The following is a 280,222-nucleotide window of genomic DNA, read 5'->3' on the forward strand; positions in this document are numbered from 1 at the left end:
TTTTCTCTAGTTGCGGCAGGTGCTCTCGACTTACGATGGGGACCTCAGGGACCCGCTCTGGTGGCCTCAGGAAAGGCCAGTCCCCATGCGAGTTCCTCGGGGGCCTCTCGGGATTCCTCTCCCGTCGATGCCGGGGCCTAAGACCTTGTGGGGAGTCGGGGCTGGAACCTGAGGATTCCTCTCCAGTGCTGACATGGATCTTGGGGTACTTCTGGAGTCTCCCCAGGGGACTCAGTGCTCGTCTCCAATGCGGGCATGCACTTGCGCTTTCCTCCAGAGCGGTAGCAGCAGTGTCACGCAGTCCGCCCTGTGGATCAAAGGATCTATGGGTTTCCCTCGAGTCTTTCCCACGAAGCTTTCTCACGAGGCTTTCCCACAGGGCTGTCCCACGTGCACACGTGGTGGGAGTCGATCCTCGGCTTGAACGTCAAGGCAGTGCAGGGAAAACAGGTTCCTCTGGAATGGACTGACACATCTGGGGGACTCTTGGAATGGTGGCACGACCCTGGAGTTCCTCTCGCCTTTCCTGTGGAGAGCGCCTCCTCTTGAGATGCGATGGGAACGCCGGGAATTCTTTCCCTACGAAACAGGGAAAGGATCCCTCATCTCGAGCTAGGAGGCGGAAACGGGGCTCCCCTGGATGTGTGCGGGACCCTCGTGCTTCCTCTCGAGTGGAGACGGGTATGTCGGGGAACTTCTTGAGTTGCAGCAAGGGTGTGAAGGACGCTTTGGAAGTTCCAGTGGTTAGATGTGATTAGCCTCGAGAAGCCTCAGCGGAAATGGGCCTCATCTCGCCTGGAGGGCAAAACCTCCTGGATTTTCTCCAGTTGCGGCAGGTGCTCTCGACTTAAGATGGGGACCTCAGGGACCCGCTCTGGTGGCCTCAGGAAAGGCCAGTCCCCATGCGAGTTCCTCTGGGGCCTCTCGGGATTCCTCTCCCGTCGATGGCGGGGCCTAAGACCTTGTGTGGAGTCGGGGCCGGAACCTGAGGATTCCTCTCCAGTGCTGACATGGATCTTGGGGTACTTCTTGAGTCTTCCCATGGGAGTCAGTGCTCGTCTCGAATGCGGGCATGCACTTGCGCTTTCCTCCAGAGCGGTAGCAGCAGTGTCACGCAGTCCGCCGCGTGGAACAAAGGATCTATGGTTTTCCCTCGAGTCTTTCCCACGAGGCTTTCCGACGAGGCTTTCCCACAGGGCGGTCCCACGTGCACACGTGGTGGGAGTCGATCCTCGGCTTGAACGTCAAGGCAGTGCAGGGAAAACAGGTTCCTCTGGAATGGACTGACACATCTGGGGGACTCTTGGAATGGTGGCACGACCCTGGAGTTCCTCTCGCCTTTCCTGTGGAGAGCGCCTCCTCTTGAGATGCGACGGGAACGCCGGGAATTCTTTCCCTACGAAACAGGGAAAGGATCCCTCATCTCGAGCTAGGAGGCCGAAACGGGGCTCCCCTGGATGTGTGCGGGACCCTCGTGCTTCCTCTCGAGTGGAGACGGGTATGTCGGGGAACTTCTTGAGTTGCAGCAAGGGTGTGAAGGACCCTTTAGAAGTTCCAGTGTTTAGATGTGATTAGCCTCGAGAAGCCTCAGCGGAAATGGGCCTCATCTCGCCTGGAGGGCAAAACCTACCGGATTTTCTCGAGTAGCGGCAGGTGCTCTCGACTTACGACGGGGAACTCAGGGACCCGCTCTGGTGGCCTCAGGAAAGGCCAGTCCCCATGCGAGTTCCTCGGGGGCCTCTCGGGATTCCTCTCCCGTCAATGCCGGGGCCTAAGCCCTTGTGGGGAGTCGGGGCCGGAACCTGAGGATTCCTCTCCAGTGCTGACATGCATCTTGGGGTACTTCTGGAGTCTCCCCAGGGGAGTCAGTGCTCGTCTCGAATGCGGGCATGCACTTGCGCTTTCCTCCAGAGCGGTGGCAGCAGTGTCACGCAGTCCGCCCCGTGGATCAAAGCATCTATGGTTTTCCCTCGAGTCTTTCCCACGAGGCTTTCCGACGAGGCTTTCCCACAGGGCGGTCCCAGGTGCACACGTGGTGGGAGTCGATCCTCGGCTTGAACGTCAAGGCAGTGCAGGGAAAACAGGTTCCTCTGGAATGGACTGACACATCTGGGGGACTCTTGGAATGGTGGCACGACCCTGGAGTTCCTCTCGCCTTTCCTGTGGAGAGCGCCTCCTCTTGAGATGCGACGGGAACGCCGGGTATTCTTTCCCTACGAAACAGGGAAAGGATCCCTCATCTCGAGCTAGGAGGCGGAAACGGGGCTCCCCTGGATGTGTGCGGGACCCTCGTGCTTCCTCTCGAGTGGTGACGGGTATGTCGGGGAACTTCTTGAGTTGCAGCAAGGGTGTGAAGGACCCTTTGGAAGTTCCAGTGGTTAGATGTGATTAGCCTCGAGAAGCCTCAGCGGAAATGGGCCTCATCTCGCCTGGAGGGCAAAACCTCCTGGATTTTCTCGAGTTGCGGCAGGTGCTCTCGACTTACGATGGGGACCTCAGGGACCCGCTCTGGTGGCCTCAGGAAAGGCCAGTCCCCATGCGAGTTCCTCGGGGGCTTCTCGGGATTCCTCTCCCGTCGATGACGGGGCCTAAGCCCTTGTGGGGAGTCGGGGCCGGAACCTGAGGATTCCTCTCCAGTGCTGACATGGATCTTGGGGTACTTCTGGAGTCTCCCCAGGGGCGTCAGTGCTCGTCTCGAATGCGGGCATGCACTTGCGCTTTCCTCCAGAGCGGTAGCAGCAGTGTCACGCAGTCCTCCGCCTGGATCAAAGGATCTATGGTTTTCCCTCGAGTGTTTCCCACGAGGCTTTCCCACAGGGCGGTCCCACGTGCACACGCGGTGGGAGTCGATCCTCGGCTTGAACGTGAAGGCAGTGCAGGGAAAACAGGTTCCTCTGGAATGGACTGACAAATCTGGGGGCTCTTGGAATGGTGGCACGACCCTGGAGTTCCTCTCGCCTTTCCTGTGGAGAGCGCCTCCTCTTGAGATGCGACGGGAACGCCGGGAATTCTTTCCCTACGAAACAGGGAAAGGATCCCTCATCTCGAGCTAGGAGGCGGAAACGGGGCTCCCCTGGATGTGTGCGGGACCCTCGTGCTTCCTCTCGAGTGGTGACGGGTATGTCGGGGAACTTCTTGAGTTGCAGCAAGGGTGTGAAGGACCCTTTGGAAGTTCCAGTGGTTAGATGTGATTAGCCTCGAGAAGCCTCAGCGGAAATGGGCCTCATCTCGCCTGGAGGGCAAAACCTCCTGGATTTTCTCGAGTTGCGGCAGGTGCTCTCGACTTACGATGGGGACCTCAGGGACCCGCTCTGGTGGCCTCAGGAAAGGCCAGTCCCCATGCGAGTTCCTCGGGGGCCTCTCGGGATTCCTCTCCCGTCGATGCCGGGGCCTAAGCCCTTGTGTGGAGTCGGGGCCGGAACCTGAGGATTCCTCTCCAGTGCTGACATGGATCTTGGGGTACTTCTGGAGTCTCCCCAGGGGAGTCAGTCCTCGTCTCGAATGCGGGCATGCACTTGCGCTTTCCTCCAGAGCGGTAGCAGAAGGTTCACGCATTTCGCAGCGTGGATCAAAGGATCTATGGTTTTCCCTCGAGTCTTTCCCACGAGGCTTTCCCACGAGGCTTTCCCACAGGGCTGTCCCACGTGCACACGTCGTGGGGGTCGATCCTCGGCTTGAACGTCAAGGCAGTGCAGGGAAAACAGGTTCCTCTGGAATGGACTGACACATCTGGGGGACTCTTGGAATGGTGGCACGACCCTGGAGTTCCTCTCGCCTCTCCTGTGGAGAGCGCCTCCTCTTGAGATGCGACGGGAACGCCGGGAATTCTTTCCCTACGAAACAGGGAAAGGATCCCTCATCTCGAGCTAGGAGGCGGAAACGGGGCTCCCCTGGATGTGTGCGGGACCCTCGTGCTTCCTCTCGAGTGGAGACGGGTATGTCGGGGAACTTCTTGAGTTGCAGCAAGGGTGTGAAGGACCCTTTGGGAGTTCCAGTGGTTAGATGTGATTAGCCTCGAAAAGCCTCAGCCGAAATGGGCCTCATCTCGCCTGGAGGGCAAAACCTCCTGATTTTCTCGAGTTGCGGCAGGTGCTCTCGACTTACGACGGGGATCTCAGGGACCCGCTCTGGTGGCCTCAGGAAAGGCCAGTCCCCATGCGAGTTCCTCGGAGGCCTCTCGGGATTCCTCTCCTGTCGATGCCGGGGCCTAAGACCTTGTGTGGAGTCGGGGCCGGAACCTGAGGAACCCTCTCCAGTGCTGACATGGATCTTGGGGTACTTCTGGAGTCTCCCCAGGGGAGTCAGTCCTCGTCTGGAATGTGGGCATGCCCTTGCGCTTTCCTCCAGAGCGGTAGCAGCAGTGTCACGCAGTCCGCCGCGTGGATCAAAGGATCTATGGTTTTCCCTCGAGTCTTTCCCAAGAGGCTTTCCCACAGGGCTGTCCCACGTGCACACGTGGTGGGAGTCGATCCTCGGCTTGAACGTCAAGGCAGTGCAGGGAAAACAGGTTCCTCTGGAATGGACTGACACATCTGGGGGACGCTTGGAATGGTGCCACGACCCTGGAGTTCCTCTCGCCTTCCCTGTGGAGAGCGCCTCCTCTTGAGATGCGACGGGAACGCCGGGAATTCTTTCCCTACGAAACAGGGAAAGGATCCCTCATCTCGAGCTAGGAGGCGGAAACGGGGCTCCCCTGGATGTGTGCGGGACCCCCGTACTTCCTCTCGAGTGGAGACGGGTATGTCGGGGAACTTCTTGAGTTGCAGCAAGGGTGTGAAGGACCCTTTGGGAGTTCCAGTGGTTAGATGTGATTAGCCTCGAGATGCCTCAGCGGAAATGGGCCTCATCTCGCCTGGAGTGCAAATCCTCCTGGATTTTCTCGATTTGCCGCAGGTGCTCTCGACTTACGACGGGGTCCTCAGGGACCCGCTCTGGTGGCCTCAAGAAAGGCCATTCCCATGGGAGTTCCTCGGGGGCCGCTCTGGATTCCTCTCCCTTCGATGCCGGAGCCTAAGACCTTGTGAGGAGTCGGGGCCGGAACCTGAGGATTCCTCTCCAGTGCTGACATGGATCTTGGGGTACTTCTGGAGTCTCCCCAGGGGAGTCAGTGCTCGTCTCGAATGCGGGCATGCACTTGCGCTTTCCTCCAGAGCGGTAGCAGCAGTGTCACGCAGTCCGCCGCCTGAATCAAAGGGTCTATGGTTTTACCTCGAGTCTTTCCCACGAGGCTTTCCCACGAGGCTTTCCCACAGGGCTGTCCCACGTGCACACATGGTGGGAGTCGATCCTCGGCTTGAACGTCAAGGCAGTGCAGGGAAAACAGGTTCCTCTGGAATGGAATGACACATCTGGGGGACTCTTGGAATGGTGGCACGACCCTGGAGTTCCTCTTGCCTTTCCTGTGGAGAGCACCTCCTCTTGAGATGCGACGGGAACGCCGGGAAGTCTTTCCCTACGAAACAGGGAAAGGATCCCTCATCTCGAGCTAGGAGGCGGAAACGGGGCTCCCCTGGATGTGTGCGGGACCCTCGTGCTTCCTCTCGAGTGGAGACGGGTATGTCGCGGAATTTCTTGAGTTGCAGCAAGGGTGTGAAGGACCCTTTTGAAGTTCCAGTGGTTAGATGTGATTAGCCTCGAGAAGCCTCAGCGGAAATGGGCCTCATGTCGCCTGGAGGGCAAAACCTCCTGGATTTTCTCGAGTTGCGGCAGGTGCTCTCGACTTACGACTTGGACCTCAGGGATCTGCTCTGGTGGCCTCAGAAAAGGCCAGTCCCCAAGGGAGTTCCTCGGGGGCCTCTCGGGATTCCTCTCCTGTCAATGCCGTGGCCTAAGACCTTGCCTGGATTCGGGGCCGGAACCTGAGGATTCCTCTCCAGTGCTGACATGGATCATGGGGTACTTCTGGAGTCTCCCCAGGGGAGTCAGTCCTCGTCTCGAATGCGGGCATGCACTTGCGCTTTCCTCCAGAGTGGTAGCAGCACTGTCATGCAGTCCGCCGCGTGGATCAAAGGATCTACGTTTTTCCCTCGAGTCTTTCCCACGAGGCTTTCGCACGAAGCTTTCCCACAAGGCTGTCTCACGTGCACACGTGGTGGGAGTCGTTCCTCGGCTTGAACGTCAAGGCAGTGCAGGGAAAACAGGTTCCTCTGGAATGGACTGACACATCTGGGGGACTCTTGGAATGGTGGCACGACCTTGGAGTTCCTCTCTCCTTTCCTGTGGAGATCGCCTCCTCTTGAGATGCTACGGGAACGCCGGGAATTCTTTCCCTACGAAACAGGGAAAGCATCCCTCATCTTGAGCTAGGAGGCAGAAACGGGGCTCCCCTGGATGTGTGCGGGACCCTCGTGCTTCCTCTCGAGTGGAGACGTGTATGTCGGGGAACTTCTTGAGTTGCAGCAAGGGTGAGAAGGACCCTTTGGAAGTTCCAGTGGTTAGATGTCATTAGCCTCGAGAAACCTGAGCGGAAATGGGCCTCATCTCGCCTGGAGGGCAAAACCTCCTGGATTTTCTCGAGTTGCGGCAGGTGTTCTCGACTTACGACGGGGATCTCAGGGACCCGCTCTGGTGGCCTCAAGAAAGGCCATTCCCATGCGAGTTACTCGGCGGCCTCTCGGGATTCCTCTCCCGTCGATGCCGGGGCCTAAGACCTTGTGTGGAGTCGGGGCCGGAACCTGAGGATTCCTCTTCAGTGCTGACTTGGATCTTGGGGTACTCCTGGAGTCTCCCAGGGGAGTCAGTGCTCGTCTCGAATGCGGGCATGCACTTGCGATTTCCTCCAGAGCGGTAGCAGCAGTGTCACGCAGGCCACCACGTGGATCAAGGGATCTATGGCTTTCCCTCGAGGCTTTCCCACGAGGCTTTCCCTCAGGGCTGTCCCACCTGTCACCGTTGTGGGAGTCGATCCTCTGCATGAACGTCGAGGCAGTGCAGGGAGAATACGTTCCTCTGGAATGGACTGACACATCTGGGGGACTCTTGGAATGGTGGCACGACCCTGGAGTTCCTCTCGCCTTTCCTTTGGAGAGCGCTCCCTCTTGAGATGCCACGGGAACGCCGGGAATTCTTTCCCTACGAAACAGGGAAAGGATCCCTCATCTCGACCTAGGAGGCGGAAATGGGGCTCCCCTGGTTGTGTGCGGGACCCTCGTGCTTCTTCTCGAGTGGAGACGGGTATGTCGGGGAACTTCTTGAGTTGCAGCAAGGCTGTGAAGGACCCTTTGGAAGTTCCAGTGGTTAGATGTGATTAGCCTCGAGCAGCCTCAGCAGAAATGGGCCTCATCTCGCCTGGAGGGCAAAACCTCCTGGATTTTCTCGAGTTGCGGCAGGTGCTCTCGACTTACGATGGGGACCACAGGGACCCGCTCTGGTGGCCTCAGGAAAGGCCAGTCGCCATGCGAGTTCCTCGGGGGCCTCTCGGGATTCTTCTCCCGTCGATGCCGGGGCCTAAGTCCTTGTGTGGAGTCGGGACTGGAACCTGAGGATTCCTCTTCAGTGATGACTTGGATCTTGGGGTACTCCTGGAGTCTCCCAGGGGAGTCAGTCCTCCTCTCGAATGCGGGCATGCACTTGCACTTTCTACCAGAGCGATATCAGCAGTGTCACGCAGTCTGCCGCGTGGATCAAAGGATCTATGATTTTCCCTCCAGTCTTTCCCACGAGGCTTTCTCACGAGGCTTTCCCACAGGGCTGTCCCACGTGCCACCGTGGTGGGAGTCGATCCTCGGCATGAACGTCGAGGCAGTGCAGGGAAAATACGTTCCTCTGGAATGGACTGACACATCTGGGTGACTCTTGGAATTGTGGCACGACCCTGGAGTTCCTCTCGCCTTTCCAGTGGAGAGCGCCACCTCTTGAGATGTGACGGGAACGCCGGGAATTCTTTCCCTACGAAACAGGGAAAGGATCCCTCATCTCGAGCTAGGACGCGGAAACGGGGCTCCCCTGGATGTGTGCGGGACCCTCGTGCTTCCTCTCGAGCGGAGACGGGTATGTCGGGGAACTTCTTGAGTTGCAGCAAGGGTGTGAAGGACCCTTTGGAAGTTCCAGTGGTTAGATGTGATTAGCCTCGAGAAGCCTCAGCGGAAATGGGCCTCATCTCGCCTGGAGGGCAAAACCTCCTGGATTTTCTCGAGTTGCGGCAGGTGCTCTCGACTTACGACGGGGACATCAGGGACCCGCTCTGGTGGCCTCAGGAAAGGCCAGTCCCCATGCGAGTTCCTCGGTGGCCTCTCGGGATTCATCTCCCATCGATGCCGGGGCCTAAGACCTTGTGTGGAGTCGGGGCCGGAACCTGAGGATTCCTCTCCATTGCTGACATGGATCGTGGGTTAGTTCTGGAGTCTCCCCAGGGGAGTCAGTCTTCGTCTCGAATGCGGGCATGCACTTGCGCTTTCCTCCAGAGCGGTAGCAGCAGTGTCACGCAGGCCACCACGTGGATCAAGGGATCTATGGCTTTCCCTCCAGGCTTTCCCACGAGGCTTTCCCACAGGGCTGTCCCACCAGTCACCGTGGTGGGAGTCGATCCTCTGCATGAACGTCGAGGCAGTGCACGGAAAACAGGTTCCTCTGGAATGGACTGACACATCTGGGGGACTCTTGGAATGGTGGCACGACCCTGGAGTTCCTCTCGCCTTTCCTTTGGAGAGCGCCTCCTCTTGAGATGCGACGGAACCGCCGGCAATTCTTTCCCTATGAAACAGGGAAAGGATCCCTCATCTCGAGCTAGGAGGTGGAAACGGGGCTCCCCTGGATGTGTGCGGGACCCCACGTGCTTCCTCTCGAGTGGAGACCGGTATATCGGGAAACTTCTTGAGTTGCAGCAAGGGTGTGAAGGACCCTTTGGAAGTTCCATTGGTTAGATGTGATTAGCCTTGAGAAGCCTCAGCGGAAATGGGCCTCATCTCGCCTGGAGAGCAAAACCTCCTGGATTTTCTCGAGTTGTGGCAGGTGCTCTCGACTTACGACGGGGACCTCAGGGACCCGCTCTGGTGGCCTCAGGAAAGGCCAGTCCCCATGCGAGTTCCTCGGGGGCCTCTCGGGATTCCTCTCCCGTCGATGCCGGGGCCTAAGACCTTGTGTGGAGTCGGGGCCGGAACCTGAGGATTCCTCTCCAGTGCTGACATGGATCTTGGGGTACTTCTGGAGTCTCCCCAGGGGAGTCAGTCCTCGTCTGGAATGCGGGCATGCCCTTGTGCTTTCCTCCAGAGCGGTAGCAGCAGTGTCACGCAGTCCGCCGCGTGGATCAAAGGATCTATGGTTTTCCCTGGAGTCTTCCCACGAGGCTTTTCCACAGGGCTGTCCCACGTGCACATGTGGTGGGAGTCGATCCTCGGCTTCAACGTCAAGGCAGTGCAGGGAACACAGATTCCTCTGGAATGGACTGACACATCTGGGGGACTCTTGGAATGGTGGCACGACCCTGGAGTTCCTCTCGCCTTTCCTGTGGAGAGCGCCTCCTCTTGAGATGCGACGGGAACGCCGGGAATTCTTTCCCTACGAAACAGGGAAAGGATCCCTCATCTCGAGCGAGGAGGCGGAAACGGGGCTCCCCTGGATGTGTGCGGGACCCCACGTGCTTCCTCTCGAGTGGAGACGGGTATGTCGGGGAACTTCTTGAGTTGCAGCAAGGGTGTGAAGGACCCTTTGGAAGTTCCAGTGGTTAGATGTGATGAGCCTCGAGAAGCCTCAGCGGAAATGGGCCTCATCTCCCCTGGAGGGCAAAACCTCCTGGATTTTCTCGAGTGCGGCAGGTGCTCTCGACTTACGACGGGGACCTCAGGGACCCGCTCTGGTGGCCTCAGGAAAGGCCAGTCCCCATGCGAGTTCCTCGGGGGCCTCTCGGGACACCTCTCCCGTCGATGCCGGGGCCTAAGACCTTGTGTGGAGTCGGGGCCGGAACCTGAGGATTCCTCTCCAGTGCTGACATGGATCTTGAGGTACTTCGGGAGTCTCCTCAGTGGAGTCAGTCCTCGTCTCGAATGCGGGCATGCACTTGCGCTTTCCTCCAGAGCGGTAGCAGCAGTATCATGCAGTCCGCCGCGTGGAGCAAAGGATCTATGGTTTTCCCTCGAGTCTTTCCCACAAGGCTTTCCCAAGAGGCTTTCCCACAGGGCTGTGCTACGTGCACACGTGGTGGGAGTCGATCCTCGGCTTGAACGTCAAGAGAGTGCAGGGAAAACAGGTTCTTCTGGAATGGATTGACACATCTGGGGGACTCTTGGAATGGTGGCACGACCCTGGAGTTCCTCTCGCCTTTCCTGTGGAGGGCGCCTCCTCTGGAGATGCGACGGGAACGCCGGGAATTCTTTCCCTACGAAACAGGGAAAGGATCCCTCATCTCGAGCTAGGAGGCGGAATCGGGGCTCCCCTGGATGTGTGCGGGACCCTCGTGCTCCCTCTCGAGTGGAGACGTGTATGTCGGGGAACTTCTTGAGTTGCAGCAAGGGTGTGAAGGACCCTTTGGAAGTTCCAGTGGTTAGATGTGATTAGCCTCGAGAAGCCTCAGCGGAAATGGGCCTCATCTCGCCTGGAGGGCAAAACCTCCTGGATTTTCTCGAGTTGCGGCAGGTGCTCTCGACTTACGACGGGGACCTCAGGGACCCGCTCTGGTGGCCTCAGGAAAGGCCAGTCCCCATGCGAGTTCCTCGGGGGCCTCTTGGGATTCCTCTCCCGTCGATGCCGGGGCCTAAGACCTTGTGTGGAGTCGGGGCCGGAACCTGAGGATTCCTCTCCAGTGCTCACAGGGATCTTGGGGTAATTCTTGAGTCTCCCCAGGGAGTCAGTCCTTGTCTCGAATGCGGGCATGCACTTGCGCTTTCCTCCAGAGCGGTAGCAGCAGTGTCATGCAATCCGCCGTGTGGAGCAAAGGATCTATGGTTTTCCCACGAGGCTTTCCCACAGGGCTGTCCCACGTGCACACGTGGTGGGAGTCGATCCTCGGCTTGAACGTCAAGGCAGTGCAGGGAAAACAGGTTCCTGTGGAATGGACTGACACATCTGGGGGACTCTTGGAATGGTGGCAGGACCCTGGAGTTCCTCTAGCCTTTCCTGTGGAGAGCTCCTCCTCTTGATATGCGACGGGAACGCCAGGAACTCTTTCCCTACGAAACAGGAAAGGATCCCTCATCTCGAGCTAGGAGGCGGAAACGGGGCTCCCCTGGATGTGTGCGGGACCCTCGTGCTTCCTCTCGAGTGGAGACGGGTATGTCGGTGAACTTCTTGAGTTGCAGCAAGGGTGTGAAGGTCCCTTTGGAAGTTCCAGTGGTTAGATGTGATTAGCCTCGAGAAGCCTCAGCGGAAATGGGCCTCATCTCGCCTGGAGGGCAAAACCTCCTGGATTTTCTCGAGTTGCGGCAGGTGCTCTCGACTTACGACGGGGACCTCAGGGAACCCGCTCTGGTGGCCTCAGGAAAGGCCAGTCCCCATGCGAGTTCCTCGGGGGCCTCTCGGGATTCCACTCCCGTCGATGCCGGGGCCTAAGACCTTGTGTGGAGTCGGGGCCGGAACCTGAGGATTCCTCTCCTGTGCTGACATGGATCTTGGGGTACTTCTGGAGTCTCCCCAGGGGAGTCAGTCCTCGTCTCGAATGCGGGCATGCACTTGCGCTTTCCTCCAGAGCGGTAGCAGCAGTGTCACGCAGTCCGCCGCGTGGAGCAAAGGATCTATGGTTTCCCTCGAGTCTTTCCCACGAGGCTTTCCCACGAGGCTTTCCCACAGGGCTGTCCCACGTGCACACGTGGTGGGAGTCGATCCTCGGCTTGAACGTCAAGGCAGTGCAGGGAAAACAGGTTCCTCTGGAATGGACTGACACATCTGGGGGACTCTTGGAATGGTGGCACGACCCTGGAGTTCCTCTAGCCTTTCCTGTGGAGAGCGCCTCCACTTGAGATGCGACGGGAACGCCAGGAACTCTTTCCCTACGAAACAGGAAAGGATCCCTCATCTCGAGCTAGGAGGCGGAAACGGGGCTCCCCTGGATGTGTGCGGGACCCTCGTGCTTCCAATCGAGTGGAGACGGGTATGTCGGGGAACTTCTTGAGTTCCAGCAAGGGTGTTAAGGACCCTTTGGAAGTTCCAGTGGTTAGATGTGATTAGCCTCGAGAAGCCTCAGCGGAAATGGGCCTCATGTCGCCTGGAGGGCCAAACCTCCTGGATTTTCTCGAGTGTGGCAGGTGCTCTCGACTTACGACGGGGCCCTCAGGGACCCGCTCTGGTGGCCTCAGGAAAGGCCAGTCCCCATGCGAGTTCCTCGGGGGCCTCTCGGGATTGCTCTCCCATCGATGCTGGTGCCTAAGACCTTGTGTGGAGTAGGGGCCGGGACCTGAGGATTCCTCTCCTGTGCAGACATGGATCTTGGGGTACTTCTGGAGTCTCCCCAGGGGAGTCAGTCCTCGTCTCGAATGCGGGCATGCACTTGCGCTTTCCTCCAGAGCGGTAGCAGCAGTGTCACGCAGTCCGCCGCGTGGATCAAAGGATCTAAGGTTTTCCCTCGAGTCTTCCCACGAGGCTTTCCCACGAGGCTTTCCCACAGGGCTGTCCCACGTGCACAAGTGGTGGGAGTCCATCCTCAGTTTCAATGTCAAGGCAGTGCAGGGAAAACAGATTCCTCTGGAATGGACTGACACATCTGGGGGACTCTTGGAATGGTGGCAAGACCCTGGAGTTCCTCTCGCCTTTCCTGCGAGAGCGCCTCCTCTTGAGATGCGACGGGAACGCCGGGAATTCTTTCCCTACGAAACAGGGAAAGGATCCCTGATCTCGAGCTAGGAGGCGGAAACGGGGCTCCCCTGGATGTGTGCGGGAACCTCGTGCTTCCTCTCGAGTGGAGACGGGTATGTCGGGGAACTTCTTGAGTTGCAGCAAGGGTGTGAAGGACCCTTTGGAAGTTCCAGTGGTTAGATGTGATGAGCCTCCAGAAGCCTCAGCGGAAATGGGCCTCATCTCGCCTGGAGGGCAAAACCTCCTGGATTTTCTCGAGTTGCGGCAGGTGCTCTCGACTTACGACGGGGACCTCAGGGACCCGCTCTGGTGGCCTCAGGAAAGGCCAGTCCCCATGCGAGTTCCACGGGGGCCTCTTGGGATTCCTCTCCCGTCGATGCCGGGGCCTAAGACCTTGTGTGGAGTCGGGGCCGGAACCTGAGGATTCCTCTCCAGTGCTGACAGGGATCTCGGGGTACATCTGGAGTCTCCCCAGGGGAGTCAGTCCTTGTCTCGAATGCGGGCATGCACTTGCGCTTTCCTCCAGAGCGGTAGCAGCAGTGTCATGCAGTCCGCCGCGTGGAGCAAAGCATCTATGGTTTTCCCTCGAGTCTTTCCCATGAGGCTTTCGCACAGGGCTTTCCCACATGCACACGTGGTGGGAGTCGATCCTCGGATTGAACGTCAAGGCAGTGCAGGGAAAACAGGTTCCTCTGGAATGGACTGGCACATCTGGGGGACTCTTGGAATGGTGGCACGACCCTGGAGTTCCTCTCGCCTTTCCTGTTGAGAGCTCCTCCTCTTGAGATGCGACGGGAACGACGGGAATTCTTTCCTAACGAAACAGGGAAAAGATCCCTCATCTCGAGCCAGGAGGCGGAAACGGGGCTCCCCTGGATGTGTACGGGACCCTCGTGCTTCCTCTCGAGTGGAGACGGGTATGTCGGGGAACTTCTTGAGTTGCAGCAAGGGTGTGAAGGACCCTTTGGAAGTTCCAGTGGTTAGATGTGATTAGCCTCGAGAAGCCTCAGCGGAAATGAGCCTCATCTCGCCTGGAGGGCAAAACCTCCTGGATTTTCTCGAGTTGCGGCAGGTGCTCTCGACTTACGACGGGGACCTCAGGGACCCGCTTTGGTGGCCTAAGGAAAGCCCAGTCCCCATGCGAGTTCCTCGGGGGCCTCTCAGGATTCCACTCCCGTCGATGCCGGGGCCTAAGACCTTGCGTGGAGTCGGGGCCGGAACCTGAGGATTCCTCTCCAGTGGAGACATGGATCTTGGGGTACTTCTGGAGTCTCCCCAGGGGAGTCAGTCCTCTTCTCGAATGCGGACCTGCACTTGAGCTTTCCTCCAGACCGGTAGCAGCAGTGTCACGCAGTCCGCCGCGTGGATCAAAGGATCTATGGTTTTCCCTGGAGTCTTCCCACGAGGCTTTTCCACAGGGCTGTCCCACGTGCACATGTGGTGGGAGTCGATCCTCGGCTTCAACGTCAAGGCAGTGCAGGGAACACAGATTCCTCTGGAATGGACTGACACATCTGGGGGACTCTTGGAATGGTGGCACGACCCTGGAGTTCCTCTCGCCTTTCCTGTGGAGAGCGCCTCCTCTTGAGATGCGACGGGAACGCCGGGAATTCTTTCCCTACGAAACAGGGAAAGGATCCCTCATCTCGAGCGAGGAGGCGGAAACGGGGCTCCCCTGGATGTGTGCGGGACCCCACGTGCTTCCTCTCGAGTGGAGACGGGTATGTCGGGGAACTTCTTGAGTTGCAGCAAGGGTGTGAAGGACCCTTTGGAAGTTCCAGTGGTTAGATGTGATGAGCCTCGAGAAGCCTCAGCGGAAATGGGCCTCATCTCCCCTGGAGGGCAAAACCTCCTGGATTTTCTCGAGTGCGGCAGGTGCTCTCGACTTACGACGGGGACCTCAGGGACCCGCTCTGGTGGCCTCAGGAAAGGCCAGTCCCCATGCGAGTTCCTCGGGGGCCTCTCGGGACACCTCTCCCGTCGATGCCGGGGCCTAAGACCTTGTGTGGAGTCGGGGCCGGAACCTGAGGATTCCTCTCCAGTGCTGACATGGATCTTGAGGTACTTCTGGAGTCTCCCCAGTGGAGTCAGTCCTCGTCTCGAATGCGGGCATGCACTTGCGCTTTCCTCCAGAGCGGTAGCAGCAGTATCATGCAGTCCGCCGCGTGGAGCAAAGGATCTATGGTTTTCCCTCGAGTCTTTCCCACAAGGCTTTCCCAAGAGGCTTTCCCACAGGGCTGTGCTACGTGCACACGTGGTGGGAGTCGATCCTCGGCTTGAACGTCAAGAGAGTGCAGGGAAAACAGGTTCTTCTGGAATGGATTGACACATCTGGGGGACTCTTGGAATGGTGGCACGACCCTGGAGTTCCTCTCGCCTTTCCTGTGGAGGGCGCCTCCTCTGGAGATGCGACGGGAACGCCGGGAATTCTTTCCCTACGAAACAGGGAAAGGATCCCTCATCTCGAGCTAGGAGGCGGAATCGGGGCTCCCCTGGATGTGTGCGGGACCCTCGTGCTCCCTCTCGAGTGGAGACGTGTATGTCGGGGAACTTCTTGAGTTGCAGCAAGGGTGTGAAGGACCCTTTGGAAGTTCCAGTGGTTAGATGTGATTAGCCTCGAGAAGCCTCAGCGGAAATGGGCCTCATCTCGCCTGGAGGGCAAAACCTCCTGGATTTTCTCGAGTTGCGGCAGGTGCTCTCGACTTACGACGGGGACCTCAGGGACCCGCTCTGGTGGCCTCAGGAAAGGCCAGTCCCCATGCGAGTTCCTCGGGGGCCTCTTGGGATTCCTCTCCCGTCGATGCCGGGGCCTAAGACCTTGTGTGGAGTCGGGGCCGGAACCTGAGGATTCCTCTCCAGTGCTCACAGGGATCTTGGGGTAATTCTTGAGTCTCCCCAGGGAGTCAGTCCTTGTCTCGAATGCGGGCATGCACTTGCGCTTTCCTCCAGAGCGGTAGCAGCAGTGTCATGCAATCCGCCGTGTGGAGCAAAGGATCTATGGTTTTCCCACGAGGCTTTCCCACAGGGCTGTCCCACGTGCACACGTGGTGGGAGTCGATCCTCGGCTTGAACGTCAAGGCAGTGCAGGTAAAACAGGTTCCTGTGGAATGGACTGACACATCTGGGGGACTCTTGGAATGGTGGCACGACCCTGGAGTTCCTCTAGCCTTTCCTGTGGAGAGCTCCTCCTCTTGATATGCGACGGGAACGCCAGGAACTCTTTCCCTACGAAACAGGAAAGGATCCCTCATCTCGAGCTAGGAGGCGGAAACGGGGCTCCCCTGGATGTGTGCGGGACCCTCGTGCTTCCTCTCGAGTGGAGACGGGTATGTCGGGGAACTTCTTGAGTTGCAGCAAGGGTGTGAAGGTCCCTTTGGAAGTTCCAGTGGTTAGATGTGATTAGCCTCGAGAAGCCTCAGCGGAAATGGGCCTCATCTCGCCTGGAGGGCAAAACCTCCTGGATTTTCTCGAGTTGCGGCAGGTGCTCTCGACTTACGACGGGGACCTCAGGGAACCCGCTCTGGTGGCCTCAGGAAAGGCCAGTCCCCATGCGAGTTCCTCGTGGGCCTCTCGGGATTCCACTCCCGTCGATGCCGGGGCCTAAGACCTTGTGTGGAGTCGGGGCCGGAACCTGAGGATTCCTCTCCTGTGCTGACATGGATCTTGGGGTACTTCTGGAGTCTCCCCAGGGGAGTCAGTCCTCGTCTCGAATGCGGGCATGCACTTGCGCTTTCCTCCAGAGCGGTAGCAGCAGTGTCACGCAGTCCGCCGCGTGGAGCAAAGGATCTATGGTTTCCCTCGAGTCTTTCCCACGAGGCTTTCCCACGAGGCTTTCCCACAGGGCTGTCCCACGTGCACACGTGGTGGGAGTCGATCCTCGGCTTGAACGTCAAGGCAGTGCAGGGAAAACAGGTTCCTCTGGAATGGACTGACACATCTGGGGGACTCTTGGAATGGTGGCACGACCCTGGAGTTCCTCTAGCCTTTCCTGTGGAGAGCGCCTCCACTTGAGATGCGACGGGAACGCCAGGAACTCTTTCCCTACGAAACAGGAAAGGATCCCTCATCTCGAGCTAGGAGGCGGAAACGGGGCTCCCCTGGATGTGTGCGGGACCCTCGTGCTTCCAATCGAGTGGAGACGGGTATGTCGGGGAACTTCTTGAGTTCCAGCAAGGGTGTTAAGGACCCTTTGGAAGTTCCAGTGGTTAGATGTGATTAGCCTCGAGAAGCCTCAGCGGAAATGGGCCTCATGTCGCCTGGAGGGCCAAACCTCCTGGATTTTCTCGAGTGTGGCAGGTGCTCTCGACTTTCGACGGGGCCCTCAGGGACCCGCTCTGGTGGCCTCAGGAAAGGCCAGTCCCCATGCGAGTTCCTCGGGGGCCTCTCGGGATTGCTCTCCCATCGATGCCGGTGCCTAAGACCTTGTGTGGAGTAGGGGCCGGGACCTGAGGATTCCTCTCCTGTGCAGACATGGATCTTGGGGTACTTCTGGAGTCTCCACAGGGGAGTCAGTCCTCGTCTCGAATGCGGGCATGCACTTGCGCTTTCCTCCAGAGCGGTAGCAGCAGTGTCACGCAGTCCGCCGCGTGGATCAAAGGATCTAAGGTTTTCCCTCGAGTCTTCCCACGAGGCTTTCCCAGGAGGCTTTCCCACAGGGCTGTCCCACGTGCACAAGTGGTGGGAGTCCATCCTCGGTTTCAATGTCAAGGCAGTGCAGGGAAAACAGATTCCTCTGGAATGGACTGACACATCTGGGGGACTCTTGGAATGGTGGCAAGACCCTGGAGTTCCTCTCGCCTTTCCTGCGAGAGCGCCTCCTCTTGAGATGCGACGGGAACGCCGGGAATTCTTTCCCTACGAAACAGGGAAAGGATCCCTGATCTCGAGCTAGGAGGCGGAAACGGGGCTCCCCTGGATGTGTGCGGGAACCTCGTGCTTCCTCTCGAGTGGAGACGGGTATGTCGGGGAACTTCTTGAGTTGCAGCAAGGGTGTGAAGGACCCTTTGGAAGTTCCAGTGGTTAGATGTGATGAGCCTCCAGAAGCCTCAGCGGAAATGGGCCTCATCTCGCCTGGAGGGCAAAACCTCCTGGATTTTCTCGAGTTGCGGCAGGTGCTCTCGACTTACGACGGGGACCTCAGGGACCCGCTCTGGTGGCCTCAGGAAAGGCCAGTCCCCATGCGAGTTCCACGGGGGCCTCTTGGGATTCCTCTCCCGTCGATGCCGGGGCCTAAGACCTTGTGTGGAGTCGGGGCCGGAACCTGAGGATTCCTCTCCAGTGCTGACAGGGATCTCGGGGTACATCTGGAGTCTCCCCAGGGGAGTCAGTCCTTGTCTCGAATGCGGGCATGCACTTGCGCTTTCCTCCAGAGCGGTAGCAGCAGTGTCATGCAGTCCGCCGCGTGGAGCAAAGCATCTATGGTTTTCCCTCGAGTCTTTCCCATGAGGCTTTCGCACAGGGCTTTCCCACATGCACACGTGGTGGGAGTCGATCCTCGGCTTGAACATCAAGGCAGTGCAGGGAAAACAGGTTCCTCTGGAATGGACTGGCACATCTGGGGGACTCTTGGAATGGTGGCACGACCCTGGAGTTCCTCTCGCCTTTCCTGTTGAGAGCTCCTCCTCTTGAGATGCGACGGGAACGACGGGAATTCTTTCCTAACGAAACAGGGAAAAGATCCCTCATCTCGAGCCAGGAGGCGGAAACGGGGCTCCCCTGGATGTGTACGGGACCCTCGTGCTTCCTCTCGAGTGGAGACGGGTATGTCGGGGAACTTCTTGAGTTGCAGCAAGGGTGTGAAGGACCCTTTGGAAGTTCCAGTGGTTAGATGTGATTAGCCTCGAGAAGCCTCAGCGGAAATGAGCCTCATCTCGCCTGGAGGGCAAAACCTCCTGGATTTTCTCGAGTTGCGGCAGGTGCTCTCGACTTACGACGGGGACCTCAGGGACCCGCTTTGGTGGCCTAAGGAAAGCCCAGTCCCCATGCGAGTTCCTCGGGGGCCTCTCAGGATTCCACTCCCGTCGATGCCGGGGCCTAAGACCTTGCGTGGAGTCGGGGCCGGAACCTGAGGATTCCTCTCCAGTGCTGACATGGATCTTGGGGTACTTCTGGAGTCTCCCCAGGGGAGTCAGTCCTCTTCTCGAATGCGGACCTGCACTTGAGCTTTCCTCCAGACCGGTAGCAGCAGTGTCACGCAGTCCGCCGCGTGGAGCAAAGGATCTATGGTTTTCCCACGAGGCTTTCCCACAGGGCTGTCCCACGTGCACACGTGGTGGGAGTCGATCCTCGGCTTGAACGTCAAGGCAGTGCAGGGAAAACAGCTTCCTCTGGAATGGACTGACACATCTGGGGGACTCTTGGAATGGTGGCACGACCCTGGAGTTCCTCTCGCCTTTCCTGTGGAGAGCGCCTCCTCTTGAGATGCGACGGGAACGTCGGGAATTCTTTCCATACGAAACAGGAAAGGATCCCTCATCTCGAGCTAGGAGGCGGAAACGGGGCTCCCCTGGATGTGTGCGGGAACCTCGTGCTTCCACTCGAGTGGAGACGGGTATGTCGGGGAACTTCTTGAGTTCCAGCAAGGGTGTTAAGGACCCTTTGGAAGTTCCAGTGGTTAGATGTGATTAGCCTCGAGAAGCCTCAGCGGAAATGGGCCTCATGTCGCCTGGAGGGCAAAACCTCCTTGATTTTCTCGAGTTGCGGCAGGTGCTCTCGACTTACGACGGGGACCTCAGGGACCCGCTCTGGTGGCCTCAGGAAAGGCCAGTCCCCATGCGAGTTCCTCGGGGGCCTCTCGGGATTCCTCTCCCGTCGATGCCGGGGCCGAAGACTTTGTGTGGAGTCGGGCTCGGGACCTCGGAATCCTCTCCAGTGCTGACATGGATCTTGGGGTATTTCTGGAGTCCCCCCAGAGGAGTCAGTCCTCGTCTCGAATGCGGGCATGCACTTGCGCTTTCCTCCAGAGCGTAGCAGCAGTGTCACGCAGTCCGCCGCGTGGAGCATAGGATCTATGGTTTTCCCTCGAGTCTTTCCCACGAGGCTTTCCCACGAGGCTTTCCCACTGGGCTGTCCCACGTGCACACGTGGTGGGAGTCGATCCTCGGCTTGAATGTCAAGGGAGTGCAGGGAAAACAGGTTCCTCTGGAATGGACTGACACATCTGGGGGACTCTTGGAATGGTGGCACGACCCTGGAATTCCTCTCCGCTTTCCTGTGGAGAGCTCCTCCTCTTGAGATGCGACGGGAACGCCGGGAATTCTTTCCTAAAGAAACAGAGAAAAGATCCCTCATCTCGAGCTAGGAGGCGGAAACGGGGCTCCCCTGGATGTGTGCGGGACCCTCGTGCTTCCTCTCGAGTGGAGACGGGTATGTCGGGAAACTTCTTGAGTTCCAGCAAGGTTGTGAAGGACCCTTTGGAAGTTCCAGTGGTTAGATGTGATTAGCCGCGAGAGGCCTCAGCGGAAATGGGCCTCATCTCGCCTCGAGGGCAAAACCTCCTGGATTTTCTAGAGTTGCGGCAGGTGCTCTCGACTTACGACGGGGACCTCAGGGACCCGCTCTGGTGGCCTCAGGAAAGGCCAGTCCCCATGCGAGTTCCTCGTTGGCCTCTCGGGATTGCTCTCCAGTCGATGCCGGGGCCTAAGACCTTGTGTGGAGTAGGGGCCGGGACCTGAGGATTCCTCTCCAGTGCTGACATGGATCTTGGGGTACTTCTGGAGTCTCCCCAGGGGAGTCAGTCCTCGTCTCGAATGCGGGCATGCACTTGCGCTTTCCTCCAGAGCGGTAGCAGCAGTGTCACGCAGTCCGCCGCGTGGATCAAAGGATCTATGGGTTTCCCTCGAGTGTTTCCCACGAGGCTTTCCCACGAGGCTTTCCCACAGGGCTGTCCCACGTGCACACGTGGTGGGAGTCCATCCTCGGCTTCAACGTCAAGGCAGTGCAGGGAAAACAGATTCCTCTGGAATGGACTGACACATCTGGGGGACTCTTGGAATGGTGGCACGACCCTGGAGTTCCTCTCGCCTTTCCTGTGGAGAGCGCCTCCTCTTGAGATGCGACGGGAATGCCGCGAATTCTTTCCCTAAGAAACAGGGAAAGGATCCCTCATCTCGAGCTAGGAGGCGGAAACGGGGCTCCCCTGGATGTGTGCGGGACCCTCGTGCTTCCTCTCGAGTGGAGACGTGTATGTTGGGGAACTTCTTGAGTTGCAGCAAGGGTGTGAAGGACCCTTTGGAAGTTCCAGTGGTTAGATGTGATGAGCCTCTAGAAGCCTCAGCGGAAATGGGCCTCATCTCGCCTGGAGGGCAAAACCTCCTGGATTTCTCGAGTTGCGGCAGGTGCTCTCTTATTACGACGGGGCCCTCAGGGACCTGCTCTGGTGGCCTCAGGAAAGGCCAGTCCCCATGCGAGTTCCTCGGGGGCCTCTCGGGATTCCTCTCCCGTCGATGCCGGGGCCTAAGACCTTGTGTGGAGTCGGGGCCTGAACCTGAGGATTCCTCTCCAGTGCTGACATGCATCTTGGGGTACCTCTGGAGTCTCCCCCGGGGAGTCAGTCCTCGACTCGAATGCGGGCATGCACTTGCGCTTTCTTCCAGAGCGGTAGCAGCAGTGTCACGCAGTCCGCCGCGTGGAGCAAAGGATCTATGGGTTTCCCTCGAGTCTTTTCCACGAGGCTTTCCCACGAGGCTTTCCCACAGGGCTGTCCCACGTGCACACGTGGTGGGAGTCGATCCTCGGCATGAACGTCATGCAGTGCAGGGAAAACAGGTTCCTCTGGAATGGACTGACACATCTGGTGGACTCTTGGAATGGTGGCACGTCCCTGGAGTTCCTCTCGCCTTTCCTGTGGAGAGCGCCTCCTCTTGAGATGCGACGGAAACGCCAGGAATTTTTTCCCTACGAAACAGGGAAAGGATCCCTCATCTCGAGCTAGGAGGCGGAAACGGGACTCCCCTGGATGTGTGCTGGACCCTCGTGCTTCCTCTCGAGTGGAGACGGGTATGTCGGGGAACTTCTTGAGTTGCAGCAAGGGTGTGAAGGACCCTTTTGAAGTTCCAGTGATTAGATGTGATTAGCCTCGAAAAGCCTCAGGGGAAATTGGCCTCATCTCGCCTGGATGGCAAAACCTCCTGGATTTTCTTGAGTTGCGGCAGGTGCTCTCGACTTACGACTGGGCCTTCAGGGATACGCTCCGGTGGCCTCAGGAAAGGCCAGTCCCCATGCGAGTTCCTCGGGGGCCTCTCGGGATTCCTCTCCCGTCGATTCCGGGGCCTAAGACCTTGTGTGGAGTAGGGGATGGAACCTGAGGATTCCACTCCAGAGCTGACATGGATCTTGGGATACTTCTGGAGTCTCCCCAGGGGAGTCAGTCCTCGTCTCGAATGCGGGCATGCACTTGCGCTTTCCTCCAGAGCGGTAGCAGCAGTGTCACGCAGTCCGCCGCGTGGAGCAAAGGATCTATGGTTTTCCCTCGAGTCTTTCGCACGAGGCTTTCCCACAGGGCTGTCCCACGTGCACACGTGGAGGGAGTCGATCCTCGGCTTGAACGTCAAGGCAGTTCAGGGAAAACAGGTTCCTCTGGAATGGACTGACACATCTGGGGGACTCTTGGAATGGTGGCACGACCCTGGAGTTCCTCTCGCCTTTCCTGTGGAGAGCGCCTCCTCTTGAGATGCGACGGGAACGCCGGGAATTCTTTCCCTACGAAACAGTGAAAAGATCCCTCATCTCGAGCTAGGAGGCGGAAACGGGGCTCCCCTGGATGTGTGCGGGACCCTCGTGCGTCCTCTCGAGTGGAGACGGGTATGTCTGGGAACTTCTTGAGTTGCAGCAAGGGTGTGAAGGACCCTTAGGAAGTTCCAGTGGTTAGATGTGATTAGCCTCGAGAAGCTTCAGCGGAAATGGGCTTCATCTCGCCTGGAGGGCAAAACCTCCTGGATTTTCTTGAGTTGCGGCAGGTGCTCTCGACTTAAGACGGGGACCTCAGGGACCCGCTCTGGTGGCCTCAGGAAAGGCCAGTCCCCATGCGAGTTCCTCGGGTGCCTCTCGGGATTCCTCTCCCATCGATGCCGGGGCCTAAGACCTTGTGTGGAGTCGGGGCCGGAACCTGAGGATTCCTCTCCAGTGCTGACATGGATCTTGGGGTATTTCTGGAGTCTCCCCAGGGGAGTCAGTCCTCGTCTCGAATGCGGGCATGCACTTGCGGTTTCCTCCAGAGCGGTAGCAGCAGTGTCACGCAGTCCGCCGCGTGGAGCAAAGAATCTATGGTTTTCCCTCGAGGCTTTCCCACGAGGCTTTCCCCGAGGCTTTCCCACAGGGCTGTGCCACGTGCACACGTGGTTGGAGTCGATCCTCGGCTTGAACGTCAAGGCAGTGCAGGGAAAACAGCTTCCTCTGGAATGGACTGACACATCTGGGGGACTCTTGGAATGGTGGCACGACCCTGGAGTTCCTCTCGCCTTTCCATTGGAGAGCGCTTCCTCTTGAGATGCCACGGGAACGCCGGGAATTCTTTCCCTACGAAACAGGGAAAGGATCCCTCATCTCGACCTAGGAGGCGGAAATGGGGCTCCCCTGGTTGTGTGCGGGACCCTCGTGCTTCTTCTCGAGTGGAGACGCGTATGTCGGGGAACTTCTTGAGTTGCAGCAAGGCTGTGAAGGACCCTTTGGAAGTTCCAGTGGTTAGATGTGATTAGCCTCGAGCAGCCTCAGCAGAAATGGGCCTCATCTCGCCTGGAGGGCAAAACCTCCTGGATTTTCTCGAGTTGCGGCAGGTGCTCTCGACTTACGATGGGGACCACAGGGACCCGCTCTGGTGGCCTCAGGAAAGGCCAGTCGCCATGCGAGTTCCTCGGGGGCCACTCGGGATTCCACTCCCGTCGATGCCGGGGCCTAAGACCTTGTGTGGAGTCGGGGCCGGAACCTGAGGATTCCTCTCCTGTGCTGACATGGATCTTGGGGTACTTCTGGAGTCTCCCCAGGGGAGTCAGTCCTCGTCTCGAATGCGGGCATGCACTTGCGCTTTCCTCCAGAGCGGTAGCAGCAGTGTCACGCAGTCCGCCGCGTGGAGCAAAGGATCTATGGTTTCCCTCGAGTCTTTCCCATGAGGCTTTCCCACGAGGCTTTCCCACAGGGCTGTCCCACGTGCACACGTGGTGGGAGTCGATCCTCGGCTTGAACGTCAAGGCAGTGCAGGGAAAACAGGTTCCTCTGGAATGGACTGACACATCTGGGGGACTCTTGGAATGGTGGCACGACCCTGGAGTTCCTCTAGCCTTTCCTGTGGAGAGCGCCTCCACTTGAGATGCGACGGGAACGCCAGGAACTCTTTCCCTACGAAACAGGAAAGGATCTCTCATCTCGAGCTAGGAGGCGGAAACGGGGCTCCCCTGGATGTGTGCGGGACCCTCGTGCTTCCAATCGAGTGGAGACCGGTATGTCGGGGAACTTCTTGAGTTCCAGCAAGGGTGTTAAGGACCCTTTGGAAGTTCCAGTGGTTAGATGTGATTAGCCTCGAGAAGCCTCAGCGGAAATGGGCCTCATGTCGCCTGGAGGGCCAAACCTCCTGGATTTTCTCGAGTGTGGCAGGTGCTCTCGACTTACGACGGGGCCCTCAGGGACCCGCTCTGGTGGCCTCAGGAAAGGCCAGTCCCCATGCGAGTTCCTCGGGGGCCTCTCGGGATTGCTCTCCCATCGATGCCGGTGCCTAAGACCTTGTGTGGAGTAGGGGCCGGGACCTGAGGATTCCTCTCCTGTGCAGACATGGATCTTGGGGTACTTCTGGAGTCTCCCCAGGGGAGTCAGTCCTCGTCTCGAATGCGGGCATGCACTTGCGCTTTCCTCCAGAGCGGTAGCAGCAGTGTCACGCAGTCCGCCGCGTGGAGCAAAGGATCTAAGGTTTTCCCTCGAGTCTTCCCACGAGGCTTTCCCAGGAGGCTTTCCCACAGGGCTGTCCCACGTGCACAAGTGGTGGGAGTCCATCCTCGGTTTCAATGTCAAGGCAGTGCAGGGAAAACAGATTCCTCTGGAATGGACTGACACATCTGGGGGACTCTTGGAATGGTGGCAAGACCCTGGAGTTCCTCTCGCCTTTCCTGCGAGAGCGCCTCCTCTTGAGATGCGACGGGAACGCCGGGAATTCTTTCAATACGAAACAGGGAAAGGATCCCTGATCTCGAGCTAGGAGGCGGAAACGGGGCTCCCCTGGATGTGTGCGGGAACCTCGTGCTTCCTCTCGAGTGGAGACGGGTATGTCGGGGAACTTCTTGAGTTGCAGCAAGGGTGTGAAGGACCCTTTGGAAGTTCCAGTGGTTAGATGTGATGAGCCTCCAGAAGCCTCAGCGGAAATGGGCCTCATCTCGCCTGGAGGGCAAAACCTCCTGGATTTTCTCGAGTTGCGGCAGGTGCTCTCGACTTACGACGGGGACCTCAGGGACCCGCTCTGGTGGCCTCAGGAAAGGCCAGTCCCCATGCGAGTTCCACGGGGGCCTCTTGGGATTCCTCTCCCGTCGATGCCGGGGCCTAAGACCTTGTGTGGAGTCGGGGCCGGAACCTGAGGATTCCTCTCCAGTGCTGACAGGGATCTCGGGGTACATCTGGAGTCTCCCCAGGGGAGTCAGTCCTTGTCTCGAATGCGGGCATGCACTTGCGCTTTCCTCCAGAGCGGTAGCAGCAGTGTCATGCAGTCCGCCGCGTGGAGCAAAGCATCTATGGTTTTCCCTCGAGTCTTTCCCATGAGGCTTTCGCACAGGGCTTTCCCACATGCACACGTGGTGGGAGTCGATCCTCGGCTTGAACATCAAGGCAGTGCAGGGAAAACAGGTTCCTCTGGAATGGACTGGCACATCTGGGGGACTCTTGGAATGGTGGCACGACCCTGGAGTTCCTCTCGCCTTTCCTGTTGAGAGCTCCTCCTCTTGAGATGCGACGGGAACGACGGGAATTCTTTCCTAACGAAACAGGGAAAAGATCCCTCATCTCGAGCCAGGAGGCGGAAACGGGGCTCCCCTGGATGTGTACGGGACCCTCGTGCTTCCTCTCGAGTGGAGACGGGTATGTCGGGGAACTTCTTGAGTTGCAGCAAGGGTGTGAAGGACCCTTTGGAAGTTCCAGTGGTTAGATGTGATTAGCCTCGAGAAGCCTCAGCGGAAATGAGCCTCATCTCGCCTGGAGGGCAAAACCTCCTGGGTTTTCTCGAGTTGCGGCAGGTGCTCTCGACTTACGACGGGGACCTCAGGGACCCGCTTTGGTGGCCTAAGGAAAGCCCAGTCCCCATGCGAGTTCCTCGGGGGCCTCTCAGGATTCCACTCCCGTCGATGCCGGGGCCTAAGACCTTGCGTGGAGTCGGGGCCGGAACCTGAGGATTCCTCTCCAGTGCTGACATGGATCTTGGGGTACTTCTGGAGTCTCCCCAGGGGAGTCAGTCCTCTTCTCGAATGCGGACATGCACTTGAGCTTTCCTCCATACCGGTAGCAGCAGTGTCACGCAGTCCGCCGCGTGGAGCAAAGGATCTATGGTTTTCCCACGAGGCTTTCCCACAGGGCTGTCCCACGTGCACACGTGGTGGGAGTCGATCCTCGGCTTGAACGTCAAGGCAGTGCAGGGAAAACAGCTTCCTCTGGAATGGACTGACACATCTGGGGGACTCTTGGAATGGTGGCACGACCCTGGAGTTCCTCTCGCCTTTCCTGTGGAGAGCGCCTCCTCTTGAGATGCGACGGGAACGTCGGGAATTCTTTCCATACGAAACAGGAAAGGATCCCTCATCTCGAGCTAGGAGGCGGAAACGGGGCTCCCCTGGATGTGTGCGGGAACCTCGTGCTTCCTCTCGAGTGGAGACGGGTATGTCGGGGAACTTCTTGAGTTCCAGCAAGGGTGTTAAGGACCCTTTGGAAGTTCCAGTGGTTAGATGTGATTAGCCTCGAGAAGCCTCAGCGGAAATGGGCCTCATGTCGCCTGGAGGGCAAAACCTCCTTGATTTTCTCGAGTTGCGGCAGGTGCTCTCGACTTACGACGGGGACCTCAGGGACCCGCTCTGGTGGCCTCAGGAAAGGCCAGTCCCCATGCGAGTTCCTCGGGGGCCTCTCGGGATTCCTCTCCCGTCGATGCCGGGGCCGAAGACTTTGTGTGGAGTCGGGGTCGGGACCTCGGAATCCTCTCCAGTGCTGACATGGATCTTGGGGTACTTCTGGAGTCCCCCCAGAGGAGTCAGTCCTCGTCTCGAATGCGGGCATGCACTTGCGCTTTCCTCCAGAGCGTAGCAGCAGTGTCACGCAGTCCGCCGCGTGGAGCATAGGATCTATGGTTTTCCCTCGAGTCTTTCCCACGAGGCTTTCCCACGAGGCTTTCCCACTGGGCTGTCCCACGTGCACACGTGGTGGGAGTCGATCCTCGGCTTGAATGTCAAGGGAGTGCAGGGAAAACAGGTTCCTCTGGAATGGACTGACACATCTGGGGGACTCTTGGAATGGTGGCACGACCCTGGAATTCCTCTCCGCTTTCCTGTGGAGAGCTCCTCCTCTTGAGATGCGACGGGAACGCCGGGAATTCTTTCCTAAAGAAACAGAGAAAAGATCCCTCATCTCGAGCTAGGAGGCGGAAACGGGGCTCCCCTGGATGTGTGCGGGACCCTCGTGCTTCCTCTCGAGTGGAGACGGGTATGTCGGGGAACTTCTTGAGTTCCAGCAAGGTTGTGAAGGACCCTTTGGAAGTTCCAGTGGTTAGATGTGATTAGCCGCGAGAGGCCTCAGCGGAAATGGGCCTCATCTCGCCTCGAGGGCAAAACCTCCTGGATTTTCTAGAGTTGCGGCAGGTGCTCTCGACTTACGACGGGGACCTCAGGGACCCGCTCTGGTGGCCTCAGGAAAGGCCAGTCCCCATGCGAGTTCCTCGTTGGCCTCTCGGGATTGCTCTCCAGTCGATGCCGGGGCCTAAGACCTTGTGTGGAGTAGGGGCCGGGACCTGAGGATTCCTCTCCAGTGCTGACATGGATCTTGGGGTACTTCTGGAGTCTCCCCAGGGGAGTCAGTCCTCGTCTCGAATGCGGGCATGCAATTGCGCTTTCCTCCAGAGCGGTAGCAGCAGTGTCACGCAGTCCGCCGCGTGGATCAAAGGATCTATGGGTTTCCCTCGAGTGTTTCCCACGAGGCTTTCCCACGAGGCTTTCCCACAGGGCTGTCCCACGTGCACACGTGGTGGGAGTCGATCCTCGGCATGAACGTCATGCAGTGCAGGGAAAACAGGTTCCTCTGGAATGGACTGACACATCTGGTGGACTCTTGGAATGGTGGCACGTCCCTGGAGTTCCTCTCGCCTTTCCTGTGGAGAGCGCCTCCTCTTGAGATGCGACGGAAACGCCAGGAATTTTTTCCCTACGAAACAGGGAAAGGATCCCTCATCTCGAGCTAGGAGGCGAAAACGGGACTCCCCTGGATGTGTGCTGGACCCTCGTGCTTCCTCTCGAGTGGAGACGGGTATGTCGGGGAACTTCTTGAGTTGCAGCAAGGGTGTGAAGGACCCTTTTGAAGTTCCAGTGATTAGATGTGATTAGCCTCGAAAAGCCTCTGGGGAAATTGGCCTCATCTCGCCTGGATGGCAAAACCTCCTGGATTTTCTTGAGTTGCGGCAGGTGCTCTCGACTTACGACTGGGCCTTCAGGGATACGCTCCGGTGGCCTCAGGAAAGGCCAGTCCCCATGCGAGTTCCTCGGGGGCCTCTCGGGATTCCTCTCCCGTCGATGCCGGGGCCTAAGACCTTGTGTGGAGTAGGGGCCGGAACCTGAGGATTCCACTCCAGAGCTGACATGGATCTTGGGATACTTCTGGAGTCTCCCCAGGGGAGTCAGTCCTCGTCTCGAATGCGGGCATGCACTTGCGCTTTCCTCCAGAGCGGTAGCAGCAGTGTCACGCAGTCCGCCGCGTGGAGCAAAGGATCTATGGTTTTCCCTCGAGTCTTTCGCACGAGGCTTTCCCACAGGGCTGTCCCACGTGCACACGTGGAGGGAGTCGATCCTCGGCTTGAACGTCAAGGCAGTTCAGGGAAAACAGGTTCCTCTGGAATGGACTGACACATCTGGGGGACTCTTGGAATGGTGGCACGACCCTGGAGTTCCTCTCGCCTTTCCTGTGGAGAGCGCCTCCTCTTGAGATGCGACGGGAACGCCGGGAATTCTTTCCCTACGAAACAGTGAAAAGATCCCTCATCTCGAGCTAGGAGGCGGAAACGGGGCTCCCCTGGATGTGTGCGGGACCCTCGTGCTTCCTCTCGAGTGGAGACGTGTATGTCTGGGAACTTCTTGAGTTGCAGCAAGGGTGTGAAGGACCCTTAGGAAGTTCCAGTGGTTAGATGTGATTAGCCTCGAGAAGCTTCAGCGGAAATGGGCTTCATCTCGCCTGGAGGGCAAAACCTCCTGGATTTTCTTGAGTTGCGGCAGGTGCTCTCGACTTAAGACGGGGACCTCAGGGACCCGCTCTGGTGGCCTCAGGAAAGGCCAGTCCCCATGCGAGTTCCTCGGGTGCCTCTCGGGATTCCTCTTCCATCGATGCCGGGGCCTAAGACCTTGTGTGGAGTCGGGGCCGGAACCTGAGGATTCCTCTCCAGTGCTGACATGGATCTTGGGGTATTTCTGGAGTCTCCCCAGGGGAGTCAGTCCTCGTCTCGAATGCGGGCATGCACTTGCGCTTTCCTCCAGAGCGGTAGCAGCAGTGTCACGCAGTCCGCCGCGTGGAGCAAAGAATCTATGGTTTTCCCTCGAGGCTTTCCCACGAGGCTTTCCCCGAGGCTTTCCCACAGGGCTGTGCCACGTGCACACGTGGTTGGAGTCGATCCTCGGCTTGAACGTCAAGGCAGTGCAGGGAAAACAGCTTCCTCTGGAATGGACTGACACATCTGGGGGACTCTTGGAATGGTGGCACGACCCTGGAGTTCCTCTCGCCTTTCCTTTGGAGAGCGCTTCCTCTTGAGATGCCACGGGAACGCCGGGAATTCTTTCCCTACGAAACAGGGAAAGGATCCCTCATCTCGACCTAGGAGGCGGAAATGGGGCTCCCCTGGTTGTGTGCGGGACCCTCGTGCTTCTTCTCGAGTGGAGACGGGTATGTTGGGGAACTTCTTGAGTTGCAGCAAGGCTGTGAAGGACCCTTTGGAAGTTCCAGTGGTTAGATGTGATTAGCCTCGAGCAGCCTCAGCAGAAATGGGCCTCATCTCGCCTGGAGGGCAAAACCTCCTGGATTTTCTCGAGTTGCGGCAGGTGCTCTCGACTTACGATGGGGACCACAGGGACCCGCTCTGGTGGCCTCAGGAAAGGCCAGTCGCCATGCGAGTTCCTCGGGGGCCTCTCGGGATTCTTCTCCCGTCGATGCCGGGGCCTAAGACCTTGTGTGGAGTCGGGACTGGAACCTGAGGATTCCTCTTCAGTGATGACTTGGATCTTGGGGTACTCCTGGAGTCTCCCAGGGGAGTCAGTCCTCCTCTCGAATGCGGGCATGCACTTGCACTTTCTACCAGAGCGATATCAGCAGTGTCACGCAGTCTGCCGCGTGGATCAAAGGATCTATGGTTTTCCCTCCAGTCTTTCCCACGAGGCTTTCTCACGAGGCTTTCCCACAGGGCTGTCCCACGTGCCACCGTGGTGGGAGTCGATCCTCGGCATGAACGTCGAGGCAGTGCAGGGAAAATACGTTCCTCTGGAATGGACTGACACATCTGGGTGACTCTTGGAATTGTGGCACGACCCTGGAGTTCCTCTCGCCTTTCCAGTGGAGAGCGCCACCTCTTGAGATGTGACGGGAACGCCGGGAATTCTTTCCCTACGAAACAGGGAAAGGATCCCTCATCTCGAGCTAGGACGCGGAAACGGGGCTCCCCTGGATGTGTGCGGGACCCTCGTGCTTCCTCTCGAGCGGAGACGGGTATGTCGGGGAACTTCTTGAGTTGCAGCAAGGGTGTGAAGGACCCTTTGGAAGTTCCAGTGGTTAGATGTGATTAGCCTCGAGAAGCCTCAGCGGAAATGGGCCTCATCTCGCCTGGAGGGCAAAACCTCCTGGATTTTCTCGAGTTGCGGCAGGTGCTCTCGACTTACGACGGGGACATCAGGGACCCGCTCTGGTGGCCTCAGGAAAGTCCAGTCCCCATGCGAGTTCCTCGGTGGCCTCTCGGGATTCATCTCCCATCGATGCCGGGGCCTAAGACCTTGTGTGGAGTCGGGGCCGGAACCTGAGGATTCCTCTCCATTGCTGACATGGATCGTGGGTTAGTTCTGGAGTCTCCCCAGGGGAGTCAGTCTTCGTCTCGAATGCGGGCATGCACTTGCGCTTTCCTCCAGAGCGGTAGCAGCAGTGTCACGCAGGCCACCACGTGGATCAAGGGATCTATGGCTTTCCCTCCAGGCTTTCCCACGAGGCTTTCCCACAGGGCTGTCCCACCTGTCACCGTGGTGGGAGTCGATCCTCTGCATGAACGTCGAGGCAGTGCACGGAAAACAGGTTCCTCTGGAATGGACTGACACATCTGGGGGACTCTTGGAATGGTGGCACGACCCTGGAGTTCCTCTCGCCTTTCCTTTGGAGAGCGCCTCCTCTTGAGATGCGACGGAACCGCCGGCAATTCTTTCCCTACGAAACAGGGAAAGGATCCCTCATCTCGAGCTAGGAGGTGGAAACGGGGCTCCCCTGGATGTGTGCGGGACCCCACGTGCTTCCTCTCGAGTGGAGACCGGTATATCGGGAAACTTCTTGAGTTGCAGCAAGGGTGTGAAGGACCCCTTGGAAGTTCCATTGGTTAGATGTGATTAGCCTTGAGAAGCCTCAGCGGAAATGGGCCTCATCTCGCCTGGAGAGCAAAACCTCCTGGATTTTCTCGAGTTGTGGCAGGTGCTCTCGACTTACGACGGGGACCTCAGGGACCCGCTCTGGTGGCCTCAGGAAAGGCCAGTCCCCATGCGAGTTCCTCGGGGGCCTCTCGGGATTACTCTCCCGTCGATGCCGGGGCCTAAGACCTTGTGTGGAGTCGGGGCCGGAACCTGAGGATTCCTCTCCAGTGCTGACATGGATCTTGGGGTACTTCTGGAGTCTCCCCAGGGGTGTCAGTCCTCGTCTGGAATGCGGGCATGCCCTTGTGCTTTCCTCCAGAGCGGTAGCAGCAGTGTCACGCAGTCCGCCGCGTGGATCAAAGGATCTATGGTTTTCCCTGGAGTCTTCCCACGAGGCTTTTCCACAGGGCTGTCCCACGTGCACATGTGGTGGGAGTCGATCCTCGGCTTCAACGTCAAGGCAGTGCAGGGAACACAGATTCCTCTGGAATGGACTGACACATCTGGGGGACTCTTGGAATGGTGGCACGACCCTGGAGTTCCTCTCGCCTTTCCTGTGGAGGGCGCCTCCTCTTGAGATGCGACGGGAACGCCGGGAATTCTTTCCCTACGAAACAGGGAAAGGATCCCTCATCTCGAGCTAGGAGGCGGAATCGGGGCTCCCCTGGATGTGTGCGGGACCCTCGTGCTCCCTCTCGAGTGGAGACGTGTATGTCGGGGAACTTCTTGAGTTGCAGCAAGGGTGTGAAGGACCCTTTGGAAGTTCCAGTGGTTAGATGTGATTAGCCTCGAGAAGCCTCAGCGGAAATGGGCCTCATCTCGCCTGGAGGGCAAAACCTCCTGGATTTTCTCGAGTGTGGCAGGTGCTCTCGACTTACGACGGGGACCTCAGGGACCCGCTCTGGTGGCCTCAGGAAAGGCCAGTCCCCATGCGAGTTCCTCGGGGGCCTCTTGGGATTCCTCTCCCGTCGATGCCGGGGACTAAGACCTTGTGTGGAGTCGGGGCCGGAACCTGAGGATTCCTCTCCAGTGCTCACAGGGATCTTGGGGTAATTCTTGAGTCTCCCCAGGGAGTCAGTCCTTGTCTCGAATGCGGGCATGCACTTGCGCTTTCCTCCAGAGCGGTAGCAGCAGTGTCATGCAATCCGCCGCGTGGAGCAAAGGATCTATGGTTTTCCCACGAGGCTTTCCCACAGGGCTGTCCCACGTGCACACGTGGTGGGAGTCGATCCTCGGCTTGAACGTCAAGGCAGTGCAGGTAAAACAGGTTCCTGTGGAATGGACTGACACATCTGGGGGACTCTTGGAATGGTGGCACGACCCTGGAGTTCCTCTAGCCTTTCCTGTGGAGAGCTCCTCCTCTTAATATGCGACGGGAACGCCAGGAACTCTTTCCCTACGAAACAGGAAAGGATCCCTCATCTCGAGCTAGGAGGCGGAAACGGGGCTCCCCTGGATGTGTGCGGGACCCTCGTGCTTCCTCTCGAGTGGAGACGGGTATGTCGGGGAACTTCTTGAGTTGCAGCAAGGGTGTGAAGGTCCCTTTGGAAGTTCCAGTGGTTAGATGTGATTAGCCTCGAGAAGCCTCAGCGGAAATGGGCCTCATCTCGCCTGGAGGGCAAAACCTCCTGGATTTTCTCGAGTTGCGGCAGGTGCTCTCGACTTACGACGGGGACCTCAGGGAACCCGCTCTGGTGGCCTCAGGAAAGGCCAGTCCCCATGCGAGTTCCTCGGGGGCCTCTCGGGATTCCACTCCCGTCGATGCCGGGGCCTAAGACCTTGTGTGGAGTCGGGGCCGGAACCTGAGGATTCCTCTCCTGTGCTGACATGGATCTTGGGGTACTTCTGGAGTCTCCCAAGGGGAGTCAGTCCTCGTCTCGAATGCAGGCATGCACTTGCGCTTTCCTCCAGAGCGGTAGCAGCAGTGTCACGCAGTCCGCCGCGTGGAGCAAAGGATCTATGGTTTCCCTCGAGTCTTTCCCACGAGGCTTTCCCACGAGGCTTTCCCACAGGGCTGTCCCACGTGCACACGTGGTGGGAGTCGATCCTCGGCTTGAACGTCAAGGCAGTGCAGGGAAAACAGGTTCCTCTGGAATGGACTGACACATCTGGGGGACTCTTGGAATGGTGGCACGACCCTGGAGTTCCTCTAGCCTTTCCTGTGGAGAGCGCCTCCACTTGAGATGCGACGGGAACGCCAGGAACTCTTTCCCTACGAAACAGGAAAGGATCCCTCATCTCGAGCTAGGAGGCGGAAACGGGGCTCCCCTGGATGTGTGCGGGACCCTCGTGCTTCCAATCGAGTGGAGACGGGTATGTCGGGGAACTTCTTGAGTTCCAGCAAGGGTGTTAAGGACCCTTTGGAAGTTCCAGTGGTTAGATGTGATTAGCCTCGAGAAGCCTCAGCGGAAATGGGCCTCATGTCGCCTGGAGGGCCAAACCTCCTGGATTTTCTCGAGTGTGGCAGGTGCTCTCGACTTACGACGGGGCCCTCAGGGACCCGCTCTGGTGGCCTCAGGAAAGGCCAGTCCCCATGCGAGTTCCTCGGGGGCCTCTCGGGATTGCTCTCCCATCGATGCCGGTGCCTAAGACCTTGTGTGGAGTAGGGGCCGGGACCTGAGGATTCCTCTCCTGTGCAGACATGGATCTTGGGGTACTTCTGGAGTCTCCCCAGGGGAGTCAGTCCTCGTCTCGAATGCGGGCATGCACTTGCGCTTTCCTCCAGAGCGGTAGCAGCAGTGTCACGCAGTCCGCCGCGTGGAGCAAAGGATCTAAGGTTTTCCCTCGAGTCTTCCCACGAGGCTTTCCCAGGAGGCTTTCCCACAGGGCTGTCCCACGTGCACAAGTGGTGGGAGTCCATCCTCGGTTTCAATGTCAAGGCAGTGCAGGGAAAACAGATTCCTCTGGAATGGACTGACACATCTGGGGGACTCTTGGAATGGTGGCAAGACCCTGGAGTTCCTCTCGCCTTTCCTGCGAGAGCGCCTCCTCTTGAGATGCGACGGGAACGCCGGGAATTCTTTCCCTACGAAACAGGGAAAGGATCCCTGATCTCGAGCTAGGAGGCGGAAACGGGGCTCCCCTGGATGTGTGCGGGAACCTCGTGCTTCCTCTCGAGTGGAGACGGGTATGTCGGGGAACTTCTTGAGTTGCAGCAAGGGTGTGAAGGACCCTTTGGAAGTTCCAGTGGTTAGATGTGATGAGCCTCCAGAAGCCTCAGCGGAAATGGGCCTCATCTCGCCTGGAGGGCAAAACCTCCTGGATTTTCTCGAGTTGCGGCAGGTGCTCTCGACTTACGACGGGGACCTCAGGGACCCGCTCTGGTGGCCTCAGGAAAGGCCAGTCCCCATGCGAGTTCCACGGGGGCCTCTTGGGATTCCTCTCCCGTCGATGCCGGGGCCTAAGACCTTGTGTGGAGTCGGGGCCGGAACCTGAGGATTCCTCTCCAGTGCTGACAGGGATCTCGGGGTACATCTGGAGTCTCCCCAGGGGAGTCAGTCCTTGTCTCGAATGCGGGCATGCACTTGCGCTTTCCTCCAGAGCGGTAGCAGCAGTGTCATGCAGTCCGCCGCGTGGAGCAAAGCATCTATGGTTTTCCCTCGAGTCTTTCCCATGAGGCTTTCGCACAGGGCTTTCCCACATGCACACGTGGTGGGAGTCGATCCTCGGCTTGAACATCAAGGCAGTGCAGGGAAAACAGGTTCCTCTGGAATGGACTGGCACATCTGGGGGACTCTAGGAATGGTGGCACGACCCTGGAGTTCCTCTCGCCTTTCCTGTTGAGAGCTCCTCCTCTTGAGATGCGACGGGAACGACGGGAATTCTTTCCTAACGAAACAGGGAAAAGATCCCTCATCTCGAGCCAGGAGGCGGAAACGGGGCTCCCCTGGATGTGTACGGGACCCTCGTGCTTCCTCTCGAGTGGAGACGGGTATGTCGGGGAACTTCTTGAGTTGCAGCAAGGGTGTGAAGGACCCTTTGGAAGTTCCAGTGGTTAGATGTGATTAGCCTCGAGAAGCCTCAGCGGAAATGAGCCTCATCTCGCCTGGAGGGCAAAACCTCCTGGATTTTCTCGAGTTGCGGCAGGTGCTCTCGACTTACGACGGGGACCTCAGGGACCCGCTTTGGTGGCCTAAGGAAAGCCCAGTCCCCATGCGAGTTCCTCTGGGGCCTCTCAGGATTCCACTCCCGTCGATGCCGGGGCCTAAGACCTTGCGTGGAGTCGGGGCCGGAACCTGAGGATTCCTCTCCAGTGCTGACATGGATCTTGGGGTACTTCTGGAGTCTCCCCAGGGGAGTCAGTCCTCTTCTCGAATGCGGACCTGCACTTGAGCTTTCCTCCAGACCGGTAGCAGCAGTGTCACGCAGTCCGCCGCGTGGAGCAAAGGATCTATGGTTTTCCCACGAGGCTTTCCCACAGGGCTGTCCCACGTGCACACGTGGTGGGAGTCGATCCTCGGCTTGAACGTCAAGGCAGTGCAGGGAAAACAGCTTCCTCTGGAATGGACTGACACATCTGGGGGACTCTTGGAATGGTGGCACGACCCTGGAGTTCCTCTCGCCTTTCCTGTGGAGAGCGCCTCCTCTTGAGATGCGACGGGAACGTCGGGAATTCTTTCCATACGAAACAGGAAAGGATCCCTCATCTCGAGCTAGGAGGCGGAAACGGGGCTCCCCTGGATGTGTGCGGGAACCTCGTGCTTCCTCTCGAGTGGAGACGGGTATGTCGGGGAACTTCTTGAGTTCCAGCAAGGGTGTTAAGGACCCTTTGGAAGTTCCAGTGGTTAGATGTGATTAGCCTCGAGAAGCCTCAGCGGAAATGGGCCTCATGTCGCCTGGAGGGCAAAACCTCCTTGATTTTCTCGAGTTGCGGCAGGTGCTCTCGACTTACGATGGGGACCTCAGGGACCCGCTCTGGTGGCCTCAGGAAAGGCCAGTCCCCATGCGAGTTCCTCGGGGGCCTCTCGGGATTCCTCTCCCGTCGATGCCGGGGCCGAAGACTTTGTGTGGAGTCGGGGTCGGGACCTCGGAATCCTCTCCAGTGCTGACATGGATCTTGGGGTACTTCTGGAGTCCCCCCAGAGGAGTCAGTCCTCGTCTCGAATGCGGGCATGCACTTGCGCTTTCCTCCAGAGCGTAGCAGCAGTGTCACACAGTCCGCCGCGTGGAGCATAGGATCTATGGTTTTCCCTCGAGTCTTTCCCACGAGGCTTTCCCACGAGGCTTTCCCACTGGGCTGTCCCACGTGCACACGTGGTGGGAGTCGATCCTCGGCTTGAATGTCAAGGGAGTGCAGGGAAAACAGGTTCCTCTGGAATGGACTGACACATCTGGGGGACTCTTGGAATGGTGGCACGACCCTGGAATTCCTCTCCGCTTTCCTGTGGAGAGCTCCTCCTCTTGAGATGCGACGGGAACGCCGGGAATTCTTTCCTAAAGAAACAGAGAAAAGATCCCTCATCTCGAGCTAGGAGGCGGAAACGGGGCTCCCCTGGATGTGTGCGGGACCCTCGTGCGTCCTCTCGAGTGGAGACGGGTATGTCGGGGAACTTCTTGAGTTCCAGCAAGGTTGTGAAGGACCCTTTGGAAGTTCCAGTGGTTAGATGTGATTAGCCGCGAGAGGCCTCAGCGGAAATGGGCCTCATCTCGCCTCGAGGGCAAAACCTCCTGGATTTTCTAGAGTTGCGGCAGGTGCTCTCGACTTACGACGGGGACCTCAGGGACCCGCTCTGGTGGCCTCAGGAAAGGCCAGTCCCCATGCGAGTTCCTCGTTGGCCTCTCGGGATTGCTCTCCAGTCGATGCCGGGGCCTAAGACCTTGTGTGGAGTAGGGGCCGGGACCTGAGGATTCCTCTCCAGTGCTGACATGGATCTTGGGGTACTTCTGGAGTCTCCCCAGGGGAGTCAGTCCTCGTCTCGAATGCGGGCATGCACTTGCGCTTTCCTCCAGAGCGGTAGCAGCAGTGTCACGCAGTCCGCCGCGTGGATCAAAGGATCTATGGGTTTCCCTCGAGTGTTTCCCACGAGGCTTTCCCACGAGGCTTTCCCACAGGGCTGTCCCACGTGCACACGTGGTGGGAGTCCATCCTCGGCTTCAACGTCAAGGCAGTGCAGGGAAAACAGATTCCTCTGGAATGGACTGACACATCTGGGGGACTCTTGGAATGGTGGCACGACCCTGGAGTTCCTCTCGCCTTTCCTGTGGAGAGCGCCTCCTCTTGAGATGCGACGGGAATGCCGCGAATTCTTTCCCTAAGAAACAGGGAAAGGATCCCTCATCTCGAGCTAGGAGGCGGAAACGGGGCTCCCCTGGATGTGTGCGGGACCCTCGTGCTTCCTCTCGAGTGGAGACGTGTATGTTGGGGAACTTCTTGAGTTGCAGCAAGGGTGTGAAGGACCCTTTGGAAGTTCCAGTGGTTAGATGTGATGAGCCTCTAGAAGCCTCAGCGGAAATGGGCCTCATCTCGCCTGGAGGGCAAAACCTCCTGGATTTCTCGAGTTGTGGCAGGTGCTCTCTTATTACGACGGGGCCCTCAGGGACCTGCTCTGGTGGCCTCAGGAAAGGCCAGTCCCCATGCGAGTTCCTCGGGGGCCTGTCGGGATTCCTCTCCCGTCGATGCCGGGGCCTAAGACCTTGTGTGGAGTCGGGGCCTGAACCTGAGGATTCCTCTCCAGTGCTGACATGCATCTTGGGGTACCTCTGGAGTCTCCCCCGGGGAGTCAGTCCTCGACTCGAATGCGGGCATGCACTTGCGCTTTCTTCCAGAGCGGTAGCAGCAGTGTCACGCAGTCCGCCGCGTGGAGCAAAGGATCTATGGGTTTCCCTCGAGTCTTTTCCATGAGGCTTTCCCACGAGGCTTTCCCACAGGGCTGTCCCACGTGCACACGTGGTGGGAGTCGATCCTCGGCATGAACGTCATGCAGTGCAGGGAAAACAGGTTCCTCTGGAATGGACTGACACATCTGGTGGACTCTTGGAATGGTGGCACGTCCCTGGAGTTCCTCTCGCCTTTCCTGTGGAGAGCGCCTCCTCTTGAGATGCGACGGAAACGCCAGGAATTTTTTCCCTACGAAACAGGGAAAGGATCCCTCATCTCGAGCTACGAGGTGGAAACGGGACTCCCCTGGATGTGTGCTGGACCCTCGTGCTTCCTCTCGAGTGGAGACGGGTATGTCGGGGAACTTCTTGAGTTGCAGCAAGGGTGTGAAGGACCCTTTTGAAGTTCCAGTGATTAGATGTGATTAGCCTCGAAAAGCCTCAGGGGAAATTGGCCTCATCTCGCCTGGATGGCAAAACCTCCTGGATTTTCTTGAGTTGCGGCAGGTGCTCTCGACTTACGACTGGGCCTTCAGGGATACGCTCCGGTGGCCTCAGGAAAGGCCAGTCCCCATGCGAGTTCCTCGGGGGCCTCTCGGGATTCCTCTCCCGTCGATGCCGGGGCCTAAGACCTTGTGTGGAGTAGGGGCCGGAACCTGAGGATTCCACTCCAGAGCTGACATGGATCTTGGGATACTTCTGGAGTCTCCCCAGGGGAGTCAGTCCTCGTCTCGAATGCGGGCATGCACTTGCGCTTTCCTCCAGAGCGGTAGCAGCAGTGTCACGCAGTCCGTCGCGTGGAGCAAAGGATCTATGGTTTTCCCTCGAGTCTTTCGCACAAGGCTTTCCCACAGGGCTGTCCCACGTGCACACGTGGAGGGAGTCGATCCTCGGCTTGAACGTCAAGGCAGTTCAGGGAAAACAGGTTCCTCTGGAATGGACTGACACATCTGGGGGACTCTTGGAATGGTGGCACGACCCTGGAGTTCCTCTCGCCTTTCCTGTGGAGAGCGCCTCCTCTTGAGATGCGACGGGAACGCCGGGAATTCTTTCCCTACGAAACAGTGAAAAGATCCCTCATCTCGAGCTAGGAGGCGGAAACGGGGCTCCCCTGGATGTGTGCGGGACCCTCGTGCTTCCTCTCGAGTGGAGACGGGTATGTCTGGGAACTTCTTGAGTTGCAGCAAGGGTGTGAAGGACCCTTAGGAAGTTCCAGTGGTTAGATGTGATTAGCCTCGAGAAGCTTCAGCGGAAATGGGCTTCATCTCGCCTGGAGGGCAAAACCTCCTGGATTTTCTTGAGTTGCGGCAGGTGCTCTCGACTTAAGACGGGGACCTCAGGGACCCGCTCTGGTGGCCTCAGGAAAGGCCAGTCCCCATGCGAGTTCCTCGGGTGCCTCTCGGGATTCCTCTCCCATCGATGCCGGGGCCTAAGACCTTGTGTGGAGTCGGGGCCGGAACCTGAGGATTCCTCTCCAGTGCTGACATGGATCTTGGGGTATTTCTGGAGTCTCCCCAGGGGAGTCAGTCCTCGTCTCGAATGCGGGCATGCACTTGCGCTTTCCTCCAGAGCGGTAGCAGCAGTGTCACGCAGTCCGCCGCGTGGAGCAAAGAATCTATGGTTTTCCCTCGAGGCTTTCCCACGAGGCTTTCCCCGAGGCTTTCCCACAGGGCTGTGCCACGTGCACACGTGGTTGGAGTCGATCCTCGGCTTGAACGTCAAGGCAGTGCAGGGAAAACAGCTTCCTCTGGAATGGACTGACACATCTGGGGGACTCTTGGAATGGTGGCACGACCCTGGAGTTCCTCTCGCCTTTCCATTGGAGAGCGCTTCCTCTTGAGATGCCACGGGAACGCCGGGAATTCTTTCCCTACGAAACAGGGAAAGGATCCCTCATCTCGACCTAGGAGGCGGAAATGGGGCTCCCCTGGTTGTGTGCGGGACCCTCGTGCTTCTTCTCGAGTGGAGACGCGTATGTCGGGGAACTTCTTGAGTTGCAGCAAGGCTGTGAAGGACCCTTTGGAAGTTCCAGTGGTTAGATGTGATTAGCCTCGAGCAGCCTCAGCAGAAATGGGCCTCATCTCGCCTGGAGGGCAAAACCTCCTGGATTTTCTCGAGTTGCGGCAGGTGCTCTCGACTTACGATGGGGACCACAGGGACCCGCTCTGGTGGCCTCAGGAAAGGCCAGTCGCCATGCGAGTTCCTCGGGGGCCTCTCGGGATTCCACTCCCGTCGATGCCGGGGCCTAAGACCTTGTGTGGAGTCGGGGCCGGAACCTGAGGATTCCTCTCCTGTGCTGACATGGATCTTGGGGTACTTCTGGAGTCTCCCCAGGGGAGTCAGTCCTCGTCTGGAATGCGGGCATGCACTTGCGCTTTCCTCCAGAGCGGTAGCAGCAGTGTCACGCAGTCCGCCGCGTGGAGCAAAGGATCTATGGTTTCCCTCGAGTCTTTCCCACGAGGCTTTCCCACGAGGCTTTCCCACAGGGCTGTCCCACGTGCACACGTGGTGGGAGTCGATCCTCGGCTTGAACGTCAAGGCAGTGCAGGGAAAACAGGTTCCTCTGGAATGGACTGACACATCTGGGGGACTCTTGGAATGGTGGCACGACCCTGGAGTTCCTCTAGCCTTTCCTGTGGAGAGCGCCTCCACTTGAGATGCGACGGGAACGCCAGGAACTCTTTCCCTACGAAACAGGAAAGGATCCCTCATCTCGAGCTAGGAGGCGGAAACGGGGCTCCCCTGGATGTGTGCGGGACCCTCGTGCTTCCAATCGAGTGGAGACGGGTATGTCGGGGAACTTCTTGAGTTCCAGCAAGGGTGTTAAGGACCCTTTGGAAGTTCCAGTGGTTAGATGTGATTAGCCTCGAGAAGCCTCAGCGGAAATGGGCCTCATGTCGCCTGGAGGGCCAAACCTCCTGGATTTTCTCGAGTGTGGCAGGTGCTCTCGACTTACGACGGGGCCCTCAGGGACCCGCTCTGGTGGCCTCAGGAAAGGCCAGTCCCCATGCGAGTTCCTCGGGGGCCTCTCGGGATTGCTCTCCCATCGATGCCGGTGCCTAAGACCTTGTGTGGAGTAAGGGCCGGGACCTGAGGATTCCTCTCCTGTGCAGACATGGATCTTGGGGTACTTCTGGAGTCTCCCCAGGGGAGTCAGTCCTCGTCTCGAATGCGGGCATGCACTTGCGCTTTCCTCCAGAGCGGTAGCAGCAGTGTCACGCAGTCCGCCGCGTGGAGCAAAGGATCTAAGGTTTTCCCTCGAGTCTTCCCACGAGGCTTTCCCAGGAGGCTTTCCCACAGGGCTGTCCCACGTGCACAAGTGGTGGGAGTCCATCCTCGGTTTCAATGTCAAGGCAGTGCAGGGAAAACAGATTCCTCTGGAATGGACTGACACATCTGGGGGACTCTTGGAATGGTGGCAAGACCCTGGAGTTCCTCTCGCCTTTCCTGCGAGAGCGCCTCCTCTTGAGATGCGACGGGAACGCCGGGAATTCTTTCCCTACGAAACAGGGAAAGGATCCCTGATCTCGAGCTAGGAGGCGGAAACGGGGCTCCCCTGGATGTGTGCGGGAACCTCGTGCTTCCTCTCGAGTGGAGACGGGTATGTCGGGGAACTTCTTGAGTTGCAGCAAGGGTGTGAAGGACCCTTTGGAAGTTCCAGTGGTTAGATGTGATGAGCCTCCAGAAGCCTCAGCGGAAATGGGCCTCATCTCGCCTGGAGGGCAAAACCTCCTGGATTTTCTCGAGTTGCGGCAGGTGCTCTCGACTTACGACGGGGACCTCAGGGACCCGCTCTGGTGGCCTCAGGAAAGGCCAGTCCCCATGCGAGTTCCACGGGGGCCTCTTGGGATTCCTCTCCCGTCGATGCCGGGGCCTAAGACCTTGTGTGGAGTCGGGGCCGGAACCTGAGGATTCCTCTCCAGTGCTGACAGGGATCTCGGGGTACATCTGGAGTCTCCCCAGGGGAGTCAGTCCTTGTCTCGAATGCGGGCATGCACTTGCGCTTTCCTCCAGAGCGGTAGCAGCAGTGTCATGCAGTCCGCCGCGTGGAGCAAAGCATCTATGGTTTTCCCTCGAGTCTTTCCCATGAGGCTTTCGCACAGGGCTTTCCCACATGCACACGTGGTGGGAGTCGATCCTCGGCTTGAACATCAAGGCAGTGCAGGGAAAACAGGTTCCTCTGGAATGGACTGGCACATCTGGGGGACTCTTGGAATGGTGGCACGACCCTGGAGTTCCTCTCGCCTTTCCTGTTGAGAGCTCCTCCTCTTGAGATGCGACGGGAACGACGGGAATTCTTTCCTAACGAAACAGGGAAAAGATCCCTCATCTCGAGCCAGGAGGCGGAAACGGGGCTCCCCTGGATGTGTACGGGACCCTCGTGCTTCCTCTCGAGTGGAGACGGGTATGTCGGGGAACTTCTTGAGTTGCAGCAAGGGTGTGAAGGACCCTTTGGAAGTTCCAGTGGTTAGATGTGATTAGCCTCGAGAAGCCTCAGCGGAAATGAGCCTCATCTCGCCTGGAGGGCAAAACCTCCTGGGTTTTCTCGAGTTGCGGCAGGTGCTCTCGACTTACGACGGGGACCTCAGGGACCCGCTTTGGTGGCCTAAGGAAAGCCCAGTCCCCATGCGAGTTCCTCGGGGGCCTCTCAGGATTCCACTCCCGTCGATGCCGGGGCCTAAGACCTTGCGTGGAGTCGGGGCCGGAACCTGAGGATTCCTCTCCAGTGCTGACATGGATCTTGGGGTACTTCTGGAGTCTCCCCAGGGGAGTCAGTCCTCTTCTCGAATGCGGACATGCACTTGAGCTTTCCTCCAGACCGGTAGCAGCAGTGTCACGCAGTCCGCCGCGTGGAGCAAAGGATCTATGGTTTTCCCACGAGGCTTTCCCACAGGGCTGTCCCACGTGCACACGTGGTGGGAGTCGATCCTCGGCTTGAACGTCAAGGCAGTGCAGGGAAAACAGCTTCCTCTGGAATGGACTGACACATCTGGGGGACTCTTGGAATGGTGGCACGACCCTGGAGTTCCTCTCGCCTTTCCTGTGGAGAGCGCCTCCTCTTGAGATGCGACGGGAACGTCGGGAATTCTTTCCATACGAAACAGGAAAGGATCCCTCATCTCGAGCTAGGAGGCGGAAACGGGGCTCCCCTGGATGTGTGCGGGAACCTCGTGCTTCCTCTCGAGTGGAGACGGGTATGTCGGGGAACTTCTTGAGTTCCAGCAAGGGTGTTAAGGACCCTTTGGAAGTTCCAGTGGTTAGATGTGATTAGCCTCGAGAAGCCTCAGCGGAAATGGGCCTCATGTCGCCTGGAGGGCAAAACCTCCTTGATTTTCTCGAGTTGCGGCAGGTGCTCTCGACTTACGACGGGGACCTCAGGGACCCGCTCTGGTGGCCTCAGGAAAGGCCAGTCCCCATGCGAGTTCCTCGGGGGCATCTCGGGATTCCTCTCCCGTCGATGCCGGGGCCGAAGACTTTGTGTGGAGTCGGGGTCGGGACCTCGGAATCCTCTCCAGTGCTGACATGGATCTTGGGGTACTTCTGGAGTCCCCCCAGAGGAGTCAGTCCTCGTCTCGAATGCGGGCATGCACTTGCGCTTTCCTCCAGAGCGTAGCAGCAGTGTCTCGCAGTCCGCCGCGTGGAGCATAGGATCTATGGTTTTCCCTCGAGTCTTTCCCACGAGGCTTTCCCACGAGGCTTTCCCACTGGGCTGTCCCACGTGCACACGTGGTGGGAGTCGATCCTCGGCTTGAATGTCAAGGGAGTGCAGGGAAAACAGGTTCCTCTGGAATGGACTGACACATCTGGGGGACTCTTGGAATGGTGGCACGACCCTGGAATTCCTCTCCGCTTTCCTGTGGAGAGCTCCTCCTCTTGAGATGCGACGGGAACGCCGGGAATTCTTTCCTAAAGAAACAGAGAAAAGATCCCTCATCTCGAGCTAGGAGGCGTAAACGGGGCTCCCCTGGATGTGTGCGGGACCCTCGTGCTTCCTCTCGAGTGGAGACGGGTATGTCGGGGAACTTCTTGAGTTCCAGCAAGGGTGTGAAGGACCCTTTGGAAGTTCCAGTGGTTAGATGTGATTAGCCGCGAGAGGCCTCAGCGGAAATGGGCCTCATCTCGCCTCGAGGGCAAAACCTCCTGGATTTTCTAGAGTTGCGGCAGGTGCTCTCGACTTACGACGGGGACCTCAGGGACCCGCTCTGGTGGCCTCAGGAAAGGCCAGTCCCCATGCGAGTTCCTCGTTGGCCTCTCGGGATTGCTCTCCAGTCGATGCCGGGGCCTAAGACCTTGTGTGGAGTAGGGGCCGGGACCTGAGGATTCCTCTCCAGTGCTGACATGGATCTTGGGGTACTTCTGGAGTCTCCCCAGTGGAGTCAGTCCTCGTCTCGAATGCGGGCATGCACTTGCGCTTTCCTCCAGAGCGGTAGCAGCAGTGTCACGCAGTCCGCCGCGTGGATCAAAGGATCTATGGGTTTCCCTCGAGTGTTTCCCACGAGGCTTTCCCACGAGGCTTTCCCACAGGGCTGTCCCACGTGCACACGTGGTGGGAGTCCATCCTCGGCTTCAACGTCAAGGCAGTGCAGGGAAAACAGATTCCTCTGGAATGGACTGACACATCTGGGGGACTCTTGGAATGGTGGCACGACCCTGGAGTTCCTCTCGCCTTTCCTGTGGAGAGCGCCTCCTCTTGAGATGCGACGGGAATGCCGCGAATTCTTTCCCTAAGAAACAGGGAAAGGATCCCTCATCTCGAGCTAGGAGGCGGAAACGGGGCTCCCCTGGATGTGTGCGGGACCCTCGTGCTTCCTCTCGAGTGGAGACGTGTATGTTGGGGAACTTCTTGAGTTGCAGCAAGGGTGTGAAGGACCCTTTGGAAGTTCCAGTGGTTAGATGTGATGAGCCTCTAGAAGCCTCAGCGGAAATGGGCCTCATCTCGCGTGGAGGGCAAATCCTCCTGGATTTCTCGAGTTGCGGCAGGTGCTCTCTTATTACGACGGGGCCCTCAGGGACCTGCTCTGGTGGCCTCAGGAAAAGCCAGTCCCCATGCGAGTTCCTCGGGGGCCTGTCGGGATTCCTCTCCCGTCGATGCCGGGGCCTAAGACCTTGTGTGGAGTCGGGGCCTGAACCTGAGGATTCCTCTCCAGTGCTGACATGCATCTTGGGGTACCTCTGGAGTCTCCCCCGGGGAGTCAGTCCTCGACTCGAATGCGGGCATGCACTTGCGCTTTCTTCCAGAGCGGTAGCAGCAGTGTGACGCAGTCCGCCGGGTGGAGCAAAGGATCTATGGGTTTCCCTCGAGTCTTTTCCACGAGGCTTTCCCACGAGGCTTTCCCACAGGGCTGTCCCACGTGCACACGTGGTGGGAGTCGATCCTCGGCATGAACGTCATGCAGTGCAGGGAAAACAGGTTCCTCTGGAATGGACTGACACATCTGGTGGACTCTTGGAATGGTGGCACGTCCCTGGAGTTCCTCTCGCCTTTCCTGTGGAGAGCGCCTCCTCTTGAGATGCGACGGAAACGCCAGGAATTTTTTCCCTACGAAACAGGGAAAGGATCCCTCATCTCGAGCTAGGAGGCGGAAACGGGACTCCCCTGGATGTGTGCTGGACCCTCGTGCTTCCTCTCGAGTGGAGACGGGTATGTCGGGGAACTTCTTGAGTTGCAGCAAGGGTGTGAAGGACCCTTTTGAAGTTCCAGTGATTAGATGTGATTAGCCTCGAAAAGCCTCAGGGGAAATTGGCCTCATCTCGCCTGGTTTGCAAAACCTCCTGTATTTTCTTGAGTTGCGGCAGGTGCTCTCGACTTACGACTGGGCCTTCAGGGATACGCTCCGGTGGCCTCAGGAAAGGCCAGTCCCCATGCGAGTTCCTCGGGGGCCTCTCGGGATTCCTCTCCCGTCGATGCCGGGGCCTAAGACCTTGTGTGGAGTAGGGGCCGGAACCTGAGGATTCCACTCCAGAGCTGACATGGATCTTGGGATACTTCTGGAGTCTCCCCAGGGGAGTCAGTCCTCGTCTCGAATGCGGGCATGCACTTGCGCTTTCCTCCAGAGCGGTAGCAGCAGTGTCACGCAGTCCGCCGCGTGGAGCAAAGGATCTATGGTTTTCCCTCGAGTCTTTCGCACGAGGCTTTCCCACAGGGCTGTCCCACGTGCACACGTGGAGGGAGTCGATCCTCGGCTTGAACGTCAAGGCAGTTCAGGGAAAACAGGTTCCTCTGGAATGGACTGACACATCTGGGGGACTCTTGGAATGGTGGCACGACCCTGGAGTTCCTCTCGCCTTTCCTGTGGAGAGCGCCTCCTCTTGAGATGCGACGGGAACGCCGGGAATTCTTTCCCTACGAAACAGTGAAAAGATCCCTCATCTCGAGCTAGGAGGCGGAAACGGGGCTCCCCTGGATGTGTGCGGGACCCTCGTGCTTCCTCTCGAGTGGAGACGGGTATGTCTGGGAACTTCTTGAGTTGCAGCAAGGGTGTGAAGGACCCTTAGGAAGTTCCAGTGGTTAGATGTGATTAGCCTCGAGAAGCTTCAGCGGAAATGGGCTTCATCTCGCCTGGAGGGCAAAACCTCCTGGATTTTCTTGAGTTGCGGCAGGTGCTCTCGACTTAAGACGGGGACCTCAGGGACCCGCTCTGGTGGCCTCAGGAAAGGCCAGTCCCCATGCGAGTTCCTCGGGTGCCTCTCGGGATTCCTCTTCCATCGATGCCGGGGCCTAAGACCTTGTGTGGAGTCGGGGCCGGAACCTGAGGATTCCTCTCCAGTGCTGACATGGATCTTGGGGTATTTCTGGAGTCTCCCCAGGGGAGTCAGTCCTCGTCTCGAATGCGGGCATGCACTTGCGCTGTCCTCCAGAGCGGTAGCAGCAGTGTCACGCAGTCCGCCGCGTGGAGCAAAGAATCTATGGTTTTCCCTCGAGGCTTTCCCACGAGGCTTTCCCCGAGGCTTTCCCACAGGGCTGTGCCACGTGCACACGTGGTTGGAGTCGATCCTCGGCTTGAACGTCAAGGCAGTGCAGGGAAAACAGCTTCCTCTGGAATGGACTGACACATCTGGGGGACTCTTGGAATGGTGGCACGACCCTGGAGTTCCTCTCGCCTTTCCTTTGGAGAGCGCTTCCTCTTGAGATGCCACGGGAACGCCGGGAATTCTTTCCCTACGAAACAGGGAAAGGATCCCACATCTCGACCTAGGAGGCGGAAATGGGGCTCCCCTGGTTGTGTGCGGGACCCTCGTGCTTCTTCTCGAGTGGAGACGGGTATGTTGGGGTACTTCTTGAGTTGCAGCAAGGCTGTGAAGGACCCTTTGGAAGTTCCAGTGGTTAGATGTGATTAGCCTCGAGCAGCCTCAGCAGAAATGGGCCTCATCTCGCCTGGAGGGCAAAACCTCCTGGATTTTCTCGAGTTGCGGCAGGTGCTCTCGACTTACGATGGGGACCACAGGGACCCGCTCTGGTGGCCTCAGGAAAGGCCAGTCGCCATGCGAGTTCCTCGGGGGCCTCTCGGGATTCTTCTCCCGTCGATGCCGGGGCCTAAGACCTTGTGTGGAGTCGGGACTGGAACCTGAGGATTCCTCTTCAGTGATGACTTGGATCTTGGGGTACTCCTGGAGTCTCCCAGGGGAGTCAGTCCTCCTCTCGAATGCGGGCATGCACTTGCACTTTCTACCAGAGCGATATCAGCAGTGTCACGCAGTCTGCCGCGTGGATCAAAGGATCTATGGTTTTCCCTCCAGGCTTTCCCACGAGGCTTTCTCACGAGGCTTTCCCACAGGGCTGTCCCACGTGCCACCGTGGTGGGAGTCGATCCTCGGCATGAACGTCGAGGCAGTGCAGGGAAAATACGTTCCTCTGGAATGGACTGACACATCTGGGTGACTCTTGGAATTGTGGCACGACCCTGGAGTTCCTCTCGCCTTTCCAGTGGAGAGCGCCACCTCTTGAGATGTGACGGGAACGCCGGGAATTCTTTCCCTACGAAACAGGGAAAGGATCCCTCATCTCGAGCTAGGACGCGGAAACGGGGCTCCCCTGGATGTGTGCGGGACCCTCGTGCTACCTCTCGAGCGGAGACGGGTATGTCGGGGAACTTCTTGAGTTGCAGCAAGGGTGTGAAGGACCCTTTGGAAGTGCCAGTGGTTAGATGTGATTAGCCTCGAGAAGCCTCAGCGGAAATGGGCCTCATCTCGCCTGGAGGGCAAAACCTCCTGGATTTTCTCGAGTTGCGGCAGGTGCTCTCGACTTACGACGGGGACATCAGGGACCCGCTCTGGTGGCCTCAGGAAAGTCCAGTCCCCATGCGAGTTCCTCGGTGGCCTCTCGGGATTCATCTCCCATCGATGCCGGGGCCTAAGACCTTGTGTGGAGTCGGGGCCGGAACCTGAGGATTCCTCTCCAGTGCTGACATGGATCGTGGGTTAGTTCTGGAGTCTCCCCAGGGGAGTCAGTCTTCGTCTCGAATGCGGGCATGCACTTGCGCTTTCCTCCAGAGCGGTAGCAGCAGTGTCACGCAGGCCACCACGTGGATCAAGGGATCTATGGCTTTCCCTCCAGGCTTTCCCACGAGGCTTTCCCACAGGGCTGTCCCACCTGTCACCGTGGTGGGAGTCGATCCTCTGCATGAACGTCGAGGCAGTGCACGGAAAACAGGTTCCTCTGGAATGGACTGACACATCTGGGGGACTCTTGGAATGGTGGCACGACCCTGGAGTTCCTCTCGCCTTTCCTTTGGAGAGCGCCTCCTCTTGAGATGCGACGGAACCGCCGGCAATTCTTTCCCTACGAAACAGGGAAAGGATCCCTCATCTCGAGCTAGGAGGTGGAAACGGGGCTCCCCTGGATGTGTGCGGGACCCCACGTGCTTCCTCTCGAGTGGAGACCGGTATATCGGGAAACTTCTTGAGTTGCAGCAAGGGTGTGAAGGACCCTTTGGAAGTTCCATTGGTTAGATGTGATTAGCCTTGAGAAGCCTCAGCGGAAATGGGCCTCATCTCGCCTGGAGAGCAAAACCTCCTGGATTTTCTCGAGTTGTGGCAGGTGCTCTCGACTTACGACGGGGACCTCAGGGACCCGCTCTGGTGGCCTCAGGAAAGGCCAGTCCCCATGCGAGTTCCTCGGGGGCCTCTCGGGATTACTCTCCCGTCGATGCCGGGGCCTAAGACCTTGTGTGGAGTCGGGGCCGGAACCTGAGGATTCCTCTCCAGTGCTGACATGGATCTTGGGGTACTTCTGGAGTCTCCCCAGGGGAGTCAGTCCTCGTCTGGAATGCGGGCATGCCCTTGTGCTTTCCTCCAGAGCGGTAGCAGCAGTGTCACGCAGTCCGCCGCGTGGATCAAAGGATCTATGGTTTTCCCTGGAGTCTTCCCACGAGGCTTTTCCACAGGGCTGTCCCACGTGCACATGTGGTGGGAGTCGATCCTCGGCTTCAACGTCAAGGCAGTGCAGGGAACACAGATTCCTCTGGAATGGACTGACACATCTGGGGTCTCTTGGAATGGTGGCACGACCCTGGAGTTCCTCTCGCCTTTCCTGTGGAGAGCGCCTCCTCTTGAGATGCGACGGGAACGCCGGGAATTCTTTCCCTACGAAACAGGGAAAGGATCCCTCATCTCGAGCGAGGAGGCGGAAACGGGGCTCCCCTGGATGTGTGCGGGACCCCACGTGCTTCCTCTCGAGTGGAGACGGGTATGTCGGGGAACTTCTTGAGTTGCAGCAAGGGTGTGAAGGACCCTTTGGAAGTTCCAGTGGTTAGATGTGATGAGCCTCGAGAAGCCTCAGCGGAAATGGGCCTCATCTCCCCTGGAGGGCAAAACCTCCTGGATTTTCTCGAGTGTGGCAGGTGCTCTCGACTTACGACGGGGACCTCAGGGACCCGCTCTGGTGGCCTCAGGAAAGGCCAGTCCCCATGTGAGTTCCTCGGGGGCCTCTCGGGACACCTCTCCCGTCGATGCCGGGGCCTAAGACCTTGTGTGGAGTCGGGGCCGGAACCTGAGGATTCCTCTCCAGTGCTGACATGGATCTTGAGGTACTTCGGGAGTCTCCCCAGTGGAGTCAGTCCTCGTCTCGAATGCGGGCATGCACTTGCGCTTTCCTCCAGAGCGGTAGCAGCAGTATCATGCAGTCCGCCGCGTGGAGCAAAGGATCTATGGTTTTCCCTCGAGTCTTTCCCACAAGGCTTTCCCAAGAGGCTTTCCCACAGGGCTGTGCTACGTGCACACGTGGTGGGAGTCGATCCTCGGCTTGAACGTCAAGAGAGTGCAGGGAAAACAGGTTCTTCTGGAATGGATTGACACATCTGGGGGACTCTTGGAATGGTGGCACGACCCTGGAGTTCCTCTCGCCTTTCCTGTGGAGGGCGCCTCCTCTTGAGATGCGACGGGAACGCCGGGAATTCTTTCCCTACGAAACAGGGAAAGGATCCCTCATCTCGAGCTAGGAGGCGGAATCGGGGCTCCCCTGGATGTGTGCGGGACCCTCGTGCTCCCTCTCGAGTGGAGACGTGTATGTCGGGGAACTTCTTGAGTTGCAGCAAGGGTGTGAAGGACCCTTTGGAAGTTCCAGTGGTTAGATGTGATTAGCCTCGAGAAGCCTCAGCGGAAATGGGCCTCATCTCGCCTGGAGAGCAAAACCTCCTGGATTTTCTCGAGTTGCGGCAGGTGCTCTCGACTTACGACGGGAACCTCAGGGACCCGCTCTGGTGGCCTCAGGAAAGGCCAGTCCCCATGCGAGTTCCTCGGGGGCCTCTTGGGATTCCTCTCCCGTCGATGCCGGGGCCTAAGACCTTGTGTGGAGTCGGGGCCGGAACCTGAGGATTCCTCTCCAGTGCTCACAGGGATCTTGGGGTAATTCTTGAGTCTCCCCAGGGAGTCAGTCCTTGTCTCGAATGCGGGCATGCACTTGCGCTTTCCTCCAGAGCGGTAGCAGCAGTGTCATGCAATCCGCCGCGTGGAGCAAAGGATCTATGGTTTTCCCACGAGGCTTTCCCACAGGGCTGTCCCACGTGCACACGTGGTGGGAGTCGATCCTCGGCTTGAACGTCAAGGCAGTGCAGGTAAAACAGGTTCCTGTGGAATGGACTGACACATCTGGGGGACTCTTGGTATGGTGGCACGACCCTGGAGTTCCTCTAGCCTTTCCTGTGGAGAGCGCCTCCTCTTGATATGCGACGGGAACGCCAGGAACTCTTTCCCTACGAAACAGGAAAGGATCCCTCATCTCGAGCTAGGAGGCGGAAACGGGGCTCCCCTGGATGTGTGCGGGACCCTCGTGCTTCCTCTCGAGTGGAGACGGGTATGTCGGGGAACTTCTTGAGTTGCAGCAAGGGTGTGAAGGTCCCTTTGGAAGTTCCAGTGGTTAGATGTGATTAGCCTCGAGAAGCCTCAGCGGAAATGGGCCTCATCTCGCCTGGAGGGCAAAACCTCCTGGATTTTCTCGAGTTGCGGCAGGTGCTCTCGACTTACGACGGGGACCTCAGGAACCCGCTCTGGTGGCCTCAGGAAAGGCCAGTCCCCATGCGAGTTCCTCGGGGGCCTCTTGGGATTGCTCTCCCATCGATGCCGGGGCCTAAGACCTTGTGTGGAGTCGGGGCCGGAACCTGAGGATTCCTCTCCTGTGCTGACATGGATCTTGGGGTACTTCTGGAGTCTCCCCAGGGGAGTCAGTCCTCGTCTCGAATGCGGGCATGCACTTGCGCTTTCCTCCAGAGCGGTAGCAGCAGTGTCACGCAGTCCGCCGCGTGGAGCAAAGGATCTATGGTTTCCCTCGAGTCTTTCCCACGAGGCTTTCCCACGAGGCTTTCCCACAGGGCTGTCCCACGTGCACACGTGGTGGGAGTCGATCCTCGGCTTGAACGTCAAGGCAGTGCAGGGAAAACAGGTTCCTCTGGAATGGACTGACACATCTGGGGGACTCTTGGAATGGTGGCACGACCCTGGAGTTCCTCTCGCCTTTCCTGTGGAGAGCGCCTCCACTTGAGATGCGACGGGAACGCCAGGAACTCTTTCCCTACGAAACAGGAAAGGATCCCTCATCTCGAGCTAGGAGGCGGAAACGGGGCTCCCCTGGATGTGTGCGGGACCCTCGTGCTTCCAATCGAGTGGAGACGGGTATGTCGGGGAACTTCTTGAGTTCCAGCAAGGGTGTTAAGGACCCTTTGGAAGTTCCAGTGGTTAGATGTGATTAGCCTCGAGAAGCCTCAGCGGAAATGGGCCTCATGTCGCCTGGAGGGCCAAACCTCCTGGATTTTCTCGAGTGTGGCAGGTGCTCTCGACTTACGACGGGGCCCTCAGGGACACGCTCTGGTGGCCTCAGGAAAGGCCAGTCCCCATGCGAGTTCCTCGGGTGCCTCTCGGGATTCCTCTCCCATCGATGCCGGGGCCTAAGACCTTGTGTGGAGTCGGGGCCGGAACCTGAGGATTCCTCTCCAGTGCTGACATGGATCTTGGGGTATTTCTGGAGTCTCCCCAGGGGAGTCAGTCCTCGTCTCGAATGCGGGCATGCACTTGCGCTTTCCTCCAGAGCGGTAGCAGCAGTGTCACGCAGTCCGCCGCGTGGAGCAAAGAATCTATGGTTTTCCCTCGAGGCTTTCCCACGAGGCTTTCCCCGAGGCTTTCCCACAGGGCTGTGCCACGTGCACACGTGGTTGGAGTCGATCCTCGGCTTGAACGTCAAGGCAGTGCAGGGAAAACAGCTTCCTCTGGAATGGACTGACACATCTGGGGGACTCTTGGAATGGTGGCACGACCCTGGAGTTCCTCTCGCCTTTCCATTGGAGAGCGCTTCCTCTTGAGATGCCACAGGAACGCCGGGAATTCTTTCCCTACGAAACAGGGAAAGGATCCCTCATCTCGACCTAGGAGGCGGAAATGGGGCTCCCCTGGTTGTGTGCGGGACCCTCGTGCTTCTTCTCGAGTGGAGACGCGTATGTCGGGGAACTTCTTGAGTTGCAGCAAGGCTGTGAAGGACCCTTTGGAAGTTCCAGTGGTTAGATGTGATTAGCCTCGAGCAGCCTCAGCAGAAATGGGCCTCATCTCGCCTGGAGGGCAAAACCTCCTGGATTTTCTCGAGTTGCGGCAGGTGCTCTCGACTTACGATGGGGACCACAGGGACCCGCTCTGGTGGCCTCAGGAAAGGCCAGTCGCCATGCGAGTTCCTCGGGGGCCTCTCGGGATTCCACTCCCGTCGATGCCGGGGCCTAAGACCTTGTGTGGAGTCGGGGCCGGAACCTGAGGATTCCTCTCCTGTGCTGACATGGATCTTGGGGTACTTCTGGAGTCTCCCCAGGGGAGTCAGTCCTCGTCTCGAATGCGGGCATGCACTTGCGCTTTCCTCCAGAGCGGTAGCAGCAGTGTCACGCAGTCCGCCGCGTGGAGCAAAGGATCTATGGTTTCCCTCGAGTCTTTCCCACGAGGCTTTCCCACGAGGCTTTCCCACAGGGCTGTCCCACGTGCACACGTGGTGGGAGTCGATCCTCGGCTTGAACGTCAAGGCAGTGCAGGGAAAACAGGTTCCTCTGGAATGGACTGACACATCTGGGGGACTCTTGGAATGGTGGCACGACCCTGGAGTTCCTCTAGCCTTTCCTGTGGAGAGCGCCTCCACTTGAGATGCGACGGGAACGCCAGGAACTCTTTCCCTACGAAACAGGAAAGGATCCCTCATCTCGAGCTAGGAGGCGGAAACGGGGCTCCCCTGGATGTGTGCGGGACCCTCGTGCTTCCAATCGAGTGGAGACGGGTATGTCGGGGAACTTCTTGAGTTCCAGCAAGGGTGTTAAGGACCCTTTGGAAGTTCCAGTGGTTAGATGTGATTAGCCTCGAGAAGCCTCAGCGGAAATGGGCCTCATGTCGCCTGGAGGGCCAAACCTCCTGGATTTTCTCGAGTGTGGCAGGTGCTCTCGACTTACGACGGGGCCCTCAGGGACCCGCTCTGGTGGCCTCAGGAAAGGCCAGTCCCCATGCGAGTTCCTCGGGGGCCTCTCGGGATTGCTCTCCCATCGATGCCGGTGCCTAAGACCTTGTGTGGAGTAGGGGCCGGGACCTGAGGATTCCTCTCCTGTGCAGACATGGATCTTGGGGTACTTCTGGAGTCTCCCCAGGGGAGTCAGTCCTCGTCTCGAATGCGGGCATGCACTTGCGCTTTCCTCCAGAGCGGTAGCAGCAGTGTCACGCAGTCCGCCGCGTGGAGCAAAGGATCTAAGGTTTTCCCTCGAGTCTTCCCACGAGGCTTTCCCAGGAGGCTTTCCCACAGGGCTGTCCCACGTGCACAAGTGGTGGGAGTCCATCCTCGGTTTCAATGTCAAGGCAGTGCAGGGAAAACAGATTCCTCTGGAATGGACTGACACATCTGGGGGACTCTTGGAATGGTGGCAAGACCCTGGAGTTCCTCTCGCCTTTCCTGCGAGAGCGCCTCCTCTTGAGATGCGACGGGAACGCCGGGAATTCTTTCCCTACGAAACAGGGAAAGGATCCCTGATCTCGAGCTAGGAGGCGGAAACGGGGCTCCCCTGGATGTGTGCGGGAACCTCGTGCTTCCTCTCGAGTGGAGACGGGTATGTCGGGGAACTTCTTGAGTTGCAGCAAGGGTGTGAAGGACCCTTTGGAAGTTCCAGTGGTTAGATGTGATGAGCCTCCAGAAGCCTCAGCGGAAATGGGCCTCATGTCGCCTGGAGGGCCAAACCTCCTGGATTTTCTCGAGTGTGGCAGGTGCTCTCGACTTACGACGGGGCCCTCAGGGACCCGCTCTGGTGGCCTCAGGAAAGGCCAGTCCCCATGCGAGTTCCTCGGGGGCCTCTCGGGATTGCTCTCCCATCGATGCCGGTGCCTAAGACCTTGTGTGGAGTAGGGGCCGGGACCTGAGGATTCCTCTCCTGTGCAGACATGGATCTTGGGGTACTTCTGGAGTCTCCCCAGGGGAGTCAGTCCTCGTCTCGAATGCGGGCATGCACTTGCGCTTTCCTCCAGAGCGGTAGCAGCAGTGTCACGCAGTCCGCCGCGTGGAGCAAAGGATCTAAGGTTTTCCCTCGAGTCTTCCCACGAGGCTTTCCCAGGAGGCTTTCCCACAGGGCTGTCCCACGTGCACAAGTGGTGGGAGTCCATCCTCGGTTTCAATGTCAAGGCAGTGCAGGGAAAACAGATTCCTCTGGAATGGACTGACACATCTGGGGGACTCTTGGAATGGTGGCAAGACCCTGGAGTTCCTCTCGCCTTTCCTGCGAGAGCGCCTCCTCTTGAGATGCGACGGGAACGCCGGGAATTCTTTCCCTACGAAACAGGGAAAGGATCCCTGATCTCGAGCTAGGAGGCGGAAACGGGGCTCCCCTGGATGTGTGCGGGAACCTCGTGCTTCCTCTCGAGTGGAGACGGGTATGTCGGGGAACTTCTTGAGTTGCAGCAAGGGTGTGAAGGACCCTTTGGAAGTTCCAGTGGTTAGATGTGATGAGCCTCCAGAAGCCTCAGCGGAAATGGGCCTCATCTCGCCTGGAGGGCAAAACCTCCTGGATTTTCTCGAGTTGCGGCAGGTGCTCTCGACTTACGACGGGGACCTCAGGGACCCGCTCTGGTGGCCTCAGGAAAGGCCAGTCCCCATGCGAGTTCCACGGGGGCCTCTTGGGATTCCTCTCCCGTCGATGCCGGGGCCTAAGACCTTGTGTGGAGTCGGGGCCGGAACCTGAGGATTCCTCTCCAGTGCTGACAGGGATCTCGGGGTACATCTGGAGTCTCCCCAGGGGAGTCAGTCCTTGTCTCGAATGCGGGCATGCACTTGCGCTTTCCTCCAGAGCGGTAGCAGCAGTGTCATGCAGTCCGCCGCGTGGAGCAAAGCATCTATGGTTTTCCCTCGAGTCTTTCCCATGAGGCTTTCGCACAGGGCTTTCCCACATGCACACGTGGTGGGAGTCGATCCTCGGCTTGAACATCAAGGCAGTGCAGGGAAAACAGGTTCCTCTGGAATGGACTGGCACATCTGGGGGACTCTTGGAATGGTGGCACGACCCTGGAGTTCCTCTCGCCTTTCCTGTTGAGAGCTCCTCCTCTTGAGATGCGACGGGAACGACGGGAATTCTTTCCTAACGAAACAGGGAAAAGATCCCTCATCTCGAGCCAGGAGGCGGAAACGGGGCTCCCCTGGATGTGTACGGGACCCTCGTGCTTCCTCTCGAGTGGAGACGGGTATGTCGGGGAACTTCTTGAGTTGCAGCAAGGGTGTGAAGGACCCTTTGGAAGTTCCAGTGGTTAGATGTGATTAGCCTCGAGAAGCCTCAGCGGAAATGAGCCTCATCTCGCCTGGAGGGCAAAACCTCCTGGATTTTCTCGAGTTGCGGCAGGTGCTCTCGACTTACGACGGGGACCTCAGGGACCCGCTTTGGTGGCCTAAGGAAAGCCCAGTCCCCATGCGAGTTCCTCGGGGGCCTCTCAGGATTCCACTCCCGTCGATGCCGGGGCCTAAGACCTTGCGTGGAGTCGGGGCCGGAACCTGAGGATTCCTCTCCAGTGCTGACATGGATCTTGGGGTACTTCTGGAGTCTCCCCAGGGGAGTCAGTCCTCTTCTCGAATGCGGACATGCACTTGAGCTTTCCTCCAGACCGGTAGCAGCAGTGTCACGCAGTCCGCCGCGTGGAGCAAAGGATCTATGGTTTTCCCACGAGGCTTTCCCACAGGGCTGTCCCACGTGCACACGTGGTGGGAGTCGATCCTCGGCTTGAACGTCAAGGCAGTGCAGGGAAAACAGCTTCCTCTGGAATGGACTGACACATCTGGGGGACTCTTGGAATGGTGGCACGACCCTGGAGTTCCTCTCGCCTTTCCTGTGGAGAGCGCCTCCTCTTGAGATGCGACGGGAACGTCGGGAATTCTTTCCATACGAAACAGGAAAGGATCCCTCATCTCGAGCTAGGAGGCGGAAACGGGGCTCCCCTGGATGTGTGCGGGAACCTCGTGCTTCCTCTCGAGTGGAGACGGGTATGTCGGGGAACTTCTTGAGTTCCAGCAAGGGTGTTAAGGACCCTTTGGAAGTTCCAGTGGTTAGATGTGATTAGCCTCGAGAAGCCTCAGCGGAAATGGGCCTCATGTCGCCTGGAGGGCAAAACCTCCTTAATTTTCTCGAGTTGCGGCAGGTGCTCTCGACTTACGACGGGGACCTCAGGGACCCGCTCTGGTGGCCTCAGGAAAGGCCAGTCCCCATGCGAGTTCCTCGGGGGCCTCTCGGGATTCCTCTCCCGTCGATGCCGGGGCCGAAGACTTTGTGTGGAGTCGGGGTCGGGACCTCGGAATCCTCTCCAGTGCTGACATGGATCTTGGGGTACTTCTGGAGTCCCCCCAGAGGAGTCAGTCCTCGTCTCGAATGCGGGCATGCACTTGCGCTTTCCTCCAGAGCGTAGCAGCAGTGTCACGCAGTCCGCCGCGTGGAGCATAGGATCTATGGTTTTCCCTCGAGTCTTTCCCACGAGGCTTTCCCACGAGGCTTTCCCACTGGGCTGTCCCACGTGCACACGTGGTGGGAGTCGATCCTCGGCTTGAATTTCAAGGGAGTGCATGGAAAACAGGTTCCTCTGGAATGGACTGACACATCTGGGGGACTCTTGGAATGGTGGCACGACCCTGGAATTCCTCTCCGCTTTCCTGTGGAGAGCTCCTCCTCTTGAGATGCGACGGGAACGCCGGGAATTCTTTCCTAAAGAAACAGAGAAAAGATCCCTCATCTTGAGCTAGGAGGCGGAAACGGGGCTCCCCTGGATGTGTGCGGGACCCTCGTGCTTCCTCTCGAGTGGAGACGGGTATGTCGGGGAACTTCTTGAGTTCCAGCAAGGGTGTGAAGGACCCTTTGGAAGTTCCAGTGGTTAGATGTGATTAGCCGCGAGAGGCCTCAGCGGAAATGGGCCTCATCTCGCCTCGAGGGCAAAACCTCCTGGATTTTCTAGAGTTGCGGCAGGTGCTCTCGACTTACGACGGGGACCTCAGGGACCCGCTCTGGTGGCCTCAGGAAAGGCCAGTCCCCATGCGAGTTCCTCGTTGGCCTCTCGGGATTGCTCTCCAGTCGATGCCGGGGCCTAAGACCTTGTGTGGAGTAGGGGCCGGGACCTGAGGATTCCTCTCCAGTGCTGACATGGATCTTGGGGTACTTCTGGAGTCTCCCCAGGGGAGTCAGTCCTCGTCTCGAATGCGGGCATGCACTTGCGCTTTCCTCCAGAGCGGTAGCAGCAGTGTCACGCAGTCCGCCGCGTGGATCAAAGGATCTATGGGTTTCCCTCGAGTGTTTCCCACGAGGCTTTCCCACGAGGCTTTCCCACAGGGCTGTCCCACGTGCACACGTGGTGGGAGTCCATCCTCGGCTTCAACGTCAAGGCAGTGCAGGGAAAACAGATTCCTCTGGAATGGACTGACACATCTGGGGGACTCTTGGAATGGTGGCACGACCCTGGAGTTCCTCTCGCCTTTCCTGTGGAGAGCGCCTCCTCTTGAGATGCGACGGGAATGCCGCGAATTCTTTCCCTAAGAAACAGGGAAAGGATCCCTCATCTCGAGCTAGGAGGCGGAAACGGGGCTCCCCTGGATGTATGCGGGACCCTCGTGCTTCCTCTCGAGTGGAGACGTGTATGTTGGGGAACTTCTTGAGTTGCAGCAAGGGTGTGAAGGACCCTTTGGAAGTTCCAGTGGTTAGATGTGATGAGCCTCTAGAAGCCTCAGCGGAAATGGGCCTCATCTCGCCTGGAGGGCAAAACCTCCTGGATTTCTCGAGTTGCGGCAGGTGCTCTCTTATTACGACGGGGCCCTCAGGGACCTGCTCTGGTGGCCTCAGGAAAAGCCAGTCCCCATGCGAGTTCCTCGGGGGCCTGTCGGGATTCCTCTCCCGTCGATGCCGGGGCCTAAGACCTTGTGTGGAGTCGGGGCCTGAACCTGAGGATTCCTCTCCAGTGCTGACATGCATCTTGGGGTACCTCTGGAGTCTCCCCCGGGGAGTCAGTCCTCGACTCGAATGCGGGCATGCACTTGCGCTTTCTTCCAGAGCGGTAGCAGCAGTGTGACGCAGTCCGCCGGGTGGAGCAAAGGATCTATGGGTTTCCCTCGAGTCTTTTCCACGAGGCTTTCCCACGAGGCTTTCCCACAGGGCTGTCCCACGTGCACACGTGGTGGGAGTCGATCCTCGGCATGAACGTCATGCAGTGCAGGGAAAACAGGTTCCTCTGGAATGGACTGACACATCTGGTGGACTCTTGGAATGGTGGCACGTCCCTGGAGTTCCTCTCGCCTTTCCTGTGGAGAGCGCCTCCTCTTGAGATGCGACGGAAACGCCAGGAATTTTTTCCCTACGAAACAGGGAAAGGATCCCTCATCTCGAGCTAGGAGGCGGAAACGGGACTCCCCTGGATGTGTGCTGGACCCTCGTGCTTCCTCTCGAGTGGAGACGGGTATGTCGGGGAACTTCTTGAGTTGCAGCAAGGGTGTGAAGGACCCTTTTGAAGTTCCAGTGATTAGATGTGATTAGCCTCGAAAAGCCTCAGGGGAAATTGGCCTCATCTCGCCTGGTTTGCAAAACCTCCTGTATTTTCTTGAGTTGCGGCAGGTGCTCTCGACTTACGACTGGGCCTTCAGGGATACGCTCCGGTGGCCTCAGGAAAGGCCAGTCCCCATGCGAGTTCCTCGGGGGCCTCTCGGGATTCCTCTCCCGTCGATGCCGGGGCCTAAGACCTTGTGTGGAGTAGGGGCCGGAACCTGAGGATTCCACTCCAGAGCTGACATGGATCTTGGGATACTTCTGGAGTCTCCCCAGGGGAGTCAGTCCTCGTCTCGAATGCGGGCATGCACTTGCGCTTTCCTCCAGAGCGGTAGCAGCAGTGTCACGCAGTCCGCCGCGTGGAGCAAAGGATCTATGGTTTTCCCTCGAGTCTTTCGCACGAGGCTTTCCCACAGGGCTGTCCCACGTGCACACGTGGAGGGAGTCGATCCTCGGCTTGAACGTCAAGGCAGTTCAGGGAAAACAGGTTCCTCTGGAATGGACTGACACATCTGGGGGACTCTTGGAATGGTGGCACGACCCTGGAGTTCCTCTCGCCTTTCCTGTGGAGAGCGCCTCCTCTTGAGATGCGACGGGAACGCCGGGAATTCTTTCCCTACGAAACAGTGAAAAGATCCCTCATCTCGAGCTAGGAGGCGGAAACGGGGCTCCCCTGGATGTGTGCGGGACCCTCGTGCTTCCTCTCGAGTGGAGACGGGTATGTCTGGGAACTTCTTGAGTTGCAGCAAGGGTGTGAAGGACCCTTAGGAAGTTCCAGTGGTTAGATGTGATTAGCCTCGAGAAGCTTCAGCGGAAATGGGCTTCATCTCGCCTGGAGGGCAAAACCTCCTGGATTTTCTTGAGTTGCGGCAGGTGCTCTCGACTTAAGACGGGGACCTCAGGGACCCGCTCTGGTGGCCTCAGGAAAGGCCAGTCCCCATGCGAGTTCCTCGGGTGCCTCTCGGGATTCCTCTTCCATCGATGCCGGGGCCTAAGACCTTGTGTGGAGTCGGGGCCGGAACCTGAGGATTCCTCTCCAGTGCTGACATGGATCTTGGGGTATTTCTGGAGTCTCCCCAGGGGAGTCAGTCCTCGTCTCGAATGCGGGCATGCACTTGCGCTGTCCTCCAGAGCGGTAGCAGCAGTGTCACGCAGTCCGCCGCGTGGAGCAAAGAATCTATGGTTTTCCCTCGAGGCTTTCCCACGAGGCTTTCCCCGAGGCTTTCCCACAGGGCTGTGCCACGTGCACACGTGGTTGGAGTCGATCCTCGGCTTGAACGTCAAGGCAGTGCAGGGAAAACAGCTTCCTCTGGAATGGACTGACACATCTGGGGGACTCTTGGAATGGTGGCACGACCCTGGAGTTCCTCTCGCCTTTCCTTTGGAGAGCGCTTCCTCTTGAGATGCCACGGGAACGCCGGGAATTCTTTCCCTAGGAAACAGGGAAAGGATCCCTCATCTCGACCTAGGAGGCGGAAATGGGGCTCCCCTGGATGTGTGCGGGACCCTCGTGCTTCTTCTCGAGTGGAGACGGGTATGTTGGGGAACTTCTTGAGTTGCAGCAAGGCTGTGAAGGACCCTTTGGAAGTTCCAGTGGTTAGATGTGATTAGCCTCGAGCAGCCTCAGCAGAAATGGGCCTCATCTCGCCTGGAGGGCAAAACCTCCTGGATTTTCTCGAGTTGCGGCAGGTGCTCTCGACTTACGATGGGGACCACAGGGACCCGCTCTGGTGGCCTCAGGAAAGGCCAGTCGCCATGCGAGTTCCTCGGGGGCCTCTCGGGATTCTTCTCCCGTCGATGCCGGGGCCTAAGACCTTGTGTGGAGTCGGGACTGGAACCTGAGGATTCCTCTTCAGTGATGACTTGGATCTTGGGGTACTCCTGGAGTCTCCCAGGGGAGTCAGTCCTCCTCTCGAATGCGGGCATGCACTTGCACTTTCTACCAGAGCGATATCAGCAGTGTCACGCAGTCTGCCGCGTGGATCAAAGGATCTATGGTTTTCCCTCCAGTCTTTCCCACGAGGCTTTCTCACGAGGCTTTCCCACAGGGCTGTCCCACGTGCCACCGTGGTGGGAGTCGATCCTCGGCATGAACGTCGAGGCAGTGCAGGGAAAATACGTTCCTCTGGAATGGACTGACACATCTGGGTGACTCTTGGAATTGTGGCACGACCCTGGAGTTCCTCTCGCCTTTCCAGTGGAGAGCGCCACCTCTTGAGATGTGACGGGAACGCCGGGAATTCTTTCCCTACGAAACAGGGAAAGGATCCCTCATCTCGAGCTAGGACGCGGAAACGGGGCTCCCCTGGATGTGTGCGGGACCCTCGTGCTTCCTCTCGAGCGGAGACGGGTATGTCGGGGAACTTCTTGAGTTGCAGCAAGGGTGTGAAGGACCCTTTGGAAGTTCCAGTGGTTAGATGTGATTAGCCTCGAGAAGCCTCAGCGGAAATGGGCCTCATCTCGCCTGGAGGGCAAAACCTCCTGGATTTTCTCGAGTTGCGGCAGGTGCTCTCGACTTACGACGGGGACATCAGGGACCCGCTCTGGTGGCCTCAGGAAAGGCCAGTCCCCATGCGTGTTCCTCGGTGGCCTCTCGGGATTCATCTCCCATCGATGCCGGGGCCTAAGACCTTGTGTGGAGTCGGGGCCGGAACCTGAGGATTCCTCTCCATTGCTGACATGGATCGTGGGTTAGTTCTGGAGTCTCCCCAGGGGAGTCAGTCTTCGTCTCGAATGCGGGCATGCACTTGCGCTTTCCTCCAGAGCGGTAGCAGCAGTGTCATGCAGGGCACCACGTGGATCAAGGGATCTATGGCTTTCCCTCCAGGCTTTCCCACGAGGCTTTCCCACAGGGCTGTCCCACCTGTCACCGTGGTGGGAGTCGATCCTCTGCATGAACGTCGAGGCAGTGCACGGAAAACAGGTTCCTCTGGAATGGACTGACACATCTGGGGGACTCTTGGAATGGTGGCACGACCCTGGAGTTCCTCTCGCCTTTCCTTTGGAGAGCGCCTCCTCTTGAGATGCGACGGAACCGCCGGCAATTCTTTCCCTACGAAACAGGGAAAGGATCCCTCATCTCGAGCTAGGAGGTGGAAACGGGGCTCCCCTGGATGTGTGCGGGACCCCACGTGCTTCCTCTCGAGTGGAGACCGGTATATCGGGAAACTTCTTGAGTTGCAGCAAGGGTGTGAAGGACCCTTTGGAAGTTCCATTGGTTAGATGTGATTAGCCTTGAGAAGCCTCAGCGGAAATGGGCCTCATCTCGCCTGGAGAGCAAAACCTCCTGGGTTTTCTCGAGTTGTGGCAGGTGCTCTCGACTTACGACGGGGACCTCAGGGACCCGCTCTGGTGGCCTCAGGAAAGGCCAGTCCCCATGCGAGTTCCTCGGGGGCCTCTCGGGATTACTCTCCCGTCGATGCCGGGGCCTAAGACCTTGTGTGGAGTCGGGGCCGGAACCTGAGGATTCCACTCCAGTGCTGACATGGATCTTGGGGTACTTCTGGAGTCTCCCCAGGGGAGTCAGTCCTCGTCTGGAATGCGGGCATGCCCTTGTGCTTTCCTCCAGAGCGGTAGCAGCAGTGTCACGCAGTCCGCCGCGTGGATCAAAGGATCTATGGTTTTCCCTGGAGTCTTCCCACGAGGCTTTTCCACAGGGCTGTCCCACGTGCACATGTGGTGGGAGTCGATCCTCGGCTTCAACGTCAAGGCAGTGCAGGGTACACAGATTCCTCTGGAATGGACTGACACATCTGGGGGACTCTTGGAATGGTGGCACGACCCTGGAGTTCCTCTCGCCTTTCCTGTGGAGAGCGCCTCCTCTTGAGATGCGACGGGAACGCCGGGAATTCTTTCCCTACGAAACAGGGAAAGGATCCCTCATCTCGAGCGAGGAGGCGGAAACGGGGCTCCCCTGGATGTGTGCGGGACCCCACGTGCTTCCTCTCGAGTGGAGACGGGTATGTCGGGGAACTTCTTGAGTTGCAGCAAGGGTGTGAAGGACCCTTTGGAAGTTCCAGTGGTTAGATGTGATGAGCCTCGAGAAGCCTCAGCGGAAATGGGCCTCATCTCCCCTGGAGGGCAAAACCTCCTGGATTTTCTCGAGTGTGGCAGGTGCTCTCGACTTACGACGGGGACCTCAGGCACCCGCTCTGGTGGCCTCAGGAAAGGCCAGTCCCCATGCGAGTTCCTCGGGGGCCTCTCGGGACACCTCTCCCGTCGATGCCGGGGCCTAAGACCTTGTGTGGAGTCGGGGCCGGAACCTGAGGATTCCTCTCCAGTGCTGACATGGATCTTGAGGTACTTCGGGAGTCTCCCCAGTGGAGTCAGTCCTCGTCTCGAATGCGGGCATGCACTTGCGCTTTCCTCCAGAGCGGTAGCAGCAGTGTCACGCAGTCCGCCGCGTGGAGCAAAGAATCTATGGTTTTCCCTCGAGGCTTTCCCACGAGGCTTTCCCCGAGGCTTTCCCACAGGGCTGTGCCACGTGCACACGTGGTTGGAGTCGATCCTCGGCTTGAACGTCAAGGCAGTGCAGGGAAAACAGGTTCCTCTGGAATGGACTGACACATCTGGGGGACTATTGGAATGGTGGCACGTCCCTGGAGTTCCTCCTGCCTTTCCTGAGGAGATCGCCTCCTCTTGAGATGCGACGGGAATGCCGGGAATTCTTTCTCTATGAAACAGGGAAAGGATCCATCATCTCGAGCTAGGAGGCGGAAACGGGGCTCCCCTGAATGTGTGCGGGAGCCTCGTGCTTCCTCTCGAGTGGAGACGGGTATGTCGGGGAACTTCTTGAGTTGCAGCAAGGGTCTGAAGGACCCTTTGGAATTTCCAGTGGTTAGATGTGATTAGCCTCGAGAAGCCTCAGCGAAAATGGGCCTTATCTCGCCTGGAGGGCAAAACCTCCTGGATTTTCTCGAGTTGCGGCAGGTGCTCTCGACTTTCGACGGGGCCCTCAGGGACCCGCTCTGGTGGCCTCAGGAAAGGCCAGTCCCTATGCGAGTTCCTCGGGGGCCTCTCGGGATTCCTCTCCCGTCGATGCCGGGGCCTAAGACCTCGTGTGGATTCGGGGCCGGAACCTGAGGATTCCTCTCCAGTGCTGACAGGGAACTTGGGGTAATTCTGGAGTCTCCCCAGGGGAGTCAGTCCTCGTCTCGAATGCGGGCATGCACTTGCGCTTTCCTCCAGAGCGGTAGCAGCAGTGTCACGCAGTCCGCCGCGTGGATCAAAGGATCTATGGTTTTCCCTCGAGTCTTTCCCACGAGGCTTTCCCACGAGGCTTTCCCACAGGGCTGTCCCACGTGCACACGTGGTGGGAGTCGATCCTCGGCTTGAACGTCAAGGCAGTGCAGGGAAAACAGGTTCCTCTGGAATGGACTGACACATCTGGGGGACTCTTGGAATGGTGGCACGACCCCGGAGTTCCTCTCGCCTTTCCGGTTGAGAGCGCCTCCTCTTGAGATGCGACGGGAACGCCGGGAATTCTTTCCCTACGAAACAGGGAAAGGATCCCTGATCTCGAGCTAGGAGGCGGAAACGGGGCTCCCCTGGATGTGTGCGGGAACCTCGTGCTTCCTCTCGAGTGGAGACGGGTATGTCGGGGAACTTCTTGAGTTGCAGCAAGGGTGTGAAGGACCCTTTGGAAGTTCCAGTGGTTAGATGTGATGAGCCTCCAGAAGCCTCAGCGGAAATGGGCCTCATCTCGCCTGGAGGGCAAAACCTCCTGGATTTTCTCGAGTTGCGGCAGGTGCTCTCGACTTACGACGGGGACCTCAGGAACCCGCTCTGGTGGCCTCAGGAAAGGCCAGACCCCATGCTAGTTCCTCGGGGGCCTCTCGGGATTCCTCTCCCGTCGATGCCGGGCCCAAAGACCTTGTGTGGAGTCGGGGCCGGAACCTGAGGATTCCTCTCCAGTGCTGACAGGGATCTCGGGGTACTTCTGGAGTCTCCCCAGGGGAGTCAGTCCTTGTCTCGAATGCGGGCATGCACTTGCGCTTTCCTCCAGAGCGGTAGCAGCAGTGTCATGCAGTCCGCCGCGTGGAGCAAAGCATCTATGGTTTTCCCTCGAGTCTTTCCCATGAGGCTTTCGCACAGGGCTTTCCCACATGCACACGTGGTGGGAGTCGATCCTCGGCTTGAACATCAAGGCAGTGCAGGGAAAACAGGTTCCTCTGGAATGGACTGACACATCTGGGGGACTCTTGGAATGGTGGCACGACCCTGGAGTTCCTCTCGCCTTTCCTGTTGAGAGCTCCTCCTCTTGAGATGCGACGGGAACGACGGGAATTCTTTCCAAACGAAACAGGGAAAAGATCCCTCATCTCGAGCCAGGAGGCGTAAACGGGGCTCCCCTGGATGTGTACGGGACCCTCGTGCTTCCTCTCGAGTGGAGACGGGTATGTCGGGGAACTTCTTGAGTTGCAGCAAGGGTGTGAAGGACCCTTTGGAAGTTCCAGTGGTTAGATGTGATTAGCCTCGAGAAGCCTCAGCGGAAATGGGTCTCATCACGCCTGGAGGGCAAAACCTCCTGGATTTTCTCGAGTTGCGGCAGGTGCTCTCGACTTAAGACGGGGACCTCAGGGACCCGCTCTGGTGGCCTCAGGAAAGGCCAGTCCCCATGCGAGTTCCTCGGGGGCGTCTCGGGATTCCTCTCCCGTCGATGCCGGGGCCTAAGACCTTGTGTGGAGTCGGGGCCGGAACCTGAGGATTCCTCTCCAGTGCTGACATGGATCTTTGGGTACTTCTGGAGTCTCCCCAGGGGAGTCAGTCCTCGTCTCGAATGCGGGCATGCACTTGCGCTTTCCTCCAGAGCGGTAGCAGCAGTGTCACGCAGTCCGCCGCGTGGATCAAAGGATCTATGGTTTTCCCTCGAGTCTTTCCCAGGAGGCTTTCCCACGAGGCTTTCCCACAGGGCTGTCCCACGTGCACACGTGGTGGGAGTCGATCCTAGGCTTGAAGGTCAAGGCAGTGCAGGGAAAACAGGTTCCTCTGGAATGGGCTGACACATCTGGGGGACTCTTGGAATGGTGGCACGACCCTGGAGTTCGTCTCGCCTTTCCTGTGGAGAGCGCCTCCTCTTGAGATGCGACGGGAACGCCGGGAATTCTTTCCCTACGAAACAGGGAAAGGATCCCTCATCTCGAGCTAGGAGGCGAAACGGGGATCCAATGGATGTGTGCGGGACACCACGTGTTTCCTCTCGAGTGGAGACGGGTATGTCGGGGAACTTCTTGAGTTGCAGCAATGGTGTGAAGGACCCTTTGGAAGTTCCAGTGGTTAGATGTGATTGGCCTCGAGAAGCCTCAGCGGAAATGGGCCTCATCTCGCCTGGAGGGCAAAACCTCCTGGATTTTCTCGAGTTGCGGCAAGTGCTCTCGACTTACGACGGGGACCTCAGGGAACCGCTCTGGTGGCCTCAGGAAAGGCCAGTCCCCATGCAAGTTCCTCGGAGGCCTCTCGGGATTCCTCTCCCGTCGATGCCGGGGCCTAAGACCTTGTGTGGAGTCGGGGCCGGAAACTGAGGATTCCTCTCCAGTGCTGACATGGATCTTGGGGTACTTCTGGAGTCTCCCCAGGGGAGTCAGTCCTCGTCTCGAATGTGGGCATGCACTTGCACTTTCCTCCAGAGCGGTAGCAGCAGTGTCACGCAGTCTGCCGCGTGGATCAAAGGATATATGGTTTTCCCTGGAGTCTTTCCCACGAGGCTTTCCCACGAGACTTTCCCACAGGGCTGTCCCAAGTGCACACGTGGTGGGAGTCGATCCTCGGCTTGAACGTCAAGGCAGTGCAGGGAAAACAGGTTCCTCTGGAATGGACTGACACATCTGGGGGACTCTTGGAATGGTGTCTCGACCCTGGAGTTCCTCTCGCCTTTCCTGTGGACAGCGCCTCCTCTTGAGATGCGACGGGAACGCCGGGAATTCTTTCCCTACGAAACAGGGAAAGGATCCCTCATCTCGAGCTAGGAGGCGGAAACGGGGCTCCCCTGGAAGTGTGCGGGACCCCACGTGCTTCCTCTCGAGTGGAGACGGGTATGTCGGGGAACTTCTTGAGTTGCAGCAAGGGTGTGAAGGACCCTTTGGAAGCTCCAGTGGTTAGACGTGATTAGCCTCGAGAAGCCTCAGTGGAAATGGGCCTCATCTCGCCTGGAGGGCAAAACCTCCTGGATTTTCTCGAGTTGCGGCAGGTGCTCTCGACTTACGACGGGGACCTCAGGGACCCGTTCTGGTGGCCTCAGGAAAGGCCAGTCCCCATGCGAGTTCCTCGGGGGCCTCTCGGGATTCCTCTCCCGTCGATGCCGGGGCCGAAGACTTTGTGTGGAGTCGGGGTCGGGACCTCGGAATCCTCTCCAGTGCTGACATGGATCTTGGGGTACTTCTGGAGTCCCCCCAGAGGAGTCAGTCCTCGTCTCGAATGCGGGCATGTACTTGCGCTTTCCTCCAGAGCGTAGCAGCAGTGTCACGCAGTCCGCCGCGTGGAGAATAGGATCTATGGTTTTCCCTCGAGTCTTTCCCACGAGGCTTTCCCACGAGGCTTTCCCACTGGGCTGTCCCACGTGCACACGTGGTGGGAGTCGATCCTCGGCTTGAATGTCAAGGGAGTGCAGGGAAAACAGGTTCCTCTGGAATGGACTGACACATCTGGGGGACTCTTGGAATGGTGGCACGACCCTGTAATTCCTCTAGCCTTTCCTGTGGAGAGCTCCTCCTCTTGAGATGCGACGGGAACGCCGGGAATTCTTTCCTAAAGAAACAGAGAAAAGATCCCTCATCTCGAGCTAGGAGGCGGAAACGGGGCTCCCCTGGATGTGTGCGGGACCCTCGTGCTTCCTCTCGAGTGGAGACGGGTATGTCGGGGAACTTCTTGAGTTCCAGCAAGGGTGTGAAGGACCCTTTGGAAGTTCCAGTGGTTAGATGTGATTAGCCGCGAGAGGCCTCAGCGGAAATGGGCCTCATCTCGCCTCGAGGGCAAAACCTCCTGGATTTTCTAGAGTTGCGGCAGGTGCTCTCGACTTACGATGGGGACCTCAGGGAACCGCTCTGGTGGCCTCAGGAAAGGCCAGTCCCCATGCGAGTTCCTCGGGGGCCTCTCGGGATTCCTCTCCTGTCGATGCCGGGGCCTAAGACCTTGTGTGGATTCGGGGCCGGAACCTGAGGATTCCTCTCCAGTGCTGACAGGGAACTTGGGGTAATTCTGGAGTCTCCCCAGGGGAGTCAGTCCTCGTCTCGAATGCGGGCATGCACTTGCGCTTTCCTCCAGAGCGGTAGCAGCAGTGTCACGCAGTCCGCCGCGTGGATCAAAGCATCTATGGTTTTCCCTCGAGTCTTTCCCATGAGGCTTTCGCACAGGGCTTTCCCACATGCACACGTGGTGGGAGTCGATCTTCGGCTTGAACATCAAGGCAGTGCAGGGAAAACAGGTTCCTCTGGAATGGACTGACACATCTGGGGGACTCTTGGAATGGTGGCACGACCCTGGAGTTCCTCTCGCCTTTCCTGTTGAGAGCTCCTCCTCTTGAGATGCGACGGGAACGACGGGAATTCTTTCCTAACGAAACAGGGAAAAGATCCCTCATCTCGAGCCAGGAGGCGTAAACGGGGCTCCCCTGGATGTGTACGGGACCCTCGTGCTTCCTCTCGAGTGGAGACGGGTATGTCGGGGAACTTCTTGAGTTGCAGCAAGGGTGTGAAGGACCCTTTGGAAGTTCCAGTGGTTAGATGTGATTAGCCTCGAGAAGCCTCAGCGGAAATGAGCCTCATCTCGCCTGGAGGGCAAAACCTCCTGGATTTTCTCGAGTTGCGGCAGGTGCTCTCCACTTACGACGGGGACCTCAGGGACCCGCTTTGGTGGCCTAAGGAAAGCCCAGTCCCCATGCGAGTTCCTCGGGGGCCTCTCGGGATTCCACTCCCGTCGATGCCGTGGCCTAAGACCTTGCGTGGAGTCGGGGCCGGAACCTGAGGATTCCTCTCCAGAGCTGACATGGATCTTGGGGTACTTCTGGAGTCTCCCCAGGGGAGTCAGTCCTCTTCTCGAATGCGGACATGCACTTGAGCTTTCCTCCAGACCGGTAGCAGCAGTGTCACGCAGTCCGCCGCGTGGAGCAAAGGATCTATGGTTTTCCCACGAGGCTTTCCCACAGGGCTGTCCCACGTGCACACGTGGTGGGAGTCGATCCTCGGCTTGAATGTCAAGGCAGTGCAGGGAAAACAGCTTCCTCTGGAATGGACTGACACATCTGGGGGACTCTTGGAATGGTGGCACGACCCTGGAGTTCCTCTCGCCTTTCCTGTGGAGAGCGCCTCCTCTAGAGATGCGACGGGAACGCCGGGAATTATTTCCCTACGAAACAGGGAAAGGATCCCTCATCTCGAGCTAGGAGGCGGAAACGGGGCTCCCCTGGCTGTGTGCGGGACACCACGTGCTTCCTCTCGAGTGCAGACGGGTATGTCGGGGAACTTCTTGAGTTGCAGCAAGGGTGTGAAGGACCCTTTGGAAGATCCAGTGATTAGATGTGATTGGACTCGAGAAGCCTCAGCGGAAATGGGCCTCATCACGCCTGGAGGGCAAAACCTCCTGGATTTTCTCGAGTTGCGGCAGGTGCTCTCGACTTAAGACGGGGACCTCAGGGACCCGCTCTGTTGGCCTCAGGAAAGGCCAGTCCCCATGCGAGTTCCTAGGGGGCGTCTCGGGATTCCTCTCCCGTCGATGCCGGGGCCTAAGACCTTGTGTGGAGTCGGGGCCGGAACCTGAGGATTCCTCTCCAGTGCTGACATGGATCTTTGGGTACTTCTGGAGTCTCCCCTTGGGAGTCAGTCCTCGTCTCGAATGCGGGCATGCACTTGCGCTTTCCTCCAGAGCGGTAGCAGCAGTGTCACGCAGTCCGCCGCGTGGATCAAAGGATCTACGGTTTTCCCTCGAGTCTTTCCCAGGAGGCTTTCCCACGAGGCTTTCCCACAGGGCTGTCCCACGTGCACACGTGGTGGGAGTCGATCCTAGGCTTGAAGGTCAAGGCAGTGCAGGGAAAACAGGTTCCTCTGGAATGGGCTGACACATCTGGGGGACTCTTGGAATGGTGGCACGACCCTGGAGTTCCTCTCGCCTTTCCTGTGGAGAGCGCCTCCTCTTGAGATGCGACGGGAACGCCGGGAATTCTTTCCCTACGAAACAGGGAAAGGATCCCTCATCTCGAGCTGGGAGGCGAAACGGGGATCCCCTGGATGTGTGCGGGACACCACGTGTTTCCTCTCGAGTGGAGACGGGTATGTCGGGGAACTTCTTGAGTTGCAGCAATGGTGTGAAGGACCCTTTGGAAGTTCCAGTGGTTAGATGTGATTGGCCTCGAGAAGCCTCAGCGGAAATGGGCCTCATCTCGCCTGGAGGGCAAAACCTCCTGGATTTTCTCGAGTTGCGGCAGGTGCTCTCGACTTACGACGGGGACCTCAGGGACCCGCTCTGGTGGCCTCAGGAAAGGCCAGTCCCCATGCGAGTTCCTCGGGGGCCTCTCGGGATTCCTCTCCCGTCGATGCCGGGGCCTAAGACCTTGTGTGGAGTCGGGGCCGGAACCTGAGGATTCCTCTCCAGTGCTGACATGGATCTTGGGGTACTTCTGGAGTCTCCCCAGGGGAGTCAGTCCTCGTCTCGAATGTGGGCATGCACTTGCACTTTCCTCCAGAGCGGTAGCAGCAGTGTCACGCAGTCTGCCGCGTGGATCAAAGGATATATGGTTTTCCCTCGAGTCTTTCCCACGAGGCTTTCCCACGAGACTTTCCCACAGGGCTGTTCCAAGTGCACACGTGGTGGGAGTCGATCCTCGGCTTGAACGTCAAGGCAGTGCAGGGAAAACAGGTTCCTCTGGAATGGACTGACACATCTGGGGGACTCTTGGAATGGTGTCTCGACCCTGGAGTTCCTCTCGCCTTTCCTGTGGACAGCGCCTCCTCTTGAGATGCGACGGGAACGCCGGGAATTCTTTCCCTACGAAACAGGGAAAGGATCCCTCATCTCGAGCTAGGAGGCGGAAACGGGGCTCCCCTGGAAGTGTGCGGGACCCCACGTGCTTCCTCTCGAGTGGAGACGGGTATGTCGGGGAACTTCTTGAGTTGCAGCAAGGGTGTGAAGGACCCTTTGGAAGCTCCAGTGGTTAGACGTGATTAGCCTCGAGAAGCCTCAGTGGAAATGGGCCTCATCTCGCCTGGAGGGCAAAACCTCCTGGATTTTCTCGAGTTGCGGCAGGTGCTCTCGACTTACGACGGGGACCTCAGGGACCCGTTCTGGTGGCCTCAGGAAAGGCCAGTCCCCATGCGAGTTCCTCGGGGGCCTCTCGGGATTCCTCTCCCGTCGATGCCGGGGCCGAAGACTTTGTGTGGAGTCGGGGTCGGGACCTCGGAATCCTCTCCAGTGCTGACATGGATCTTGGGGTACTTCTGGAGTCCCCCCAGAGGAGTCAGTCCTCGTCTCGAATGCGGGCATGCACTTGCGCTTTCCTCCAGAGCGTAGCAGCAGTGTCACGCAGTCCGCCGCGTGGAGCATTGGATCTATGGTTTTCCCTCGAGTCTTTCCCACGAGGCTTTCCCAAGAGGCTTTCCCACTGGGCTGTCCCACGTGCACACGTGGTGGGAGTCGATCCTCGGCTTGAATGTCAAGGGAGTGCAGGGAAAACAGGTTCCTCTGGAATGGACTGACACATCTGGGGGACTCTTGGAATGGTGGCACGACCCTGGAATTCCTCTCGCCTTTCCTGTGGAGAGCTCCTCCTCTTGAGATGCGACGGGAACGCCGGGAATTCTTTCCTAAAGAAACAGAGAAAAGATCCCTCATCTCGAGCTAGGAGGCGGAAACGGGGCTCCCCTGGATGTGTGCGGGACCCTCGTGCTTCCTCTCGAGTGGAGACGGGTATGTCGGGGAACTTCTTGAGTTCCAGCAAGGGTGTGAAGGACCCTTTGGAAGTTCCAGTGGTTAGATGTGATTAGCCGCGAGAGGCCTCAGCGGAAATGGGCCTCATCTCGCCTCGAGGGCAAAACCTCCTGGATTTTCTAGAGTTGCGGCAGGTGCTCTCGACTTACGACGGGGACCTCAGGGACCCGCTCTGGTGGCCTCAGGAAAGGCCAGTCCCCATGCGAGTTCCTCGTTGGCCTCTCGGGATTGCTCTCCCGTCGATGCCGGGGCCTAAGACCTTGTGTGGAGTAGGGGCCGGGACCTGAGGATTCCTCTCCAGTGCTGACATGGATCTTGGGGTACTTCTGGAGTCTCCCCAGGGGAGTCAGTCCTCGTCTCGAATGCGGGCATGCACTTGCGCTTTCCTCCAGAGCGGTAGCAGCAGTGTCACGCAGTCCGCCGCGTGGATCAAAGGATCTATGGGTTTCCCTCGAGTCTTTCCCACGAGGCTTTCCCACGAGGCTTTCCCACAGGGCTGTCCCACGTGCACACGTGGTGGGAGTCCATCCTCGGCTTCAACGTCAAGGCAGTGCAGGGAAAACAGATTCCTCTGGAATGGACTGACACATCTGGGGGACTCTTGGAATGGTGGCACGACCCTGGAGTTCCTCTCGCCTTTCCTGTGGAGAGCGCCTCCTCTTGAGATGCGACGGGAACGCCGCGAATTCTTTCCCTAAGAAACAGGGAAAGGATCCCTCATCTCGAGCTAGGAGGCGGAAACGGGGCTCCCCTGGATGTGTGCGGGACCCTCGTGCTTCCTCTCGAGTGGAGACGTGTATGTTGGGGAACTTCTTGAGTTGCAGCAAGGGTGTGAAGGACCCTTTGGAAGTTCCAGTTGTTAGATGTGATGAGCCTCGAGAAGCCTCAGCGGAAATGGGCCTCATCTCGCCTGGAGGGCAAAACCTCCTGGATTTCTCGAGTTGCGGCAGGTGCTCTCTTATTACGACGGGGCCCTCAGGGACCTGCTCTGGTGGCCTCAGGAAAGGCCAGTCCCCATGCGAGTTCCTCGGGGGCCTGTCGGGATTCCTCTCCCGTCGATGCCGGGGCCTAAGACCTTGTGTGGAGTAGGTGCCTGAACCTGAGGATTCCTCTCCAGTGCTGACATGCATCTTGGGGTACCTCTGGAGTCTCCCCCGGGGAGTCAGTCCTCCACTCGAATGCGGGCATGCACTTGCGCTTTCTTCCAGAGCGGTAGCAGCAGTGTCACGCAGTCCGCCGCGTGGAGCAAAGGATCTATGGGTTTCCCTCGAGTCTTTTCCACGAGGCTTTCCCACGAGGCTTTCCCACAGGGCTGTCCCACGTGCACACGTGGTGGGAGTCGATCCTCGGCATGAACGTCATGCAGTGCAGGGAAAACAGGTTCCTCTGGAATGGACTGACACATCTGGTGGACTCTTGGAATGGTGGCACGTCCCTGGAGTTCCTCTCGCCTTTCCTGTGGAGAGCGCCTCCTCTTGAGATGCGACGGAAACGCCAGGAATTTTTTCCCTACGAAACAGGGAAAGGATCCCTCATCTCGAGCTAGGAGGCGGAAACGGGACTCCCCTGGATGTGTGCTGGACCCTCGTGCTTCCTCTCGAGTGGAGACGGGTATGTCGGGGAACTTCTTGAGTTGCAGCAAGGGTGTGAAGGACCCTTTGGAAGTTCCAGTGATTAGATGTGATTAGCCTCGAAAAGCCTCAGGGGAAATTGGCCTCATCTCGCCTGGATGGCAAAACCTCCTGGATTTTCTTGAGTTGCGGCAGGTGCTCTCGACTTACGACTGGGCCTTCAGGGAAAAGCTCCGGTGGCCTCAGGAAAGGCCAGTCCCCATGCGAGTTCCTCGGGGGCCTCTCGGGATTCCTCTCCCGTCGATGCCGGGGCCTAAGACCTTGTGTGGAGTAGGGGCCGGAACCTGAGGATTCCACTCCAGAGCTGACATGGATCTTGGGATACTTCTGGAGTCTCCCCAGGGGAGTCAGTCCTCGTCTCGAATGCGGGCATGCACTTGCGCTTTCCTCCAGAGCGGTAGCAGCAGTGTCACGCAGTCCGCCGCGTGGAGCAAAGGATCTATGGTTTTCCCTCGAGTCTTTCGCACGAGGCTTTCCCACAGGGCTGTCCCACGTGCACACGTGGAGGGAGTCGATCCTCGGCTTGAACGTCAAGGCAGTTCAGGGAAAACAGGTTCCTCTGGAATGGACTGACACATCTGGGGGACTCTTGGAATGGTGGCACGACCCTGGAGTTCCTCTCGCCTTTCCTGTGGAGAGCGCCTCCTCTTGAGATGCGACGGGAACGCCGGGAATTCTTTCCCTACGAAACAGTGAAAAGATCCCTCATCTCGAGCTAGGAGGCGGAAACGGGGCTCCCCTGGATGTGTGCGGGACCCTCGTGCTTCCTCTCGAGTGGAGACGGTTATGTCTGGGAACTTCTTGAGTTGCAGCAAGGGTGTGAAGGACCCTTTGGAAGTTCCAGTGGTTAGATGTGATTAGCCTCGAGAAGCTTCAGCGGAAATGGGCTTCATCTCGCCTGGAGGGCAAAACCTCCTGGATTTTCTTGAGTTGCGGCAGGTGCTCTCGACTTAAGACGGGGACCTCAGGGACCCGCTCTGGTGGCCTCAGGAAAGGCCAGTCCCCATGCGAGTTCCTCGTTGGCCTCTCGGGATTGCTCTCCCGTCGATGCCGGGGCCTAAGACCTTGTGTGGAGTAGGGGCCGGGACCTGAGGATTCCTCTCCAGTGCTGACATGGATCTTGGGGTACTTCTGGAGTCTCCCCAGGGGAGTCAGTCCTCGTCTCGAATGCGGGCATGCACTTGCGCTTTCCTCCAGAGCGGTAGCAGCAGTGTCACGCAGTCCGCCGCGTGGATCAAAGGATCTATGGGTTTCCCTCGAGTCTTTCCCACGAGGCTTTCCCACGAGGCTTTCCCACAGGGCTGTCCCACGTGCACACGTGGTGGGAGTCCATCCTCGGCTTCAACGTCAAGGCAGTGCAGGGAAAACAGATTCCTCTGGAATGGACTGACACATCTGGGGGACTCTTGGAATGGTGGCACGACCCTGGAGTTCCTCTCGCCTTTCCTGTGGAGAGCGCCTCCTCTTGAGATGCGACGGGAACGCCGCGAATTCTTTCCCTAAGAAACAGGGAAAGGATCCCTAATCTCGAGCTAGGAGGCGGAAACGGGGCTCCCCTGGATGTGTGCGGGACCCTCGTGCTTCCTCTCGAGTGGAGACGTGTATGTTGGGGAACTTCTTGAGTTGCAGCAAGGGTGTGAAGGACCCTTTGGAAGTTCCAGTTGTTAGATGTGATGAGCCTCGAGAAGCCTCAGCGGAAATGGGCCTCATCTCGCCTGGAGGGCAAAACCTCCTGGATTTCTCGAGTTGCGGCAGGTGCTCTCTTATTACGACGGGGCCCTCAGGGACCTGCTCTGGTGGCCTCAGGAAAGGCCAGTCCCCATGCGAGTTCCTCGGGGGCCTGTCGGGATTCCTCTCCCGTCGATGCCGGGGCCTAAGACCTTGTGTGGAGTAGGTGCCTGAACCTGAGGATTCCTCTCCAGTGCTGACATGCATCTTGGGGTACCTCTGGAGTCTCCCCCGGGGAGTCAGTCCTCCACTCGAATGCGGGCATGCACTTGCGCTTTCTTCCAGAGCGGTAGCAGCAGTGTCACGCAGTCCGCCGCGTGGAGCAAAGGATCTATGGGTTTCCCTCGAGTCTTTTCCACGAGGCTTTCCCACGAGGCTTTCCCACAGGGCTGTCCCACGTGCACACGTGGTGGGAGTCGATCCTCGGCATGAACGTCATGCAGTGCAGGGAAAACAGGTTCCTCTGGAATGGACTGACACATCTGGTGGACTCTTGGAATGGTGGCACGTCCCTGGAGTTCCTCTCGCCTTTCCTGTGGAGAGCGCCTCCTCTTGAGATGCGACGGAAACGCCAGGAATTTTTTCCCTACGAAACAGGGAAAGGATCCCTCATCTCGAGCTAGGAGGCGGAAACGGGACTCCCCTGGATGTGTGCTGGACCCTCGTGCTTCCTCTCGAGTGGAGACGGGTATGTCGGGGAACTTCTTGAGTTGCAGCAAGGGTGTGAAGGACCCTTTGGAAGTTCCAGTGATTAGATGTGATTAGCCTCGAAAAGCCTCAGGGGAAATTGGCCTCATCTCGCCTGGATGGCAAAACCTCCTGGATTTTCTTGAGTTGCGGCAGGTGCTCTCGACTTACGACTGGGCCTTCAGGGAAAAGCTCCGGTGGCCTCAGGAAAGGCCAGTCCCCATGCGAGTTCCTCGGGGGCCTCTCGGGATTCCTCTCCCGTCGATGCCGGGGCCTAAGACCTTGTGTGGAGTAGGGGCCGGAACCTGAGGATTCCACTCCAGAGCTGACATGGATCTTGGGATACTTCTGGAGTCTCCCCAGGGGAGTCAGTCCTCGTCTCGAATGCGGGCATGCACTTGCGCTTTCCTCCAGAGCGGTAGCAGCAGTGTCACGCAGTCCGCCGCGTGGAGCAAAGGATCTATGGTTTTCCCTCGAGTCTTTCGCACGAGGCTTTCCCACAGGGCTGTCCCACGTGCACACGTGGAGGGAGTCGATCCTCGGCTTGAACGTCAAGGCAGTTCAGGGAAAACAGGTTCCTCTGGAATGGACTGACACATCTGGGGGACTCTTGGAATGGTGGCACGACCCTGGAGTTCCTCTCGCCTTTCCTGTGGAGAGCGCCTCCTCTTGAGATGCGACGGGAACGCCGGGAATTCTTTCCCTACGAAACAGTGAAAAGATCCCTCATCTCGAGCTAGGAGGCGGAAACGGGGCTCCCCTGGATGTGTGCGGGACCCTCGTGCTTCCTCTCGAGTGGAGACGGTTATGTCTGGGAACTTCTTGAGTTGCAGCAAGGGTGTGAAGGACCCTTTGGAAGTTCCAGTGGTTAGATGTGATTAGCCTCGAGAAGCTTCAGCGGAAATGGGCTTCATCTCGCCTGGAGGGCAAAACCTCCTGGATTTTCTTGAGTTGCGGCAGGTGCTCTCGACTTAAGACGGGGACCTCAGGGACCCGCTCTGGTGGCCTCAGGAAAGGCCAGTCCCCATGCGAGTTCCTCGGGTGCCTCTCGGGATTCCTCTCCCATCGATGCCGGGGCCTAAGACCTTGTGTGGAGTCGGGGCCGGAACCTGAGGATTCCTCTCCAGTGCTGACATGGATCTTGGGGTACTTCTGGAGTCTCCCCAGGGGAGTCAGTCCTCGTCTCGAATGCGGGCATGCACTTGCGCTTTCCTCCAGAGCGGTAGCAGCAGTGTCACACAGTCCGCCGCGTGGAGCAAAGAATCTATGGTTTTCCCTCGAGGCTTTCCCACGAGGCTTTCCCCGAGGCTTTCCCACAGGGCTGTGCCACGTGAACACGTGGTTGGAGTCGATCCTCGGCTTGAACGTCAAGGCAGTGCAGGGAAAACAGGTTCCTCTGGAATGGACTGACACATCTGGGGGACTATTGGAATGGTGGCACGTCCCTGGAGTTCCTCCTGCCTTTCCTGAGGAGATCGCCTCCTCTTGAGATGCGACGGGAATGCCGGGAATTCTTTCTCTATGAAACAGGGAAAGGATCCCTCATCTCGAGCTAGGAGGCGGAAACGGGGCTCCCCTGAATGTGTGCGGGAGCCTCGTGCTTCCTCTCGAGTGGAGACGGGTATGTCGGGGAACTTCTTGAGTTGCAGCAAGGGTCTGAAGGACCCTTTGGAATTTCCAGTGGTTAGATGTGATTAGCCTAGAGAAGCCTCAGCGAAAATGGGCCTTATCTCGCCTGGAGGGCAAAACCTCCTGGATTTTCTCGAGTTGCGGCAGGTGCTCTCGACTTTCGACGAGGCCCTCAGGGACCCGCTCTGGTGGCCTCAGGAAAGGCCAGTCCCCATGCGAGTTCCTCGGGGGCCTCTCGGGATTCCTCTCCCGTCGATGCCGGGGCCTAAGACCTTGTGTGGATTCGGGGCCGGAACCTGAGGATTCCTCTCCAGTGCTGACAGGGAACTTGGGGTAATTCTGGAGTCTCCCCAGGGGAGTCAGTCCTCGTCTCGAATGCGGGCATGCACTTGCGCTTTCCTCCAGAGCGGTAGCAGCAGTGTCACGCAGTCCGCCGCGTGGATCAAAGGATCTATGGTTTTCCCTCGAGTCTTTCCCACGAGGCTTTCCCACGAGGCTTTCCCACAGGGCTGTCCCACGTGCACACGTGGTGGGACTCGATCCTCGGCTTGAACGTCAAGGCAGTGCAGGGAAAACAGGTTCCTCTGGAATGGACTGACCCATCTTGGGGTCTCTTGTGATGGTGGCACGACCCTGGAGTTCCTCTCGCCTTTCCTGTGGAGGGCGCCTCCTCTTGAGATGCGACGGGAACGCCGGGAATTCTTTCCCTACGAAACAGGGAAAGGATCCCTCATCTCGAGCTAGGAGGCGGAAACGGGGCTCCCCTGGATGTGTGCGGGGCACCACGTGCTTCCTCTCGAGTGCAGACGGGTATGTCGGGGAACTTCTTGAGTTGCAGCAAGGGTGTGAAGGACCCTTTGGAAGAGCCAGTGATTAGATGTGATTGGACTCGAGAAGCCTCAGCGGAAATGGGGCTCATCTCGCCTGGAGGGCAAAACCTCCTGGATTTTCTCGAGTTGCGGCAGGTGCTCTCGACTTACGACGGGGACCTCAGGGACCCGCTCTGGTGGCCTCAGGAAAGGCCAGTCCCCATGCGAGTTCCTCGGGGGCCTCTTGGGATTCCTCTCCTGTCGATGCCGGGGCCTAGACCTTGTGTGGAGTCGGGCCCGGAACCTGAGGATTCCTCTCCAGTGCTGACATGGATCTTGGGGTACTTCTGGAGTCTCCCCAGGGGAGTCAGTCCTCGTCTCGAATGCAGGCATGCATTTGCGCTTTCCTCCAGAGCGGTAGCAGCAGTGTCACGCAGTCCGCCGCGTGGATCAAAGGATCTATGGTTTTCCCTCGAGTCTTTCCCACGAGGCTTTCCCACGAGGCTTTCCACAGGGCTGTCCCACGTGCACACGTGGTGGGACTCGATCCTCGGCTTGAACGTCAAGGCAGTGCAGGGAAAACAGGTTCCTCTGGAATGGACTGACACATCTGGGGGACTCTTGTAATGGTGGCACGACCCTGGAGTTCCTCTCGCCTTTCCTGTGGAGAGCGCCTCCTCTTGAGATGCGACAGGAACGCCGGGAATTGTTTCCCTACGAAACAGGGAAAGGATCCCTCATCTCGAGCTAGGAGGCGGAAACGGGACTCCCCTGGATGTGTGCGGGACCCCACGTGCTTCCTCTCGAGTGGATACGGATATGTCGGGGAACTTCTTGAGTTGCAGCAAGGGTGTGAAGGACCCTTAGGAAGTTCCAGTGGTTAGACGTGATTAGCCTCGAGAAGCCTCAGCGGAAATGGGCCTCATCTCGCCTGGAGGGCAAACCTCCTGGATATTCTCGAGTTGCGGCAGGTGCTCTCGACTTACGACGGGGACCTCAGGGACCCGCTTTGGTGGCCTCAGGAAAGGCCAGTCCCCATGCGAGTTCCTCGGGTGCCTCTCGGGATTCCTCTCCCATCGATGCCGGGGACTAAGACCTTGTGTGGAGTCGGGGCCGGAAACTGAGGATTCCTCTCCAGTGCTGACATGGATCTTGGGTTACTTCTGGAGTCTCCCCAGGGGAGTCAGTCCTCGTCTCGAATGCGGGCATGCACTTGCGCTTTCCTCCAGAGCGGTAGCAGCAGTGTCACGCAGTCCGCCGCGTGGATCAAAGGATCTATGGTTTTCCCTCGAGTCTTTCCCACGAGGCTTTCCCACGAGGCTTTCCCACAGGGCTGTCCCACGTGCACACGTGGTGGGAGTCGATCCTCGGCTTGAACGTCAAGGCAGTGCAGGGAAAACAGGTTCCTCTGGAATGGACTGACCCATCTGGGGGACTCCTGGAATGGTGGCACGAGCCTGGAGTTCCTCTCGCCTTTCCTGTGGAGAACGCCTCCTCTTGAGATGCGACGGGAACGCCGGGAATTCTTTACCTACGAAACAGGGATAGGATCCCTCATCTCGAGCTAGGAGGCGGAAACGGGGCTCCCCTGGATGTGTGCGGGACCCCACGTGCTTCCTCTCGAGTGGAGACGGGTATGTCGGGGAACATCTTGAGTGCAGCAAGGGTGTGAAGGACCCTTTGGAAGTTCCAGTGGTTAGATGTGATTAGCCTAGATAAGCCTCAGCGGAAATGGGCCTCATCTCGCCAGGAGGGCAAAACCTCCTGGATTTTCTCGAGTTGCGGCAGGTGCTCTAGACTTACGACGGGGACCTCAGGGACCCGCTCTGGTGGCCTCAAGAACGGCCAGTCCCCATGCGAGTTCTTCGGTGGCCTCTCGGGATTCCTCTCCCGTCGATGCCGGGGCCTAAGACCTTGTGTGGAGTCGGGGCCGGAACCTGAGGATTCCTCTCCAGTACTGACATGGATCTTGGGGTACTTCTGGAGTCTCCCCAGGGGAGTCAGTCCTCGTCTCGAATGCGGGCATGCACTTGCGCTTTCCTCCAGATCGGTAGCAGCAGTGTCACGCAGTCCGCCGCGTGGATCAAAGGATCTATGGTTTTCCCTCGAGTCTTTCCCACGAGGCTTTCCCACGAGGCTTTCCCACAGGGCTGTCCCACGTGCACACGTGGTGGGAGTCGATCCTCGGCTTGAACGTCAAGGCAGTGCAGGGAAAACAGGTTCCTCTGGAATGGACTGACCCATCTGGGGGACTCTTGGAATGGTGGCTCGACCCTGGAGTTCCTCTGGCCTTTCCTGTGGAAAGCGCCTCCTCTTGAGATGCGACGGGAACGCCGGGAATTCTTTCCCTAAGAAACAGGGAAAGGATCCCTCATCTCGAGCTAGGAGGCGGAAACGGGGCTCCCCTGGATGTGTGGGGGACCCCACGTGCTTCCTCTCGAGTGGAGACGAGTATGTCGGGGAACTGCTTGAGTTGCAGCAAGGGTGTGAAGGACCCTTTGGAAGTTGCAGTGGTTAGATGTGATTAGCCTCGAGAAGCCTCAGCGGAAATGGGCCTCATCTCGCCTGGAGGGCAAAACCTCCTGGATTTTCTCGAGTTGCGGCAGGTGCTCTCGATTTACCAAGGGGACCAGAGGGACGCGCTCTGGAGGCCTCAGGAAAGGCCAGTCCCCATGCGAGTTCCTCGGGGGCCTCTCGGGATTCCTCTCCCGTCGATGCCGGGGCCTAAGACCTTGTGTGGAGTCGGGGCCGGAACCTGAGGATTCCTCTCCAGTGCTGACATGGATCTTGGGGTACTTCTGGAGTCTCCCCAGGGGAGTCAGTCCTCGTCTCGAATGCGGGCATGCACTTGCGCTTTCCTCCAGAGCGGTAGCAGCAGTGTCACGCAGTCCGCCGCGTGGATCAAAGGATCTATGGTTTTCCCTCGAGTCTTTCCCACGAGGCTTTCCCACGAGGCTATCCCACAGGGCTGTCCCACGTGCACACGTGTTGGGACTCGATCCTCGGCTTGAACGTCAAGGCAGTGCAGGGAAAACAGGTTCCTCTGGAATGGACTGACACATCTGGGGGACTCTTGGAATGGTGGCACGACCCTGGAGTTCCTCTCGCCTTTCCTGTGGAGAGCGCCTCCTCTTGAGATGCGACGGGAACGCCGGGAATTCTTTCCCTACGAAACAGGGAAAGGATCCCTCTTCTCGAGCGAGGAGGCGGAAACGGGGCTCCCCTGGATGTGTGCGGGACCCCACGTGCTTCCTCTCGAGTGGAGACGGGTATGTCGCGGAACTGCTTGAGTTGCAGCAAGGGTGTGAAGGACCCTTTGGAATTTCCAGTGGTTAGACGTGATTAGCCTCGAGAAGCCTCAGCGGAAATGGGCCTCATCTCGCCTGGAGGGCAAAACCTCCTGGATTTTCTCGAGTTGCGGCAGGTGTTCTCGACTTACGACGGGGACCTCAGGGACCCGCTCTGGTGGCCTCAAGAAAGGCCAGTCCCCATGCGAGTTCCTCGGGGGCCTCTCGGGATTCCTCTCCCGTCGATGCCGTTGCCTAAGACCTTGTGTGGAGTCGGGGCCGGAACCTGAGGATTCCTCTCCAGTGCTGACATGGATCTTGGGGTACTTCTGGAGTCTCCCCAGGGGAGTCAGTCCTCGTCTCGAATGCGGGCATGCACTTGCGCTTTCCTCCAGAGCGGTAGCAGCAGTGTCACGCAGTCCGCCGCGTGGATCAAAGGATCTATGGTTTTCCCTCGAGTCTTTCCCACGAGGCTTTCCCACGAGGCTTTCCCACAGGGCTGTCCCACGTGCACACGTGGTGGGAGTCGATCCTCGGCTTGAACGTCAAGGCAGTGCAGGGAAAACAGGTTCCTCTGGAATGGACTGACCCATCTGGGGGACTCCTGGAATGGTGGCACGAGCCTGGAGTTCCTCTCGCCTTTCCTGTGGAGAACGCCTCCTCTTGAGATGCGACGGGAACGCCGGGAATTCTTTACCTACGAAACAGGGATAGGATCCCTCATCTCGAGCTAGGAGGCGGAAACGGGGCTCCCCTGGATTTGTGCGGGACCCCACGTGCTTCCTCTCGAGTGGAGACGGGTATGTCGGGGAACATCTTGAGTGCAGCAAGGGTGTGAAGGACCCTTTGGAAGTTCCAGTGGTTAGATGTGATTAGCCTAGATAAGCCTCAGCGGAAATGGGCCTCATCTCGCCAGGAGGGCAAAACCTCCTGGATTTTCTCGAGTTGCGGCAGGTGCTCTAGACTTACGACGGGGACCTCAGGGACCCGCTCTGGTGGCCTCAAGAACGGCCAGTCCCCATGCGAGTTCTTCGGTGGCCTCTCGGGATTCCTCTCCCGTCGATGCCGGGGCCTAAGACCTTGTGTGGAGTCGGGGCCGGAACCTGAGGATTCCTCTCCAGTGCTGACATGGATCTTGGGGTACTTCTGGAGTCTCCCCAGGGGAGTCAGTCCTCGTCTCGAATGCGGGCATGCACTTGCGCTTTCCTCCAGATCGGTAGCAGCAGTGTCACGCAGTCCGCCGCGTGGATCAAAGGATCTATGGTTTTCCCTCGAGTCTTTCCCACGAGGCTTTCCCACGAGGCTTTCCCACAGGGCTGTCCCACGTGCACACGTGGTGGGAGTCGATCCTCGGCTTGAACGTCAAGGCAGTGCAGGGAAAACAGGTTCCTCTGGAATGGACTGACCCATCTGGGGGACTCTTGGAATGGTGGCTCGACCCTGGAGTTCCTCTGGCCTTTCCTGTGGAAAGCGCCTCCTCTTGAGATGCGACGGGAACGCCGGGAATTCTTTCCCTAAGAAACAGGGAAAGGATCCCTCATCTCGAGCTAGGAGGCGGAAACGGGGCTCCCCTGGATGTGTGGGGGACCCCACGTGCTTCCTCTCGAGTGGAGACGAGTATGTCGGGGAACTGCTTGAGTTGCAGCAAGGGTGTGAAGGACCCTTTGGAAGTTGCAGTGGTTAGATGTGATTAGCCTCGAGAAGCCTCAGCGGAAATGGGCCTCATCTCGCCTGGAGGGCAAAACCTCCTGGATTTTCTCGAGTTGCGGCAGGTGCTCTCGATTTACCAAGGGGACCAGAGGGACGCGCTCTGGAGGCCTCAGGAAAGGCCAGTCCCCATGCGAGTTCCTCGGGGGCCTCTCGGGATTCCTCTCCCGTCGATGCCGGGGCCTAAGACCTTGTGTGGAGTCGGGGCCGGAACCTGAGGATTCCTCTCCAGTGCTGACATGGATCTTGGGGTACTTCTGGAGTCTCCCCAGGGGAGTCAGTCCTCGTCTCGAATGCGGGCATGCACTTGCGCTTTCCTCCAGAGCGGTAGCAGCAGTGTCACGCAGTCCGCCGCGTGGATCAAAGGATCTATGGTTTTCCCTCGAGTCTTTCCCACGAGGCTTTCCCACGAGGCTATCCCACAGGGCTGTCCCACGTGCACACGTGTTGGGACTCGATCCTCGGCTTGAACGTCAAGGCAGTGCAGGGAAAACAGGTTCCTCTGGAATGGACTGACACATCTGGGGGACTCTTGGAATGGTGGCACGACCCTGGAGTTCCTCTCGCCTTTCCTGTGGAGAGCGCCTCCTCTTGAGATGCGACGGGAACGCCGGGAATTCTTTCCCTACGAAACAGGGAAAGGATCCCTCTTCTCGAGCGAGGAGGCGGAAACGGGGCTCCCCTGGATGTGTGCGGGACCCCACGTGCTTCCTCTCGAGTGGAGACGGGTATGTCGCGGAACTGCTTGAGTTGCAGCAAGGGTGTGAAGGACCCTTTGGAATTTCCAGTGGTTAGACGTGATTAGCCTCGAGAAGCCTCAGCGGAAATGGGCCTCATCTCGCCTGGAGGGCAAAACCTCCTGGATTTTCTCGAGTTGCGGCAGGTGTTCTCGACTTACGACGGGGACCTCAGGGACCCGCTCTGGTGGCCTCAAGAAAGGCCAGTCCCCATGCGAGTTCCTCGGGGGCCTCTCGGGATTCCTCTCCCGTCGATGCCGTTGCCTAAGACCTTGTGTGGAGTCGGGGCCGGAACCTGAGGATTCCTCTCCAGTGCTGACATGGATCTTGGGGTACTTCTGGAGTCTCCCCAGGGGAGTCAGTCCTCGTCTCGAATGCGGGCATGCACTTGCGCTTTCCTCCAGAGCGGTAGCAGCAGTGTCACGCAGTCCGCCGCGTGGATCAAAGGATCTATGGTTTTCCCTCGAGTCTTTCCCACGAGGCTTTCCCACGAGGCTTTCCCACAGGGCTGTCCCACGTGCACACGTGGTGGGACTCGATCCTCGGCTTGAACGTCAAGGCAGTGCAGGGAAAACAGGTTCCTCTGGAATGGACTGACCCATCTTGGGGTCTCTTGTGATGGTGGCACGACCCTGGAGTTCCTCTCGCCTTTCCTGTGGAGGGCGCCTCCTCTTGAGATGCGACGGGAACGCCGGGAATTCTTTCCCTACGAAACAGGGAAAGGATCCCTCATCTCGAGCTAGGAGGCGGAAACGGGGCTCCCCTGGATGTGTGCGGGGCACCACGTGCTTCCTCTCGAGTGCAGACGGGTATGTCGGGGAACTTCTTGAGTTGCAGCAAGGGTGTGAAGGACCCTTTGGAAGAGCCAGTGATTAGATGTGATTGGACTCGAGAAGCCTCAGCGGAAATGGGGCTCATCTCGCCTGGAGGGCAAAACCTCCTGGATTTTCTCGAGTTGCGGCAGGTGCTCTCGACTTACGACGGGGACCTCAGGGACCCGCTCTGGTGGCCTCAGGAAAGGCCAGTCCCCATGCGAGTTCCTCGGGGGCCTCTCGGGATTCCTCTCCCGTCGATGCCGGGGCCTAAGACCTTGTGTGGAGTCGGGGCCGGAACCGGAGGATTCCTCTCCAGTGCTGACATGGATCTTGGGGTACTTCTGGAGTCTCCCCAGGGGAGTCAGCCCTCGTCTCGAATGCAGGCATGCACTTGCGCTTTCCTCCAGAGCGGTAGCAGCAGTGTCACGCAGTCCGCCGCGTGGATCAAAGGATCTATGGTTTTCCCTCGAGTCTTTTGCACGAGGCTTTCCCACGAGGCTATCCCACAGGGCTGTCCCACGTGCACACGTGGTGGGACTCGATCCTCGGCTTGAACGTCAAGGCAGTGCAGGGAAAACAGTTTCCTCTGGAATGGACTGACACATCTGGGGGACTCTTGGAATGGTGGCACGACCCTGGAGTTCCTCTCGCCTTTCCTGTGGAGAGCGCCTCCTCTTGAGATGCGACGGGAACGCCGGGAATTCTTTCCCTACGAAACAGGGAAAGGATCCCTCATCTCGAGCTAGGAGGCGGAAACGGGGCTCCCCTGGATGTGTGCGGGACCCCACGTGCTTCCTCTCGAGTGGAGACGGGAATGTCGGGGAACTTCTTGAGTTGCAGCAAGGGTGTGAAGGACCCTTTGGAAGTTCCAGTGGTTAGATGTGATTAGCCTCGAGAAGCCTCAGCGGAAATGGGCCTCATCTCGCCTGGAGGGCAAAACCTCCTGGATTTTCTCGAGTTGCGGCAGGTGCTCTCGACTTACGACGGGGACGTCAAGGACCCGCTCTGGAGGCCTCAGGAAAGGCCAGTCCCCATGCGAGTTCCTCGGGGGCCTCTCGGGATTCCTCTCCCGTCGATGCCGGGGCCTAAAACCTTGTGTGGAGTCGGGGCCGGAACCTGAGGATTCCTCTCCAGTGCTGACATGGATCTTGGGGTAATTCTGGAGTCTCCCCAGGGGAGTCAGTCCTCGTCTCGAATGCGGGCATGCACTTGCTCTTTCCTCCAGAGCGGTAGCAGCAGTGTCATGCAGTCCGCCGCGTGGATCAAAGGATCTATGGTTTTCCCTCGAGTCTTTCCCACGAGGCTTTCCCACGAGGCTTTCCCACAGGGCTGTCACACGTGCACACGTGGTGGGTGTCGATCCTCGGCTTGAACGTCAAGGCAGTGCAGGGAAAACAGGTTCCTCTGGAATGGACTGACCCATCTGGGGGTCTCTTGGAATGGTGGCACGACCCTGGAGTTCCTCTCGCCTTTCCTGTGGAGAGCGCCTCCTCTTGAGATGCGACGGGAACGCCGGGAATTCTTTCCCTACGAAACAGGGAAAGGATCCCACATCTCGAGCTAGGAGGCGAAAACGGGGCTCCCCTGGATGTGTGCGGGACCCCACGTGCTTCCTCTCGAGTGGAGACGGGTATGTCGGGGAACTTCTTGAGTTGCAGCAATGGTGTGAAGGACCCTTAGGAAGTTCCAGTGGTTAGACGTGATTAGGCTCGAGAAGCCTCAGCGGAAATGGGCCTCATCTCGCCTGGAGGGCAAAACCTCCTGGATTTTCTCGAGTTGCGGCAGGTGCTCTCGACTTACGACGGGGACCTCAGGGACCCGCTCTGGTGGCCTCAGGAAAGGCCAGTCCCCATGCGAGTTCCTCGGGGGCCTCTCGGGATTCCTCTCCCGTCAATGCTGGGGACTAAGACCTTGTGTAGAGTCGGGGCCGGAACCTGAGGATTCCTCTCCAGTGCTGACATGGATCTTGGGGTACTTCTGGAGTCTCCCCAGGGGAGTCAGTCCTCGTCTCGAATGCGGGCATGCACTTGCGCTTTCCTCCAGAGCGGTAGCAGCAGTGTCACGCAGTCCGCCGCGTGGATCAAAGGATCTATGGTTTTCCCTCGAGTCTTTCCCACGAGGCTTTCCCACAGGGCTGTCCCACGTGCACACGTGGTGGGAGTCGATCCTCGGCTTGAACGTCAAGGCAGTGCAGGGAAAACAGGTTCCTCTGGAATGGACTGACACATCTGGGGGTCTCTTGGAATGGTGGCACGACCCTGGAGTTCCTCTCGCCTTTCCTGTGGAGAGCGCCTCCTCTTGAGATGCGACGGGAACGCCGGGAATTCTTTCCCTACGAAACAGGGAAAGGATCCCTCATCTCGAGCTAGGGGGCGGAAACGGCGCTCCCCTGGATGTGTGCGGGACCCCACGTGCTTCCTCTCGAGTGGAGACGGGTATGTCGGGGAACTTCTCGAGTTGTAGCAAGGGTGTGAAGGACCCTTTGGAAGTTCCAGTGGTTAGATGTGATTAGCCTCGAGAAGCCTCAGCGGAAATGGGCCTCATCTCGCCTGGAGGGCAAAACTCCTGGATTTTCTCGAGTTGCGGCAGGTGCTCTCGACTTACGACGGGGACCTCAGGGACCCGCTCTGGAGGCCTCAGGAAAGGCCAGTCCCCATGCGAGTTCCTCGGGGGCCTCTCGAGATTCCTCTCCCGTCGATGCCGGGGCCTAAGACCTTGTGTGGATTCGGGGCCGGAACCTGAGGATTCCTCTCCAGTGCTGACATGGATCTTGGGGTACTTCTGGAGTCTCCCCAGGGGAGTCAGACCTCGTCTCGAATGCGGGCATGCACTTGCGCTTTCCTCCAGAGCGGTAGCAGCAGTGTCACGCAGTCCGCCGCGTGGATCAAAGGATCTATGGTTTTCCCTCGAGTCTTTCCCACGAGGCTTTCCCACAGGGCTGTCCCACGTGCACACGTGGTGGGAGTCGATCCTCGGCTTGAACGTCAAGGCAGTGCAGGGAAAACAGGTTCCTCTGGAATGGACTGACACATCTGGGGGTCTCTTGGAATGGTGGCACGACCCTGGAGTTCCTCTCGCCTTTCCTGTGGAGAGCGCCTCCTCTTGAGATGCGACGGGAACGCCGGGAATTCTTTCCCTACGAAACAGGGAAAGGATCCCTCATCTCGAGCTAGGGGGCGGAAACGGGGCTCCCCTGGATGTGTGCGGGACCCCACGTGCTTCCTCTCCAGTGGAGACGGGTATGTCGGGGAACTTCTCGAGTTGCAGCAAGGGTGTGAAGGACCCTTTGGAAGTTCCAGTGGTTAGATGTGATTAGCCTCGAGAAGCCTCAGCGGAAATGGGCCTCATCTCGCCTGGAGGGCAAAACCTCCTGGATTTTCTCGAGTTGCGGCAGGTGCTCTCGACTTACGACGGGGACCTCAGGGACCCGCTCTGGAGGCCTCAGGAAAGGCCAGTCCCCATGCGAGTTCCTCGGGGGCCTCTCGAGATTCCTCTCCCGTCGATGCCGGGGCCTAAGACCTTGTGTGGAGTCGGGGCCGGAACCTGAGGATTCCTCTCCAGTGCTGACATGGATCTTGGGGTACTTCTGGAGTCTCCCCAGGGGAGTCAGTCCTCGTCTCGAATGCGGGCATGCACTTGCGCTTTCCTCCAGAGCGGTAGCAGCAGTGTCACGCAGTCCGCCGCGTGGATCAAAGGATCTATGATTTTCCCTCGAGTCTTTCCCACGAGGCTTTCCCACGAGGCTTTCCCACAGGGCTGTCCCACGTGCACACGTGGTGGGACTCGATCCTCGGCTTGAACGTCAAGGCAGTGCAGGGAAAACAGGTTCCTCTGGAATGGACTGACACATCTGGGGTCTCTTGGAATGGTGGCACGACCCTGGAGTTCCTCTCGCCTTTCCTGTGGAGAGCGCCTCCTCTTGAGATGCGACGGGAGCGCCGGGAATTCTTTCCCTACGAAACAGGGAAAGGATCCCTCATCTCGAGCTAGGAGGCGGAAACGGGGCTCCCCTGGATGTGTGCGGGACCCCACGTGCTTCCTCTCGAGTGGAGACGGGTATGTCGCGGAACTGCTTGAGTTGCAGCAAGGGTGTGAAGGACCCTTTGGAAGTTCCAGTGGTTAGATGTGATTAGCCTCGAGAAGCCTCAGCGGAAATGGGCCTCATCTCGCCTGGAGGGCAAAACCTCCTGGATTTTCTCGAGTTGCGGCAGGTGCTCTCGAGTTACGACGGGGACCTCAGGGACCCGCTGTGGTGGCCTCAGGAAAGTCCAGTCCCCATGCGAGTTGCTCGGGGTCCTCTCGGGATTCCTCTCCCGTCGATGCCGGGGCCTAAGACCTTGTGTGGAGTCGGGGCCGGAACCTGAGGATTCCTCTCCAGTGCTGACATGGATCTTGGGGTACTTCTGGAGTCTCCCCAGGGGAGTCAGTCCTCATCTCGAATGCGGGCATGCACTTGCGCTTTCCTCCAGAGCAGTAGCAGCAGTGTCGCGCAGTACGCCGCGTGGATCAAAGGATCTATGGTTTTCCCTCGAGTCTTTCCCACGAGGCTTTCCCACGAGGCTTACCCACAGGGCTGCCCACGTGCACACGTGGTGGGAGTCGATCCTCGGCTTGAACGTCAAGGCAGTACAGGGAAAAGAGGTTCCTCTGGAATAGACTGACACATCTGGGGTCTCTTGGAATGGTGGCACGACCCTGGAGTTACTCTCGCCTTTCCTTTGTACAGCGCCTCCTCTTGAGATGCGAAGGGAACGCCGGGAATTCTTTCCCTACGAAACAGGGAAAGGTTCCCTCATTTCGAGCTAGGAGGCGGAAACGGGGCTCCTCTGGATGTGTGCGGGACCCTCGTGCTTCCTCTCGAGTTTAGACGGGTATGTCGGGGAACTTCTTGAGTTGCAGCAAGGGTGTGAAGGACCCTTTGGAAGTTCCAGTGATTAGATGTGATTAGCCTCGAGAAGCCTCAGCGGAAATGGCCCTCATCTCGCCTGGAGGGCAAAACCTCCGGGATTTTCTCGAGTTGCGGCAGGTGCTCTCGACTTATGACGGGGACCTCAGGGACCCGCTCTGGTGGCCTCAGGAAAGGCCAGTCCCCATGCGAGTTCCTCGGGGGCCTCTTGGGATTCCTCTCCCGTCGATGCCGGGGTCTAAGACGTTGTGTGGAGACGGGGCCGAAACCTGAGGATTCCTCTCCAGTGCTGACATGGATCTTGGGGTACTTCTGGAGTCTCCCCAGGGGAGTCAGTCCTCGTCTCGAATGCGGGCATGCACTTGCGCTTTCCTCCAGAGCGGTAGCAGCAGTGTCACGCAGTCCGCCGCGTGGATCAAAGGATCTATGGTTTTCCCTCGAGTCTTTCCCACGAGGCTGTCCCAGGAGGCTTTCCCACAGGGCTGTTCCACGTGCACACGTGGTGGGAGTCGATCCTCGGCTTGAACGTCAAGGCAGTGCAGGGAAAACAGGTTCCTCTGGAATTTACTGTCACATCTGGGGGACTTTTGGAATGGTGGCACGACCCTGGAGTTCCTCTCGCCTTTCCTGTGGAGAGCGCCTCCTCTTGAGATGCGAAGGGAACGCCGGGAATTCTTTCCCTACGAAACAGGGATAGGATCCCTCATCTCGAACTAGGAGGCGGAAACGGGGCTCCCCTGGATGTGTGCGGCACCCCACGGGCTTCCTCTCGAGTGGAGACGGGTATGTCGCGGAACTGCTTGAGTTGCAGCAAGGGTGTGTAGGACCCTTTGGAAGTTCCAGTGGTTAGATGTGATTAGCCTCGAGAAGCTTCAGCGGAAATGGCCCTCATCTCGCCTGGAGGGCAAAAGCTCCTGGATTTTCTCGAGTTGCGGCAGGTGCTCTCGACTTACGACTCGACCTCAGGGACCCGCTCTGGTGGCCTCAGGAAAGGCCAGTCCCCATGCGAGTTCCTCGCGGGCCTCTCGGGATTCCTCTCCTGTCGATGCCGGGGCCTAAGACCTTGTGTGGAGTCGGGGCCGGAAACTGAGGATTCCTCTCCAGTGCTGACATGGATCTTGGGGTACTTCTGGAGTCTCCCCTTGGGAGTCAGTCCTCGTCTCGAATGTGGGCATGCACTTGCGCTTTCCTCCAGTGCGGTAGCAGCATTGTCACGCAGTCCGCCGCGTGGATCAAAGGATCTATGGTTTTCCCTCGAGTCTTTCCCACGAGGCTTTCCCACGAGGCTTTCCCACAGGGCTGTCCCACGTGCACACGTGGTGGGAGTCGATCCTCGGCTTGAACGTCAAGGCAGTGCAGGGAAACAGGTTCCTCTGGAATGGACTGACACATCTGGGGGTCTCTTGGAATGGTGGCACGACCCTGGAGTTCCTCTCCCCTTTCCTGTGGAGAGCGCCTCCTCTTGAGATGCGACGGGAACGCCGGGAATTCTTTCCCTACGAAACAGGGAAAGGATCCCTCATCTCGAGCTAGGAGGCGGAAACGGGGCTCCCCTGGATGTGTGCGGGACCCCACGTGCTTCCTCTCGAGTGGAGACGGGTATGTCGCGGAACTGCTTGAGTTGCAGCAAGGGTGTGAAGGACCCTTTGGAAGTTCCAGTGGTTAGATGTGATTAGCCTCGAGAAGCCTCAGCGGAAATGGGCCTCATCTCGCCTGGAGGGCAAAACCTCCTGGATTTTCTCGAGTTGCGGCAGGTGCTCTCGACTTACGACTGGGACCTCAGGGACCCGCTCTGGTGGCCTCAGGAAAGGCCAGTCCCCATGCGAGTTCCTCGGGGGCCTCTCGGGATTCCTCTCCTGTCGATGCCGGGGCCTAAGACCTAGTGTGGAGTCGGGGCCCGAACCTGAGGATTCCTCTCTAGTGCTGACATGGATCTTGGGGTACTTCTGGAGTCTCCCCAGGGGAGTCAGTCGTCGTCTCGAAAGCGGGCATGCACTTGCGCTTTCCTCCAGAGCGGTAGCAGCAGTGTCACGCAGTCCGCCGCGTGGATCAAAAGATCTATGATTTTCCCTCGAGTCTTTCCCATGAGGCATTCCCACGAGGCTTTCCCACAGGGCTGTCCCACGTGCACACGTGGTGGGAGTCGATCCTCGGCTTGAACGTCAAGGCAGTGCAGGGAAAACAGGTTCCTCTGGAATGGACTGACACAACTGGGGGTCTCTTGGAATGGTGCCACGACCCTGGAGTTCCTCTCGCCTTTCCTGTGGAGAGCGCCTCCTCTTGAGATGCGACGGGAACGCCGGGAATTCTTTCCCTACGAAACAGGGAAAGGATCCCTCATCTTGAGCTAGGAGGCGGAAACGGGGCTCCCCTGGATGTGTGCGGGACCCCACGTGCTTCCTCTCGAGTGGAGACGGGTATGTCGGGGAACTGCTTGAGTTGCAGCAAGGGTGTGAAAGACCCTTTGGAAGTTCCAGTGGTTTGATGTGATTAGCCTCGAGAAGCCTCAGCGGAAATGGGCCTCATCTCGCCTGGAGGGCAAAACCTCCTGGATTTTCTCGAGTTGCGGCAGGTGCTCTCGACTTACGATGGGGACCTCGGGGAACAGCTCTAGTGGCCTCAGGAAAGTCCAGTCCCCTTGCGAGTTCCTCGGGGGCCTCTCGGGATTCCTCTCCCATCGATGCCGGGGACTAAGACCTTGTGTGGAGTCGGGGCCGGAACCTGAGGATTCATCTCCAGTGCTGACATGGATCTTGGGGTACTTCTGGAGTCTCCCCAGGGGAGTCAGTCCTCGTCTCGAATGCGGGCATGCACTTGCGCTTTCCTCCAGAGCGGTAGCAGCAGTGTCACGCAGTCCGCCGCGTGGATCAAAGGATCTATGGTTTTCCCTCGAGTCTTTCCCACGAGGCTTTCCCACGAGGCTTTCCCACAGGGCTGTCCCACGTGCACACGTGGTGGGACTCGATCCTCGGCTTGAACGTCAAAGCAGTGCAGGGAAAACAGTTTCCTCTGGAATGGACTGACACATCTGGGGGACTCTTGGAATGGTGGCACGACCCTGGAGTTCCTCTCGCCTTTCCTGTGGAGAGCGCCTCCTCTTGAGATGCGACGGGAACGCCGGGAATTCTTTCCCTACGAAACAGGGAAAGGATCCCTCATCTCGAGCTAGGAGGCGGAAACGGGGCTCCCCTGGATGTGTGCGGGACCCCACGTGCTTCCTCTCGAGTGGAGACGGGTATGTCGGGGAACTTCTTGAGTTGCAGCAAGGGTGTGAAGGACCCTTTGGAAGTTCCAGTGGTTAGATGTGATTAGCCTCGAGAAGCCTCAGCGGAAATGGGCCTCATCTCGCCTGGAGGGCAAAACCTCCTGGATTTTCTCGAGTTGCGGCAGGTGCTCTCGACTTACGACGGGGACGTCAGGGACCCGCTCTGGAGGCCTCAGGAAAGGCCAGTCCCCATGCGAGTTCCTCGGGGGCCTCTCGGGATTCCTCTCCCGTCGATGCCGGGGCCTAAAACCTTGTGTGGAGTCGGGGCCGGAACCTGAGGATTCCTCTCCAGTGCTGACATGGATCTTGGGGTACTTCTGGAGTCTCCCCAGGGGAGTCAGTCCTCGTCTCGAATGCGGGCATGCACTTGCGCTTTCCTCCAGAGCGGTAGCAGCAGTGTCATGCAGTCCGCCGCGTGGATCAAAGGATCTATGGTTTTCCCTCGAGTCTTTCCCACGAGGCTTTCCCACGAGGCTTTCCCACAGGGCTGTCACACGTGCACACGTGGTGGGTGTCGATCCTCGGCTTGAACGTCAAGGCAGTGCAGGGAAAACAGGTTCCTCTGGAATGGACTGACCCATCTGGGGGTCTCTTGGAATGGTGGCACGACCCTGGAGTTCCTCTCGCCTTTCCTGTGGAGAGCGCCTCCTCTTGAGATGCGACGGGAACGCCGGGAATTCTTTCCCTACGAAACAGGGAAAGGATCCCACATCTCGAGCTAGGAGGCGAAAACGGGGCTCCCCTGGATGTGTGCGGGACCCCACGTGCTTCCTCTCGAGTGGAGACGGGTATGTCGGGGAACTTCTTGAGTTGCAGCAATGGTGTGAAGGACCCTTAGGAAGTTCCAGTGGTTAGACGTGATTAGGCTCGAGAAGCCTCAGCGGAAATGAGCCTCATCTCGCCTGGAGGGCAAAACCTCCTGGATTTTCTCGAGTTGCGGCAGGTGCTCTCGACTTACGACGGGGACCTCAGGGACCCGCTCTGGTGGCCTCAGGAAAGGCCAGTCCCCATGCGAGTTCCTCGGGGGCCTCTCGGGATTCCTCTCCCGTCAATGCTGGGGACTAAACCTTGTGTAGAGTCGGGGCCGGAACCTGAGGATTCCTCTCCAGTGCTGACATGGATCTTGGGGTACTTCTGGAGTCTCCCCAGGGGAGTCAGTCCTCGTCTCGAATGCGGGCATGCACTTGCGCTTTCCTCCAGAGCGGTAGCAGCAGTGTCACGCAGTCCGCCGCGTGGATCAAAGGATCTATGGTTTTCCCTCGAGTCTTACCCACGAGGCTTTCCCACAGGGCTGTCCCACGTGCACACGTGGTGGGAGTCGATCCTCGGCTTGAACGTCAAGGCAGTGCAGGGAAAACAGGTTCCTCTGGAATGGACTGACACATCTGGGGGTCTCTTGGAATGGTGGCACGACCCTGGAGTTCCTCTCGCCTTTCCTGTGGAGAGCGCCTCCTCTTGAGATGCGACGGGAACGCCGGGAATTCTTTCCCTACGAAACAGGGAAAGGATCCCTCATCTCGAGCTAGGGGGCGGAAACGGGGCTCCCCTGGATGTGTGCGGGACCCCACGTGCTTCCTCTCCAGTGGAGACGGGTATGTCGGGGAACTTCTCGAGTTGCAGCAAGGGTGTGAAGGACCCTTTGGAAGTTCCAGTGGTTAGATGTGATTAGCCTCGAGAAGCTTCAGCGGAAATGGCCCTCATCTCGCCTGGAGGGCAAAAGCTCCTGGATTTTCTCGAGTTGCGGCAGGTGCTCTCGACTTACGACGGGACCTCAGGGACCCGCTCTGGTGGCCTCAGGAAAGGCCAGTCCCCATGCGAGTTCCTCGCGGGCCTCTCGGGATTCCTCTCCTGTCGATGCTGGGGCCTAAGACCTTGTGTGGAGTCGGGGCCGGAACCTGAGGATTCCTCTCCAGTGCTGACATGGATCTTGGGGTACTTCTGGAGTCTCCCCTTGGGAGTCAGTCCTCGTCTCGAATGCGGGCATGCACTTGCGCTTTCCTCCAGTGCGGTAGCAGCATTGTCACGCAGTCCGCCGCGTGGATCAAAGGATCTATGGATTTCCCTCGAGTCTTTCCCACGAGGCTTTCCCACGAGGCTTTCCCACAGGGCTGTCCCACGTGCACACGTGGTGGGAGTCGATCCTCGGCTTGAACGTCAAGGCAGTGCAGGGAAAACAGGTTCCTCTGGAATGGACTGACACAACTGGGGGTCTCTTGGAATGGTGCCACGACCCTGGAGTTCCTCTCGCCTTTCCTGTGGAGAGCGCCTCCTCTTGAGATGCGACGGGAACGCCGGGAATTCTTTCCCTACGAAACAGGGAAAGGATCCCTCATCTTGAGCTAGGAGGCGGAAACGGGGCTCCCCTGGATGTGTGCGGGACCCCACGTGCTTCCTCTCGAGTGGAGACGGGTATGTCGCGGAACTGCTTGAGTTGCAGCAAGGGTGTGAAAGACCCTTTGGAAGTTCCAGTGGTTAGATGTGATTAGCCTCGAGAAGCATCAGCGGAAATGGGCCTCATCTCGCCTGGAGGGCAAAACCTCCTGGATTTTCTCGAGTTGCGGCAGGTGCTCTCGACTTACGACAGGGACCTCAGGGACCCGCTCTGGTGGCCTCACGAAAGACCAGTCCCCATGCGAGTTCCTCGGGGGCCTCTCGAGATTCCTCTCCCATCGATGCCGGGGACTAAGACCTTGTGTGGAGTCGGGGCCGGAACCTGAGGATTCCTCTCCAGTGCTGACATGGATCTTGGGGTACTCCTGGAGTCTCCCCAGGGGAGTCAGTCCTCGTCTCGAATGCGGGCATGCACTTGCGCTTTCCTCCAGAGCGGTAGCAGCAGTGTCACGCAGTCCGCCGCGTGGATCAAAGGATCTATGGTTTTCCCTCGAGTCTTTCCCACGAGGCTTTCCCACGAGGCTTTCCCACAGGGCTGTTCCACGTGCACACGTGGTGGGAGTCGATCCTCGGCTTGAACGTCAAGGCAGTGCAGGGAAAACAGTTTCTTCTGGAATGGACTGACACATCTGGGGGACTCTTGGAATGGTGGCACGACCCTGGAGTTCCTCTCGCCTTTCCTGTGGAGAGCGCCCCCTCTTGAGATGCGACGGGAACGCTGGGAATTCTTTCCCTACGAAAAAGGGAAAGGATCCCTCATCTCGAGCTAGGAGGCGGAAACGGGGCTCCCCTGGATGTGTGGGGGACCCCACGTGCTTCCTCTCGAGTGGAGACGGGTATGTCGGGGAACTTCTTCAGTTGCAGCAAGGGTGTGAAGGACCCTTAGGAAGTTCCAGTGGTTAGACGTGATTAGCTTCGAGAAGCCTCAGGGGAAATGGGCCTCATCTCGCCTGGAGGGCAAAACCTCCTGGATTTTCTCGAGTTGCGGCAGGTGCTCTCGACTTACGATGGGGACCTCGGGGACCAGCTCTAGTGGCCTCAGGAAAGGCCAGTCCCCTTGCGAGTTCCTCGGGGGCCTCTCGGGATTCCTCTCCCATCGATGCCGGGGACTAAGACCTTGTGTGGAGTCGGGGCCGGAACCTGAGGATTCCTCTCCAGTGCTGACATGGATCTTGGGGTACTTCTGGAGTCTCCCCAGGGGAGTCAGTCCTCGTCTCGAATGCGGGCATGCACTTGCGCTTTCCTCCAGAGCGGTAGCAGCAGTGTCACGCAGTCCGCCGCGTGGATCAAAGGATCTATGGTTTTCCCTCGAGTCTTTCCCACGAGGCTTTCCCACGAGGCTTTCCCACAGGGCTGTCCCACGTGCACACGTGGTGGGAGTCGATCCTCGGCTTGAACATCAAGGCAGTGCAGGGAAAACAGGTTCCTCTGGAATGGACTGACCCATCTGGGGGACTCTTGGAATGGTGGCACGACCCTGGAGTTCCTCTCGCCTTTCCTTTGGAGAGCGCCTCCTCTTGAGATGCGACAGGAACGCCGGGAATTATTTCCCTAAGAAACAGGGAAAGGATCCCTCATCTCGAGCTACGAGGCGGAAACGGGGCTCCCCTGGATGTGTGCGGGACCCCACGTGCTTCCTCTCGAGTGGAGACGGATATGTCGGGGAACTTCTTGAGTTGCAGCAAGGGTGTGAAGGACCCTTAGGAAGTTCCAGTGGTTAGACGTGATTAGCCTCGAGAAGCCTCAGCGGAAATTGGCCTCATCTCGCCTGGAGGGCAAACCTCCTGGATTTTCTCGAGTTGCGGCAGGTGCTCTCGACTTACGACGGGGACCTCAGGGACCCGCTCTGGTGGCCTCAGGAAAGGCCAGTCCCCATGCGAGTTCTTCGGGGGCCTCTCGGGATTCCTCGCCCGTCGATGCCGGGGACTAAGACCTTGTGTGGAGTCGGGGCCGGAACCTGAGGTTTCCTCTCCAGTGCTGACATGGATCTTGGGGTACTTCTGGAGTCTCCCCAGGGGAGTCAGTCCTCGTCTCGAATGCGGGCATGCACTTGCGCTTTCCTCCAGAGCGGTAGCAGCAGTGTCACGCAGTCCGCCGCGTGGATCAAAGGATCTATGGTTTTCCCTCGAGTCTTTCCCACGAGGCTTTCCCACGAGGCTTTCCCACAGGGCTGTCCCACGTGAACACGTGGTGGGAGTCGATCCTCGGCTTGAACGTCAAGGCAGTGCAGGGAAAACAGGTTCCTCTGGAATGGACTGACACATCTGGGGGTCTCTTGGAATGGTGCCACGACCCTGGAGTTCCTCTCGCCTTTCCTGTGGAGAGCGCCTCCTCTTGAGATGCGACGGGAACGCCGGGAATTATTTCCCTAAGAAACAGGGAAAGGATCCCTCATCTCGAGCTAGGAGGCGGAAACGTGGCTCCCCTGGATGTGTGGGGGACCCCACGTGCTTCCTCTCGAGTGGAGACGGGTATGTCGGGGAACTTCTTGAGTTGCAGCAAGGGTGTGAAGGACCCTTAGGAAGTTCCAGTGGTTAGATGTGATTAGCCTCGAGAAGCCTCAGCGGAAATGGGCCTCATCTCGCCTGAGGGCAAAACCTCCTGGATTTTCTCGAGTTGCGGCAGGTGCTCTCGACTTACGACGGGGACCTCAGGGACCCGCTCTGGAGGCCTCAGGAAAGGCCAGTCCCCTTGCGAGTTCCTCGGGGGCCTCTCGGGATTCCTCTCCCGTCGATGCCGGGGCCTAAGACCTTGTGTGGAGTCGGGGCCGGAACCTGAGGTTTCCTCTCCAGTGCTGACATGGATCTTGGGGTACTTCTGGAGTCTCCCCAGGGGAGTCAGTCCTCGTCTCGAATGCGGGCATGCACTTGCGCTTTCCTCCAGAGCGGTAGCAGCAGTGTCACGCAGTCCGCCGCGTGGATCAAAGGACCTATGGTTTTCCCTCGAGTCTTTCCCACGAGGCTGTCCCACGAGGCTTTCCCACAGGGCTGTCCCACGTGCACAAGTGGTGGGAGTCGATCCTCGGCTTGAACGTCAAGGCAGTGCAGGGAAAACAGGTTCCTCTGGAATGGACTGACCCATCTGGTGGTCTCTTGGAATGGTGGCACGACCCTGGAGTTCCTCTCGCCTTTCCTGTGGAGAGCGCCTCCTCTTGAGATGCGACGGGAACGCCGGGAATTCTTTCCCTACGAAACAGGGAAAGGATCCCTCATCTCGAGCCAGGAGGCGGAAACGGGTCTCCCCTGGATGTGTGGGGGACCCCACGTGCTTCCTCTCGAGTGGAGACGGGTATGTCGGGGAACTTCTTGAGTTGCAGCAAGGGTGTGAAGGACCCTTAGGAAGTTCCAGTGGTTAGACGTGATTAGCCTCGAGAAGCCTCAGCGGAAATGGGCCTCATCTCGCCTGGAGGGCAAAACCTCCTGGATTTTCTCGAGTTGCGGCAGGTGCTCTCGACTTACGACAGGGACCTCAGGGACCCGCTCTACTGGCCTCAGGAAAGGCCAGTCCCCTTGCGAGTTCCTCGGGGGCCTCTCGGGATTCCTCTCCCATCGATGCTGGGGACTAAGACCTTGTGTAGAGTCGGGGCCGGAACCTGAGGATTCCTCTCCAGTGCTGACATGGATCTTGGGGTACTTCTGGAGTCTCCCCAGGGGAGTCAGTCCTCGTCTCGAATGCGGGCATGCACTTGCGCTTTCCTCCAGAGCGGTAGCAGCAGTGTCACGCAGTCCGCCGCGTGGATCAAAGGATCTATGGTTTTCCCTCGAGTCTTTCCCACGAGGCTTTCCCACGAGGCTATCCCACAGGGCTGTCCCACGTGCACACGTGGTGGGATTCGATCCTCGGCTTGAACGTCAAGGCAGTGCAGGGAAAACAGGTTCCTCTGGAATGGCCTGACACATCTGGGGGATTCTTGGAATGGTGGCACGACCCTGGAGTTACTCTCACCTTTCCTGTGGAGAGCGCCTCCTCTTGAGATGCGACAGGAACGCCGGGAATTGTTTCCCTACGAAACAGGGAAAGGATCCCTCATCTCGAGCTAGGAGGCGGAAACGGGGCTCCCCTGGATTTTGCGGGACCCCACGTGCTTCCTCTCGAGTGGAGATGGTTATTTCGGGGAACTTCTTGAGTTGAAGCAAGGGTGTGAGGGACCCTTTGGAAGTTCCAGTGGTTAGATGTGATTAGCCTCGAGAAGCCTCAGCGGAAATGGGCCTTATCTCGCCTGGAGGGCGAAACCTCCTGGATTTTCTCGAGTGGCGGCAGGTGCTCTCGACTTACGACGGGGACCTCAGGGACCCGCTCTGGTGGCCTCAGGAAAGGCCAGTCCCCATGCGAGTTCCTCAGGGGCCTCTCGGGATTCCTCTCCCGTCGATGCCGGGGCCTAAGACCTTGTGTGGAGTCGGGGCCGGAACCTGAGGATTCCTCTCCAGTGCTGACATGGATCTTGGGGTACTTCTGGAGTCTCCCCAGGGGAGTCAGTCCTCGTCTCGAATGCGGGCATGCACTTGCGCTTTCCTCCAGAGCCGTAGCAGCAATGTCACGCAGTCCGCCGCGTGGATCAAAGGATCTATGGTTTTCTCTCGAGTCTTTCCCACGAGGCTTTCCCACGAGGCTTTCCCACAGGGCTGTCCCACGTGCACACGTGGTGGGAGTCGATCCTCGGCTTGAACGTCAAGGCAGTTCAGGGAAAACAGGTTCCTCTGTAATGGACTGACACATCTGGGGGTCTCTTGGAATGGTGCCACGACCCTGGAGTTCCTCTCCCCTTTCCTGTGGAGAGCGCCTCCTCTTGAGATGCGACGGGAACGCCGGGAATTCTTTCCCTACGAAACAGGGAAACGATCCCTCATCTCGAGCTAGGAGGCGGAAACGGGGCTCCCCTGGATGTGTGCGGGACCCCACGTGCTTCCTCTTGAGTGGGGACGGGTATGTCGGGGAACTGCTTGAGTTGCAGCAAGGGTGTGAAGGACCCTTAGGAAGTTCCAGTGGTTAGACGTGATTAGCCTCGAGAAGCCTCAGCGGAAATGGGCCTCATCTCGCCTGGAGGGCAAAACCTCCTGGATTTTCTCGAGTTGCGGCAGGTGCTCTCGACTTACGACGGGGACCTCAGGGACCCGCTCTACTGGCCTCAGGAAAGGCCAGTCCCCTTGCGAGTTCCTCGGGGGCCTCTCGGGATTCCTCTCCCATCGATGCCGGGGACTAAGACCTTGTGTGGAGTCGGGGCCGGAACCTGAGGATTCCTCTCCAGTGCTGACATGGATCTTGGGGTACTTCTGGAGTCTCCCCAGGGGAGTCAGTCCTCGTCTCGAATGCGGGCATGCACTTGCGCTTTCCTCCAGAGCGGTAGCAGCAGTGTCACGCAGTCCGCCGCGTGGATCAAAGGATCTATGGTTTTCCCTCAAGTCTTTCCCACGAGGCTTTCCCACGAGGCTTTCCCACAGGGCTGTCCCACGTGCACACGTGGTGGGATTCGATCCTCGGCTTGAACGTCAAGGCAGTGCAGGGAAAACAGGTTCCTCTGGAATGGACTGACACATCTGGGGGATTCTTGGAATGGTGGCACGACCCTGGAGTTCCTCTCGCCTTTCCTGTGGAGAGCGCCTCCTCTTGAGATGCGACAGGAACGCCGGGAATTGTTTCCCTACGAAACAGGGAAAGGATCCCTCATCTCGAGCTAGGAGGCGGAAACGGGGATCCCCTGGATGTGTGCGGGACCCCACGTGCTTCCTCTCGAGTGGAGACGGATATTTCGGGGAACTTCTTGAGTTGCAGCAAGGGTGTGAAGGACCCTTAGGAAGTTCCAGTGGTTAGACGTGATTAGCCTCGAGAAGCCTCAGCGGAAATGGGCCTCATCTCGCCTGGAGGGCAAACCTCCTGGATTTTCTCGAGTTGCGGCAGGTGCTCTCGACTTACGACGGGGACCTCAGGGACCCGCTCTGGTGGCCTCAGGAAAGGCCAGTCCCCATGCGAGTTCCTCGGGGGCCTCTCGGGATTCCTCTCCCATCGATGCCGGGGACTAAGACCTTGTGTGGTGTCGGGGCCGGAACCTGAGGATTCCTCTCCAGTGCTGACATGGATCTTGGGGTACTTCTGGAGTCTCCCCAGGGGAGTCAGTCCTCGTCTCGAATGCGGGCATGCACTTGCGCTTTCCTCCAGAGCCGTAGCAGCAATGTCACGCAGTCCGCCGCGTGGATCAAAGGATCTATGGTTTTCTCTCGAGTCTTTCCCACGAGGCTTTCCCACGAGGCTTTCCCACAGGGCTGTCCCACGTGCACACGTGGTGGGAGTCGATCCTCGGCTTGAACGTCAAGGCAGTTCAGGGAAAACAGGTTCCTCTGTAATGGACTGACACATCTGGGGGTCTCTTGGAATGGTGGCACGACCCTGGAGTTCCTCTCCCCTTTCCTGTGGAGAGCGCCTCCTCTTGAGATGCGACGGGAACGCCAGGAATTCTTTCCCTACGAAACAGGGAAACGATCCCTCATCTCGAGCTAGGAGGCGGAAACGGGGCTCCCCTGGATGTGTGCGGGACCCCACGTGCTTCCTCTCGAGTGGGGACGGGTATGTCGGGGAACTGCTTGAAGTGCAGCAAGGGTGTGAAGGACCCTTAGGAAGTTCCAGTGGTTAGACGTGATTAGCCTCGAGAAGCCTCAGCGGAAATGGGCCTCATCTCGCCTGGAGGGCAAAACCTCCTGGATTTTCTCGAGTTGCGGCAGGTGCTCTCGACTTACGACGGGGACATCAGGGACCCGCTCTACTGGCCTCAGGAAAGGCCAGTCCCCTTGCGAGTTCCTCGGGGGCTTCTCGGGATTCCTCTCCCATCGATGCCGGGGACTAAGACCTTGTGTGGAGTCGGGGCCGGAACCTGAGGATTCCTCTCCAGTGCTGACATGGATCTTGGGGTACTTCTGGAGTCTCCCCAGGGGAGTCAGTCCTCGTCTCGAATGCGGGCATGCACTTGCGCTTTCCTCCAGAGCGGTAGCAGCAGTGTCACGCAGTCCGCCGCGTGGATCAAAGGATCTATGGTTTTCTCTCGAGTCTTTCCCACGAGGCTTTCCCACGAGGCTTTCCCACAGGGCTGTCCCACGTGCACACGTGGTGGGAGTCGATTCTCGGCTTGAACGTCAAGGCAGTGCAGGGAAAACAGGTTCCTATGGAATGGACTGACCCATCTGGGGGACTGTTGGAATGGTGGCTCGATCCTGGAGTTCCTCTCGCCTTTCCTGTGGAAAGCGCCTCCTCTTGAGATGCGAAAGGAACGCCGGGAATTCTTTCCCTACGAAACAGGGAAAGGATCCCTCATCTCGAGCTAGGAGGCGGAAACGGGGCTCCCCTGGATGTTTGCGGGACCCCACGTGCTTCCTCGCGAGTGGAGACGAGTATGTCGTGGAACTGCTTGAGTTGCAGCAAGGGTGTGAAGGACCCTTTGGAAGTTGCAGTGGTTAGATGTGATTAGCATCGAGAAGCCTCAGCGGAAATGGGCCTCATCTCGCCTGGAGGGCAAAACCTCCTGGATTTTCTCGAGTTGCGGCAGGTGCTCTCGACTTACGACGGGGACCTCAGGGACCCGCTCTGGAGGCCTCAGGAAAGGCCAGTCCCCTTGCGAGTTCCTCGGGGGCCTCTCGGGATTCCTCTCCCGTCGATTCCGGGGCCTAAGACCTTGTGTGGAGTCGGGGCCGGAACCTGAGGATTCCTCTCCAGTGCTGACATGGATCGTGGGGTACTTCTGGAGTCTCCCCAGGGGAGTCAGTCCTCGTCTCGAATGCGGGCATGCACTTGCGCTTTCCTCCAGAGCGGTAGCAGCAGTGTCACGCAGTCCGCCGCGTGGATCAAAGGATCTATGGTTTTCCCTCGAGTCTTTCCCACGAGGCTTTCCCACGAGGCTTTCCCACAGGGCTGTCCCACGTGCACACGTGGTGGGAGTCGATCCTCGGCTTGATCGTAAAGGCAGTGCAGGGAAAACAGGTTCCTCTGGAATGGACTGACACATCTGGGGGACTCTTGGAATGGTGGCACGACCCTGGAGTTCCTCTCGCCTTTCCTGTGGAGAGCGCCTCCTCTTGAGATGCGACGGGAACGCCGGGAATTCTTTCCCTACGAAACAGGGAAAGGATCCCTCATCTCGAGCTAGGAGGCGGAAACGGGGCTCCCCTGGATGTGTGCGGGACCCTACGTGCTTCCTCTCGAGTGGAGACGGGTATGTCGGGGAACTTCTTGAGTTGCAGCAAGGGTGTGAAGGACCCTTTGGAAGTTCCAGTGGTTAGATGTGATTAGCCTCAAGAAGCCTCAGCGTAAATGGGCCTCATCTCGCCTGGAGGGCAAAACCTCCTGGATTTTCTCGAGTGGCGGCAGGTGCTCTCGACTTACGACGGGGACCTCAGGGACCCGCTCTGGTGGCCTCAGGAAAGGCCAGTCCCCATGCGAGTTCCTCGGGGGCCTCTCGGGATTCCTCTCCCGTCGATGCCGGGGACTAAGACCTTGTGTGGAGTCGGGGCCGGAACATGAGGATTCCAGTCCAGTGCTGACATGGATCTTGGGGTACTTCTGGAGTTTCCCCAGGGGAGTCAGTCCTCGTCTCGAATGCGGGCATGCACTTGCGCTTTCCTCCAGAGCCGTAGCAGCAGTGTCACGCAGTCCCTCGCGTGGATCAAAGGATCTATGGTTTTCTCTCGAGTCTTTCCCACGAGGCTTTCCCACGAGGCTTTCCCACAGGGCTGTCCCACGTGCACACGTGGTTGGAGTCGATCCTCGGCTTGAACGTCAAGGCAGTTCAGGGAAAACAGGTTCCTCTGTAATTGACTGACACATCTGGGGGTCTCTTGGAATGGTGCCACGACCCTGGAGTTCCTCTCCCCTTTCCTGTGGAGAGCGCCTCCTCTTGAGATGCGACGGGAACGCCGGGAATTCTTTCCCTACGAAACTGGGAAACGATCCCTCATCTCGAGCTAGGAGGCGGAAACGGGGCTCCCCTGGATGTGTGCGGGACCCCACGTGCTTCCTCTCGAGTGGGGACGGGTATGTCGGGGAACTGCTTGAGTTGCAGCAAGGGTGTGAAGGACCCTTAGGAAGTTCCAGTGGTTAGACGTGATTAGCCTCGAGAAGCCTCAGCGGAAATGGGCCTCATCTCGCCTGGAGGGCAAAACCTCCTGGATTTTCTCGAGTTGCGGCAGGTGCTCTCGACTTACGACGGGGACCTCAGGGACCCGCTCTACTGGCCTCAGGAAAGGCCAGTCCCCTTGCGAGTTCCTCGGGGGCCTCTCGGGATTCCTCTCCCATCGATGCCGGGGACTAAGACCTTGTGTGGAGTCGGGGCCGGAACCTGAGGATTCCTCTCCAGTGCTGACATGGATCGTGGGGTACTTCTGGAGTCTCCCCAGGGGAGTCAGTCCTCGTCTCGAATGCGGGCATGCACTTGCGCTTTCCTCCAGAGCGGTAGCAGCAGTGTCACGCAGTCCGCCGCGTGGATCAAAGGATCTATGGTTTTCCCTCGAGTCTTTCCCACGAGGCTTTCCCACGAGGCTTTCCCACAGGGCTGTCCCACGTGCACACGTGGTGGGAGTCGATCCTCGGCTTGATCGTAAAGGCAGTGCAGGGAAAACATGTTCCTCTGGAATGGACTGACACATCTGGGGGACTCTTGGAATGGTGGCACGACCCTGGAGTTCGTCTCGCCTTTCCTGTGGAGAGCGCCTCCTCTTGAGATGCGACGGGAACGCCGGGAATTCTTTCCCTACGAAACAGGGAAAGGATCCCTCATCTCGAGCTAGGAGGTGGAAACGGGGCTCCCCTGGATGTGTGCGGGACCCTACGTGCTTCCTCTCGAGTGGAGACGGGTATGTCGGGGAACTGCTTGAGTTGCAGCAAGGGTGTGAAGGACCCTTTGGAAGTTCCAGTGGTTAGATGTGATTAGCCTCGAGAAGCCTCAGCGTAAATGGGCCTCATCTCGCCTGGAGGGCAAAACCTCCTGGATTTTCTCGAGTGGCGGCAGGTGCTCTCGACTTACGACGGGGACCTCAGGGACCCGCTCTGGTGGCCTCAGGAAAGGCCAGTCCCCATGCGAGTTCCTCGGGGGCCTCTCGGGATTCCTCTCCCGTCGATGCCGGGGTCTAAGACGTTGTGTGGAGACGGGGCCGAAACCTGAGGATTCCTCTCCAGTGCTGACATGGATCTTGGGGTACTTCTGGAGTCTCCCCAGGGGAGTCAGTCCTCGTCTCGAATGCGGGCATGCACTTGCGCTTTCCTCCAGAGCGGTAGCAGCAGTGTCACGCAGTCCGCCGCGTGGATCAAAGGATCTATGGTTTTCCCTCGAGTCTTTCCCACGAGGCTGTCCCAGGAGGCTTTCCCACAGGGCTGTTCCACGTGCACACGTGGTGGGAGTCGATCCTCGGCTTGAACGTCAAGGCAGTGCAGGGAAAACAGGTTCCTCTGGAATTTACTGTCACATCTGGGGGACTTTTGGAATGGTGGCACGACCCTGGAGTTCCTCTCGCCTTTCCTGTGGAGAGCGCCTCCTCTTGAGATGCGAAGGGAACGCCGGGAATTCTTTCCCTACGAAACAGGGATAGGATCCCTCATCTCGAACTAGGAGGCGGAAACGGGGCTCCCCTGGATGTGTGCGGCACCCCACGGGCTTCCTCTCGAGTGGAGACGGGTATGTCGCGGAACTGCTTGAGTTGCAGCAAGGGTGTGTAGGACCCTTTGGAAGTTCCAGTGGTTAGATGTGATTAGCCTCGAGAAGCTTCAGCGGAAATGGCCCTCATCTCGCCTGGAGGGCAAAAGCTCCTGGATTTTCTCGAGTTGCGGCAGGTGCTCTCGACTTACGACGGGACCTCAGGGACCCGCTCTGGTGGCCTCAGGAAAGGCCAGTCCCCATGCGAGTTCCTCGCGGGCCTCTCGGGATACCTCTCCTGTCGATGCCGGGGCCTAAGACCTCGTGTGGAGTCGGGGCCGGAAACTGAGGATTCCTCTCCAGTGCTGACATGGATCTTGGGGTACTTCTGGAGTCTCCCCTTGGGAGTCAGTCCTCGTCTCAAATGCGGGCATGCACTTGCGCTTTCCTCCAGTGCGGTAGCAGCATTGTCACGCAGTCCGCCGCGTGGATCAAAGGATCTATGGTTTTCCCTCGAGTCTTTCCCACGAGGCTGAACCACGAGGCTTTCCCACAGGGCTGTCCCACGTGCACACGTGGTGGGAGTCGATCCTCGGCTTGAACGTCAAGGCAGTGCAGGGAAACAGGTTCCTCTGGAATGGACTGACACATCTGGGGGTCTCTTGGAATGGTGGCACGACCCTGGAGTTCCTCTCCCCTTTCCTGTGGAGAGCGCCTCCTCTTGAGATGCGACGGGAACGCCGGGAATTCTTTCCCTACGAAACAGGGAAAGGATCCCTCATCTCGAGCTAGGAGGCGGAAACGGGGCTCCCCTGGATGTGTGCGGGACCCCACGTGCTTCCTCTCGAGTGGAGACGGGTATGTCGCGGAACTGCTTGAGTTGCAGCAAGGGTGTGAAGGACCCTTTGGAAGTTCTAGTGGTTAGATGTGATTAGCCTCGAGAAGCCTCAGCGGAAATGGGCCTCATCTCGCCTGGAGGGCAAAACCTCCTGGATTTTCTCGAGTTGCGTCAGGTGCTCTCGACTTACGACTGGGACCTCAGGGACCCGCTCTGGTGGCCTCAGGAAAGGCCAGTCCCCATGCGAGTTCCTCGGGGGCCTCTCGGGATTCCTCTCCTGTCGATGCCGGGGCCTAAGACCTAGTGTGGAGTCGGGGCCCGAACCTGAGGATTCCTCTCTAGTGCTGACATGGATCTTGGGGTACTTCTGGAGTCTCCCCAGGGGAGTCAGTCGTCGTCTCGAAAGCGGGCATGCACTTGCGCTTTCCTCCAGAGCGGTAGCAGCAGTGTCACGCAGTCCGCCGCGTGGATCAAAAGATCTATGGTTTTCCCTCGAGTCTTTCCCATGAGGCATTCCCACGAGGCTTTCCCACAGGGCTGTCCCACGTGCACACGTGGTGGGAGTCGATCCTCGGCTTGAACGTCAAGGCAGTGCAGGGAAAACAGGTTCCTCTGGAATGGACTGACACAACTGGGGGTCTCTTGGAATGGTGCCACGACCCTGGAGTTCCTCTCGCCTTTCCTGTGGAGAGCGCCTCCTCTTGAGATGCGACGGGAACGCCGGGAATTCTTTCCCTACGAAACAGGGAAAGGATCCCTCATCTTGAGCTAGGAGGCGGAAACGGGGCTCCCCTGGATGTGTGCGGGACCCCACGTGCTTCCTCTCGAGTGGAGACGGGTATGTCGCGGAACTGCTTGAGTTGCAGCAAGGGTGTGAAAGACCCTTTGGAAGTTCCAGTGGTTAGATGTGATTAGCCTCGAGAAGCCTCAGCGGAAATGGGCCTCATCTCGCCTGGAGGGCAAAACCTCCTGGATTTTCTCGAGTTGCGGCAGGTGCTCTCGACTTACGATGGGGACCTCGGGGAACAGCTCTAGTGGCCTCAGGAAAGGCCAGTCCCCTTGCGAGTTCCTCGGGGGCCTCTCGGGATTCCTCTCCCATCGATCCCGGGGACTAAGACCTTGTGTGGAGTCGGGGCCGGAACCTGAGGATTCATCTCCAGTGCTGACATGGATCTTGGGGTACTTCTGGAGTCTCCCCAGGGGAGTCAGTCCTCGTCTCGAATGCGGGCATGCACTTGCGCTTTCCTCCAGAGCGGTAGCAGCAGTGTCACGCAGTCCGCCGCGTGGATCAAAGGATCTATGGTTTTCCCTCGAGTCTTTCCCACGAGGCTTTCCCACGAGGCTTTCCCACAGGGCTGTCCCACGTGCACACGTGGTGGGAGTCGATCCTCGGCTTGAACGTCAAGGCAGTGCAGGGAAAACAGTTTCCTCTGGAATGGACTGACACATCTGGGGGACTCTTGGAATGGTGGCACGACCCTGGAGTTCCTCTCGCCTTTCCTGTGGAGAGCGCCTCCTCTTGAGATGCGACGGGAACGCCGGGAATTCTTTCCCTACGAAACAGGGAAAGGATCCCTCATCTCGAGCTAGGAGGCGGAAACGGGGCTCCCCTGGATGTGTGCGGGACCCCACGTGCTTCCTCTCGAGTGGAGACGGGTATGTCGGGGAACTTCTTGAGTTGCAGCAAGGGTGTGAAGGACCCTTTGGAAGTTCCAGTGGTTAGATGTGATTAGCCTCGAGAAGCCTCAGCGGAAATGGGCCTCATCTCGCCTGGAGGGCAAAACCTCCTGGATTTTCTCGAGTTGCGGCAGGTGCTCTCGACTTACGACGGGGACGTCAGGGACCCGCTCTGGAGGCCTCAGGAAAGGCCAGTCCCCATGCGAGTTCCTCGGGGGCCTCTCGGGATTCCTCTCCCGTCGATGCCGGGGCCTAAAACCTTGTGTGGAGTCGGGGCCGGAACCTGAGGATTCCTCTCCAGTGCTGACATGGATCTTGGGGTACTTCTGGAGTCTCCCCAGGGGAGTCAGTCCTCGTCTCGAATGCGGGCATGCACTTGCTCTTTCCTCCAGAGCGGTAGCAGCAGTATCATGCAGTCCGCCGCGTGGATCAAAGGATCTATGGTTTTCCCTCGAGTCTTTCCCACGAGGCTTTCCCACGAGGCTTTCCCACAGGGCTGTCACACGTGCACACGTGGTGGGTGTCGATCCTCGGCTTGAACGTCAAGGCAGTGCAGGGAAAACAGGTTCCTCTGGAATGGACTGACCCATCTGGGGGTCTCTTGGAATGGTGGCACGACCCTGGAGTTCCTCTCGCCTTTCCTGTGGAGAGCGCCTCCTCTTGAGATGCGACGGGAACGCCGGGAATTCTTTCCCTACGAAACAGGGAAAGGATCCCACATCTCGAGCTAGGAGGCGAAAACGGGGCTCCCCTGGATGTGTGCGGGACCCCACGTGCCTCCTCTCGAGTGGAGACGGGTATGTCGGGGAACTTCTTGAGTTGCAGCAATGGTGTGAAGGACCCTTAGGAAGTTCCAGTGGTTAGACGTGATTAGGCTCGAGAAGCCTCAGCGGAAATGGGCCTCATCTCGCCTGGAGGGCAAAACCTCCTGGATTTTCTCGAGTTGCGGCAGGTGCTCTCGACTTACGACGGGGACCTCAGGGACCCGCTCTGGTGGCCTCAGGAAAGGCCAGTCCCCATGCGAGTTCCTCGGGGGCCTCTCGGGATTCCTCTCCCGTCAATGCTGGGGACTAAACCTTGTGTAGAGTCGGGGCCGGAACCTGAGGATTCCTCTCCAGTGCTGACATGGATCTTGGGGTACTTCTGGAGTCTCCCCAGGGGAGTCAGTCCTCGTCTCGAATGCGGGCATGCACTTGCGCTTTCCTCCAGAGCGGTAGCAGCAGTGTCACGCAGTCCGCCGCGTGGATCAAAGGATCTATGGTTTTCCCTCGAGTCTTTCCCACGAGGCTTTCCCACAGGGCTGTCCCACGTGCACACGTGGTGGGAGTCGATCCTCGGCTTGAACGTCAAGGCAGTGCAGGGAAAACAGGTTCCTCTGGAATGGACTGACACATCTGGGGGTCTCTTGGAATGGTGGCACGACCCTGGAGTTCCTCTCGCCTTTCCTGTGGAGAGCGCCTCCTCTTGAGATGCGACGGGAACGCCGGGAATTCTTTCCCTACGAAACAGGGAAAGGATCCCTCATCTCGAGCTAGGGGGCGGAAACGGGGCTCCCCTGGATGTGTGCGGGACCCCACGTGCTTCCTCTCCAGTGGAGACGGGTATGTCGGGGAACTTCTCGAGTTGCAGCAAGGGTGTGAAGGACCCTTTGGAAGTTCCAGTGGTTAGATGTGATTAGCCTCGAGAAGCCTCAGCGGAAATGGGCCTCATCTCGCCTGGAGGGCAAAACTCCTGGATTTTCTCGAGTTGCGGCAGGTGCTCTCGACTTACGACGGGGACCTCAGGGACCCGCTCTGGAGGCCTCAGGAAAGGCCAGTCCCCATGCGAGTTCCTCGGGGGCCTCTCGAGATTCCTCTCCCGTCGATGCCGGGTCCTAAGACCTTGTGTGGAGTCGGGGCCGGAACCTGAGGATTCCTCTCCAGTGCTGACATGGATCTTGGGGTACTTCTGGAGTCTCCCCAGGGGAGTCAGTCCTCGTCTCGAATGCGGGCATGCACTTGCGCTTTCCTCCAGAGCGGTAGCAGCAGTGTCACGCAGTCCGCCGCGTGGATCAAAGGATCTATGATTTTCCCTCGAGTCTTTCCCACGAGGCTTTCCCACCAGGCTTTCCCACAGGGCTGTCCCACGTGCACACGTGGTGGGACTCGATCCTCGCCTTGAACGTCAAGGCAGTGCAGGGAAAACAGGTTCCTCTGGAATGGACTGACACATCTGGGGTCTCTTGGAATGGTGGCACGACCCTGGAGTTCCTCTCGCCTTTCCTGTGGAGAGCGCCTCCTCTTGAGATGCGACGGGAGCGCCGGGAATTCTTTCCCTACGAAACAGGGAAAGGATCCCTCATCTCGAGCTAGGAGGCGGAAACGGGGCTCCCCTGGATGTGTGCGGGACCCCACGTGCTTCCTCTCGAGTGGAGACGGGTATGTCGCGGAACTGCTTGAGTTGCAGCAAGGGTGTGAAGGACCCTTTGGAAGTTCCAGTGGTTAGATGTGATTAGCCTCGAGAAGCCTCAGCGGAAATGGGCCTCATCTCGCCTGGAGGGCAAAACCTCCTGGATTTTCTCGAGTTGCGGCAGGTGCTCTCGAGTTACGACGGGGACCTCAGGGACCCGCTGTGGTGGCCTCAGGAAAGTCCAGTCCCCATGCGAGTTGCTCGGGGTCCTCTCGGGATTCCTCTCCCGTCGATGCCGGGGCCTAAGACCTTGTGTGGAGTCGGGGCCGGAACCTGAGGATTCCTCTCCAGTGCTGACATGGATCTTGGGGTACTTCTGGAGTCTCCCCAGGGGAGTCAGTCCTCATCTCGAATGCGGGCATGCACTTGCGCTTTCCTCCAGAGCAGTAGCAGCAGTGTCGCGCAGTACGCCGCGTGGATCAAAGGATCTATGGTTTTCCCTCGAGTCTTTCCCACGAGGCTTTCCCACGAGGCTTTCCCACAGGGCTGCCCACGTGCACACGTGGTGGGAGTCGATCCTCGGCTTGAACGTCAAGGCAGTACAGGGAAAAGAGGTTCCTCTGGAATAGACTGACACATCTGGGGTCTCTTGGAATGGTGGCACGACCCTGGAGTTACTCTCGCCTTTCCTTTGTAGAGCGCCTCCTCTTGAGATGCGAAGGGAACGCCGGGAATTCTTTCCCTACGAAACAGGGAAAGGTTCCCTCATTTCGAGCTAGGAGGCGGAAACGGGGCTCCTCTGGATGTGTGCGGGACCCTCGTGCTTCCTCTCGAGTTTAGACGGGTATGTCGGGGAACTTCTTGAGTTGCAGCAAGGGTGTGAAGGACCCTTTGGAAGTTCCAGTGGTTAGATGTGATTAGCCTCGAGAAGCATCAGCGGAAATGGGCCTCATCTCGCCTGGAGGGCAAAACCTCCTGGATTTTCTCGAGTTGCGGCAGGTGCTCTCGACTTACGACAGGGACCTCAGGGACCCGCTCTGGTGGCCTCACGAAAGACCAGTCCCCATGCGAGTTCCTCGGGGGCCTCTCGGGATTCCTCTCCCGTCGATGCCCGGGCCTAATACCTTGTGTGGAGTCGGGGCCGGAACCTGAGGATTCCTCTCCAGTGCTGACATGGATCTTGGGGTACTCCTGGAGTCTCCCCAGGGGAGTCAGTCCTCGTCTCGAATGCGGGCATGCACTTGCGCTTTCCTCCAGAGCGGTAGCAGCAGTGTCACGCAGTCCGCCGCGTGGATCAAAGGATCTATGGTTTTCCCTCGAGTCTTTCCCACGAGGCTTTCCCACGAGGCTTTCCCACAGGGCTGTCCCACGTGCACACGTGGTGGGAGTCGATCCTCGGCTTGAACGTCAAGGCAGTGCAGGGAAAACAGTTTCTTCTGGAATGGACTGACACATCTGGGGGACTCTTGGAATGGTGGCACGACCCTGGAGTTCCTCTCGCCTTTCCTGTGGAGAGCGCCTCCTCTTGAGATGCGACGGGAACGCCGGGAATTCTTTCCCTACGAAAAATGGAAAGGATCCCTCATCTCGAGCTAGGAGGCGGAAACGGGGCTCCCCTGGATGTGTGGGGGACCCCACGTGCTTCCTCTCGAGTGGAGACGGGTATGTCGGGGAACTTCTTGAGTTGCAGCAAGGGTGTGAAGGACCCTTAGGAAGTTCCAGTGGTTAGACGTGATTAGCTTCGAGAAGCCTCAGGGGAAATGGGCCTCATCTCGCCTGGAGGGCAAAACCTCCTGGATTTTCTCGAGTTGCGGCAGGTGCTCTCGACTTACGATGGGGACCTCGGGGACCAGCTCTAGTGGCCTCAGGAAAGGCCAGTCCCCTTGCGAGTTCCTCGGGGGCCTCTCGGGATTCCTCTCCCATCGATGCCGGGGACTAAGACCTTGTGTGGAGTCGGGGCCGGAACCTGAGGATTCCTCTCCAGTGCTGACATGGATCTTGGGGTACTTCTGGAGTCTCCCCAGGGGAGTCGTTCCTCGTCTCGAATGCGGGCATGCACTTGCGCTTTCCTCCAGAGCGGTAGCAGCAGTGTCACGCAGTCCGCCGCGTGGATCAAAGGATCTATGGTTTTCCCTCGAGTCTTTTCCGCGAGGCTTTCCCACGAGGCTTTCCCACAGGGCTGTCCCACGTGCACACGTGGTGGGAGTCGATCCTCGGCTTGAACATCAAGGCAGTGCAGGGAAAACAGGTTCCTCTGGAATGGACTGACCCATCTGGGGGACTCTTGGAATGGTGGCACGACCCTGGAGTTCCTCTCGCCTTTCCTTTGGAGAGCGCCTCCTCTTGAGATGCGACAGGAACGCCGGGAATTATTTCCCTAAGAAACAGGGAAAGGATCCCTCATCTCGAGCTACGAGGCGGAAACGGGGCTCCCCTGGATGTGTGCGGGACCCCACGTGCTTCCTCTCGAGTGGAGACGGATATGTCGGGGAACTTCTTGAGTTGCAGCAAGGGTGTGAAGGACCCTTAGGAAGTTCCAGTGGTTAGACGTGATTAGCCTCGAGAAGCCTCAGCGGAAATTGGCCTCATCTCGCCTGGAGGGCAAACCTCCTGGATTTTCTCGAGTTGCGGCAGGTGCTCTCGACTTACGACGGGGACCTCAGGGACCCGCTCTGGTGGCCTCAGGAAAGGCCAGTCCCCATGCGAGTTCCTCGGGGGCCTCTCGGGATTCCTCTCCCGTCGATGCCGGGGACTAAGACCTTGTGTGGAGTCGGGGCCGGAACCTGAGGTTTCCTCTCCAGTGCTGACATGGATCTTGGGGTACTTCTGGAGTCTCCCCAGGGGAGTCAGTCCTCGTCTCGAATGCGGGCATGCACTTGCGCTTTCCTCCAGAGCGGTAGCAGCAGTGTCACGCAGTCCGCCGCGTGGATCAAAGGATCTATGGTTTTCCCTCGAGTCTTTCCCACGAGGCTGTCCCAGGAGGCTTTCCCACAGGGCTGTTCCACGTGCACACGTGGTGGGAGTCGATCCTCGGCTTGAACGTCAAGGCAGTGCAGGGAAAACAGGTTCCTCTGGAATTTACTGACACATCTGGGGGACTTTTGGAATGGTGGCACGACCCTGGAGTTCCTCTCGCCTTTCCTGTGGAGAGCGCCTCCTCTTGAGATGCGAAGGGAACGCCGGGAATTCTTTCCCTACGAAACAGGGATAGGATCCCTCATCTCGAACTAGGAGGCGGAAACGGGGCTCCCCTGGATGTGTGCGGCACCCCACGGGCTTCCTCTCGAGTGGAGACGGGTATGTCGCGGAACTGCTTGAGTTGCAGCAAGGGTGTGTAGGACCCTTTGGAAGTTCCAGTGGTTAGATGTGATTAGCCTCGAGAAGCTTCAGCGGAAATGGCCCTCATCTCGCCTGGAGGGCAAAAGCTCCTGGATTTTCTCGAGTTGCGGCAGGTGCTCTCGACTTACGACGGGACCTCAGGGACCCGCTCTGGTGGCCTCAGGAAAGGCCAGTCCCCATGCGAGTTCCTCGCGGGCCTCTCGGGATTCCTCTCCTGTCGATGCCGGGGCCTAAGACCTTGTGTGGAGTCGGGGCCGGAAACTGAGGATTCCTCTCCAGTGCTGACATGGATCTTGGGGTACTTCTGGAGTCTCCCCTTGGGAGTCAGTCCTCGTCTCGAATGCGGGCATGCACTTGCGCTTTCCTCCAGTGCGGTAGCAGCATTGTCACGCATTCCGCCGCGTGGATCAAAGGATCTATGGATTTCCCTCGAGTCTTTCCCACGAGGCTTTCCCACGAGGCTTTCCCACAGGGCTGTCCCACGTGCACACGTGGTGGGAGTCGATCCTCGGCTTGAACGTCAAGGCAGTGCAGGGAAACAGGTTCCTCTGGAATGGACTGACACATCTGGGGGTCTCTTGGAATGGTGGCACGACCCTGGAGTTCCTCTCCCCTTTCCTGTGGAGAGCGCCTCCTCTTGAGATGCGACGGGAACGCCGGGAATTCTTTCCCTACGAAACAGGGAAAGGATCCCTCATCTCGAGCTAGGAGGCGGAAACGGGGCTCCCCTGGATGTGTGCGGGACCCCACGTGCTTCCTCTCGAGTGGAGACGGGTATGTCGCGGAACTGCTTGAGTTGCAGCAAGGGTGTGAAGGACCCTTTGGAAGTTCCAGTGGTTAGATGTGATTAGCCTCGAGAAGCCTCAGCGGAAATGGGCCTCATCTCGCCTGGAGGGCAAAACCTCCTGGATTTTCTCGAGTTGCGGCAGGTGCTCTCGACTTACGACTGGGACCTCAGGGACCCGCTCTACTGGCCTCAGGAAAGGCCAGTCCCCTTGCGAGTTCCTCGGGGGCCTCTCGGGATTCCTCTCCCATCGATGCTGGGGACTAAGACCTTGTGTAGAGTCGGGGCCGGAACCTGAGGATTCCTCTCCAGTGCTGACATGGATCTTGGGGTACTTCTGGAGTCTCCCCAGGGGAGTCAGTCCTCGTCTCGAATGCGGGCATGCACTTGCGCTTTCCTCCAGAGCGGTAGCAGCAGTGTCACGCAGTCCGCCGCGTGGATCAAAGGATCTATGGTTTGCCCTCGAGTCTTTCCCACGAGGCTTTCCCACGAGGCTATCCCACAGGGCTGTCCCACGTGCACACGTGGTGGGATTCGATCCTCGGCTTGAACGTCAAGGCAGTGCAGGGAAAACAGGTTCCTCTGGAATGGCCTGACACATCTGGGGGATTCTTGGAATGGTGGCACGACCCTGGAGTTACTCTCACCTTTCCTGTGGAGAGCGCCTCCTCTTGAGATGCGACAGGAACGCCGGGAATTGTTTCCCTACGAAACAGGGAAAGGATCCCTCATCTCGAGCTAGGAGGCGGAAACGGGGCTCCCCTGGATTTTGCGGGACCCCACGTGCTTCCTCTCGAGTGGAGATGGTTATTTCGGGGAACTTCTTGAGTTGAAGCAAGGGTGTGAGGGACCCTTTGGAAGTTCCAGTGGTTAGATGTGATTAGCCTCGAGAAGCCTCAGCGGAAATGGGCCTTATCTCGCCTGGAGGGCGAAACCTCCTGGATTTTCTCGAGTGGCGGCAGGTGCTCTCGACTTACTACGGGGACCTCAGGGACCCGCTCTGGTGGCCTCAGGAAAGGCCAGTCCCCATGCGAGTTCCTCAGGGGCCTCTCGGGATTCCTCTCCCGTCGATGCCGGGGCCTAAGACCTTGTTTGGAGTCGGGGCCGGAACCTGAGGATTCCTCTCCAGTGCTGACATGGATCTTGGGGTACTTCTGGAGTCTCCCCAGGGGAGTCAGTCCTCGTCTCGAATGCGGGCATGCAAGTGCGCTTTCCTCCAGAGCCGTAGCAGCAATGTCACGCAGTCCGCCGCGTGGATCAAAGGATCTATGGTTTTCTCTCGAGTCTTTCCCACGAGGCTTTCCCACGAGGCTTTCCCACAGGGCTGTCCCACGTGCACACGTGGTGGGAGTCGATCCTCGGCTTGAACGTCAAGGCAGTTCAGGGAAAACAGGTTCCTCTGTAATGGACTGACACATCTGGGGGTCTCTTGGAATGGTGCCACGACCCTGGAGTTCCTCTCCCCTTTCCTGTGGAGAGCGCCTCCTCTTGAGATGCGACGGGAACGCCGGGAATTCTTTCCCTACGAAACAGGGAAACGATCCCTCATCTCGAGCTAGGAGGCGGAAACGGGGCTCCCCTGGATGTGTGCGGGACCCCACGTGCTTCCTCTTGAGTGGGGACGGGTATGTCGGGGAACTGCTTGAGTTGCAGCAAGGGTGTGAAGGACCCTTAGGAAGTTCCAGTGGTTAGACGTGATTAGCCTCGAGAAGCCTCAGCGGAAATGGGCCTCATCTCGCCTGGAGGGCAAAACCTCCTGGATTTTCTCGAGTTGCGGCAGGTGCTCTCGACTTACGACGGGGACCTCAGGGACCCGCTCTACTGGCCTCAGGAAAGGCCAGTCCCCTTGCGAGTTCCTCGGGGGCCTCTCGGGATTCCTCTCCCATCGATGCCGGGGACTAAGACCTTGTGTGGAGTCGGGGCCGGAACCTGAGGATTCCTCTCCAGTGCTGACATGGATCTTGGGGTACTTCTGGAGTCTCCCCAGGGGAGTCAGTCCTCGTCTCGAATGCGGGCATGCACTTGCGCTTTCCTCCAGAGCGGTAGCAGCAGTGTCACGCAGTCCGCCGCGTGGATCAAAGGATCTATGGTTTTCCCTCAAGTCTTTCCCACGAGGCTTTCCCACGAGGCTTTCCCACAGGGCTGTCCCACGTGCACACGTGGTGGGATTCGATCCTCGGCTTGAACGTCAAGGCAGTGCAGGGAAAACAGGTTCCTCTGGAATGGACTGACACATCTGGGGGATTCTTGGAATGGTGGCACGACCCTGGAGTTCCTCTCGCCTTTCCTGTGGAGAGCGCCTCCTCTTGAGATGCGACAGGAACGCCGGGAATTGTTTCCCTACGAAACAGGGAAAGGATCCCTCATCTCGAGCTAGGAGGCGGAAACGGGGCTCCCCTGGATGTGTGCGGGACCCCACGTGCTTCCTCTCGAGTGGAGACGGATATTTCGGGGAACTTCTTGAGTTGCAGCAAGGGTGTGAAGGACCCTTAGGAAGTTCCAGTGGTTAGACGTGATTAGCCTCGAGAAGCCTCAGCGGAAATGGGCCTCATCTCGCCTGGAGGGCAAACCTCCTGGATTTTCTCGAGTTGCGGCAGGTGCTCTCGACTTACGACGGGGACCTCAGGGACCCGCTCTGGTGGCCTCAGGAAAGGCCAGTCCCCATGCGAGTTCCTCGGGGGCCTCTCGGGATTCCTCTCCCATCGATGCCGGGGCCTAAGACCTTGTGTGGAGTCGGGGCCGGAACCTGAGGATTCCTCTCCAGTGCTGACATGGATCTTGGGGTACTTCTGGAGTCTCCCCAGGGGAGTCAGTCCTCGTCTCGAATGCGGGCATGCACTTGCGCTTTCCTCCAGAGCCGTAGCAGCAATGTCACGCAGTCCGCCGCGTGGATCAAAGGATCTATGGTTTTCTCTCGAGTCTTTCCCACGAGGCTTTCCCACGAGGCTTTCCCACAGGGCTGTCCCACGTGCACACGTGGTGGGAGTTGATCCTCGGCTTGAACGTCAAGGCAGTTCAGGGAAAACAGGTTCCTCTGTAATGGACTGACACATCTGGGGGTCTCTTGGAATGGTGCCACGACCCTGGAGTTCCTCTCCCCTTTCCTGTGGAGAGCGCCTCCTCTTGAGATGCGACGGGAACGCCAGGAATTCTTTCCCTACGAAACAGGGAAACGATCCCTCATCTCGAGCTAGGAGGCGGAAACGGGGCTCCCCTGGATGTGTGCGGGACCCCACGTGCTTCCTCTCGAGTGGGGACGGGTATGTCGGGGAACTGCTTGAAGTGCAGCAAGGGTGTGAAGGACCCTTAGGAAGTTCCAGTGGTTAGACGTGATTAGCCTCGAGAAGCCTCAGCGGAAATGGGCCTCATCTCGCCTGGAGGGCAAAACCTCCTGGATTTTCTCGAGTTGCGGCAGGTGCTCTCGACTTACGACGGGGACCTCAGGGACCCGCTCTACTGGCCTCAGGAAAGGCCAGTCCCCTTGCGAGTTCCTCGGGGGCCTCTCGGGATTCCTCTCCCATCGATGCCGGGGACTAAGACCTTGTGTGGAGTCGGGGCCGGAACCTGAGGATTCCTCTCCAGTGCTGACATGGATCTTGGGGTACTTCTGGAGTCTCCCCAGGGGAGTCAGTCCTCGTCTCGAATGCGGGCATGCACTTGCGCTTTCCTCCAGAGCGGTAGCAGCAGTGTCACGCAGTCCGCCGCGTGGATCAAAGGATCTATGGTTTTCTCTCGAGTCTTTCCCACGAGGCTTTCCCACGAGGCTTTCCCACAGGGCTGTCCCACGTGCACACGTGGTGGGAGTCGATTCTCGGCTTGAACGTCAAGGCAGTGCAGGGAAAACAGGTTCCTATGGAATGGACTGACCCATCTGGGGGACTCTTGGAATGGTGGCTCGATCCTGGAGTTCCTCTCGCCTTTCCTGTGGAAAGCGCCTCCTCTTGAGATGCGACAGGAACGCCGGGAATTCTTTCCCTACGAAACAGGGAAAGGATCCCTCATCTCGAGCTAGGAGGCGGAAACGGGGCTCCCCTGGATGTTTGCGGGACCCCACGTGCTTCCTCGCGAGTGGAGACGAGTATGTCGTGGAACTGCTTGAGTTGCAGCAAGGGTGTGAAGGACCCTTTGGAAGTTGCAGTGGTTAGATGTGATTAGCATCGAGAAGCCTCAGCGGAAATGGGCCTCATCTCGCCTGGAGGGCAAAACCTCCTGGATTTTCTCGAGTGGCGGCAGGTGCTCTCGACTTACGACGGGGACCTCAGGGACCCGCTCTGGTGGCCTCAGGAAAGGCCAGTCCCCATGCGAGTTCCTCGGGGGCCTCTCGGGATTCCTCTCCCGTCGATGCCGGGGACTAAGACCTTGTGTGGAGTCGGGGCCGGAACATGAGGATTCCAGTCCAGTGCTGACATGGATCTTGGGGTACTTCTGGAGTTTCCCCAGGGGAGTCAGTCCTCGTCTCGAATGCGGGCATGCACTTGCGCTTTCCTCCAGAGCGGTAGCAGCAGTGTCACGCAGTCCGCCGCGTGGATCAAAGGATCTATGGTTTTCTCTCGAGTCTTTCCCACGAGGCTTTCCCACGAGGCTTTCCCACAGGGCTGTCCCACGTGCACACGTGGTGGGAGTTGATCCTCGGCTTGAACGTCAAGGCAGTTCAGGGAAAACAGGTTCCTCTGTAATGGACTGACACATCTGGGGGTCTCTTGGAATGGTGCCACGACCCTGGAGTTCCTCTCCCCTTTCCTGTGGAGAGCGCCTCCACTTGAGATGCGACGGGAACGCCAGGAATTCTTTCCCTACGAAACAGGGAAACGATCCCTCATCTCGAGCTAGGAGGCGGAAACGGGGCTCCCCTGGATGTGTGCGGGACCCCACGTGCTTCCTCTCGAGTGGGGACGGGTATGTCGGGGAACTGCTTGAGTTGCAGCAAGGGTGTGAAGGACCCTTAGGAAGTTCCAGTGGTTAGACGTGATTAGCCTCGAGAAGCCTCAGCGGAAATGGGCCTCATCTCGCCTGGAGGGCAAAACCTCCTGGATTTTCTCGAGTTGCGGCAGGTGCTCTCGACTTACGACGGGGACCTCAGGGACCCGCTCTACTGGCCTCAGGAAAGGCCAGTCACCTTGCGAGTTCCTTGGGGGCCTCTCGGGATTCCTCTCCCATCGATGCCGGGGACTAAGACCTTGTGTGGAGTCGGGGCCGGAACCTGAGGATTCCTCTCCAGTGCTGACATGGATCGTGGGGTACTTCTGGAGTCTCCCCAGGGGAGTCAGTCCTCGTCTCGAATGCGGGCATGCACTTGCGCTTTCCTCCAGAGCGGTAGCAGCAGTGTCACGCAGTCCGCCGCGTGGATCAAAGGATCTATGGTTTTCCCTCGAGTCTTTCCCACGAGGCTTTCCCACGAGGCTTTCCCACAGGGCTGTCCCACGTGCACACGTGGTGGGAGTCGATCCTCGGCTTGATCGTAAAGGCAGTGCAGGGAAAACATGTTCCTCTGGAATGGACTGACACATCTGGGGGACTCTTGGAATGGTGGCACGACCCTGGAGTTCCTCTCGCCTTTCCTGTGGAGAGCGCCTCCTCTTGAGATGCGACGGGAACGCCGGGAATTCTTTCCCTTCGAAACAGGGAAAGGATCCCTCATCTCGAGCTAGGAGGCGGAAACGGGGCTCCCCTGGATGTGTGCGGGACCCTCGTGCTTCCTCTCGAGTGGAGACGGGTATGTCGGGGAACTGCTTGAGTTGCAGCAAGGGTGTGAAGGACCCTTTGGAAGTTCCAGTGGTTAGATGTGATTAGCCTCGAGAAGCCTCAGCGTAAATGGGCCTCATCTCGCCTGGAGGGCAAAACCTCCTGGATTTTCTCGAGTGGCGGCAGGTGCTCTCGACTTACGACGGGGACCTCAGGGACCCGCTCTGGTGGCCTCAGGAAAGGCCAGTCCCCATGCGAGTTCCTCGGGGGCCTCTCGGGATTCCTCTCCCGTCGATGCCGGGGACTAAGACCTTGTGTGGAGTCGGGGCCGGAACCTGAGGATGCCTCTCCAGTGCTGACATGGATCTTGGGGTACTTCTGGAGTCTCCCCAGGGGAGTCAGTCCTCGTCTCGAATGCGGGCATGCACTTGCGCTTTCCTCCAGAGCCGTAGCAGCAGTGTCACGCAGTCCGCCGCGTTGATCAAAGGATCTATGGTTTTCTCTCGAGTCTTTCCCACAAGGCTTTCCCACGAGGCTTTCCCACAAGGCTGTCCCACGTGCACACGTGGTGGGAGTCGTTCCTCGGCTTGAACGTCAAGGCAGTTCAGGGAAAACAGGTTCCTCTGTAATGGACTGACACATCTGGGGGTCTCTTGGAATGGTGCCACGACCCTGGAGTTCCTCTCCCCTTTCCTGTGGAGAGCGCCTCCTCTTGAGATGCGACGGGAACGCCGGGAATTCTTTCCCTACGAAACAGGGAAACGATCCCTCATCTCGAGCTAGGAGGCGGAAACGGGGCTCCCCTGGATGTATGCGGGACCCCACGTGCTTCCTCTCGAGTGGGGACGGGTATGTCGGGGAACTGCTTGAAGTGCAGCAAGGGTGTGAAGGACCCTTAGGAAGTTCCAGTGGTTAGACGTGATTAGCCTCGAGAAGCCTCAGCGGAAATGGGCCTCATCTCGCCTGGAGGGCAAAACCTCCTGGATTTTCTCGAGTTGCGGCAGGTGCTCTCGACTTACGACGGGGACCTCAGGGACCCGCTCTACTGGCCTCAGGAAAGGCCAGTCCCCTTGCGAGTTCCTCGGGGGCCTCTCGGGATTCCTCTCCCATCGATGCCGGGGACTAAGACCTTGTGTGGAGTCGGGGCCGGAACCTGAGGATTCCTCTCCAGTGTTGACATGGATCTTGGGGTACTTCTGGAGTCTCCCCAGGGGAGTCAGTCCTCGTCTCGAATGCGGGCATGCACTTGCGCTTTCCTCCAGAGCGGTAGCAGCAGTGTCACGCAGTCCGCCGCGTGGATCAAAGGATCTATGGTTTTCCCTCGAGTCTTTCCCACGAGGCTTTCCCACGAGGCTTTCCCACAGGGCTGTCCCACGTGCACACGTGGTGGGATTCAATCCTCGGCTTGAACGTCAAGGCAGTGCAGGGAAAACAGGTTCCTCTGGAATGGACTGACACATCTGGGGGATTCTTGGAATGGTGGCACGACCCTGGAGTTCCTCTCGCCTTTCCTGTGGAGAGCGCCTCCTCTTGAGATGCGACAGGAACGCCGGGAATTGTTTCCCTACGAAACAGGGAAAGGATCCCTCATCTCGAGCTAGGAGGCGGAAACGGGGCTCCCCTGGATGTGTGCGGGACCCCACGTGCTTCCTCTCGAGTGGAGACGGATATTTCGGGGAACTTCTTGAGTTGCAGCAAGGGTGTGAAGGACCCTTAGGAAGGTCCAGTGGTTAGACGTGATTAGCCTCGAGAAGCCTCAGCGGAAATGGGCCTCATCTCGCCTGGAGGGCAAACCTCCTGGATTTTCTCGAGTTGCGGCAGGTGCTCTCGACTTACGACGGGGACCTCAGGGACCCTCTCTGGTGGCCTCAGGAAAGGCCAGTCCCCATGCGAGTTCCTCGGGGGCCTCTCGGGATTCCTCTCCCATCGATGCCGGGGACTAAGACCTTGTGTGGAGTCGGGGCCGGAACCTGAGGATTCCTCTCCAGTGCTGACATGGATCTTGGGGTACTTCTGGAGTCTCCCCAGGGGAGTCAGTCCTCGTCTCGAATGCGGGCATGCACTTGCGCTTTCCTCCAGAGCGGTAGCAGCAGTGTCACGCAGTCCGCCGCGTGGATCAAAGGATCTATGGTTTTCTCTCGAGTCTTTCCCACGAGGCTTTCCCACGAGTCTTTCCCACAGGGCTGTCCCACGTGCACACGTGGTGGGAGTCGATCCTCGGCTTGAACGTCAAGGCAGTGCAGGGAAAACAGGTTCCTCTGTAATGGACTGACACATCTGGGGGTCTCTTGGAATGGTGCCACGACCCTGGAGTTCCTCTCCCCTTTCCTGTGGAGAGCGCCTCCTCTTGAGATGCGACGGGAACGCCGGGAATTCTTTCCCTACGAAACAGGGAAACGATCCCTCATCTCGAGCTAGGAGGCGGAAACGGGGCTCCCCTGGATGTGTGCGGGACCCCACGTGCTTCCTCTCGAGTGGGGACGGGTATGTCGGGGAACTGCTTGAGTTGCAGCAAGTGTGTGAAGGACCGTTTGGAAGTTCCAGTGGTTAGATGTGATTAGCCTCGAGAAGCCTCAGCGGAAATGGGCCTCATCTCGCCTGGAGGGCAAAACCTCCTGGATTTTCTCGAGTTGAGGCAGGTGCTCTCGACTTCCGACGGGGACCTCAGGGACCCGCTCTGGAGGCCTCAGGAAAGGCCAGTCCCCATGCGAGTTCCTCGGGGGCCTCTCGGGATTCCTCTCCCGTCGATTCCGGGGCCTAAGACCTTGTGTGGAGTCGGGGCCGGAACCTGAGGATTCCTCTCCAGTGCTGACATGGATCGTGGGGTACTTCTGGAGTCTCCCCAGGGGAGTCAGTCGTCGTCTCGAATGCGGGCATGCACTTGCGCTTTCCTCCAGAGCGGTAGCAGCAGTGTCATGCAGTCCGCCGCGTGGATCAAAGGATCTATGGTTTTCCCTCGAGTCTTTCCCACGAGGCTTTCCCACGAGGCTTTCCCACAGGGCTGTCCCACGTGCACACGTGGTGGGAGTCGATCCTCGGCTTGATCGTAAAGGCAGTGCAGGGAAAACAGGTTCCTCTGGAATGGACTGACACATCTGGGGGTCTCTTGGAATGGTGGCACGACCCTGGAGTTCCTCTCGCCTTTCCTGTGGAGAGCGCCTCCTCTTGAGATGCGACGGGAACGCCGGGAATTCTTTCCCTACGAAACAGGGAAAGGATCCCTCATCTCGAGCTAGGAGGCGGAAACGGGGCTCCCCTGGATGTGTGCGGGACCCTACGTGCTTCCTCTCGAGTGGAGACGGGTATGTCGGGGAACTGCTTGAGTTGCAGCAAGGGTGTGAAGGACCCTTTGGAAGTTCCAGTGGTTAGATGTGATTAGCCTCGAGAAGCCTCAGCGTAAATGGGCCTCATCTCGCCTGGAGGGCAAAACCTCCTGGATTTTCTCGAGTGGCGGCAGGTGCTCTCGACTTACGACGGGGACCTCAGGGACCCGCTCTGGTGGCCTCAGGAAAGGCCAGTCCCCATGCGAGTTCCTCGGGGGCCTCTCGGGATTCCTCTCCCGTCGATGCCGGGGACTAAGACCTTTTGTGGAGTCGGGGCCGGAACATGAGGATTCCAGTCCAGTTCTGACATGGATCTTGGGGTACTTCTGGAGTTTCCCCAGGGGAGTCAGTCCTCGTCTCGAATGCGGGCATGCACTTGCGCTTTCCTCCAGAGCCGTAGCAGCAGTGTCACGCAGTCCGCCGCGTGGATCAAAGGATCTATGGTTTTCTCTCGAGTCTTTCCCACGAGGCTTTCCCACGAGGCTTTCCCACAGGGCTGTCCCACGTGCACACGTGGTGGGAGTCGATCCTCGGCTTGAACGTCAAGGCAGTATAGGGAAAACAGGTTCCTCTGGAATGGACTGACCCATCTGGTGGACTCTTGGAATGGTGGCACGACCCTGGAGTTCCTCTCGCCTTTCCTGTGGAGAGCGCCTCCTCTTGAGATGCGATGGGAACCCCGGGAATTTTTTCCCTACGAAACAGGGATAGGATCCCTCACCTCGAACTAGGAGGCGGATACGGGGCTCCCCTGGATGTGTGCGGCACCCCACGTGCTTCCTTTCGAGTGGAGACGGGTATGTCGCGGAACTGCTTGAGTTGCAGCTAGGGTGTGAAGGACCCTTTGGAAGTTCCAGTGGTTAGATGTGATTAGCCTCGAGAAGCCTCAGCGGAAATGTGCCTCATCTCGCCTGGAGGGCAAAACCTCCTGGATTTTCTAGAGTTGCGGCAGGTGCTCTCGACTTAGCAAGGGGACCAGAGGGACCCGCTCTGGAGGCCTCAGGAAAGGCCAGTCCCCATGCGAGTTCCTCGGGGGCCTCTCGGGATTCCTCTCCCGTCGATGCCGGGGCCTAAGACCTTGTGTGGAGTCGGGGCCGGAACCTGAGGATTCCTCTCCAGTGCTGACATGGATCTTGGGGTACTTCTGGAGTCTCCCCAGGGGAGTCAGTCCTCGTCTCGAATGCGGGCATGCACTTGCGCTTTCCTCCAGAGCGGTAGCAGCAGTGTCACGCAGTCCGCCGCGTGGATCAAAGGATCTATGGTTTTCCCTCGAGTCTTTCCCACGAGGCTTTCCCACGGGGCTTTCCCACAGGGCTGTCCCACGTGCACACGTGGTGGGACTCGATCCTCGGCTTGAACGTCAAGGCAGTGCAGGGAAAACAGGTTCCTCTGGAATGGACTGACACATCTGGGGGTCTCTTGGAATGGTGGCACGACCCTGGAGTTCCTTTCCCCTTTCCTGTGGAGAGCGCCTCCTCTTGAGATGCGACGGGAACGCCGGGAATCTTTCCCTACGAAACAGGGAAAGGATCCCTCATCTCGAGCTAGGAGGCGGAAACGGGGCTCCAATGGATGTGTGCGGGACCCCACGTGCTTCCTCTCGAGTGGAGACGGGTATGTCGGGGAACCTCTTGAGTTGCAGCAAGGGTGTGATGGACCCTTACGAAGTTCCAGTGGTTAAATATGATTAGCCTCGAGAAGCCTCAGCGGAAATGGGCCTCATCTCGCCTGGAAGGCAAAACCTCCTGGATTTTCTCGAGTTGTGGCAGGTGCTCTCGACTTACGACGGGAACCTCAGGGACCCGCTCTGGTGGCCGCAGGAAAGGCCAGTCCCCATGCGAGTTCCTCGGGGGCCTCTCGGGATTCCTCTCCCGTCGATGCCGTGGCCTAAGACCTTGTGTGGAGTCGGGGCCGGAACCTGAGGATTCCTCTCCAGTACTGACATAGATCTTGGGGTACTTCTGGAGTCTCCCCAGGGGAGTCAGTCCTCGTCTCGAATGCGGGCATGCAATTGCGCTTTCCTTCAGAGCGGTAGCAGCAGTGTCACGCAGTCCGCCGCGTGGATCAAAGGATCTATGGTTTTCCCTCGAGTCTTTCCCACGAGGCTTTCCCACGAGGCTTTCCCACGAGGCTTTCCCACAGGGCTGTCCCACGTGCACACGTGGTGGGAGTCGATCCTCGGCTTGAACGTCAAGGCAGTGCAGGGAAAACAGGTTCCTCTGGAATGGACTGACACATCTGGGGGACACTTGGAATGGTGGCACTACCCTGGAGTTCCTCTCGGCTTTCCTGTGGAGAGCGCCTCCTCTTGAGATGCGACGGGAACGCCGGGAATCTTTCCCTACGAAACAGGGAAAGGATCCGTCATCCCGAGCTAGGAGGCGGAAACGGGACTCCCCTGGATGTGTGCGGGACCCCACGTGCTTCCTCTCGAGTGGAGACGGGTATGTCGTGGAACTTCTTGAGTTGCAGCAAGGGTGTGAAGGACCCTTTGGAAGTTCCAGTGGTTAGACGTGATTGGCCTCGAGAAGCCTCACCGGAAATGGGCCTCATCTCGCCTGGAGGGCAAAACCTCCTGGATTTTCTCGAGTTGCGGCAGGTGCTCTCGACTTACGACGGGGACCTCAGGGACCCGCTCTGGTGGCCTCAGGAAAGGCCAGTCCCCATGCGAGTTCCTCGGTTGCCTCTCGGGATTCCTCTCCCGTCTATGCCGGGGCCTAAGACCTTGTGTGGAGTCGGGGCCGGAACCTGAGGATTCCTCTCCAGTGCTGATATGGATCTTGGGGTACTTCTGGAGTCTCCCCAGGGGAGTCAGTCCTCGTCTCGAATGCGGGCATGCACTTGCGCTTTCCTCCAGAGCGGTAGCAGCAGTGTCACGCAGTCCGCCGCGTGGATCAAAGGATCTATGCTTTTCCCTCGAGTCTTTCCCACGAGGCTTTCCCACGAGGCTTTCCCACAGGGCTGTCCCACGTGCACACGTGGTGGGAGTCGATCCTCGGCTTGAACGTCAAGGCAGTGCAGGGAAAACAGGTTCCTCTGAAATGGACTGACACATCTGGTGGTCTCTTGGAATGGTGGCACGACCCTGGAGTTCCTCTCGCCTTTCCTGTGGAGAGCGCCTCCTCTTGAGATGCGACAGGAACGCCGGGAATTGTTTCCCTACGAAACAGGGAAAGGATCCCTCATCTCGAGCTAGGAGGCGGAAACGGGGCTCCCCTGGATGTGTGCGGGACCCCACGTGCTTCCTCTCGAGTGGAGACGGATATGTCGGGGAACTTCTTGAGTTGCAGCAAGGGTGTGAAGGACCCTTAGGAAGTTCCAGTGGTTAGACGTGATTAGCCTCGAGAAGCCTCAGCGGAAATGGGCCTCATCTCGCCTGGAGGGCAAACCTCCTGGATTTTCTCGAGTTGCGGCAGGTGCTCTCGACTTACGACGGGGACCTCAGGGACCCGCTCTGGTGGCCTCAGGAAAGGCCAGTCCCCATGCGAGTTCCTCGGGGGCCTCTCAGGATTCCTCTCCCGTCGATGCCGGGGCCTAAGACCTTGTGTGGAGTCGGGGTCGGAACCTGAGGATTCCTCTCCAGTGCTGACATTGATCTTGGGGTACTTCTGGAGTCTCCCCAGGGGAGTCAGTCCTCGTCTCGAATGCGGGCATGCCCTTGCGCTTTCTCCAGAGCAGTAGCAGCAGTGTCACGCAGTCCGCCGCGTGGATCAAAGGATCTATGGTTTTCCCTCGAGTCTTTCCCACGAGGCTTTCCCACGAGGCTTTCCCACAGGGCTGTCCCACGTGCACACGTGGTGGGAGTCGATCCTCGGCTTGAACGTCAAGGCAGTGCAGGGAAAACAGGTTCCTCTGAAATGGACTGACACATCTGAGGGTCTCTTGGAATGGTGGCACGACCCTGCAGTTCCTCTCCCCTTTCCTGTGGTGAGCGCCTCCTCTTGAGATGCGACGGGAACGCCGGGAATTCTTTCCCTACGAAACAGGGAAAGGATCCCTCATCTCGAGCTAGGAGGAGGAAACGGGGCTCCCCTGGATGTGTGCGGGACCCCACGTGCTTCCTCTCGAGTGGAGACTGGTATGTCGCGGAACTGCTTGAGTTGCAGCAAGGGTGTGAAGGACCCTTTGGAAGTTCCAGTGGTTAGATGTGATTAGCCTCGAGAAGCCTCAGCGGAAATGGGCCTCATCTCGCCTGGAGGGCAAAACCTCCTGGATTTTCTCGAGTTGCGGCAGGTGCTCTCGACATACGACAGGGACCTCGGGGACCCGCTCTGGTGGTATCAGAAAAGGCCAGTCCCCATGCGAGTTCCTCGGGGGCCTCTCGGGATTCCTCTCCCGTCGATGCCGGGGCCTAAGACCTTGTGTGGAGTCGGGGCCGGAACCTGAGGATTCCTCTCCAGTGCTGACATGGATCTTGGGGTTCTTCTGGAGTCTCCCCAGGGGAGTCAGGCCTCGTCTCGAATGCAGGCATGCACTTGCGCTTTCCTCCAGAGCGGTATCAGCAGTGTAACTCAGTCCGCCGCGTGGATCAAAGGATCTATGGTTTTTCCTCGAGTCTTTCCCACGAGGCTTTCCCACGAGGCTTTCCCACAGGGCTGTCCCACGTGCACACGTGGTGGGAGTCGATCTTCGGCTTGAACGTCAAGGCAGTGCAGGGAAAACAGGTTCCTCTGGAATGGACTGACACATCTGGGGGTCTCTTGGAATGGTGGCTCGACCCTGGAGTTCCTCTCGCCTTTCCTGTGGAAAGCGCCTCCTCTTGAGATGCGACGGGAACGCCGGGAATTCTTTCCCTACGAAACAGGGAAAGGATCCCTCATCTCGAGCTAGGAGGCGGAAACGGGGCTCCCCTGGATTTTGCGGGAACCCACGTGCTTCCTCTCGAGTGGAGATGGTTATTTCGGGGAACTTCTTGAGTTGAAGCAAGGGTGTGAGGGACCCTTTGGAAGTTCCAGTGGTTAGATGTGATTATCCTCGAGAAGCCTCAGCGGAAATGGGCCTTATCTCGCTTGGAGGGCAAAACCTCCTGGATTTTCTCGAGTTGTAGTAGCTGCTCTCGACTTACGACGGGGACCTCAGGGACCCGCTCTGGTGGCCTCAGGAAAGGCCAGTCCCCATGCGAGTTCCTCAGGGGCCTCTCGGGATTCCTCTCCCGTCGATGCCGGGGCCTAAGACCTTGTGTGGAGTCGGGGCCGGAACCTGAGGATTCCTCTCCAGTGCTGACATGGATCTTGGGGTACTTCTGGAGTCTCCCCAGGGGAGTCAGTCCTCGTCTCGAATGCGGGCATGCACTTGCGCTTTCCTCCAGAGAGGTAGCAGCAGTGTCACGCAGTCCGCCGCGTGGATCAAAGGATCTATGGTTTTCCCCCGAGTCTTTCCCACGAGGCTTTCCCACGAGGCTTTCCCACAGGGCTGTCCCACGTGCACACGTGGTGGGAGTCGATCCTCGGCTTGAACGTCAAGGCAGTGCAGGGAAAACAGGTTCCTATGGAATGGACTGACCCATCTGGGGGACTCTTGGAATGGTGGCTCGACCCTGGAGTTCCTTTCGCCTTTCCTGTGGAAAGCGCCTCCTCTTGAGATGCGACAGGAACGCCGGGAATTCTTTCCCTACGAAACAGGGAAAGGATCCCTCATCTCGAGCTAGGAGGCGGAAACGGGGCTCCCCTGGATGTGTGCGGGACCCCACGTGCTTCCTCGCGAGTGGAGACGAGTATGTCGGGGAACTGCTTGAGTTGCAGCAAGGGTGTGAAGGACCCTTTGGAAGTTGCAGTGGTTAGATGTGATTAGCCTCGAGAAGCCTCAGCGGAAATGGGCCTCATCTCGCCTGGAGGGCAAAACCTCCTGGATTTTCTCGAGTTGCGGCAGGTGCTCTCGACTTACGACGGGGACCTCAGGGACCCGCTCTGGTGGCCTCAGGAAAGGCCAGTCCCCATGCGAGTTCCTCGGGGGCCTCTCGGGATTCTTCTCCCGTCGATGCCGGGGCCTAAGACCTTGTGTGGAGTCGGGGTCGGAACCTGAGGATTCCTCTCCAGTGCTGACATGGATCTTGGGGTACTTCTGGAGTCTCCCCAGGGGAGTCAGTCCTCGTCTCGAATGCGGGCATGCACTTGCGCTTTCTCCAGAGCAGTAGCAGCAGTGTCACGCAGCCCGCCGCGTGGATCAAAGGATCTATGGTTTTCCCTCGAGTCTTTCCCACGAGGCTTTCCCACGAGGCTTTCCCACAGGGCTGTCCCACGTGCACACGTGGTGGGAGTCGATCCTCGGCTTGAACGTCAAGGCAGTGCAGTGAAAACAGGTTCCTCTGGAATGGACTGACACATCTGTGGGTCTCTTGGAATCGTGGCACGACCCTGGAGTTCCTCTCCCCTTTCCTGTGGAGAGCGCCTCCTCTTGAGATGCGACGGGAACGCCGGGAATTCTTTCCCTACGAAACAGGGAAAGGATCCCTCATCTCGAGCTAGGAGGCGGAAACGGGGCTCCCCTGGATGTGTGCGGGACCCCACGTGCTTCCTCTCGAGTGGAGAAGGGTATGTCGGGGAACTTCTTGAGTTGCAGCAAGGGTGTGAAGGACCCTTAGGAAGTTCCCGTTGTTAGACGTGATTAGCCTCGAGAAGCCTCAGCGGAAATGGGCCTCATCTCGCCTGGAGGGCAAAACCTCCTGGATTTTCTCGAGTTGCGGCAGGTGCTCTCGACTTACGACGGGGACCTCAGGGACCCGCTCTGGTGGCCTCAGGAAAGGCCAGTCCCCATGCGAGTTCCTCGCGGGCCTCTCGGGATTCCTCTCCCGTCGATGCCGGGGCCTAAGACCTTGTGTGGAGTCGGGGCCGGAACCTGAGGATTCCTCTCCAGTGCTGACATGGATCTTGGGGTACTTCTGGAGTCTCCACAGGGGAGTCAGTCCTCGTCTCGAATGCGGGCATGCACTTGCGCTTTCCTCCAGAGCGGTAGCAGCAGTGTCACGCAGTCCGCCGCGTGGATCAAAGGATCTTTGGTTTTCCCTCGAGTCTTTCCCACGAGGCTTTCCCAAGAGGCTTTCCCACAGGGCTGTCCCACGTGCACACGTGGTGGGAGTCGATCCTCGGCTTGAACGTCAAGGCAGTTTAGGGAAAACAGGTTCCTCTGGAATGGACTGACCCATCTGGTGGACTCTTGGAATGGTGGCACGACCCTGGAGTTCCTCTCGCCTTTCCTGTGAAGAGCGCCTCCTCTTGAGATGATAGGGGAACGCCGGGAATTCTTTCCCTACTAAACAGGGAAAGGATCCCTCATCTCAAGCTAGAAAGTGGAAACGGGGCTCCCCTGGATGTGTGCGGTACCCCACGTGCTTCCTCTCGAGTGGAGACGGGTATGTCGGGGAACTTCTCGAGTTACAGCAAGGGGGTGAAGGACCCTTTGGAAGTTCCAGTGGTTAGATGTGATTAGCCTCAAGAAGCCTCAGCGGAAATGGGCCTCATCTCGCCTGGAGGGCAAAACCTCCTGGATTTTTTCGAGTTGCGGCAGGTGCTCTCGACTTGCGACGGGGACCTCAGGGAACCGCTCTGGAGGCCTCAGGAAAGGCCAGTCCCCATGCGAGTTCCTCGGGGGCCTCTCGGGATTCCTCTCCCGTCGATGCCGGGGCCTAAGACCTTGTGTGGAGTCGGGGCCGGAACCTGAGGATTCCTCTCCAGTGCTGACATGGATCTTGGGGTACTTCTGGAGTCTCCCCAGGGGAGTCAGACCTCGTCTCGAATGCGGGCATGCACTTGTGCTTTCCTCCAGAGCGGTAGCAGCAGTGTCAAGCTGTCCGCCGCGTGGATCAAAGGATCTCTGGTTTTCCCTCGAGTCTTTCCCACAAGGCTTTACCACGAGGATTTCCCACAGGGCTGTCCCAAGTGCACACGTGGTGGGAGTCGATCCTTGGCTTGAACGTCAAGGCAGTGCAGGGAAAACAGGTTCCTCTGGAATGGACTTACACATCTGGGGGACTCTTGGAATGGTGGCACGACCCTGGAGTTCCTCTTGCCTTTCCTGTGGAGAGCACCTCCTCTTGAGATGCGACGGGAACGCCGGGAATTCTTTCCCTACGAAAAAGGGAAAGGATCCCTCATCTCGAGGTAGCAGGCAGAAACGGGGCTCCCCTGGATGTGTGCGGGACCCCACGTGCTTCCTCTCGAGTGGAGATGGGTATGTCGGGGAACTTCTTGAGTTGCAGCAAGGGTGTGATGGACCCTTAGGAAGTTCCAGTGGTTAGACGTGATTAGCCTCGAGAAGCCTCATTGGAAATGGGCCTCATCTAGCCTGCAGGGCAAAACCTCCTGGATTTTCTCGAGTTGCGGCAGGTGCTCTCGACTTACGACGGGGACCTCAGGGACCCGCTCTGGTGGCCTCAGGAAAGGCCAGTCCCCATGCGAGTTCCTCGGGGGCCTCTCGGGATTCCTCTCCCGTCGATGCCGGGGCCTAAGACCTTGTGTGGAGTCGGGGCCGGAACCTGAGGATTCCTCTCCAGTGCTGACATGGATCTTGGGGTACTTCTGGAGTCTCCCCAGGGGAGTCAGTCCTCGTCTCGAATGCGGGCATGCACTTGCACTTTCCTCCAGAGCGGTAGCAGCAGTGTCACGCAGTCCGCCGCGTGGATCAAAGGATCTATGGTTTTCCCTCGAGTCTTTCCCACGAGGCTTTCCCACGAGGCTTTCCCACAGGGCTGTCCCACGTGCACACGTGGTGGGACTCGATCCTCGGCTTGAAAGTCAAGGCAGTGCAGGGAAAACAGGTTCCTCTGGAATGGACTGACACATCTGGGGGTCTCTTGGAATGGTGGCACGACCCTGGAGTTCCTCTCGCCTTTCCTGTGGAGAGCGCCTCCTCTTGAGATGCGACGGGAACGCCGGGAATTCTTTCCCTACGAAAGAGAGAAAGGATCCCTTATCTCGAGCTAGGAGGCGGAAACGGGGCTCCCCTGGATGTGTGCGTGACCCTCGTGCTTCCTCTCGAGGGAGACGGGTATGTCGGGGAACTTCTTGAGTTGCAGCAAGGGTGTGAAGGACCCTTTGGAAGTTGCAGTGGTTAGATGTGATTAGCCTCGAGAAGCCTCAGCGGAAATGGGCCTCATCTCACCTGGAGGGCAAAACCTCCTGGATTTTCTCGAGTTGCGGCAGGTGCTCTCGACTTACGACGGGGACCTCAGGGACCCGCTCTGGTGGCCTCAGGAAAGGCCAGTCCCCATGCGAGTTCCTCGCGGGCCTCTCGGGATTCCTCTCCCGTCGATGCTGGGGCCTAAGACCTTGCGTGGAGTCGGGGCCGGAACCTGAGGATTCCTCTCCAGTGCTGACATAGATCTTGGGGTACTTCTGGAATCTCCCCAGGGGAGTCAGTCCTCTTCTCGAATGCGGGCATGCAATTGCGCTTTCCTTCAGAGCGGTAGCAGCAGTGTCACGCTGTCCGCCGCGTGGATCAAACGATCTATGGTTTTCCCTCGAGTCTTTCCAACGAGGCTTTCCCACGAGGCTTTCCCACGAGGCTTTCCCACAGGGCTGTCCCACGTGCACACGTGGTGGGAGTCGATCCTCGGCTTGAACGTCAAGGCAGTGCAGGGAAAACAGGTTCCTCTGGAATGGACTGACACATCTGGGGGACACTTGGAATGGTGGCACTACCCTGGAGTTCTTCTCGGCTTTCCTGTGGAGAGCGCCTCCTCTTGAGATGCGACGGGAACGCCGGGAATCTTTCCCTACGAAACAGGGAAAGGATCCGTCATCCCGAGCTAGGAGGCGGAAACGGGGCTCCCCTGAATGTGTGCGGGACTCCACGTGCTTCCTCTCGAGTGGAGACGGGTATGTCGGGGAACTTCTTGAGTTGCAGCAAGGGTGTGAAGGACCCTTTGGAAGTTCCAGTGGTTAGACTTGATTGGCCTCGAGAAGCCTCACCGGAAATGGGCCTCATCTCGCCTGGAGGGCAAAACCTCCTGGATTTTCTCGAGTTGCGGCAGGTGCTCTCGACTTACGACGGGGACCTCAGGGACCCGCTCTGGTGGCCTCAGGAAAGGCCAGTCCCCATGCGAGTTCCTCGGTTGCCTCTCGGGATTCCTCTCCCGTCTATGCCGGGGCCTAAGACCTTGTGTGGAGTCGGGGCCGGAACCTGAGGATTCCTCTCCAGTGCTGATATGGATCTTGGGGTACTTCTGGAGTCTCCCCAGGGGAGTCAGTCCTCGTCTCGAATGCGGGCATGCACTTGCGCTTTCCTCCAGAGCAGTAGCACCACTGTCACGCAGTCCGCCGCGTGGATCAAAGGATCTATGCTTTTCCCTCGAGTCTTTCCCACGAGGCTTTCCCACGAGGCTTTCCCACAGGGCTGTCCCACGTGCACACGTGGTGGGAGTCGATCCTCGGCTTGAACGTCAAGGCAGTGCAGGGAAAACAGGTTCCTCTGAAATGGACTGACACATCTGGTGGTCTCTTGGAATGGTGGCACGACCCTGGAGTTCCTCTCGCCTTTCCTGTGAAGAGCGCCTCCTCTTGAGATGATAGGGGAACGCCGGGAATTCTTTCCCTACTAAACAGGGAAAGGATACCTCATCTCAAGCTAGGAAGCGGAAACGGGGCTCCCCTGGATGTGTGCGGTACCCCACGTGCTTCCTCTCGAGTGGAGACGGGTATGTCGGGGAACTTCTCGAGTTACAGCAAGGGGGTGAAGGACCCTTTGGAAGTTCCAGTGGTTAGATGTGATTAGCCTCAAGAAGCCTCAGCGGAAATGGGCCTCATCTCGCCTGGAGGGCAAAACCTCCTGGATTTTTTCGAGTTGCGGCAGGTGCTCTCGACTTGCGACGGGGACCTCAGGGACCCGCTCTGGAGGCCTCAGGAAAAGCCAGTCCCCATGCGAGTTCCTCGGGGGCCTCTCGGGATTCCTCTCCCGTCGATGCCGGGGCCTAAGACCTTGTGTGGAGTCGGGGCCGGAACCTGAGGATTCCTCTCCAGTGCTGACATGGATCTTGGGGTACTTCTGGAGTCTCCCCAGGGGAGTCAGACCTCGTCTCGAATGCGGGCATGCACTTGTGCTTTCCTCCAGAGCGGTAGCAGCAGTGTCAAGCTGTCCGCCGCGTGGATCAAAGGATCTCTGGTTTTCCCTCGAGTCTTTCCCACAAGGCTTTACCACGAGGATTTCCCACAGGGCTGTCCCACGTGCACACGTGGTGGGAGTCGATCCTTGGCTTGAACGTCAAGGCAGTGCAGGGAAAACAGGTTCCTCTGGAATGGACTTACACATCTGGGGGACTCTTGGAATGGTGGCACGACCCTGGAGTTCCTCTTGCCTTTCCTGTGGAGAGCACCTCCTCTTGAGATGCGACGGGAACGCCGGGAATTCTTTCCCTACGAAAAAGGGAAAGGATCCCTCATCTCGAGGTAGCAGGCAGAAACGGGGCTCCCCTGGATGTGTGCGGGACCCCACGTGCTTCCTCTCGAGTGGAGATGGGTATGTCGGGGAACTTCTTGAGTTGCAGCAAGGGTGTGATGGACCCTTAGGAAGTTCCAGTGGTTAGACGTGATTAGCCTCGAGAAGCCTCATTGGAAATGGGCCTCATCTCGCCTGGAGGGCAAAACCTCCTGGATTTTCTCGAGTTGCGGCAGGTGCTCTCGACTTACGACGGGGACCTCAGGGACCCGCTCTGGTGGCTTCAGGAAAGGCCAGTCCCCATGCGAGTTCCTCGGGGGCCTCTCGGGATTCCTCTCCCGTCGATGCCGGGGCCTAAGACCTTGTGTGGAGTCGGGGCCGGAACCTGAGGATTCCTCTCCAGTGCTGACATGGATCTTGGGGTACTTCTGGAGTCTCCCCAGGGGAGTCAGTCCTCGTCTCGAATGCGGGCATGCACTTGCGCTTTCCTCCAGAGCGGTAGCAGCAGTGTCACGCAGTCCGCCGCGTGGATCAAAGGATCTATGGTTTTCCCTCGAGTCTTTCCCACGAGGCTTTCCCACGAGGCTTTCCCACAGGGCTGTCCCACGTGCACACGTGGTGGGACTCGATCCTCGGCTTGAAAGTCAAGGCAGTGCAGGGAAAACAGGTTCCTCTGGAATGGACTGACACATCTGGGGGTCTCTTGGAATGGTGGCACGACCCTGGAGTTCCTCTCCCCTTTCCTGCGGAGAGCGCCTCCTCTTGAGATGCGACGGGAACGCCGGGAATTCTTTCCCTACGAAAGAGAGAAAGGATCCCTTATCTCGAGCTAGGAGGCGGAAACGGGGCTCCCCTGGATGTGTGCGTGACCCTCGTGCTTCCTCTCGAGGGAGACGGGTATGTCGGGGAACTTCTTGAGTTGCAGCAAGGGTGTGAAGGACCCTTTGGAAGTTCCAGTGGTTAGATGTGATTAGCCTCGAGAAGCCTCAGCGGAAATGGGCCTCATCTCACCTGGAGGGCAAAACCTCCTGGATTTTCTCGAGTTGAGGCAGGTGCTCTCGACTTACGACGGGGACCTCAGGGACCCGCTCTGGTGGCCTCAGGAAAGGCCAGTCCCCATGCGAGTTCCTCGCGGGCCTCTCGGGATTCCTCTCCCGTCGATGCCGGGGCCTAAGACCTTGTGTGGAGTCGGGGCCGGAACCTGAGGATTCCTCTCCAGTGCTGACATGGATCTTGGGGTACTTCTGGAGTCTCCCCAGGGGAGTCAGTCCTCGTCTCGAATGCGGGCATGCACTTGCGCTTTCCTCCAGAGCGGTAGCAGCAGTGTCACGCAGTCCGCCGCGTGGATCAAAGGATCTATGGTTTTCTCTCTAGTCTTTCCCACGAGGCTTTCCCACGAGGCTTTCCCACAGGGCTGTCCCACGGGTACACGTGGTGGGAGTCGATCCGCGACTTGAACGTCAAGGCAGTGCAGGTCAAACAGGTTCCTCTGGAATGGACTGACACATCTGGGGGACTCTTGGAATGGTGGCACGACCCTGGAGTTCCTCTCGCCTTTCCTGTGGAGAGCGCCTCCTCTTGAGATGCGACGGGAACGCCGGGAATTCTTTCCCTACGAAACAAGGAAAGGATCCCTCATCTCGAGCTAGGAGGTGGAAACGGGGCTCCCCTGGATGTGTGCGGGACCCCACGTGCTTCCTCTCGAGTGAAGACGGGTATGTCGGGGAACTTCTTGAGTTGCAGCAAGGGTGTGAAGGACCCTTTGGAAGTTCCAGTGGTTAGATGTGATTAGCCTCGAGAAGCCTCAGCGGAAATGGGCCTCATCTCGCCTGGAGGGCAAAACCTCCTGGATTTTCTCGAGTTGCGGCAGGTGCTCTCGACTTACGACGGGGACCACAGGGACCCTCTCTGGTGGCCTCAGGAAAGGCCAGTCCCCATGCGAGTTCCTCGGGGGCCTCACGGGATTCCTCTCCCGTCGATGCCGGGGCCTAAGACCTTGTGTGGAGTCGGGGCCGGAACCTGAGGATTCCTCTCCAGTGCTGACATGGATCTTGGGGTACTTCTGGAGTCTCCCCAGGGGAGTCAGTCCTCGTCTCGAATGCGGGCATGCACTTGCGCTTTCCTCCAGAGCGGTAGCAGCAGTGTCACGCAGTCCGCCGCGTGGATCAAAGGATCTATGGTTTTCCCTTGAGTCTTTCCCACGAGGCTTTCCCACGAGGCTTTCCCACAGGGCTGTCCCACGTGAACACGTTGTGGGAGTCGATCCTCGGCTTGAACGTCAAGGCAGTGCAGGGAAAACAGGTTCCTCTGTAATGGACTGATACATCTGGGGGACTCGTGGAATGGTGGCACGACCCTGGAGTTCCTCTCGCCTTTACTGTGAAGAGCGCCTCCTCTTGAGATGCGACGGGAACGCCGGGAATTCTTTCCCTACGAAACAGGGAAATGATCCCTCATCTCGAGCTAGGAGGCGGATACGGGGCTCCCCTGGATGTGTGCGGGACCCTCGTGCTTCCTCTCGAGTGGAGACGGGTATGTCGCGGAACTGCTTGAGTTGCAGCAAGGGTGTGAAGGACCCTTTGAAAGTTCCACTGGTTAGATGTGATTAGCCTCGAGAAGCCTCAGCGGAAATGGGCCTCATCTCGCCTGGAGGGCAAAACCTCCTGGATTTTTCGAGTTGCGGCAGGTGCTTTCGACTTACGATGGGGACCTCAGGGACCCGCTCTGGTGGCCTCAGGAAAGGCCAGTCCCCATGCGAGTTCCTCGGGGGCCTCTCGGGATTCCTCTCCCGTCGATGCCCGGGCCTAAGACCTTGTGTGGATTCGGGGCCGGAACCTGAGGATTCCTCTCCAGTGCTGACATGGATATTGGGGTACTTCTGGAGTCTCCCCAGGGGAGTCAGTCCTCGTCTCGAATGCGGGCATGCACTTGCGCTTTCCTCCAGAGCAGTAGCAGCAGTTTCACGCAGTCCGCCGCGTGGATCAAAGGATCTATGGTTTTCCCTCCAGTCTTTCCCACGAGGCTGAACCACGAGGCTTTCCCACAGGGCTGTCCCACGTGCACACGTGGTGGGAGTCGATCCTCGGCTTGAACGTCAAGGCAGTGCAGGGAAAACAGGGTCCTCTGGAATGGACTGACACATCTGGGGGACACTTGGAATGGTGGCACTACCCTGGAGTTCCTCTCGGCTTTCCTGTGGAGAGCGCCTCCTCTTGAGATGCGACGGGAACGCCGGGAATCTTTCCCTATGAAACAGGGAAAGGATCCGTCATCCCGAGCTAGGAGGCGGAAACGGGGCTCCCCTGAATGTGTGCGGGACTCCACGTGCTTCCTCTCGAGTGGAGACGGGTATGTCGGGGAACTTCTTGAGTTGCAGCAAGGGTGTGAAGGACCCTTTGGAAGTTCCAGTGGTTAGACTTGATTGGCCTCGAGAAGCCTCACCGGAAATGGGCCTCATCTCGCCTGGAGGGCAAAACCTCCTGGATTTTCTCGAGTTGCGGCAGGTGCTCTCGACTTACGACGGGGACCTCAGGGACCCGCTCTGGTGGCCTCAGGAAAGGCCAGTCCCCATGCGAGTTCCTCGGTTGCCTCTCGGGATTCCTCTCCCGTCTATGCCGGGGCCTAAGACCTTGTGTGGAGTCGGGGCCGGAACCTGAGGATTCCTCTCCAGTGCTGATATGGATCTTAGGGTACTTCTGGAGTCTCCCCAGGGGAGTCAGTCCTCGTCTCGAATGCGGGCATGCACTTGCGCTTTCCTCCAGAGCAGTAGCACCACTGTCACGCAGTCCGCCGCGTGGATCAAAGGATCTATGCTTTTCCCTCGAGTCTTTCCCACGAGGCTTTCCCACGAGGCTTTCCCACAGGGCTGTCCCACGTGCACACGTGGTGGGAGTCGATCCTCGGCTTGAACGTCAAGGCAGTGCAGGGAAAACAGGTTCCTCTGAAATGGACTGACACATCTGGTGGTCTCTTGGAATGGTGGCACGACCCTGGAGTTCCTCTCGCCTTTCCTGTGAAGAGCGCCTCCTCTTGAGATGATAGGGGAACGCCGGGAATTCTTTCCCTACTAAACAGGGAAAGGATACCTCATCTCAAGCTAGGAAGCGGAAACGGGGCTCCCCTGGATGTGTGCGGTACCCCACGTGCTTCCTCTCGAGTGGAGACGGGTATGTCGGGGAACTTCTCGAGTTACAGCAAGGGGGTGAAGGACCCTTTGGAAGTTCCAGTGGTTAGATGTGATTAGCCTCAAGAAGCCTCAGCGGAAATGGGCCTCATCTCGCCTGGAGGGCAAAACCTCCTGGATTTTTTCGAGTTGCGGCAGGTGCTCTCGACTTGCGACGGGGACCTCAGGGACCCGCTCTGGAGGCCTCAGGAAAAGCCAGTCCCCATGCGAGTTCCTCGGGGGCCTCTCGGGATTCCTCTCCCGTCGATGCCGGGGCCTAAGACCTTGTGTGGAGTCGGGGCCGGAACCTGAGGATTCCTCTCCAGTGCTGACATGGATCTTGGGGTACTTCTGGAGTCTCCCCAGGGGAGTCAGACCTCGTCTCGAATGCGGGCATGCACTTGTGCTTTCCTCCAGAGCGGTAGCAGCAGTGTCAAGCTGTCCGCCGCGTGGATCAAAGGATCTCTGGTTTTCCCTCGAGTCTTTCCCACAAGGCTTTACCACGAGGATTTCCCACAGGGCTGTCCCACGTGCACACGTGGTGGGAGTCGATCCTTGGCTTGAACGTCAAGGCAGTGCAGGGAAAACAGGTTCCTCTGGAATGGACTTACACATCTGGGGGACTCTTGGAATGGTGGCACGACCCTGGAGTTCCTCTTGCCTTTCCTGTGGAGAGCACCTCCTCTTGAGATGCGACGGGAACGCCGGGAATTCTTTCCCTACGAAAAAGGGAAAGGATCCCTCATCTCGAGGTAGCAGGCAGAAACGGGGCTCCCCTGGATGTGTGCGGGACCCCACGTGCTTCCTCTCGAGTGGAGATGGGTATGTCGGGGAACTTCTTGAGTTGCAGCAAGGGTGTGATGGACCCTTAGGAAGTTCCAGTGGTTAGACGTGATTAGCCTCGAGAAGCCTCATTGGAAATGGGCCTCATCTCGCCTGGAGGGCAAAACCTCCTGGATTTTCTCGAGTTGCGGCAGGTGCTCTCGACTTACGACGGGGACCTCAGGGACCCGCTCTGGTGGCTTCAGGAAAGGCCAGTCCCCATGCGAGTTCCTCGGGGGCCTCTCGGGATTCCTCTCCCGTCGATGCCGGGGCCTAAGACCTTGTGTGGAGTCGGGGCCGGAACCTGAGGATTCCTCTCCAGTGCTGACATGGATCTTGGGGTACTTCTGGAGTCTCCCCAGGGGAGTCAGTCCTCGTCTCGAATGCGGGCATGCACTTGCGCTTTCCTCCAGAGCGGTAGCAGCAGTGTCACGCAGTCCGCCGCGTGGATCAAAGGATCTATGGTTTTCCCTCGAGTCTTTCCCACGAGGCTTTCCCACGAGGCTTTCCCACAGGGCTGTCCCACGTGCACACGTGGTGGGACTCGATCCTCGGCTTGAAAGTCAAGGCAGTGCAGGGAAAACAGGTTCCTCTGGAATGGACTGACACATCTGGGGGTCTCTTGGAATGGTGGCACGACCCTGGAGTTCCTCTCCCCTTTCCTGCGGAGAGCGCCTCCTCTTGAGATGCGACGGGAACGCCGGGAATTCTTTCCCTACGAAAGAGAGAAAGGATCCCTTATCTCGAGCTAGGAGGCGGAAACGGGGCTCCCCTGTATGTGTGCGTGACCCTCGTGCTTCCTCTCGAGGGAGACGGGTATGTCGGGGAACTTCTTGAGTTGCAGCAAGGGTGTGAAGGACCCTTTGGAAGTTCCAGTGGTTAGATGTGATTAGCCTCGAGAAGCCTCAGCGGAAATGGGCCTCATCTCACCTGGAGGGCAAAACCTCCTGGATTTTCTCGAGTTGAGGCAGGTGCTCTCGACTTACGACGGGGACCTCAGGGACCCGCTCTGGTGGCCTCAGGAAAGGCCAGTCCCCATGCGAGTTCCTCGCGGGCCTCTCGGGATTCCTCTCCCGTCGATGCCGGGGCCTAAGACCTTGTGTGGAGTCGGGGCCGGAACCTGAGGATTCCTCTCCAGTGCTGACATGGATCTTGGGGTACTTCTGGAGTCTCCCCAGGGGAGTCAGTCCTCGTCTCGAATGCGGGCATGCACTTGCGCTTTCCTCCAGAGCGGTAGCAGCAGTGTCACGCAGTCCGCCGCGTGGATCAAAGGATCTATGGTTTTCTCTCTAGTCTTTCCCACGAGGCTTTCCCACGAGGCTTTCCCACAGGGCTGTCCCACGGGTACACGTGGTGGGAGTCGATCCGCGACTTGAACGTCAAGGCAGTGCAGGTCAAACAGGTTCCTCTGGAATGGACTGACACATCTGGGGGACTCTTGGAATGGTGGCACGACCCTGGAGTTCCTCTCGCCTTTCCTGTGGAGAGCGCCTCCTCTTGAGATGCGACGGGAACGCCGGGAATTCTTTCCCTACGAAACAAGGAAAGGATCCCTCATCTCGAGCTAGGAGGTGGAAACGGGGCTCCCCTGGATGTGTGCGGGACCCCACGTGCTTCCTCTCGAGTGAAGACGGGTATGTCGGGGAACTTCTTGAGTTGCAGCAAGGGTGTGAAGGACCCTTTGGAAGTTCCAGTGGTTAGATGTGATTAGCCTCGAGAAGCCTCAGCGGAAATGGGCCTCATCTCGCCTGGAGGGCAAAACCTCCTGGATTTTCTCGAGTTGCGGCAGGTGCTCTCGACTTACGACGGGGACCACAGGGACCCTCTCTGGTGGCCTCAGGAAAGGCCAGTCCCCATGCGAGTTCCTCGGGGGCCTCACGGGATTCCTCTCCCGTCGATGCCGGGGCCTAAGACCTTGTGTGGAGTCGGGGCCGGAACCTGAGGATTCCTCTCCAGTGCTGACATGGATCTTGGGGTACTTCTGGAGTCTCCCCAGGGGAGTCAGTCCTCGTCTCGAATGCGGGCATGCACTTGCGCTTTCCTCCAGAGCGGTAGCAGCAGTGTCACGCAGTCCGCCGCGTGGATCAAAGGATCTATGGTTTTCCCTTGAGTCTTTCCCACGAGGCTTTCCCACGAGGCTTTCCCACAGGGCTGTCCCACGTGAACACGTTGTGGGAGTCGATCCTCGGCTTGAACGTCAAGGCAGTGCAGGGAAAACAGGTTCCTCTGTAATGGACTGATACATCTGGGGGACTCGTGGAATGGTGGCACGACCCTGGAGTTCCTCTCGCCTTTACTGTGAAGAGCGCCTCCTCTTGAGATGCGACGGGAACGCCGGGAATTCTTTCCCTACGAAACAGGGAAATGATCCCTCATCTCGAGCTAGGAGGCGGATACGGGGCTCCCCTGGATGTGTGCGGGACCCTCGTGCTTCCTCTCGAGTGGAGACGGGTATGTCGCGGAACTGCTTGAGTTGCAGCAAGGGTGTGAAGGACCCTTTGAAAGTTCCACTGGTTAGATGTGATTAGCCTCGAGAAGCCTCAGCGGAAATGGGCCTCATCTCGCCTGGAGGGCAAAACCTCCTGGATTTTTCGAGTTGCGGCAGGTGCTTTCGACTTACGATGGTGACCTCAGGGACCCGCTCTGGTGGCCTCAGGAAAGGCCAGTCCCCATGCGAGTTCCTCGGGGGCCTCTCGGGATTCCTCTCCCGTCGATGCCCGGGCCTAAGACCTTGTGTGGATTCGGGGCCGGAACCTGAGGATTCCTCTCCAGTGCTGACATGGATATTGGGGTACTTCTGGAGTCTCCCCAGGGGAGTCAGTCCTCGTCTCGAATGCGGGCATGCACTTGCGCTTTCCTCCAGAGCAGTAGCAGCAGTTTCACGCAGTCCGCCGCGTGGATCAAAGGATCTATGGTTTTCCCTCCAGTCTTTCCCACGAGGCTGAACCACGAGGCTTTCCCACAGGGCTGTCCCACGTGCACACGTGGTGGGAGTCGATCCTCGGCTTGAACGTCAAGGCAGTGCAGGGAAAACAGGTTCCTCTGTAATGGAGTGACACATCTGGGGGACTCGTGGAATGGTGGCACGACCCTGGAGTTCCTCTCGCCTTTCCTGTGGAGAGCGCCTCCTCTTGAGATCCGACGGGAACGCCGGGAATTCTTTCCCTACGAAACAGGGAAAGGATCCCTCATCTCGAGCTAGGAGGCGGAAACGGGGCTCCCCTGGATGTGTGAGGGACCCTCGTGCTTCCGCTCGAGTGGAGACAGGTATGTCGGGGAACTTCTTGAGTTGCAGCAAGGGTGTGAAGGACCCTTTGAAAGTTCCAGTGGTTAGATGTGATTAGCCTCGTGAAGCCTCAGCGCAAATGGGCCTCATCTCGCCTGGAAGGCAAAACCTCCTGGATTTTTTCGAGTTGCGGCAGGTGCTCTCGACTTACGACGGGGACCTCAGGGACCCGCTCTGGTGGCCTCAGGAAAGGCCAGTCCCCATGCGAGTTCCTCGGGGGCCTCTCGGGATTCCTCTCCCGTCGATGCCGGGGCCTAAGACCTTGTGTGGAGTCGGGGCCGGAACGTCAGGATTCCTCTCCAGTGCTGACATGGAACTTGGGGTACTTCTGGAGTCTCCCCAGGGGAGTCAGTCCTCGTCTCGAATGCTGGCATGCACTTGCGCTTTCCTCCAGAGCGGTAGCAGCAGTGTCACGCAGTCCGCCGCGTGGATCAAAGGATCTAAGGTTTTCCCTCGAGTCTTTCCCACGAGGCTTTCCCACGGGGCTTTCCCACAGGGCTGTCCCACTTGCACACGTGGTGGGAGTCGATCCTCGGCTTGAACGTCAAGGCAGTGCAGGGAAAACAGTTTCCTCTGGAATGGACTGACACAACTGGGGGTCTCTTGGAATGGTGGCACGACCCTGGAGTTCCTCTCGCCTTTCCTGTGGAGAGGGCCTCCTCTTGAGATGCGACGGGAACGCCGGGAAATCTTTCCCTACGAAACAGGGATAGGATCCCTCATCTCGAACTAGGAGGCGGAAACGGGGCTCCCCTGGATGTGTGCGGCACACCACGTGCTTCCACTCGCGTGGAGACGGGTATGTCGCGGAACTGCTTGAGCTGCAGCAAGGGTGTGAAGGACCCTTTGGAAATTCCAGTGGTTAGATGTGATTAGCCTCGAGAAGCCTCAGCGGAAATGGGCCTCATCTCGCCTGGAGGGCAAAACCTCCTGGATTTTCTCGAGTTGCGGCAGGTGCTCTCGACTTACGACGGGGACCACAGGGACCCGCTCTGGTGGCCTCAGGAAAGGCCAGTCCCCATGCGAGTTCCTCGGGCGCCTCTCGGGATTCCTCTCCCTTCGATGCCGGGGCCTAAGACCTTGTGTGGAGTCAGGGCCGGAACCTGAAGGTTCCTCTCCAGTGATGACATGGATCTTGGGGTACTTCTGGAGTCTCCTCAGGGGAGTCAGTCCTCGTCTCGAAAGCGGGCATGCACTTGCGCTTTCCTCCAGAGCGGTAGCAGCAGTGTCACGCAGTCCGCCGCGTGGATCAAAGGATCTATGGTTTTCCCTCGAGTCTTTCCCACCAGGCTTTCCCACGGGGCTTTCCCACAAGGCTGTCCCACGGGCACACGTGGTGGGAGTCGATCCGCGGCTTGAACGTCAAGGCAGTGCAGGGCAAACAGGTTCCTCTGGAATGGACTGATACATCTGGGGGACTCTTGGAATGGTGGCACGACCCTGGAGTTCCTCTCGCCTTTCCTGTGGAGATCGCCTCCTCTTGAGATGCGACGGGAACGCCGGGAATTCTTTCCCTATGAAACAGGGAAAGGATCCCTCATCTCGAGCTTGGAGGCGGAAACGGGGCTCCCCTGGATGTGTGCGGGCCCCCACGTGCTTCCTCTCGAGTGGAGACGGGTATGTCGGGGAACTTCTTGAGTTGCAGCAAGGGTGTGAAGGACCTTTTGGAAGTTCCAGTGGTTAGACGTGATTAGCCTCAAGAAGCCTCAGCGGAAATGGGCCTCATCTCGCTTGGAGGGCAAAACCTCCTGGATTTTCTCGAGTTGCGGCAGGTGTTCTCGACTTACGACGGGGACCTCAGGGACCCGCTCTGGTGGCCTCAGGAAAGGCCAGTCCCCATGCGAGTTCCTCGGGGGCCTCTCGGGATTCCTCTCCCATCGATGCCGGGGCCTAAGACCTTGTGTGGAGTCGGGGCCGGAACCTGAGGATTCCTCTCCAGTGCTGACATGGATCTTGGGGTACTTCTGGAGTCTCCCCAGGGGAGTCAGTCCTCGTCTCGAATGCGGGCATGCACTTGCGCTTTCCTCCAGAGAGGTAGCAGCAGTGTCACGCAGTCCGCCGCGTGGATCAAAGATTTATGGTTTTCCCTCGAGTCTTTCCCACGAGGCTTTCCCACGAGGCTTTCCCACAGGGCTGTCCCACTTGCACACGTGGTGGGAGTCGATCCTCGGCTTGAACGTCAAGGCAGTGCAGGGAAAACAGGTTCCTCTGGAATGGACTGACACATCTGGGGGACACTTGGAATGGTGGCACGACCCTGGAGTTCCTCTCGCCTTTCCTGTGGAGCGCGCCTCCTCTTGAGATGCGTCGGGAACGCCGGGAATTCTTTCCCTACGAAACAGGGAAAGGATCCCTCATCTCGAGCTAGGAGGCCGAAACGGGGCTCCCCTGGATGTGTGCGGGACCCTCGTGCTTCCTCTTGAGTGGAGACAGGAATGTCGGGGAACTTCTTGAGTTGCAGCAAGGGTGTGAAGGACCCTTTGGAAGTTCCAGTGGTTAGATGTGATTAGCCTCGAGAAGCCTCAGCGGAAATGGGCCTCATCTCGCCTGGAGGGCAAAACCTCCTGGATTTTCTCGAGTTGCGGCAGGTGCTCTCGACTTACGACGGGGACCACAGGGACCCGCTCTGGTGGCCTCAGGAAAGGCCAGTCCCCATGCGAGTTCCTCGGGGGCCTCTCGGGATTCCTCTCCCGTCGATGCCGGGGCCTAAGTCCTTGTGTGGAGTCAGGGCCGGAACCTGAGGATTCCTCTCCAGTGCTGACATGGATCTTGGGGTACTTCTGGAGTCTCCCCAGGGGAGTCAGTCCTCGTCTCGAATGCGGGCATGCACTTGCGCTTTCCTCCAGAGCGGTAGCAGCAGTGTCACTCAGTCTGCCGCGTGGATCAAAGGATCTATGGTTTTCCCTCGAGTCTTTCTCACGAGGCTTTCCCACGAGGCTTTCCCACAGGGCTGTCCCACGTGCACACGTGGTGGGAGTCGATCCTCGGCTTGAACGTCAAGGCAGTGCAGGGAAAACAGGATCCTCTGGAATGGACTGACACATCTGGGGGACTCTTGCAATGGTGGCACGACCCTGGAGTTCCTCTCCCCTTTCCTGTGGAGAGCGCCTCCTCTTGAGATGGGACGGGAACGCCGGGAATCTTTCCCTAAGAAACAGGTAAAGGATCCCTCATCTCGAACTAGGAGGCGGAAACGGGGCTCCCCTGGATGTGTGCGGGACCCCACGTGGTTCCACTCGAGTGGAGACGGCTATGTCGCCGAACTGCTTGAGTTGCAGCAAGGGTGTGAAGGACCCTTTGGAAGTTCCAGTGGTTAGATGTGATTAGCCTCGAGAAGCCTCAGCGGAAATGGGCCTCATCTCGCCTGGAGGGCAAAACCTCCTGGATTTTCTCGAGTTGCGGCAGGTGCTCTCGACTTACGACGGGGACCACAGGGACCCGCTCTGGTGGCCTCAGGAAATGCCAGTCCCCATGCGAGTTCCTCGGGGGCCTCTCGGGATTCCTCTCCCGTCGATGCCGGGGCCTAAGACCTTGTGTGGAGTCGGGGCCGGAACCTGAGGATTCCTCTCCAGTGCTGACATGGATCTTGGGGTACTTCTGGAGTCTCCCCAGGGGAGTCAGTCCTCGTCTCGAATGCGGGCATGCACTTGCGCTTTCCTCCAGAGCGGTAGGAGCAGTGTCACGCAGTCCGCCGCGTGGATCAAAGGATCTATGGTTTTCCCTCGAGTCTTTCCCACGAGGCTTTCCCACGGGGCTTTCCCACAGGGCTGTCATACGTGCACACGTGGTGGGAGTTGATCCTAGGCTTGAACGTCAAGGCAGTGCAGGGAAAACAGGTTCCTCTGGAATGGACTGACACATCTGGGGGTCTCTTGGAATGGTGGCACGACCCTGGAGTTCCTCTCGCCTTTCCTGTGGAGAGCGCCTCCTCTTGAGATGCGACGGGAACGCCGGGAATTCTTTCCCTACGAAACAGGGAAAGGATCCCTCATCTCGAGCTAGGAGGCGGAAACGGGGATCCTCTGGATGTGTGCGGGACCCTCGTGATTCCTCTCGAGTGGAGACGGGTATGTCGGGGAACTTCTTGAGTTGCAGCAAGGGTGTGAAGGACCCTTTGGAAGTTCCAGTGGTTAGATGTGATTAGAATCGAGAAGCCTCAGCGGAAATGGGCCTCATCTCGCCTGGAGGGCAAAACCTCCTGGATTTTCTCGAGTTGCCGCAGGTGATCTCGACTTACGACGGGGACCACAGGGACCCTCTCTGGTGGCCTCAGGAAAGGCCAGTCCCCATGCGAGTTCTTCGGTGGCCTCACGGGATTCCTCTCCCGTCGATGCTGGGGCCTAAGACCTTGCGTGGAGTCGGGGCCGGAACCTGAGGATTCCTCTCCAGTGCTGACATGGATCTTGGGGTACTTCTGGAGTCTCCCCAGGGGAGTCAGTCCTTGTCTCGAATGCGGGCATGCACTTGCGCTTTCCTCCAGAGCGGTAGGAGCAGTCTCACGCAGTCCGCCGCGTGGATCAAAGGATCTATGGTTTTCCCTCGAGTCTTTCTCACGAGGCTTTCCCACGAGGCTTTCCCACAGGGCTGTCCCACGTGCACACGTGGTGGGAGTCGATCCTCGGCTTGAACGTCAAGGCAGTTTAGGGAAAACAGGTTCCTCTGGAATGGACTGACCCATCTGGTGGACTCTTGGAATGGTGGCACGACCCTGGAGTTCCTCTCGCCTTTCCTGTGAAGAGCGCCTCCTCTTGAGATGATAGGGGAACGCCGGGAATTCTTTCCCTACTAAACAGGGAAAGGATCCCTCATCTCAAGCTAGAAAGTGGAAACGGGGCTCCCCTGGATGTGTGCGGTACCCCACGTGCTTCCTCTCGAGTGGAGACGGGTATGTCGGGGAACTTCTCGAGTTACAGCAAGGGGGTGAAGGACCCTTTGGAAGTTCCAGTGGTTAGATGTGATTAGCCTCAAGAAGCCTCAGCGGAAATGGGCCTCATCTCGCCTGGAGGGCAAAACCTCCTGGATTTTTTCGAGTTGCGGCAGGTGCTCTCGACTTGCGACGGGGACCTCAGGGAACCGCTCTGGAGGCCTCAGGAAAGGCCAGTCCCCATGCGAGTTCCTCGGGGGCCTCTCGGGATTCCTCTCCCGTCGATGCCGGGGCCTAAGACCTTGTGTGGAGTCGGGGCCGGAACCTGAGGATTCCTCTCCAGTGCTGACATGGATCTTGGGGTACTTCTGGAGTCTCCCCAGGGGAGTCAGACCTCGTCTCGAATGCGGGCATGCACTTGTGCTTTCCTCCAGAGCGGTAGCAGCAGTGTCAAGCTGTCCGCCGCGTGGATCAAAGGATCTCTGGTTTTCCCTCGAGTCTTTCCCACAAGGCTTTACCACGAGGATTTCCCACAGGGCTGTCCCAAGTGCACACGTGGTGGGAGTCGATCCTTGGCTTGAACGTCAAGGCAGTGCAGGGAAAACAGGTTCCTCTGGAATGGACTTACACATCTGGGGGACTCTTGGAATGGTGGCACGACCCTGGAGTTCCTCTTGCCTTTCCTGTGGAGAGCACCTCCTCTTGAGATGCGACGGGAACGCCGGGAATTCTTTCCCTACGAAAAAGGGAAAGGATCCCTCATCTCGAGGTAGCAGGCAGAAACGGGGCTCCCCTGGATGTGTGCGGGACCCCACGTGCTTCCTCTCGAGTGGAGATGGGTATGTCGGGGAACTTCTTGAGTTGCAGCAAGGGTGTGATGGACCCTTAGGAAGTTCCAGTGGTTAGACGTGATTAGCCTCGAGAAGCCTCATTGGAAATGGGCCTCATCTAGCCTGCAGGGCAAAACCTCCTGGATTTTCTCGAGTTGCGGCAGGTGCTCTCGACTTACGACGGGGACCTCAGGGACCCGCTCTGGTGGCCTCAGGAAAGGCCAGTCCCCATGCGAGTTCCTCGGGGGCCTCTCGGGATTCCTCTCCCGTCGATGCCGGGGCCTAAGACCTTGTGTGGAGTCGGGGCCGGAACCTGAGGATTCCTCTCCAGTGCTGACATGGATCTTGGGGTACTTCTGGAGTCTCCCCAGGGGAGTCAGTCCTCGTCTCGAATGCGGGCATGCACTTGCGCTTTCCTCCAGAGCGGTAGCAGCAGTGTCACGCAGTCCGCCGCGTGGATCAAAGGATCTATGGTTTTCCCTCGAGTCTTTCCCACGAGGCTTTCCCACGAGGCTTTCCCACAGGGCTGTCCCACGTGCACACGTGGTGGGACTCGATCCTCGGCTTGAAAGTCAAGGCAGTGCAGGGAAAACAGGTTCCTCTGGAATGGACTGACACATCTGGGGGTCTCTTGGAATGGTGGCACGACCCTGGAGTTCCTCTCGCCTTTCCTGTGGAGAGCGCCTCCTCTTGAGATGCGACGGGAACGCCGGGAATTCTTTCCCTACGAAAGAGAGAAAGGATCCCTTATCTCGAGCTAGGAGGCGGAAACGGGGCTCCCCTGGATGTGTGCGTGACCCTCGTGCTTCCTCTCGAGGGAGACGGGTATGTCGGGGAACTTCTTGAGTTGCAGCAAGGGTGTGAAGGACCCTTTGGAAGTTGCAGTGGTTAGATGTGATTAGCCTCGAGAAGCCTCAGCGGAAATGGGCCTCATCTCACCTGGAGGGCAAAACCTCCTGGATTTTCTCGAGTTGCGGCAGGTGCTCTCGACTTACGACGGGGACCTCAGGGACCCGCTCTGGTGGCCTCAGGAAAGGCCAGTCCCCATGCGAGTTCCTCGCGGGCCTCTCGGGATTCCTCTCCCGTCGATGCCGGGGCCTAAGACCTTGTGTGGAGTCGGGGCCGGAACCTGAGGATTCCTCTCCAGTGCTGACATGGATATTGGGGTACTTCTGGAGTCTCCCCAGGGGAGTCAGTCCTCGTCTCGAATGCGGGCATGCACTTGCGCTTTCCTCCAGAGCGGTAGCAGCAGTGTCACGCAGTCCGCTGCGTTGATAAAAGGATCTATGTTTTTCCCTCGAGTCTTTCCCAGGAGTCTTTCCCACGAGGCTTTCCCACTGGGCTGTCCCACGTGAACACGTGGTGGGAGTCGATCCTCGGCTTGAACGTCAAGGCAGTGCAGGGAAAACAGGTTCCTCTGGAATGGACTGACACATCTGGGGGTCTCTTGGAATGGTGCCACGACCCTGGAGTTCCTCTCGACTTTCCTGTGGAGAGCGCCTCCTCTTGAGATGCGACGGGAACGCCGGGAATTCTTTCCCTACTAAACAGGGAAAGGATCCCTCATCTCGAGCTAGGAGGCAGAAACGGGGCTCCCCTGGATGTGTACGGGACCCCACGTGCTTCCTCTCGAGTGGAGACGGGTATGTCGCGGAACTGCTTGAGTTGCAGCAAAGGTGTGAAGGACCCTGTGGAAGTTCCAGTGGTGAGATGTGATTAGCCTCGAGAAGCCTCAGTGGAAATGGGCCTCATCTCGCCTGGAGGGCAAAACCTCCTGGATTTTCTCGAGTGGCAGCAGGTGCTCTCGACTTACGCCGGGGACCTCAGGGACCCGCTCTGGTGGCCTCAGGAAAGGCCAGTCCCCATGCGAGTTCCTCGGGGGCCTTTCGGGATTCCTCTCCCGTCGATGCCGGGGCCTAAGACCTTGTGTGGAGTCGGGGCCGGAACGTGAGGATTCCTCTCCAGTGCTGACATGGATCTTGGGGTACTTCTGGAGTCTCCCCAGGGGAGTAAGTCCTCGTCTCGAATGCGGGCATGCACTTGCGCTTTCCTCCAGATCGGTAGCAGCAGTGTCACGCAGTCCGCCGCGTGGATCAAAGGATCTATGGTTTTCTCTCTAGTCTTTCCCACGAGGCTTTCCCACGAGGCTTTCTCACAGGGCTGTCCCACGGGTACACGTGGTGGGAGTCGATCCTCGGCTTGAACGTCAAGGCAGTGCAGGGAAAACAGATTCCTCTGTAATGGAGTGACACATCTGGGGGACTCGTGGAATGGTGGCACGACCCTGGAGTTCCTCTCGCCTTTCCTGTGGAGAGCGCCTCCTCTTGAGATGGGACGGGAACGCCGGGAATTCTTTCCCTACGAAACAGGGAAAGGATCCCTCATCTCGAGCTAGGAGGCGGAAACGGGGCTCCCCTGGATGTGTGCGGGACCCCACGTGCTTCCTCTCGAGTGGGGACGGGTATGTCGGGGAACTGCTTGAGTTGCAGCAAGGGTGTGAATGACCCTTTGGAAGTTCCAGTGGTTAGATGTGATTAGCCTCGAGAAGCCTCAGCGGAAATGGGCCTCATCTCGCCTGGAGGGCAAAACCTCCTGGATTTTCTCGAGTTGCGGCAGGTGCTCTCGACTTACGACGGGGACCTCAGGGACCCGCTCTGGTGGCCTCAGGAAAGGCCAGTCCCCATGCGAGTTCCTCGGGGGCCTCTCGGGATTCTTCTCCCGTCGATGCCGGGGCCTAAGACCTTGTGTGGAGTCGGGGTTGGAACCTGAGGATTCCTCTCCAGTGCTGACATGGATCTTGGGGTACTTCTGGAGTCTCCCCAGGGGAGTCAGTCCTCGTCTCGAATGCGGGCATGCACTTGTGCTTTCTCCAGAGCAGTAGCAGCAGTGTCACGCAGCCCGCCGCGTGGATCAAAGGATCTATGGTTTTCCCTCGAGTCTTTCCCACGAGGCTTTCCCACGAGGCTTTCCCACAGGGCTGTCCCACGTGCACACGTGGTGGGAGTCGATCCTCGGCTTGAACGTCAAGGCAGTGCAGGGAAAACAGGTTCCTCTGGAATGGACTGACACATCTGTGGGTCTCTTGGAATCGTGGCACGACCCTGGAGTTCCTCTCCCCTTTCCTGTGGAGAGCGCCTCCTCTTGAGATGCGACGGGAACGCCGGGAATTCTTTCCCTACGAAACAGGGAAAGGATCCCTCATCTCGAGCTAGGAGGCGGAAACGGGGCTCCCCTGGATGTGTGCGGGACCCCACGTGCTTCCTCTCGAGTGGAGAAGGGTATGTCGGGGATCTTCTTGTGTTGCAGCAAGGCTGTGAAGGACCCTTAGGAAGTTCCAGTTGTTAGACGTGATTAGCCTCGAGAAGCCTCAGCGGAAATGGGCTTCATCTCGCCTGGAGGGCAAAACCTCCTGGATTTTCTCGAGTTGCGGCAGGTGCTCTCGACTTACGACGGGGACCTCAGGGACCCGCTCTGGTGGCCTCAGGAATGGCCAGTCCCCATGCGAGTTCCTCGGGGGCTTCTCGGGATTCCTCTCCCATCGATGCCGGGGCCTAAGACCTTGTGTGGAGTCGGGGCCGGAACCTGAGGATTCCTCTCCAGTGCTGACATGGATCTTGGGGTACTTCTGGAGTCTCCACAGGGGAGTCAGTCCTCGTCTCGAATGCGGGCATGCACTTGCGCTTTCCTCCAGAGCGGTAGCAGCAGTGTCACGCAGTCCGCCGCGTGGATCAAAGGATCTTTGGTTTTCCCTCGAGTCTTTCCCACGAGGCTTTCCCAAGAGGCTTTCCCACAGGGCTGTCCCACGTGCACACGTGGTGGGAGTCGATCCTCGGCTTGAACGTCAAGGCAGTTTAGGGAAAACAGGTTCCTCTGGAATGGACTGACCCATCTGGTGGACTCTTGGAATGGTGGCACGACCCTGGAGTTCCTCTCGCCTTTCCTGTGGAGAGCGCCTCCTCTTGAGATGCGATGGGAACCCCGGGAATTTTTTCCCTACCAAACAGGGATAGGATCCCTCACCTCGAACTAGGAGGCGGATACGGGGCTCCCCTGCTTGTGTGCGGCACCCCACGTGCTTCCTTTCGAGTGGAGACGGGTATGTCGCGGAACTGCTTGAGTTGCAGCTAGAGTGTGAAGGACCCATTGGAAATTCCAGTGGTTAGATGTGATTAGCCTCGAGAAGCCTCAGCGGAAATGGGCCTCATCTCGCCTGGAGGGCAAAACCTCCTGGATTTTCTAGAGTTGCGGCAGGTGCTCTCGATTAACCAAGGGGACCAGAGGGACCCGCTCTGGAGGCCTCAGGAAAGGCCAGTCCCCATGCGAGTTCCTCGGGGGCCTCTCGGGATTCCTCTCCCGTCGATGCCGGGGCCTAAGACCTTGTGTGGAGTCGGGGCCGGAACCTGAGGATTCCTCTCCAGTGCTGACATGGATCTTGGGGTACTTCTGGAGTCTCCCCAGGGGAGTCAGTCCTCGTCTCGAATGCGGGCATGCACTTGCGCTTTCCTCCAGAGCGGTAGCAGCAGTGTCACGCAGTCCGCCGCGTGGATCAAAGGATCTATGGTTTTCCCTCGAGTCTTTCCCACGAGGCTTTCCCACGAGGCTTTCCCACAGGGCTGTCCCACGTGCACACGTGGTGGGACTCGATCCTCGGCTTGAACGTCAAGGCAGTGCAGGGAAAACAGGTTCCTCTGGAATGGACTGACACATCTGGGGGTCTCTTGGAATGGTGGCACGACCCTGGAGTTCCTTTCCCCTTTCCTGTGGAGAGCGCCTCCTCTTGAGATGAGACGGGAACGCCGGGAATCTTTCCCTACGAAACAGGGAAAGGATCCCTCATCTCGAGCTAGGAGGCGGAAACGGGGCTCCCCTGGATGTGTGCGGGACCCCACGTGCTTCCTCTCGAGTGGAGACGGGTATGTCGGGGAACCTCTTGAGTTGCAGCAAGGGTGTGAAGGACCCTTACGAAGTTCCAGTGGTTAAATATGATTAGCCTCGAGAAGCCTCAGCGGAAATGGGCCTCATCTCGCCTGGAAGGCAAAACCTCCTGGATTTTCTCGAGTTGCGGCAGGTGCTCTCGACTTACGACGGGAACCTCAGGGACCCGCTCTGGTGGCCTCAGGAAAGGCCAGTCCCCATGCGAGTTCCTCGGGGGCCTCTCGGGATTCCTCTCCCGTCGATGCCGTGGCCTAAGACCTTGTGTGGAGTCGGGGCCGGAACCTGAGGATTCCTCTCCAGTGCTGACATAGATCTTGGGGTACTTCTGGAGTCTCCCCAGGGGAGTCAGTCCTCTTCTCGAATGCGGGCATGCAATTGCGCTTTCCTTCAGAGCGGTAGCAGCAGTGTCACGCTGTCCGCCGCATGGATCAAAGGATCTATGGTTTTCCCTCGAGTCTTTCCAACGAGGCTTTCCCACGAGGCTTTCCCACGAGGCTTTCCCACAGGGCTGTCCCACGTGCACACGTGGTGGGAGTCGATCCTCGGCTTGAACGTCAAGGCAGTGCAGGGAAAACAGGTTCCTCTGGAATGGACTGACACATCTGGGGGACACTTGGAATGGTGGCACGACCCTGGAGTTCCTCTCGGCTTTCCTGTGGAGAGCGCCTCCTCTTGAGATGCGACGGGAACGCCGGGAATCTTTCCCTACGAAACAGGGAAAGGATCCGTCATCCCGAGCTAGGAGGCGGAAACGGGGCTCCCCTGAATGTGTGCGGGACTCCACGTGCTTCCTCTCGAGTGGAGACGGGTATGTCGGGGAACTTCTTGAGTTGCAGCAAGGGTGTGAAGGACCCTTTGGAAGTTCCAGTGGTTAGACTTGATTGGCCTCGAGAAGCCTCACCGGAAATGGGCCTCATCTCGCCTGGAGGGCAAAACCTCCTGGATTTTCTCGAGTTGCGGCAGGTGCTCTCGACTTACGACGGGGACCTCAGGGACCCGCTCTGGTGGCCTCAGGAAAGGCCAGTCCCCATGCGAGTTCCTCGGTTGCCTCTCGGGATTCCTCTCCCGTCTATGCCGGGGCCTAAGACCTTGTGTGGAGTCGGGGCCGGAACCTGAGGATTCCTCTCCAGTGCTGATATGGATCTTGGGGTACTTCTGGAGTCTCCCCAGGGGAGTCAGTCCTCGTCTCGAATGCGGGCATGCACTTGCGCTTTCCTCCAGAGCAGTAGCACCACTGTCACGCAGTCCGCCGCGTGGATCAAATGATCTATGCTTTTCCCTCGAGTCTTTCCCACGAGGCTTTCCCACGAGGCTTTCCCACAGGGCTGTCCCACGTGCACACGTGGTGGGAGTCGATCCTCGGCTTGAACGTCAAGGCAGTGCAGGGAAAACAGGTTCCTCTGAAATGGACTGACACATCTGGTGGTCTCTTGGAATGGTGGCACGACCCTGGAGTTCCTCTCGCCTTTCCTGTGAAGAGCGCCTCCTCTTGAGATGATAGGGGAACGCCGGGAATTCTTTCCCTACTAAACAGGGAAAGGATCCCTCATCTCAAGCTAGGAAGCGGAAACGGGGCTCCCCTGGATGTGTGCGGTACCCCACGTGCTTCCTCTCGAGTGGAGACGGGTATGTCGGGGAACTTCTCGAGTTACAGCAAGGGGGTGAAGGACCCTTTGGAAGTTCCAGTGGTTAGATGTGATTAGCCTCAAGAAGCCTCAGCGGAAATGGGCCTCATCTCGCCTGGAGGGCAAAACCTCCTGGATTTTTTCGAGTTGCGGCAGGTGCTCTCGACTTGCGACGGGGACCTCAGGGACCCGCTCTGGAGGCCTCAGGAAAAGCCAGTCCCCATGCGAGTTCCTCGGGGGCCTCTCGGGATTCCTCTCCCGTCGATGCCGGGGCCTAAGACCTTGTGTGGAGTCGGGGCCGGAACCTGAGGATTCCTCTCCAGTGCTGACATGGATCTTGGGGTACTTCTGGAGTCTCCCCAGGGGAGTCAGACCTCGTCTCGAATGCGGGCATGCACTTGTGCTTTCCTCCAGAGCGGTAGCAGCAGTGTCAAGCTGTCCGCCCCGTGGATCAAAGGATCTCTGGTTTTCCCTCGAGTCTTTCCCACAAGGCTTTACCACGAGGATTTCCCACAGGGCTGTCCCACGTGCACACGTGGTGGGAGTCGATCCTTGGCTTGAACGTCAAGGCAGTGCAGGGAAAACAGGTTCCTCTGGAATGGACTTACACATCTGGGGGACTCTTGGAATGGTGGCACGACCCTGGAGTTCCTCTTGCCTTTCCTGTGGAGAGCACCTCCTCTTGAGATGCGACGGGAACGCCGGGAATTCTTTCCCTACGAAAAAGGGAAAGGATCCCTCATCTCGAGGTAGCAGGCAGAAACGGGGCTCCCCTGGATGTGTGCGGGACCCCACGTGCTTCCTCTCGAGTGGAGATGGGTATGTCGGGGAACTTCTTGAGTTGCAGCAAGGGTGTGATGGACCCTTAGGAAGTTCCAGTGGTTAGACGTGATTAGCCTCGAGAAGCCTCATTGGAAATGGGCCTCATCTCGCCTGGAGGGCAAAACCTCCTGGATTTTCTCGAGTTGCGGCAGGTGCTCTCGACTTACGACGGGGACCTCAGGGACCCGCTCTGGTGGCTTCAGGAAAGGCCAGTCCCCATGCGAGTTCCTCGGGGGCCTCTCGGGATTCCTCTCCCGTCGATGCCGGGGCCTCAGACCTTGTGTGGAGTCGGGGCCGGAACCTGAGGATTCCTCTCCAGTGCTGACATGGATCTTGGGGTACTTCTGGAGTCTCCCCAGGGGAGTCAGTCCTCGTCTCGAATGCGGGCATGCACTTGCGCTTTCCTCCAGAGCGGTAGCAGCAGTGTCACGCAGTCCGCCGCGTGGATCAAAGGATCTATGGTTTTCTCTCTAGTCTTTCCCACGAGGCTTTCCCACGAGGCTTTCCCACAGGGCTGTCCCACGGGTACACGTGGTGGGAGTCGATCCGCGACTTGAACGTCAAGGCAGTGCAGGTCAAACAGGTTCCTCTGGAATGGACTGACACATCTGGGGGACTCTTGGAATGGTGTCACGACCCTGGAGTTCCTCTCGCCTTTCCTGTGGAGAGCGCCTCCTCTTGAGATGCGACGGGAACGCCGGGAATTCTTTCCCTACGAAACAAGGAAAGGATCCCTCATCTCGAGCTAGGAGGTGGAAACGGGGCTCCCCTGGATGTGTGCGGGACCCCACGTGCTTCCTCTCGAGTGAAGACGGGTATGTCGGGGAACTTCTTGAGTTGCAGCAAGGGTGTGAAGGACCCTTTGGAAGTTCCAGTGGTTAGATGTGATTAGCCTCGAGAAGCCTCAGCGGAAATGGGCCTCATCTCGCCTGGAGGGCAAAACCTCCTGGATTTTTTCGAGTTGCGGCAGGTGCTCTCGACTTACGACGGGGACCTCAGGGACCCGCTCTGGTGGCCTCAGGAAAGGCCAGTCCCCATGCGAGTTCCTCGGGGGCCTCTCGGGATTCCTCTCCCGTCGATGCCCGGGCCTAAGACCTTGTGTGGATTCGGGGCCAGAACCTGAGGATTCCTCTCCAGTGCTGACATGGATATTGGGGTACTTCTGGAGTCTCCCCAGGGGAGTCAGTCCTCGTCTCGAATGCGGGCATGCACTTGCGCTTTCCTCCAGAGCAGTAGCAGCAGTTTCACGCAGTCCGCCGCGTGGATCAAAGGATCTATGGTTTTCCCTCCAGTCTTTCCCACGAGGCTGAACCACGAGGCTTTCCCACAGGGCTGTCCCACGTGCACACGTGGTGGGAGTCGATCCTCGGCTTGAACGTCAAGGCAGTGCAGGGAAAACAGGTTCCTCTGTAATGGAGTGACACATCTGGGGGACTCGTGGAATGGTGGCACGACCCTGGAGTTCCTCTCGCCTTTCCTGTGGAGAGCGCCTCCTCTTGAGATCCGACGGGAACGCCGGGAATTCTTTCCCTACGAAACAGGGAAAGGATCCCTCATCTCGAGCTAGGAGGCGGAAACGGGGCTCCCCTGGATGTGTGAGGGACCCTCGTGCTTCCGCTCGAGTGGAGACAGGTATGTCGGGGAACTTCTTGAGTTGCAGCAAGGGTGTGAAGGACCCTTTGAAAGTTCCAGTGGTTAGATGTGATTAGCCTCGTGAAGCCTCAGCGCAAATGGGCCTCATCTCGCCTGGAAGGCAAAACCTCCTGGATTTTTTCGAGTTGCGGCAGGTGCTCTCGACTTACGACGGGGACCTCAGGGACCCGCTCTGGTGGCCTCAGGAAAGGCCAGTCCCCATGCGAGTTCCTCGGGGGCCTCTCGGGATTCCTCTCCCGTCGATGCCGGGGCCTAAGACCTTGTGTGGAGTCGGGGCCGGAACGTCAGGATTCCTCTCCAGTGCTGACATGGAACTTGGGGTACTTCTGGAGTCTCCCCTGGGGAGTCAGTCCTCGTCTCGAATGCGGGCATGCACTTGCGCTTCCTCCAGAGCGGTAGCAGCAGTGTCACGCAGTCCGCCGCGTGGATCAAAGGATCTAAGGTTTTCCCTCGAGTCTTTCCCACGAGGCTTTCCCACGGGGCTTTCCCACAGGGCTGTCCCACTTGCACACGTGGTGGGAGTCGATCCTCGGCTTGAACGTCAAGGCAGTGCAGGGAAAACAGTTTCCTCTGGAATGGACTGACACAACTGGGGGTCTCTTGGAATGGTGGCACGACCCTGGAGTTCCTCTCGCCTTTCCTGTGGAGAGGGCCTCCTCTTGAGATGCGACGGGAACGCCGGGAAATCTTTCCCTACGAAACAGGGATAGGATCCCTCATCTCGAACTAGGAGGCGGAAACGGGGCTCCCCTGGATGTGTGCGGCACACCACGTGCTTCCACTCGCGTGGAGACGGGTATGTCGCGGAACTGCTTGAGCTGCAGCAAGGGTGTCAAGGACCCTTTGGAAATTCCAGTGGTTAGATGTGATTAGCCTCGAGAAGCCTCAGCGGAAATGGGCCTCATCTCGCCTGGAGGGCAAAACCTCCTGGATTTTCTCGAGTTGCGGCAGGTGCTCTCGACTTACGACGGGGACCACAGGGACCCGCTCTGGTGGCCTCAGGAAAGGCCAGTCCCCATGCGAGTTCCTCGGGCGCCTCTCGGGATTCCTCTCCCTTCGATGCCGGGGCCTAAGACCTTGTGTGGAGTCAGGGCCGGAACCTGAAGGTTCCTCTCCAGTGATGACATGGATCTTGGGGTACTTCTGGAGTCTCCTCAGGGGAGTCAGTCCTCGTCTCGAAAGCGGGCATGCACTTGCGCTTTCCTCCAGAGCGGTAGCAGCAGTGTCACGCAGTCCGCCGCGTGGATCAAAGGATCTATGGTTTTCCCTCGAGTCTTTCCCACCAGGCTTTCCCACGGGGCTTTCCCACAAGGCTGTCCCACGGGCACACGTGGTGGGAGTCGATCCGCGGCTTGAACGTCAAGGCAGTGCAGGGCAAACAGGTTCCTCTGGAATGGACTGATACATCTGGGGGACTCTTGGAATGGTGGCACGACCCTGGAGTTCCTCTCGCCTTTCCTGTGGAGATCGCCTCCTCTTGAGATGCGACGGGAACGCCGGGAATTCTTTCCCTATGAAACAGGGAAAGGATCCCTCATCTCGAGCTTGGAGGCGGAAACGGGGCTCCCCTGGATGTGTGCGGGACCCCACGTGCTTCCTCTCGAGTGGAGACGGGTATGTCGGGGAACTTCTTGAGTTGCAGCAAGGGTGTGAAGGACCTTTTGGAAGTTCCAGTGGTTAGACGTGATTAGCCTCAAGAAGCCTCAGCGGAAATGGGCCTCATCTCGCTTGGAGGGCAAAACCTCCTGGATTTTCTCGAGTTGCGGCAGGTGCTCTCGACTTACGACGGGGACCTCAGGGACCCGCTCTGGTGGCCTCAGGAAAGGCCAGTCCCCATGCGAGTTCCTCGGGGGCCTCTCGGGATTCCTCTCCCATCGATGCCGGGGCCTAAGACCTTGTGTGGAGTCGGGGCCGGAACCTGAGGATTCCTCTCCAGTGCTGACATGGATCTTGGGGTCCTTCTGGAGTCTCCCCAGGGGAGTCAGTCCTCGTCTCGAATGCGGGCATGCACTTGCGCTTTCCTCCAGAGAGGTAGCAGCAGTGTCACGCAGTCCGCCGCGTGGATCAAAGATTTATGGTTTTCCCTCGAGTCTTTCCCACGAGGCTTTCCCACGAGGCTTTCCCACAGGGCTGTCCCACTTGCACACGTGGTGGGAGTCGATCCTCGGCTTGAACGTCAAGGCAGTGCAGGGAAAACAGGTTCCTCTGGAATGGACTGACACATCTGGGGGACTCTTGGAATGGTGGCACGACCCTGGAGTTCCTCTCGCCTTTCCTGTGGAGCGCGCCTCCTCTTGAGATGCGTCGGGAACGCCGGGAATTCTTTCCCTACGAAACAGGGAAAGGATCCCTCATCTCGAGCTAGGAGGCCGAAACGGGGCTCCCCTGGATGTGTGCGGGACCCTCGTGCTTCCTCTTGAGTGGAGACAGGAATGTCGGGGAACTTCTTGAGTTGCAGCAAGGGTGTGAAGGACCCTTTGGAAGTTCCAGTGGTTAGATGTGATTAGCCTCGAGAAGCCTCAGCGGAAATGGGCCTCATCTCGCCTGGAGGGCAAAACCTCCTGGATTTTCTCGAGTTGCGGCAGGTGCTCTCGACTTACGACGGGGACCACAGGGACCCGCTCTGGTGGCCTCAGGAAAGGCCAGTCCCCATGCGAGTTCCTCGGGGGCCTCTCGGGATTCCTCTCCCGTCGATGCCGGGGCCTAAGTCCTTGTGTGGAGTCAGGGCCGGAACCTGAGGATTCCTCTCCAGTGCTGACATGGATCTTGGGGTACTTCTGGAGTCTCCCCAGGGGAGTCAGTCCTCGTCTCGAATGCGGGCATGCACTTGCGCTTTCCTCCAGAGCGGTAGCAGCAGTGTCACTCAGTCTGCCGCGTGGATCAAAGGATCTATGGTTTTCCCTCGAGTCTTTCTCACGAGGCTTTCCCACGAGGCTTTCCCACAGGGCTGTCCCACGTGCACACGTGGTGGGAGTCGATCCTCGGCTTGAACGTCAAGGCAGTGCAGGGAAAACAGGATCCTCTGGAATGGACTGACACATCTGGGGGACTCTTGCAATGGTGGCACGACCCTGGAGTTCCTCTCCCCTTTCCTGTGGAGAGCGCCTCCTCTTGAGATGCGACGGGAACGCCGGGAATCTTTCCCTAAGAAACAGGTAAAGGATCCCTCATCTCGAACTAGGAGGCGGAAACGGGGCTCCCCTGGATGTGTGCGGGACCCCACGTGGTTCCACTCGAGTGGAGACGGCTATGTCGCCGAACTGCTTGAGTTGCAGCAAGGGTGTGAAGGACCCTTTGGAAGTTCCAGTGGTTAGATGTGATTAGCCTCGAGAAGCCTCAGCGGAAATGGGCCTCATCTCGCCTGGAGGGCAAAACCTCCTGGATTTTCTCGAGTTGCGGCAGGTGCTCTCGACTTACGACGGGGACCACAGGGACCCGCTCTGGTGGCCTCAGGAAATGCCAGTCCCCATGCGAGTTCCTCGGGGGCCTCTCGGGATTCCTCTCCCATCGATGCCGGGGCCTAAGACCTTGTGTGGAGTCGGGGCCGGAACCTGAGGATTCCTCTCCAGTGCTGACATGGATCTTGGGGTACTTCTGGAGTCTCCCCAGGGGAGTCAGTCCTCGTCTCGAATGCGGGCATGCACTTGCGCTTTCCTCCAGAGCGGTAGGAGCAGTGTCACGCAGTCCGCCGCGTGGATCAAAGGATCTATGGTTTTCCCTCGAGTCTTTCCCACGAGGCTTTCCCACGGGGCTTTCCCACAGGGCTGTCATACGTGCACACGTGGTGGGAGTTGATCCTAGGCTTGAACGTCAAGGCAGTGCAGGGAAAACAGGTTCCTCTGGAATGGACTGACACATCTGGGGGTCTCTTGGAATGGTGGCACGACCCTGGAGTTCCTCTCGCCTTTCCTGTGGAGAGCGCCTCCTCTTGAGATGCGACGGGAACGCCGGGAATTCTTTCCCTACGAAACAGGGAAAGGATCCCTCATCTCGAGCTAGGAGGCGGAAACGGGGATCCTCTGGATGTGTGCGGGACCCTCGTGATTCCTCTCGAGTGGAGACGGGTATGTCGGGGAACTTCTTGAGTTGCAGCAAGGGTGTGAAGGACCCTTTGGAAGTTCCAGTGGTTAGATGTGATTAGAATCGAGAAGCCTCAGCGGAAATGGGCCTCATCTCGCCTGGAGGGCAAAACCTCCTGGATTTTCTCGAGTTGCCGCAGGTGATCTCGACTTACGACGGGGACCACAGGGACCCTCTCTGGTGGCCTCAGGAAAGGCCAGTCCCCATGCGAGTTCTTCGGTGGCCTCACGGGATTCCTCTCCCGTCGATGCTGGGGCCTAAGACCTTGCGTGGAGTCGGGGCCGGAACCTGAGGATTCCTCTCCAGTGCTGACATGGATCTTGGGGTACTTCTGGAGTCTCCCCAGGGGAGTCAGTCCTTGTCTCGAATGCGGGCATGCACTTGCGCTTTCCTCCAGAGCGGAAGCAGCAGTGTCACGCAGTCCGCCGCGTGGATCAAAGGATCTATGGTTTTCCCTCGAGTCTTTCCCACGAGGCTTTTCCACGAGGCTTTCCCACAGGGCTGTCCCACGTGCACACGTGTTGGGAGTCGATCCTCGGCTTGAACGTCAAGGCAATGCAGGGAAAACAGGTTCCTCTGTAATGGACTGACACATCTGGGGGACTCTTGGAATGGTGGCACGACCCTGGAGTTCCTCTCGCCTTTCCTGTGGAGAGCGCCTCCTCTTGAGATGGGACGGGAACGCCGGGAATTCTTTCCCTACGAAACAGGGAAAGGATCCCTCATCTCGAGCTAGGAGGCGGAAACGGTGCTCCCCTGGATGTGTGCGGGACCCTCGTGCTTCCTCTCGAGTGGAGACGGGTATGTCGGGGAACTTCTTGAGTTGCAGCAAGGGTGTGAAGGACCCTTTGAAAGTTCCAGTGGTTAGATGTGATTAGCCTCGAGAAGCCTCAGCGGAAATGGGCCTCATCTCGCCTGGAGGGCAAAACCTCCTGGATTTTCTCGAGTTGCGGCAGGTGCTCTCGACTTACGACGGGGACCTCATGGACCCGCTCTGGTGGCCTCAGGAAAGGCCAGTCCCCATGCGAGTTCCTCGGGGGCCACTCGGGATTCCTCTCCCGTCGATGCCGGGGCCTAAGGCCTTGTGTGGAGTCGGGGCCGGAACCTGAGGATTCCTCTCCAGTGCTGACATGGATCTTGGGGTACTTCTGGAGTCTCCCCAGGGGAGTCAGTCCTCGTCTCGAATGCGGGCATGCACTTGCGCTTTCCTCCAGAGCGGTAGCAGCAGTGTCACGCAGTCCGCCGCGTGGATCAAAGGATCTATGGTTTTCCCTCGAGTCTTTCCCACGAGGCTTTCCCACGATGCTTTCCCACAGGGCTGTCCCACGGGCACACGTGGTGGGAGTCGATCCGCGGCTTGAACGTCAAGGCAGTGCAGGGAAAACAGGTTCCTCTGGAATGGACTGACACATCTGGGGGTCTCTTGGAATGGTGCCAGGACCCTGGAGTTCCTCTCGCCTTTCCTGTGGAGAGCGCCTCCTCTTGAGATGCGACGGGAACGCCGGGAATTCTTTCCCTATGAAACAGGGAAAGGATCCCTCATCTCGAGCTTGGAGGCGGAAACGGGGCTCCCCTGGATGTGTGCGGGACCCCACGTGCTTCCTCTCGAGTGGAGACGGGTATGTCGGGGAACTTCTTGAGTTGCAGCAAGGGTGTGAAGGACCTTTTGGAAGTTCCAGTGGTTAGACGTGATTAGCCTCAAGAAGCCTCAGCGGAAATGGGCCTCATCTCGCTTGGAGGGCAAAACCTCCTGGATTTTCTCGAGTTGCGGCAGGTGCTCTCGACTTACGACGGGGACCTCAGGGACCCGCTCTGGTGGCCTCAGGAAAGGCCAGTCCCCATGCGAGTTCCTCGGGGGCCTCTCGGGATTCCTCTCCCATCGATGCCGGGGCCTAAGACCTTGTGTGGAGTCGGGGCCGGAACCTGAGGTTTCCTCTCCAGTGCTGACATGGATCTTGGGGTACTTCTGGAGTCTCCCCAGGGGAGTCAGTCCTCGTCTCGAATGCGGGCATGCACTTGCGCTTTCCTCCAGAGAGGTAGCAGCAGTGTCACGCAGTCCGCCGCGTGGATCAAAGATTTATGGTTTTCCCTCGAGTCTTTCCCACGAGGCTTTCCCACGAGGCTTTCCCACAGGGCTGTCCCACTTGCACACGTGGTGGGAGTCGATCCTCGGCTTGAACGTCAAGGCAGTGCAGGGAAAACAGGTTCCTCTGGAATGGACTGACTCATCTGGGGGACTCTTGGAATGGTGGCACGACCCTGGAGTTCCTCTCGCCTTTCCTGTGGAGCGCGCCTCCTCTTGAGATGCGTCGGGAACGCCGGGAATTCTTTCCCTACGAAACAGGGAAAGGATCCCTCATCTCGAGCTAGGAGGCCGAAACGGTGCTCCCCTGGATGTGTGCGGGACCCTCGTGCTTCCTCTCGAGTGGAGACGGGTATGTCGGGGAACTTCTTGAGTTGCAGCAAGGGTGTGAAGGACCCTTTGAAAGTTCCAGTGGTTAGATGTGATTAGCCTCGAGAAGCCTCAGCGGAAATGGGCCTCATCTCGCCTGGAGGGCAAAACCTCCTGGATTTTTTCGAGTTGCGGCAGGTGCTCTCGACTTACGACGGGGACCTCATGGACCCGCTCTGGTGGCCTCAGAAAAGGCCAGTCCCCATGCGAGTTCCTCGGGGGCCACTCGGGATTCCTCTCCCGTCGATGCCAGGGCCTAAGGCCTTGTGTGGAGTCGGGGCCGGAACCTGAGGATTCCTCTCCAGTGCTGACATGGATCTTGGGGTACTTCTGGAGTCTCCCCAGGGGAGTCAGTCCTCGTCTCGAATGCGGGCATGCACTTGCGCTTTCCTCCAGAGCGGTAGCAGCAGTGTCACGCAGTCCGCCGCGTGGATCAAAGGATCTATGGTTTTCCCTCGAGTCTTTCCCACGAGGCTTTCCCACGATGCTTTCCCACAGGGCTGTCCCACGGGCACACGTGGTGGGAGTCGATCCGCGGCTTGAACGTCAAGGCAGTGCAGGGAAAACAGGTTCCTCTGGAATGGACTGACACATCTGGGGGTCTCTTGGAATGGTGCCACGACCCTGGAGTTCCTCTCGCCTTTCCTGTGGAGAGCGCCTCCTCTTGAGATGCGACGGGAACGCCGGGAATTCTTTCCCTACGAAACAGGGAAAGGATCCCTCATCTCGAGCTAGGAGGCCGAAACGGGGCTCCCCTGGATGTGTGCGGGACCCTCGTGCTTCCTCTTGAGTGGAGACAGGAATGTCGGGGAACTTCTTGAGTTGCAGCAAGGGTGAGAAGGACCCTTTGGAACTTCCAGTGGTTAGATGTGATTAGCCTCGAGAAGCCTCAGCGGAAATGGGCCTCATCTCGCCTGGAGGGCAAAACCTCCTGGATTTTCTCGAGTTGCGGCAGGTGCTCTCGACTTACGACGGGGACCACAGGGACCCGCTCTGGTGGCCTCAGGAAAGGCCAGTCCCCATGCGAGTTCCTCGGGGGCCTCTCGGGATTCCTCTCCCGTCGATGCCGGGGCCTAAGTCCTTGTGTGGAGACAGGGCCGGAACCTGAGGATTCCTCTCCAGTGCTGACATGGATCTTGGGGTACTTCTGGAGTCTCCCCAGGGGAGTCAGTCCTCGTCTCGAATGCGGGCATGCACTTGCGCTTTCCTCCAGAGCGGTAGCAGCAGTGTCACTCAGTCTGCCGCGTGGATCAAAGGATCTATGGTTTTCCCTCGAGTCTTTCTCTCGAGGCTTTCCCACGAGGCTTTCCCACAGGGCTGTCCCACGTGCACACGTGGTGGGAGTCGATCCTCGGCTTGAACGTCAAGGCAGTGCAGGGAAAACAGGATCCTCTGGAATGGACTGACACATCTGGGGGACTCTTGAAATGGTGGCACGACCCTGGAGTTCCTCTCCCCTTTCCTGTGGAGAGCGCCTCCTCTTGAGATACGACGGGAACGCCGGGAATCTTTCCCTAAGAAACAGGGAAAGGATCCCTCATCTCGAACTAGGAGACGGAAACGGGGCTCCCCTGGATGTGTGCGGGACGCCACGTGGTTCCACTCGAGTGGAGACGGCTATGTCGTGGAACTGCCTGAGTTGAAGCAAGGGTGTGAAGGACCCTTTGGAAGTTCCAGTGGTTAGATGTGACTGGCCTCGAGAAGCTTCAGCGGAAATGGGCCTCATCACGCCTGGAGGGCAAAACCTCCTGGATTTTCTCGAGTTGCGGCAGGTGCTCTCGACTTACGACGCGGACCTCGGGGACCCGCTCTGGTGGCCTCAGGAAAGGCCAGTCCCCATGCGAGTTCCTCGGGGGCCTCTCGGGATTCCTCTCCCGTCGATTCCGGGGCCTAAGACCTTGTGTGGATTCGGGGCCGGAACCTGAGGATTCCTCTCAAGTGCTGATATGGATATTGGGGTACTTCTGGAGTCTTCCCAGGGGAGTCAGTCCTCGTCTCGAATGCGGGTATGCACTTGCGCTTTCCTCCAGAGCGGTAGCAGCAGTGTCACGCAGTCCGCCGCGTGGATCAAAGGATCTATGGTTTTCCCTCGAGTCTTTCCCTCGAGTCTTTCCCTCGAGTCTTTCCCACGAGGCTTTCCCTTGAGGCTTTCCCACAGGGCTGTCCCACGTGCACACGTGGTGGGTGTCGATCCTCGGCTTGAACGTCAAGGCAGTGCAGGGAAAACAGGTACCTCTGGAATGGACTGACACATCTGGGGGTCTGTTGGAATGGGGGCACGACCCTGGAGTTCCTCTCGCCTTTCCTGTGGAGAGCGCCTCCTCTTGAGATGCGACGGGAACGCCGGGAATTCTTTCCCTACGAAACAGGGAAAGGATCCCTCATTTCGAGCTAGGAGGCGGAAACGGGGATCCTCTGGATGTGTGCGGGACCCTCGTGATTCCTCTCGAGTGGAGACGGGTATGTCGGGGAACTTCTTGAGTTGCAGCAAGGGTGTGAAGGACCCTTTGGAAGTTCCAGTGGTTAGATGTGATTAGAATCGAGAAGCCTCAGCGGAAATGGGCCTCATCTCGCCTGGAGGGCAAAACCTCCTGGATTTTCTCGAGTTGCGGCAGGTGCTCTCCACTTACGACGGGGACCACAGGGACCCGCTCTGGTGGCCTCAGGAAAGGCCAGTCCCCATGCGAGTTCCTCGGGGGCCTCACGGGATTCCTCTCCCGTCGATGCCGGGGCCTAAGACCTTGTGTGGAGTCGGGGCCGGAACCTGAACATTCCTCTCCAGTGCTGATATGGATCTTGGGGTACTTCTGGAGTCTCCCCAGGGGAGTCAGTCCTCGTCTCGAATGCGGGCATGCACTTGCGCTTTCCTCCAGAGCGGTAGCAGCAGTGTCACGCAGTCCGCCGCGTGGATCAAAGGATCTATGGTTTTCCCTCGAGTCTTTCCCACGAGGCTTTCCCACGAGGCTTTCCCACAGGGCTGTCCCACGTGAACACGTGGTGGGAGTCGATCCTCGGCTTGAACGTCAAGGCAGTGCAGGGAAAACAGGTTCCTCTGGAATGGACTGACACATCTGGGGGTCTCTTGGAATGGTGCCACGACCCTGGAGTTCCTCTCGCCTTTCCTGTGGAGAGCGCCTCCTCTTGAGATGCGACGGGAACGCCGGGAATTCTTTCCCTACGAAACAGGGAAAGGATCCCTCATCTCGAGCTAGGAGGTGGAAACGGGGCTCCCCTGCATGTGTGCGGGACCCACGTGCTTCCTCTCGAGTGGAGACGGGTATGTCGGGGAACTTCTTGAGTTGCAGCAAGGGTGTGAAGGACCCTTGGGAAGTTCCAGTGGTTAGATGTGATTAGCCTCGAGAAGCCTCAGCGGAAATGGGCCTCATCTCGCCTGGAAGGCAAAACCTCCTGGATTTTCTCGAGTTGCGGCAGGTGCTCTCGACTTACGACGGGGACCTCAGGGACCCGCTCTGGTGGCCCCAGGAAAGGCCAGTCCCCATGCGAGTTCCTCGGGGGCCTCTCGGGATTCCTCTCCCGTGGATGCCCGGGCCTAAGACCTTATGTGGAGTCGGGGCCGGAACCTGAGGATTCCTCTCCAGTGCTGACATGGATCTTGGGGTAATTCTGGAGTCTCCCCAGGGGAGTCAGGCCTCGTCTCGAATGCGGGCATGCACTGTGCTTTCCTCCAGAGCGGTAGCAGCAATGTCACGCAGTCCGCCGCGTGGATCAAAGGATCTATGGTTTTCCCTCGAGTCTTTCCCACGAGGCTGTCCCACGAGGCTTTCCCAAAGGGCTGTCCCACGTGCACACGTGGTGGGAGTCGATCCTCGGCTTGAACGTCAAGGCAGTGCAGGGAAAACAGGTTCCTCTGGAATGGACTGACACAACTGGGGGTCTCTTGGAATGGTGGCACGACCCTGGAGTTCCTCTCGCCTTTCCTGTGGAGAGCGCCTCCTCTTGAGATGCGACGGGAACGCCGGGAATTCTTTCCCTACGAAACAGGGATAGGATCCCTCATCTCGAACTAGGAGGAGGAAACGGGGCTCCCCTGGATGTGTGCGGCACACCACGTGCTTCCTCTCGAGTGGAGACGGGTATGTAGCGGAACTGCTTGAGCTGCAACAAGGGTGTGAAGGACCCTTTGGAAGTTCCAGTGGTTAGATGTGATTAGCCTCGAGAAGCCTCAGCGGAAATGGGCCTCATCTCGCCTGGAGGGCAAAACCTCCTGGATTTTCTCGAGTTGCGGCAGGTGCTCTCGACTTACGACGGGGAACTCAGGGACCCGCCCTGGTGGCCTCAGGAAAGGCCAGTCCCCATGCGAGTTCCACGGGGGCCTCTCGGGATTCCTCTCACTTCGATGCCGTGGCCTAAGACCTTGTGTGGAGTCGGGGCCGGAACGTGAGGATTCCTCTCCAGGGCTGACTTGGATCTTGGGGTACTTCTGGAGTCTCCCCAGGGGAGTCAGTCCTCGTCTCGAATGCGGGCATGCACTTGCGCTTTCCTCCAGAGCGGTAGCAGCAGTATCACGCAGTCCGCCGCGTGGATCAAAGGATCTATGGTTTTCCCTCGAGTCTTTCCCATGAGGCTTTCCCACGAGGCTTTCCCACAGGGCTGTCCCACGTGCACACGTGGTGGGAGTCGATCCTCGTGTTGAACGTCAAGGCAGTGCAGGGAAAACAGGTTCCTCTGTAATGGACTGACACATTTGGGGGTCTCTTGGAATGGTGACACGACCCTGGAGTTCCTCTCCCCTTTCCTGTGGAGAGCGCCTCCTCTTGAGATGCGACGGGAACGCCGGGAATTCTTTCCCTACGAAACAGGGTAAGGATCCCTCATCTCGAGCTAGGAGGAGGAAACGGGGCTCCCCTGGATGTGTGCGGGACCCCACGTGCTTCCTCTCGAGTGGAGACGGGTATGTCGGGGAACTTCTTGAGTTGCAGCAAGGGTGTGAAAGACCCTTAGGAAGTTCCAGTGGTTAGACGTGATTAGCATCGAGAAGCCTCAGCGGAAATGGGCCTCATCTCGCCTGGAGGGCAAAACCTCCTGGATTTTCTCGAGTTGCGGCAGGTGCTCTCGACTTACGACGGGGACCTCATGGACCCGCTCTGGTGGCCTCAGGAAAGGCCAGTCCCCATGCGAGTTCCTCGGGGGCCTCTCGGGATTCCTCTCCCGTCGATGCCGGGGCCTAAGACCTTGTGTGGAGTCGGGGCCGGAACCTGAGGATTCCTCTCCAGTGCTGACATGGATCTTGGGGTACTTCTGGAGTCTCCCCAGGGGAGTCAGTCCTCGTCTCGAATGCGGGCATGCACTTGCGTTTTCCTCCAGAGCGTAGCAGCAGTGTCACGCAGTCCGCCGCATGGATCAAAGGATCTATGATTTTCCCTCGAGTCTTTCCCACGAGGCTTTCCCACGAGGCTTTCCCACAGGGCTGTCCCACGTGAACACGTGGTGGGAGTCGATCCTCGGCTTGAACGTCAGGCAGTGCAGGGAAAACAGTTTCCTCTGGAATGGACTGACACATCTGGGGGTCTCTTGGAATGGTGCCACGACCCTGGAGTTCCTCTCGCCTTTCCTGTGGAGAGCGCCTCCTCTTGAGATGCGACGGGAACGCCGGGAATTCTTTCCCTACGAAACAGGGAAAGGATCCCTCATCTCGAGCTAGGAGGTGGAAACGGGGCTCCCCTGCATGTGTGCGGGACCCACGTGCTTCCTCTCGAGTGGAGACGGGTATGTCGGGGAACTTCTTGAGTTGCAGCAAGGGTGTGAAGGACCCTTGGGAAGTTCCAGTGGTTAGATGTGATTAGCCTCGAGAAGCCTCAGCGGAAATGGGCCTCATCTCGCCTGGAAGGCAAAACCTCCTGGATTTTCTCGAGTTGCGGCAGGTGCTCTCGACTTACGACGGGGACCTCAGGGACCCGCTCTGGTGGCCCCAGGAAAGGCCAGTCCCCATGCGAGTTCCTCGGGGGCCTCTCGGGATTCCTCTCCCGTCGATGCCCGGGCCTAAGAACTTGTGTGGAGTCGGGGCCTTAACCTGAGGATTCCTCTCCAGTGCTGACATGGATCTTGGGGTAATTCTGGAATCTCCCCAGGGCAGTCAGGCCTCGTCTCGAATGCGGGCATGCACTTGTGCTTTCCTCCAGAGCGGTAGCAGCAATGTCACGTAGTCCGCCGCGTGGATCAAAGGATCTATGGTTTTCCCTTGAGTCTTTCCCACGAGGCTGTCCCACAAGGCTTTCCCAAAGGGCTGTCCCACGTGCACACGTGGTGGGAGTCGATCCTCGGCTTGAACGTCAAGGCAGTGCAGGGAAAACAGGTTCCTCTGGAATGGACTGACACAACTGAGGGTCTCTTGGAATGGTGGCACGACCCTGGAGTTCCTCTCGCCTTTCCTGTGGAGAGCGCCTCCTCTTGAGATGCGATGGGAACGCCGGGAATTCTTTCCCTACGAAACAGGGAAAGGATCCCTCATCTCGAGCTAGGAGGCGGAAACGGGGCTCCCCTGGATGTGTGCGGCACACCATGTGCTTCCTCTCGAGTGGAGACGGGTATGTCGCGAAACTGCTTGAGTTGCAGCAAGGGTGTGAAGGACCCTTTGGAAGTTCCAGTGGTTAGATGTGATTAGCCTCGAGAAGCCTCAGCGGAAATGGGCCTCATCTCGCCTGGAGGGCAAAACCTCGTGGAATTTCTCGAGTTGCGGCAGGTGCTCTCGACTTACGACGGGGACCTCAGGGACCCGCTCTGGTGGCCTCAGGAAAGGCCAGTCCCCATGCGAGTTCTTCGGGGGCCTCTCGGGATTCCTCTCCCTTCGATGCCGGGGCCTAAGACCTTGTGTGGAGTCGAGGCCGGAACCTGAGGATTCCTCTCCAGTGCTGACATGGATCTTGGGGTACTTCTGGAGTCTCCCCAGGGGAGTCATACCTCGTCTCGAATCCGGGCATGCACTTGCGCTTTCCTCCAGAGCGGTGGCAGCAGTGTCACGCAGTCCGCCGCGTGGATCAAAGGATCTATGTTTTTCCCTCGAGTCTTTCCCACGAGGCTTTCCCACGAGGCTTTCCCACAGGGCTGTCCCACGTGCACACGTGGTGGGAGTCGATCCTCGGCTTGAACGTCAAGGCAGTGCAGGGAAAACAGGTTCCTCTGTAATGGACTGACACATCTGGGGGATTCATGGAATGGTGGCACGACCCTGGAGTTCCTCTCGCCTTTCCTGTGGAGAGGGCCTCCTCTTGAGATGCGACGGGAACGCCAGGAATCTTTCCCTACGAAACAGGGAAAGGATCCCTCATCTCGAGCTAGGAGGCAGAAACGGAGCTCCCCTCGATGTGTGCGGCACCCTCGTGCTTCCTCTCGAGTGGAGACGGGTATGCCGGGGAACTTCTTGAGTTGCAGCAACGGTGTAAAGGACCCTTTGAAAGTTCCAGTGGTTAGATGTGATTAGCCTCGAGAAGCCTCAGCGGAATTGGGCCTCATCTCGGCTGGAGGGCAAAACCTCCTGGATTTTCTCGAGTTGCGGCAGGTGCTCTCGACTTACGACGGGGACCTCAGGGACCCGCTCTGGTGGCCTCAGGAAAGGCCAGTCCCCATGCGAGTTCCTCGGGGGCCTCTTGGGATTCCTCTCCCGTCGATGCCGGGGCCTAAGACCTTGTGTGGAGTCGGGGCCGGAACCTGAGGATTCCTCTCCAGTGCTGACATGGATCTTGGGGTACTTCTGGAGTCTCCCCAGGGGAGTCAGTCCTCGTCTCGAATGCGGGCATGCACTTGCGCTTTCCTCCAGAGCGGTAGCAGCAGTGTCACGCAGTCCGCCGCGTGGATCAAAGGATCTATGGTTTTCCCTCGAGTCTTTCCCACGAGGCTTTCCCACGAGGCTTTTCCACAGGGCTGTCCCACGTGCACACGTGGTGGGAGTCGATCCTCAGCTTGAACGTCAAGGCAGTGCAGGGAAAACAGGTTCCTCTGGAATGGACTGACCCATCTGGGGGACTCTTGGAATTGTGGCACGACCCTGGAGTTCCTCTCGGCTTTCCTGTGAAGAGCGCCTCCTCTTGAGATGCGACGGGAACGCCGGGAATTCTTTCCCTACGAAACAGGGAAAGGATCCCTCATCTCCAGCTAGGAGGCGGAAACGGGGCTCCCCTGGATGTGTGCGTGACCCTCGTGCTTCCACTCGAGTGGAGACGGGTATATCGGGGAACTTCTTGAGTTGCAGCAAGGGTGTGAAGGACCCTTTGGATGTTCCAGTGGTTAGATGTGATTAGCCTCGAGAAGCCTCAGCGGAAATGGGCCTCATCTCGCCTGGAGGGCAAAACCTCCTGGATTTTCTCGAGTTGCGGCAGGTGCTCTCGACTTACGACGGGGACCTCAGGGACCCGCTCTGGTAGCCTCAGGAAAGGCCAGTCCCCATGCGAGTTCCTCGGGGGCCTCTCGGGATTCCTCTCCCGTCGATGCCGGGGCCTAAGACCTTGTGTGGAGTCGGGGCCGGAACCTGAGGATTCCTCTCCAGTGCTGACATGGATCTTGGGGTACTTCTGGAGTCTCCCCAGGGGAGTCAGTCCTCGTCTCGAATGCGGGCATGCACTTGCGCTTTCCTCCAGAGCGGTAGCAGCAGTGTCACGCAGTCCGCCGCGTGGATCAAAGGATCTATGTTTTTCCCTCGAGTCTTTCCCACGAGGCTTTCCCACGAGGCTTTTCCACAGGGCTGTCCCACGTGCACACGTGGTGGAAGTCGATCCTCAGCTTGAACGTTAAGGCAGTGCAGGGAAAACAGGTTCCTCTGGAATGGACTGACCCATCTGGGGGACTCTTGGAATTGTGGCACGACCCTGGAGTTCCTCTCGGCTTTCATGTGGAGAGCGCCTCCTCTTGAGATGCGACGGGAACGCCGGGAATTCTTTCCCTACGAAACAGGGAAAGGATCCCTCATCTCGAGCTAGGAGGCGGAAACGGGGCTCCCCTGGATGTGTGCGGGACCCTCGTGCTTCCTCTCGAGTGGAGACGGGTATGTCGGGGAACTTCTTGAGTTGCAGCAAGGGTGTGAAGGACCCTTTGGAAGTTCCAGTGGTTAGACGTGATTAGCCTCGAGAAGCCTCAGCGGAAATGGGCCTCATCTCGCCTGGAGGGCAAAACCTCCTGGATTTTCTCGAGTTGCGGCAGGTGCTCTCGACTTACGACGGGGACCTCAGGGATCCGCTCTGGTGGCCTCAGAAAGGCCAGTCCCCATGCGAGTTCCTCGGGGGCCTCTCGGGATTCCTCTCCCGTGGATGCCGGGGCCTAAGACCTTGTGTGGAGTCGGGCCCGGAACCTGAGGATTCCTCTCCAGTGCTGACGTGGATCTTGGGGTACTTCTGGAGTCTCCCCAGGGGAGTCAGTCCTCGTCTCGAATGCGGGCATGCACTTGCGCTTTCCTCCAGAGCGGTAGCAGCAGTGTCACGCAGTCCGCCGCGTGGATCAAAGGATCTATGGTTTTCCCTCGAGTCTTTCCCACGAGGCTTTCCCACGAGGCTTTCCCACAGGGCTGTCCCACGTGCACACGTGGTGGGAGTCGATCCTCGGCTTGAACGTCAAGGCAGTGCAGGGAAAACAGGTTCCTCTGGAATGGACTGACACATCTGGGGGACTCTTGGAATGGTAGCACGACCCTGGAGTTCCTCTCGCCTTTCCTGTGGAGAGCGCCTCCTCTTGAGATGCGACAGGAACGCCGGGAATTCTTTCCCTACGAAACAGGGAAAGGATCCCTCAGCTCGACCTAGGAGGCGGAAACGGGGCTCCCCTGGATGTGTGCGGGACCCTCGTGCTTCCTCTCGAGTGGAGACGTGTATGTCCGGGAACTTCTTGAGTTGCAGCAAGGGTGAGAAGGACCCTTTGGATGTTCCAGTGTTTAGATGTGATTAGCCTCGAGAAGCCTCAGCGGAAATGGGCCTCATCTCGCCTGGAGGGCAAAACCTCCTGGATTTTCTCGAGTTGCGGCAGGTGCTCTCGACTTACGAAGGGGACCTCAGGGACCCGCTCTGGTGGCCTCAGGAAAGGCCAGTCCCCATGCGAGTTCCTCGGGGGCCTCTCGGGATTCCTCTCCCGTCGATGCCAGGGCCTAAGACCTTGTGTGGAGTCGGGGCCGGAACCTGAGGATTCCTCTCCAGTGCTGACATGGATCTTGGGGTACTTCTGGAGTCTCCCCAGGGGAGTCATACCTCGTCTCGAATGCGGGCATGCACTTGCGCTTTCCTCCAGAGCGGTGGCAGCAGTGTCACGCAGTCCGCCGCGTGGATCAAAGGATCTATGGTTTTCCCTCGAGTCTTTCCCACGAGGCTTTCCCACGAGGCTTTCCCACAGGGCTGTAACACGTGCACACGTGGTGGGAGTCGATCCTCGGCTTGAACGTCAAGGCAGTGCAGGGAAAACAGGTTCCTCTGTAATGGACTGACACATCTGGGGGATTCATGGAATGGTGGCACGACCCTGGAGTTCCTCTCGCCTTTCCTGTGGAGAGGGCCTCCTCTTGAGATGCGACGGGAACGCCGGGAATCTTTCCCTACGAAACAGGGAAAGGATCCCTCATCTCCAGCTAGGAGGCAGAAACGGAGCTCCCCTCGATGTGTGCGGCACCCTCGTGCTTCCTCTCGAGTGGAGACGGGTATGTCGGGGAACTTCTTGAGTTGCAGCAAGGGTGTGAAGGACCCTTTGAAAGTTCCAGTGGTTAGATGTGATTAGCCTCGAGAAGCCTCAGCGGAATTGGGCCTCATCTCGGCTGGAGGGCAAAACCTCCTGGATTTTCTCGAGTTGCGGCAGGTGCTCTCGACTTACGACGGGGACCTCAGGGACCCGCTCTGGTGGCCTCAGGAAAGGCCAGTCCCCATGCGAGTTCCTCGGGGGCCTCTCGGGATTCCTCTCCCGTCGATGCCAGGGCCTAAGACCTTGTGTGGAGTCGGGGCCGGAACCTGAGGATTCCTCTCCAGTGCTGACATGGATCTTGGGGTACTTCTGGAGTCTCCCCAGGGGAGTCAGTCCTCGTCTCGAATGCGGGCATGCACTTGCGCTTTCCTCCAGAGCGGTAGCAGCAGTGTCACGCAGTCCGCCGCGTGGATCAAAGGATCTATGTTTTTCCCTCGAGTCTTTCCCACGAGGCTTTCCCACGAGGCTTTTCCACAGGGCTGTCCCACGTGCAAACGTGGTGGGAGTCGATTCTCAGCTTGAACGTTAAGGCAGTGCAGGGAAAACAGGTTCCTCTGGAATGGACTGACCCATCTGGGGGACTCTTGGAATTGTGGCACGACCCTGGAGTTCCTCTCGGCTTTCATGTGGAGAGCGCCTCCTCTTGAGATGCGATGGGAACGCCGGGAATTCTTTCCCTACGAAACAGGGAAAGGATCCCACACCTCGAGCTAGGAGGCGGAAACGGGGCTCCCCTGGATGTGTGCGGGACCCTCGTGCTTCCTCTCGAGTGGAGACGGGTATGTCGGGGAACTTCTTGAGTTGCAGCAAGGGTGTGAAGGACCCTTTGGAAGTTCCAGTGGTTAGACGTGATTAGCCTCGAGAAGCCTCAGCGGAAATGGGCCTCATCTCGCCTGGAGGGCAAAACCTCCTGGATTTTCTCGAGTTGCGGCAGGTGCTCTCGACTTACGACGGGGACCTCAGGGACCCGCTCTGGTGGCCTCAGGAAAGGCCAGTCCCCATGCGAGTTCCTCGGGGGCCTCTCGGGATTCCTCTCCCGTGGATGCCGGGGCCTAAGACCTTGTGTGGAGTCGGGCCCGGAACCTGAGGATTCCTCTCCAGTGCTGACGTGGATCTTGGGGTACTTCTGGAGTCTCCCCAGGGGAGTCAGTCCTCGTCTCGAATGCGGGCATGCACTTGCGCTTTCCTCCAGAGCGGTGGCAGCAGTGTCACGCAGTCCGCCGCGTGGATCAAAGGATCTATGTTTTTCCCTCGAGTCTTTCCCACGAGGCTTTCCCACGAGGCTTTCCCACAGGGCTGTCCCACGTGCACACGTGGTGGGAGTCGATCCTCGGCTTGAACGTCAAGGCAGTGCAGGGAAAACAGGTTCCTCTGGAATGGACTGACACATCTGGGGGACTCTTGGAATGGTGGCACGACCCTGGAGTTGCTCTCGCCTTTCCTGTGGAGAGCGCCTCCTCTTGAGATGCGACAGGAACGCCGGGAATTCTTTCCCTACGAAACAGGGAAAGGATCCTCATCTCGACCAAGGAGGCGGAAACGGGGCTCCCCTGGATGTGTGCGGGACCCTCGTGCTTCCTCTCGAGTGGAGACGGGTATGTCCGGGAACTTCTTGAGTTGCAGCAAGGGTGAGAAGGACCCTTTGGATGTTCCAGTGTTTAGATGTGATTAGCCTCGAGAAGCCTCAGCGGAAATGGGCCTCATCTCGCCTGGAGGGCAAAACCTCCTGGATTTTCTCGAGTTGCGGCAGGTGCTCTCGACTTACGAAGGGGACCTCAGGGACCCGCTCTGGTGGCCTCAGGAAAGGCCAGTCCCCATGCGAGTTCCTCGGGGGCTCTCGGGATTCCTCTCCCTTCGATGCCGGGGCCTAAGACCTTGTGTGGAGTCGGGGCCGGAACCTGAGGATTCCTCTCCAGTGCTGACATGAATTTTGGGGTACTTCTGGAGTCGCCCCAGGGGAGTCAGTCCTCGTCTCGAATGCGGGCATGCACTTGCGCTTTCCTCCAGAGCGTTAGCAGCAGTGTCACGCAGTCCTCCGCGTGGATCAAAGGTCTATGGTTTTCACTCGAGTCTTTCCCACGAGGCTTTCCCACGAGGCTTTCCCACAGGGCTGTCCCACGTGCACACGTGGTGGGAGTCGATCCTCGGCTTGGACGTCAAGGCAGTGCACGGAAAACAGGTTCCTCTGGAATGGACTGAAACATCTGGGGGACTCTTGTAATGGTGGCACGACGCTGGAGTTCCTCTCGACTTTCCTGTGGAGAGCGCCTCCTCTTGAGATGCGACGGGAACGCCGGGAATTCTTTCCCTACGAAACAGGGAAAGGATCCCTCATCTCGAGCTAGGAGGCGGAAACGGGTCTCCCCTGGATGTGTGCGGGACCCTCGTGCTTCCTCTCGAGTGGAGACGGGTATGTCGCGGAACTTCTTGAGTTGCAGCAAAGGTGAGTAGGACCCTTTGGATGTTTCAGTGGTTAGATGTGATTAGCCTCGAGAAGCCTCAGCGGAAATGGGCCTCATCTCGCCTGGAGGGCAAAACCTCCTGGATTTCCTCGAGTTGCGGTAGGTGCTCTCGACTTACGACGGGGACCTCAGGGACCCGCTCTGGTGGCCTCAGGAAAGGCCAGTCCCCATGCGAGTTCCTCGGGGGCCTCTCGGGATTCCTCTCCCGTCGATGCCGGGGCCTAAGACCTTGTGTGGATTCGGGGCCGGAACCTGAGGATTTCTCTCCAGTGCTGACATGGATCTTGGGGTACTTCTGGAGTCTCCCCAGGGGAGTCAGTCCTCGTCTCGAATGCGGGCATGCACTTGCGCTTTCCTCCAGAGCGGTAGCAGCAGTGTCACGCAGTCCGCCGCGTGGATCAAAGGATCTATGGTTTTCCCTCGAGTCTTTCCCACGAGGCTTTCCCACGAGGCTTTCCCACAGGGCTGTCCCACGTGCACACGTGGTGGGAGTCGATCCTCGGCTTGAACGTCAAGGCAGTGCAGGGAAAACAGGTTCCTCTAGAATGGACTGACACATCTGGGGGACTCTTGGAATGGTGGCACGACCCTGGAGTTCCTCTCGCCTTTCCTGTGGAGAGCGCCTCCTCTTGAGATGCGACGGGAACGCCGGGAATTCTTTCCCTAAGAAACAGGGAAAGGATCCCTCATCTCGAGCTAGGAGGCGGAAACGGGGCTCCCCTGGATGTGTGCGAGACCCCACGTGCTTCCTCTCGAGTGGAGACGGGTATGTCGGGGAACTTCTTGAGGTGCAGTATGGGTGTGAAGGACACTTTGGAAGTTCCAGTGGTTAGATGTGATTAGCCTCGAGAAGCCTCAGCGGAAATGGGCCTCATCTCGCCTGGAGGGCAAAACCTCCTGGATTTTCTCGAGTTGCGACAGGTGCTCTCGACTTACGACGGGGACCTCAGGGACCCGCTCTGGTGGCCTCAGGAAAGGCCAGTCCCCATGCGAGTTCCTCGGGGGCCTCTCGGGATTCCTCTCCCGTCGATGCCAGGGCCTAAGACCTTGTGTGGAGTCGGGGCCGGAACCTGAGGATTCCTCTCCAGTGCTGACATGGATCTTGGGGTACTTCTGGAGTCTCCCCAGGGGAGTCAGTCCTCGTCTCGAATGCGGGCATGCACTTGCGCTTTCCTCCAGAGCGGTAGCAGCAGTGTCACGCAGTCCGCCGCGTGGATCAAAGGATCTATGTTTTTCCCTCGAGTCTTTCCCACGAGGCTTTCCCACGAGGCTTTTCCACAGGGCTGTCCCACGTGCAAACGTGGTGGGAGTCGATTCTCAGCTTGAACGTTAAGGCAGTGCAGGGAAAACAGGTTCCTCTGGAATGGACTGACCCATCTGGGGCACTCTTGGAATTGTGGCACGACCCTGGAGTTCCTCTCCCCTTTCCTGTGGAGAGCGCCTCCTCTTGAGATGCGATGGGAACGCCGGGAATTCTTTCCCTACGAAACAGGGAAAGGATCCCACATCTCGAGCTAGGAGGCGGAAACGGGGCTCCCCTGGATGTGTGCGGGACCCTCGTGCTTCCTCTCGAGTGGAGACGGGTATGTCGGGGAACTTCTTGAGTTGCAGCAAGGGTGTGAAGGACCCTTTGGAAGTTCCAGTGGTTAGACGTGATTAGCCTCGAGAAGCCTCAGCGGAAATGGGCCTCATCTCGCCTGGAGGGCAAAACCTCCTGGATTTTCTCGAGTTGCGGCAGGTGCTCTCGACTTACGACGGGGACCTCAGGGACCCGCTCTGGTGGCCTCAGGAAAGGCCAGTCCCCATGCGAGTTCCTCGGGGGCCTCTCGGGATTCCTCTCCCGTGGATGCCGGGGCCTAAGACCTAGTGTGGAGTCGGGCCCGGAACCTGAGGATTCCTCTCCAGTGCTGACGTGGATCTTGGGGTACTTCTGGAGTCTCCCCAGGGGAGTCAGTCCTCGTCTCAAATGCGGGCATGCACTTGCGCTTTCCTCCAGAGCGGTGGCAGCAGTGTCACGCAGTCCGCCGCGTGGATCAAAGGATCTATGTTTTTCCCTCGAGTCTTTCCCACGAGGCTTTCCCACGAGGCTTTCCCACAGGGCTGTCCCACGTGCACACGTGGTGGGAGTCGATCCTCGGCTTGAACGTCAAGGCAGTGCAGGGAAAACAGGTTCCTCTGGAATGGACTGACACATCTGGGGGACTCTTGGAATGGTGGCACGACCCTGGAGTTGCTCTCGCCTTTCCTGTGGAGAGCGCCTCCTCTTGAGATGCGACAGGAACGCCGGGAATTCTTTCCCTAAGAAACAGGGAAAGGATCCCTCATCTCGAGCTAGGAGGCGGAAACGGGGCTCCCCTGGATGTGTGCGAGACCCCACGTGCTTCCTATCGAGTGGAGACGGGTATGTCGGGGAACTTCTTGAGGTGCAGTAAGGGTGTGAAGGACACTTTGGAAGTTCCAGTGGTTAGATGTGATTAGCCTCGAGAAGCCTCAGCGGAAATGGGCCTCATCTCGCCTGGAGGGCAAAACCTCCTGGATTTTCTCGAGTTGCGGCAGGTGCTCTCGACTTACGACGGGGACCTCAGGGACCCGCTCTGGTGGCCTCAGGAAAGGCCAGTCCCCATGCGAGTTCGACGGGGGCCTCTCGGGATTCCTCTCCCGTCGATGCCGGGGCCTAAGACCTTGTGTGGAGTCGGGGCCAGAACCTGAGGAGTCCTCTCCAGTGCTGACATGGATCTTGGGGTACTTCTGGAGTCTCCCCAGGGGAGTCAGTCCTCGTCTCGAATGCGGGCATGCACTTGCGCTTTCCTCCAGAGCGGTGGCAGCAGTGTCACGCAGTCCGCCGCGTGGATCAAAGGATCTATGTTTTTCCCTCGAGTCTTTCCCACGAGGCTTTCCCACGAGGCTTTCCCACAGGGCTGTCCCACGTGCACACGTGGTGGGAGTCGATCCTCGGCTTGAACGTCAAGGCAGTGCAGGGAAAACAGGTTCCTCTGGAATGGACTGACACATCTGGGGGTCTCTCGGAATGGTGGCACGACCCTGGAGTTGCTCTCGCCTTTCCTGTGGAGAGCGCCTCCTCTTGAGATGCGACAGGAACGCCGGGAATTCTTTCCCTACGAAACAGGGAAAGGATCCCTCATCTCGAGCTAGGAGGCGGAAACGGGGCTCCCCTGGATGTGTGCGGGACCCCTCGTGCTTCCTCTCGAGTGGAGACGGATATGACGGGGAACTTCTTGAGTTGCAGCAAGGGTGTGAAGGACCCTTTGGAAGTTCCAGTGGTCAGATGTGATTAGCCTCGAGAAGCCTCAGCGGAAATGGGCCTCATCTCGCCTGGAGGGCAAAACCTCCTGGATTTTCTCGAGTTGCGGCAGGTGCTCTCGAGTTACGACGGGGACCTCAGGGACCCGCTCTGGTGGCCTCAGGAAAGGCCAGTCCCCATGCCAGTTCCTTGGGGGCCTCTCGGGATTCCTCTCCCGTCGATGCCGGGGCCTAAGACCTTGTGTGGAGTCGGGGCCGGAACCTGAGGATTCCTCTCCAGTGCTGACATGGATCTTGGGGTACTTCTGGAGTCTCCCCAGGGGAGTCAGTCCTCGTCTCGAATGCGGGCATGCACTTGCGCTTTCCTCCAGAGTGGTAGCAGCAGTGTCACGCAGTCCGCCGCGTGGATCAAAGGATCTATGGTTTTCCCTCGAGTCTTTCCCACGAGGCTTTCCCACGAGGCTTTCCCACAGGGCTGTCCCACGTTCACACGTGGTGGGAGTCGATCCTCGGCTTGAACATCAAGGCAGTGCAGGGAAAACAGGTTCCTCTGGAATGGACTGACACATCTGGGCGACTCTTGGATAGGTGGCACGACCCTGGAGTTCCTCTCTCCTTTCCAAGGAGAGCGCCTCCTCTTGAGATGCGACGGGAACGCCGGAAATTCTTTCCCTACGAAACAAGGAAAGGATCCCTCATCTCGAGCTAGGAGGCGGAAACGGGGCTCCCCTGGATGTGTGCGGCACCCCACGTGCTTCCTCTCGAGTGGAGACGGGTATGTCGGGGAACTTCTTGAGTTGCAGCAAGGGTGTGAAGGACCCTTTGGAAGTTCCAGTGGTTAGATGTGATTAGCCTCGACAAGCCTCAGCGGAAATGGGCCTCATCTCGCCTGGAGGGCAAAACCTCCTGGATTTTCTCGAGTTGCGGCAGGTGCTCTCGACTTAAGACGGGGACCTCAGGGACTCGCTCTGGTGGCCTCAGGAAAGGCCAGTCCCCATGCGAGTTCCTCGGGGGCCTCTCGGGATTCCTCTCCAGTCGATGCCGGGGCCTAAGACCTTGTGTGGAGTCGGGGCCGGAACCTGAGGATTCCTCTCCAGTGCTGACATGGATCTTGGGCTATTTCTGGAGTCTCCCCAGGGGAGTCAGTCCTCGTCTCGAATGCGGGCATGCACTTGCGCTTTCCTCCAGAGCGGTAGCAGCAGTGTCACGCAGTCCGCCGCGTGGATCAAAGGATCTATGGTTTTCCCTCGAGTCTTTCCCACGAGGCTTTCCCACGAGGCTTTCCCACAGGGCTGTCCCACGTGCACACGTGGTGGGAGTCGATCCTCGGCTTGAACGTCAAGGCAGTGCAGGGAAAACAGGTTCCTCTGTAATGGACTGACACATCTGGGGGACTCTTGGAATGGTGGCAAGACCCTGGAGTTCCTCTCGCCTTTCCTGTGGAGAGCGCCTCCTCTTGAGATGTGACGGGAACGCCGGGAATTCTTTCCCTACGAAACAGGGAAAGGATCCCTCATCTCGAGCTAGGAGGCGGAAACGGGGCTACCCTGGATGTGTGCGGGACCCTCGTGCTTCCTCTCGAGTGGAGACGGGTATGTCGGGGAACTTCTGGACTTGCAGCAAGGGTGTGAAGGACCCTTTGGAAGTTCCAGTGTTTAGATGTGATTAGCCTCGAGAAGCCTCAGCGGAAATGGGTCTCATCTCGCCTGGAGGGCAAAACCTCCTGGATTTTCTCGAGTTGCGGCAGGTGCTCTCGACTTACGACGGGGACCTCAGGGACCCGCTCTGGTGGCCTCAGGAAAGGCCAGTCCCCATGCGAGTTCCTCGGGGGCCTCTCGGGATTCCTCTCCCGTCGATGCCGTAGCCTAAGACCTTGTGTGGAGTCGGGGCCGGAACCTGAGGATTCCTCTCCAGTGCTGACATGGATCTTGGGGTACTTCTGGAGTCTCCCCAGGGGAGTCAGTCCTCGTCTCGAATGCGGGCATGCACTTGTGCTTTCCTCCAGAGCGGTAGCAGCAGAGTCACGCAGTCCGCCGCGTGGATCAAAGGATCTATGGTTTTCCCTCGAGTCTTTCCCACGAGGCTTTCCCACGAGGCTTTCCCACAGGGCTGTCCCACGTGCACACGTGGTGGGAGTAGATCCTCGGCTTGAACATCAAGGCAGTACAGGGAAAACAGGTTCCTCTGGAATGGACTGACACATCTGGGGTCTCTTGGAATGGTGGTACGACCCTGGAGTTCCTCTCGCCTTTCCTGTGGAGAGCTTCTCCTCTTGAGATGCGACGGGAACGCCGGGAATTCTTTCCCTACGAAACAGGGAAAGGATCCCTCATCTCGAGCTAGGAGGCGGAAACGGGGCTCCCCTGGATGTGTGCGGGACCCACGTGCTTCCTCTCGAGTGGAGACGGGTATGTCGGGGAACTTCTTGAGTTGCAGCAAGGGTGTGAAGGACCCTTTGGAAGTTCCAGTGGTTAGATGTGATTAGCCTCGAGAGCCTCAGCGGAAATGGGCCTCATCTCGCCTGGAGGGCAAAACCTCCTGGATTTTCTCGAGTTGCGGCAGGTGCTCTCGACTTACGACGGGGACCTCAGGGCCCCGCTCTGGTGGCCTCAGGAAAGGCCAGTCCCCATGCGAGTTAGCGGGGGCCTCTCGGGATTCCTCTCCCGTCGATGCCGGGGCCTAAGTCCTTGTGTGGAGTCGGGGCCGGAACCTGAGGATTCCTCTCCAGTGCTGACATGGATCTTGGGGTACTTCTGGAGTCTCCCCAGGGGAGTCAGTCCTCATCTCGAATGCGGGCATGCACTTGCGCTTTCCTCCAGAGCGGTAGCAGCAGTGTCACGCAGTCCGCCGCGTGGATCAAAGGATCTATGGTTTTCCCTCGAGTCTTTCCCACGAGGCTTTCCCACGAGGCTTTCCCACAGGGCTGTCCCACGTGCACACGTGGTGGGAGTCGATCCTCGGCTTGAACGTCAAGGCAGTGCAGGGAAAACAGGTTCCTCTGGAATGGACTGACACATCTGGGGGTCTCTTGGAATGGTGACACGACCCTGGAGTTCCTCTCGCCTTTCCTGTGGAGAGTGCCTCCTCTTGAGATGCGACGGTAACGCCGGGAATTCTTTCCCTACGAAACAGGGAAAGGATCCCTCATCTCGAGCTAGGAGGCGGAAACGGGGCTCCCCTGGATGTTTGCGGGACCCCATGTGCTTCCTCTCGAGTGGACACGGGTATGTCGGGGAACTTCTTGAGTTGCAGCAAGGGTGTGAAGGACCCTTTCGAAGTTCCAGTGGTTAGATGTGATTAGCCTCGAGAGCCTCAGCGGAAATGGGCCTCATCTCGCCTGGAGGGCAAAACCTCCTGGATTTTCTCGAGTTGCGGCAGGTGCTCTCGACTTATGATGGGGACCTCAGGGACCCGCTCTGGTGGCCTCAGGAAAGGCCAGTCCCCATGCGAGTTCTTCGGGGACCTCTTGGGATTCCTCTCCCGTCGATGCCGGGGCCTAAGACCTTGTGTGGAGTCGGGGCCGGAACCTGAGGATTCCTCTCCAGTGCTGACATGGATCTTGGGGTACTTCTGGAGTCTCCCCAGGGGAGTCAGTCCTCGTCTCGAATGCGGGCATGCACTTGCGCTTTCCTCCAGAGCGGTAGCAGCAGTGTCACGCAGTCCGCCGCGTGGATCAAAGGATCTATGGTTTTCCCTCGAGTCTTTCCCACGAGGCTTTCCCACAGGGCTGTACCACGTGCACAAGTGGTGGGACTCGATCCTCGGCTTGAACGTCAAGGCAGTGCAGGAAAAACAGGTTCCTCTGGAATGGACTGACACATCTGGGGTCTCTTGGAATGGTGACACGACCCTGGAGTTCCTCTCGCCTTTCCTGTGGAGAGTGCCTCCTCTTGAGATGCGACGGGAACGCCGGGAATTCTTTCCCTACGAAACAGGGAAAGGATCCCTCATCTCGAGGTGGGAGGCGGAAACGGGACTCCCCTGGATGTGTGCGGGACACCACGTGCTTCCTCTCGAGTGGAGACGGGTATGTCGGGGAACTTCTTGAGTTGCAGTAAGGGTGTGAAGGACCCTTTGGAAGTTCCAGTGGTTAGATGTGATTGGCCTCGAGAAGCCTCAGCGGAAATGGGCCTCATCTCGCCTGGAGGGCAAAACCTCCTGGATTTTCTCGAGTTGCGGCAGGTGTGCTCGACTTACGATGGGGACCTCAGGGACCCGCTCTGGTGGCCTCAGGAAAGGCCAGTCCCCATGCGAATTCCTCGGGGGCCTCTCGGGATTCCTCTCCCGTCGATGCCGGGGCCTAAGACCTTGTGTGGAGTCGGGGCCTGAACCTGAGGATTCCTCTCCAGTGCTGACATGGATCTTGGGGTACTTCTGGAGTCTCCCCAGGGGAGTCAGTCCTCGTCTCGAATGCGGGCATGCACTTGCGCTTTCCTCCAGAGCGGTAGCAGCAGTGTCACGCAGTCCGCCGCGTGGATCAAAGGATCTATGGTTTTCCCTCGAGTTTTTCCCACGAGGCTTTCCCACAGGGCTGTCCCACGTGCACACGTGGTGAGAGTCGATCCTCGGCTTGAACGTCAAGGCAGTACAGGGAAAACAGGTTCCTCTGGAATGGACGGACACATCTGGGGTCTCTTGGAATGGTGGCACGACCCTGGAGTTCCTCTCGCCTTTCCTGTGGAGAGCGCCTCCTCTTGAGATGCGACGGGAACGCCGGGAATTCTTTCCCTACGAAACAGGGATAGGATCCCTCATCTCGAGCTAGGAGGCGGAAACGGGGCTCCCCTGGATGTGTGCGGGACCTCACGTGCTTCCTCTCGAGTGGAGACGGGTATGTCGCAGAACTGCTTGAGTTGCAGCAAGGGTGTGAAGGACCCTTTGGAAGTTACAGTGGTTAGATGTGATTAGCCTCGAGAAGCCTCAGCGGAAATGGGCCTCATCTCGCCTGGAGGGCAAAACCTCCTGGATTTTCTCGAGTTGCGGCAGGTGCTCTCCACTTACGACGGGGACCACAGGGACCCGCTCTGGTGGCCTCAGGAAAGGCCAGTCCCCATGCGAGTTCCTCGGGGGCCTCTTGGGATTCCTCTCCCGTCGATGCCGGGGCCTAAGACCTTGTGTGGAGTCGGCGCCGGAACATGAGGATTCCTCTCCAGTGCTGACATGGATCTTGGGGTACTTCTGGAGTCTCCCCAGGGGAGTCAGTCCTCGTCTCGAATGCGGGCATGCACTTGCGCTTTCCTCCAGAGCGGTAGCAGCAGTGTCACGCAGTCCGCCACGTGGATCAAAGGATCTATGGTTTTCCCTCGAGTCTTTCCCAGGAGGCTTTCCCACGAGGCTTTCCCACAGGGCTGTCCCACGTGCACACGTGGTGGGAGTCGATCCTCGGCTTGAACGTCAAGGCAGTGCAGGGAAAACAGGTTCCTCTGTAATGGACTGACACATCTGGGGGACTCTTGGAATGGTGGCACGACCCTGGAGTTCCTCTCGCCTTTCCTGTGGAGAGCGCCTCCTCTTGAGATGCGACAGGAACGCCGGGAATTGTTTCCCTACGAAACAGGGAAAGGATCCCTCATCTCGAGCTAGGAGGCGGAAACGGGGCTACCCTGGATGTGTGCGGGACCCTCGTGCTTCCTCTCGAGTGGAGACGGGTATGTCGGGGAACTTCTGGACTTGCAGCAAGGGTGTGAAGGACCCTTTGGAAGTTCCAGTGGTTAGATGTGATTAGCCTCGAGAAGCCTCAGCGGAAATGGGCCTCATCTCGGCTGGAGGGCAAAACCTCCTGGATTTTCTCGAGTTGCGGCAGGTGCTCTCGTCTTACGACGGGGACCTCACGGACCCGCTCTGGTGGCCTCAGGAAAGGCCAGTCCCCATGTGAGTTCCTCGGGGGCCTCTTGGGATTCCTCTCCCGTCGATGCCGGGGCCTAAGACCTTGTGTGAAGTCGGGGACGGAACCTGAGGATTCCTGTCCAGTGCTGACATGGATCTTGGGGTACTTCTGGAGTCTCCCCAGGGGAGTCAGTCCTCGTCTCGAATGCGGGCATGCACTTGCGCTTTCCTCCAGAGCGGGAGCAGCAGTGTCAGGCAGTCCGCCGCGTGGATCAAAGTATCTATGGTTTTCCCTCGAGTCTTTCCCACGAGGCTTTCGCACGAGGCTTTCCCACAGGGCTGTCCCACGTGCACACGTGGTGGGAGTCGATCCTCGGCTTGAACGTCAAGGCAGTGCAGGGAAAACAGGTTCCTCTGGAATGGACTGACCCATCTCGGGTACTCTTGGAATGGTGGCACGACCCTGGAGTTCCTCTCGCCTTTCCTGTGGAGAGCGCCTCCTCTTGAGATGCGACGGGAACGCCGGGAATTCTTTCCCTAGGAAACATGGAAAGGATCCCTCATCTCGAACTAGGAGGCGGAAACGGGGCTCCCCTGGATGTGTGCGGCACCCCACGTGCTTCCTCTCGAGTGGAGACGGGTATGTCGGGGAACTGCTTGAGTTGCAGCAAGGGTGTGAAGTACCCTTTGGAAGTTCCAGTGGTTAGATGTGATTAGCCTCGAGAAGCCTCAGCGGAAATGGGCCTCATCTCGCCTGGAGGGCAAAACCTCCTGGAATTTTTCGAGTTGCGGCAGGTGCTCTCGACTTACGACGGGGACCACAGGGACCCGCTCTGGTGGCCTCAGGAAAGGCCAGTCCCCATGCGAGTTCCTCTGGGGCCTCTCGGGATTCCTCTCCCGTCGATGCCGTGGCCTAAGACCTTGTGTGGTGTCGAGGCCGGAACCTGAGGTTTCCTCTCCAGTGCTGACATGGATCTTGGGGTACTTCTGGAGTCTCCCCAGGGGAGTCAGTCCTCGTCTCGAATGCGGGCATGCACTTGCGCTTTCCTCCAGAGCGGTAGCAGCAGTGTCACGCAGTCCGCCGCGCGGATCAAAGGATCTATGGTTTTCCCTCGAGTCTTTCCCACGAGGCTTTCCCACGAGGCTTTCCCACAGGGCTGTCCCACGTGCACACGTGGTGGGAGTCGATCCTCGGCTTGAACGTCAAGGCAGTGCAGGGAAAACAGGTTCCTCTGTAATGGACTGACACATCTGGGGGTCTCTCGGAATGGTGCCACGACCCTGGAGTTCCTCTCCTCTTTCCTGTGGAGAGCGCCTCCTCTTGAGATGCGACGGGATCGCCGGGAATTCTTTCCCTGCGAAAAAGGGAAAGGATCCCTCATCTCGAGCTAGGAGGCGGAAACGGGGCTCCCCTGGATGTGTGCGGGACCCTCGTGTTTCCTCTCGAGTGGAGACGGGTATGTCGGGGAACATCTTGAGTTGCAGCAAGGGTGTGAAGGACCCTTTGAAAGTTCCAGTGGTTAGATGTGATTAGCCTCGAGAAGCCTCAGCGGAAATGGGCCTCATCTCGGCTGGAGGGCAAAACCTCCTGGATTTTCTCGAGTTGCGGCAGGTGCTCTCGTCTTACGACGGGGACCTCACGGACCCGCTCTGGTGGCCTCAGGAAAGGCCAGTCCCCATGTGAGTTCCTCGGGGGCCTCTTGGGATTCCTCTCCCGTCGATGCCGGGGCCTAAGACCTTGTGTGGAGTCGGGGCCGGAACCTGAGGTTCCTCTCCAGTGCTGACATGGATCTTGGGGTACTTCTGGAGTCTCCCCAGGGGAGTCAGTCCTCGTCTCGAATGCGGGCATGCACTTGCGCTTTCCTCCAGAGCGGTAGCAGCAGTGTCACGCAGTCCGCCGCGTGGATCAAAGGATCTATGGTTTTCCCTCGAGTCTTTCCCACGAGGCTTTCCCACGAGGCTTTCCCACAGGGCTGTCCCACGTGCACACGTGGTGGGAGTCGATCCTCGGCTTGAACGTCAAGGCAGTGCAGGGAAAACAGGTTCCTCTGGAATGGACTGACACATCTGGGGGATTCATGGAATGGTGGCACGACCCTGGAGTTCCTCTCGCCTTTCCTGTGGAGAGGGCCTCCTCTTGAGATGCGACGGGAACGCCGGGAATCTTTCCCAGGAAACAGGGAAAGGATCCCTCATCTCGAGCTAAGAGGCGGAAACGGAGCTCCCCTGGATGTGTGCGGGACCCTCGTGCTTCCTCTCGAGTGGAGACGGGTATGTTGGGGAACTTCTTGAGTTGCAGCAAGGGTGTGAAAGACCCTATGAAAGTTCCAGTGGTTAGATGTGATTAGCCTCGAGAAGCCTCAGCGGAAATGGGCCTCATCTCGCCTGGAGGGCAAAACCTCCTGGATTTTCTCGAGTTGCGGCAGGTGCTCTCGACTTACGACGGGGACCTCAGGGACCCGCTCTGGAGGCCTCAGGAAAGGCCAGTCCCCATGCGAGTTCCTCGGGGGCCTCTCGGGATTCCTCTCCCGTCGATGCCGGGGCCTAAGACCTTGTGTGGAGTCGGGGCCGGAACCTGAGGATTCCTCTCCAGTGCTGACATGGATCTTGGGGTACTTCTTGAGTCTCCCCAGGGGAGTCAGTCCTCGTCTCGAATGCGGGCATGCATTGCGCTTTCCTCCAGAGCGGTAGCAGCAGTGTCACGCAGTCCGCCGCGTGGATCAAAGGATCCATGGTTTTCACTCGAGTCTTTCCCACGAGGCTTTCCGACGAGGCTTCCCCACAGGGCTGTCCCACGTGCACACGTGGTGGGAGTCGATCCTCGGCTTCAACGTCAAGGCAGTGCAGGGAAAACAGGTTCCTCTGGAATGGACTGACCCATCTGGGGGACTCTTGGAATGGTGCCACGACCCTGGAGTTCCTCTCGCCTTTCCTGTGGAGAGCGCCTCCTCTTGAGATGCGACGGGAACGCCGGGAATTCTTTCCCTACGAAACAGGGAAAGGATCCCTCATCTCGAGCTAGGAGGCGGAAACGGGGCTCCCCTGGATATGTGCTGGATCCCACGTGCTTCCTCTCGAGTGGATACGGTTATGTCGGGGAACTTCTTGAGTTGCAGCAAGGGTGTGAAGGACCCTTTGGAAGTTCCAGTGGTCAGATGTGATTAGCCTCGAGAAGCCTCAGCGGAAATGGGCCTCATCTCGCCTGGAGGGCAAAACCTCCTGGATTTTCTCGAGTTGCGGCAGGTGCTCTCGAGTTACGACGGGGACCTCAGGGACCCGCTCTGGTGGCCTCAGGAAAGGCCAGTCCCCATGCCAGTTCCTTGGGGGCCTCTCGGGATTCCTCTCCCGTCGATGCCGGGGCCTAAGACCTTGTGTGGAGTCGGGGCCGGAACCTGAGGATTCCTCTCCAGTGCTGACATGGATCTTGGGGTACTTCTGGAGTCTCCCCAGGGGAGTCAGTCCTCGTCTCGAATGCGGGCATGCACTTGCGCTTTCCTCCAGAGTGGTAGCAGCAGTGTCACGCAGTCCGCCGCGTGGATCAAAGGATCTATGGTTTTCCCTCGAGTCTTTCCCACGAGGCTTTCCCACGAGGCTTTCCCACAGGGCTGTCCCACGTTCACACGTGGTGGGAGTCGATCCTCGGCTTGAACATCAAGGCAGTGCAGGGAAAACAGGTTCCTCTGGAATGGACTGACACATCTGGGCGACTCTTGGATAGGTGGCACGACCCTGGAGTTCCTCTCTCCTTTCCAAGGAGAGCGCCTCCTCTTGAGATGCGACGGGAACGCCGGAAATTCTTTCTCTACGAAACAAGGAAAGGATCCCTCATCTCGAGCTAGGAGGCGGAAACGGGGCTCCCCTGGATGTGTGCGGCACCCCACGTGCTTCCTCTCGAGTGGAGACGGGTATGTCGGGGAACTTCTTGAGTTGCAGCAAGGGTGTGAAGGACCCTTTGGAAGTTCCAGTGGTTAGATGTGATTATCCTCGACAAGCCTCAGCGGAAATGGGCCTCATCTCGCCTGGAGGGCAAAACCTCCTGGATTTTCTCGAGTTGCGGCAGGTGCTCTCGACTTAAGACGGGGACCTCAGGGACTCGCTCTGGTGGCCTCAGGAAAGGCCAGTCCCCATGCGAGTTCCTCGGGGGCCTCTCGGGATTCCTCTCCCGTCGATGCCGGGGCCTAAGACCTTGTGTGGAGTCGGGGCCGGAACCTGAGGATTCCTCTCCAGTGCTGACATGGATCTTGGGCTATTTCTGGAGTCTCCCCAGGGGAGTCAGTCCTCGTCTCGAATGCGGGCATGCACTTGCGCTTTCCTCCAGAGCGGTAGCAGCAGTGTCACGCAGTCCGCCGCGTGGATCAAAGGATCTATGGTTTTCCCTCGAGTCTTTCCCACGAGGCTTTCCCACGAGGCTTTCCCACAGGGCTGTCCCACGTGCACACGTGGTGGGAGTCGATCCTCGGCTTGAACGTCAAGGCAGTGCCGGGAAAACAGGTTCCTCTGTAATGGACTGACACATCTGGGGGACTCTTGGAATGGTGGCAAGACCCTGGAGTTCCTCTCGCCTTTCCTGTGGAGAGCGCCTCCTCTTGAGATGTGACGGGAACGCCGGGAATTCTTTCCCTACGAAACAGGGAAAGGATCCCTCATCTCGAGCTAGGAGGCGGAAACGGGGCTACCCTGGATGTGTGCGGGACCCTCGTGCTTCCTCTCGAGTGGAGACGGGTATGTCGGGGAACTTCTGGACTTGCAGCAAGGGTGTGAAGGACCCTTTGGAAGTTCCAGTGTTTAGATGTGATTAGCCTCGAGAAGCCTCAGCGGAAATGGGTCTCATCTCGCCTGGAGGGCAAAACCTCCTGGATTTTCTCGAGTTGCGGCAGGTGCTCTCGACTTACGACGGGGACCTCAGGGACCCGCTCTGGTGGCCTCAGGAAAGGCCAGTCCCCATGCGAGTTCCTCGGGGGCCTCTCGGGATTCCTCTCCCGTCGATGCCGTAGCCTAAGACCTTGTGTGGAGTCGGGGCCGGAACCTGAGGATTCCTCTCCAGTGCTGACATGGATCTTGGGGTACTTCTGGAGTCTCCCCAGGGGAGTCAGTCCTCGTCTCGAATGCGGGCATGCACTTGTGCTTTCCTCCAGAGCGGTAGCAGCAGAGTCACGCAGTCCGCCGCGTGGATCAAAGGATCTATGGTTTTCCCTCGAGTCTTTCCCACGAGGCTTTCCCACGAGGCTTTCCCACAGGGCTGTCCCACGTGCACACGTGGTGGGAGTAGATCCTCGGCTTGAACGTCAAGGCAGTACAGGGAAAACAGGTTCCTCTGGAATGGACTGACACATCTGGGGTCTCTTGGAATGGTGGTACGACCCTGGAGTTCCTCTCGCCTTTCCTGTGGAGAGCTTCTCCTCTTGAGATGCGACGGGAACGCCGGGAATTCTTTCCCTACGAAACAGGGAAAGGATCCCTCATCTCGAGCTAGGAGGCGGAAACGGGTCTCCCCTGGATGTGTGCGGGACCCACGTGCTTCCTCTCGAGTGGAGACGGGTATGTCGGGGAACTTCTTGAGTTGCAGCAAGGGTGTGAAGGACCCTTTGGAAGTTCCAGTGGTTAGATGTGATTAGCCTCGAGAGCCTCAGCGGAAATGGGCCTCATCTCGCCTGGAGGGCAAAACCTCCTGGATTTTCTCGAGTTGCGGCAGGTGCTCTCGACTTACGACGGGGACCTCAGGGACCCGCTCTGGTGGCCTCAGGAAAGGCCAGTCCCCATGCGAGTTAGCGGGGGCCTCTCGGGATTCCTCTCCCGTCGATGCCGGGGCCTAAGTCCTTGTGTGGAGTCGGGGCCGGAACCTGAGGATTCCTCTCCAGTGCTGACATGGATCTTGGGGTACTTCTGGAGTCTCCCCAGGGGAGTCAGTCCTCATCTCGAATGCGGGCATGCACTTGCGCTTTCCTCCAGAGCGGTAGCAGCAGTGTCACGCAGTCCGCCGCGTGGATCAAAGGATCTATGGTTTTCCCTCGAGTCTTTCCCACGAGGCTTTCCCACGAGGCTTTCCCACAGGGCTGTCCCACGTGCACACGTGGTGGGAGTCGATCCTCGGCTTGAACGTCAAGGCAGTGCAGGGAAAACAGGTTCCTCTGGAATGGACTGACACATCTGGGGGTCTCTTGGAATGGTGACACGACCCTGGAGTTCCTCTCGCCTTTCCTGTGGAGAGTGCCTCCTCTTGAGATGCGACGGTAACGCCGGGAATTCTTTCCCTACGAAACAGGGAAAGGATCCCTCATCTCGAGCTAGGAGGCGGAAACGGGGCTCCCCTGGATGTTTGCGGGACCCCATGTGCTTCCTCTCGAGTGGACACGGGTCTGTCGGGGAACTTCTTGAGTTGCAGCAAGGGTGTGAAGGACCCTTTCGAAGTTCCAGTGGTTAGATGTGATTAGCCTCGAGAGCCTCAGCGGAAATGGGCCTCATCTCGCCTGGAGGGCAAAACCTCCTGGATTTTCTCGAGTTGCGGCAGGTGCTCTCGACTTATGATGGGGACCTCAGGGACCCGCTCTGGTGGCCTCAGGAAAGGCCAGTCCCCATGCGAGTTCTTCGGGGACCTCTTGGGATTCCTCTCCCGTCGATGCCGGGGCCTAAGACCTTGTGTGGAGTCGGGGCCGGAACCTGAGGATTCCTCTCCAGTGCTGACATGGATCTTGGGGTACTTCTGGAGTCTCCCCAGGGGAGTCAGTCCTCGTCTCGAATGCGGGCATGCACTTGCGCTTTCCTCCAGAGCGGTAGCAGCAGTGTCACGCAGTCCGCCGCGTGGATCAAAGGATCTATGGTTTTCCCTCGAGTCTTTCCCACGAGGCTTTCCCACAGGGCTGTACCACGTGCACAAGTGGTGAGACTCGATCCTCGGCTTGAACGTCAAGGCAGTGCAGGAAAAACAGGTTCCTCTGGAATGGACTGACACATCTGGGGTCTCTTGGAATGGTGACACGACCCTGGAGTTCCTCTCGCCTTTCCTGTGGAGAGTGCCTCCTCTTGAGATGCGACGGGAACGCCGGGAATTCTTTCCCTACGAAACAGGGAAAGGATCCCTCATCTCGAGCTAGGAGGCGGAAACGGGACTCCCCTGGATGTGTGCGGGACCCCACGTGCTTCCTCTCGAGTGGAGACGGGTATGTCGGGGAACTTCTTGAGTTGCAGCAAGGGTGTGAAGGACCCTTTGGAAGTTCCAGTGGTTAGATGTGATTAGCCTCGAGAAGCCTCAGCGGAAATGGGCCTCATCTCGCCTGGAGGGCAAAACCTCCTGGATTTTCTCGAGTTGCGGCAGGTGTGCTCGACTTACGATGGGGACCTCAGGGACCCGCTCTGGTGGCCTCAGGAAAGGCCAGTCCCCATGCGAGTTCCTCGGGGGCCTCTCGGGATTCCTCTCCCGTCGATGCCGGGGCCTAAGACCTTGTGTGGAGTCGGGGCCTGAACCTGAGGATTCCTCTCCAGTGCTGACATGGATCTTGGGGTACTTCTGGAGTCTCCCCAGGGGAGTCAGTCCTCGTCTCGAATGCGGGCATGCACTTGCGCTTTCCTCCAGAGCGGTAGCAGCAGTGTCACGCAGTCCGCCGCGTGGATCAAAGGATCTATGGTTTTCCCTCGAGTTTTTCCCACGAGGCTTTCCCACAGGGCTGTCCCACGTGCACACGTGGTGAGAGTCGATCCTCGGCTTGATCATCAAGGCAGTAGAGGGAAAACAGGTTCCTCTGGAATGGACGGACACATCTGGGGTCTCTTGGAATGGTGGCACGACCCTGGAGTTCCTCTCGCCTTTCCTGTGGAGAGCGCCTCCTCTTGAGATGCGACGGGAACGCCGGGAATTCTTTCCCTACGAAACAGGGATAGGATCCCTCATCTCGAACTAGGAGGCGGAAACGGGGCTCAACTGGATGTGTGCGGCACCCCACGTGCTTCCTCTCGAGTGGATACGGGTATGTCGCGGAACTGCTTGAGTTGCAGCAAGGGTGTGAAGGACCCTTTGGAAGTTCCAGTGGTTAGATGTGATTAGCCTCGAGAAGCCTCAGCGGAAATGAGCCTCATCTCGCCGGGAGGGCAAAACCTCATGGATTTTCTCGAGTTGCGGCAGGTGCTCTCGAGTTACAACGGGGACCTCAGGGACCCGCTCTGGTGGCCTCAGGAAAGGCCAGTCCCCATGCGAGTTCCTCGGGGGCCTCTCGGGATTCCTCTCCCGTCGATGCCGGGGCCTAAGACCTTGTGTGGAGTCGGCGCCGGAACATGAGGATTCCTCTCCAGTGCTGACATGGATCTTGGGGTACTTCTGGAGTCTCCCCAGGGGAGTCAGTCCTCGTCTCGAATGCGGGCATGCACTTGCGCTTTCCTCCAGAGCGGTAGCAGCAGTGTCACGCAGTCCGCCACGTGGATCAAAGGATCTATGGTTTTCCCTCGAGTCTTTCCCAGGAGGCTTTCCCACGAGGCTTTCCCACAGGGCTGTCCCACGTGCACACGTGGTGGGAGTCGATCCTCGGCTTGAACGTCAAGGCAGTGCAGGGAAAACAGGTTCCTCTGTAATGGACTGACACATCTGGGGGACTCTTGGAATGGTGGCACGACCCTGGAGTTCCTCTCGCCTTTCCTGTGGAGAGCGCCTCCTCTTGAGATGCGACGGGAACGCCGGGAATTCTTTCCCTACGAAACAGGGAAAGGATCCCTCATCTCGAGCTAGGAGGCGGAAACGGGGCTACCCTGGATGTGTGCGGGACCCTCGTGCTTCCTCTCGAGTGGAGACGGGTATGTCGGGGAACTTCTGGACTTGCAGCAAGGGTGTGAAGGACCCTTTGGAAGTTCCAGTGGTTAGATGTGATTAGCCTCGAGAAGCCTCAGCGGAAATGGGTCTCATCTCGCCTGGAGGGCAAAACCTCCTGGATTTTCTCGAGTTGCGGCAGGTGCTCTCGACTTACGACGGGGCCTCAGGCACCCGCTCTGGTGGCCTCAGGAAAGGCCAGTCCCCATGCGAGTTCCTCGGGGGCCTCTCGGGATTCCTCTCCCGTCGATGCCGTGGCCTAAGACCTTGTGTGGAGTCGGGGCCGGAACCTGAGGATTCCTCTCCAGTGCTGACATGGATCTTGGGGTACTTCTGGAGTCTCCCCAGGGGAGTCAGTCCTCGTCTCGAATGCGGGCATGCACTTGTGCTTTCCTCCAGTGCGGTAGCAGCAGAGTCACGCAGTCCGCCGCGTGGATCAAAGGATCTATGGTTTTCCCTCGAGTCTTTCCCACGAGGCTTTCCCACGAGGCTTTCCCACAGGGCTGTCCCACGTGCACACGTGGTGGGAGTCGATCCTCGGCTTGAACGTCAAGGCAGTACAGGGAAAACAGGTTCCTCTGGAATGGACTGACACATCTGGGGTCTCTTGGAATTGTGGTACGACCCTGGAGTTCCTCTCGCCTTTCCTGTGGAGAGCTTCTCCTCTTGAGATGCGACGGGAACGCCGGGAATTCTTTCCCTACGAAACAGGGAAAGGATCCCTCATCTCGAGCTAGGAGGCGGAAACGGGGCTCCCCTGGATGTGTGCGGGACCCCACGTGCTTCTTCTCGAGTGGAGACGGGTATGTCGGGGAACTTCTGGACTTGCAGCAAGGGTGTGAAGGACCCTTTGGAAGTTCCAGTGGTTAGATGTGATTAGCCTCCAGAAGCCTCAGTGGAAATGGGCCTCATCTCGCCTGGAGGGCAAAACCTCCTGGATTTTCTCGAGTTGTGGCAGGTGCTCTCGACTTACGTCGGGGACCTCAGGGACCCGCACTGGTGGCCTCAGGAAAGGCCAGTCCCCATGCGAGTTCCTCGGGGGCCTCTCGGAATTCCTCTCCCGTTGATGCCGGGGCCTAAGACCTTGTGTGGAGTCGGGGCCGGAACCTGAGGATTCCTCTCCAGTGCTGACATGGATCTTGGGGTACTTCTGGAGTCTCCCCAGGGGAGTCAGTCCTCGGCTCGAATGCGGGCATGCACTTGCGCTTTCCTCCAGAGCGGTAGCAGCAGTGTCACGCAGTCCGCCGCGTGGATCAAAGGATCTATGGTTTTCCCTCGAGTCTTTCCCACGAGGCTTTCCTACGAGGCTTTCCCACAGGGCTGTCCCACGTGCTAACGTGGTGGGAGTCTATCTTCGGCTTGAACGTCAAGGCAGTAGAGGGAAAACAGGTTCCTCTGGAATGGACTGACACATCTGGGGTCTCTTGGAATGGTGGCACGACCCTGGAGTTCCTCTCGCCTTTCCTGTGGAGAGTGCCTCCACTTGAGATGCGACGGGAACGCCGGGAATTCTTTCCCTACGAAACAGGGAAAGGATCCCTCATCTCGAGATAGGAGGCGGAAACGGGGCTCCCCTGAATGTGTGCGGGACACTCGTGCTTCTCTCGAGTGGAGACGGGTATGTTGGGGAACTTCTTGAGTTGCAGCAAGGGTGTGAAGGACCCTTTGGAAGTTCCATTGGTTAGATGTGATTAGCGTCGAGAAGCCTCAGCGGAAATGGGCCTCATCTCGCCTGGAGGGTAAAACCTCCTGGATTTTCTCGAGTTGCGGCAGGTGCTCTCGACTTACGACGGGGACCACAGGGACCCGCTCTGGTGGCCTCAGGAAAGGCCAGTCCCCATGCGACTTCCTCGGGCGCCTCTCGGGATTCATCTCCCGTCGATGACGGGGCCTAAGACCTTGTGTGGAGTCGGGGCCGGAACCTGAGGATTCCTCTCCAGTGCTGACATGGATCTTGGGGTACTTCTGGAGTCTCCCCAGGGGAGTCAGTCCTCGTCTCGAATGCGGGCATGCACTTGCGCTTTCCTCCAGAGCGGTAGCAGCAGTGTCACGCAGTCCGCCGCGTGGATCAAAGGATCTATGGTTTTCCCTCGAGTCTTTCCCACGAGGCTTTCCCACGGGGCTTTCCCACAGGGCTGTCCCACGTGCACACGTGGTGGGAGTCGATCCTCGGCTTGAACGTCAAGGCAGTGCAGGGAAAACAGGTTCCTCTGGAATGGACTGACACATCTGGGGGACTCTTGGAATGGTGGCACGACCCTGGAGTTCCGCTCGCCTTTCCTGTGGAGAGCGCCTCCTCTTGAGATGCGACGGGAACGCCGGGAATTCTTTCCCTTCTAAACAGGGAAAGGATCCCTCATCTCGAGCTAGGAGGCGTAACGGGGCACCCCTGGATGTGTGCATGACCCCACGTGCTTCCTCTCGAGTGGATACGGGTTTGTCGCGGAACTGCTTGAGTCGCAGCAAGGGTGTGAAGGACCCTTTGGAAGTTCCAGTGGTTAGATGTGATTAGCCTCGAGAAGCCTCAGCGGAAATGGGCCTCATCTCGCCTGGAGGGCAAAACCTCCTGGATTTTCTCGAGTTGCGGCAGGTGCTCTCGACTTACGACGGGGACCTCAGGGACCCGCTCTGGTGGCCTCAGGAAAGGGCAGTCCCCATGCGAGTTCCTCGGGGGCCTCTTGGGATTCCTCTCCCGTCGATGTCGGGGCCTAAGACCTTGTGTGGAGTCGGGGCCGGAACCTGAGGATTCCTCTCCAGTGCTGACATGGATCTTGGGGTACTTCTGGAGTCTCCCCAGGGGAGTCAGTCCTCGTCTCGAAGGCGGGCATGCACTTGCGCTTTCCTCCAGAGCGGTAGCAGCAGTGTCACGCAGTCCGCCGCGTGGATCAAAGGATCTATGGTTTTCCCTCGAGTCTTTCCCACGATGCTTTCCCACGAGGCTTTCCCACAGGGCTGTCCCACGTGCACACGTGGTGGGAGTCGATCCTCGGCTTGAACGTCAAGGCAGTTCAGGGAAAACAGTTTCCTCTGGAATGGACTGACACATCTGGGGGACTCTTGGAATGGTGGCACGACCCTGGAGTTCCTCTCGCCTTTCCTGTGGAGAGCGCCTCCTCTTGAGATGCGACGGGAACGCCGGGAATTCTTTCCCTACGAAACAGGGAAAGATCCCTCATCTCGAGCTAGGAGGCGGAAACGGGGCTCCCCTGGATGTGTGCGGGACCCCACGTGCTTCCTCTCGAGTGGAGACGGGTATGTCGCGGAACTGCTTGAGTCGCAGCAAGGGTGTGAAGGACCCTTTGGAAGTTCCAGTGGTTAGATGTGATTAGCCTCGAGAAGCCTCAGCGGAAATGGGCCTCATCTCGCCTGGAGGGCAAAACCTCATGGATTTTCTCGAGTTGCGGCAGGTGCTCTCGACTTACGACGGGGACCTCAGGGACCCGCTCTGGTGGCCTCAGGAAAGGCCAGTCCCCATGCGAGTTTCCGGGGGCCTCTCGGGATTCCTCTCCCATCGAGGCCGCGGCCTAAGACCTTGTGTGGAGTCGGGGCCGGAACCTGAGGATTCCTCTCCAGTGCTGACATGGATCTTGGGGTAATTCTGGAGTCTCCCCAGGGGAGTCAGTCCTCGTCTCGAATGCGGGCATGCACTTGCGCTTCCCTCCAGTGCGGTAGGCGCAGTGTCACGCAGTCTGAATCGTGGATCAAAGGATCTATAGTTTTCCCTCGAGTCTTTCCCAGGAGGCTTTCCCACGAGGCGTTCCCCCAGGGATGTCCCACGTGCACACGTGGTGGGAGTCGATCCTCGGCTTGAACGTCAAGGCAGTCCAGGAAAAACAGGTCCCTCTGGAATGGACTGACACATCTGGGGGACTCTTGGAATGGTGGCACGACCCTGGAGTTCCTCTCGCCTTTCCTGTGGAGAGCGCCTCCTCTTGAGATGCGACGGGAACGCCGGGAATTCTTTCCCTACGAAACAGGGAAAGGATCCCTCATCTCGAGCTAGGAGGCGGAAACGGGGCTCCCCTGGATGTGTGTGGGACCCTCGTGCTTCCTCTCGAGTGGAGACGGGTATGTCGGGGAACTTCTGGACTTGCAACAAGGGTGTGAAGGACCCTTTGGAAGTTCCAGTGGTTAGATGTGATTAGCCTCGAGAAGCCTCAGCGGAAATGGGCCTCATCTCGCCTGGAAGGCAAAACCTCCTGGATTTTCTCGAGTTGTGTCAGGTGCTCTCGACTTACTTCGGGGACCTCAGGGACCCGCTCTGGTGGCCTCAGGAAAGGCCAGTCCCTATGCGCGTTCCTCGGGGGCCTCTCGGGATTCCTCTCCCATCGAGGCCGGGGCCTAAGACCTTGTGTGGAGTCGGGGCCGGAACCTGAGGATTCCTCTCCAGTGCTGACATGGATCTTGGGGTAATTCTGGAGTCTCCCCAGGGGAGTCAGTCCTCGTCTCGAATGCGGGCATGCACTTGCGCTTCCCTCCAGTGCGTTAGGAGCAGTGTCACGCAGTCTGCATCGTGGATCAAAGGATCTATAGTTTTCCCTCGAGTCTTTCCCAGGAGGCTTTCCCACGAGGCGTTCCCCCAGGGATGTCCCACGTGCACACGTGGTGGGAGTCGATCCTCTTCTTGAAAGTCAAGGCAGTACAGGAAAAACAGGTTCCTCTGGAATGGACTGACACATCTGGGGGACTCTTGGAATGGTGGCACGACCCTGGAGTTCCTCTCGCCTTTCCTGTGGAGAGCGCCTCCTCTGGAGATTCGACGGGAACGCCGGGAATTCTTTCCCTACGAAACAGGGAAAGGATCCCTCATCTCGAGCTAGGAGGCCGAAACGGGGCTCCCCTGGATGTGTGCGGGACCCTCGTGCTTCCTCTCGAGTGGACACGGGTCTGTCGGGGAACTTCTTGAGTTGCAGCAAGGGTGTGAAGGACCCTTTGAAAGTTCCAGTGGTTAGATGTGATTAGCCTCGAGAAGCCTCAGCGGAAATGGGCCTCATCTCGCCTGGAGGGCAAAACCTCCTGGATTTCCTCGAGTTGTGGCAGGTGCTCTCGACTTACGTCGGGGACCTCAGGGACCCGCTCTGGTGGCCTCAGGAAAGGCCAGTCCCCATGCGAGTTCGTCGGGGGCCTCTCGGGATTCCTCTCCCGTCGATGCCGGGGCCTAAGTCCTTGTGTGGAGTCGGGGCCGGAACCTGAGGATTCCTCTCCAGTGCTGACATGGATCTTGGGGTAATTCTGGAGTCTCCCCAGGGGAGTCAGTCCTCGTCTCGAATGCGGGCATGCACTTGTGCTTTCCTCCAGAGTGGTAGCAGCAGTGTCACGCAGTCCGCCGCGTGGATCAAAGGATCTATGGTTTTCCCTCGAGTCTTTCCCACGAGGCTTTCCCACAGGGCTGTCCCACGTGCACACGTGGTGGGAGTCGATCCTCGGCTTGAACGTCAAAGCAGTGCAGGGAAAACAGGTTCCTCTGGAATGGACTGACACATCTGGGGTCTCTTGGAATGGTGCCACGACCCTGGAGTTCCTTTCGCCTTTCCTGTGGAGAGCGCCTGCTCTTGAGATGCGACGGGAACGCCTGGAATTCTTTCCCTGCGAAACAGGGAAAGGATCCCTCATCTCGAGCTAGGAGGCGGAAACGGGGCTCCCCTGGATGTGTGCGGGACCCTCGTGCTTCCTCTCGAGTGGAGACGGGTATGTCGGGGAACTTCTTGAGTTGCAGCAAGGGTGTGAAGGACTCTTTGGAAGTTCCAGTGGTTAGATGTGATTAGCCTCAGGAAGCCTCAGCGGAAATGGGCCTCATCTCGCCTGGAGGGCAAAACCTCCTGGATTTTCTCGAGTTGCGGCAGGTGCTCTCGACTTACGACGGGAACCTCAGGGACCCGCTCTGGTGGCCTCAGGAAAGGCCGGTCCCCATGCGAGTTCCTCGGGGGCCTCTCGGCATTCCTCTCTCGTCGATGCCGGGGCCTAAGACCTTGTGTGGAGTCGGGGCCGGAACCTGAGGATTCCTCTCCAGTGCTGACCTGGATCTTGGGCGACTTCTGGAGTCTCCCCAGGGGAGACAGTCCTCGTTTCGAATGCGGGCATGCACTTGCGCTTTCCTCCAGAGCAGTAGCAGCAGTGTCACGCAGTCCGCCACGTGGATCAAAGGATCTATGGTTTTCCCTCGAGTCTTTCCCACGAGGCTGTCCCACGAGGCTTTCCCACAGGGCTGTCCCACGTGCACACTTGGTGGGAGTCGATCCTCGGCTTGAACGTCAGGGCAGTGAAGGGAAAACAGGTTCCTCTGGAATGGACTGACACATCTGTGGGTCTCTTGGAATGGTGCCACGACCCTGGAGTTCCTCTCGCCTTTCCTGTGGAGAGCGCCTCCTCTTGAGATGCGACGGGAACGCCGGGAATTCTTTCCCAACTAAACAGGGAAAGGATCCCTCATCTCGAGCTAGGAGGCGGAAACGGGGCTCCCCTGGATGTGTGCGCGACCCCACGTGCTTCCTCTCGAGTGGAGACTGGTATGTCGGGGAACTGCTTGAGTTGCAGCAAGGGTGTGAAGGACCCTTTGAAAGTTCCAGTGGTTAGATGTGATTAGCCTCCAGAAGCCTCAGCGGAAATGGGCCTCATCTCGCCTGGAGGGCAAAACCTCCTGGATTTTCTCGAGTTGTGGCAGGTGCTCTCGACTTACGTCGGGGACCTCAGGGACCCGCTCTGGTGGCCTCAGGAAAGACCAGTCCCCATGCGAGTTCCTCGGGTGCCTCTTGGTATTCCTCTCCCGTCGATGCCGGGGCCTAAGACCTTGTGTGGAGTCAGGGCCGGAACCTGAAGATTCCTCTCCAGTGATGACATGGATCTTGGGGTACTTCTGGAGTCTCCCCAGGGGAGTCAGTCCTCGTCTCGAATGCGGGCATGCACTTGCGCTTTCCTCCAGAGCGGTAGCAGCAGTGTCACGCATTCTGCCGCGTGGATCAAAGGATCTATGGTTTTCCCTCGAGTCTTTCCCACTAGGCTTTCCCAAGAGGCTTTCCCACAGGGCTGTCCCACGTGCACACGTGGTGGGAGTCGATCCTCGGCTTGAACGTCAAGGCAGTGCAGGGAAAACAGGTTCCTCTTGAATGGACTGACACATCTGGGGTCACTAGGAATGGTGGCAAGAGCCTGGAGTTCCTCTCGCCTTTCCTGTGGAGAGCGCCTCCTCTTGAGATGCGACGGGAACGCTGGGAATTCTTTCCCTACGAAACAGGGAAAGGATCCATCATCTCGAGCTAGTAGGCGGAAACGGGGCTCCCCTGGATGTGTGCGGGACCCTCGTGCTTCCTCTCGAGTGGAGTCGGGTATGTTGGGGAACTTCTTGAGTTGCAGCAAGGGTGTGAAGGACCCTTTGGAAGTTCCAGTGGTTAGATGTGATTAGCCTCGAGAAGCCTCAGCGGAAACGGGCCTCATCTCGCCTGGAGGGCAAAACCTCCTGGATTTTCTCGAGTTGCGGCAGGTGCTCTCGAATTACGACGGGGACCACAGGGACCCGCTCTGGTGGCCTCAGGAAAGGCCAGTCCCCATGCGAGTTCCTCGGGGGCCTCTCCGGATTCCTCTCCCGTCGATGCCGGGGCCTAAGACCTTGTGTGTAGTCGGCGTCGGAACCCGAGGATTCCTCTCCAGTGCTGACATGGATCTTGGGGTACTTCTGGAGTCTCCCCAGGGGAGTCAGTCCTCGTCTCCAATGCGGGCATGCACTTGCGCTTTCCTCCAGAGCGGTAGCAGCAGTGTCACGCAGTCCGCCGCGTGGATCAAAGGATCTATGGTTTTCCCTCGAGTCTTTCCCACGAGGCTTTCCCACGAGTCTTTCCCACAGGGCTGTCCCACGTGCACACGTGGTGGGAGTCGATCCTCGGCTTGAACGTCAAGGCAGTGCAGGGAAAACAGGTTCCTCTGGAATGGACTGACACATCTGGAGGACTCTTGGAATGGTGGCACGACCCTGGAGTTCCGCTCGCCTTTCCTGTGGAGAGCGCCTCCTCCTGAGATGCGTCGGGAACGCCGGGAATTCTTTCCCTACGAAACAGGGAAAGGATCCCTCATCTCGAGCTAGGAGGCGGAAACGGGGCTCCCCTGGATGTGTGCGGGACCCTCGTGCTTCCTCTTGAGTGGAGACAGGTATGTCGGGGAACTTCTTGAGTTGCAGGAAGGGTGTGAAGGACCCTTTGGAAGTTCCAGTGGTTAGACGTGATTAGCCTCGAGAAGCCTCAGCGGAAATGGGCCTCATCTCGCTTGGAGGGCAAAACCTCCTGGATTTTCTCGAGTTGCGGCAGGTGCTCTCGACTTACGCCGGGGACCTCAGGGACCCGCTCTGGTGGCCTCAGGAAAGGCCAGTCCCCATGCGAGTTCCTCGGGGGCCTCTCGGGATTCCTCTCCCGTCGATGCCGGGGCCTAAGACCTTGCGTGGAGTCGGGGCCGGAACCTGAGGATTCCTCTCCAGTGCTGACATGGATCTTGGGGTACTTCTGGAGTCTCCCCAGGGGAGTCAGTCCTCGTCTCGAATGCGGGCATGCACTTGCGCTTTCCTCCAGAGAGGTAGCAGCAGTGTCACGCAGTCCGCCGCGTGGATCAAAGATCTATGGTTTTCCCTCGAGTCATTCCCACGAGGCTTTCCCACGAGGCTTTCCCACAGGGCTGTCCCACGTGCACACGTGGTGGGAGTCGATCCTCGGCTTGAACGTCAAGGCAGTGCAGGGAAAACAGGTTCCTCTGGAATGGACTGACACATCTGGGGGACTCTTGGAATGGTGGCACGACCCTGGAGTTCCTCTCGCCTTTCCTGTGGAGAACGCCTCCTCTTGAGATGCGACGGGAACGCCGGGAAACCTTTCCCTATGAAACAGGGAAAGGATCCCTCATCTCGAGCTAGGAGGCGGAAACGGGGCTCCCCTGGATGTGTGCGAGACACTCGTGCTTCCTCTCGAGTGGAGACGGGTATGTCGGGGAACTTCTTGAGTTGCAGCAAGGGTGTGAAGGACCCTTTGGAAGTTCCAGTGGTTAGACGTGATTAGCCTCGAGAAGCCTCAGCGGAAATGGGCCTCATCTCGTCTGGAGGGCAAACCTCCTGGATATTCTCGAGTTGCGGCAGGTGCTCTCGACTTACGACGGGGACCTCAGGGACCCGCTCTGGTGGCCTCAGGAAAGGCCAGTCCCCATGCGAGTTCCTCGGGTGCCTCTCGGGATTCCTCTCCCGTCGATGCCGGGGCCTAAGACCTTGTGTGGAGTCGGGGCCGGAACCTGAGGATTCCTCTCCAGTGCTGACATGGATCTTGGGGTACTTCTGGAGTCTCCCCAGGGGAGTCAGTCCTCGTCTCGAATGCGGGCATGCACTTGCGCTTTCCTCCAGAGAGGTAGCAGCAGTGTCACGCAGTCCGCCGCGTGGATCAAAGGATCTATGGTTTTCCCTCGAGTCTTTCCCACGAGGCTTTCCCACGAGGCTTTCCCACAGGGCTGTCCCACGTGCACACGTGGTGGGAGTCGATCCTCGGCTTGAACGTCAAGGCAGTGCAGGGAAAACAGGTTCCTCTGGAATGGACTGAAACATGTGGGGGTTCATGGAATGGTGGCACGACCCTGGAGTTGCTCTCGCCTTTCCTGTGGAGAGCGCCTCCTCTTGAGATGCGACGGGAACGCCGGGATTTCTTTCCCTATGAAACAGGTTAAGGATCCCTCATCTCGATCTAGGCGGCGGAAACGGGGCTCCCCTGGATGTGTGCGCGACCCTCGTGCTTCCTCTCGAGTGGAGACGGGTATGTCGGGGAACTTCTTGAGTTGCAGCAAGGGTGTGAAGGACTCTTAGGAAGTTCCAGTGGTTAGACGTGATTAGCCTCGAGAAGCCTCAGCGGAAATGGGCCTCATCTCGCCTGGAGGGCAAAACCTCCTGTATTTTCTCGAGTTGCGGCAGGTGCTCTCGACTTACGACGGGGACCTCGGGGACCCGCTCTGGTGGCCTCAGGAAAGGCCAGTCCCCATGCGAGTTCCTCGGGGGCCTCTCGGGATTCCTCTCCCGTCGATGCCGGGGCCTAAGACCTTGTGTGGAGTCGGGGCCGGAACCTGAGGATTCCTCTCCAGTGCTGACATGGATCCTGGGGTACTTCTGGAGTCTCCCCAGGGGAGTCAGTCCTCGTCTCGAATGCGGGCATGCACTTGCGCTTTCCTCCAGAGCGGTAGCAGCAGTGTCACGCAGTCCGCCGCGTGGATCAAAGATCTATGGTTTTCCCTCGAGTCTTTCCCACGAGGCTTTCCCACGAGGCTTTCCCACAGGGCTGTCCCACGTGCACACGTGGTGGGAGTCGATCCTCGGCTTGAACGTCAAGGCAGTGCAGGGAAAACAGGTTCCTCTGGAAAGGACTGACACATCTGGGGGACTCTTGGAATGGTGGCACGACCCTGGAGTTCCTCTCGCCTTTCCTGTGGAGAGCGCCTCCTCTTGAGATGCGTCGGGAACGCCGGGAATTCTTTCCCTACGAAACAGGGAAAGGATCCCTCATCTCGAGCTTGGAGGCCGAAATGGGGCTCCCCAGGATGTGTGCGGGACCCTCGTGCTTCCTCTTGAGTGGAGACAGGAATGTCGGGGAACTTCTTGAGTTGCAGCAAGGGTGTGAAGGACCCTTTGGATGTTCCAGTGGTTAGATGTGATTAGCCTCGAGAAGCCTCAGCGGAAATGGGCCTCATCTTGCCTGGAGGGCAAAACCTCCTGGATTTTCTCGAGTTGCGGCAGGTGCTCTCGACTTACGACGGGGACCACAGGGACCCGCTCTGGTGGCCTCAGGAAAGGCCAGTCCCCATGCGAGTTCCTCGGGGGCCTCTCGGGATTCCTCTCCCGTCGATGCCGTGGCCTAAGACCTTGTGTGGAGTCAGGGCCGGAACCTGAGGATTCCTCTCCAGTGCTGACATGGATCTTGGGGTACTTCTGGAGTCTCCCCAGGGGAGTCAGTCCTCGTCTCGAATGCGGGCATGCACTTGCGCTTTCCTCCAGAGCGGTAGCAGCAGTGTCACTCAGTCTGCCGCGTGGATCAAAGGATCTATGGTTTTCCCTCGAGTCTTTCCCACGAGGCTTTCCCACGAGGCTTTCCCACAGGGCTGTCCCACGTGCACACGTGGTGGGAGTCGATCCTCGGCTTGAACGTCAAGGCAGTGCAGGGAAAACAGGATCCTCAGGAATGGACTGACACATCTGGGGGACTCTTGGAATGGTGGCACGACCCTGGAGTTCCTCTCGCCTTTCCTGTGGAGAGCGCCTCCTCTTGATATGCGACGGGAACGCCGGGAATTCTTTCCCTACGAAACAGGGAAAGGATCCCTCATCTCGAACTAGGAGGCGGAAACGGGGCTCCCCTAGATGTGTGCGGGACCCCACGTGCTTCCTCTCGAGTGGAGACGGGTATGTCGTGGAACTTCTTGAGTTGCAGCAAGGGTGTGAAGGACCCTTTGGAAGTTCCAGTGGTTAGATGTGATTGGCCTCGAGAAGCTTCAGCGGAAATGGGCCTCATCTCGCCTGGAGGGCAAAACCTCCTAGATTTTCTCGAGTTGCGGCAGGTGCTCTCGACTTACGACAGGGACCTCGGGGACCCGCTCTGGTGGCCTCAGGAAAGTCCAGTCCCCATGCGAGTTCCTCGGGGGCCTCTCGGGATTCCTCTCCCGTCGATTCCGGGGCCTAAGACCTTGTGTGGATTCGGGGCCGGAACCTGAGGATTCCTCTCAAGTGCTGATAAGGATATTGGGGTACTTCTGGAGTCTCCCCAGGGGAGTCAGTCCTCGTCTCGAATGCGGGCATGCACTTGCGCTTTCCTCCAGAGCAGTAGCAGCAGTTTCACGCAGTCCGCCGCGTGGATCAAAGGATCTATGGTTTTCCCTCGAGTCTTTCCCACGAGGCTTTCCCACGAGGCTTTCCCACAGGGCTGTCTCACGTGCACACGTGTTAGGAGTCGATCCTCGGCTTGAACGTCAAGGCAGTGCAGGGAAAACAGGTTCCTCTGGAATGGACTGACACATCTGGGGGTCTCTTGGAATGGTGCCACGACCCTGGAGTTCCTCTCGCCTTTCCTGTGGAGAGTGCCTCCTCTTGAGATGCGACGGGAACGCCGGGAATTCTTTCCCTACTAAACAGGGAAAGGATCCCTCATCTCGAGCTAGGAGGCGGAAACGGGGCTCCCCTGGATGTGTGAGGGACCCCACGTGCTTCCTATCGAGTGGAGACGGGTATGTCGCGGAACTTCTTGAGTTGCAGCAAGGGTGTGAAGGACCCTTTGGAAGTTCCAGTGGTTAGATGTGATTAGCCTCGAGAAGCCTCAGCGGAAATGGGCCTCATCTCGCCTGGAGGGCAAAATCTCCTAGATTTTCTCGAGTTGCGGCAGGTGCTCTCGACTTACGACGGGGACCTCAGGGACCCGCTCTGGAGTCCTCAGGAAAGGCCAGTCCCCATGCGAGTTCCTCCAGGGCATCTCGGGATTCCTCTCCCGTGGATGCCGGGGCCTAAGACCTTGTGTGGAGTCGGGGCCGGAACCTGAGGATTCCTCTCCAGTGCTGACATGGATCTTGGGGTACTTCTGGAGTTCCCCAGGGGAGTCAGTCCTCGTCTCGAATGCGGGCATGCACTTGCGCTTTCCTCCAGAGCGGTGGCAGCAGTGTCACGCAGTCCGCCGCATGGATCAAAGGATCTATGGTTTTCCCTCGAGTCTTTCCCACGAGGCTTTCCCACGAGGCTTTCCCACAGGGCTGTCCCACGTGCACACGTGGTGGGAGTCGATCCTCGGCTTGAACGTCAAGGCAGTGCAGGGAAAACAGGTTCCTCTGTAATGGAATGACACATCTGGGGGATTCGTGGAATGGTGGCACGACCCTGGAGTTCCTCTCGCCTTTCCTGTGGAGAGCGCCTCCTCTTGAGATGCGACGGGAACGCCGGGAATTCTTTCCCTACGAAACAGGGAAAGGATCCCTCACCTCGAGCTAGGAGGCGGAAACGGGGCTCCCCTGGATGTGTGCGGGACCCTCGTGCTTCCTCTCGAGTGGAGACGGGTATGTCGGGGAACTTCTTGAGTTGCAGCAAGGGTGTGAAGGACCCTTTGAAAGTTCCAGTGGTTAGATGTGATTAGCCTCGAGAAGCCTCAGCGGAAATGGGCCTCATCTCGGCTGGAGGGCAAAACCTCCTGGATTTTCTCGAGTTGCGGCAGGTGCCCTCGTCTTATGACGGGGACCTCACGGACCCGCTCTGGTGGCCTCAGGGAAGGCCAGTCCCCATGTGAGTTCCTCGGGGGCCTCTTGGGATTCCTCTCCTGTCGATGCCGGGGCCTAAGACCTTGTGTGGAGTCGGGGCCGGAACCTGAGGATTCCTCTCCAGTGCTGACATGGATCTTGGGCTACTTCTGGAGTCTCCCCAGGGGAGTCAGTCCTCGTCTCGAATGCGGGCATGCACTTGCGCTTTCCTCCAGAGCGGTAGCAGCAGTGTCACGCAGTCCGCCGCGTGGATTAAAGGATCTATGGTTTTCCCTCGAGTCTTTCCCAGGAGGCTTTCCCACGAGGCTTTCCCACAGGGCTGTCCCACGTGCACACGTGGTGGGAGTCGATCCTCGGCTTGAACGTCAAGGCAGTACAGGGAAAACAGGTTCCTCTGTAATGGACTGACCCATCTCGGGGACTCTTGGAATGGTGGCACGACCCTGGAGTTCCTCTCGCCTTTCCTGTGGAGAGCGCCTCCTCTTGAGATGCGACGGGAACGCCGGGAATTCTTTCCCTAGGAAACATGGAAAGGATCCCTCATCTCGAGCTAGGAGGCGGAAACGGGGCTCCCCTGGATGTGTGCGGGACCCCACGTGCTTCCTCTCGAGTGGAGACGGGTATGACGGGGAACTTCTTGAGTTGCAGCAAGGGTGTGAAGGACCCTTTGGAAGTTCCAGTGGTTAGATGTGATTAGCCTCTAGAAGCCTCAGCGGAAATGGGCCTCATCTCGCCTGGAGGGCAAAACCTCCTGTATTTTCTCGAGTTGCGGCAGGTGCTCTCGACTTACGACGGGGACCTCAGGGACCCGCTCTGGTGGCCTCAGGAAAGGGCAGTCCCCATGCGAGTTCCTCGGGGGCCTCTCGGGATTCCTCTCCCGTCGATGCCGGGGCCTAAGACCTTGTGTGGATTCGGGTCGGAACCTGAGGATTCCTCTCCAGTGCTGACATGGATCTTGGGGTACTTCTGGAGTCTCCCCAGGGGAGTCAGTCCTCGTCGCGAATGCGGGCATGCACTTGCGCTTTCCTCCAGAGCGGTAGCAGCAGTGTCACGCAGTCCGCCGCGTGGATCAAAGGATGTATGGTTTTCCTTCGAGTCTTTCCCACGAGGCTTTCACACGAGGCTTTCCCACAGGGATGTACCACGTGCACACGTGGTTGGAGTCGATCCTCGGCTTGAACGTCAAGGCAGTGCAGGGAAAATAGGTTCCTCTGGAATGGACTGACACATCTGGGGGTCGCTTGGAATGGTGGCACGACCCTGGAGTTCCTCTCGCCTTTCCTGTGGAGAGTGCCTCCTTTTGAGATGCGACGGGAACGCCGGGAAATCTTTCCCTATGAAACAGGGAAAGGATCCCTCATCTCGAGCTAGGAGGCGGAAACGGGGCTCCCCTGGATGTGTGCGGGACCCCACGTGCTTCCTCTCGAGTGGAGACGGGTATGTCGGGGAACTTCTTGAGTTGAACCAAGGGTGTGAAGGACCCTTTGGAAGTTCCAGTGGTTAGATGTGATTAGCCTCGAGAAGCCTCAGCGGAAATGGGCCTCATCTCGCCTGGAGGGCAAAACCTCCTGGAATTTTTCGAGTTGCGGCAGGTGCTCTCGACTTACGACGGGGACCACAGGGACCCGCTCTGGTGGCCTCAGGAAAGGCCAGTCCCCATGCGAGTTCCTTGGGGGCCTCTCGGGATTCCTCTCCCGTCGATGCCGTGGCCTAAGACCTTGTGTGGTGTCGAGGCCGGAACCTGAGGTTTCCTCTCCAGTGCTGACATGGATCTTGGGGTACTTCTGGAGTCTCCCCAGGGGAGTCAGTCCTCGTCTCGAATGCGGGCATGCACTTGCGCTTTCCTCCAGATCGGTGGCAGCAGTGTCACGCAGTCCGCCGCGTGGATCAAAGGATCTATGGTTTTCCCTCGAGTCTTTCCCACGAGGCTTTCCCACGAGGCTTTCCCACAGGGCTGTCCCACGTGCACACGTGGTGGGAGTCGATCCTCGGCTTGAACGTCAAGGCAGTGCAGGGAAAACAGGTTCCTCTGGAATGGACTGACACATCTGGGGGTCTCTTGGAATGGTGGCACGACCCTGGAGTTCCTCTCGCCTTTCCTGTGGAGAGCGCCTCCTCTTGAGATGCGACGGGAACGCCGGGAATTCTTTCCCTACGAAACAGGGAAAGGATCCCACATCTCGAGCTAGGAGGCGGAAACGGGGCTCCCCTGGATGTGTGCGGGACCCTTGTGCTTCCTCTCGAGTGGAGACGGGTATGTCGGGGAACTTCTTGAGTTGCAGCAAGGGTGTGAAGGACCCTTTGAAAGTTCCAGTGGTTAGATGTGATTAGCCTCGAGAAGCCTCAGTGGAAATGGGCCTCATCTCGCCTGGAGGGCAAAATCTCCTGGATTTTCTCGAGTTGCGGCGGGTGCTCTCGACTTACGACGGGGACCTCAGGGACCCGCTCTGCTGGCCTCAGGAAAGGCCAGTCCCCATGCGAGTTCCTCGGGGCCTCTCGGGATTCCTCTCCCGTCGATGCCGGGGCCTAAGACCTTGTGTGGAGTCAGGGTCGGAACCTGAGGATTCCTCTCCAGTGCTGACATGGATCTTGGGGTACTTCTGGAGTCTCCCCAGGGGAGTCAGTCCTCGTCTCGAATGCGGGCATGCACTTGCGCTTTCCTCCAGAGCGGTAGCAGCAGTGTCACGCAGTCCGTCGCGTGGATCAAAGGATCTATGGTTTTCCCTCGAGTCTTTCCCACGAGGCTTTCCCACGAGGCTTTCCCACGAGGCTTTCCCACAGGGCTGTCCAACGTGCACACGTGGTGGGAGTCGATCATCGGCTTGAACGTCAAGGCAGTGCAGGGAAAAAAGGTTTCTCTGGAATGGACTGACACATCTGGGGGACTCCTGGAATGGTGGCACGACCCTGGAGTTCCTCTCGCCTTTCCTATGGAGAGCGCCTCCTCTTGAGATGCGACGGGTACGCCGGGAATTCTTTCCCTATGAAACAGGGAAAGGATCCCTCATCTCGAGCTAGGAGGCGGAAACGGGGCTCCCCTGGATGTGTGCGGGACCCCACGTGCTTCCTCTCGAGTGGAGATGGGTATGTCGGGGAACTTCTTGAGTTGCAGCAAGGATGTGAAGGACCCTTTGTAAGTTCCAGTGGTTAGATGTGATTAGCCTCGAGAAGCCTCAGCGGAAATGGGCCTCATCTTGCCTGGAGGGCAAAACCTCCTGGATTTTCTCGAGTTGCGGCAGGTGCTCTCGACTTACGACGGGGACCTCAGGGACCCGCTCTGGTGGCCTCAGGAACGGCCAGTCCCCATGCGAGTTCCTCGGGGGCCTCTCGGGATTCCTCTCCCGTCGATGCCGGGGCCTAAGATCTTGTGTGGATTCGGGGCCGGAACCTGAGGATTCCTGTCCAGTGCTGACATGGATCTTGGGGTACTTCTGGAGTCTCCCCAGGGGAGTCAGTCCTCGTCTCGAATGCGGGCATGCACTTGCGCTTTCCTCCAGAGCGGTAGCAGCAGTATCACGCAGTCCGCCGCGTGGATCAAAGGATCTATGGTTTTCCCTCGAGTCTTTCCCACGAGTCTTTCCCACGAGGCTTTCCCACAGGGCTGTCCCACGTGCACACGTGGTGGGAGTCGATCCTCGGCTTGAACGTCAAGGCAGTGCAGGGAAAACAGGATCCTCAGGAATGGACTGACACATCTGGGGGACTCTTGGAATGGTGGCACGACCCTGGAGTTCCTCTCGCCTTTCCTGTGGAGAGCGCCTCCTCTTGATATGCGACGGGAACGCCGGGAATTCTTTCCCTACGAAACAGGGAAAGGATCCCTCATCTCGAACTAGGAGGCGGAAACGGGGCTCCCCTAGATGTGTGCGGGACCCCACGTGCTTCCTCTCGAGTGGAGACGGGTATGTCGTGGAACTTCTTGAGTTGCAGCAAGGGTGTGAAGGACCCTTTGGAAGTTCCAGTGGTTAGATGTGATTGGCCTCGAGAAGCTTCAGCGGAAATGGGCCTCATCTCGCCTGGAGGGCAAAACCTCCTAGATTTTCTCGAGTTGCGGCAGGTGCTCTCGACTTACGACAGGGACCTCGGGGACCCGCTCTGGTGGCCTCAGGAAAGGCCAGTCCCCATGCGAGTTCCTCGGGGGCCTCTCGGGATTCCTCTCCCGTCGATTCCGGGGCCTAAGACCTTGTGTGGATTCGGGGCCGGAACCTGAGGATTCCTCTCAAGTGCTGATAAGGATATTGGGGTACTTCTGGAGTCTCCCCAGGGGAGTCAGTCCTCGTCTCGAATGCGGGCATGCACTTGCGCTTTCCTCCAGAGCAGTAGCAGCAGTTTCACGCAGTCCGCCGCGTGGATCAAAGGATCTATGGTTTTCCCTCGAGTCTTTCCCACGAGGCTTTCCCACGAGGCTTTCCCACAGGGCTGTCTCACGTGCACACGTGTTAGGAGTCGATCCTCGGCTTGAACGTCAAGGCAGTGCAGGGAAAACAGGTTCCTCTGGAATGGACTGACACATCTGGGGGTCTCTTGGAATGGTGCCACGACCCTGGAGTTCCTCTCGCCTTTCCTGTGGAGAGCTGCCTCCTCTTGAGATGCGACGGGAACGCCGGGAATTCTTTCCCTACTAAACAGGGAAAGGATCCCTCATCTCGAGCTAGGAGGCGGAAACGGGGCTCCCCTGGATGTGTGCGGGACACCACGTGCTTCCTATCGAGTGGAGACGGGTATGTCGGGGAACTTCTTGAGTTGCAGCAAGGGTGTGAAGGACCCTTTGGAAGTTCCAGTGGTTAGATGTGATTAGCCTCGAGAAGCCTCAGCGGAAATGGGCCTCATCTCGCCTGGAGGGCAAAATCTCCTAGATTTTCTCGAGTTGCGGCAGGTGCTCTCGACTTACGACGGGGACCTCAGGGACCCGCTCTGGAGTCCTCAGGAAAGGCCAGTCCCCATGCGAGTTCCTCCAGGGCATCTCGGGATTCCTCTCCCGTGGATGCCGGGGCCTAAGACCTTGTGTGGAGTCGGGGCCGGAACCTGAGGATTCCTCTCCAGTGCTGACATGGATCTTGGGGTACTTCTGGAGTTCCCCAGGGGAGTCAGTCCTCGTCTCGAATGCGGGCATGCACTTGCGCTTTCCTCCAGAGCGGTGGCAGCAGTGTCACGCAGTCCGCCGCATGGATCAAAGGATCTATGGTTTTCCCTCGAGTCTTTCCCACGAGGCTTTCCCACGAGGCTTTCCCACAGGGCTGTCCCACGTGCACACGTGGTGGGAGTCGATCCTCGGCTTGAACGTCAAGGCAGTGCAGGGAAAACAGGTTCCTCTGTAATGGAATGACACATCTGGGGGATTCGTGGAATGGTGGCACGACCCTGGAGTTCCTCTCGCCTTTCCTGTGGAGAGCGCCTCCTCTTGAGATGCGACGGGAACGCCGGGAATTCTTTCCCTACGAAACAGGGAAAGGATCCCTCACCTCGAGCTAGGAGGCGGAAACGGGGCTCCCCTGGATGTGTGCGGGACCCTCGTGCTTCCTCTCGAGTGGAGACGGGTATGTCGGGGAACTTCTTGAGTTGCAGCAAGGGTGTGAAGGACCCTTTGAAAGTTCCAGTGGTTAGATGTGATTAGCCTCGAGAAGCCTCAGCGGAAATGGGCCTCATCTCGGCTGGAGGGCAAAACCTCCTGGATTTTCTCGAGTTGCGGCAGGTGCCCTCGTCTTATGACGGGGACCTCACGGACCCGCTCTGGTGGCCTCAGGGAAGGCCAGTCCCCATGTGAGTTCCTCGGGGGCCTCTTGGGATTCCTCTCCTGTCGATGCCGGGGCCTAAGACCTTGTGTGGAGTCGGGGCCGGAACCTGAGGATTCCTCTCCAGTGCTGACATGGATCTTGGGCTACTTCTGGAGTCTCCCCAGGGGAGTCAGTCCTCGTCTCGAATGCGGGCATGCACTTGCGCTTTCCTCCAGAGCGGTAGCAGCAGTGTCACGCAGTCCGCCGCGTGGATTAAAGGATCTATGGTTTTCCCTCGAGTCTTTCCCAGGAGGCTTTCCCACGAGGCTTTCCCACAGGGCTGTCCCACGTGCACACGTGGTGGGAGTCGATCCTCGGCTTGAACGTCAAGGCAGTACAGGGAAAACAGGTTCCTCTGTAATGGACTGACCCATCTCGGGGACTCTTGGAATGGTGGCACGACCCTGGAGTTCCTCTCGCCTTTCCTGTGGAGAGCGCCTCCTCTTGAGATGCGACGGGAACGCCGGGAATTCTTTCCCTAGGAAACATGGAAAGGATCCCTCATCTCGAGCTAGGAGGCGGAAACGGGGCTCCCCTGGATGTGTGCGGGACCCCACGTGCTTCCTCTCGAGTGGAGACGGGTATGACGGGGAACTTCTTGAGTTGCAGCAAGGGTGTGAAGGACCCTTTGGAAGTTCCAGTGGTTAGATGTGATTAGCCTCTAGAAGCCTCAACGGAAATGGGCCTCATCTTGCCTGGAGGGCAAAACCTCCTGTATTTTCTCGAGTTGCGGCAGGTGCTCTCGACTTACGACGGGGACCTCAGGGACCCGCTCTGGTGGCCTCAGGAAAGGGCAGTCCCCATGCGAGTTCCTCGGGGGCCTCTCGGGATTCCTCTCCCGTCGATGCCGGGGCCTAAGACCTTGTGTGGATTCGGGTCGGAACCTGAGGATTCCTCTCCAGTGCTGACATGGATCTTGGGGTACTTCTGGAGTCTCCCCAGGGGAGTCAGTCCTCGTCTCGAATGCGGGCATGCACTTGCGCTTTCCTCCAGAGCGGTAGCAGCAGTGTCACGCAGTCCGCCGCGTGGATCAAAGGATGTATGGTTTTCCTTCGAGTCTTTCCCACGAGGCTTTCACACGAGGCTTTCCCACAGGGATGTACCACGTGCACACGTGGTTGGAGTCGATCCTCGGCTTGAACGTCAAGGCAGTGCAGGGAAAATAGGTTCCTCTGGAATGGACTGACACATCTGGGGGTCGCTTGGAATGGTGGCACGACCCTGGAGTTCCTCTCGCCTTTCCTGTGGAGAGTGCCTCCTTTTGAGATGCGACGGGAACGCCGGGAAATCTTTCCCTATGAAACAGGGAAAGGATCCCTCATCTCGAGCTAGGAGGCGGAAACGGGGCTCCCCTGGATGTGTGCGGGACCCCGTGTGCTTCCTCTCAAGTGGAGACGGGTATGTCGGGGAACTTCTTGAGTTGAACCAAGGGTGTGAAGGACCCTTTGGAAGTTCCAGTGGTTAGATGTGATTAGCCTCGAGAAGCCTCAGCGGAAATGGGCCTCATCTCGCCTGGAGGGCAAAACCTCCTGGAATTTTTCGAGTTGCGGCAGGTGCTCTCGACTTACGACGGGGACCACAGGGACCCGCTCTGGTGGCCTCAGGAAAGGCCAGTCCCCATGCGAGTTCCTTGGGGGCCTCTCGGGATTCCTCTCCCGTCGATGCCGTGGCCTAAGACCTTGTGTGGTGTCGAGGCCGGAACCTGAGGTTTCCTCTCCAGTGCTGACATGGATCTTGGGGTACTTCTGGAGTCTCCCCAGGGGAGTCAGTCCTCGTCTCGAATGCGGGCATGCACTTGCGCTTTCCTCCAGATCGGTGGCAGCAGTGTCACGCAGTCCGCCGCGTGGATCAAAGGATCTATGGTTTTCCCTCGAGTCTTTCCCACGAGGCTTTCCCACGAGGCTTTCCCACAGGGCTGTCCCACGTGCACACGTGGTGGGAGTCGATCCTCGGCTTGAACGTCAAGGCAGTGCAGGGAAAACAGGTTCCTCTGGAATGGACTGACACATCTGGGGGTCTCTTGGAATGGTGGCACGACCCTGGAGTTCCTCTCGCCTTTCCTGTGGAGAGCGCCTCCTCTTGAGATGCGACGGGAACGCCGGGAATTCTTTCCCTACGAAACAGGGAAAGGATCCCACATCTCGAGCTAGGAGGCGGAAACGGGGCTCCCCTGGATGTGTGCGGGACCCTTGTGCTTCCTCTCGAGTGGAGACGGGTATGTCGGGGAACTTCTTGAGTTGCAGCAAGGGTGTGAAGGACCCTTTGAAAGTTCCAGTGGTTAGATGTGATTAGCCTCGAGAAGCCTCAGTGGAAATGGGCCTCATCTCGCCTGGAGGGCAAAATCTCCTGGATTTTCTCGAGTTGCGGCGGGTGCTCTCGACTTACGACGGGGACCTCAGGGACCCGCTCTGCTGGCCTCAGGAAAGGCCAGTCCCCATGCGAGTTCCTCGGGGCCTCTCGGGATTCCTCTCCCGTCGATGCCGGGGCCTAAGACCTTGTGTGGAGTCGGGGTCGGAACCTGAGGATTCCTCTCCAGTGCTGACATGGATCTTGGGGTACTTCTGGAGTCTCCCCAGGGGAGTCAGTCCTCGTCTCGAATGCGGGCATGCACTTGCGCTTTCCTCCAGAGCGGTAGCAGCAGTGTCACGCAGTCCGTCGCGTGGATCAAAGGATCTATGGTTTTCCCTCGAGTCTTTCCCACGAGGCTTTCCCACGAGGCTTTCCCACAGGGCTGTCCCACGTGCACACGTGGTGGGAGTCGATCCTCGGCTTGAACGTCAAGGCAGTGCAGGGAAAACAGGTTCCTCTGGAATGGACTGACCCATCTGTGGGATTCGTGGAATGGTGGCACGACCCTGGAGTTCCTCTCGCCTTTCCTGTGGAGAGCGCCTCCTCTTGAGATGCGACGGGAACGCTGGGAATCCTTTCCCTACTAAACAGGGAAAGGATCCCTCATCTCGAGCTAGGAGGCGGAAACGGGGCTCCCCTGGATGTGTGCGGCACCCCACGTGCTTCCTCTCGAGTGGAGACGGGTATGTCGCGGAACTGCTTGAGTTGCAGCAAGGGTGTGAAGGACCCTTTGGAAGTTCCAGTGGTTAGATGTGATTAGCCTCGAGAAGCCTCAGCGGAAATGGGCCTCATCTGGCCTGGAGGGCAAAATCTCCTGGATTTTCTCGAGTTGCGGCAGGTGCTCTCGACTTACGACGGAGACCTCAGGGACCCGCTCTGGAGTCCTCAGGAAAGGCCAGGCCCCATGCGAGTTCCTCCAAGGCCTCTCGGGATTCCTCTCCCGTGGATGCCGGGGCCTAAGACCTTGTGTGGAGTCGGGGACGGAACCTGAGGATTCCTCTCCAGTGCTGACATGGATCTTGGGGTACTTCTGGAGTCTCCCCAGGGGAGTCAGTCCTCGTCTCGAATGCGGGCATGCACTTGCGCTTTCCTCCAGGGCGGTAGCAGCAGTGTCACACAGTCCGCCGCGTGGATCAAAGGATCTATGGTTTTCCCTCGAGTCTTTCCCACGAGGCTTTCCCACGAGGCTTTCCCACAGGGCTGTCCAACGTGCACACGTGGTGGGAGTCGATCATCGGCTTGAACGTCAAGGCAGTGCAGGGAAAAAAGGTTTCTCTGGAATGGACTGACACATCTGGGGGACTCCTGGAATGGTGGCACGACCCTGGAGTTCCTCTCGCCTTTCCTATGGAGAGTGCCTCCTCTTGAGATGCGACGGGTACGCCGGGAATTCTTTCCCTATGAAACAGGGAAAGGATCCCTCATCTCGAGCTAGGAGGCGGAAACGGGGCTCCCCTGGATGTGTGCGGGACCCCACGTGCTTCCTCTCGAGTGGAGATGGGTATGTCGGGGAACTTCTTGAGTTGCAGCAAGGATGTGAAGGACCCTTTGTAAGTTCCAGTGGTTAGATGTGATTAGCCTCGAGAAGCCTCAGCGGAAATGGGCCTCATCTTGCCTGGAGGGCAAAACCTCCTGGATTTTCTCGAGTTGCGGCAGGTGCTCTCGACTTACGACGGGGACCTCAGGGACCCGCTCTGGTGGCCTCAGGAAAGGCCAGTCCCCATGCGAGTTCCTCGGGGGCCTCTCGGGATTCCTCTCCCGTCGATGCCGGGGCCTAAGACCTTGTGTGGAGTCGGGGCTGGAACCTGCGGATTCCTCTCCAGTGCTGACATGGATCTTGGGCTACTTCTGGAGTCTCCCCAGGGGAGTCAGTCCTCGTCTCGAATGCGGGCATGCACTTGCGCTTTCCTCCAGAGCGGTAGCAGCAGTGTCACGCAGTCCTCCGCGTGGATCAAAGGATCTATGGTTTTCCCTCGAGTCTTTCCCACGAGGCTTTCCCACGAGGCTTTCCCACAGGGCTGTCCCACGTGCACACGTGGTGGGAGTCGATCCTCGGCTTGAACGTCAAGGCAGTGCAGGGAAAACAGGTTCCTCTGGAATGGACTGACCCATCTGGGGGACTCTTGTAATGGTGGCACGACGCTGGAGTTCCTCTCGACTTTCCTGTGGAGAGCGCCTCCTCTTGAGATGCGACGGGAACGCCGGGAATTCTTTCCCTACGAAACAGGGATAGGATCCCTCATCTCGAACTAGGAGGCGGAAACGGGGCTCCCCTGGATGTGTGCGGCACCCCACGTGCTTCCTCTCGAGTGGAGACGGGTATGTCGCGGAACTGCTTGAGTTGCAGCAAGGGTGTGAAGGACCCTTTGGAAGTTCCAGTGGTTAGATGTGATTAGCCTCGAGAAGCCTCAGCGGAAATGGGCCTCATCTCGCCTGGAGGGCAACACCTCGTGGATTTTCTCGAGTTGCGGCAGGTGCTCTCGACTTACGACGGGGACCTCAGGGACCCGCTCTGGTGGCCTCAGGAACGGCCAGTCCCCATGCGAGTTCCTCGGGGGCCCCTCGGGATTCCTCTCCCGTCGATGCCGGGGCCTAAGATCTTGTGTGGATTCGGGGCCGGAACCTGAGGATTCCTGTCCAGTGCTGACATGGATCTTGGGGTACTTCTGGAGTCTCCCCAGGGGAGTCAGTCCTCGTCTCGAATGCGGGCATGCACTTGCGCTTTCCTCCAGAGCGGTAGCAGCAGTATCACGCAGTCCGCCGCGTGGATCAAAGGATCTATGGTTTTCCCTCGAGTCTTTCCCACGAGTCTTTCCCACGAGGCTTTCCCACAGGGCTGTCCCACGTGCACACGTGGTGGGAGTTGATCCTCGGCTTGAACGTCAAGGCAGTGCAGGGAAACAGGTTCCTCTGGAATGGACTGACAGATCAGGGGGTCTCTTGGAATGCTGGCAAGACCCTGGAGTTCCTCTCCCCTTTCCTGTGGAGAGCGCCTCCTCTTGAGATGCGACGGGAACGCCGGGAATTCTTTCCCTACGAAACAGGGAAAGGATCCCTCATCTCGAGCTAGGAGGCGGAAACGGGGCTCCCCTGGATGTCTGCGGGACCCCATGTGCTTCCTCTCGAGTGGAGACGGCTATGTCGCGGAACTGCTTGAGTTGCAGCAAGGGTGTGAAGGACCCTTTGGAAGTTCCAGTGGTAAGATGTGATTAGCCTCGAGAAGCCTCAACGGAAATGGGCCTCATCTCGCCTGGAGGGCAAAACCTCGTGGAATTTCTCGAGTTGCGGCAGGTGCTCTCGACTTACGACGGGGACCTCAGGGACCCGCACTGGTGGCCTCAGGAAAGGCCAGTCCCCATGCGAGTTCTTCGGGGGCCTCTCGGGATTCCTCTCCCTTCGATGCCGGGGCCTAAGACCTTGTGTGGAGTCGAGGCTGGAACCTGAGGATTCCTCTCCAGTGCTGACATGGATCTTGGGGTACTTCTGGAGTCTCCCCAGGGGAGTCAGTCCTCGTCTCGAATGCGGGCATGCACTTGCGCTTTCCTCCAGAGCGGTGGCAGCAGTGTCACGCAGTCCGCCGCGTGGATCAAAGGATCTATGGTTTTCCCTCGAGTCTTTCCCACGAGGCTTTCCCACGAGGCTTTCCCACAGGGCTGTCCCACGTGCACACGTGGTGGGAGTCGATCCTCGGCTTGAATGTCAAGGCAGTGCAGGGAAAACAGGTTCCTCTGAAATGGACTGACACATCTGGGGGATTCATGGAATGGTGGCACGACCCTGGAGTTCCTCTCGCCTTTCCTGTGGAGAGGGCCTCCTCTTGAGATGCGACGGGAACGCCGGGAATCTTTCCCTACAAAACAGGGAAAGGATCCCTCATCTCGAGCTAGGAGGCGGAAACGGAGCTCCCCTCGATGTGTGCGGGACCCTCGTGCTTCCTCTCGACTGGAGACGGGTATGTCGGGGAACTTCTTGAGTTGCAGCAAGGGTGTGAAGGACCCTTTGAAAATTCCAGTGGTTAGATGTGATTAGCCTCGAGAAGCTTCAGCGGAATTGGGCCTCATCTCGGCTGGAGGGCAAAACCTCCTGGATTTTCTCGAGTTACGGCAGGTGCTCTCGACTTACGACGGGGACCTCAGGGACCCGCTCTGGTGGCCTCAGGAAAGGCCAGTCCCCATGCGATTTCCTCGGGGGCCTCTCGGATTCCTCTCCCGTCGATGCCGGGGCCTAAGACCTTGTTTGGAGTCGGGGCCGGAACCTGAGGTTTCCTCTCCAGTGCTGACATGGATCTTGGGGTACTTCTGGAGTCTCCCCAGGGGAGTCAGTCCTCGTCTCGAATGCGGTCATGCACTTGCGCTTTCCTCAAGAGCGGTAGCAGCAGTGTCACGCAGTCCGCCGCGTGGAACAAAGGATCTATGGTTTTCCCTCGAGTCTTTCCCCCGAGGCTTTCCCACAGGGCTGTCCCACGTGCACTCGTGGTGGGAATCGAACCTAGGCTTGAACGTCAAGGCAGTGCAGGGAAAACAGGTTCCTCTGGAATGGACTGACCCATCTGGGGGACTCTTGGAATGGTGGCACGACCCTGGTGTTACTCTCGTCTTTCCTGTAGAGAGCGCCTCCTCTTGAGATGCGACGGGAACGCCGGGAATTCTTTCCCTACGAAACAGGGAAAAGATTCCTCATCTCGAGCTAGGAGGCGGAAACGGGGCTCCCCTGGATGTGTGCGGGACCCCACGTGCTTCCTCTCGAGTGGAGACGGGTATGTCGCGGAACTGCTTGAGTTGCAGCAAGAGTGTGAAGGACCCTTTGGAAGTTCCAGTGGTTAGATGTGATTAGCCTCGAGAAGCCTCAGCGGAAATGGGCCTCATCTCGCCTGGAGGGCAAAACCTCCTGGATTTTCTCGAGTTGCGGCAGGTGCTCTCGACTTACGACGGGTCCTCAGGGACCCGCTCTGGAGGCCTCAGGAAAGGCCAGTCCCCATGCGAGTTCCTTGGGGGCCTCTCGGGATTCCTCTCCCGTCGATGCCGGGGCCTAGGACCTTGTGTGGAATCGGGGCCGGAACCTGAGGATTCCTCTTCAGTGCTGACATGGATCTTGGGGTACTTCTGGAGTCTCCCCAGGGGAGTCAGTCCTCGTCTCGAATGCGGGCATGCACTTGCGCTTTCCTCCAGAGCGGTAGCAGCAGTGTCACGCAGTCCGCCGCGTGGATCAAAGGATCTATGGTTTTCCCTCGAGACTTTCCCAGGAGGCTTTCCAACGTGGCTTTCCCTCAGGGCTGTCCCACGTGCACACGTGGTGGGAGTCGATCCTCGGCTTGAACGTCAAGGCAGTACAGGGAAAACAGGTACCTCTGGAATGGACTGACACATCTAGGGTCTCTTGGAATGGTGGCACGACCCTGGAGTTCCTCTCGCCTTTCCTGTGGAGAGCGCCTCCTCTTGAGATGCGACGGGAACGCCGGGAATTCTTTCCCTATGAAACAGGGAAAGGATCCCACATCTCGAGCTAGGAGGCGGAAACGGGGCTCCCCTGGATGTGTGCGGGACCCTCGTGCTTCCTCTCGAGTGGAGACGGGTATGTCGGGGAACTTCTTGAGTTGCAGCAAGGGTGTGAAGGACCCTTTGGAAGTTCCAGTGGTCAGATGTGATTAGCCTCGAGAAGCCTCAGCGGAAATGGGCCTCATCTCACCTGGAGGGCAAAACCTCCTGGATTTTCTCGAGTTGCGGCAGGTGCTCTCGAGTTACGACGGGGACCTCAGGGACCCGCTCTGGTGGCCTCAGCAAAGGCCAGTCCCCATGCGAGTTCCTCGGGGGCCTCTCGGGATTCCTCTCCCGTCGATGCCGGGGCCTAAGTCCTTGTGTGGAGTCGGGGCCGGAACCTGAGGATTCCTCTCCAGTGCTGACATGGATCTTGGGGTAATTCTGGAGTCTCCCCAGGGGAGTCAGTCCTCGTCTCGAATGCCGGCATGCACTTGCGCTTTCCTCCAGAGTGGTAGCAGCAGTGTCACGCAGTCCGCCGCGTGGATCAAAGGATCTATGGTTTTCCCTCGAGTCTTTCCCGCGAGGCTTTCCCACGAGGCTTTCCCACAGGGCTGTCCCACGTTCACACGTGGTGGGAGTCGATCCTCGGCTTGAACATCAATGCAGTGCAGGGAAAACAGGTTCCTCTGGAATGGACTGACACATCTGGGGGACTCGTGGAATGGTGGCACGACCCTGGAGTTCCTCTCGCCTTTCCTGTGGAGAGTGCCTCCTCTTGAGATGCGACGGGAACGCCGGGAATTCTTTCCCTACGAAACAGGGAAAGGATCCCTCATCTCGAGCTAGGAGGCGGAAACGGGGCTCCCCTGGATGTGTGCGGGACCCTCGTGCTTCCTCTCGAGTGGAGACGGGTATGTCGGGGAACTTCTTGAGTTGCAGCAAGGGTGTGAGGACCCTTTGAAAGTTCCAGTGGTTAGATGTGATTAGCCTCGAGAAGCCTCAGCGGAAATGGGCCTCATCTCGCCTGGAGGGCAAAACCTCCTGGATTTTCTCGAGTTGCGGCAGGTGCTCTCGACTTACGACGGGGACCTCAGGGACCCGCTCTGGAGGCCTCAGGAAAGGCCAGTCCCCATGCGAGTTCCTCGGGGGCCTCTCGGGATTCCTCTCCCGTCGATGCCGGGGCCTAAGACCTTGTGTGGAGTCGGGGCCGGAACCTGAGGATTCCTCTCCAGTGCTGACATGGATCTTGGGGTACTTCTGGAGTCTCCCCAGGGGAGTCAGTCCTCGTCTCGAATGCGGGCATGCACTTGCGCTTTCCTCCAGAGCGGTAGCAGCAGTGTCACGCAGTCCGCCGCGTGGATCAAAGGATCCATGGTTTTCACTCGAGTCTTTCCCACGAGGCTTTCCGACGAGGCTTCTCCACAGGGCTGTCCCACGTGCACACGTGGTGGGAGTCGATTATCGGCTTCAACGTCAAGGCAGTGCAGGGAAAACAGGTTCCTCTGGAATGGACTGACCCATCTGGGCGACTCTTGGAATGGTGGCACGACCCTGGAGTTCCTCTCGCCTTTCCTGTGGAGAGCGCCTCCTCTTGAGATGCGACGGGAACGCCGGGAATTCTTTCCCTACGAAACAGGGAAAGGATCCCTCATCTCGAGCTAGGAGGCGGATACGGGGCTCCCTTGGATGTGTGCGGGACCCCACGTGCTTCCTCTCGAGTGGAGACGGGTATGTCGCGGAACTGCTTGAGTTGCAGCAAGGGTGTGAAGGACCCTTTGGAAGTTCCAGTGGTTAGATGTGATTAGCCTCGAGAAGCCTCAGCGGAAATGGGCCTCATCTCGCCTGGAGGGCAAAACCTCCTGGATTTTCTCGAGTTGCGGCAGGTGCTCTCGACTTACGACGGGGACCTCAGGGACCCGCTCTGGTGGCCTCAGGAAAGGCCAGTCCCCATGCGAGTTCCTCGGGGGCCTATCGGGATTCCTCTCCCGTCGATGCCGGGGCTTAAGACCTTGTGTGGAGTCGAGGCCGGAACCTGAGGATTCCTCTCCAGTGCTGACATGGATCTTGGGCTACTTCTGGAGTCTCCCCAGGGGAGTCAGTCCTCGTCTCGAATGCGGGCATGCACTTGCGCTTTCCTCCAGAGCGGTAGCAGCAGTGTCACGCAGTCCGCCGCGTGGATCAAAGGATCTATGGTTTTCCCTCGAGTCTTTCCCACGAGGCTTTCCCACGAGGCTTTCCCACAGGGCTGTCCCACGTGCACACGTGGTGGGAGTCGATCCTCGGCTTGAACGTCAAGGCAGTGCAGGGAAAACAGGTTCCTCTGTAATGGACTGACACATCTGGGGGACTTGTGGAATGGTGGCACGACCCTGGAGTTCCTCTCGCCTTTCCTGTGGAGAGCACCTCCTCTTGAGATGCGACGGGAACGCATGAATTCTTTCCCTACGAAACAGGGAAAGGATCCCTCATCTCGAGCTAGGAGGATGATACGGGGCTCCCCTGGATGTGTGCGGGACCCTCGTGCTTCCTCTCGAGTGGAGACGGGTATGTCGGGGAACTTCTTGAGTTGCAGCAAGGGTGTGAAGGACCCTTTGAAAGTTCCAGTGGTTAGATGTGATTAGCCTCGTGAAGCCTCAGCGGAAATGGGCCTCATCTCGCCTGGAGGGCAACACCTCGTGGATTTTCTCGAGTTGCGGCAGGTGCTCTCGACTTACGACGGGGACCTCAGGGACCCGCTCTGGTGGCCTCAGGAACGGCCAGTCCCCATGCGAGTTCCTCGGGGGCCTCTCGGGATTCCTCTCCCGTCGATGCCGGGGCCTAAGATCTTGTGTGGATTCGGGGCCGGAACCTGAGGATTCCTGTCCAGTGCTGACATGGATCTTGGGGTACTTCTGGAGTCTCCCCAGGGGAGTCAGTCCTCGTCTCGAATGCGGGCATGCACTTGCGCTTTCCTCCAGAGCGGTAGCAGCAGTATCACGCAGTCCGCCGCGTGGATCAAAGGATCTATGGTTTTCCCTCGAGTCTTTCCCACGAGGCTTTCCCACGAGGCTTTCCCACAGGGCTGTCCCACGTGCACACGTGGTGGGAGTTGATCCTCGGCTTGAACGTCAAGGCAGTGCAGGGAAACAGGTTCCTCTGGAATGGACTGACAGATCAGGGGGTCTCTTGGAATGCTGGCAAGACCCTGGAGTTCCTCTCCCCTTTCCTGTGGAGAGCGCCTCCTCTTGAGATGCGACGGGAACGCCGGGAATTCTTTCCCTACGAAACAGGGAAAGGATCCCTCATCTCGAGCTAGGAGGCGGAAACGGGGCTCCCCTGGATGTCTGCGGGACCCCATGTGCTTCCTCTCGAGTGGAGACGGGTATGTCGCGGAACTGCTTGAGTTGCAGCAAGGGTGTGAAGGACCCTTTGGAAGTTCCAGTGGTAAGATGTGATTAGCCTCGAGAAGCCTCAACGGAAATGGGCCTCATCTCGCCTGGAGGGCAAAACCTCGTGGAATTTCTCGAGTTGCGGCAGGTGCTCTCGACTTACGACGGGGACCTCAGGGACCCGCACTGGTGGCCTCAGGAAAGGCCAGTCCCCATGCGAGTTCTTCGGGGGCCTCTCGGGATTCCTCTCCCTTCGATGCCGGGGCCTAAGACCTTGTGTGGAGTCGAGGCTGGAACCTGAGGATTCCTCTCCAGTGCTGACATGGATCTTGGGGTACTTCTGGAGTCTCCCCAGGGGAGTCAGTCCTCGTCTCGAATGCGGGCATGCACTTGCGCTTCCCTCCAGTGCGGTAGGAGCAGTGTCACGAATTCTGCATCGTGGATCAAAGGATCTATAGTTTTCCCTCGAGTCTTTCCCACGAGGCTTTCCCACGAGGCGTTCCCCCAGGGATGTCCCACGTGCACACGTGGTGGGAGTCGATCCTCGGCTTGAACGTCAAGGCAGTGCAGGAAAAACAGTTTCCTCTGGAATGGACTGACACATCTGGGGGACTCTTGGAATGGTGACATGACCCTGGAGTTCCTCTCGCCATTCCTGTGGAGAGCAAATCCTCTTGAGATGCGACGGGAACGCCGGGAATTCTTTCCCTACGAAACAGGGAAAGGATCCCTCATCTCGAGCTAGGAGGCGGAAACGGGGCTCCCCTGGATGTGTGCGGGACCCTCGTTCTTTCTCTCGAGTGGAGACGGCTATGTCGGGGAACTTCTTGAGTTGCAGCAAGGGTGTGAAGGACCCTTTGGAAGTTCCAGTGGTTAGATGTGATTAGCCTCGAGAACCTCAGCGGAAATGGGCCTCATCTCGCCTGGAGGGCAAAACCTCCTGGATTTTCCCGAGTTGCGGCAGGTGCACTCGACTTACGACGGGGACCTCAGGGACCCGCTCTGGTGGCCTCAGGAAAGGCCGGTCCCCATGCGAGTTCCTCGGGGGCCTCTCGGGATTCCTCTCCCGTCGATGCCGGGGCCTAAGACCTTGTGTGGAGTCGGGGCCGGAACCTGAGGATTCCTCTCCAGTGCTGACATGGATCTTGGGCTATTTCTGGAGTCTCCCCAGGGGAGTCAGTCCTCGTCTCGAATGCGGGCATGCACTTGCGCTTTCCTCCAGAGCGGTAGCAGCAGTGTCACGCAGTCCGCCGCGTGGATCAAAGGATCTATGGTTTTCCCTCGAGTCTTTCCCACGAGGCTTTCCCACGAGGCTTTCCCACAGGGCTGTCCCACGTGCACACGTGGTGGGAGTCGATCCTCGGCTTGAACGTCAAGGCAGTGCAGGGAAAACAGGTTCCTCTGTAATGGACTGACACATCTGGGGGACTCTTGGAATGGTGGCAAGACCCTGGAGTTCCTCTCGCCTTTCCTGTGGAGAGCGCCTCCTCTTGAGATGTGACGGGAACGCCGGGAATTCTTTCCCTACGAAACAGGGAAAGGATCCCTCATCTCGAGCTAGGAGGCGGAAACGGGGCTACCCTGGATGTGTGCGGGACCCTCGTGCTTCCTCTCGAGTGGAGACGGGTATGTCGGGGAACTTCTTGAGTTGCAGCAAGGGTGTGAAGGACCCTTTGAAAGTTCCAGTGGTTAGATGTGATTAGCCTCGTGAAGCCTCAGCGGAAATGGGCCTCATCTCGCCTGGAGGGCAACACCTCGTGGATTTTCTCGAGTTGCGGCAGGTGCTCTCGACTTACGACGGGGACCTCAGGGACCCGCTCTGGTGGCCTCAGGAACGGCCAGTCCCCATGCGAGTTCCTCGGGGGCCTCTCGGGATTCCTCTCCCGTCGATGCCGGGGCCTAAGATCTTGTGTGGATTCGGGGCCGGAACCTGAGGATTCCTGTCCAGTGCTGACATGGATCTTGGGGTACTTCTGGAGTCTCCCCAGGGGAGTCAGTCCTCGTCTCGAATGCGGGCATGCACTTGCGCTTTCCTCCAGAGCGGTAGCAGCAGTGTCACGCAGTCCGCCGCGTGGATCAAAGGATCTATGGTTTTCCCTCGAGTCTTTCCCACGAGGCTTTCCCACGAGGCTTTCCCACAGGGCTGTCCCACGTGCACACGTGGTGGGAGTCGATCCTCGGCTTGAACGTCAAGGCAGTGCAGGGAAAACAGGTTCCTCTGTAATGGACTGACACATCTGGGGGACTCTTGGAATGGTGGCAAGACCCTGGAGTTCCTCTCGCCTTTCCTGTGGAGAGCGCCTCCTCTTGAGATGTGACGGGAACGCCGGGAATTCTTTCCCTACGAAACAGGGAAAGGATCCCTCATCTCGAGCTAGGAGGCGGAAACGGGGCTACCCTGGATGTGTGCGGGACCCTCGTGCTTCCTCTCGAGTGGAGACGGGTATGTCGGGGAACTTCTTGAGTTGCAGCAAGTGTGTGAAGGACCCTTTGAAAGTTCCAGTGGTTAGATGTGATTAGCCTCGTGAAGCCTCAGCGGAAATGGGCCTCATCTCGCCTGGAGGGCAACACCTCGTGGATTTTCTCGAGTTGCGGCAGGTGCTCTCGACTTACGACGGGGACCTCAGGGACCCGCTCTGGTGGCCTCAGGAACGGCCAGTCCCCATGCGAGTTCCTCGGGGGCCTCTCGGGATTCCTCTCCCGTCGATGCCGGGGCCTAAGATCTTGTGTGGATTCGGGGCCGGAACCTGAGGATTCCTGTCCAGTGCTGACATGGATCTTGGGGTACTTCTGGAGTCTCCCCAGGGGAGTCAGTCCTCGTCTCGAATGCGGGCATGCACTTGCGCTTTCCTCCAGAGCGGTAGCAGCAGTGTCACGCAGTCCGCCGCGTGGATCAAAGGATCTATGGTTTTCCCTCGAGTCTTTCCCACGAGGCTTTCCCACGAGGCTTTCCCACAGGGCTGTCCCACGTGCACACGTGGTGGGAGTCGATTATCGGCTTCAACGTCAAGGCAGTGCAGGGAAAACAGGTTCCTCTGGAATGGACTGACCCATCTGGGCGACTCTTGGAATGGTGGCACGACCCTGGAGTTCCTCTCGCCTTTCCTGTGGAGAGTGCCTCCTCTTGAGATGCGACGGGAACGCCGGGAATTCTTTCCCTACGAAACAGGGAAAGGATCCCTCATCTCGAGCTAGGAGGCGGAAACGGGGCTCCCCTGGATGTGTGCGGGACCCTCGTGCTTCCTCTCGAGTGGAGACGGGTATGTCGGGGAACTTCTTGAGTTGCAGCAAGGGTGTGAGGACCCTTTGAAAGTTCCAGTGGTTAGATGTGATTAGCCTCGAGAAGCCTCAGCGGAAATGGGCCTCATCTCGCCTGGAGGGCAAAACCTCCTGGATTTTCTCGAGTTGCGGCAGGTGCTCTCGACTTACGACGGGGACCTCAGGGACCCGCTCTGGAGGCCTCAGGAAAGGCCAGTCCCCATGCGAGTTCCTCGGGGGCCTCTCGGGATTCCTCTCCCGTCGATGCCGAGGCCTAAGACCTTGTGTGGAGTCGGGGCCGGAACCTGAGGATTCCTCTCCAGTGCTGACATGGATCTTGGGGTACTTCTGGAGTCTCCCCAGGGGAGTCAGTCCTCGTCTCGAATGCGGGCATGCACTTGCGCTTTCCTCCAGAGCGGTAGCAGCAGTGTCACGCAGTCCGCCGCGTGGATCAAAGGATCCATGGTTTTCACTCGAGTCTTTCCCACGAGGCTTTCCGACGAGGCTTCTCCACAGGGCTGTCCCACGTGCACACGTGGTGGGAGTCGATCCTCGGCTTGAACGTCAAGGCAGTGCAGGGAAAACAGGTTCCTCTGGAATGGACTGACCCATCTGGGCGACTCTTGGAATGGTGGCACGACCCTGGAGTTCCTCTCGCCTTTCCTGTGGAGAGCGCCTCCTCTTGAGATGCGACGGGAACGCCGGGAATTCTTTCCCTACGAAACAGGGAAAGGATCCCTCATCTCGAGCTAGGAGGCGGATACGGGGCTCCCTTGGATGTGTGCGGGACCCCACGTGCTTCCTCTCGAGTGGAGACGGGTATGTCGCGGAACTGCTTGAGTTGCAGCAAGGGTGTGAAGGACCCTTTGGAAGTTCCAGTGGTTAGATGTGATTAGCCTCGAGAAGCCTCAGCGGAAATGGGCCTCATCTCGCCTGGAGGGCAAAACCTCCTGGATTTTCTCGAGTTGCGGCAGGTGCTCTCGACTTACGACGGGGACCTCAGGGACCCGCTCTGGTGGCCTCAGGAATGGCCAGTCCCCATGCGAGTTCCTCGGGGGCCTATCGGGATTCCTCTCCCGTCGATGCCGGGGCTTAAGACCTTGTGTGGAGTCGAGGCCGGAACCTGAGGATTCCTCTCCAGTGCTGACATGGATCTTGGGCTACTTCTGGAGTCTCCCCAGGGGAGTCAGTCCTCGTCTCGAATGCGGGCATTCACTTGCGCTTTCCTCCAGAGCGGTAGCAGCAGTGTCACGCAGTCCGCCGCGTGGATCAAAGGATCTATGGTTTTCCCTCGAGTCTTTCCCACGAGGCTTTCCCACGAGGCTTTCCCACAGGGCTGTCCCACGTGCACACGTGGTGGGAGTCGATCCTCGGCTTGAACGTCAAGGCAGTGCAGGGAAAACAGGTTCCTCTGTAATGGACTGACACATCTGGGGGACTTGTGGAATGGTGGCACGACCCTGGAGTTCCTCTCGCCTTTCCTGTGGAGAGCACCTCCTCTTGATATGCGACGGGAACGCAGGGAATTCTTTCCCTACGAAACAGGGAAAGGATCCCTCATCTCGAGCTAGGAGGATGATACGGGGCTCCCCTGGATGTGTGCGGGACCCTCGTGCTTCCTCTCGAGTGGAGACGGGTATGTCGGGGAACTTCTTGAGTTGCAGCAAGGGTGTGAAGGACCCTTTGAAAGTTCCAGTGGTTAGATGTGATTAGCCTCGTGAAGCCTCAGCGGAAATGGGCCTCATCTCGCCTGGAGGGCAACACCTCGTGGATTTTCTCGAGTTGCGGCAGGTGCTCTCGACTTACGACGGGGACCTCAGGGACCCGCTCTGGTGGCCTCAGGAACGGCCAGTCCCCATGCGAGTTCCTCGGGGGCCTCTCGGGATTCCTCTCCCGTCGATGCCGGGGCCTAAGATCTTGTGTGGATTCGGGGCCGGAACCTGAGGATTCCTGTCCAGTGCTGACATGGATCTTGGGGTACTTCTGGAGTCTCCCCAGGGGAGTCAGTCCTCGTCTCGAATGCGGGCATGCACTTGCGCTTTCCTCCAGAGCGGTAGCAGCAGTATCACGCAGTCCGCCGCGTGGATCAAAGGATCTATGGTTTTCCCTCGAGTCTTTCCCACGAGGCTTTCCCACGAGGCTTTCCCACAGGGCTGTCCCACGTGCACACGTGGTGGGAGTTGATCCTCGGCTTGAACGTCAAGGCAGTGCAGGGAAACAGGTTCCTCTGGAATGGACTGACAGATCAGGGGGTCTCTTGGAATGCTGGCAAGACCCTGGAGTTCCTCTCCCCTTTCCTGTGGAGAGCGCCTCCTCTTGAGATGCGACGGGAACGCCGGGAATTCTTTCCCTACGAAACAGGGAAAGGATCCCTCATCTCGAGCTAGGAGGCGGAAACGGGGCTCCCCTGGATGTCTGCGGGACCCCATGTGCTTCCTCTCGAGTGGAGACGGGTATGTCGCGGAACTGCTTGAGTTGCAGCAAGGGTGTGAAGGACCCTTTGGAAGTTCCAGTGGTAAGATGTGATTAGCCTCGAGAAGCCTCAACGGAAATGGGCCTCATCTCGCCTGGAGGGCAAAACCTCGTGGAATTTCTCGAGTTGCGGCAGGTGCTCTCGACTTACGACGGGGACCTCAGGGACCCGCACTGGTGGCCTCAGGAAAGGCCAGTCCCCATGCGAGTTCTTCGGGGGCCTCTCGGGATTCCTCTCCCTTCGATGCCGGGGCCTAAGACCTTGTGTGGAGTCGAGGCTGGAACCTGAGGATTCCTCTCCAGTGCTGACATGGATCTTGGGGTACTTCTGGAGTCTCCCCAGGGGAGTCAGTCCTCGTCTCGAATGCGGGCATGCACTTGCGCTTCCCTCCAGTGCGGTAGGAGCAGTGTCACGAATTCTGCATCGTGGATCAAAGGATCTATAGTTTTCCCTCGAGTCTTTCCCACGAGGCTTTCCCACGAGGCGTTCCCCCAGGGATGTCCCACGTGCACACGTGGTGGGAGTCGATCCTCGGCTTGAACGTCAAGGCAGTGCAGGAAAAACAGTTTCCTCTGGAATGGACTGACACATCTGGGGGACTCTTGGAATGGTGACATGACCCTGGAGTTCCTCTCGCCATTCCTGTGGAGAGCAAATCCTCTTGAGATGCGACGGGAACGCCGGGAATTCTTTCCCTACGAAACAGGGAAAGGATCCCTCATCTCGAGCTAGGAGGCGGAAACGGGGCTCCCCTGGATGTGTGCGGGACCCTCGTTCTTTCTCTCGAGTGGAGACGGCTATGTCGGGGAACTTCTTGAGTTGCAGCAAGGGTGTGAAGGACCCTTTGGAAGTTCCAGTGGTTAGATGTGATTAGCCTCGAGAACCTCAGCGGAAATGGGCCTCATCTCGCCTGGAGGGCAAAACCTCCTGGATTTTCCCGAGTTGCGGCAGGTGCACTCGACATACGACGGGGACCTCAGGGACCCGCTCTGGTGGCCTCAGGAAAGGCCGGTCCCCATGCGAGTTCCTCGGGGGCCTCTCGGGATTCCTCTCCCGTCGATGCCGGGGCCTAAGACCTTGTGTGGAGTCGGGGCCGGAACCTGAGGATTCCTCTCCAGTGCTGACATGGATCTTGGGCTATTTCTGGAGTCTCCCCAGGGGAGTCAGTCCTCGTCTCGAATGCGGGCATGCACTTGCGCTTTCCTCCAGAGCGGTAGCAGCAGTGTCACGCAGTCCGCCGCGTGGATCAAAGGATCTATGGTTTTCCCTCGAGTCTTTCCCACGAGGCTTTCCCACGAGGCTTTCCCACAGGGCTGTCCCACGTGCACACGTGGTGGGAGTCGATCCTCGGCTTGAACGTCAAGGCAGTGCAGGGAAAACAGGTTCCTCTGTAATGGACTGACACATCTGGGGGACTCTTGGAATGGTGGCAAGACCCTGGAGTTCCTCTCGCCTTTCCTGTGGAGAGCGCCTCCTCTTGAGATGTGACGGGAACGCCGGGAATTCTTTCCCTACGAAACAGGGAAAGGATCCCTCATCTCGAGCTAGGAGGCGGAAACGGGGCTACCCTGGATGTGTGCGGGACCCTCGTGCTTCCTCTCGAGTGGAGACGGGTATGTCGGGGAACTTCTTGAGTTGCAGCAAGGGTGTGAAGGACCCTTTGAAAGTTCCAGTGGTTAGATGTGATTAGCCTCGTGAAGCCTCAGCGGAAATGGGCCTCATCTCGCCTGGAGGGCAACACCTCGTGGATTTTCTCGAGTTGCGGCAGGTGCTCTCGACTTACGACGGGGACCTCAGGGACCCGCTCTGGTGGCCTCAGGAACGGCCAGTCCCCATGCGAGTTCCTCGGGGGCCTCTCGGGATTCCTCTCCCGTCGATGCCGGGGCCTAAGATCTTGTGTGGATTCGGGGCCGGAACCTGAGGATTCCTGTCCAGTGCTGACATGGATCTTGGGGTACTTCTGGAGTCTCCCCAGGGGAGTCAGTCCTCGTCTCGAATGCGGGCATGCACTTGCGCTTTCCTCCAGAGCGGTAGCAGCAGTATCACGCAGTCCGCCGCGTGGATCAAAGGATCTATGGTTTTCCCTCGAGTCTTTCCCATGAGGCTTTCCCACGAGGCTTTCCCACAGGGCTGTCCCACGTGCACACGTGGTGGGAGTTGATCCTCGGCTTGAACGTCAAGGCAGTGCAGGGAAACAGGTTCCTCTGGAATGGACTGACAGATCAGGGGGTCTCTTGGAATGCTGGCAAGACCCTGGAGTTCCTCTCCCCTTTCCTGTGGAGAGCGCCTCCTCTTGAGATGCGACGGGAACGCCGGGAATTCTTTCCCTACGAAACAGGGAAAGGATCCCTCATCTCGGGCTAGGAGGCGGAAACGGGGCTCCCCTGGATGTCTGCGGGACCCCATGTGCTTCCTCTCGAGTGGAGACGGGTATGTCGCGGAACTGCTTGAGTTGCAGCAAGGGTGTGAAGGACCCTTTGGAAGTTCCAGTGGTAAGATGTGATTAGCCTCGAGAAGCCTCAACGGAAATGGGCCTCATCTCGCCTGGAGGGCAAAACCTCGTGGAATTTCTCGAGTTGCGGCAGGTGCTCTCGACTTACGACGGGGACCTCAGGGACCCGCACTGGTGGCCTCAGGAAAGGCCAGTCCCCATGCGAGTTCTTCGGGGGCCTCTCGGGATTCCTCTCCCTTCGATGCCGGGGCCTAAGACCTTGTGTGGAGTCGAGGCTGGAACCTGAGGATTCCTCTCCAGTGCTGACATGGATCTTGGGGTACTTCTGGAGTCTCCCCAGGGGAGTCAGTCCTCGTCTCGAATGCGGGCATGCACTTGCGCTTCCCTCCAGTGCGGTAGGAGCAGTGTCACGAATTCTGCATCGTGGATCAAAGGATCTATAGTTTTCCCTCGAGTCTTTCCCACGAGGCTTTCCCACGAGGCGTTCCCCCAGGGATGTCCCACGTGCACACGTGGTGGGAGTCGATCCTCGGCTTGAACGTCAAGGCAGTGCAGGAAAAACAGTTTCCTCTGGAATGGACTGACACATCTGGGGGACTCTTGGAATGGTGACATGACCCTGGAGTTCCTCTCGCCATTCCTGTGGAGAGCAAATCCTCTTGAGATGCGACGGGAACGCCGGGAATTCTTTCCCTACGAAACAGGGAAAGGATCCCTCATCTCGAGCTAGGAGGCGGAAACGGGGCTCCCCTGGATGTGTGCGGGACCCTCGTTCTTTCTCTCGAGTGGAGACGGCTATGTCGGGGAACTTCTTGAGTTGCAGCAAGGGTGTGAAGGACCCTTTGGAAGTTCCAGTGGTTAGATGTGATTAGCCTCGAGAACCTCAGCGGAAATGGGCCTCATCTCGCCTGGAGGGCAAAACCTCCTGGATTTTCCCGAGTTGCGGCAGGTGCACTCGACATACGACGGGGACCTCAGGGACCCGCTCTGGTGGCCTCAGGAAAGGCCGGTCCCCATGCGAGTTCCTCGGGGGCCTCTCGGGATTCCTCTCCCGTCGATGCCGGGGCCTAAGACCTTGTGTGGAGTCGGGGCCGGAACCTGAGGATTCCTCTCCAGTGCTGACATGGATCTTGGGCTATTTCTGGAGTCTCCCCAGGGGAGTCAGTCCTCGTCTCGAATGCGGGCATGCACTTGCGCTTTCCTCCAGAGCGGTAGCAGCAGTGTCACGCAGTCCGCCGCGTGGATCAAAGGATCTATGGTTTTCCCTCGAGTCTTTCCCACGAGGCTTTCCCACGAGGCTTTCCCACAGGGCTGTCCCACGTGCACACGTGGTGGGAGTCGATCCTCGGCTTGAACGTCAAGGCAGTGCAGGGAAAACAGGTTCCTCTGTAATGGACTGACACATCTGGGGGACTCTTGGAATGGTGGCAAGACCCTGGAGTTCCTCTCGCCTTTCCTGTGGAGAGCGCCTCCTCTTGAGATGTGACGGGAACGCCGGGAATTCTTTCCCTACGAAACAGGGAAAGGATCCCTCATCTCGAGCTAGGAGGCGGAAACGGGGCTACCCTGGATGTGTGCGGGACCCTCGTGCTTCCTCTCGAGTGGAGACGGGTATGTCGGGGAACTTCTTGAGTTGCAGCAAGGGTGTGAAGGACCCTTTGAAAGTTCCAGTGGTTAGATGTGATTAGCCTCGTGAAGCCTCAGCGGAAATGGGCCTCATCTCGCCTGGAGGGCAACACCTCGTGGATTTTCTCGAGTTGCGGCAGGTGCTCTCGACTTACGACGGGGACCTCAGGGACCCGCTCTGGTGGCCTCAGGAACGGCCAGTCCCCATGCGAGTTCCTCGGGGGCCTCTCGGGATTCCTCTCCCGTCGATGCCGGGGCCTAAGATCTTGTGTGGATTCGGGGCCGGAACCTGAGGATTCCTGTCCAGTGCTGACATGGATCTTGGGGTACTTCTGGAGTCTCCCCAGGGGAGTCAGTCCTCGTCTCGAATGCGGGCATGCACTTGCGCTTTCCTCCAGAGCGGTAGCAGCAGTATCACGCAGTCCGCCGCGTGGATCAAAGGATCTATGGTTTTCCCTCGAGTCTTTCCCACGAGGCTTTCCCACGAGGCTTTCCCACAGGGCTGTCCCACGTGCACACGTGGTGGGAGTTGATCCTCGGCTTGAACGTCAAGGCAGTGCAGGGAAACAGGTTCCTCTGGAATGGACTGACAGATCAGGGGGTCTCTTGGAATGCTGGCAAGACCCTGGAGTTCCTCTCCCCTTTCCTGTGGAGAGCGCCTCCTCTTGAGATGCGACGGGAACGCCGGGAATTCTTTCCCTACGAAACAGGGAAAGGATCCCTCATCTCGAGCTAGGAGGCGGAAACGGGGCTCCCCTGGATGTCTGCGGGACCCCATGTGCTTCCTCTCGAGTGGAGACGGGTATGTCGCGGAACTGCTTGAGTTGCAGCAAGGGTGTGAAGGACCCTTTGGAAGTTCCAGTGGTAAGATGTGATTAGCCTCGAGAAGCCTCAACGGAAATGGGCCTCATCTCGCCTGGAGGGCAAAACCTCGTGGAATTTCTCGAGTTGCGGCAGGTGCTCTCGACTTACGACGGGGACCTCAGGGACCCGCACTGGTGGCCTCAGGAAAGGCCAGTCCCCATGCGAGTTCTTCGGGGGCCTCTCGGGATTCCTCTCCCTTCGATGCCGGGGCCTAAGACCTTGTGTGGAGTCGAGGCTGGAACCTGAGGATTCCTCTCCAGTGCTGACATGGATCTTGGGGTACTTCTGGAGTCTCCCCAGGGGAGTCAGTCCTCGTCTCGAATGCGGGCATGCACTTGCGCTTCCCTCCAGTGCGGTAGGAGCAGTGTCACGAATTCTGCATCGTGGATCAAAGGATCTATAGTTTTCCCTCGAGTCTTTCCCACGAGGCTTTCCCACGAGGCGTTCCCCCAGGGATGTCCCACGTGCACACGTGGTGGGAGTCGATCCTCGGCTTGAACGTCAAGGCAGTGCAGGAAAAACAGTTTCCTCTGGAATGGACTGACACATCTGGGGGACTCTTGGAATGGTGACATGACCCTGGAGTTCCTCTCGCCATTCCTGTGGAGAGCAAATCCTCTTGAGATGCGACGGGAACGCCGGGAATTCTTTCCCTACGAAACAGGGAAAGGATCCCTCATCTCGAGCTAGGAGGCGGAAACGGGGCTCCCCTGGATGTGTGCGGGACCCTCGTTCTTTCTCTCGAGTGGAGACGGCTATGTCGGGGAACTTCTTGAGTTGCAGCAAGGGTGTGAAGGACCCTTTGGAAGTTCCAGTGGTTAGATGTGATTAGCCTCGAGAACCTCAGCGGAAATGGGCCTCATCTCGCCTGGAGGGCAAAACCTCCTGGATTTTCCCGAGTTGCGGCAGGTGCACTCGACTTACGACGGGGACCTCAGGGACCCGCTCTGGTGGCCTCAGGAAAGGCCGGTCCCCATGCGAGTTCCTCGGGGGCCTCTCGGGAGTCCTCTCCCGTCGATGCCGGGGCCTAAGACCTTGTGTGGAGTCGGGGCCGGAACCTGAGGATTCCTCTCCAGTGCTGACATGGATCTTGGGCTATTTCTGGAGTCTCCCCAGGGGAGTCAGTCCTCGTCTCGAATGCGGGCATGCACTTGCGCTTTCCTCCAGAGCGGTAGCAGCAGTGTCACGCAGTCCGCCGCGTGGATCAAATGATCTATGGTTTTCCCTCGAGTCTTTCCCACGAGGCTTTCCCACGAGGCTTTCCCACAGGGCTGTCCCACGTGCACACGTGGTGGGAGTCGATCCTCGGCTTGAACGTCAAGGCAGTGCAGGGAAAACAGGTTCCTCTGTAATGGACTGACACATCTGGGGGACTCTTGGAATGGTGGCAAGACCCTGGAGTTCCTCTCGCCTTTCCTGTGGAGAGCGCCTCCTCTTGAGATGTGACGGGAACGCCGGGAATTCTTTCCCTACGAAACAGGGAAAGGATCCCTCATCTCGAGCTAGGAGGCGGAAACGGGGCTACCCTGGATGTGTGCGGGACCCTCGTGCTTCCTCTCGAGTGGAGACGGGTATGTCGGGGAACTTCTGGACTTGCAGCAAGGGTGTAAAGGACCCTTTGGAAGTTCCAGTGTTTAGATGTGATTAGCCTCGAGAAGCCTCAGCGGAAATGGGTCTCATCTCGCCTGGAGGGCAAAACCTCCTGGATTTTCTCGAGTTGCGGCAGGTGCTCTCGACTTACGACGGGGACCTCAGGGACCCGCTCTGGTGGCCTCAGGAAAGGCCAGTCCCCATGCGAGTTCCTCGGGGGCCTCTCGGGATTCCTCTCCCGTCGATGCCGTGGCCTAAGACCTTGTGTGGAGTCGGGGCCGGAACCTGAGGATTCCTCTCCAGTGCTGACATGGATCTTGGGGTACTTCTGGAGTCTCCCCAGGGGAGTCAGTCCTCGTCTCGAATGCGGGCATGCACTTGTGCTTTCCTCCAGAGCGGTAGCAGCAGAGTCACGCAGTCCGCCGCGTGGATCAAAGGATCTATGGTTTTCCCTCGAGTCTTTCCCACGAGGCTTTCCCACGAGGCTTTCCCACAGGGCTGTCCCACGTGCACACGTGGTGGGAGTAGATCCTCGGCTTGAACGTCAAGGCAGTACAGGGAAAACAGGTTCCTCTGGAATGGACTGACACATCTGGGGTCTCTTGGAATGGTGGTACGACCCTGGAGTTCCTCTCGCCTTTCCTGTGGAGAGCTTCTCCTCTTGAGATGCGACGGGAACGCCGGGAATTCTTTCCCTACGAAACAGGGAAAGGATCCCTCATCTCGAGCTAGGAGGCGGAAACGGGGCTCCCCTGGATGTGTGCGGGACCCACGTGCTTCCTCTCGAGTGGAGACGGGTATGTCGGGGAACTTCTTGAGTTGCAGCAAGGGTGTGAAGGACCCTTTGGAAGTTCCAGTGGTTAGATGTGATTAGCCTCGAGAGCCTCAGCGGAAATGGGCCTCATCTCGCCTGGAGGGCAAAACCTCCTGGATTTTCTCGAGTTGCGGCAGGTGCTCTCGACTTACGACGGGGACCTCAGGGCCCCGCTCTGGTGGCCTCAGGAAAGGCCAGTCCCCATGCGAGTTAGCGGGGGCCTCTCGGGATTCCTCTCCCGTCGATGCCGGGGCCTAAGTCCTTGTGTGGAGTCGGGGCCGGAACCTGAGGATTCCTCTCCAGTGCTGACATGGATCTTGGGGTACTTCTGGAGTCTCCCCAGGGGAGTCAGTCCTCATCTCGAATGCGGGCATGCACTTGCGCTTTCCTCCAGAGCGGTAGCAGCAGTGTCACGCAGTACACCGCGTGGATCAAAGGATCTATGGTTTTCCCTCGAGTCTTTCCCACGAGGCTTTCCCACGAGGCTTTCCCACAGGGCTGTCCCACGTGCACACGTGGTGGGAGTCGATCCTCGGCTTGAACGTCAAGGCAGTGCAGGGAAAACAGGTTCCTCTGGAATGGACTGACACATCTGGGGGTCTCTTGGAATGGTGACACGACCCTGGAGTTCCTCTCGCCTTTCCTGTGGAGAGTGCCTCCTCTTGAGATGCGACGGTAACGCCGGGAATTCTTTCCCTACGAAACAGGGAAAGGATCCCTCATCTCGAGCTAGGAGGCGGAAACGGGGCTCCCCTGGATGTTTGCGGGACCCCATGTGCTTCCTCTCGAGTGGACACGGGTATGTCGGGGAACTTCTTGAGTTGCAGCAAGGGTGTGAAGGACCCTTTCGAAGTTCCAGTGGTTAGATGTGATTAGCCTCGAGAGCCTCAGCGGAAATGGGCCTCATCTCGCCTGGAGGGCAAAACCTCCTGGATTTTCTCGAGTTGCGGCAGGTGCTCTCGACTTATGATGGGGACCTCAGGGACCCGCTCTGGTGGCCTCAGGAAAGGCCAGTCCCCATGCGAGTTCTTCGGGGACCTCTTGGGATTCCTCTCCCGTCGATGCCGGGGCCTAAGACCTTGTGTGGAGTCGGGGCCGGAACCTGAGGATTCCTCTCCAGTGCTGACATGGATCTTGGGGTACTTCTGGAGTCTCCCCAGGGGAGTCAGTCCTCGTCTCGAATGCGGGCATGCACTTGCGCTTTCCTCCAGAGCGGTAGCAGCAGTGTCACGCAGTCCGCCGCGTGGATCAAAGGATCTATGGTTTTCCCTCGAGTCTTTCCCACGAGGCTTTCCCACAGGGCTGTACCACGTGCACAAGTGGTGGGACTCGATCCTCGGCTTGAACGTCAAGGCAGTGCAGGAAAAACAGGTTCCTCTGGAATGGACTGACACATCTGGGGTCTCTTGGAATGGTGACACGACCCTGGAGTTCCTCTCGCCTTTCCTGTGGAGAGTGCCTCCTCTTGAGATGCGACGGGAACGCCGGGAATTCTTTCCCTACGAAACAGGGAAAGGATCCCTCATCTCGAGCTAGGAGGCGGAAACGGGACTCCCCTGGATGTGTGCGGGACCCCACGTGCTTCCTCTCGAGTGGAGACGGGTATGTCGGGGAACTTCTTGAGTTGCAGCAAGGGTGTGAAGGACCCTTTGGAAGTTCCAGTGGTTAGATGTGATTAGCCTCGAGAAGCCTCAGCGGAAATGGGCCTCATCTCGCCTGGAGGGCAAAACCTCCTGGATTTTCTCGAGTTGCGGCAGGTGTGCTCGACTTACGATGGGGACCTCAGGGACCCGCTCTGGTGGCCTCAGGAAAGGCCAGTCCCCATGCGAGTTCCTCGGGGGCCTCTCGGGATTCCTCTCCCGTCGATGCCGGGGCCTAAGACCTTGTGTGGAGTCGGGGCCTGAACCTGAGGATTCCTCTCCAGTGCTGACATGGATCTTGGGGTACTTCTGGAGTCTCCCCAGGGGAGTCAGTCCTCGTCTCGAATGCGGGCATGCACTTGCGCTTTCCTCCAGAGCGGTAGCAGCAGTGTCACGCAGTCCGCCGCGTGGATCAAAGGATCTATGGTTTTCCCTCGAGTTTTTCCCACGAGGCTTTCCCACAGGGCTGTCCCACGTGCACACGTGGTGAGAGTCGATCCTCGGCTTGAACGTCAAGGCAGTACAGGGAAAACAGGTTCCTCTGGAATGGACGGACACATCTGGGGTCTCTTGGAATGGTGGCACGACCCTGGAGTTCCTCTCGCCTTTCCTGTGGAGAGCGCCTCCTCTTGAGATGCGACGGGAACGCCGGGAATTCTTTCCCTACGAAACAGGGATAGGATCCCTCATCTCGAACTAGGAGGCGGAAACGGGGCTCAACTGGATGTGTGCGGCACCCCACGTGCTTCCTCTCGAGTGGATACGGGTATGTCGCGGAACTGCTTGAGTTGCAGCAAGGGTGTGAAGGACCCTTTGGAAGTTCCAGTGGTTAGATGTGATTAGCCTCGAGAAGCCTCAGCGGAAATGAGCCTCATCTCGCCGGGAGGGCAAAACCTCACGGATTTTCTCGAGTTGCGGCAGGTGCTCTCGAGTTACAACGGGGACCTCAGGGACCCGCTCTGGTGGCCTCAGGAAAGGCCAGTCCCCATGCGAGTTCCTCGGGGGCCTCTCGGGATTCCTCTCCCGTCGATGCCGGGGCCTAAGACCTTGTGTGGAGTCGGCGCCGGAACATGAGGATTCCTCTCCAGTGCTGACATGGATCTTGGGGTACTTCTGGAGTCTCCCCAGGGGAGTCAGTCCTCGTCTCGAATGCGGTCATGCACTTGCGCTTTCCTCCAGAGCGGTAGCAGCAGTGTCAGGCAGTCCTCCCCGTGGATCAAAGCATCTATGGTTTTCCCTCGAGTCTTTCCCAGGAGGCTTTCCCACGAGGCTTTCCCACAGGGCTGTCCCACGTGCACACGTGGTGGGAGTCGATCCTCGGCTTGAACGTCAAGGCAGTGCAGGGAAAACAGGTTCCTCTGTAATGGACTGACACATCTGGGGGACTCTTGGAATGGTGGCACGACCCTGGAGTTCCTCTCGCCTTTCCTGTGGAGAGCGCCTCCTCTTGAGATGCGACGGGAACGCCGGGAATTCTTTCCCTAAGAAACAGGGAAAGGATCCCTCATCTCGAGCTAGGAGGCGGAAACGGGGCTACCCTGGATGTGTGCGGGACCCTCGTGCTTCCTCTCGAGTGGAGACGGGTATGTCGGGGAACTTCTGGACTTGCAGCAAGGGTGTGAAGGACCCTTTGGAAGTTCCAGTGGTTAGATGTGATTAGCCTCGAGAAGCCTCAGCGGAAATGGGTCTCATCTCGCCTGGAGGGCAAAACCTCCTGGATTTTCTCGAGTTGCGGCAGGTGCTCTCGACTTACGACGGGGCCTCAGGCACCCGCTCTGGTGGCCTCAGGAAAGGCCAGTCCCCATGCGAGTTCCTCGGGGGCCTCTCGGGATTCCTCTCCCGTCGATGCCGTGGCCTAAGACTTTGTGTGGAGTCGGGGCCGGAACCTGAGGATTCCTCTCCAGTGCTGACATGGATCTTGGGGTACTTCTGGAGTCTCCCCAGGGGAGTCAGTCCTCGTCTCGAATGCGGGCATGCACTTGTGCTTTCCTCCAGTGCGGTAGCAGCAGAGTCACGCAGTCCGCCGCGTGGATCAAAGGATCTATGGTTTTCCCTCGAGTCTTTCCCACGAGGCTTTCCCACGAGGCTTTCCCACAGGGCTGTCCCACGTGCACACGTGGTGGGAGTCGATCCTCGGCTTGAACGTCAAGGCAGTACAGGGAAAACAGGTTCCTCTGGAATGGACTGACACATCTGGGGTCTCTTGGAATTGTGGTATGACCCTGGAGTTCCTCTCGCCTTTCCTGTGGAGAGCTTCTCCTCTTGAGATGCGACGGGAACGCCGGGAATTCTTTCCCTACGAAACAGGGAAAGGATCCCTCATCTCGAGCTAGGAGGCGGAAACGGGGCTCCCCTGGATGTGTGCGGGACCCTCGTGCTTCCTCTCGAGTGGACACGGGTATGTCGGGGAACTTCTTGAGTTGCAGCAAGGGTGTGAAGGACCCTTTGAAAGTTCCAGTGGTTAGATGTGATTAGCCTCGAGAAGCCTCAGCGGAAATGGGCCTCATCTCGCCTGGAAGGCAAAACCTCCTGGATTTTCTCGAGTTGTGGCAGGTGCTCTCGACTTACGTCGGGGACCTCAGGGACCCGCTCTGGTGGCCTCATGAAAGGCCAGTCCCCATGCGAGTTCCTCGGGGGCCTCTCGGGATTCCTCTCCCGTCGATGCCGGGGCCTAAGTCCTTGTGTGGAGTCGGGGCCGGAACCTGAGGATTCCTCTCCAGTGCTGACATGGATCTTGGGGTACTTCTGGAGTCTCCCCAGGGGAGTCAGTCCTCGTCTCGAATGCGGGCATGCACTTGCGCTTTCCTCCAGAGCGGTAGCAGCAGTGTCACGCAGTCCGCCGCGTGGATCAAAGGATCTATGGTTTTCCCTCGAGTCTTTCCCACGAGGCTTTTCCACGAGGCTTTCCCAAAGGGCTGTACCACGTGCACACGTGGTGGGACTCGATCCTCGGCTTGAACGTCAAGGCAGTGCAGGAAAAACAGGTTCCTCTGGAATGGACTGACACATCTGGGGTCTCTTGGAATGGTGACACGACCCTGGAGTTCCTCTCGCCTTTCCTGTGGAGAGTGCCTCCTCTTGAGATGCGACGGGAACGCCGGGAATTCTTTCCCTACGAAACAGGGAAAGGATCCCTCATCTCGAGATAGGAGGCGGAAACGGGGCTCCCCTGGATGTGTGCGGGACCCCACGTGCTTCTTCTCGAGTGGAGACGGGTATGTCGGGGAACTTCTGGACTTGCAGCAAGGGTGTGAAGGACCCTTTGGAAGTTCCAGTGGTTAGATGTGATTAGCCTTCAGAAGCCTCAGTGGAAATGGGCCTCATCTCGCCTGGAGGGCAAAACCTCCTGGATTTTCTCGAGTTGTGGCAGGTGCTCTCGACTTACGTCGGGGACCTCAGGGACCCGCACTGGTGGCCTCAGGAAAGGCCAGTCCCCATGCGAGTTCCTCGGGGGCCTCTCGGAATTCCTCCCCCGTTGATGCCGGGGCCTAAGACCTTGTGTGGAGTCGGGGCCGGAACCTGAGGATTCCTCTCCAGTGCTGACATGGATCTTGGGGTACTTCTGGAGTCTCCCCAGGGGAGTCAGTCCTCGGCTCGAATGCGGGCATGCACTTGCGCTTTCCTCCAGAGCGGTAGCAGCAGTGTCACGCAGTCCGCCGCGTGGATCAAAGGATCTATGGTTTTCCCTCGAGTCTTTCCCACGAGGCTTTCCTACGAGGCTTTCCCACAGGGCTGTCCCACGTGCTAACGTGGTGGGAGTCTATCTTCGGCTTGAACGTCAAGGCAGTAGAGGGAAAACAGGTTCCTCTGGAATGGACTGACACATCTGGGGTCTCTTGGAATGGTGGCACGACCCTGGAGTTCCTCTCGCCTTTCCTGTGGAGAGTGCCTCCACTTGAGATGCGACGGGAACGCCGGGAATTCTTTCCCTACGAAACAGGGAAAGGATCCCTCATCTCGAGATAGGAGGCGGAAACGGGGCTCCCCTGAATGTGTGCGGGACACTCGTGCTTCCTCTCGAGTGGAGACGGGTATGTCGGGGAACTTCTTGAGTTGCAGCAAGGGTGTGAAGGACCCTTTCGAAGTTCCAGTGGTTAGATGTGATTAGCCTCGAGAGCCTCAGCGGAAATGGGCCTCATCTCGCCTGGAGGGCAAAACCTCCTGGATTTTCTCGAGTTGCGGCAGGTGTGCTCGACTTACGATGGGGACCTCAGGGACCCGCTCTGGTGGCCTCAGGAAAGGCCAGTCCCCATGCGAGTTCCTCGGGGGCCTCTCGGGATTCCTCTCCCGTCGATGCCGGGGCCTAAGACCTTGTGTAGAGTCGGGGCCTGAACCTGAGGATTCCTCTCCAGTGCTGACATGGATCTTGGGGTACTTCTGGAGTCTCCCCAGGGGAGTCAGTCCTCGTCTCGAATGCGGGCATGCACTTGCGCTTTCCTCCAGAGCGGTAGCAGCAGTGTCACGCAGTCCGCCGCGTGGATCAAAGGATCTATGGTTTTCCCTCGAGTTTTTCCCACGAGGCTTTCCCACAGGGCTGTCCCACGTGCACACGTGGTGAGAGTCGATCCTCGGCTTGAACGTCAAGGCAGTACAGGGAAAACAGGTTCCTCTGGAATGGACGGACACATCTGGGGTCTCTTGGAATGGTGGCACGACCCTGGAGTTCCTCTCGCCTTTCCTGTGGAGAGCGCCTCCTCTTGAGATGCGACGGGAACGCCGGGAATTCTTTCCCTACGAAACAGGGATAGGATCCCTCATCTCGAACTAGGAGGCGGAAACGGGGCTCAACTGGATGTGTGCGGCACCCCACGTGCTTCCTCTCGAGTGGATACGGGTATGTCGCGGAACTGCTTGAGTTGCAGCAAGGGTGTGAAGGACCCTTTGGAAGTTCCAGTGGTTAGATGTGATTAGCCTCGAGAAACCTCAGCGGAAATGAGCCTCATCTCGCCGGGAGGGCAAAACCTCATGGATTTTCTCGAGTTGCGGCAGGTGCTCTCGAGTTACAACGGGGACCTCAGGGACCCGCTCTGGTGGCCTCAGGAAAGGCCAGTCCCCATGCGAGTTCCTCGGGGGCCTCTCGGGATTCCTCTCCCGTCGATGCCGGGGCCTAAGACCTTGTGTGGAGTCGGCGCCGGAACATGAGGATTCCTCTCCAGTGCTGACATGGATCTTGGGGTACTTCTGGAGTCTCCCCAGGGGAGTCAGTCCTCGTCTCGAATGCGGGCATGCACTTGCGCTTTCCTCCAGAGCGGTAGCAGCAGTGTCACGCAGTCCGCCACGTGGATCAAAGGATCTATGGTTTTCCCTCGAGTCTTTCCCAGGAGGCTTTCCCACGAGGCTTTCCCACAGGGCTGTCCCACGTGCACACGTGGTGGGAGTCGATCCTCGGCTTGAACGTCAAGGCAGTGCAGGGAAAACAGGTTCCTCTGTAATGGACTGACACATCTGGGGGACTCTTGGAATGGTGGCACGACCCTGGAGTTCCTCTCGCCTTTCCTGTGGAGAGCGCCTCCTCTTGAGATGCGACGGGAACGCCGGGAATTCTTTCCCTACGAAACAGGGAAAGGATCCCTCATCTCGAGCTAGGAGGCGGAAACGGGGCTACCCTGGATGTGTGCGGGACCCTCGTGCTTCCTCTCGAGTGGAGACGGGTATGTCGGGGAACTTCTGGACTTGCAGCAAGGGTGTGAAGGACCCTTTGGAAGTTCCAGTGGTTAGATGTGATTAGCCTCGAGAAGCCTCAGCGGAAATGGGTCTCATCTCGCCTGGAGGGCAAAACCTCCTGGATTTTCTCGAGTTGCGGCAGGTGCTCTCGACTTACGACGGGGCCTCAGGCACCCGCTCTGGTGGCCTCAGGAAAGGCCAGTCCCCATGCGAGTTCCTCGGGGGCCTCTCGGGATTCCTCTCCCGTCGATGCCGTGGCCTAAGACCTTGTGTGGAGTCGGGGCCGGAACCTGAGGATTCCTCTCCAGTGCTGACATGGATCTTGGGGTACTTCTGGAGTCTCCCCAGGGGAGTCAGTCCTCGTCTCGAATGCGGGCATGCACTTGTGCTTTCCTCCAGTGCGGTAGCAGCAGAGTCACGCAGTCCGCCGCGTGGATCAAAGGATCTATGGTTTTCCCTCGAGTCTTTCCCACGAGGCTTTCCCACGAGGCTTTCCCACAGGGCTGTCCCACGTGCACACGTGGTGGGAGTCGATCCTCGGCTTGAACGTCCAGGCAGTACAGGGAAAACAGGTTCCTCTGGAATGGACTGACACATCTGGGGTCTCTTGGAATTGTGGTACGACCCTGGAGTTCCTCTCGCCTTTCCTGTGGAGAGCTTCTCCTCTTGAGATGCGACGGGAACGCCGGGAATTCTTTCCCTACGAAACAGGGAAAGGATCCCTCATCTCGAGCTAGGAGGCGGAAACGGGGCTCCCCTGGATGTGTGCGGGACCCTCGTGCTTCCTCTCGAGTGGACACGGGTATGTCGGGGAACTTCTTGAGTTGCAGCAAGGGTGTGAAGGACCCTTTGAAAGTTCCAGTGGTTAGATGTGATTAGCCTCGAGAAGCCTCAGCGGAAATGGGCCTCATCTCGCCTGGAGGGCAAAACCTCCTGGATTTCCTCGAGTTGTGGCAGGTGCTCTCGACTTACGTCGGGGACCTCAGGGACCCGCTCTGGTGGCCTCAGGAAAGGCCAGTCCCCATGCGAGTTCGTCGGGGGCCTCTCGGGATTCCTCTCCCGTCGATGCCGGGGATTAAGTCCTTGTGTGGAGTCGGGGCCGGAACCTGAGGATTCCTCTCCAGTGCTGACATGGATCTTGGGGTAATTCTGGAGTCTCCCCAGGGGAGTCAGTCCTCGTCTCGAATGCGGGCATGCACTTGTGCTTTCCTCCAGAGTGGTAGCAGCAGTGTCACGCAGTCCGCCGCGTGGATCAAAGGATCTATGGTTTTCCCTCGAGTCTTTCCCACGAGGCTTTCCCACAGGGCTGTCCCACGTGCACACGTGGTGGGAGTCGATCCTCGGCTTGAACGTCAAAGCAGTGCAGGGAAAACAGGTTCCTCTGGAATGGACTGACACATCTGGGGTCTCTTGGAATGGTGCCACGACCCTGGAGTTCCTTTCGCCTTTCCTGTGGAGAGCGCCTGCTCTTGAGATGCGACGGGAACGCCTGGAATTCTTTCCCTGCGAAACAGGGAAAGGATCCCTCATCTCGAGCTAGGAGGCGGAAACGGGGCTCCCCTGGATGTGTGCGGGGCCCCATGTGCTTCCTCTCGAGTGGAGACGGGTATGTCGGGGAACTTCTTGAGTTGCAGCAAGGGTGTGAAGGACCCTTTGAAAGTTCCAGTGGTTAGATGTGATTAGCCTCGAGAAGCCTCAGCGGAAATGGGCCTCATCTCGCCTGGAGGGCAAAACCTCCTGGATTTTCTCGAGTTGCGGCAGGTGCTCTCGACTTACGACGGGGACCTCAGGGACCCGCTCTGGTGGCCTCAGGAAAGGCCAGTCCCCATGCGAGTTCCTCGGGGGCCTCTCGGGATTCCTCTCCCGTCGATGCCGGGGCCTAAGACCTTGTGTGGAGTCGGGGCCGGAACCTGAGGATTCCTCTCCAGTGCTGACATGGATCTTGGGGTACTTGTGGAGTCTGCCCAGGGGAGTCAGTCCTCGTCTCGAATGCGGGCATGCACTTGCGCTTTCCTCCAGAGCGGTAGCAGCAGTGTCACACAGTCCGCCGCGTGGATCAAAGGATCTATGGTTTTCCCTCGAGTCTTTCCCACGAGGCTGTCCCACGAGGCTTTCCCACAGGGCTGTCCCACGTGCACACGTGGTGGGAGTCGATCCTCCGCTTGAACGTCAAGGCAGTTCAGGGAAAACAGGTTCCTCTGGAATGGACTGACACATCTGGGGGACTCTTGTAATGGTGGCACGACGCTGGAGTTCCTCTCGACTTTCCTGTGGAGAGCACCTCCTCTTGAGATGCGACGGGAACGCCGGGAATTCTTTCCCTACGAAACAGGGATAGGATCCCTCATCTCGAACTAGGAGGCGGAAACGGGGCTCCCCTGGATGTGTGCGGCACCCCACGTGCTTCCTCTCGAGTGGAGACGGGTATGTCGCGGAACTGCTTGAGTTGCAGCAAGGGTGTGAAGGACCCTTTGGAAGTTCCAGTGGTTAGATGTGATTAGCCTCGAGAAGCCTCAGCGGAAATGGGCCTCATCTCGCCTGGAGGGCAAAACCTCCTGGAATTTCTCGAGTTGCGGCAGGTGCTCTCGACTTACGACGGGGACCTCAGGGACCCGCTCTGGTGGCCTCAGGAAGGCCAGTCCCCATGCGAGCTCTTCGGGGGCCTCTCGGGATTCCTCTCCCGTCGATGCCGGGGCCTAAGACCTTGTGTGGAGTCGGGGCCGGAACCTGAGGATTCCTCTCCAGTGCTGACATGGATCTTGGGGTACTTGTGGAGTCTGCCCAGGGGAGTCAGTCCTCGTCTCGAATGCGGGCATGCACTTGCGCTTTCCTCCAGAGCGGTAGCAGCAGTGTCACACAGTCCGCCGCGTGGATCAAAGGATCTATGGTTTTCCCTCGAGTCTTTCCCACGAGGCTTTCCCACGAGGCTTTCCCACAGGGCTGTCCCACGTGCACACGTGGTGGGAGTCGATCCTCGGCTTGAACGTCAAGGCAGTTCAGGGAAAACAGGTTCCTCTGGAATGGACGGACACATCTGGGGGACTCTTGTAATGGTGGCACGACGCTGGAGTTCCTCTCGACTTTCCTGTGGAGAGCGCCTCCTCTTGAGATGCGACGGGAACGCCGGGAATTCTTTCCCTACGAAACAGGGATAGGATCCCTCATCTCGAACTAGGAGGCGGAAACGGGGCTCCCCTGGATGTGTGCGGCACCCCACGTGCTTCCTCTCGAGTGGAGACGGGTATGTCGCGGAACTGCTTGAGTTGCAGCAAGGGTGTGAAGGACCCTTTGGAAGTTCCAGTGGTTAGATGTGATTAGCCTCGAGAAGCCTCAGCGGAAATGGGCCTCATCTCGCCTGGAGGGCAAAACCTCCTGGAATTTCTCGAGTTGCGGCAGGTGCTCTCGACTTACGACGGGGACCTCAGGGACCCGCTCTGGTGGCCTCAGGAAGGCCAGTCCCCATGCGAGTTCTTCGGGGGCCTCTCGGGATTCCTCTCCCGTCGATGCCGGGGCCTAAGACCTTGTGTGGTGTCGAGGCCGGAACCTGAGGTTTCCTCTCCAGTGCTGACATGGATCTTGGGGTACTTCTGGAGTCTCCCCAGGGGAGTCAGTCCTCGTCTCGAATGCGGGCATGCACTTGCGCTTTCCTCCAGAGCGGTAGCAGCAGTGTCACGCAGTCCGCCACGTGGATCAAAGTATCTATGGTTTTCCCTCGAGTCTTTCCCACGAGGCTTTCCCACGAGGCTTTCCCACAGGGCTGTCCCACGTGCACACGTGGTGGGAGTCGATCCTCGGCTTGAACGTCAAGGCAGTGCAGGGAAAACAGGTTCCTCTGGAATGGACTGTCACATCTGGGGGTCTCTTGGAATGGTGGCACGACCCTGGAGTTCCTCTCGCCTTTCCTGTGGAGAGCGCCTCCTCTTGAGATGCGACGGGAACGCCGGGAATTCTTTCCCTACGAAACAGGGAAAGGATCCCTCATCTCGAGCTAGGAGGCGGAAACGGAGCTCCCCTCGATGTGTGCGGGACCCTCGTGCTTCCTCTCGACTGGAGACGGGTATGTCGGGGAACTTCTTGAGTTGCAGCAAGGGTGTGAAGGACCCTTTGAAAATTCCAGTGGTTAGATGTGATTAGCCTCGAGAAGCTTCAGCGGAATTGGGCCTCATCTCGGCTGGAGGGCAAAACCTCCTGGATTTTCTCGAGTTACGGCAGGTGCTCTCGACTTACGACGGGGACCTCAGGGACCCGCTCTGGTGGCCTCAGGAAAGGCCAGTCCCCATGCGATTTCCTCGGGGGCCTCTCGGATTCCTCTCCCGTCGATGCCGGGGCCTAAGACCTTGTTTGGAGTCGGGGCCGGAACCTGAGGTTTCCTCTCCAGTGCTGACATGGATCTTGGGGTACTTCTGGAGTCTCCCCAGGGGAGTCAGTCCTCGTCTCGAATGCGGTCATGCACTTGCGCTTTCCTCAAGAGCGGTAGCAGCAGTGTCACGCAGTCCGCCGCGTGGATCAAAGGATCTATGGTTTTCCCTCGAGTCTTTCCCCCGAGGCTTTCCCACAGGGCTGTCCCACGTGCACTCGTGGTGGGAATCGAACCTAGGCTTGAACGTGAAGGCAGTGCAGGGAAAACAGGTTCCTCTGGAATGGACTGACCCATCTGGGGGACTCTTGGAATGGTGGCACGACCCTGGTGTTACTCTCGTCTTTCCTGTAGAGAGCGCCTCCTCTTGAGATGCGACGGGAACGCCGGGAATTCTTTCCCTACGAAACAGGGAAAAGATCCCTCATCCCGAGCTAGGAGGCGGAAACGGGGCTCCCCTGGATGTGTGCGGGACCCACGTGCTTCCTCTCGAGTGGAGACGGGTATGTCGCGGAACTGCTTGAGTTGCAGCAAGAGTGTGAAGGACCCTTTGGAAGTTCCAGTGGTTAGATGTGATTAGCCTCGAGAAGCCTCAGCGGAAATGGGCCTCATCTCGCCTGGAGGGCAAAACCTCCTGGATTTTCTCGAGTTGCGGCAGGTGCTCTCGACTTACGACGGGTCCTCAGGGACCCGCTCTGGAGGCCTCAGGAAAGGCCAGTCCCCATGCGAGTTCCTTGGGGGCCTCTCGGGATTCCTCTCCCGTCGATGCCGGGGCCTAGGACCTTGTGTGGAATCGGGGCCGGAACCTGAGGATTCCTCTTCAGTGCTGACATGGATCTTGGGGTACTTCTGGAGTCTCCCCAGGGGAGTCAGTCCTCGTCTCGAATGCGGGCATGCACTTGCGCTTTCCTCCAGAGCGGTAGCAGCAGTGTCACGCAGTCCGCCGCGTGGATCAAAGGATCTATGGTTTTCCCTCGAGACTTTCCCAGGAGGCTTTCCAACGTGGCTTTCCCTCAGGGCTGTCCCACGTGCGCACGTGGTGGGAGTCGATCCTCGGCTTGAACGTCAAGGCAGTACAGGGAAAACAGGTACCTCTGGAATGGACTGACACATCTAGGGTCTCTTGGAATGGTGGCACGACCCTGGAGTTCCTCTCGCCTTTCCTGTGGAGAGCGCCTCCTCTTGAGATGCGACGGGAACGCCGGGAATTCTTTCCCTATGAAACAGGGAAAGGATCCCTCATCTCGAGCTAGGAGGCGGAAACGGGGCTCCCCTGGATGTGTGCGGGACCCTCGTGCTTCCTCTCGAGTGGAGACGGGTATGTCGGGGAACTTCTTGAGTTGCAGCAAGGGTGTGAAGGACCCTTTGGAAGTTCCAGTGGTCAGATGTGATTAGCCTCGAGAAGCCTCAGCGGAAATGGGCCTCATCTCACCTGGAGGGCAAAACCTCCTGGATTTTCTCGAGTTGCGGCAGGTGCTCTCGAGTTACGACGGGGACCTCAGGGACCCGCTCTGGTGGCCTCAGCAAAGGCCAGTCCCCATGCGAGTTCCTCGGGGGCCTCTCGGGATTCCTCTCCCGTCGATGCCGGGGCCTAAGACCTTGTGTGGAGTCGGGGCCGGAACCTGAGGATTCCTCTCCAGTGCTGACATGGATCTTGGGGTACTTCTGGAGTCTCCCCAGGGGAGTCAGTCCTCGTCTCGAATGCGGGCATGCACTTGCGCTTTCCTCCAGAGCGGTAGCAGCAGTGTCACGCAGTCCGCCGCGTGGATCAAAGGATCCATGGTTTTCACTCGAGTCTTTCCCACGAGGCTTTCCGACGAGGCTTCTCCACAGGGCTGTCCCACGTGCACACGTGGTGGGAGTCGATTATCGGCTTCAACGTCAAGGCAGTGCAGGGAAAACAGGTTCCTCTGGAATGGACTGACCCATCTGGGCGACTCTTGGAATGGTGGCACGACCCTGGAGTTCCTCTCGCCTTTCCTGTGGAGAGCGCCTCCTCTTGAGATGCGACGGGAACGCCGGGAATTCTTTCCCTACGAAACAGGGAAAGGATCCCTCATCTCGAGCTAGGAGGCGGATACGGGGCTCCCTTGGATATGTGCGGGACCCCACGTGCTTCCTCTCGAGTGGAGACGGGTATGTCGCGGAACTGCTTGAGTTGCAGCAAGGGTGTGAAGGACCCTTTGGAAGTTCCAGTGGTTAGATGTGATTAGCCTCGAGAAGCCTCAGCGGAAATGGGCCTCATCTCGCCTGGAGGGCAAAACCTCCTGGATTTTCTCGAGTTGCGGCAGGTGCTCTCGACTTACGACGGGGACCTCAGGGACCCGCTCTGGTGGCCTCAGGAAAGGCCAGTCCCCATGCGAGTTCCTCGGGGGCCTATCGGGATTCCTCTCCCGTCGATGCCGGGGCTTAAGACCTTGTGTGGAGTCGAGGCCGGAACCTGAGGATTCCTCTCCAGTGCTGACATGGATCTTGGGCTACTTCTGGAGTCTCCCCAGGGGAGTCAGTCCTCGTCTCGAATGCGGGCATGCACTTGCGCTTTCCTCCAGAGCGGTAGCAGCAGTGTCACGCAGTCCGCCGCGTGGATCAAAGGATCTATGGTTTTCCCTCGAGTCTTTCCCACGAGGCTTTCCCACGAGGCTTTCCCACAGGGCTGTCCCACGTGCACACGTGGTGGGAGTCGATCCTCGGCTTGAACGTCAAGGCAGTGCAGGGAAAACAGGTTCCTCTGTAATGGACTGACACATCTGGGGGACTTGTGGAATGGTGGCACGACCCTGGAGTTCCTCTCGCCTTTCCTGTGGAGAGCACCTCCTCTTGAGATGCGACGGAAACGCAGGGAATTCTTTCCCTACGAAACAGGGAAAGGATCCCTCATCTCGAGCTAGGAGGATGATACGGGGCTCCCCTGGATGTGTGCGGGACCCTCGTGCTTCCTCTCGAGTGGAGACGGGTATGTCGGGGAACTTCTTGAGTTGCAGCAAGGGTGTGAAGGACCCTTTGAAAGTTCCAGTGGTTAGATGTGATTAGCCTCGTGAAGCCTCAGCGGAAATGGGCCTCATCTCGCCTGGAGGGCAACACCTCGTGGATTTTCTCGAGTTGCGGCAGGTGCTCTCGACTTACGACGGGGACCTCAGGGACCCGCTCTGGTGGCCTCAGGAACGGCCAGTCCCCATGCGAGTTCCTCGGGGGCCTCTCGGGATTCCTCTCCCGTCGATGCCGGGGCCTAAGATCTTGTGTGGATTCGGGGCCGGAACCTGAGGATTCCTGTCCAGTGCTGACATGGATCTTGGGGTACTTCTGGAGTCTCCCCAGGGGAGTCAGTCCTCGTCTCGAATGCGGGCATGCACTTGCGCTTTCCTCCAGAGCGGTAGCAGCAGTATCACGCAGTCCGCCGCGTGGATCAAAGGATCTATGGTTTTCCCTCGAGTATTTCCCACGAGGCTTTCCCACGAGGCTTTCCCACAGGGCTGTCCCACGTGCACACGTGGTGGGAGTTGATCCTCGGCTTGAACGTCAAGGCAGTGCAGGGAAACAGGTTCCTCTGGAATGGACTGACAGATCAGGGGGTCTCTTGGAATGCTGGCAAGACCCTGGAGTTCCTCTCCCCTTTCCTGTGGAGAGCGCCTCCTCTTGAGATGCGACGGGAACGCCGGGAATTCTTTCCCTACGAAACAGGGAAAGGATCCCTCATCTCGAGCTAGGAGGCGGAAACGGGGCTCCCCTGGATGTCTGCGGGACCCCATGTGCTTCCTCTCGAGTGGAGACGGGTATGTCGCGGAACTGCTTGAGTTGCAGCAAGGGTGTGAAGGACCCTTTCGAAGTTCCAGTGGTAAGATGTGATTAGCCTCGAGAAGCCTCAACGGAAATGGGCCTCATCTCGCCTGGAGGGCAAAACCTCGTGGAATTTCTCGAGTTGCGGCAGGTGCTCTCGACTTACGACGGGGACCTCAGGGACCCGCACTGGTGGCCTCAGGAAAGGCCAGTCCCCATGCGAGTTCTTCGGGGGCCTCTCGGGATTCCTCTCCCTTCGATGCCGGGGCCTAAGACCTTGTGTGGAGTCGAGGCTGGAACCTGAGGATTCCTCTCCAGTGCTGACATGGATCTTGGGGTACTTCTGGAGTCTCCCCAGGGGAGTCAGTCCTCGTCTCGAATGCGGGCATGCACTTGCGCTTTCCTCCAGAGCGGTGGCAGCAGTGTCACGCAGTCCGCCGCGTGGATCAAAGGATCTATGGTTTTCCCTCGAGTCTTTCCCACGAGGCTTTCCCACGAGGCTTTCCCACAGGGCTGTCCCACGTGCACACGTGGTGGGAGTCGATCCTCGGCTTGAATGTCAAGGCAGTGCAGGGAAAACAGGTTCCTCTGGAATGGACTGACACATCTGGGGGATTCATGGAATGGTGGCACGACCCTGGAGTTCCTCTCGCCTTTCCTGTGGAGAGGGCCTCCTCTTGAGATGCGACGGGAACGCCGGGAATCTTTCCCTACAAAACAGGGAAAGGATCCCTCATCTCGAGCTAGGAGGCGGAAACGGAGCTCCCCTCGATGTGTGCGGGACCCTCGTGCTTCCTCTCGACTGGAGACGGGTATGTCGGGGAACTTCTTGAGTTGCAGCAAGGGTGTGAAGGACCCTTTGAAAATTCCAGTGGTTAGATGTGATTAGCCTCGAGAAGCTTCAGCGGAATTGGGCCTCATCTCGGCTGGAGGGCAAAACCTCCTGGATTTTCTCGAGTTACGGCAGGTGCTCTCGACTTACGACGGGGACCTCAGGGACCCGCTCTGGTGGCCTCAGGAAAGGCCAGTCCCCATGCGATTTCCTCGGGGGCCTCTCGGATTCCTCTCCCGTCGATGCCGGGGCCTAAGACCTTGTTTGGAGTCGGGGCCGGAACCTGAGGTTTCCTCTCCAGTGCTGACATGGATCTTGGGGTACTTCTGGAGTCTCCCCAGGGGAGTCAGTCCTCGTCTCGAATGCGGTCATGCACTTGCGCTTTCCTCAAGAGCGGTAGCAGCAGTGTCACGCAGTCCGCCGCGTGGAACAAAGGATCTATGGTTTTCCCTCGAGTCTTTCCCCCGAGGCTTTCCCACAGGGCTGTCCCACGTGCACTCGTGGTGGGAATCGAACCTAGGCTTGAACGTCAAGGCAGTGCAGGGAAAACAGGTTCCTCTGGAATGGACTGACCCATCTGGGGGACTCTTGGAATGGTGGCACGACCCTGGTGTTACTCTCGTCTTTCCTGTAGAGAGCGCCTCCTCTTGAGATGCGACGGGAACGCCGGGAATTCTTTCCCTACGAAACAGGGAAAGGATCCGTCATCTCGAGCTAGGAGGCGGAAACGGGGCTCCCCTGGATGTGTGTGGGACCCTCGTGCTTCCTCTCGAGTGGAGACGGGTATGTCGGGGAACTTCTGGACTTGCAGCAAGGGTTTGAAGGACCCTTTGGAAGTTCCAGTGGTTAGATGTGATTAGCCTCGAGAAGCCTCAGCGGAAATGGGCCTCATCTCGCCTGGAAGGCAAAACCTCCTGGATTTTCTCGAGTTGCGGCAGGTGCTCTCGACTTACGTCGGGGACCTCAGGGACCCGCACTGGTGGCCTCAGGAAAGGCCAGTCCCCATGCGAGTTCCTCGGGGGCCTCTCGGGATTCCTCTCCCATCGAGGCCGGGGCCTAAGACCTTGTGTGGAGTCGGGGCCAGAACCTGAGGATTCCTCTCCAGTGCTGACATGGATCTTGGGGTACTTCTGGAGTCTCCCCAGGGGAGTCAGTCCTCGTCTCGAATGCGGCCATGCACTTGCGCTTCCCTCCAGTGCGGTAGAAGCAGTGTCACGAATTCTGCATCGTGGATCAAAGGATCTATAGTTTTCCCTCGAGTCTTTCCCACGAGGCTTTCCCACGAGGCGTTCCCCCAGAGATGTCCCAAGTGCACACGTGGTGGGAGTCGATCCTCGGCTTGAACGTCAAGGCAGTGCAGGAAAAACAGTTTCCTCTGGAATGGACTGACACATCTGGGGGACTCTTGGAATGGTGACATGACCCTGGAGTTCCTCTCGCCATTCCTGTGGAGAGCACCTCCTCTTGAGATGCGACGGGAACGCCGGGAATTCTTTCCCTACGAAACAGGGAAAGGATCCCTCATCTCGAGCTAGGAGGCGGAAACGGGGCTCCCCTGGATGTGTGCGGGACCCTCGTTCTTTCTCTCGAGTGGAGACGGCTATGTCGGGGAACTTCTTGAGTTGCAGCAAGGGTGTGAAGGACCCTTTGGAAGTTCCAGTGGTTAGATGTGATTAGCCTCGAGAACCTCAGCGGAAATGGGCCTCATCTCGCCTGGAGGGCAAAACCTCCTGGATTTTCCCGAATTGCGGCAGGTGCACTCGACTTACGACGGGGACCTCAGGGACCCGCTCTGGTGGCCTCAGGAAAGGCCGGTCCCCATGCGAGTTCCTCGGGGGCCTCTCAGGATTCCTCTCCCGTCGATGCCGGGGCCTAAGACCTTGTGTGGAGTCGGGGCCGGAACCTGAGGATTCCTCTCCAGTGCTGACATGGATCTTGGGGTACTTCTGGAGTCTCCCCAGGGGAGTCAGTCCTCGTCTCGAATGCGGGCATGCACTTGCGCTTTCCTCCAGAGCGGTAGCAGCAGTGTCACACAGTCCGCCGCGTGGATCAAAGGATCTATGGTTTTCCCTCGAGTCTTTCCCACGAGGCTTTCCCACGAGGCTTTCCCACAGGGCTGTCCCACGTGCACACGTGGTGGGAGTCGATCCTCGGCTTGAAGATCAAGGCAGTGCAGGGAAAACAGGTTCCTCTGGAATGGACTGACACATCTGGGGGACTCTTGGAATGGTTGCACGGCCCTGGAGTTCCTCTCGCCTTTCCTGTGGAGAGCGCCTCCTCTTGAGATGCGACGGGAACGCCGGGAATTCTTTCCCTACAAAACAGGGATAGGATCCCTCATCTCGAACTAGGAGGCGGAAACGGGGCTCCACAGGATGTGTGCGGCACCCCACGTGCTTCCTCTCGAGTGGAGACGGGTATGTCGCGGAACTGCTTATGTTGAAGCAAGGGTGTGAAGGACCCTTTGGAAGTTCCAGTGGTTAGATGTGATTAGCCTCGAAAAACCTCAGCGTAAATGGGCCTCATCTCGCCTGGAGTGAAAAATCTCATGGATTTTCTCGAGTTGCGGCAGGTGCTCTCGACTTAAGACGGGGACCTCAGGGACTCGCTCTGGTGGCCTCAGGAAAGGCCAGTCCCCATGCGAGTTCCTCGGGGGCCTCTCGGGATTCCTCTCCCGTCGATGCCGGGGCCTAAGACCTTGTGTGGAGTCGGGGCCGGAACCTGAGGATTCCTCTCCAGTGCTGACATGGATCTTGGGCTATTTCTGGAGTCTCCCCAGGGGAGTTAGTCCTCGTCTCGAATGCGGGCATGCACTTGCGCTTTCCTCCAGAGCGGTAGCAGCAGTGTCACGCAGTCCGCCGCGTGGATCAAAGGATCTATGGTTTTCCCTCGAGTCTTTCCCACGAGGCTTTCCCACGAGGCTTTCCCACAGGGCTGTCCCACGTGCACACGTGGTGGGAGTCGATCCTCGGCTTGAACGTCAAGGCAGTGCAGGGAAAACAGGTTCCTCTGTAATGGACTGACACATCTGGGGGACTCTTGGAATGGTGGCAAGACCCTGGAGTTCCTCTCGCCTTTCCTGTGGAGAGCGCCTCCTCTTGAGATGTGACGGGAACGCCGGGAATTCTTTCCCTACGAAACAGGGAAAGGATCCCTCATCTCGAGCTAGGAGGCGGAAACGGGGCTACCCTGGATGTGTGCGGGACCCTCGTGCTTCCTCTCGAGTGGAGACGGGTATGTCGGGGAACTTCTGGACTTGCAGCAAGGGTGTGAAGGACCCTTTGGAAGTTCCAGTGTTTAGATGTGATTAGCCTCGAGAAGCCTCAGCGGAAATGGGTCTCATCTCGCCTGGAGGGCAAAACCTCCTGGATTTTCTCGAGTTGCGGCAGGTGCTCTCGACTTACGACGGGGACCTCAGGGACCCGCTCTGGTGGCCTCAGGAAAGGCCAGTCCCCATGCGAGTTCCTCGGGGGCCTCTCGGGATTCCTCTCCCGTCGATGCCGTGGCCTAAGACCTTGTGTGGAGTCGGGGCCGGAACCTGAGGATTCCTCTCCAGTGCTGACATGGATCTTGCGGTACTTCTGGAGTCTCCCCAGGGGAGTCAGTCCTCGTCTCGAATGCGGGCATGCACTTGTGCTTTCCTCCAGAGCGGTAGCAGCAGAGTCACGCAGTCCGCCGCGTGGATCAAAGGATCTATGGTTTTCCCTCGAGTCTTTCCCACGAGGCTTTCCCACGAGGCTTTCCCACAGGGCTGTCCCACGTGCACACGTGGTGGGAGTAGATCCTCGGCTTGAACGTCAAGGCAGTACAGGGAAAACAGGTTCCTCTGGAATGGACTGACACATCTGGGGTCTCTTGGAATGGTGGTACGACCCTGGAGTTCCTCTCGCCTTTCCTGTGGAGAGCTTCTCCTCTTGAGATGCGACGGGAACGCCGGGAATTCTTTCCCTACGAAACAGGGAAAGGATCCCTCATCTCGAGCTAGGAGGCGGAAACGGGACTCCCCTGGATGTGTGCGGGACCCCACGTGCTTCCTCTCGAGTGGAGACGGGTATGTCGGGGAACTTCTTGAGTTGCAGCAAGGGTGTGAAGGACCCTTTGGAAGTTCCAGTGGTTAGATGTGATTAGCCTCGAGAAGCCTCAGCGGAAATGGGCCTCATCTCGCCTGGAGGGCAAAACCTCCTGGATTTTCTCGAGTTGCGGCAGGTGTGCTCGACTTACGATGGGGACCTCAGGGACCCGCTCTGGTGGCCTCAGGAAAGGCCAGTCCCCATGCGAGTTCCTCGGGGGCCTCTCGGGATTCCTCTCCCGTCGATGCCGGGGCCTAAGACCTTGTGTGGAGTCGGGGCCTGAACCTGAGGATTCCTCTCCAGTGCTGACATGGATCTTGGGGTACTTCTGGAGTCTCCCCAGGGGAGTCAGTCCTCGTCTCGAATGCGGGCATGCACTTGCGCTTTCCTCCAGAGCGGTAGCAGCAGTGTCACGCAGTCCGCCGCGTGGATCAAAGGATCTATGGTTTTCCCTCGAGTTTTTCCCACGAGGCTTTCCCACAGGGCTGTCCCACGTGCACACGTGGTGGGAGTCGATCCTCGGCTTGAACGTCAAGGCAGTGCAGGGAAAACAGGTTCCTCTGTAATGGACTGACACATCTGGGGGACTCTTGGAATGGTGGCACGACCCTGGAGTTCCTCTCGCCTTTCCTGTGGAGAGCGCCTCCTCTTGAGATGCGACGGGAACGCCGGGAATTCTTTCCCTACGAAACAGGGAAAGGATCCCTCATCTCGAGCTAGGAGGCGGAAACGGGGCTACCCTGGATGTGTGCGGGACCCTCGTGCTTCCTCTCGAGTGGAGACGGGTATGTCGGGGAACTTCTGGACTTGCAGCAAGGGTGTGAAGGACCCTTTGGAAGTTCCAGTGGTTAGATGTGATTAGCCTCGAGAAGCCTCAGCGGAAATGGGTCTCATCTCGCCTGGAGGGCAAAACCTCCTGGATTTTCTCGAGTTGCGGCAGGTGCTCTCGACTTACGACGGGGCCTCAGGCACCCGCTCTGGTGGCCTCAGGAAAGGCCAGTCCCCATGCGAGTTCCTCGGGGGCCTCTCGGGATTCCTCTCCCGTCGATGCCGTGGCCTAAGACCTTGTGTGGAGTCGGGGCCGGAACCTGAGGATTCCTCTCCAGTGCTGACATGGATCTTGGGGTACTTCTGGAGTCTCCCCAGGGGAGTCAGTCCTCGTCTCGAATGCGGGCATGCACTTGTGCTTTCCTCCAGTGCGGTAGCAGCAGAGTCACGCAGTCCGCCGCGTGGATCAAAGGATCTATGGTTTTCCCTCGAGTCTTTCCCACGAGGCTTTCCCACGAGGCTTTCCCACAGGGCTGTCCCACGTGCACACGTGGTGGGAGTCGATCCTCGGCTTGAACGTCAAGGCAGTACAGGGAAAACAGGTTCCTCTGGAATGGACTGACACATCTGGGGTCTCTTGGAATTGTGGTACGACCCTGGAGTTCCTCTCGCCTTTCCTGTGGAGAGCTTCTCCTCTTGAGATGCGACGGGAACGCCGGGAATTCTTTCCCTACGAAACAGGGAAAGGATCCCTCATCTCGAGCTAGGAGGCGGAAACGGGGCTCCCCTGGATGTGTGCGGGACCCTCGTGCTTCCTCTCGAGTGGACACGGGTATGTCGGGGAACTTCTTGAGTTGCAGCAAGGGTGTGAAGGACCCTTTGAAAGTTCCAGTGGTTAGATGTGATTAGCCTCGAGAAGCCTCAGCGGAAATGGGCCTCATCTCGCCTGGAAGGCAAAACCTCCTGGATTTTCTCGAGTTGTGGCAGGTGCTCTCGACTTACGTCGGGGACCTCAGGGACCCGCTCTGGTGGCCTCATGAAAGGCCAGTCCCCATGCGAGTTCCTCGGGGGCCTCTCGGGATTCCTCTCCCGTCGATGCCGGGGCCTAAGTCCTTGTGTGGAGTCGGGGCCGGAACCTGAGGATTCCTCTCCAGTGCTGACATGGATCTTGGGGTACTTCTGGAGTCTCCCCAGGGGAGTCAGTCCTCGTCTCGAATGCGGGCATGCACTTGCGCTTTCCTCCAGAGCGGTAGCAGCAGTGTCACGCAGTCCGCCGCGTGGATCAAAGGATCTATGGTTTTCCCTCGAGTCTTTCCCACGAGGCTTTCCCACCAGGCTTTCCCACAGGGCTGTACCACGTGCACACGTGGTGGGACTCGATCCTCGGCTTGAACGTCAAGGCAGTGCAGGAAAAACAGGTTCCTCTGGAATGGACTGACACATCTGGGGTCTCTTGGAATGGTGACACGACCCTGGAGTTCCTCTCGCCTTTCCTGTGGAGAGTGCCTCCTCTTGAGATGCGACGGGAACGCCGGGAATTCTTTCCCTACGAAACAGGGAAAGGATCCCTCATCTCAAGCTAGGAGGCGGAAACAGGGCTTCCCTGGATGTGTGCGGGACCCCACGTGCTTCTTCTCGAGTGGAGACGGGTATGTCGGGGAACTTCTGGACTTGCAGCAAGGGTGTGAAGGATCCTTTGGAAGTTCCAGTGGTTAGATGTGATTAGCCTCCAGAAGCCTCAGTGGAAATGGGCCTCATCTCGCCTGGAGGGCAAAACCTCCTGGATTTTCTCGAGTTGTGGCAGGTGCTCTCGACTTACGTCGGGGACCTCAGGGACCCGCACTGGTGGCCTCAGGAAAGGCCAGTCCCCATGCGAGTTTCTCGGGGGCCTCTCGGAATTCCTCTCCCGTTGATGCCGGGGCCTAAGACCTTGTGTGGAGTCGGGGCCGGAACCTGAGGATTCCTCTCCAGTGCTGACATGGATCTTGGGGTACTTCTGGAGTCTCCCCAGGGGAGTCAGTCCTCGGCTCGAATGCGGGCATGCACTTGCGCTTTCCTCCAGAGCGGTAGCAGCAGTGTCACGCAGTCCGCCGCGTGGATCAAAGGATCTATGGTTTTCCCTCGAGTCTTTCCCAGGAGGCTTTCCCACGAGGCTTTCCCACAGGGCTGTCCCACGTGCACACGTGGTGGGAGTCGATCCTCGGCTTGAACGTCAAGGCAGTGCAGGGAAAACAGGTTCCTCTGTAATGGACTGACACATCTGGGGGACTCTTGGAATGGTGGCACGACCCTGGAGTTCCTCTCGCCTTTCCTGTGGAGAGCGCCTCCTCTTGAGATGCGACGGGAACGCCGGGAATTCTTTCCCTACGAAACAGGGAAAGGATCCCTCATCTCGAGCTAGGAGGCGGAAACGGGGCTACCCTGGATGTGTGCGGGACCCTCGTGCTTCCTCTCGAGTGGAGACGGGTATGTCGGGGAACTTCTGGACTTGCAGCAAGGGTGTGAAGGACCCTTTGGAAGTTCCAGTGGTTAGATGTGATTAGCCTCGAGAAGCCTCAGCGGAAATGGGCCTCATCTCGCCTGGAGGGCAAAACCTCCTGGATTTTCTCGAGTTGCGGCAGGTGCTCTCGACTTACGACGGGGCCTCAGGCACCCGCTCTGGTGGCCTCAGGAAAGGCCAGTCCCCATGCGAGTTCCTCGGGGGCCTCTCGGGATTCCTCTCCCGTCGATGCCGTGGCCTAAGACCTTGTGTGGAGTCGGGGCCGGAACCTGAGGATTCCTCTCCAGTGCTGACATGGATCTTGGGGTACTTCTGGAGTCTCCCCAGGGGAGTCAGTCCTCGTCTCGAATGCGGGCATGCACTTGTGCTTTCCTCCAGTGCGGTAGCAGCAGAGTCACGCAGTCCGCCGCGTGGATCAAAGGATCTATGGTTTTCCCTCGAGTCTTTCCCACGAGGCTTTCCCACGAGGCTTTCCCACAGGGCTGTCCCACGTGCACACGTGGTGGGAGTCGATCCTCGGCTTGAACGTCAAGGCAGTACAGGGAAAACAGGTTCCTTTGGAATGGACTGACACATCTGGGGTCTCTTGGAATTGTGGTACGACCCTGGAGTTCCTCTCGCCTTTCCTGTGGAGAGCTTCTCCTCTTGAGATGCGACGGGAACGCCGGGAATTCTTTCCCTACGAAACAGGGAAAGGATCCCTCATCTCGAGCTAGGAGGCGGAAACGGGGCTCCCCTGGATGTGTGCGGGACCCTCGTGCTTCCTCTCGAGTGGACACGGGTATGTCGGGGAACTTCTTGAGTTGCAGCAAGGGTGTGAAGGACCCTTTGAAAGTTCCAGTGGTTAGATGTGATTAGCCTCGAGAAGCCTCAGCGGAAATGGGCCTCATCTCGCCTGGAAGGCAAAACCTCCTGGATTTTCTCGAGTTGTGGCAGGTGCTCTCGACTTACGACGGGGACCTCAGGGACCCGCTCTGGTGGCCTCATGAAAGGCCAGTCCCCATGCGAGTTCCTCGGGGGCCTCTCGGGATTCCTCTCCCGTCGATGCCGGGGCCTAAGTCCTTGTGTGGAGTCGGGGCCGGAACCTGAGGATTCCTCTCCAGTGCTGACATGGATCTTGGGGTACTTCTGGAGTCTCCCCAGGGGAGTCAGTCCTCGGCTCGAATGCGGGCATGCACTTGCGCTTTCCTCCAGAGCGGTAGCAGCAGTGTCACGCAGTCCGCCGCGTGGATCAAAGGATCTATGGTTTTCCCTCGAGTCTTTCCCACGAGGCTTTCCTACGAGGCTTTCCCACAGGGCTGTCCCACGTGCTAACGTGGTGGGAGTCTATCTTCGGCTTGAACGTCAAGGCAGTAGAGGGAAAACAGGTTCCTCTGGAATGGACTGACACATCTGGGGTCTCTTGGAATGGTGGCACGACCCTGGAGTTCCTCTCGCCTTTCCTGTGGAGAGTGCCTCCACTTGAGATGCGACGGGAACGCCGGGAATTCTTTCCCTACGAAACAGGGAAAGGATCCCTCATCTCGAGATAGGAGGCGGAAACGGGGCTCCCCTGAATGTGTGCGGGACACTCGTGCTTCCTCTCGAGTGGAGACGGGTATGTTGGGGAACTTCTTGAGTTGCAGCAAGGGTGTGAAGGACCCTTTGGAAGTTCCATTGGTTAGATGTGATTAGCGTCGAGAAACCTCAGCGGAAATGGGCCTCATCTCGCCTGGAGGGTAAAACCTCCTGGATTTTCTCGAGTTGCGGCAGGTGCTCTCGACTTACGACGGGGACCACAGGGACCCGCTCTGGTGGCCTCAGGAAAGGCCAGTCCCCATGCGACTTCCTCGGGCGCCTCTCGGGATTCCTCTCCCGTCGATGACGGGGCCTAAGACCTTGTGTGGAGTCGGGGCCGGAACCTGAGGATTCCTCTCCAGTGCTGACATGGATCTTGGGGTACTTCTGGAGTCTCCCCAGGGGAGTCAGTCCTCGTCTCGAATGCGGGCATGCACTTGCGCTTTCCTCCAGAGCGGTAGCAGCAGTGTCACGCAGTCCGCCGCGTGGATCAAAGGATCTATGGTTTTCCCTCGAGTCTTTCCCACGAGGCTTTCCCACGGGGCTTTTCCACAGGGCTGTCCCACGTGCACACGTGGTGGGAGTCGATCCTCGGCTTGAACGTCAAGGCAGTGCAGGGAAAACAGGTTCCTCTGGAATGGACTGACACATCTGGGGGACTCTTGGAATGGTGGCACGACCCTGGAGTTCCTCTCGCCTTTCCTGTGGAGAGCGCCTCCTCTTGAGATGCGACGGGAACGCCGGGAATTCTTTCCCTTCTAAACAGGGAAAGGATCCCTCATCTCGAGCTAGGAGGCGTAACGGGGCACCCCTGGATGTGTGCATGACCCCACGTGCTTCCTCTCGAGTGGATACGGGTTTGTCGCGGAACTGCTTGAGTCGCAGCAAGGGTGTGAAGGACCCTTTGGAAGTTCCAGTGGTTAGATGTGATTAGCCTCGAGAAGCCTCAGCGGAAATGGGCCTCATCTCGCCTGGAGGGCAAAACCTCCTGGATTTTCTCGAGTTGCGGCAGGTGCTCTCGACTTACGACGGGGACCTCAGGGACCCGCTCTGGTGGCCTCAGGAAAGGGCAGTCCCCATGCGAGTTCCTCGGGGGCCTCTTGGGATTCCTCTCCCGTCGATGTCGGGGCCTAAGACCTTGTGTGGAGTCGGGGCCGGAACCTGAGGATTCCTCTCCAGTGCTGACATGGATCTTGGGGTACTTCTGGAGTCTCCCCAGGGGAGTCAGTCCTCGTCTCGAAGGCGGGCATGCACTTGCGCTTTCCTCCAGAGCGGTAGCAGCAGTGTCACGCAGTCCGCCGCGTGGATCAAAGGATCTATGGTTTTCCCTCGAGTCTTTCCCACGATGCTTTCCCACGAGGCTTTCCCACAGGGCTGTCCCACGTGCACACGTGGTGGGAGTCGATCCTCGGCTTGAACGTCAAGGCAGTTCAGGGAAAACAGTTTCCTCTGGAATGGACTGACACATCTGGGGGACTCTTGGAATGGTGGCACGACCTTGGAGTTCCTCTCGCCTTTCCTGTGGAGAGCGCCTCCTCTTGAGATGCGACGGGAACGCCGGGAATTCTTTCCCTACGAAACAGGGAAAGATCCCTCATCTCGAGCTAGGAGGCGGAAACGGGGCTCCCCTGGATGTGTGCGGGACCCCACGTGCTTCCTCTCGAGTGGAGACGGGTATGTCGCGGAACTGCTTGAGTTGCAGCAAGGGTGTGAAGGACCCTTTGGAAGTTCCAGTGGTTAGATGTGATTAGCCTCGAGAAGCCTCAGCGGAAATGGGCCTCATCTCGCCTGGAGGGCAAAACCTCCTGGATTTTCTCGAGTTGCGGCAGGTGCTCTCGACTTACGACGGGGACCTCAGGGACCCGCTCTGGTGGCCTCAGGAAAGGCCAGTCCCCATGCGAGTTCCTCGAGGGCCTCTTGGGATTCCTCTCCCGTCGATGCCGGGGCCTAAGACCTTGTGTGGAGTCGGGGCCGGAACCTGAGGATTCCTCTCCAGTGCTGACATGGATCTTGGGGTACTTCTGGAGTCTCCCCAGGGGAGTCAGTCCTCGTCTCGAATGCGGGCATGCACTTGCGCATTCCTCCAGAGCGGTAGCAGCAGTGTCACGCAGTCCGCCGCGTGGATCAAAGGATCTATAGTTTTCCCTCGAGTCTTTCCCAGGAGGCTTTCCCACGAGGCGTTCCCCCAGGGATGTCCCACGTGCACACGTGGTGGGAGTCGATCCTCGGCTTGAACGTCAAGGCAGTGCAGGAAAAACAGGTCCCTCTGGAATGGACTGACACATCTGGGGGACTCTTGGAATGGTGGCACGACCCTGGAGTTCCTCTCGCCTTTCCTGTGGAGAGCGCCTCCTCTTGAGATGAGACGGGAACGCCGGGAATTCTTTCCCTACGAAACAGGGAAAGGATCCCTCATCTCGAGCTAGGAGGCGGAAACGGGGCTCCCCTGGATGTGTGTGGGACCCTCGTGCTTCCTCTCGAGTGGAGACGGGTATGTCGGGGAACTTCTGGACTTGCAACAAGGGTGTGAAGGACCCTTTGGAAGTTCCAGTGGTTAGATGTGATTAGCCTCGAGAAGCCTTAGCGGAAATGGGCCTCATCTCGCCTGGAAGGCAAAACCTCCTGGATTTTCTCGAGTTGTGGCAGGTGCTCTCGACTTACTTCGGGGACCTCAGGGACCCGCTCTGGTGGCCTCAGGAAAGGCCAGTCCCTATGCGCGTTCCTCGGGGGCCTCTCGGGATTCCTCTCCCATCGAGGCCGGGGCCTAAGACCTTGTGTGGAGTCGGGGCCGGAACATGAGGATTCCTCTCCAGTGCTGACATGGATCTTGGGGTAGTTCTGGAGTCTCCCCAGGGGAGTCAGTCCTCGTCTCGAATGCGGGCATGCACTTGCGCTTCCCTCCAGTGCGTTAGGAGCAGTGTCACGCAGTCTGCATCGTGGATCAAAGGATCTATAGTTTTCCCTCGAGTCTTTCCCAGGAGGCTTTCCCACGAGGCGTTCCCCCAGGGATGTCCCACGTGCACACGTGGTGGGAGTCGATCCTCTTCTTGAAAGTCAAGGCAGTGCAGGAAAAACAGGTTCCTCTGGAATGGACTGACACATCTGGGGGACTCTTGGAATGGTGGCACGACCCTGGAGTTCCTCTCGCCTTTCCTGTGGAGAGCGCCTCCTCTGGAGATGCGACGTGAACGCCGGGAATTCTTTCCCTACGAAACAGGGAAAGGATCCCTCATCTCGAGCTAGGAGGCCGAAACGGGGCTACCCTGGATGTGTGCGGGACCCTCGTGCTTCCTCTCGAGTGGACACGGGTATGTCGGGGAACTTCTTGAGTTGCAGCAAGGGTTTGAAGGACCCTTTGAAAGTTCCAGTGGTTAGATGTGATTAGCCTCGAGAAGCCTCAGCGGAAATGGGCCTCATCTCGCCTGGAGGGCAAAACCTCCTGGATTTCCTCGAGTTGTGGCAGGTGCTCTCGACTTACGTCGGGGACCTCAGGGACCCGCTCTGGTGGCCTCAGGAAAGGCCAGTCCCCATGCGAGTTCGTCGGGGGCCTCTCGGGATTCCTCTCCCGTCGATGCCGGGGCCTAAGTCCTTGTGTGGAGTCGGGGCCGGAACCTGAGGATTCCTCTCCAGTGCTGACATGGATCTTGGGGTAATTCTGGAGTCTCCCCAGGGGAGTCAGTCCTCGTCTCGAATGCGGGCATGCACTTGTGCTTTCCTCCAGAGTGGTAGCAGCAGTGTCACGCAGTCCGCCGCGTGGATCAAAGGATCTATGGTTTTCCCTCGAGTCTTTCCCACGAGGCTTTCATACAGGGCTGTCCCACGTGCACACGTGGTGGGAGTCGATCCTCGGCTTGAACGTCAAGGCAGTGCAGGGAAAACAGGTTCCTCTTGAATGGACTGACACATCTGGGGTCACTAGGAATGGTGGCAAGAGCCTGGAGTTCCTCTCGCCTTTCCTGTGGAGAGCGCCTCCTCTTGAGATGCGACGGGAACGCTGGGAATTCTTTCCCTACGAAACAGGGAAAGGATCCATCATCTCGAGCTAGTAGGCGGAAACGGGGCTCCCCTGGATGTGTGCGGGACCCTCGTGCTTCCTCTCGAGTGGAGTCGGGTATGTTGGGGAACTTCTTGAGTTGCAGCAAGGGTGTGAAGGACTCTTTGGAAGTTCCAGTGGTTAGATGTGATTAGCCTCGAGAAGCCTCAGCGGAAACGGGCCTCATCTCGCCTGGAGGGCAAAACCTCCTGGATTTTCTCGAGTTGCGGCAGGTGCTCTCGACTTACGACGGGGACATCAGGGACCCGCTCTGGAGTCCTCAGGAAAGGCCAGTCCCCATGCGAGTTCCTCCAGGGCCTCTCGGGATTCCTCTCCCGTGGATGCCGGGGCCTAAGACCTTGTGTGGAGTCGGGGCCGGAACCTGAGGATTCCTCTCCAGTGCTGACATGGATCTTGGGGTACTTCTGGAGTTCCCCAGGGGAGTCAGTCCTCGTCTCGAATGCGGGCATGCACTTGCGCTTTCCTCCAGAGCGGTGGCAGCAGTGTCACGCAGTCCGCCGCATGGATCAAAGGATCTATGGTTTTCCCTCGAGTCTTTCCCACGAGGCTTTCCCACGAGGCTTTCCCACAGGGCTGTCCCACGTGCACACGTGGTGGGAGTCGATCCTCGGCTTGAACGTCAAGGCAGTGCAGGGAAAACAGGTTCCTCTGTAATGGAATGACACATCTGGGGGATTCGTGGAATGGTGGCACGACCCTGGAGTTCCTCTCGCCTTTCCTGTGGAGAGCGCCTCCTCTTGAGATGCGACGGGAACGCCGGGAATTCTTTCCCTACGAAACAGGGAAAGGATCCCTCACCTCGAGCTAGGAGGCGGAAACGGGGCTCCCCTGGATGTGTGCGGGACCCTCGTGCTTCCTCTCGAGTGGAGACGGGTATGTCGGGGAACTTCTTGAGTTGCAGCAAGGGTGTGAAGGACCCTTTGAAAGTTCCAGTGGTTAGATGTGATTAGCCTCGAGAAGCCTCAGCGGAAATGGGCCTCATCTCGGCTGGAGGGCAAAACCTCCTAGATTTTCTCGAGTTGCGGCAGGTGCCCTCGTCTTACGACGGGGACCTCACGGACCCGCTCTGGTGGCCTCAGGGAAGGCCAGTCCCCATGTGAGTTCCTCGGGGGCCTCTTGGGATTCCTCTCCCGTCGATGCCGGGGCCTAAGACCTTGTGTGGAGTCGGGGCCGGAACCTGAGGATTCCTCTCCAGTGCTGACATGGATCTTGGGCTACTTCTGGAGTCTCCCCAGGGGAGTCAGTCCTCGTCTCGAATGCGGGCATGCACTTGCGCTTTCCTCCAGAGCGGTAGCAGCAGTGTCACGCAGTCCGCCGCGTGGATTAAAGGATCTATGGTTTTCCCTCGAGTCTTTCCCAGGAGGCTTTCCCACGAGGCTTTCCCACAGGGCTGTCCCACGTGCACACGTGGTGGGAGTCGATCCTCGGCTTGAACGTCAAGGCAGTACAGGGAAAACAGGTTCCTCTGGAATGGACTGACCCATCTCGGGGACTCTTGGAATGGTGGCACGACCCTGGAGTTCCTCTCGCCTTTCCTGTGGAGAGCGCCTCCTCTTGAGATGCGACGGGAACGCCGGGAATTCTTTCCCTAGGAAACATGGAAAGGATCCCTCATCTCGAGCTAGGAGGCGGAAACGGGGCTCCCCTGGATGTGTGCGGGACCCCACGTGCTTCCTCTCGAGTGGAGACGGGTATGACGGGGAACTTCTTGAGTTGCAGCAAGGGTGTGAAGGACCCTTTGGAAGTTCCAGTGGTTAGATGTGATTAGCCTCTAGAAGCCTCAGCGGAAATGGGCCTCATCTTGCCTGGAGGGCAAAACCTCCTGGATTTTCTCGAGTTGCGGCAGGTGCTCTCGACTTACGACGGGGACCTCAGGGACCCGCTCTGGTGGCCTCAGGAAAGGGCAGTCCCCATGCGAGTTCCTCGGGGGCCTCTCGGGATTCCTCTCCCGTCGATGCCGGGGCCTAAGACCTTGTGTGGAGTCGGGGCCGGAACCTGAGGATTCCTCTCCAGTGCTGACATGGATCTTGGGGTACTTCTGGAGTCTCCCCAGGGGAGTCAGTCCTCGTCTCGAATGCGGGCATGCACTTGCGCTTTCCTCCAGAGCGGTAGCAGCAGTGTCACGCAGTCCGCCGCGTGGATCAAAGGATGTATGGTTTTCCTTCGAGTCTTTCCCACGAGGCTTTCCCACAGGGCTGTCCCACGTGCACACGTGGTGGGAGTCGATCCTCGGCTTGAACGTCAAAGCAGTGCAGGGAAAACAGGTTCCTCTGGAATGGACTGACACATCTGGGGTCTCTTGGAATGGTGCCACGACCCTGGAGTTCCTTTCGCCTTTCCTGTGGAGAGCGCCTGCTCTTGAGATGCGACGGGAACGCCTGGAATTCTTTCCCTGCGAAACAGGGAAAGGATCCCTCATCTCGAGCTAGGAGGCGGAAACGGGGCTCCCCTGGATGTGTGCGGGGCCCCATGTGCTTCCTCTCGAGTGGAGACGGGTATGTCGGGGAACTTCTTGAGTTGCAGCAAGGGTGTGAAGGACCCTTTGAAAGTTCCAGTGGTTAGATGTGATTAGCCTCGAGAAGCCTCAGCGGAAATGGGCCTCATCTCGCCTGGAGGGCAAAACCTCCTGGATTTTCTCGAGTTGCGGCAGGTGCTCTCGACTTACGACGGGGACCTCAGGGACCCGCTCTGGTGGCCTCAGGAAAGGCCAGTCCCCATGCGAGTTCCTCGGGGGCCTCTCGGGATTCCTCTCCCGTCGATGCCGGGGCCTAAGACCTTGTGTGGAGTCGGGGCCGGAACCTGAGGATTCCTCTCCAGTGCTGACATGGATCTTGGGGTACTTCTGGAGTCTCCCCAGGGGAGTCAGTCCTCGTCTCGAATGCGGGCATGCACTTGCGCTTTCCTCCAGAGCGGTAGCAGCAGTGTCACGCAGTCCGCCACGTGGATCAAAGGATCTATGGTTTTCCCTCGAGTCTTTCCCAGGAGGCTTTCCCACGAGGCTTTCCCACAGGGCTGTCCCACGTGCACACGTGGTGGGAGTCGATCCTCGGCTTGAACGTCAAGGCAGTGCAGGGAAAACAGGTTCCTCTGTAATGGACTGACACATCTGGGGGACTCTTGGAATGGTGGCACGACCCTGGAGTTCCTCTCGCCTTTCCTGTGGAGAGCGCCTCCTCTTGAGATGCGACGGGAACGCCGGGAATTCTTTCCCTACGAAACAGGGAAAGGATCCCTCATCTCGAGCTAGGAGGCGGAAACGGGGCTACCCTGGATGTGTGCGGGACCCTCGTGCTTCCTCTCGAGTGGAGACGGGTATGTCGGGGAACTTCTGGACTTGCAGCAAGGGTGTGAAGGACCCTTTGGAAGTTCCAGTGGTTAGATGTGATTAGCCTCGAGAAGCCTCAGCGGAAATGGGTCTCATCTCGCCTGGAGGGCAAAACCTCCTGGATTTTCTCGAGTTGCGGCAGGTGCTCTCGACTTACGACGGGGCCTCAGGCACCCGCTCTGGTGGCCTCAGGAAAGGCCAGTCCCCATGCGAGTTCCTCGGGGGCCTCTCGGGATTCCTCTCCCGTCGATGCCGTGGCCTAAGACCTTGTGTGGAGTCGGGGCCGGAACCTGAGGATTCCTCTCCAGTGCTGACATGGATCTTGGGGTACTTCTGGAGTCTCCCCAGGGGAGTCAGTCCTCGTCTCGAATGCGGGCATGCACTTGCGCATTCCTCCAGAGCGGTAGCAGCAGTGTCACGCAGTCCGCCGCGTGGATCAAAGGATCTATGGTTTTCCCTCGAGTCTTTCCCACGAGGCTTTCCCACGAGGCTTTCCCACAGGGCTGTCCCACGTGCACACGTGGTGGGAGTCGATCCTCGGCTTGAACGTCAAGGCAGTTCAGGGAAAACAGGTTCCTCTGTAATGGACTGACACATCTGGGGGACTCTTGGAATGGTGGCACGACCCTGGAGTTCCTCTCGCCTTTCCTGTGGAGAGCGCCTCCTCTTGAGATGCGACGGGAACGCCGGGAATTCTTTCCCTACGAAACAGGGAAAGGATCCCTCATCTCGAGCTAGGAGGCGGAAACGGGGCTACCCTGGATGTGTGCGGGACCCTCGTGCTTCCTCTCGAGTGGAGACGGGTATGTCGGGGAACTTCTGGACTTGCAGCAAGGGTGTGAAGGACCCTTTGGAAGTTCCAGTGGTTAGATGTGATTAGCCTCGAGAAGCCTCAGCGGAAATGGGTCTCATCTCGCCTGGAGGGCAAAACCTCCTGGATTTTCTCGAGTTGCGGCAGGTGCTCTCGACTTACGACGGGGCCTCAGGCACCCGCTCTGGTGGCCTCAGGAAAGGCCAGTCCCCATGCGAGTTCCTCGGGGGCCTCTCGGGATTCCTCTCCCGTCGATGCCGTGGCCTAAGACCTTGTGTGGAGTCGGGGCCGGAACCTGAGGATTCCTCTCCAGTGCTGACATGGATCTTGGGGTACTTCTGGAGTCTCCCCAGGGGAGTCAGTCCTCGTCTCGAATGCGGGCATGCACTTGTGCTTTCCTCCAGTGCGGTAGCAGCAGAGTCACGCAGTCCGCCGCGTGGATCAAAGGATCTATGGTTTTCCCTCGAGTCTTTCCCACGAGGCTTTCCCACGAGGCTTTCCCACAGGGCTGTCCCACGTGCACACGTGGTGGGAGTCGATCCTCGGCTTGAACGTCCAGGCAGTACAGGGAAAACAGGTTCCTCTGGAATGGACTGACACATCTGGGGTCTCTTGGAATTGTGGTACGACCCTGGAGTTCCTCTCGCCTTTCCTGTGGAGAGCTTCTCCTCTTGAGATGCGACGGGAACGCCGGGAATTCTTTCCCTACGAAACAGGGAAAGGATCCCTCATCTCGAGCTAGGAGGCGGAAACGGGGCTCCCCTGGATGTGTGCGGGACCCTCGTGCTTCCTCTCGAGTGGACACGGGTATGTCGGGGAACTTCTTGAGTTGCAGCAAGGGTGTGAAGGACCCTTTGAAAGTTCCAGTGGTTAGATGTGATTAGCCTCGAGAAGCCTCAGCGGAAATGGGCCTCATCTCGCCTGGAGGGCAAAACCTCCTGGATTTCCTCGAGTTGTGGCAGGTGCTCTCGACTTACGTCGGGGACCTCAGGGACCCGCTCTGGTGGCCTCAGGAAAGGCCAGTCCCCATGCGAGTTCGTCGGGGGCCTCTCGGGATTCCTCTCCCGTCGATGCCGTGGCCTAAGTCCTTGTGTGGAGTCGGGGCCGGAACCTGAGGATTCCTCTCCAGTGCTGACATGGATCTTGGGGTAATTCTGGAGTCTCCCCAGGGGAGTCAGTCCTCGTCTCGAATGCGGGCATGCACTTGTGCTTTCCTCCAGAGTGGTAGCAGCAGTGTCACGCAGTCCGCCGCGTGGATCAAAGGATCTATGGTTTTCCCTCGAGTCTTTCCCACGAGGCTTTCCCACAGGGCTGTCCCACGTGCACACGTGGTGGGAGTCGATCCTCGGCTTGAACGTCAAAGCAGTGCAGGGAAAACAGGTTCCTCTGGAATGGACTGACACATCTGGGGTCTCTTGGAATGGTGCCACGACCCTGGAGTTCCTTTCGCCTTTCCTGTGGAGAGCGCCTGCTCTTGAGATGCGACGGGAACGCCTGGAATTCTTTCCCTGCGAAACAGGGAAAGGATCCCTCATCTCGAGCTAGGAGGCGGAAACGGGGCTCCCCTGGATGTGTGCGGGGCCCCATGTGCTTCCTCTCGAGTGGAGACGGGTATGTCGGGGAACTTCTTGAGTTGCAGCAAGGGTGTGAAGGACCCTTTGAAAGTTCCAGTGGTTAGATGTGATTAGCCTCGAGAAGCCTCAGCGGAAATGGGCCTCATCTCGCCTGGAGGGCAAAACCTCCTGGATTTTCTCGAGTTGCGGCAGGTGCTCTCGACTTACGACGGGGACCTCAGGGACCCGCTCTGGTGGCCTCAGGAAAGGCCAGTCCCCATGTGAGTTCCTCGAGGGCCTCTTGGGATTCCTCTCCCGTCGATGCCGGGGCCTAAGACCTTGTGTGGAGTCGGGGCCGGAACCTGAGGATTCCTCTCCAGTGCTGACATGGATCTTGGGGTACTTCTGGAGTCTCCCCAGGGGAGTCAGTCCTCGTCTCGAATGCGGGCATGCACTTGCGCATTCCTCCAGAGCGGTAGCAGCAGTGTCACGCAGTCCGCCGCGTGGATCAAAGGATCTATGGTTTTCCCTCGAGTCTTTCCCACGAGGCTTTCCCACGAGGCTTTCCCACAGGGCTGTCCCACGTGCACACGTGGTGGGAGTCGATCCTCGGCTTGAACGTCAAGGCAGTTCAGGGAAAACAGGTTCCTCTGGAATGGACTGACACATCTGGGGGACTCTTGTAATGGTGGCACGACCCTGGAGTTCCTCTCGACTTTCCTGTGGAGAGCGCCTCCTCTTGAGATGCGACGGGAACGCCGGGAATTCTTTACCTAAGAAACAGGGATAGGATCCCTCATCTCGAACTAGGAGGCGGAAACGGGGCTCCCCTGGATGTGTGCGGCACCCCACGTGCTTCCTCTCCAGTGGAGACGGGTATGTCGGGGAACTGCTTGAGTTGCAGCAAGGGTGTGAAGTACCCTTTGGAAGTTCCAGTGGTTAGATGTGATTAGCCTCGAGAAGCCTCAGCGGAAATGGGCCTCATCTCGCCTGGAGGGCAAAACCTCCTGGATTTCCTCGAGTTGTGGCAGGTGCTCTCGACTTACGTCGGGGACCTCAGGGACCCGCTCTGGTGGCCTCAGGAAAGGCCAGTCCCCATGCGAGTTCGTCGGGGGCCTCTCGGGATTCCTCTCCCGTCGATGCCGGGGATTAAGTCCTTGTGTGGAGTCGGGGCCGGAACCTGAGGATTCCTCTCCAGTGCTGACATGGATCTTGGGGTAATTCTGGAGTCTCCCCAGGGGAGTCAGTCCTCGTCTCGAATGCGGGCATGCACTTGTGCTTTCCTCCAGAGTGGTAGCAGCAGTGTCACGCAGTCCGCCGCGTGGATCAAAGGATCTATGGTTTTCCCTCGAGTCTTTCCCACGAGGCTTTCCCACAGGGCTGTCCCACGTGCACACGTGGTGGGAGTCGATCCTCGGCTTGAACGTCAAAGCAGTGCAGGGAAAACAGGTTCCTCTGGAATGGACTGACACATCTGGGGTCTCTTGGAATGGTGCCACGACCCTGGAGTTCCTTTCGCCTTTCCTGTGGAGAGCGCCTGCTCTTGAGATGCGACGGGAACGCCTGGAATTCTTTCCCTGCGAAACAGGGAAAGGATCCCTCATCTCGAGCTAGGAGGCGGAAACGGGGCTCCCCTGGATGTGTGCGGGGCCCCATGTGCTTCCTCTCGAGTGGAGACGGGTATGTCGGGGAACTTCTTGAGTTGCAGCAAGGGTGTGAAGGACCCTTTGAAAGTTCCAGTGGTTAGATGTGATTAGCCTCGAGAAGCCTCAGCGGAAATGGGCCTCATCTCGCCTGGAGGGCAAAACCTCCTGGATTTTCTCGAGTTGCGGCAGGTGCTCTCGACTTACGACGGGGACCTCAGGGACCCGCTCTGGTGGCCTCAGGAAAGGCCAGTCCCCATGCGAGTTCCTCGGGGGCCTCTCGGGATTCTTCTCCCGTCGATGCCGGGGCCTAAGACCTTGTGTGGAGTCGGGGCCGGAACCTGAGGATTCCTCTCCAGTGCTGACATGGATCTTGGGGTACTTCTGGAGTCTCCCCAGGGGAGTCAGTCCTCGTCTCGAATGCGGGCATGCACTTGCGCTTTCCTCCAGAGCGGTAGCAGCAGTGTCACGCAGTCCGCCACGTGGATCAAAGGATCTATGGTTTTCCCTCGAGTCTTTCCCAGGAGGCTTTCCCACGAGGCTTTCCCACAGGGCTGTCCCACGTGCACACGTGGTGGGAGTCGATCCTCGGCTTGAACGTCAAGGCAGTGCAGGGAAAACAGGTTCCTCTGTAATGGACTGACACATCTGGGGGACTCTTGGAATGGTGGCACGACCCTGGAGTTCCTCTCGCCTTTCCTGTGGAGAGCGCCTCCTCTTGAGATGCGACGGGAACGCCGGGAATTCTTTCCCTACGAAACAGGGAAAGGATCCCTCATCTCGAGCTAGGAGGCGGAAACGGGGCTACCCTGGATGTGTGCGGGACCCTCGTGCTTCCTCTCGAGTGGAGACGGGTATGTCGGGGAACTTCTGGACTTGCAGCAAGGGTGTGAAGGACCCTTTGGAAGTTCCAGTGGTTAGATGTGATTAGCCTCGAGAAGCCTCAGCGGAAATGGGTCTCATCTCGCCTGGAGGGCAAAACCTCCTGGATTTTCTCGAGTTGCGGCAGGTGCTCTCGACTTACGACGGGGACCTCAGGGACCCGCTCTGGTGGCCTCAGGAAAGGCCAGTCCCCATGCGAGTTCCTCGGGGGCCTCTCGGGATTCCTCTCCCGTCGATGCCGTGGCCTAAGACCTTGTGTGGAGTCGGGGCCGGAACCTGAGGATTCCTCTCCAGTGCTGACATGGATCTTGGGGTACTTCTGGAGTCTCCCCAGGGGAGTCAGTCCTCGTCTCGAATGCGGGCATGCACTTGTGCTTTCCTCCAGTGCGGTAGCAGCAGAGTCACGCAGTCCGCCGCGTGGATCAAAGGATCTATGGTTTTCCCTCGAGTCTTTCCCACGAGGCTTTCCCACGAGGCTTTCCCACAGGGCTGTCCCACGTGCACACGTGGTGGGAGTCGATCCTCGGCTTGAACGTCCAGGCAGTACAGGGAAAACAGGTTCCTCTGGAATGGACTGACACATCTGGGGTCTCTTGGAATTGTGGTACGACCCTGGAGTTCCTCTCGCCTTTCCTGTGGAGAGCTTCTCCTCTTGAGATGCGACGGGAACGCCGGGAATTCTTTCCCTACGAAACAGGGAAAGGATCCCTCATCTCGAGCTAGGAGGCGGAAACGGGGCTACCCTGGATGTGTGCGGGACCCTCGTGCTTCCTCTCGAGTGGAGACGGGTATGTCGGGGAACTTCTGGACTTGCAGCAAGGGTGTGAAGGACCCTTTGGAAGTTCCAGTGGTTAGATGTGATTAGCCTCGAGAAGCCTCAGCGGAAATGGGTCTCATCTCGCCTGGAGGGCAAAACCTCCTGGATTTTCTCGAGTTGCGGCAGGTGCTCTCGACTTACGACGGGGCCTCAGGCACCCGCTCTGGTGGCCTCAGGAAAGGCCAGTCCCCATGCGAGTTCCTCGGGGGCCTCTCGGGATTCCTCTCCCGTCGATGCCGTGGCCTAAGACCTTGTGTGGAGTCGGGGCCGGAACCTGAGGATTCCTCTCCAGTGCTGACATGGATCTTGGGGTACTTCTGGAGTCTCCCCAGGGGAGTCAGTCCTCGTCTCGAATGCGGGCATGCACTTGCGCATTCCTCCAGAGCGGTAGCAGCAGTGTCACGCAGTCCGCCGCGTGGATCAAAGGATCTATGGTTTTCCCTCGAGTCTTTCCCACGAGGCTTTCCCACGAGGCTTTCCCACAGGGCTGTCCCACGTGCACACGTGGTGGGAGTCGATCCTCGGCTTGAACGTCAAGGCAGTTCAGGGAAAACAGGTTCCTCTGTAATGGACTGACACATCTGGGGGACTCTTGGAATGGTGGCACGACCCTGGAGTTCCTCTCGCCTTTCCTGTGGAGAGCGCCTCCTCTTGAGATGCGACGGGAACGCCGGGAATTCTTTCCCTACGAAACAGGGAAAGGATCCCTCATCTCGAGCTAGGAGGCGGAAACGGGGCTACCCTGGATGTGTGCGGGACCCTCGTGCTTCCTCTCGAGTGGAGACGGGTATGTCGGGGAACTTCTGGACTTGCAGCAAGGGTGTGAAGGACCCTTTGGAAGTTCCAGTGGTTAGATGTGATTAGCCTCGAGAAGCCTCAGCGGAAATGGGTCTCATCTCGCCTGGAGGGCAAAACCTCCTGGATTTTCTCGAGTTGCGGCAGGTGCTCTCGACTTACGACGGGGCCTCAGGCACCCGCTCTGGTGGCCTCAGGAAAGGCCAGTCCCCATGCGAGTTCCTCGGGGGCCTCTCGGGATTCCTCTCCCGTCGATGCCGTGGCCTAAGACCTTGTGTGGAGTCGGGGCCGGAACCTGAGGATTCCTCTCCAGTGCTGACATGGATCTTGGGGTACTTCTGGAGTCTCCCCAGGGGAGTCAGTCCTCGTCTCGAATGCGGGCATGCACTTGTGCTTTCCTCCAGTGCGGTAGCAGCAGAGTCACGCAGTCCGCCGCGTGGATCAAAGGATCTATGGTTTTCCCTCGAGTCTTTCCCACGAGGCTTTCCCACGAGGCTTTCCCACAGGGCTGTCCCACGTGCACACGTGGTGGGAGTCGATCCTCGGCTTGAACGTCCAGGCAGTACAGGGAAAACAGGTTCCTCTGGAATGGACTGACACATCTGGGGTCTCTTGGAATTGTGGTACGACCCTGGAGTTCCTCTCGCCTTTCCTGTGGAGAGCTTCTCCTCTTGAGATGCGACGGGAACGCCGGGAATTCTTTCCCTACGAAACAGGGAAAGGATCCCTCATCTCGAGCTAGGAGGCGGAAACGGGGCTCCCCTGGATGTGTGCGGGACCCTCGTGCTTCCTCTCGAGTGGACACGGGTATGTCGGGGAACTTCTTGAGTTGCAGCAAGGGTGTGAAGGACCCTTTGAAAGTTCCAGTGGTTAGATGTGATTAGCCTCGAGAAGCCTCAGCGGAAATGGGCCTCATCTCGCCTGGAGGGCAAAACCTCCTGGATTTCCTCGAGTTGTGGCAGGTGCTCTCGACTTACGTCGGGGACCTCAGGGACCCGCTCTGGTGGCCTCAGGAAAGGCCA

Source organism: Ovis canadensis, chromosome 19 (assembly GCF_042477335.2).
Source record: "Ovis canadensis isolate MfBH-ARS-UI-01 breed Bighorn chromosome 19, ARS-UI_OviCan_v2, whole genome shotgun sequence".
Lineage (NCBI taxonomy): Eukaryota > Metazoa > Chordata > Mammalia > Artiodactyla > Bovidae > Ovis > Ovis canadensis.